At 42.0% G+C, this 243,793-nt stretch overlaps 10 protein-coding genes and 22 pseudogenes across 32 annotated transcripts; all 32 read left to right on the top strand.

Moving 5' to 3' along the window:
* The window catches only part of LOC147227571 (protocadherin alpha-8 pseudogene), a 3,477-nt pseudogene extending 99 nt beyond the window's left edge, over positions 1-3,378 (top strand).
* Positions 3,379-3,911: 533 nt separating this feature from the next.
* On the top strand, positions 3,912-6,317 carry LOC147227572 (protocadherin alpha-3-like). The gene has a single exon (XM_086157688.1). It carries the CDS (start codon positions 3,912-3,914, stop codon positions 6,315-6,317), a length of 2,406 nt encoding a protein of 801 aa, XP_086013814.1.
* Positions 6,318-8,088: 1,771 nt separating this feature from the next.
* LOC147227573 (protocadherin alpha-8 pseudogene) lies at positions 8,089-10,491 on the top strand (annotated as a pseudogene).
* Positions 10,492-12,217: 1,726 nt separating this feature from the next.
* On the top strand, positions 12,218-14,599 carry LOC147227574 (protocadherin alpha-8 pseudogene; annotated as a pseudogene). Its single transcript, XR_015106998.1, has one exon. The product of XR_015106998.1 is annotated as a protocadherin alpha-8 pseudogene (transcript).
* Positions 14,600-16,766: 2,167 nt separating this feature from the next.
* On the top strand, positions 16,767-20,019 carry LOC147227575 (protocadherin alpha-8 pseudogene; annotated as a pseudogene).
* Positions 20,020-20,943: 924 nt separating this feature from the next.
* Positions 20,944-23,319, top strand: LOC147227576 (protocadherin alpha-8 pseudogene; annotated as a pseudogene).
* Positions 23,320-25,064: 1,745 nt separating this feature from the next.
* On the top strand, positions 25,065-27,522 carry LOC147227577 (protocadherin alpha-8 pseudogene; annotated as a pseudogene).
* Positions 27,523-29,335: 1,813 nt separating this feature from the next.
* Positions 29,336-31,768, top strand: LOC147227578 (protocadherin alpha-3 pseudogene; annotated as a pseudogene).
* A 1,802-nt stretch (positions 31,769-33,570) lies between these two features.
* On the top strand, positions 33,571-37,755 carry LOC147227579 (protocadherin alpha-8 pseudogene; annotated as a pseudogene).
* Positions 37,674-40,195, top strand: LOC147227580 (protocadherin alpha-8 pseudogene; annotated as a pseudogene).
* A 2,486-nt stretch (positions 40,196-42,681) lies between these two features.
* Positions 42,682-45,415, top strand: LOC147227581 (protocadherin alpha-8 pseudogene; annotated as a pseudogene).
* Positions 45,416-47,000: 1,585 nt separating this feature from the next.
* LOC147227582 (protocadherin alpha-C2-like) lies at positions 47,001-235,947 on the top strand. Of its 13 annotated transcripts, none has more exons than XM_086157814.1 (5): positions 86,550-89,325; positions 224,058-224,122; positions 226,833-226,918; positions 232,769-232,882; positions 234,525-235,947. In XM_086157814.1, the coding sequence occupies exons 1-5, from the start codon at positions 86,962-86,964 to the stop codon at positions 234,536-234,538; spliced, it is 2,643 nt and encodes an 880-aa protein (XP_086013940.1). In that variant the 5' UTR covers positions 86,550-86,961; the 3' UTR covers positions 234,539-235,947. The 13 variants fall into 13 exon arrangements, with proteins under 13 accessions (XP_086013937.1, XP_086013930.1, XP_086013940.1 ...); XM_086157815.1 differs by lacking the exon at positions 86,550-89,325 and adding an exon at positions 91,133-93,635; XM_086157813.1 differs by lacking the exon at positions 86,550-89,325 and adding an exon at positions 146,679-149,080.
* On the top strand, positions 51,172-55,033 carry LOC147227583 (protocadherin alpha-8 pseudogene; annotated as a pseudogene). The gene has a single exon (XR_015107004.1). The product of XR_015107004.1 is annotated as a protocadherin alpha-8 pseudogene (transcript).
* On the top strand, positions 55,171-57,724 carry LOC147227584 (protocadherin alpha-8 pseudogene; annotated as a pseudogene).
* On the top strand, positions 60,651-64,672 carry LOC147227585 (protocadherin alpha-13-like). Its single transcript, XM_086158783.1, is given in 3 exon segments — positions 60,651-60,700; positions 60,702-63,000; positions 64,595-64,672. Coding segments are annotated over 3 exon segments (2,427 nt in total).
* Positions 64,781-67,150, top strand: LOC147227586 (protocadherin alpha-8 pseudogene; annotated as a pseudogene).
* LOC147227587 (protocadherin beta-15-like) lies at positions 73,810-77,870 on the top strand. Its single transcript, XM_086158785.1, has 3 exons — positions 73,810-76,320; positions 77,607-77,677; positions 77,849-77,870. Exons 1-3 carry the CDS (start codon positions 73,876-73,878, stop codon positions 77,868-77,870), a joined length of 2,538 nt encoding a protein of 845 aa, XP_086014911.1. The 5' UTR covers positions 73,810-73,875.
* LOC147227588 (protocadherin alpha-8-like) lies at positions 78,311-80,799 on the top strand. The gene has a single exon (XM_086158786.1). It carries the CDS (start codon positions 78,433-78,435, stop codon positions 80,797-80,799), a length of 2,367 nt encoding a protein of 788 aa, XP_086014912.1. The 5' UTR covers positions 78,311-78,432.
* Positions 125,443-128,501, top strand: LOC147227589 (protocadherin alpha-3 pseudogene; annotated as a pseudogene). Its single transcript, XR_015107045.1, has 2 exons — positions 125,443-127,957; positions 128,478-128,501. The product of XR_015107045.1 is annotated as a protocadherin alpha-3 pseudogene (transcript).
* On the top strand, positions 129,395-132,078 carry LOC147227590 (protocadherin alpha-3 pseudogene; annotated as a pseudogene). The gene is made up of 2 exons (XR_015107046.1): positions 129,395-131,804; positions 132,073-132,078. The product of XR_015107046.1 is annotated as a protocadherin alpha-3 pseudogene (transcript).
* On the top strand, positions 132,852-136,233 carry LOC147227591 (protocadherin alpha-3 pseudogene; annotated as a pseudogene). Its single transcript, XR_015107047.1, has 2 exons — positions 132,852-135,688; positions 136,210-136,233. The product of XR_015107047.1 is annotated as a protocadherin alpha-3 pseudogene (transcript).
* LOC147227592 (protocadherin alpha-3-like) lies at positions 137,053-141,396 on the top strand. The gene is made up of 2 exons (XM_086157864.1): positions 137,053-139,569; positions 141,263-141,396. The coding sequence occupies exons 1-2, from the start codon at positions 137,188-137,190 to the stop codon at positions 141,338-141,340; spliced, it is 2,460 nt and encodes an 819-aa protein (XP_086013990.1). The 5' UTR covers positions 137,053-137,187; the 3' UTR covers positions 141,341-141,396.
* On the top strand, positions 142,104-145,412 carry LOC147227593 (protocadherin alpha-3 pseudogene; annotated as a pseudogene). The gene has a single exon (XR_015107048.1). The product of XR_015107048.1 is annotated as a protocadherin alpha-3 pseudogene (transcript).
* Positions 150,531-154,905, top strand: LOC147227594 (protocadherin alpha-8 pseudogene; annotated as a pseudogene). The gene has a single exon (XR_015107049.1). The product of XR_015107049.1 is annotated as a protocadherin alpha-8 pseudogene (transcript).
* Positions 156,110-160,792, top strand: LOC147227595 (protocadherin alpha-3 pseudogene; annotated as a pseudogene). The gene has a single exon (XR_015107050.1). The product of XR_015107050.1 is annotated as a protocadherin alpha-3 pseudogene (transcript).
* Positions 161,961-165,288, top strand: LOC147227596 (protocadherin alpha-3 pseudogene; annotated as a pseudogene).
* On the top strand, positions 166,040-169,454 carry LOC147227597 (protocadherin alpha-10-like). Its single transcript, XM_086157986.1, has one exon. The coding sequence runs from the start codon at positions 166,164-166,166 to the stop codon at positions 168,555-168,557; it is 2,394 nt and encodes a 797-aa protein (XP_086014112.1). The 5' UTR covers positions 166,040-166,163; the 3' UTR covers positions 168,558-169,454.
* On the top strand, positions 170,164-173,774 carry LOC147227598 (protocadherin alpha-3-like). Its single transcript, XM_086158787.1, has 2 exons — positions 170,164-173,639; positions 173,757-173,774. The coding sequence occupies exons 1-2, from the start codon at positions 171,261-171,263 to the stop codon at positions 173,772-173,774; spliced, it is 2,397 nt and encodes a 798-aa protein (XP_086014913.1). The 5' UTR covers positions 170,164-171,260.
* On the top strand, positions 179,771-184,186 carry LOC147227599 (protocadherin alpha-3-like). Its single transcript, XM_086157867.1, has one exon. It carries the CDS (start codon positions 180,592-180,594, stop codon positions 183,196-183,198), a length of 2,607 nt encoding a protein of 868 aa, XP_086013993.1. The 5' UTR covers positions 179,771-180,591; the 3' UTR covers positions 183,199-184,186.
* Positions 184,438-188,269, top strand: LOC147227600 (protocadherin alpha-10 pseudogene; annotated as a pseudogene). The gene has a single exon (XR_015107003.1). The product of XR_015107003.1 is annotated as a protocadherin alpha-10 pseudogene (transcript).
* LOC147227601 (protocadherin alpha-3-like) lies at positions 189,449-192,694 on the top strand. The gene has a single exon (XM_086158789.1). The coding sequence runs from the start codon at positions 190,292-190,294 to the stop codon at positions 192,692-192,694; it is 2,403 nt and encodes an 800-aa protein (XP_086014915.1). The 5' UTR covers positions 189,449-190,291.
* On the top strand, positions 194,603-197,130 carry LOC147227602 (protocadherin alpha-3 pseudogene; annotated as a pseudogene). Its single transcript, XR_015107051.1, has one exon. The product of XR_015107051.1 is annotated as a protocadherin alpha-3 pseudogene (transcript).
* Positions 235,948-243,793: the final 7,846 nt, after the last annotated feature.

A 243,793-nucleotide genomic window follows, 5' to 3' on the forward strand; every position in this document is an offset into this window, starting at 1 on the left:
AAATACTCGGTCGCCGAGGAAGTCAAAGTGGGATCCGTCGTGGGAAATGTGGCCAAGGACCTCGGGATGGACGTCATTTCACTGGAGGAGAGACGGTTTCGTATCGTGTCGGGGACCGAAGAGGTTCCGTTTGGACTCCACCAGAACAATGGTGTCTTGTACGTGCGTGAAAATATCAACCGAGAGGAGCTGTGCGAAAAAATGTCGCCGTGCGTGATCAACCTCAAGCTGGTGGCCGAGAACCCCATGGAGATACACTACGTTGCTGTGGAAATCATCGACGTGAACGATAACTCGCCTGGTTTTAACGAAGGAGAGAAAATGTTGGAAATCTCGGAGTCCACCCTGCCCGGTAAACGCTTCCACTTACCCACAGCCCGCGACCCGGATGTTGGCATCAATACGGTGCGTGTTTATAAACTGAATCAAAATGAATATTTTAGTGTACAAGTTCAAGAACGAGGAGTGGAAAAAATACCATTTTTGGTTTTACAAAAGATGCTGGATCGAGAAAAGCAATATGAACATAGCCTGATTCTGACAGCAGTGGATGGTGGAAATCCGCCGAGATCTGGAACCCTGAACGTCACAGTTTCTGTTCTCGATTCAAATGATAATAATCCAACATTTGAGGAAGAGGTATATTCTGTAAGCATAGCTGAAAACGTGAATGCTGACACTAAAGTGATCCAGGTTAAAGCAGTAGATCTGGATGAGGGATCCAATGGAGATATTGAATATTATTTCGGAAGTGAAATTGACCCAAAAATATATGATATGTTTCTCTTGGATAAAAACACTGGTGAAATAAAAGTTAAGGGGAAAATCGACTTTGAGAAGGTCAATGTTTATAATTTAGACGTTCATGCAACTGACAAAGGACATTCTCCACTGAGCAGTTACTGCAGGATAATAATAAAAGTGCTTGATGAAAATGACAACAAACCTGAAATAGAACTGACGCCCCTTTTAAAAATGATGCCTGAAGATTCAAAACCTGGAACTGTGATTTCTCTGATCAGTGTTTCAGACAAAGACGTGGGTCTGAATGGCAAAGTAATATGCAGTCTTTCAGAAAATGTCCCATTCGAACTGAAACCATCTTATCAAGATAATATGTATTCGCTGGTTCTTAAAACTGCTCTGGATCGAGAATCCGTTTCACAATATGACGTAACAATAACAGCAACAGACTGCGGTCAGCCTCCTCTTTCCACATTGAAGACTTTGAGTATTGAGGTATCCGACGTAAATGACAACACTCCTCAATTTCTCAAGAATCCAGTTGAAATTTACCTGGTAGAAAATAACATTGCGGGAAACTCAATCTTTTCCGTCACTGCTGCAGATAAAGACTTAAATGAAAACGCTGCACTGAGTTATCATTTAGCTCGGGAGGAGAACAGTCAAGGAAAAATGTCAACGTATTTAAACATCAATCCGGAGAACGGACAGATTTCAGCGCTGAAGAGTTTTGACTTTGAGTCAGTGAAGACCTTCCAGTTCCAAGTTGTTGCCACTGACTCTGGAAGTCCAGCACTGAGCAGCAACGTGACGGTGAAGGTGTTCATTCTGGATCAGAACGACAACCCTCCGGTCATCCTGTATCCGCTCAGCTCCAACGGCTCTGCCGAAGGCGTGGAGGAGATTCCCCGCAATGTGAACGCAGGACACCTGGTGACTAAAGTCAGAGCCTACGACGCCGATATAGGATATAACGGCTGGTTACTGTTTTCGCTGCAGGAAGTCACTGAGCACAGTCTGTTTGTTTTGGACCGCTATACAGGACAGATCAGAACGCTGCGCTCCTTCACGGAGACGGACGAGGCCGAGCATAAACTGGTCATACTGGTCAAAGACAACGGCAACGTTTCCCTCTCGGCAACAGCTACCGTGCTCGTCAAAGTCGTTGAGCCCAAAGAGGCCTTTGCCGCTTCCGATGTCAAAAGTTCAGCAAAAACTGAAGAAGACGACAACGTGACTTTTTACCTGATGATAACTTTGGGCTCAGTCTCAGTGCTCTTTGTCATCAGTATCGTGGTGTTGATCGCAATGCAGTGTTCTAAATCCACGGACTATACTTCTAAATATCTACAAGACGCCAACTATGATGGGACACTGTGTCACAGCATCCAGTACAGATCTGGAGACAAACGCTACATGTTAGTGGGACCCAGGATGAGTATAGGATCTACTATAGTCCCGGGCAGCCAGGCCAACACTCTGGTGCTCCCTGACAGGAGGAAGACTTCTGAAGAGGTAAATCATTTATCTTTCTTTCTTTACACCAAAAGATGATGGACATACATGAGAAGTATGAAACTCAAACATGGCTGTTTGATGATGTTATGGATTCAAGCATCGCTGGTCTTTGGTTGCCGAATTTTTCTGGATAGATTAAATAATTTTGGACTTTGTGGTGGTATATTCTGATTATCATGAGATATGTTGTCTTCATATGGCAGCACTTGTTCTGAGTTTTGTAAATCATCCTCCGTGAGATCCTGTTTCACACAGGTAAAAATGAAATTCATATCCACCTCACAGCGTAAACGTTGTTGTCCATGGCTTTGAGTCGTAGTTGTATTATATTTTCCTCTCGAAAATCAGCATGAGTATTTAAACGTGTTTTGTCTGTTGTCAAACTTGTACTCTAGGTTGATACAACTACCACCTATAGATTGTGTTTCCACCAGACCTTGCGTGGATGTTCTCAGTCATCCAGGTCATGGTGAATTGTGGTGTCTTGTCAAACTCTTGTCGTGGCAACTGGACTTGAGCTAATAAGCAATAATTATAATTATCATCATGCTCTTTTGTTTAGATCCAAACAAAAGGCTATTATGCTGCCTCAACTGTTTCCAAGATGTTGTTTTTGTCAGAGATGTAGGAATTTGAAAACCACTGTGTGAAAGAAGCTCGTTGTTTCCTCTGTCCATGGTGCTGAACCCAGACGGCTTCTGATCACATCGCTGTTGGGTCAAAGTCAAGATACTGATGCATTTTCATGGTGATCAATATAGATCAGGATAACTCACCTATATTTATTACATCAATATCTTGTGTTGTAACAGTTTTTGTTGTTTTTTTTGTCACCTGCATCATGAATGATTCTTTGGATTCCTTTTTATTACAGTTATTTTTAACCACTGAATTGGCATCTGAGGTGATGGTTGTCCCTGGTTTGTTTCAGACAAGGGGACCTTTCTTTTTGGAGTTTGCATGTTCTCCCTGTGTATGAGTGGGTTTCCTCCCACAGTCCAAAAACATACAGCATATTTATTTGAAAAAAAATGTGAAAAAATTTCCCTGAATGAGTGAGTGAATGTCTGTCTGTGTAAGTGGTCCTGTGATTGACTGCAGGTCAGCCCAGTGTGAAACCCGCATCTCACCCGATGGCAGCTGGGACAGGCTCCAGCATCCCTCATGACCCTGAGTGCAGGATAAGTGGCAGAAGATGGATAGATGGATGGTGAATGGTTGCCAGGTGTTGACAGATGTGTATTTTGGTTAAATCTTCGTGGCATCAGTTAAATATCCTGTAAATCAATATTTTGATGAGGAAATTGAAGTAAGTGACCGGAGGTTGATCCCAAAACTGATAACCATATTGTCCTCAATGGACTTATGTGATTGACATCCGCACGCGCACGCGCACGTCCAGCCAGCAAAACGTCAGACCGCCCCTTTTTCCTCTGGGTGTCAGTGTTACATCGGGAAACAGCGGAATCAGCCCGTCCCTCCCCTCCGAAACCTTTTGTTTGCCGTGGATATAACGGACACCGTGTCTGACTTTCGCCCGTCGCCGTTCGAATCGTGTTTGAAGCCTCGCTGCAAAACCCGTCTGGACAGAAAAAGATCTGCTGGAAAACCTGCTGATCGTGGAAAGTGGATTTTGTTGCCGTGCAGCGATGCGCACTGAAAGACCTCCTCGGACGAGGGGTTTCTCCTGGATCTCCTTTTGTGTGGTTCTCCTGCTGCTTTCTGCAAACCGGGCTCTGGCGGAAATACGGTACTCTGTCGCCGAAGAAGTGAAAGAGGGAACCGTTGTCGGAAACGTTGCGAAGGATCTCGGCCTTGACGTCGCTTCGCTGAGCGATCGGAGGCTCCGCGTCGTTTCAGAAACCAAGGATGCGTTTTTTGACGTGAGTGACCAGACTGGAGTTCTGTATGTCAACAAGAAGATCGACAGAGATGGTTTCTGTCAGGGACGCAGCGCCTGTGTGGTTGAGCTCAAAGTCATAGTGGAAAGCCCTTTGGAAATCCATTATGCAGTTGTGGAGATTACCGACGTGAACGATCACGCCCCGAGTTTTCCCGAAAGAGAACAAACCTTTGAAATAGGCGAGCAGACATTTGCAGGAAAACGATTCCAGCTTCCAGCCGCAAATGATCCGGACGCTGGCATCAATTCTATCCGCACCTACACGTTGCCTCCAAACGAGCACTTTGAGGTGGATATCCGCCAGAGCGATGAAGAGAAAATACCTTTTTTAGTGCTGAAGAAACCTTTAGATAGAGAAATCAAAAATAAACATTCACTAATCGTGACGGCAGTGGATGGAGGTAAACCTCAGCGCTCTGGAACATTGAATGTTACCATTACTGTTCTGGACAGTAATGATAACCGTCCGGTATTTAGTAAGGATGTTTACCAAATTGAAATACAGGAAAATATTCCAGTTGGCTCTGTGATATTTAAATTGAATGCAACAGATCCCGATGAAGGATTTAATGGGGAAATTGAGTACAACCTAGTAAAATCCTTGAGGAAAAACCTATATGATACTTTTCAATTGAACAATTTATCTGGAGAAATAAGAGTGAAAGGACCGATTGACTTCGAAGAAAACGATGTTTTCAAACTGGACATTGAGGCTTCAGATAAAGGAACACCTCCTCTGACAGGTGAGTGCAGAGTCATTATAAAGATCATAGATGTTAATGATAATCCACCAGAGATACAAGTCACTTCACTGTCTAACACAGTGTCTGAGGACTCCAAACCTGGAACTGTAATTTCTCTCATCAGTGTGAAGGATAAAGATTCAGGTGTGAATGGAAAGATAGTCTCAAGCATTACTGAGAACACACCATTTGAACTGAGGCCGTCTTACAAGGAGAACATATATTCAGTTGTCACTACGGAGGCTCTGGATCGAGAGGACGTGGCACATTATGAGATAACAATAAAAGCCACCGACTGTGGTGAGCCGCCCTTATCCACTGTAAAAACAATTCAGTTTCAGATATCAGATGTAAATGACAACAGTCCACATTTTGAACAAAATCCTTTACAGTTATATGTGATTGAGAATAATATTGCTGGGGCGTCATTATTCTCTGTAAGTGCAAGGGATAATGATATCAATGATAATGCAGTCATCTCATACCGCATAGCAAGAGAAGGAAATCAAAATGAAATGGCATCTTTCCTCAATATAAATCCAGAAAATGGACAGATTTCTGCACTGAAGAGTTTTGACTTTGAGTCGGTGAAAACCTTCCAGTTCCAAGTTGTTGCCACTGACTCTGGAAGTCCAGCTCTGAGCAGCAACGTGACGGTGAAGGTGTTCATTCTGGATCAGAACGACAACCCTCCGGTCATCCTGTATCCGCTCAGCTCCAACGGCTCTGCCGAAGGCGTGGAGGAGATTCCTCGCAATGTGAACGCAGGACACCTGGTGACTAAAGTCAGAGCCTACGACGCCGATATAGGATATAACGGCTGGTTACTGTTTTCGCTGCAGGAAGTCACTGAGCACAGTCTGTTTGTTTTGGACCGCTATACAGGACAGATCAGAACGCTGCGCTCCTTCACGGAGACGGACGAGGCCGAGCATAAACTGGTCATTCTGGTCAAAGACAACGGCAACGTTTCCCTCTCGGCCACAGCTACCGTGTTTGTCAAAGTCGTGGAGCCCAAAGAGGCTTTTGCCGCTTCTGACGTCAAAAGTTCGGCTAAAATCGACGAAGACGACAACGTGACTTTTTACCTGATGATAACTTTGGGCTCAGTCTCAGTGCTCTTTGTCATCAGTATCGTGGTGTTGATCGCAATGCAGTGTTCTAAATCCACGGACTATACTTCTAAATATCTACAAGACGCCAACTATGATGGGACACTGTGTCACAGCATCCAGTACAGATCTGGAGACAAACGCTACATGTTAGTGGGACCCAGGATGAGTATAGGATCTACTATAGTCCCGGGCAGCCAGGCCAACACTCTGGTGCTCCCTGACAGGAGGAAGACTTCTGAGGAGGTAAATTATTATCTTTCTAACTTTACACCAAAAGATGCTGAACATTCATGAGCAAGTTTAAAACTGTCGTGGGTGTTTGATGATGTTATGCATTCAAACATTGCTGGCAATCGTTTTACATTGCCTAGTTTCTGGATAAATGAAATAATGCAGAGCTTTGTGGTGGTATATTCTGATTATACGCAAGATATGTTGTTCATATGGCAGTATTTATGAGTTGTGCACATCATCTTTCATTCAGATACACAATGAAATCCATCTCAACAGCACCGCTTAGTTTCATTGCCCCTCAGCTTTGAGATATATGTATCCTCTTCTACTCTGGCAAATAGATTGTAGAATTTAAATGTGTTTTGTCTTATCAAACTTGTACTTTAGGTCGATTCGACTACCACCTACAGATTTTGTTTTTACTAGACTATGTGCAGATGTTCTCAGTCATCTAGGTCATGATGAATTCTTGTCAAACTCTTCTTGTTGTGGCAACTGGACTTGAACAAATATGCAATAATTATATTAATTATCATGCTCTTTTGTTTAGATCCAAATAAAAGGCTAATACGCTGCCACTACCATTTCCAATTTTTTGTTTTCATAGTTACGAGGAAATGTTGGAATTTGAAAACCACTCAGCAAAAGAAGCTTGTAGTTTCCTCTGTCCATGGTGCTGAACCCGGACCGCTTCTAATCACATCAGTGCAGGGTGATTGTCCTGAATGAGAGAATGGTTGTCTGTCTGTATATGTGACTTTGCAATGACTGGTGACCAGTTCAGGGTGAACCCTGCCTCTCACCTGATGTGAGCTGGGATAGGAAGGCATCCCCTTTGACGCTGGATAAACAGCAGAAGATGGATGGATGGGAATAATGTGGAACTGTGTGTGAATATATTTTCATGATATGTGAGACATGTTGTTCGTACTGCAGTATTTGGAATGACTTATGCATATCATCAGTTGTTAGCACCTCTTTTGGGGAGGTAAACATGGATATCTATCTCCACAGCACTGAATATGTTTTATTGTCCATGGCTTTGAGTCATCGTCATATCTTGTTCTACTGTGGCAGATAGAGTTTTGAATTTAGTTAAGATTTGTCTCTTTTGAGGTTCCTGTTGTAGGTTGATATAAGTGCCATATGCTGATTGTCTTTCTGATAGATTATTGATTACATTTCAGAAATACATTTTGTGCATGATCGAAAAAAATCATATGCATTGAATTGAGGCATAATTTTTACCCATTCCCCTTTAAAATGTTGTTTAACATTCATTCATTTCTTATCCATACCAAAAATCATTGTGTTTAATCATGATTATATTGAAAAAAAAAACAGGGCTAAGACTTAGTTTTAATGAAAATTACTTTTGCACATTTCATATGAGCTGCAAATCACATGGAGATACACAACAATAAAATAGGATATTGTTGCATATTTGATTTCTGAAAATGACTGGATTAGCTGTCTTGTATCGCAGTAAATAATAAGAAACCGAAACAAACATACAGGGGATTTGTGTTCAAATCGAAAATAGACCAAAGAAGCAGCATCATGAGTCTCAGCCACAGGGTGTCAGTGTCATATCAGCATATACTGTACAGTTGTGATGCACTGCGTGCTGTTGGCCCTTCCCCTTACGATCGGGGTTTTGTTCGGATCTTTGTCGAAGAGACAGTGCCTTTAGCACAGTTGGCGGTCGCCGTTGCGGATTTTTGGCTTTTTCCCGCAAAATGATGGTTTGTGTCGCAGCTGTGTAGCTCGTAGATCAGATCGCTGTCTCTCTGTGATTCACGAGTGGGTCGGGGTGAAACGATAGACTGGAACCATGGGAGCAAGAGGACAAAGAGGAGGAACACGGCAGTGGCGGGTAGCCCTCTGTCTCTACGCGGCGCTCAGCTGTTGGGAACTCGTTTCAGCCCAGATCAAATACTCGGTCGCCGAGGAAGTCAAAGTGGGATCCGTCGTGGGAAATGTGGCCAAGGACCTCGGGATGGACGTCATTTCACTGGAGGAGAGACGGTTTCGTATCGTGTCGGGGACCGAAGAGGTTCCGTTCGGACTCCACCAGAACAATGGCGTCTTGTACGTGCGTGAAAATATCAACCGAGAGGAGGTGTGCGAAAAAACGTCGCCGTGCGTGATCAACCTCAAGCTGGTGGCCGAGAACCCCATGGAGATACACTACATTGCTGTGGAAATCACCGATGTGAACGATAACTCGCCCAGTTTTAACGAAGGAGAGAAAACGCTGGAGATCTCGGAGTCCACCCTGCCCGGTATCCGTTTCCAGTTACCCACGGCCCGCGACCCGGATGTTGGTATCAATACGGTGCGTGTTTATAAACTTAATCACAATGAATATTTTACTGTTCACATTAGAGAAAGAGGAGAGGACAAAACCCCATATTTAGTTTTGCAGAAGACGCTAGACAGAGAAAAGCAAAATGAGCATAGCCTGATTCTGACAGCAGTGGATGGTGGAAATCCGCCGAGATCAGGAACCCTGAACGTCACAGTTACTGTTCTCGATTCCAATGATAATATTCCAGTATTTGAACAAGAAATATATACCGTGACAATATCGGAAAATATCAATCCTGAAACCAAAGTGATCCAAGTTAAAGCAGTGGATCTAGATGAGGGATTCAATGGAGATATCGAATATTCTTTCGGAAGTGAACTTGATCCAAAAATATATGATATTTTTCTCTTGGACAAATTCACTGGTGAAATCAAAGTTAAGGGAAAAATTGATTTTGAGAAGGTCAATATTTATAAGTTAGACATTCATGCAACTGACAAAGGACAGCCTCCAATGAAAAGTGACTGCAGGGTAATATTAAAAGTGCTTGATGAAAATGACAACAAACCTGAAATAGAAGTGACACCCCTTTTAGAAATGATACCTGAAGATTCAAAACCTGGAACAGTGATTTCTCTGATCAGTGTCTCAGACAAAGACGTGGGTCTGAATGGCAAAGTAATATGCAGTCTTTCAGAAAATGTCCCATTTGAACTGAAACCATCTTATCAAGATAATATGTATTCGTTGGTTCTTAAAACTGCTCTGGATCGAGAATCCTTTTCGCAATATGAAGTGACAATAACAGCAACCGACTGTGGTCAGCCTCCTCTTTCCACACTGAAGACTTTGAGTATTGAGGTATCAGACGTAAATGATAACACTCCTCAATTTCTCAAGAATCCAGTTGAAATTTACCTTGTGGAAAATAACATTGCAGGAAACTCCATCTTTTCCGTTACTGCTGCAGATAAAGACTTAAATGAAAACGCTGCACTGAGTTATCATATAGCTCAGGAGGAAAACAGTCAAGGAAAAATGTCAATGTATTTAAACATTAATCCGGAAAATGGACAGATTTCAGCGCTGAAGAGTTTTGACTTTGAGTCGGTGAAAACCTTCCAGTTCCAAGTTGTTGCCACTGACTCTGGAAGTCCAGCACTGAGCAGCAACGTGACGGTGAAGGTGTTCATTCTGGATCAGAACGACAACCCTCCGGTCATCCTGTATCCGCTCAGCTCCAACGGCTCTGCCGAAGGCGTGGAGGAGATTCCCCGCAATGTGAACGCAGGACACCTGGTGACTAAAGTCAGAGCCTACGACGCCGATATAGGATATAACGGCTGGTTACTGTTTTCGCTGCAGGAAGTCACTGAGCACAGTCTGTTTGTTTTGGACCGCTATACAGGACAGATCAGAACGCTGCGCTCCTTCATGGAGACGGACGAGGCCGAGCATAAATTGGTCATTCTGGTCAAAGACAACGGCAACGTTTCCCTCTCGGCAACAGCTACTGTGCTCGTCAAAGTCGTGGAGCCCAAAGAGGCTTTTGCCGCTTCCGACGTCAAAAGTTCAGCCAAAGTCGACGAAGACGACAACGTGACTTTTTACCTGATGATAACTTTGGGCTCAGTCTCAGTGCTCTTTGTCATCAGCATCGTGGTGTTGATCGCAATGCAGTGTTCTAAATCCACGGACTATACTTCTAAATATCTACAAGATGCCAACTATGATGGGACACTGTGTCACAGCATCCAGTACAGATCTGGAGACAAACGCTACATGTTAGTGGGACCCAGGATGAGTATAGGATCTACTATAGTCCCGGGCAGCCAGGCCAACACTCTGGTGCTCCCTGACAGGAGGAAGACTTCTGAAGAGGTAAATCATTTATCTTTCTGTCTTTACACCAAAAGATGCTGAACATACATGAGCAAGTTTAAAACTGTGACCTGGGTGTTGGATGGCGTTATGCATTCAAGCATTGCTGGTTTAGTTTTTACATTGCCTAGTTCCTAGATAAATGAAAAAATGTGGAGCGTTGCAGTTGTTTGATTCTGATTATACCTGATTATATTCTGGTAGTTGTTCATATGGAAGTATTTGATCTGAGTTCTGCAAATCATCTTTTGCGAGCACCTGTTTCAAGCAGGTACTCAAAGAAATCCATCCCCACAGCACAGCAGAAGTTTTATTGTCCACGGTTTGGCATCGTATTTGTATCCTATCCTACTCTGGCAAATGGATTTTATAATTTGAATATGTTGTGGATGTGGTCAAACTTGTGCTTTTGGTTTATTCAACTACCATCCACAGATGTTGTCCCTACAAGACTGTGAATGCAGGTTCTCTGTCATTCAGGTCATGGTGAATTTTTTTCAATATATTCTTTTTGTGGCAACTGGACTTGAATTTTTTCACTTGAAGATGTTTCTTACTCGACAGTACGGCTTGGTCATTTGGAAAAATGTCACTGCAGAAACATTGAAGTAATCATTAATCATCAGGAATCAGCTTTAATGAAAGTGGATTCATTATCTTTTTGCAAATCTATTAAATCCATTAATTCCTACATTTATTATCCATACCACTCATCATTGTTTCACATCATTTCAAAATTGAAAGGAACCTAACGCCAAGACATTTTCAGTCAATTATTCATGACATTTGGTTTGCACAACTCTTTCAATGACCAGATCTTATGGAAATTAATATCACTAAACTTAAGATGGCTGGATATTTGATGTTAGAATTCGATCATTGGAAAAAGTGTGCAGCACAACAGTAAAGAAACAAAACAACAAACAACACAGAAAGAAACAAAATATGAATGTAAATAATTTTTAAAGATCTTTTTGCACAATAACTGAGACCTTTCCTTACTAAGCATACATGTAAAAAAAATATTGTGGATACTTGATTCCCTGTCGATCATTAATCTGTGACGTTGAGTGCTGGATAACCTGTGTTTTGTAACAGCAAAACAAACAAACATAACACCTCCACAAAGAGACAAATTCACGATTTGCAGTCAATTAGTGCTAGACTGTGTGGTTTGGTCATTTGGAAAAAATGTCACTGCAGAAACATTGTAGGAATTATTTAGCTTGAATGCAAACATGAGTGTTTCATGATCTTTTAAAATATACACAAAATTCATTCATTAATTTATTATCAATACCAACAATTCGTGGTCAATTAATATGAACATCAAATAAATGTTGATACACATCAACATCAAAATAGGTTTTTGCTGTGTATTTGATCTCTGAAATGACTGGATAAGCTGTCTTGTATCGCAGTAAATAATAAAAAAAAACGAAACAAACATACAGCGGATTTGTGTTCAAATCGAAAATAGACCAAAGTAGCAGCATCATGAGTCTCAGCCACAGGGTGTCAGTGTCATATCGGCATATACTGTACAGTTGTGATGCACTGCGTGCTGTTGGCCCTTCCCCTTACGATCGGGGTTTTGTTCGGATCTTTGTCGAAGAGACAGTGCCTTCAGCACAGTTGGCTGTCGCCGTTGTGGATTTTTGGCTTTTCCTCGCAAGGTTATGGTCTGTTTCTTAGCTTTGTAGCTCGTAGATCAGACCGCTGTCTCTCTGTGATTCACGAGTGGGTCGGGGTGAAACGATAGACTGGAACCATGGGAGCAAGAGGACAAAGAGGAGGAACACGGCAGTGGCGGGTAGCCCTCTGTCTCTACGCGGCGCTCAGCTGTTGGGAACTCGTTTCAGCCCAGATCAAATACTCGGTCGCCGAGGAAGTCAAAGTGGGATCCGTCGTGGGAAATGTGGCCAAGGACCTCGGGATGGACGTCATTTCACTGGAGGAGAGACGGTTTCGTATCGTGTCGGGGACCGAAGAGGTTCCGTTCGGACTCCACCAGAACAATGGTGTCTTGTACGTGCGTGAAAATATCAACCGAGAGGAGATGTGCGAAAAAATGTCGCCGTGCGTGATCAACCTCAAGCTGGTGGCCGAGAACCCCATGGAGATACACTACGTTGCTGTGGAAATCATCGACGTGAACGATAACTCGCCCAGTTTTAACGAAGAAGAGAAAACCTTGGAAATCTCGGAGTCCACCCTCCCCGGCAGACGCTTCCAGTTACCCACGGCCCGAGACCCGGATGTCGGTATCAATACGGTGCGTGTTTATAAACTAAATCACAATGAATATTTTAGTATCGAAATTCGAGAAAGGGGAAAGGATAAAATACCATTTTTGGTTTTGCAAAAGACGCTAGATAGAGAAAAGCAAAATGAGCATAGCCTGATTCTGACAGCAGTGGATGGTGGAAATCCGCCGAGATCAGGAACCATGAACGTCACAGTTACTGTTTTGGACTCAAATGATAATGCTCCAATATTTGACCAAGAGGTATATTCTGTAACCATAGCTGAAAATGTGAATGCTGAAACTAAAGTGATCCAGGTTAAAGCAGTAGATCTGGATGAGGGATCTAATGGAGATATTGAATATTATTTTGGGAGTGAAATAGATGTGAAAGTATCTGATATGTTTCTCTTGGACAAAGACACCGGTGAGGTAAAAGTTATAGGTAAAATTGACTTTGAGAAAGACAATATTTACAAGTTAGACGTTCATGCAACTGATAAAGGACAGCCTCCAATGAGTAGTAACTGTAGGGTGATTATTGAGGTGCTTGATGAAAATGACAACCAACCTAAAATAGAAGTGACGCCCCTTTTAGAAATGATACCTGAAGATTCAAAACCTGGAACTGTGATTTCTCTGATCAGTGTTTCAGACAAAGACGTGGGTCTGAATGGCAAAGTAATATGCAGTCTTTCAGAAAATGTCCCATTCGAACTGAAACCATCCTATCAAGATAATATGTATTCGTTGGTCCTTAAAACTGCTCTGGATCGAGAATTTGTTTCGCAATTCGATGTAACAATAACAGCAACGGACTGTGGTCAGCGTCCTCTTTCCACATTGAAGACTTTGAGTATTGAGGTATCAGACGTAAATGATAACACTCCTCACTTTCTCACGAATCCAGTTGAAATTTACCTGGTAGAAAATAACATTGCAGGAAACGCCATCTTCTCAGTGACTGCTGCAGATAAAGACTTAAATGAAAACGCTGCACTGAGTTATCATTTAGCTAGGGAGGAGAACAGTCAAGGAAAAATGTCAACATATTTAAACATTAATCCTGAGAACGGACAGATTTCAGCGCTGAAGAGTTTTGACTTTGAGTCAGTGAAGACCTTCCAGTTCCAAGTTGTTGCCACTGACTCTGGAAGTCCAGCACTGAGCAGCAATGTGACGGTGAAGGTGTTCATTCTGGATCAGAACGACAACCCTCCGGTCATCCTGTATCCGCTCAGCTCCAACGGCTCTGCCGAAGGCGTGGAGGAGATTCCCCGCAATGTGAACGCAGGACACCTGGTGACTAAAGTCAGAGCCTACGACGCCGATATAGGATATAACGGCTGGTTACTGTTTTCGCTGCAGGAAGTCACTGAGCACAGTCTGTTTGTTTTGGACCGCTATACAGGACAGATCAGAACGCTGCGCTCCTTCACGGAGACGGACGAGGCCGAGCATAAACTGGTCATACTGGTCAAAGACAACGGCAACGTTTCCCTCTCGGCAACAGCTACCGTGTTTGTCAAAGTCGTGGAGCCCAAAGAGGCTTTTGCCGCTTCCGACGTCAAAAGTTCGGCCAAAGTCGACGAAGACGACAACGTGACTTTTTACCTGATGATAACTTTGGGCTCAGTCTCAGTGCTCTTTGTCATCAGTATCGTGGTGTTGATCGCAATGCAGTGTTCTAAATCCACGGACTATACTTCTAAATATCTACAAGACGCCAACTATGATGGGACACTGTGTCACAGCATCCAGTACAGATCTGGAGACAAACGCTACATGTTAGTGGGACCCAGGATGAGTATAGGATCTACTATAGTCCCGGGCAGCCAGGCCAACACTCTGGTGCTCCCTGACAGGAGGAAGACTTCTGAAGAGGTAAATTATTTATCTTTCTAACTTTACACCAAATGATCGTGGACATACATGTGGAAGTTTAAAACTGTGACCTGGGTGTTTGATGGTGTTACGCATTCAAGTATTGCTGGTTTAGTTTGAAGTTGTGTATCTTTCCTGGACAAATGAAATAACGTGGAGCGTTGTGGTGGTATATTCCGATTATACCTGAGATATATTGTTGTTCATATGGCAGTATTTGGTATGAGTTATGCAAATCACCTTTTGCGATCACCATTTTAAGCAGGTACACATAGAAATCCATCTCCACAGCACAGCATAAGTTTTATTGTCCACAGCCTGGCGTCGTTGTTGTATCCTATCCTACACTGGCTAATGGATTTTAGAATTTAAATATGTTTTGTCTGTGGTCAAACTTGTGCTGTCGTTTGATTCAATCACCATCTACAGATTTTGTCCCCACTAGACTGTGTTGAGGTTTTTGTCATCCAGGTCATGGTGAATTCTTTTCAATATCTTCTTGTTGTGGCAATTGCACATGAATTTCTTCACTTGAAGATGTTTCTTACTCGATTGAGTGGCTTGGTCATTTGGAAAAATGTCACTGCAGAAACATTGAAGTAATCATTCAGCTTAAATGAAAGTGTATACATTATCTTTTTAAAATTTTAAATCAAATCCATTAATTCCTTAATTTATTATCCATACCACTAATCCTCATTTCACATCGTTAATATTGAAAGGAACCAAACGCCAAGACATTTTCAGTCAACTATTTATGACATTTGTTTGCACAACTCTTTCAATCATCACATCTTATGGAGATGGACATCACTAAAATTAAAGATGGCTGGTTATTTGATCTTCAAGTCCATGATTAGAAAAAGTGTGCAGCACAACAGCAAATAAACAAAAACAACAAACAGCACAGAAAAAACACAAAAGATTTATGAGGATAAGTTTTAAAGACCTTTTTGCACAATACATAGCAGCTTTCCTCATTATATACACTGCTCAAAAAAATGAAGGGAACACTTAAATAGCACATCCTAGATCCCAATGAATGAAATATTTGTATCAAATACTTTGTTCTTTACATTGTCGAATGTGCTGACAACACAATCACACAAAAATTGTCGATGAAAATCAAATGTTTACACCCATGGAGGTCAGAATTTGGAGTAACACTCAAAATTAAAGTGGAAAAACACATGACAGGCTGATCCTACTTTGATTTAATGTCCTTAAAACAAGTCAACATGAATCAGTGTTGCTTTCAAAGTGGACGCTTTGATTTCACACAAGTTTGATTAACTTGGAGTTACATTGTGTTGTTTAAATGTTCCCTTCATTTTTTTGAGCAGTATATATATATATATCTATATATATAGATATATATATAATATTGTAGATACTTGATTTATGCTTGAGAATTGATCTGTGACATTAAACCCTGGATAGCCTGTAATGTGTAACAGCATAACAAACAAACAAATGTCTGCACAAACACACAAATTCATGATTTGCGGTCAGTTTGTGCTAGACTGCGTGGTTTGTTCATTTGGAAAAATGTCACTGCAGAAACGTTGTAGGAATGATTTAGCTTGCATGCAAACGTGAGTGTTTAATTATCTTTTAAATATACACAAAATTAATTCAATAATTTATTATCGCTACCACTAATCTTTTTTTTTCTTACATAGTGTTTGTATCCAAGAGAAACACAGGATTAAGACACTGTCGTTTTTCATGAAATTTAATTTAAACAATTTATATGAACTTCAAATCACATGTAGATACACAACAACATTAAAATAGGATATAGCTGTATATATGATCACTGAAATGACTGGATAAGCTGTGTTGTATCGCAGTAAACAACAGAAACCAAACAGCAGATTTGTGTTCAAATCGAAAAGGACCAAAGAAGCAGCATCATGAGTCTCAGCCACAGGGTGTCAGTGTCATATCGGCATATACTGTACAGTTGTGATGCACTGCGTGCTGTTGGCCCTTCCCCTTACGATCGGGGTTTTGTTCGGATCTTTGTCGAAGAGACAGTGCCTTCAGCACAGTTGGCTGTCGCCGTTGTGGATTTTTGGCTTTTTCCTCGCAAGGTTATGGTCTGTTTCTTAGCTGTGTAGCTCGTCGATCAGACCGCTGTCTCTCTGTGATCCACGCGTGGGTCGGGGTGAGACGATAGACTGGAACCATGGGAGCAAGAGGACAAAGAGGAGGAACACGGCAGTGGCGGGTAGCCCTCTGTCTCTACGCGGCGCTCAGCTGTTGGGAACTCGTTTCAGCCCAGATCAAATACTCGGTCGCCGAGGAAGTCAAAGTGGGATCCGTCGTGGGAAATGTGGCCAAGGACCTCGGGATGGACGTCATTTCACTGGAGGAGAGACGGTTTCGTATCGTGTCGGGGACCGAAGAGGTTCCGTTCGGACTCCATCAGAACAATGGTGTCTTGTACGTGCGTGAAAATATCAACCGAGAGGAGCTGTGCGAAAAAATGTCGCCGTGCGTGATCAACCTCAAGCTGGTGGCCGAGAACCCCATGGAGATACACTACGTTGCTGTGGAAATCATCGACGTGAACGATAACTCCCCTAGTTTTAACGAAGGAGAGAAAACGTTAGAGATCCCTGAGTCCACCCTCCCCGGCAAACGCTTCCAGTTACCCACGGCCCGAGACCCGGATGTCGGTATCAATACGGTGCGTCTTTATAAACTGAATCAAAATGAATATTTTAGCGTAGAAATTCGAGAAAGGGGAAAGGATAAAATACCTTTTTTGGTTTTACAAAAGATGCTTGATCGAGAAAAGCAAAATAAGCATAGCCTGATTCTGACAGCAGTGGATGGTGGAAATCCGCCGAGATCAGGAACCATGAACGTCACAGTTACTGTTTTGGACTCAAATGATAATAATCCAACATTTGACCAAGAGGTTTATTCTGTAAGCATAGCTGAAAATGTGAATACTGAAACTAAAGTGATCCAGGTTAAAGCAGTAGATCTGGATGAGGGCTCTAATGGAGATATTGAATATTTTTTTGGAAGTGGACTGGATCCTGAAATATATGATATGTTTATCTTGGATAAAAACACTGGGGAAATAAAAGTTAAGGGCAAAATTGACTTTGAGAAAGTTGATGTTTTTAACTTGGACATTCATGCAACTGACAAAGGACAGCCTCCAACAAGTAGTAACTGTCGGATAATTATTAATGTGCTTGATGAAAATGACAACAAACCTGAAATAGAAGTGACGCCCCTTTTAAAAATGATACCTGAGGATTCAAAACCTGGAACAGTGATTTCTCTGATCAGTGTCTCAGACAAAGACGTGGGTCTGAATGGCAAAGTAATATGCAGTCTATCAGAAAATGTCCCATTTGAACTGAAACCATCCTATCAAGATAATATGTATTCGTTGGTTCTTAAAACTGCTCTGGATCGAGAATCCGTGTCACAATATGACGTAACAATAACAGCGACAGACTGTGGTCAGCCTCCTCTTTCCACATTGAAGACTTTGAGTATTGAGGTATCAGACGTCAATGATAACACTCCTCAATTTCTCAAGAATCCAATAGAAATTTACCTGGTAGAAAATAACATTGCGGGAAACTCAATCTTTTCCATAACTGCTGCAGATAAAGACTTAAATGAAAACGCTGCACTGAGTTATCATATAGCTCGGGAGGAGAACAGTCAAGGAAAAATGTCAACATATTTAAACATCAATCCGGAGAATGGACAGATTTCTGCACTGAAGAGTTTTGACTTTGAGTCGGTGAAAACCTTCCAGTTCCAAGTTGTTGCCACTGACTCTGGAAGTCCAGCACTGAGCAGCAACGTGACGGTGAAGGTGTTCATTCTGGATCAGAACGACAACCCTCCGGTCATCCTGTATCCGGTCAGCTCCAACGGCTCTGCCGAAGGCGTGGAGGAGATTCCCCGCAATGTGAACGCAGGACACCTGGTGACTAAAGTCAGAGCCTACGACGCCGATATAGGATATAACGGCTGGTTACTGTTTTCGCTGCAGGAAGTCACTGAGCACAGTCTGTTTGTTTTGGACCGCTATACAGGACAGATCAGAACGCTGCGCTCCTTCACGGAGACGGACGAGGCCGAGCATAAACTGGTCATACTGGTCAAAGACAACGGCAACGTTTCCCTCTCGGCAACAGCTACCGTGCTCGTCAAAGTCGTGGAGCCCAAAGAGGCTTTTGCCGCCTCTGACGTCAAAAGTTCGGCTAAAATCGACGAAGACGACAACGTTACTTTTTACCTGATGATAACTTTGGGCTCAGTCTCAGTGCTCTTTGTCATCAGTATCGTGGTGTTGATCGCAATGCAGTGTTCTAAATCCACGGACTATACTTCTAAATATCTACAAGACGCCAACTATGATGGGACACTGTGTCACAGCATCCAGTACAGATCTGGAGACAAACGCTACATGTTAGTGGGACCCAGGATGAGTATAGGATCTACTATAGTCCCGGGCAGCCAGGCCAACACTCTGGTGCTCCCTGACAGGAGGAAGACTTCTGAAGAGGTAAATCATTAATCTTTCTAATTTTACACCAAAAGATAGTGGGCATACATGAGGAAGTTTTAAAATGGAACGCTGAACCTTTATGCATGACAAGTTTGATAGTGTTATTCATTGGTGATGTAACATCATGTTGATTGTTCATTCGGAAGAAGGGACAGAAACATCAAACTTTGTGGTGGTATTTTTTGGTCATAAGCAAGAAACGTTCATTCTTCAGTATTTGGCATGGGTCATGCAAATCATTTTTTGTGCACCTGTTTTCGACGGGGACACGATGGAAACAATCTCCACAGCACATTGTATGCTGTATGGTTTGTAGTTTTGATTTAGTCATGTCATGTTGTACTTTGACAAATGGATTTTCTAAGTGAACTCTGATAGACTAGTTTGCTCTAGAACCAAACTTATGCTCTAAGTTGATAAAACCAAAGGCTACTGATTGAGTTTCTTCTATATAATTTTATGTTTTATAGTCATTTGGAAATGTGCCACTTTAGAGACTTGGTGCAAATCATTCATCTTGAACTGAAACACAAGCTGCCCTGAGTGCAGGATAAGTGGCAGACGATGGATGGATGGGAATAATGTGGAACTTTGTGTTGGTATATTTTGATGAGAAGTGAGACGTGTTGTTCGCACTGCAGTATATGGAATAACATATGCATATCATCTCTTGTGAGCACATGTTTCAGGGAGGTGCACATGGAAATATATCTCCACAGCACTGCATATGTTTTATTGTCCCAGGCTTTGAGTCATAGTCATATCTTGTTCTACTGTTTAGATAGATAGTTTTGATTTTAGTTGTGATTTTTTTCTATTATGAGGCTTCTGTTGTAGGTTGATAAAATTACCGTCTGCTGATTGTGTTTCCTCCATATTATTGTACTAGTGGTCCTCACGAAAAGAGTTGGAGTTATGTTCCAAGGGTTCTATTGTTAAGTGATTTTGCTGTGAAGCCAACACTTGACTTTCTATCATACTGCCATACAGTATCTGCATACATACAGTATAAGCCATTTGTACTGAACCATTTTACCGTTTCTTTTTCTTTAATGTTTACATTTTCATGCATATAGCCCAATTATAAGCATGAACAATATATACTATTTTGATTTTGTTGAATACCCCGTCATAACTGCATCCTTCAACAAGTATGTTAAGTGAGGACCAGCTGTATGTGATTCTCATTTTGATATTTTGTGCTTGAGAGACCGTTTTGAAATTTATTTTAGTCATTCATTTATTATCTATACCAATAATCCCTATTTTACAATTTTACATGAAGTTTATATTAATGAGCGACCCAGGTCTAAGACCTAAAGCAAAGAGTGTATAGTTTAAATGAAATTTACTTTAGACAATTCATATGAATTTCAAATCACATGTAGATACACAACAACAATCAAATAGGATATTGCTGTATATTTGATCAATGAAATGACTGGATAAACTGTGTTATATCGCAGTAGGCAACAAAAACCGAAACAAACATTCAGCAGATTTGTGTTCAAATCGAAAAAAGACCAAAGAAGCAGCATCATGAGTCTCAGCCACAGGGTGTCAGTGTCATATCGGCATATACTGTACAGTTGTGATGCACTGCGTGCTGTTGGCCCTTCCCCTTACGATCGGGGTTTTGTTCGGATCTTTGTCGAAGAGACAGTGCCTTCGGCACAGTTGGCTGTCGCCGTTGTGAATTTTTGTCTTTTCCTCGCAAGGTTATGGTCTGTTTCTTAGCTTTGTAGCTTGTAGATCAGACTGCTGTCTCTCTGTGATCCACGAGTGGATCGGGGTGAAACGATAGACTGGAACCATGGGAGCAAGAGGACAAAGAGGAGGAACACGGCAGTGGCGGGTAGCCCTCTGTCTCTACGCGGCGCTCAGCTGTTGGGAACTCGTTTCAGCCCAGATCAAATACTCGGTCGCCGAGGAAGTCAAAATGGGATCCGTCGTGGGAAATGTGGCCAAGGACCTCGGGATGGACGTCATTTCACTGGAGGAGAGACGGTTTCGTATCGTGTCGGGGACCGAAGAGGTTCCGTTCGGACTCCACCAGAATAATGGCGTCTTGTACGTGCGTGAAAATATCAACCGAGAGGAGGTGTGCGAAAAAACGTCGCCGTGCGTGATCAACCTCAAGCTGGTGGCCGAGAACCCCATGGAGATACACTACGTTGCTGTGGAAATCATCGACGTGAACGATAACTCGCCCAGTTTTAACGAAGGAGAGAAAACGCTGGAGATCTCGGAGTCCACCCTGCCCGGCAAACGCTTCCAGTTACCCACGGCCCGAGACCCGGATGTCGGTATCAATACGGTGCGTGTTTATAAACTAAATCACAATGAATATTTTACTATCCACATTAGAGAAAGAGGAGAGGACAAAACACCATATTTGGTTTTGCAAAAGACGCTAGATAGAGAAAAGCAAAATGAGCATCGCCTGATTCTGACAGCAGTGGATGGTGGAAATCCGCCGAGATCAGGGACCCTGAACGTCACGGTTACTGTTCTCGATACAAATGATAATGCCCCAATATGTGACCAGGAGGTATATTCCGTGACAATATCGGAAAATGTGAATACTGAAACTAAAGTGATCCAGGTTAAAGCAGTTGATCCAGATGAGGGAGCTAATGGTGATATAGAATATTATTTTGGAAGTGAAATTGACCCGAATATATATATGTTTTTGTTGGATAAAATCACTGGTGAAATAAAAGTTAAGGGCAAAATTGACTTTGAAAAGGTCAGTGTTTATAAGTTGGACATTCATGCAACTGATAAAGGACAGCCTCCAATGAGCAGTGACTGCAGAGTAATTATCAAAGTGCTCGACGAAAATGACAACAAACCTGAAATAGAAGTGACGCCCCTTTTAAAAATGATACCTGAAGATTCAAAACCTGGAACTGTGATTTCTCTGATCAGTGTTTCAGACAAAGACGTGGGTCTGAATGGCAAAGTAATATGCAGTCTTTCAGAAAATGTCCCATTTGAACTGAAACCATCCTATCAAGATAATATGTATTCGCTGGTTCTTAAAACTGCTCTGGATCGAGAATCCTTTTCGCAATATGACGTAACAATAACAGCAACCGACTGCGGTCAGCCTCCTCTTTCCACACTGAAGACTTTGAGTATTGAGGTATCCGACGTAAACGATAATACACCTCAATTTCTCAAGAATCCAATTGAAATTTACCTGGTAGAAAATAACATTGCGGGAAACTCAATCTTTTCCGTTACTGCTGCAGATAAAGACTTAAATGAAAACGCTGCACTGAGTTATCATATAGCTCGGGAGGAGAACAGTCAAGGAAAAATGTCAACGTATTTAAACATCAATCCGGAGAACGGACAGATTTCAGCGCTGAAGAGTTTTGACTTTGAGTCGGTGAAAACCTTCCAGTTCCAAGTTGTTGCCACTGACTCTGGAAGTCCAGCACTGAGCAGCAACGTAACGGTGAAGGTGTTCATTCTGGATCAGAACGACAACCCTCCGGTCATCCTGTATCCGGTCAGCTCCAACGGCTCTGCCGAAGGCGTGGAGGAGATTCCCCGCAATGTGAACGCAGGACACCTGGTGACTAAAGTCAGAGCCTACGACGCCGATATAGGATATAACGGCTGGTTACTGTTTTCGCTGCAGGAAGTCACTGAGCACAGTCTGTTTGTTTTGGACCGCTATACAGGACAGATCAGAACGCTGCGCTCCTTCACGGAGACGGACGAGGCCGAGCATAAACTGGTCATACTGGTCAAAGACAACGGCAACGTTTCCCTCTCGGCAACAGCTACCGTGCTCGTCAAAGTCGTGGAGCCCAAAGAGGCTTTTGCCGCCTCTGACGTCAAAAGTTCGGCCAAAGTCGACGAAGACGACAACGCGACTTTTTACCTGATGATAACTTTGGGCTCAGTCTCAGTGCTCTTTGTCATCAGTATCGTGGTGTTGATCGCAATGCAGTGTTCTAAATCCACGGACTATACTTCTAAATATCTACAAGACGCCAACTATGATGGGACACTGTGTCACAGCATCCAGTACAGATCTGGAGACAAACGCTACATGTTAGTGGGACCCAGGATGAGTATAGGATCTACTATAGTCCCGGGCAGCCAGGCCAACACTCTGGTGCTCCCTGACAGGAGGAAGACTTCTGAAGAGGTAAATCATTTATCTTTCTAACTTTACACCAAAAGATGGTGAACATACATGAGCAGGTTTAAAACAGTGACCTGGATGTTTGATGGTGTTATGCATTCAATAATTGCTGGCTTAGTTTTACATTGCTTAATTTCTGGATAAATGAAATAATGCAGAGCTTTGTGGTGGTATATTCTGATTATACACACGATATGTTGTTCATATGACAGTATTTATGTGTTATAGACATCATCTTTCATGTTAATGAAATCCATCTCCGCAGCGCAGCATAATTTTCATTGCACCTCAGCTTTGAGTCATATATATATAACCTATTCTACTCTGGCAAATGGATTGTAGAATTTAAATGTGTTTTGTCTGTTGTATAACTTGTACTTTAGGTTGATTCACCTACCCTCCATAGAGCGTGTTTCTACTAGACTGTGTGCAGATGTTCTCAGTCATCCAGGTCATGGTGAATTCTTGTCGAACTCCTCTTGTTGTGGCAACTGGACTTGTGCAAATATGTAATAATTACATCAATTACCATGCTCTTTTGTTTAGATCCAAACAAAAGGCCATCATGCTGCCACAACCATTGCCAAGTTTTCGTTTTTGTAGTTATGAGGAAATGTTGTAATTTGAAAACCACTCAGCAAAAGAAGCTTGTAGTTTCCTCTGACCATGGTGCTGAACCCGGACCGCTTCTAATCACACCAGTGTAGGGTGATTGTCCTGAATGAGAGAATGGTTGTCTGTCTGTATATGTGGCCCTGCAATGACTGGCGACCAGTCCAGATTGAACCCTGCCTCTCACCTGATGTGAGTTGGGATAGGCAAGGCATCCCCTTTGACGCTGGATAAACAGCAGAAGATGGATAGATTGGAATAATGTGCAACTTTGTGTGATTATATTTTCATGATATGCGAGGCATTTCGTTGTTTGTACTGCAGTATTTGGAATGACTTATGCATGTCACCATTTGTGAACACCTGTTTGAGGAAGGTTTACATGGAAATCTATCTGCACAGCTCTGCATATGTTTTATTGTTCATGGCTTTGAGTCATAGTCATATCTTGTTTTACTATGGCAGATTGTTTTGAATTTAGATGTGATTCATCTATTATCAGACTTCCGTTGTAGGTTGATAAAACTACTGTCTGTTGATTGTGTTTCCTCTCGATTGCAGTATGCATTTTAGTTATTTGGAAATTTTGCGCTTGAGAAATGTGGGGCTAATCATTCATCTTAAGCCAAAGAATAGTAATTATCCATTACCTTCTTAAATTTTCTTTTACATTCATTGATTGTTTTTATCCATACCAATGATCCCTATTTTTAATTAGATTTCTATTATATGGAACCCAGGAATATGCCGCAAGGCCAAGACTGTATAGTTTCAATTAAATTTGTCTGGCACAAATCATATAAGCTTCAAATCACATGTGATACAGAAATACCTTAAAATAGGATTTTGCTGTATATATGATCTCTGAAATGACTGGATAAGCTGTCTTGTATCGCAGTAAACAACAGAAACCAAACAGCACATTTTTGTTCAAATCGAAAGACGACCAAAGAAGCAGCATCATGAGTCTCAGCCACAGGGTGTCAGTGTCATATCGGCATATACTGTACAGTTGTGATGCACTGCGTGCTGTTGGCCCTTCCCCTTACGATCGGGGTTTTGTTCGGATCTTTGTCGAAGAGACAGTGCCTTCAGCACAGTTGGCTGTCGCCGTTGTGAATTTTTTGCATTTCCTCGCAAGATAATGGTCTGTTTTTTAGCTTTGTAGCTCGTAGATCAGACCGCTGTCTCTCTGTGATCCACGAGTGGGTCGGGGTGAAACGATAGACTGGAGCCATGGGAGCAAGAGGACAAAGAGGAGGAACACGGCAGTGGCGGGTAGCCCTCTGTCTCTACGCGGCGCTCAGCTGTTGGGAACTCGTTTCAGCCCAGATCAAATACTCGGTCGCCGAGGAAGTCAAAGTGGGATCCGTCGTGGGAAATGTGGCCAAGGACCTCGGGATGGACGTCATTTCACTGGAGGAGAGACGGTTTCGTATCGTGTCGGGGACCGAAGAGGTTCCGTTCGGACTCCACCAGAACAATGGTGTCTTGTACGTGCGTGAAAATATCAACCGAGAGGAGATGTGCGAAAAAACGTCGCCGTGCGTGATCAACCTCAAGCTGGTGGCCGAGAACCCCATGGAGATACACTACGTTGCTGTGGAAATCATCGACGTGAACGATAACTCCCCTAGTTTTAACGAAGGAGAGAAAACGTTGGAAATCTCGGAGTCCACCCTCCCCGGCAGACGCTTCCAGTTACCCACGGCCCGAGACCCGGATGTCGGTATCAATACGGTGCGTGTTTATAAACTAAATCACAATGAATATTTTAGTATCGAAATTCGAGAAAGGGGAAAGGATAAAATACCTTTTTTGATTTTACAAAAGATGCTTGATCGAGAAAAGCAAAATGAGCATAGCCTGATTCTGACAGCAGTGGATGGTGGAAATCCGCCGAGATCTGGAACCCTGAACGTCACAGTTACTGTTCTGGACTCAAATGATAATACTCCAATATTTGACCAAGAGGTATATTCTGTAACCATAGCTGAAAATGTAAATACTGATACAAAAGTGATTCAAGTTAAAGCCATAGATCTGGATGAGGGATCCAATGGAGATATTGAGTATAATTTTGGAAGTGAAATTGATCCTGAAATATATGATATGTTTATCTTGGATAAAAACACTGGGGAAATAAAAGTTAAGGGCAAAATCGACTTTGAGAAAGTTGATGTTTATAACATAGATGTTCATGCAACTGACAAAGGACATTCTCCAACAAGTAGTAATTGTCGGGTAATTATTAATGTGCTTGATGAAAATGACAACAAACCCGAAATAGAACTGACACCCCTTTTAAAGATGATCCCTGAAGATTCAAAACCTGGAACTGTGATTTCTCTGATCAGTGTTTCAGACAAAGACGTGGGTCTGAATGGCAAAGTAATATGCAGTCTATCAGAAAATGTCCCATTCGAACTGAAACCATCTTATCAAGATAATATGTATTCGCTGGTTCTTAAAACTGCTCTGGATCGAGAATCCGTGTCACAATATGATGTCACAATAACAGCAACAGACTGCGGTCAGCCTCCTCTTTCCACATTGAAGACTTTGAGTATTGAGGTATCAGACGTAAATGATAACACTCCTCAATTTCTCAAGAATCCAATAGAAATTTACCTGGTAGAAAATAACATTGCGGGAAACTCAATCTTTTCCGTGACTGCGGCAGATAAAGACTTAAATGAAAACGCTGCACTGAGTTATCATATAGCTCGGGAGGAGAACAGTCAAGGAAAAATGTCAACATATTTAAACATTAATCCTGAGAACGGACAGATTTCAGCACTGAAGAGTTTTGACTTTGAGAGCCTCAAGACCTTCCAGTTCCAAGTTGTTGCCACTGACTCTGGAAGTCCAGCTCTGAGCAGCAACGTGACGGTGAAGGTGTTCATTCTGGATCAGAACGACAACCCTCCGGTCATCCTGTATCCGGTCAGCTCCAACGGCTCTGCCGAAGGCGTGGAGGAGATTCCCCGCAATGTGAACGCAGGACACCTGGTGACTAAAGTCAGAGCCTACGACGCCGATATAGGATATAACGGCTGGTTACTGTTTTCGCTGCAGGAAGTCACTGAGCACAGTCTGTTTGTTTTGGACCGCTATACAGGACAGATCAGAACGCTGCGCTCCTTCACGGAGACGGACGAGGCAGAGCATAAACTGGTCATACTGGTCAAAGACAACGGCAACGTTTCCCTCTCGGCAACAGCTACCGTGCTCGTCAAAGTCGTGGAGCCCAAAGAGGCTTTTGCCGCTTCCGACGTCAAAAGTTCGGCCAAAGTCGACGAAGACGACAACGTGACTTTTTACCTGATGATAACTTTGGGCTCAGTCTCAGTGCTCTTTGTCATCAGTATCGTGGTGTTGATCGCAATGCAGTGTTCTAAATCCACGGACTATACTTCTAAATATCTACAAGACGCCAACTATGATGGGACACTGTGTCACAGCATCCAGTACAGATCTGGAGACAAACGCTACATGTTAGTGGGACCCAGGATGAGTATAGGATCTACTATAGTCCCGGGCAGCCAGGCCAACACTCTGGTGCTCCCTGACAGGAGGAAGACTTCTGAAGAGGTAAATCATTTATCTTTCTAACTTTACATCAGAAGATGTTGGACATACATGAGCAAGTTTAAAACTGTGACATGGGTGTTGGATGGTTTTACGCATTCAAGCATTGCTGGTTTAGTCTTTGGTTGCTTATTTTTTCTGGATAAATGAAATAATGCAGAGCGTTGCGGTTGTATTGTCTGATGATAGTTAGATATTTTGTTCATACAGCAGCATTTATGAATTTTTAAAGCATCTTTGTAAGATCCTGTTTCATGCAGGTAAAATTGAAATCTATCTCCACACCACAGCGTACACTTTATTGTTCATTACTTTGTGTCGTAGTTGTATTATATTTTCCTCTCTTCAAATGTATTTTAGGCCTTAAATATGTTTTGTCTGTTGTCAAAATGGTGCTTTAGGTTGATCCGAGCATTGCTGATTTAGTTATAGGTTGCTTCATTTTTTCTGGAGGAACACTGTGGAACACTGTGGTTGTATATTCTGGTTATACTGAGCTATGTTGTTGTTCATGTGACAGTATCTCTGGGTTATGAACATCATCTTTCATCTAGATACAGAATGAAATCCATCTCCACAGCACAACATTAGTTTCATTGCCCCTAAGGTTTGAGTCATAGTTGTATCATATTCTGCTCTGGCAAATGGATTTTAGAATTTAATTGTGTTTTATTTGTTGTCTAAGTTGTACTATAGGTTGATAAAACCACCGTCTACAGATTGGGTTTCTACTTGACTGTGGTTGGATGTTCTCAGTCATCCAGGTCATGGAGAATTCTTGTTGAATTCTTCTTGTTGTGGCAACTGGATTGAGCGATTTAGCAATAGTTATGTTAATTATTGTGCTCTTTTGTTTAGATCCGAACAAAAGGGTAACATGTTGCCACAGCCATTTCCAAGTTGTTGTTTTCATCAGGAAATGTAAGAATTTGAAAACCACTCTGCCAAAGAAGCTCGTGGTTTCCTCTGTCCATGGTGCTGAACCCAGACCGCTTCTGATCACATCAGTGTAGGGTCAAAGTCAAGATACTGATGCATTCTCAAAGAGATCAATAGTTTAAACAGAAGACCAGATTGACTCGCTTATATTTGTGAGATCAATATCTTGTGTTGTGACATTTTTTTTCACCTGCATCACGAATAATTCTTTGGATTACTTTTTATTACTGTTATTTTTGACAACACTGAATTTGCATCTGAGGTAATGGTTGCCCCTGGTTTGATTCGGTCAAGGGAACCTTTCTGTGTGGAGTTTGCATGTCAGAGTCTCACAGTCCAAAAACGTGCAGCATGTTTATTTGAAAAAATTGGGAAAAAATTTCCCTGTATGAGTGAGTGAATTTGTGACTGACTGGAGGTCAGTCCAGTGTGAAACCCACCACTCACCCGATGGCAGCGGGGACAGGCTCCAGCCTCCCCTGCGACACTGAGTGCAGGATAAGTGGCAGAAGTAGATGGATGGATGGTGAATGGTTGCCAGGTGTTGACAGATGTGTATTTTGGTTAAATCTTCGTGGCATCAATTAAATCTCCTGTAAATCAATATTTTGAGGACGAAACTGAGGTTTTGATAGCAGGTTGATCCCAAAACTGATAACCTTATTTTTCTCACTGGAGTTCCGTGATTGAAATCCGCACGCGCACGCGCACGTCCAGCCAGCAAAACGTCAGACCGCCCCTTTTTCCTCTGGGTGTCAATGTTACATCGGGATACAGCGGAATCAGCCCGTCCCTCCCCTCCGAAACCTTTTGTTTGCCGTGGATATAACGGACACCGTGTCTGACTTTCGCCCGTCGCCGTTCGAATCGTGTTTGAAGCCTCGCTGCAAAACCCGTCTGGACAGAAAAATATCAGTTGGAACGCCTGCTGATCGCGGAAAGTGGATTTTGTTGCCGTGCCGCGATGCGCACTGAAAGGCCTCCTCGGACGAGGGGTTTCTCCTGGATCTCCTTTTGTGTGGTTCTCCTGCTGCTTTCTGCAAACCGGGCTCTGGCGGAAATACGGTACTCTGTCGCCGAAGAAGTGAAAGAGGGAACCGTTGTCGGAAACGTTGCGAAGGATCTCGGCCTTGACGTCGCTTCGCTGAGCGATCGGCGGTTCCGCGTCGTTTCAGAAACCAAGGATGCGTTTTTTGACGTGAGTGACCAGACTGGAGTTCTGTATGTCAACAGGAAGATCGACAGAGATGGTTTCTGTCAGGGACGCAGCGCCTGTGTGGTTGAGCTCAAAGTCATAGTGGAAAGCCCTTTGGAAATCCATTATGCAGTTGTGGAGATTACCGACGTGAACGATCACGCCCCGAGTTTTCCCGAAAGAGGACAAACCTTTGAAATAGCAGAACATACGCTGCCGGGACGCCGATTTCAATTGCACACTGCGCTTGATCCGGACGCTGGCATCAATTCTATCCGCACCTACACGTTGCCTCCAAACGAGCACTTTGAGGTGGATATCCGCCAGAGCGATGAAGAGAAAATACCTTTTTTAGTGCTGAAGAAATCGTTAGATAGAGAAATCAAAAATAAACATTCACTAATCGTGACGGCTTTGGATGGAGGTAAACCTCAGCGCTCTGGAACATTGAATGTTACCATTACTGTTCTGGACAGTAATGATAACCATCCAGTATTTAGTAAGGATGTTTACCAAATTGAAATACAGGAAAATATTCCAGTTGGCTCTGTGATATTTAAATTGAATGCAACAGATCCCGATGAAGGATTTAATGGTGAAATTGAGTACAGCCTTTCTAAAACCCTAAAGAAAAATGTATATGGTGTTTTTGAATTGAACAATTTATCTGGAGAAATAATAGTGAAAGGACCGATTGACTTCGAAGAAAACGATGTTTTCAAACTGGACATTGAGGCTTCAGATAAAGGAACACCTCCTCGGACAGGTGAGTGCAGAGTCATTATAAAGATCATAGATGTTAATGATAATCCACCGGAGATAGAAGTCACTTCACTGTCTAACACAGTGTCTGAGGACTCCAAACCTGGAACTGTAATTTCTCTCATCAGCGTGAAGGATAAAGATTCAGGTGTGAATGGAAAGATAGTCTCAAGCATTACTGAGAACACACCATTTGAACTGAGGCCGTCTTACAAGGAGAACATATATTCAGTTGTCACTACAGAGGTTCTGGATCGAGAGGACGTAGCACATTATGAGATAACAATAAAAGCCACCGACTGTGGTGAGCCGCCCTTATCCACTGTAAAAACAATTCAGTTTCAGATATCAGATGTAAATGACAACAGTCCACATTTTGAACAAAATCCTTTACAGCTATATGTGATTGAGAATAATATTGCTGGAGCGTCATTATTCTCTGTAAGTGCAAGGGATAATGATATCAATGATAATGCAGTCATCTCATACCGTATAGCAAGAGAAGGAAATCAAAATGAAATGTCATCTTTCCTCAATATAAATCCAGAAAATGGACAGATTTCTGCACTGAAGAGTTTTGACTTTGAGTCGGTGAAAACCTTCCAGTTCCAAGTTGTTGCCACTGACTCTGGAAGTCCAGCACTGAGCAGCAACGTGACGGTGAAGGTGTTCATTCTGGATCAGAACGACAACCCTCCGGTCATCCTGTATCCGGTCAGCTCCAACGGCTCTGCCGAAGGCGTGGAGGAGATTCCCCGAAATGTGAACACAGGACACCTGGTGACTAAAGTCAGAGCCTACGACGCCGATATAGGATATAACGGCTGGTTACTGTTTTCGCTGCAGGAAGTCACTGAGCACAGTCTGTTTGTTTTGGACCGCTATACAGGACAGATCAGAACGCTGCGCTCCTTCACGGAGACGGACGAGGCCGAGCATAAACTGGTCATACTGGTCAAAGACAACGGCAACGTTTCCCTCTCGGCAACAGCTACCGTGTTTGTCAAAGTTGTTGAGCCCAAAGAGGCTTTTGCCGCTTCCGACGTCAAAAGTTCGGCCAAAGTCGACGAAGACGACAACGTTACTTTTTACCTGATGATAACTTTGGGCTCAGTCTCAGTGCTCTTTGTCATCAGTATCGTGGTGTTGATCGCAATGCAGTGTTCTAAATCCACGGACTATACTTCTAAATATCTACAAGACGCCAACTATGATGGGACACTGTGTCACAGCATCCAGTACAGATCTGGAGACAAACGCTACATGTTAGTGGGACCCAGGATGAGTATAGGATCTACTATAGTCCCGGGCAGCCAGGCCAACACTCTGGTGCTCCCTGACAGGAGGAAGACTTCTGAAGAGGTAAATCATTAATCTTTCTAATTTTACACCAAAAGATAGTGGGCATACATGAGGACGTCTTAAAATGGAACACTGAAACTTTATTAATGGATATTTTAATGCCGTTACTCATTGCTGATTCAACATTATGATGCTTGCTCATTTTGAAAAGGGGAAAGAAACGTCAAACTTTGTGGTGGTATTTTTTGGTCATAAGCAAGAAATGTTCATTCTTCAGTATTTTGCATGGGTCATACAAATCATCTCTTTGCACCTGTTATTGGCAGGGACATGATAGAAACAATCTCCACAGCACATTGTATGCTGTATTGTTTGTAGTTTTGATTTAGTCATGTACTGTTGTACTTTGACAAATGGATTTTTGAAGTGAACTCTGATAGACTAGAAAACTCTAGAATCAAACTTGCGCTCGAGGTTAATGTAACCATAGTCTACTGATTGGGCTTCTTCTATATAACTGTATGTGTTATTGTCATTTGGAAATGGGCCACTTTCGAGACTTGGTGCAAATCATTCATCTTGAACTGAAACACAAGCCACTGGTGTGCTCGATAAGTGGCAGACAATGGATGGATGGGAATAATGTGGAACTTTGTGCTGGAATATTTTGATAAGTCAGACATATTGTTTTCTTCGTATTGCAGTATATGGAATAACTTATGCATATCATCTCTTGTGAGCACATGTTTTAGGGAGGTACACATGGAAATCTATCTCCGCAGTACTGTGTATGTCTTCTTGTCCATGGCTTTGAGTCATAGTCATATCTTGTTCTCCTGTACAGATAGAGTTTTGAATTAACTTGTGATTTGTCTGTTATGAGGTTTCATTTCTAGGCTGATAAAACTACTGTCAGCTGATTGTGATTCCTCCAGATTATTGTGTGATTATAAGTGGTCCTCACTAAGCAATGGGGTTAAGTTCCAAGGGTTCTGTTGGTAAGCGATTTTGCTGTGAAGCCAAACACTTGAATTTCTACACTACGAACATACAGTATTTGCATACATACAGTATAAGCCATTTGTACTGAATTATTTTACCATTTCTTTTTCTTTAATCTTTATATTTGCATGAACATAGCCCAATTATAAGCCTGTACAATATCTACTATTTTAATTTTGTTGGAAAACCCATCATAACTGTCGTCATTCAACAAGTATGTTATTAAGTGAGGACCAGATGTATGCAATTCTCATTTTGAAATTTTCTGCTTGAGAGACCTTTTAAAAATGTATTTTAGTCATTCATTTATTATCTATACCAATAATCCCTATTTTACAATTTTACGTTATGTTAATATCAAAGAGTCAAACAGGTCGAAGACCTAAAGCAAAGAGTGTATAGTTTCAATGAAATTTACTTTTCACAATTCATATTAGCTTCAAATCACATTCAGATATACAGGAACAATAAAATAGGATATTGCTGCATATTTGATGTCTGAAATGACTGGATTAGCTGTGTTGTATCGCAGTAAACATCAAAAAACAAAACAAACATGCAGCAGTTTTGTGTTCAAATCGAAAAAAGACCAAAGAAGCAGCATCGTGAGTCTCAGCCACAGGGTGTCAGTGTCATATCGGCATATGCTGTACAGTTGTGATGCACTGCGTGCTGTTGGCCCTTCCCCTTACGATCGGGGTTTTGTTCGGATCTTTGTCGAAGAGACAGTGCCTTCAGCACAGTTGGCTGTCGCCGTTGTGAATTTTTTGCATTTCCTCGCAAGATTATGGTCTGTTTTTTAGCTTTGTAGCTCGTAGATCAGACCGCTGTCTCTCTGTGATCCACGGGTGGGTCGGGGTGAAACGATAGACTGGAACCATGGGAGCAAGAGGACAAAGAGGAGGAACACGGCAGTGGCGGGTAGCCCTCTGTCTCTACGCGGCGCTCAGCTGTTGGGAACTCGTTTCAGCCCAGATCAAATACTCGGTCGCCGAGGAAGTCAAAGTGGGATCCGTCGTGGGAAATGTGGCCAAGGACCTCGGGATGGACGTCATTTCACTGGAGGAGAGACGGTTTCGTATCGTGTCGGGGACCGAAGAGGTTCCGTTCGGACTCCACCAGAACAATGGTGTCTTGTACGTGCGTGAAAAGATCAACCGAGAGGAGATGTGCGAAAAAACGTCGCCGTGCGTGATCAACCTCAAGCTGGTGGCCGAGAACCCCATGGAGATACACTACGTTGCTGTGGAAATCATCGACGTGAACGATAACTCGCCCAGTTTTAACGAAGGAGAGAAAAAGCTTGAAATCCCGGAGTCCACCCTCCCCGGCAGACGCTTCCAGTTACCCACGGCCCGCGATCCGGATGTTGGTATCAATACGGTGCGTGTTTATAAACTGAATCAAAATGAATGTTTTAGTGTACAAATTCAAGAACGTGGTGTGGAAAAAATACCGTTTTTGGTTTTACAAAAGATGCTGGATCGAGAAAAGCAAAATGAGCATAGCCTGATTCTGACAGCAGTGGATGGTGGAAATCCGCCGAGATCTGGAACCCTGAACGTCACCGTTACTGTTCTGGACTCAAACGATAATAATCCAGTATTTGGCCAAGAGGTATATTCTGTAAGCATAGCTGAAAACGTGAACCCTGACACTAAAGTGATCCAGGTGAAAGCAGTAGATCTGGATGAGGGATCCAGTGGAGATATTGAGTATTTTTTTGGAAGTGAAATTGACCCGAAAATACATGATCTATTTTTTTTGGATAAAAATACTGGTGAAATAAAAGTTAAGGGAAAAATTGACTTTGAGATGGTCAGTGTTTATAACTTAGATATTCATTCGACTGACAAAGGACAGCCTCCGTTGAGCAGTGACTGCAGAGTAATTATCAAAGTGCTCGATGAAAATGACAACAAACCTGAAATAGAAGTGACGCCCCTTTTAAAAATGATACCTGAAGATTCAAAACCTGGAACTGTGATTTCTCTGATCAGTGTTTCAGACAAAGACGTGGGTCTGAATGGCAAAGTAATATGCAGTCTTTCAGAAAATGTCCCATTCGAACTGAAACCATCCTATCAAGATAATATGTATTCGCTGGTTCTTAAAACTGCTCTGGATCGAGAATTTGTTTCGCAATATGGGGTAACAATAACAGCAACCGACTGTGGTCAGCCTCCTCTTTCCACATTGAAGACTTTGAGTATTGAGGTGTCAGACGTAAATGATAACACTCCTCAATTTCTCACGAATCCAGTTGAAATTTACCTGGTAGAAAATAACATTGCGGGAAACGCCATCTTTTCCGTTACTGCTGCAGATAAAGACTTAAATGAGAACGCTGCACTGAGTTATCATATATCTCGGGAGGAGAACAGTCAAGGAAAAATGTCAACATATTTAAACATTAATCCTGAGAACGGACAGATTTCAGCGCTGAAGAGTTTTGACTTTGAATCGGTGAAAACCTTCCAGTTCCAAGTTGTTGCCACTGACTCTGGAAGTCCAGCACTGAGCAGCAACGTGACGGTGAAGGTGTTCATTCTGGATCAGAACGACAACCCTCCGGTCATCCTGTATCCGCTCAGCTCCAACGGCTCTGCCGAAGGCGTGGAGGAGATTCCCCGCAATGTGAACGCAGGACACCTGGTGACTAAAGTCAGAGCCTACGACGCCGATATAGGATATAACGGCTGGTTACTGTTTTCGCTGCAGGAAGTCACTGAGCACAGTCTGTTTGTTTTGGACCGCTATACAGGACAGATCAGAACGCTGCGCTCCTTCACGGAGACGGACGAGGCCGAGCATAAACTGGTCATACTGGTGAAAGACAACGGCAACGTTTCCCTCTCGGCAACAGCTACCGTGCTCGTCAAAGTCGTGGAGCCCAAAGAGGCTTTTGCCGCTTCCGACGTCAAAAGTTCGGCCAAAGTTGACGAAGACGACAACGTGACTTTTTACCTGATGATAACTTTGGGCTCAGTCTCAGTGCTCTTTGTCATCAGTATCGTGGTGTTGATCGCAATGCAGTGTTCTAAATCCACGGACTATACTTCTAAATATCTACAAGACGCCAACTATGATGGGACACTGTGTCACAGCATCCAGTACAGATCTGGAGACAAACGCTACATGTTAGTGGGACCCAGGATGAGTATAGGATCTACTATAGTCCCGGGCAGCCAGGCCAACACTCTGGTGCTCCCTGACAGGAGGAAGACTTCTGAAGAGGTAAATTATTTATCTTTCTAACATAACAAAAGATGAAGAACATACATGAGCGAGTTCAAAACTGTGACACGGGTGTTTGATGGTGTTCTGCAGTCAAGCATCGCTGGTTTAGTCTTCGACTGTTATTTTTTCTGGATAAATGAAATAATGTTGAGCTTTGTGTTTATATATTGTGATTGTAGTTAGATATGTTGATGTTCAAATGGCAGCATTTGTTATGTGTTATGCAAATCATCTTTTGCGAGAACCTGTTTCAAGCAGGTACACAAAGAAATCCATCTCTACAGCACAGCGTAATTTTTTTTCTCCACGGCTTTGAGTCGTAGTTGTATCCTATTCTACTCTGGCAAATGGATTTTATAATTTAAATATGTTGTGTATGTGGTCAAACTTGATCTTTTGGTTGATTCAGCCACCATCTACAGATTTTGTCCCTACTCGACTGTGTTGAGATTCTCTATCATCCAGGTCATGGAGAATAATTTTCAATATCATCTTGTTGTGGCAACTGCACTTGAATTTCTTCACTTGAAGATGTTTCGTTCAACAGGGTGGCTTGGTCATTTGGAAAAATGTGACTGCAGAAACATTGAAGTAATCATTCGGCTTAAATGCAAGTGTATTAATTATCTTTTTAAAATGTATCAAATTAATTAATTCCTTCATTTATTATTCATACCACTCATCCTTATTTCACTTCCTTTTAGTATTGAAAGAAATCCAGGGCCAAGACATTTTCAGTCAACTATTCATGACATTTGGTTTGCACAACTCTTTTAATCTTCACACCTTATGGAAATAGACATCAGTGAAACTGAAGAGGGCTGGATATTTGATTTTAGAATTCGATGATTGGCAAAAATAGTGTGCAGCATAACAACTAAAAACAAAAACAAGAAACATAAGAAAGACAAAAGAAAAGATTTATTAAGATCATTTTAAAGATCTTTTTGTACAATAGATAAAAGCTTTCCAAAATATGCATATATTTAAAAAATGGTGTGGATACTTTATTTACACTTGAAAAGTGATCTCTGGCGTTGAAGCCTGGATAAACTGTGTTGTGTAACAGCAAAACAAACAAACATAAAAACACCTGCACAAACACACAAATACATGATTTGTGGTTAATTCGCACTAGACTGTGTGGTTTGGTCATTTGGAAAAATGTCACTGCAGAAACATTGTAGTAATCCTTCAGCTTGAATGCAAACCTGAATTCTTCATTTTCTCTTAAATATACACAAAATTCGATCATTAATTCAATTACTATTAATACCAATAATCCTTTTTTTACATGTTTGTATTCAAGAGAAACCCAGGATTTAGACACTGTGGTTTTTCATGAAATATAATTTTTCTATTTTAAGTTGCTTTGGATAAAAGCTTCTGCCAAATGCAATGTAATGTAATGTAATAATTTTGCACAATTCATATGAACTTCAAATCACATGTAGATACACAACAACAATAGAATAGGATATTGCTGTATATTTTATCTCTGAAATGACTGGATAAGCTGTCTTGTATCGCAGTCAACAACAAAAATCGAAACAAACAGACAGCAGATTTGTGTCAAAATCGAAAAAGACCAAAGTAGCAGCATCATGAGTCTCAGCCACAGGGTGTCAGTGTCATATCGGCATATACTGTACAGTTGTGATGCACTGCGTGCTGTTGGCCCTTCCCCTTACGATCGGGGTTTTGTTCGGATCTTTGTCGAAGAGACAGTGCCTTCAGCACAGTTGGTTGTCGCCGTTGTGGATTTTTGGCTTTTTCCCGCAAAATGATGGTTTGTGTCGCAGCTGTGTAGCTCGTAGATCAGACCGCTGTCTCTCTGTGATCCACGCGTGGGTCGGGGTGAAACGATAGACTGGAACCATGGGAGCAAGAGGACAAAGAGGAGGAACACGGCAGTGGCGGGTAGCCCTCTGTCTCTACGCGGCGCTCAGCTGTTGGGAACTCGTTTCAGCCCAGATCAAATACTCGGTCGCTGAGGAAATCAAAGTGGGATCCGTCGTGGGAAATGTGGCCAAGGACCTCGGGATGGACGTCATTTCACTGGAGGAGAGACGGTTTCGTATCGTGTCGGGGACCGAAGAGGTTCCGTTCGGACTCCACCAGAACAATGGTGTCTTGTACGTGCGCGGAAATATCAACCGAGAGGAGATGTGCGCAAAAATGTCGCCGTGCGTGATCAACCTCAAGCTGGTGGCCGAGAACCCCATGGAGATACACTACGTTGCTGTGGAAATCATCGACGTGAACGATAACTCGCCCAGTTTTAACGAAGGAGAGAAAACGCTTGAAATCTCTGAGTCCACCCTGCCTGGTAAACGCTTCCACTTACCCACGGCTCGAGACCCGGATGTTGGTATCAATACGGTGCGTGTTTATAGACTGAATCAAAATGAATATTTTAGTGTTGAAATTCGAGAAAGAGGAGAGGATAAAATACCTTTTTTGGTTTTACAAAAGATGTTGGATCGAGAAAAGCAAAAAGAGCATAGCCTGATTCTGACAGCAGTGGATGGTGGAAATCCGCCGAGATCAGGGACCCTGAACGTCACAGTTGCTGTTCTCGATACTAATGATAATGCTCCAGTATTTGAACAAGAGGTATATTCCGTGACAATATCGGAAAATGTCAACATTCAAACTAAAGTGATCCAGATTAAAGCAGTGGATCTGGATGAGGGATCCAATGGAGATATTGAATATAATTTTGGAAGCGAAGTAGATCCAAATTTATATGATATGTTTTTGTTGGATAGAAACACTTGTGAAATAAAAGTTAAGGGCAAAATTGACTTTGAGAAGGTCAATGTTTATAAGTTAGACATTCATGCAACTGATAAAGGACAGCCTCCAATGAGCAGTGACTGCAGGGTAATTATAAAAGTGCTTGACGAAAATGACAACCAACCTGAAGTGGAAGTGACGCCCCTTTTAGAAATGATACCTGAAGATTCAAAACCTGGAACTGTGATTTCTCTGATCAGTGTTTCAGACAAAGACGTGGGTCTGAATGGCAAAGTAATATGCAGTCTTTCAGAAAATGTCCCATTCGAACTGAAACCATCCTATCAAGATAATATGTATTCGCTGGTTCTTAAAACTGCTCTGGATCGAGAATCCGTTTCGCAATATCACGTGACAATAACAGCAACAGACTGTGGTCAGCCTCCTCTTTCCACATTGAAGACTTTGAGTATTGAGGTATCAGACGTCAATGATAACACTCCTCAATTTCTCACGAATCCAGTTGAAATTTACCTGGTAGAAAATAACATTGGGGGAAACGCCATCTTTTCAGTGACTGCTGCAGATAAAGACTTAAATGAAAACGCTGCACTGAGTTATCATATAGCTCGGGAGGAGAACAGTCAAGGAAAAATGTCAACATATTTAAACATTAATCCTGAGAACGGACAGATTTCAGCGCTGAAGAGTTTTGACTTTGAATCGGTGAAAACCTTCCAGTTCCAAGTTGTTGCCACTGACTCTGGAAGTCCAGCACTGAGCAGCAACGTGACGGTGAAGGTGTTCATTCTGGATCAGAACGACAACCCTCCGGTCATCCTGTATCCGCTCAGCTCCAACGGCTCTGCCGAAGGCGTGGAGGAGATTCCCCGCAATGTGAACGCAGGACACCTGGTGACTAAAGTCAGAGCCTACGACGCCGATATAGGATATAACGGCTGGTTACTGTTTTCGCTGCAGGAAGTCACTGAGCACAGTCTGTTTGTTTTGGACCGCTATACAGGACAGATCAGAACGCTGCGCTCCTTCACGGAGACGGACGAGGCCGAGCATAAACTGGTCATACTGGTCAAAGACAACGGCAACGTTTCCCTCTCGGCAACAGCTACCGTGCTCGTCAAAGTCGTGGAGCCCAAAGAGGCTTTTGCCGCTTCCGACGTCAAAAGTTCGGCCAAAGTCGACGAAGACGACAACGTTACTTTTTACCTGATGATAACTTTGGGCTCAGTCTCAGTGCTGTTTGTCATCAGCATCGTGGTGTTGATCGCAATGCAGTGTTCTAAATCCACGGACTATACTTCTAAATATCTACAAGACGCCAACTATGATGGGACACTGTGTCACAGCATCCAGTACAGATCTGGAGACAAACGCTACATGTTAGTGGGACCCAGGATGAGTATAGGATCTACTATAGTCCCGGGCAGCCAGGCCAACACTCTGGTGCTCCCTGACAGGAGGAAGACTTCTGAAGAGGTAAATCATTTATCTTTCTAACTTTAAACCAGAAGATGGTGGACACACTGTACTTGAGCAAGTTTAAAACTGTGACCTGGGTGTTTGATGGTGATATGCATTCAACCAATGCTGGTTTAATGTTACATTGCTTAGTTTCTGGATGAATGAAAAAGGGTCGAGCGTTATAGTTGTTGATTCTCATTAAATGAGAATGGTTTAAGAAGAATCGCGAGATATGTTGTTGTTCATATAGCAGTATTTATTATGAATTATGCAAACCATCTTTACATCAGATACATAATGAAATCCATCTCCACAACAGAAGTCCCATTGCCCCATAGCTTTGAGTCGTCGTTGTATACTCTACTCTGGCAAATGGATTTTAGAATCAAATATGTTTCATCTTTTTGTCTGGAACATCCCTTCATGGGTGGTGTTTATTTCAAGCATTTCTGTTTCAATTTCACAACGCTTATTTTTTCTTGATTAAGGAAATAATGTGGAACTTTGTGCTGTTATATATTCAGAATAAGTTACACATGTTCTTGTTTGTACTGCACTATTTGGAGTGACCTGTTTTAGGGAGTCACACATGAAAATCTATCTCCACAGCACTGCATATGTTTTATTGTCCATGGCCTTGAGTCATAGTCAAATTTTTTCTACTATTGCAGATAGAGTTTTGAATTTACTTGTGATTTGCCTCTTATCAGGCTTCTGTTGTAGGTTAATATAACTACCATATGCTGATTGTGTTCTGATAGATTATTGCAGTGTTTCCCAACCTTTTTTGAGCTGTGGCACATATTTTATATTAGAAAAATCACACAGCACACCACCAAATAAATATGTCAAAGTTTTTAATGAAATACAATGAAACCGTTGTCTCAATGTACTTACTTAGTGTGGAAAAATTGCCGTGTCTGGTTGAACACAAAGTTCTTGTAGGAACTGAGGAAACACAGTCCCTTTCAGTGTATTTTCTTGAGCTCACCTTTTTTAAACTTTTGTCTGACTTCTAATCATACTCGGCCCTTCATCTGGGTCGGAATGTTCTCCAGGACCAGAGGGTCCTGATTGATCACTTTTTCTTCTTCCTAAAATATTTATCCATGCCGTATCACTGCCGCTGTCTCATTAGAAGCATCACTAATGACTGCTGTTTGAGCAGCTGCAGGGAGATATACAGGTTCATTCACTACCTGTTGCCATCTAGTGCCATTCCGCAGATGATTTGGTACCGGTCCACAAAGAAAATCTCTTCTTGGTACAAATGATTTCATTAGACCCTCCGGATGACTGTCTCCGCCTTCGCCTCACTGCCGCACGTAACTCCGCCACACCATTTCACACATCAGCTACCACAAGTTAGCCCTTGAGAAAAATTTGCCAGAAACAGAAGTCGCCGGAGAGCTTTTTCGGGAAGAAACAAAGAAACAAGCAAACGACGACACCACAGGAGCGTTGCAGGCTGCCAGCAAAAAGAAAGCTGCATTTAATAGAAAATATCAAGATACCCTCCTAAGTTACGGGTTCGTTGCAACAGGTTGTACACAAGCCCTGTGCCTGAGTGTCACTGTCTCCCATGACCCCCAGATGGGAGCGTCTAGTAGTGGAGAAACAAACCCAGGGCTCATACTGACTCTACATGATGGCAAATTGATATTATTGTAAATGTCTAATACAAAGTATGATCATTGTATTCATTTTATATACTGAACTGACAAAGGCTTTTATTATTTGAACCCCCCACCCGTCTAACTGGTCCATGGAAGCATTTTCATGCATAAGACTTGTCCCTGCTTCGAAAAACCCTGCGCTAGTAGAAGAGTATTTAATTGTTCTGCCTGTCACTGCATGCTGCCCACATAGATGGAAATACAAAGACACATTATTTGCATTGAACAAAGAATTTTTGGCTCGATCAGGTGAAGGTGGGCCTTTTTCCACAGCACACCTGATGCTCTCTGACGACACACTAATGTGCCGCGCCACAGTGGTTGGAAAACACTGGATTATTGTATACATTTTAGGGACATGTTTTGTGCATGAAAGAAGAAATCACACACATTAAATTGAAGCATAATTATTATGCATTCCCTTTTAAAAAATTGTTTTACATTAATTCATTTCTTATCCATCCCAATAATCACTGTTTTTAATTATATTTATATTAAAGAAAAACCCAGGACTAAGACTTTGTTTAAATGAAAATTACTTTTGCACAATTCATATGAGCTTCAAATCACATGCAGATACACAACAACAATAAAATAGGATATTGCTGCATATTTGATTTTTAAAATGACTGGATAAGATATGTTGTATCGCTGTAAACAACAAAAACCGAAACAAACAGACGGCGGATTTGTGTTCAAATCGAAAATAGACCAAAGAAGCAGCATCATGAGTCTCAGCCACAGGGTGTCAGTGTCATATCGGCATATACTGTACAGTTGTGATGCACTGCGTGCTGTTGGCCCTTCCCCTTACGATCGGGGTTTTGTTCGGATCTTTGTCGAAGAGACAGTGCCTTCAGCACAGTTGGCTGTCGCCGTTGTGGATTTTTGTCTTTTCCTCGCAAGGTTATGGTCTGTGTCGCAGCTGTGTAGCTCGTAGATAAGACCGCTGTCTCTCTGTGATCCACGCGTGGGTCGGGGTGAAACGATAGACTGGAACCATGGGAGCAAGAGGACAAAGAGGAGGAACACGGCAGTGGCGGGTAGCCCTCTGTCTCTACGCGGCGCTCAGCTGTTGGGAACTCGTTTCAGCCCAGATCAAATACTCGGTCGCCGAGGAAGTCAAAGTGGGATCCGTCGTGGGAAATGTGGCCAAGGACCTCGGGATGGACGTCATTTCACTGGAGGAGAGACGGTTTCGTATCGTGTCGGGGACCGAAGAGGTTCCGTTCGGACTCCACCAGAACAATGGTGTCTTGTACGTGCGTGAAAATATCAACCGAGAGGAGATGTGCGAAAAAACGTCGCCGTGCGTGATCAACCTCAAGCTGGTGGCCGAGAACCCCATGGAGATACACTACGTTGCTGTGGAAATCATCGACGTGAACGATAACTCGCCCAGTTTTAACGAAGGAGAGAAAACGCTGGAAATCTCGGAGTCCACCCTCCCCGGCATCCGTTTCCAGTTACCCACGGCCCGCGACCCGGATGTTGGTATCAATACGGTGCGTGTTTATAAACTAAATCACAACGAATATTTTAGTGTTGAAATTCGAGAGAGGGGAAAGGATAAAATACCGTTTTTGGTTTTACAAAAGATGCTGGATCGAGAAAAGCAAAATGAGCATAGCCTGATTCTGACAGCAGTGGATGGTGGAAATCCGCCGAGATCAGGAACCATGAACGTCACAGTTACTGTTCTGGACTCAAATGATAATATTCCAGTATTTGAACAAGAGGTATATTCTGTAACCATAGCTGAAAATGTGAATTCTGAAACTAAAGTGATCAAGGTTACAGCAGTAGATCTGGATGAGGGATCCAATGGAGATATTGAATATTATTTTGGAAGTGAAATTGACATGAAAGTATCTGATATGTTTCTCTTGGACAAAGACACTGGTGAAATAAAAGTTTTAGGTAAAATTGACTTTGAGAGAGACAATATATACAAGTTAGACATTCATGCAACTGATAAAGGACAGCCTCCAATGAGTAGTAATTGTAGGGTAATTATTGAGGTGCTTGATGAAAATGACAACCAACCTGTAATAGAAGTTACGCCTCTTTTAGAAATGATACCTGAAGATTCAAAACCTGGAACTGTGATTTCTCTGATCAGTGTTTCAGACAAAGACGTGGGTCTGAATGGCAAAGTAATATGCAGTCTTTCAGAAAATGTCCCAATCGAACTGAAACCATCCTATCAAGATAATATGTATTCGCTGGTTCTTAAAACTGCTCTGGATCGAGAATCCTTTTCGCAATATGACGTAACAATAACAGCAACAGACTGTGGTCAGCCTCCTCTTTCCACATTGAAGACTTTGAGTATTGAGGTATCCGACGTAAATGATAACACTCCTCAATTTCTCAAGAATCCAATTGAAATTTACCTGGTAGAAAATAACATTGCAGGAAACTCAATCTTTTCCGTTACTGCTGCAGATAAAGACTTAAATGAAAACGCCGCACTGAGTTATCATATAGCTCGAGAGGTGAACAGTCAAGGAAAAATGTCAACATATTTAAACATTAATCCTGAGAACGGACAGATTTCAGCGCTGAAGAGTTTTGATTTTGAGTCGGTGAAAACCTTCCAGTTCCAAGTTGTTGCCACTGACTCTGGAAGTCCAGCACTGAGCAGCAACGTGACGGTGAAGGTGTTCATTCTGGATCAGAACGACAACCCTCCGGTCATCCTGTATCCGCTCAGCTCCAACGGCTCTGCCGAAGGCGTGGAGGAGATTCCCCGCAATGTGAACGCAGGACACCTGGTGACTAAAGTCAGAGCCTACGACGCCGATATAGGATATAACGGCTGGTTACTGTTTTCGCTGCAGGAAGTCACTGAGCACAGTCTGTTTGTTTTGGACCGCTATACAGGACAGATCAGAACGCTGCGCTCCTTCACGGAGACGGACGAGGCCGAGCATAAACTGGTCATACTGGTCAAAGACAACGGCAACGTTTCCCTCTCGGCAACAGCTACCGTGCTCGTCAAAGTCGTGGAGCCCAAAGAGGCTTTTGCCGCTTCCGACGTCAAAAGTTCGGCCAAAGTCGACGAAGACGACAACGTGACTTTTTACCTGATGATAACTTTGGGCTCAGTCTCAGTGCTCTTTGTCATCAGCATCGTGGTGTTGATCGCAATGCAGTGTTCTAAATCCACGGACTATACTTCTAAATATCTACAAGACACCAACTATGATGGGACACTGTGTCACAGCATCCAGTACAGATCTGGAGACAAACGCTACATGTTAGTGGGACCCAGGATGAGTGTAGGATCTACTATAGTCCCGGGCAGCCAGGCCAACACTCTGGTGCTCCCTGACAGGAGGAAGACTTCTGAGGAGGTAAATCATTCATCTTTCTAACATAACAAAAGATGAAGAACATGCATGAGCAGGTTTAAAACTGCAATATGGGTGTCAGATGGTATTATGCAGTCAAGGATTGCTGGTTTAGTTTTGATTGCTTATTTTTTCTGGATAAATGAAATTATGTGGAGCTTTGGCGTTGTATCATGTGATTGTAGTTTGATATGTTGTTGTTCAAACCGCAGCATTTGTTATGAGTTATGCAAATCATCTTTTGCGAGCACCTGTTTCAAGCAGGTACACCAAAACAATCCATCTCTACAGCACAGCGTAAGTTTTGTTGTCCACGGCTTGGAGTCGTAGTTGTAAAGTATTCTACTCTGGCAAATGGATTTTAGAATTTAAATACGTTTTGTTTGTGGTTAAACTTGTGCTGTCGGTTGATTCAACTACCATCTACAGATTATGTCCCTACTAGACTGTGTTAAGGTTCTCTGTCATCCAGGTCATGGTGAATTCTGTCCAATATCTTCTTGTTTGGGGAACTGCACTTGAATTCCTTCACTTGAAGACGTTTTGTACGACACCATGTGGCTTGGTCATTTGGAAAAATGTCACTGCAGAAACATTGAAGAAATCATTCAGCTTAAATGCAAGTGTATTCATTCTCTTTTTAAAATATATTAAATTCATTAATTCCTTCATTATTACCCATACCACTCATCCTTATTTCATATCATGTTTATATTGAAAGAAATCCAGGGCCAAGACATTTTCAGTCAACTATTCATGACATTTGGTTTGCACAACTCTTTCAATCTTCACATCTTATGGAAATAGAGATCACGAAAACTAAAGATGGCTGGATATTTTTATTTTAGAATTCGGTGATTGGAAAAAGTGGTGTGCAGCATAACAGCTAAAAACAAAAACAAGAAAGATAAGAAAGAAAAAATGAAAAGATTTATTAAGATGACTTTAAAGATTTTTTTGGACAATACGTTAAAGCTGACCACCATATGCACATATATATTAAAATGGTGTGGATACTTGATTTACACTTGAAAAGTGATCTGAGGCGTTGAATCCTGGATAACCTGTGTTGTGAAACAGCAAAACAAACAAACACCTGCACAAACACACAAATTCATGTTTTGTGGTTAATTCGTACTAGACTGTGTGGTTTGGTCATTTGGAAAAATGTCACTGCAGAAACATTGCAGTAATCATTTAGCTTGAATGCAAACATGAATTATTTGTTATTTCTTAAATATATACAAAATTCGATCATGAATTCAATTATTATTAATACCAGTAATCCTTCTTTTTACAAAATGTTTGTATTCGAGAGAAACTCAGGATTAAGACAGTGTAGTTTTTCATGATATATAATTTTGCACAATTAATATGAACTTCAAATCACATGCAGATGCAAAACAATATAATAGGATATTGCTGTATATTTGATCTCTGAAATGACTTGTTACGCTGTGTTGTATCGCAGTAAACAACAAAAACCGAACAAACACACAGCACATTTGTGTTCAAATCGAAAAAGACCAAAGAAGCAGCATCATGAGTCTCAGCCACAGGGTGTCAGTGTCATATCGGCATATACTGTACAGTTGTGATGCACTGCGTGCTGTTGGCCCTTCCCCTTACGATCGGGGTTTTGTTCGGATCTTTGTCGAAGAGACAGTGCCTTCAGCACAGTTGGCTGTCGCCGTTGTGGATTTTTGTCTTTTCCTCGCAAGGTTATGGTCTGTGTCGCAGCTGTGTAGCTCGTAGATCAGACCGCTGTCTCTCTGTGATCCACGAGTGGGTCGGGGTGAAACGATAGACTGGAACCATGGGAGCAAGAGGACAAAGAGGAGGAACACGGCAGTGGCGGGTAGCCCTCTGTCTCTACGCGGCGCTCAGCTGTTGGGAACTCGTTTCAGCCCAGATCAAATACTCGGTCGCCGAGGAAGTCAAAATGGGATCCGTCGTGGGAAATGTGGCCAAGGACCTCGGGATGGACGTCATTTCACTGGAGGAGAGACGGTTTCGTATCGTGTCGGGGACCGAAGAGGTTCCGTTCGGACTCCACCAGAACAATGGTGTCTTGTACGTGCGTGAAAATATCAACCGAGAGGAGATGTGCGAAAAAACGTCGCCGTGCGTGATCAACATCAAGCTGGTGGCCGAGAACCCCATGGAGATACACTACGTTGCTGTGGAAATCATCGACGTGAACGATAACTCGCCCAGTTTTAACGAAGGAGAGAAAACGCTGGAAATCTCTGAGTCCACCCTCCCTGGCAGACGCTTCCAGTTACCCACAGCCCGCGACCCGGATGTCGGTATCAATACGGTGCGTCTTTATAAACTAAATCACAACGAATATTTTAGCGTAGAAATTCGAGAAAGAGGAGAGGATAAAATACCTTTTTTGGTTTTACAAAAGATGTTGGATCGAGAAAAGCAAAAAGAGCATAGCCTGATTCTGACAGCAGTGGATGGTGGAAATCCGCCGAGATCAGGAACCCTGAACGTCACAGTTACTGTTCTCGATTCAAATGATAATACGCCCGTATTTGACCAAGAGGTATATTCCGTGACCATAGCTGAAAACGTGAATGCTGAAACTAAAGTGATTCAGGTTAAAGCAGTGGATCTGGATGAGGGATCCAATGGAGATATTGAATATAATTTTGGAAGTGAAGTAGATCCAAATATATATGATATGTTTGTCTTGGATAAAAACACTGGTGAAATCAAAGTTAAGGGAAAAATTGATTTTGAGAAGGTCAGTGTTTATAAGTTAGACATTCATGCAACTGATAAAGGACATTCTCCAACAAGTAGTAATTGTAGGGTGATTATTAAAGTGCTCGATGAAAATGATAACAAACCTGAAATAGAAGTGACGCCCCTTTTAAAAATGATACCTGAAGATTCAAAACCTGGAACTGTGATTTCTCTGATCAGTGTTTCAGACAAAGACGTTGGTCTGAATGGCAAAGTAATATGCAGTCTGTCAGAAAATGTCCCATTCGAACTGAAACCATCCTATCAAGATAATATGTATTCGTTGGTTCTTAAAACTGCTCTGGATCGAGAATCCGTTTCACAATATGACGTAACAATAACAGCAACAGACTGTGGTCAGCCTCCTCTTTCCACATTGAAGACTTTGAGTATTGAGGTATCAGACGTAAACGATAATACTCCTCAATTTCTCAAGAATCCAATTGAAATTTACCTGGTAGAAAATAACATTGCAGGAAACTCAATCTTTTCCGTTACTGCTGCAGATAAAGACTTAAATGAAAACGCCGCACTGAGTTATCATATAGCTCGAGAGGTGAACAGTCAAGGAAAAATGTCAACATATTTAAACATTAATCCTGAGAACGGACAGATTTCAGCGCTGAAGAGTTTTGATTTTGAGTCGGTGAAAACCTTCCAGTTCCAAGTTGTTGCCACTGACTCTGGAAGTCCAGCACTGAGCAGCAACGTGACGGTGAAGGTGTTCATTCTGGATCAGAACGACAACCCTCCGGTCATCCTGTATCCGCTCAGCTCCAACGGCTCTGCCGAAGGCGTGGAGGAGATTCCCCGCAATGTGAACGCAGGACACCTGGTGACTAAAGTCAGAGCCTACGACGCCGATATAGGATATAACGGCTGGTTACTGTTTTCGCTGCAGGAAGTCACTGAGCACAGTCTGTTTGTTTTGGACCGCTATACAGGACAGATCAGAACGCTGCGCTCCTTCACGGAGACGGACGAGGCCGAGCATAAACTGGTCATACTGGTCAAAGACAACGGCAACGTTTCCCTCTCGGCAACAGCTACCGTGCTCGTCAAAGTCGTGGAGCCCAAAGAGGCTTTTGCCGCTTCCGACGTCAAAAGTTCGGCCAAAGTCGACGAAGACGACAACGTGACTTTTTACCTGATGATAACTTTGGGCTCAGTCTCAGTGCTCTTTGTCATCAGCATCGTGGTGTTGATCGCAATGCAGTGTTCTAAATCCACGGACTATACTTCTAAATATCTACAAGACACCAACTATGATGGGACACTGTGTCACAGCATCCAGTACAGATCTGGAGACAAACGCTACATGTTAGTGGGACCCAGGATGAGTGTAGGATCTACTATAGTCCCGGGCAGCCAGGCCAACACTCTGGTGCTCCCTGACAGGAGGAAGACTTCTGAGGAGGTAAATCATTCATCTTTCTAACATAACAAAAGATGAAGAACATGCATGAGCAGGTTTAAAACTGCAATATGGGTGTCAGATGGTATTATGCAGTCAAGGATTGCTGGTTTAGTTTTGATTGCTTATTTTTTCTGGATAAATGAAATTATGTGGAGCTTTGGCGTTGTATCATGTGATTGTAGTTTGATATGTTGTTGTTCAAACCGCAGCATTTGTTATGAGTTATGCAAATCATCTTTTGCGAGCACCTGTTTCAAGCAGGTACACCAAAACAATCCATCTCTACAGCACAGCGTAAGTTTTGTTGTCCACGGCTTGGAGTCGTAGTTGTAAAGTATTCTACTCTGGCAAATGGATTTTAGAATTTAAATACGTTTTGTTTGTGGTTAAACTTGTGCTGTCGGTTGATTCAACTACCATCTACAGATTATGTCCCTACTAGACTGTGTTAAGGTTCTCTGTCATCCAGGTCATGGTGAATTCTGTCCAATATCTTCTTGTTTGGGGAACTGCACTTGAATTCCTTCACTTGAAGACGTTTTGTACGACACCATGTGGCTTGGTCATTTGGAAAAATGTCACTGCAGAAACATTGAAGAAATCATTCAGCTTAAATGCAAGTGTATTCATTCTCTTTTTAAAATATATTAAATTCATTAATTCCTTCATTATTACCCATACCACTCATCCTTATTTCATATCATGTTTATATTGAAAGAAATCCAGGGCCAAGACATTTTCAGTCAACTATTCATGACATTTGGTTTGCACAACTCTTTCAATCTTCACATCTTATGGAAATAGAGATCACGAAAACTAAAGATGGCTGGATATTTTTATTTTAGAATTCGGTGATTGGAAAAAGTGGTGTGCAGCATAACAGCTAAAAACAAAAACAAGAAAGATAAGAAAGAAAAAATGAAAAGATTTATTAAGATGACTTTAAAGATTTTTTTGGACAATACGTTAAAGCTGACCACCATATGCACATATATATTAAAATGGTGTGGATACTTGATTTACACTTGAAAAGTGATCTGAGGCGTTGAATCCTGGATAACCTGTGTTGTGAAACAGCAAAACAAACAAACACCTGCACAAACACACAAATTCATGTTTTGTGGTTAATTCGTACTAGACTGTGTGGTTTGGTCATTTGGAAAAATGTCACTGCAGAAACATTGCAGTAATCATTTAGCTTGAATGCAAACATGAATTATTTGTTATTTCTTAAATATATACAAAATTCGATCATGAATTCAATTATTATTAATACCAGTAATCCTTCTTTTTACAAAATGTTTGTATTCGAGAGAAACTCAGGATTAAGACAGTGTAGTTTTTCATGATATATAATTTTGCACAATTAATATGAACTTCAAATCACATGCAGATGCAAAACAATATAATAGGATATTGCTGTATATTTGATCTCTGAAATGACTTGTTACGCTGTGTTGTATCGCAGTAAACAACAAAAACCGAACAAACACACAGCACATTTGTGTTCAAATCGAAAAAGACCAAAGAAGCAGCATCATGAGTCTCAGCCACAGGGTGTCAGTGTCATATCGGCATATACTGTACAGTTGTGATGCACTGCGTGCTGTTGGCCCTTCCCCTTACGATCGGGGTTTTGTTCGGATCTTTGTCGAAGAGACAGTGCCTTCAGCACAGTTGGCTGTCGCCGTTGTGGATTTTTGTCTTTTCCTCGCAAGGTTATGGTCTGTGTCGCAGCTGTGTAGCTCGTAGATCAGACCGCTGTCTCTCTGTGATCCACGAGTGGGTCGGGGTGAAACGATAGACTGGAACCATGGGAGCAAGAGGACAAAGAGGAGGAACACGGCAGTGGCGGGTAGCCCTCTGTCTCTACGCGGCGCTCAGCTGTTGGGAACTCGTTTCAGCCCAGATCAAATACTCGGTCGCCGAGGAAGTCAAAATGGGATCCGTCGTGGGAAATGTGGCCAAGGACCTCGGGATGGACGTCATTTCACTGGAGGAGAGACGGTTTCGTATCGTGTCGGGGACCGAAGAGGTTCCGTTCGGACTCCACCAGAACAATGGTGTCTTGTACGTGCGTGAAAATATCAACCGAGAGGAGATGTGCGAAAAAACGTCGCCGTGCGTGATCAACATCAAGCTGGTGGCCGAGAACCCCATGGAGATACACTACGTTGCTGTGGAAATCATCGACGTGAACGATAACTCGCCCAGTTTTAACGAAGGAGAGAAAACGCTGGAAATCTCTGAGTCCACCCTCCCTGGCAGACGCTTCCAGTTACCCACAGCCCGCGACCCGGATGTCGGTATCAATACGGTGCGTCTTTATAAACTAAATCACAACGAATATTTTAGCGTAGAAATTCGAGAAAGAGGAGAGGATAAAATACCTTTTTTGGTTTTACAAAAGATGTTGGATCGAGAAAAGCAAAAAGAGCATAGCCTGATTCTGACAGCAGTGGATGGTGGAAATCCGCCGAGATCAGGAACCCTGAACGTCACAGTTACTGTTCTCGATTCAAATGATAATACGCCCGTATTTGACCAAGAGGTATATTCCGTGACCATAGCTGAAAACGTGAATGCTGAAACTAAAGTGATTCAGGTTAAAGCAGTGGATCTGGATGAGGGATCCAATGGAGATATTGAATATAATTTTGGAAGTGAAGTAGATCCAAATATATATGATATGTTTGTCTTGGATAAAAACACTGGTGAAATCAAAGTTAAGGGAAAAATTGATTTTGAGAAGGTCAGTGTTTATAAGTTAGACATTCATGCAACTGATAAAGGACATTCTCCAACAAGTAGTAATTGTAGGGTGATTATTAAAGTGCTCGATGAAAATGATAACAAACCTGAAATAGAAGTGACGCCCCTTTTAAAAATGATACCTGAAGATTCAAAACCTGGAACTGTGATTTCTCTGATCAGTGTTTCAGACAAAGACGTTGGTCTGAATGGCAAAGTAATATGCAGTCTGTCAGAAAATGTCCCATTCGAACTGAAACCATCCTATCAAGATAATATGTATTCGTTGGTTCTTAAAACTGCTCTGGATCGAGAATCCGTTTCACAATATGACGTAACAATAACAGCAACAGACTGTGGTCAGCCTCCTCTTTCCACATTGAAGACTTTGAGTATTGAGGTATCAGACGTAAACGATAATACTCCTCAATTTCTCAAGAATCCAATTGAAATTTACCTGGTAGAAAATAACATTGCGGGAAACTCAATCTTTTCCGTTACTGCTGCAGATAAAGACTTAAATGAAAACGCTGCACTGAGTTATCATATAGCTCGAGAGGAGAACAGTCAAGGAAAAATGTCAACGTATTTAAACATTAATCCGGAGAACGGACAGATTTCAGCGCTGAAGAGTTTTGACTTTGAGTCTGTGAAAACCTTCCAGTTCCAAGTTGTTGCCACTGACTCTGGAAGTCCAGCACTGAGCAGCAACGTGACGGTGAAGGTGTTCATTCTGGATCAGAACGACAACCCTCCGGTCATCCTGTATCCGGTCAGCTCCAACGGCTCTGCCGAAGGCGTGGAGGAGATTCCCCGCAATGTGAACGCAGGACACCTGGTGACGAAAGTCAGAGCCTACGACGCCGATATAGGATATAACGGCTGGTTACTGTTTTCGCTGCAGGAAGTCACTGAGCACAGTCTGTTTGTTTTGGACCGCTATACAGGACAGATCAGAACGCTGCGCTCCTTCACGGAGACGGACGAGGCCGAGCATAAACTGGTCATACTGGTCAAAGACAACGGCAACGTTTCCCTCTCGGCAACAGCTACCGTGCTCGTCAAAGTCGTGGAGCCCAAAGAGGCTTTTGCCGCTTCCGACGTCAAAAGTTCGGCCAAAGTCGACGAAGACGACAACGTGACTTTTTACCTGATGATAACTTTGGGCTCAGTCTCAGTGCTCTTTGTCATCAGTATCGTGGTGTTGATCGCAATGCAGTGTTCTAAATCCACGGACTATACTTCTAAATATCTACAAGACGCCAACTATGATGGGACACTGTGTCACAGCATCCAGTACAGATCTGGAGACAAACGCTACATGTTAGTGGGACCCAGGATGAGTATAGGATCTACTATAGTCCCGGGCAGCCAGGCCAACACTCTGGTGCTCCCTGACAGGAGGAAGACTTCTGAAGAGGTAAATCATTTATCTTTCTAACTTTACATCAGAAGATGGTGGACATACATGAGCAGGTTTAAAACTGTGACCTGGGTGTTTGATGGTGTTATACATTCAAGTGTTGCTGGTGTAGTTTTTCCTTGTGTATGTTTCCTAGACAAATGAAATAACGTCGAGCTTTGTGATGGTATATTGTGATTATATCTGAGATATATTGTTGTTCATAGGGCAGCATTTGTTATGAGTTATGCAAATCATCTTTTGCGAACACCTGTTTCAAGTAGGTACACAAAAAAAAACATTTCCACAGCACAGCGTAATTTTTTTTGTCCACGGCTTGGTGTCGTAGTTGTATCCTATTCTACACTGGCAAATGGATTTTAGAATTTAAATTTATTTTGTCTGTAGTTAAACTCGTGCTGTCGGTTGATTCAACTACCGTCTACAGATTTTGTCCCTACTAGACTGTGTTGATGTTTTCTGTCATTCAGGTCATGGTGAATTCTTTTCAATATCTTCTTGTTGTGGCAACTGCACTTGAATTTCTTCACTTGAAGATGTTTCGTACAACAGCATGGCTTGGTCATTTGGAAAAATGTCACTGCAGAAACATTGAAGTAATCATTCAGTTTAAATGCAAGTGTATTCATTATCTTTTTAAAATGTATCAATTTAATTAATTCCTTCATTTATTATCCATATCACTCATCCTTATTTCACATCATGTCAATATTTAAAGGAACCCAACGCCAAGACATTTTCAGTCAACTGTTCATGATATTTGGTCTGCACAACTCTTTCAATCTTCACGTCTTATGGAATTAGGCATCACTAAAACTAAAGATGGCTGGATATGTGATCTTAGAATTCAATGATTGTAAAAAGTGGTGTGCAGCATAACAAGTAAAAACAAGAAACATAAGAAAGAAAAAAGAAAAGATTTATTAAGATAATTTTAAAGATCTTTTTGTACAATACATAAAAGCTTTCAACAATATGCATATATATGAAAAATGGTGTGGATACTTGATTTACACTTGAAAAGTGATCTCCGGCGTTGAAGCCTGGATAAACTGTGTTGTGTAACAGCAAAACAAAAAAACATAAATACGCCTGCACAAACACACAAATACATGATTTGTGGTTAATTCGCACCAGACTGTGTGGTTTGGTCATTTGGAAAAATGTCACTGCAGAAACATTGTAGTAATCCTTCAGCTTGAATGCAACCTGAATTATTCATTATCTCTTAAATATATACAAAATTCGATCATTAATTCAATTACTATTAATGCCAATAATCCTTTTTTTTACATAATGTTTGAATTCAAGAGAAACCCAGGATTTAGACACTGTGGTTTTTCATGAAATATAATTTTGCACAATTAATATGATCTTCAAATCACATGTAGATACACAACAACAATCAAATAGGATATTGCTGTATATGTGATCTCTGAAATGACTGGATAAGCTGTCTTGTATCGCAGTAAAAAAAAAAAAAAAAGAAACAAACATACAGCGGATTTGTGTTAAAATCGAAAATAGACCACAGAAGCAGCATCATGAGTCTCAGCCACAGGGTGTCAGTGTCATATCGGCATATACTGTACAGTTGTGATGCACTGCGTGCTGTTGGCCCTTCCCCTTACGATCGGGGTTTTGTTCGGATCTTTGTCGAAGAGACAGTGCCTTCAGCTCAGTTGGCTGTCGCCGTTGTGGATTTTTGTCTTTTCCTCGCAAGGTTATGGTCTGTGTCGCAGCTGTGTAGCTCGTAGATCAGACCGCTGTCTCTCTGTGATCCACGAGTGGGTCGGGGTGAAACGATAGACTGGAACCATGGGAGCAAGAGGACAAAGAGGAGGAACACGGCAGTGGCGGGTAGCCCTCTGTCTCTACGCGGCGCTCAGCTGTTGGGAACTCGTTTCAGCCCAGATCAAATACTCGGTCGCCGAGGAAGTCAAAGTGGGATCCGTCGTGGGAAATGTGGCCAAGGACCTCGGGATGGACGTCATTTCACTGGAGGAGAGACGGTTTCGTATCGTGTCGGGGACCGAAGAGGTTCCGTTCGGACTCCACCAGAACAATGGTGTCTTGTACGTGCGTGAAAATATCAACCGAGAGGAGATGTGCGAAAAAACGTCGCCGTGCGTGATCAACCTCAAGCTGGTGGCCGAGAACCCCATGGAGATACACTACGTTGCTGTGGAAATCATCGACGTGAACGATAACTCGCCCAGTTTTAACGAAGGAGAGAAAACGTTAGAGATACCGGAGTCCACCCTCCCCGGCAGACGCTTCCAGTTACCCACGGCCCGAGACCCGGATGTCGGTATCAATACGGTGCGTGTTTATAAACTAAATCACAACGAATATTTTACTATTAACATGCGGGAAAAAGGAGATGACAAAACTCCATTTTTGGTTTTACAAAAGATGCTGGATCGAGAAAAGCAAAATGAGCATAGCCTGATTCTGACAGCAGTGGATGGTGGAAATCCGCCGAGATCAGGGACCATGAACGTCACAGTTTCTGTTCTCGATTCAAATGATAATAATCCAACATTTGATCAGGAGATATATACCGTGATAATATCGGAAAATGTCCATGCTGAAACTAAAGTGATCCAGGTCAAAGCAGTGGATCTAGATGAGGGATCCAATGGTGATATTGAATATTATTTTGGAAGTGAAGTAGATCCAAAAATCTATCATCTGTTTTCATTGGATAGAAACACTGGTGAAATAAAAGTTATAGGCAACCTTGACTTTGAGATGGTCAGCATTTATAAGTTAGACGTCCATGCAACTGACAAAGGACAGCCTCCGACAATGAGTAATTGTAGGGTGATTATTAAAGTGCTCGATGAAAATGATAACAAACCTGAAATAGAAGTGACGCCCCTTTTAGAAATGATACCTGAAGATTCAAAACCTGGAACTGTGATTTCTCTGATCAGTGTTTCAGACAAAGATGTGGGTCTGAATGGCAAAGTAATATGCAGTCTTTCAGAAAATGTCCCATTCGAACTGAAACCATCTTATCAAGATAATATGTATTCACTGGTTCTTAAAACTGCTCTGGATCGAGAATCCTTTTCGCAATATGGGGTAACAATAACAGTAACAGACTGTGGTCAGCCTCCTCTTTCCACACTGAAGACTTTGAATATTGAGGTATCAGACGTAAATGATAACACTCCTCAATTTCCCAAGAATCCAGTTGAAATTTACCTGGTAGAAAATAACATTGCGGGAAACTCAATCTTTTCCGTTACTGCTGCAGATAAAGACTTACATGAAAACGCTGCACTGAGTTATCACATAGCTCGGGAGGAGAACAGTCAAGGAAAAATGTCAACATATTTAAACATTAATCCTGAGAACGGACAGATTTCAGCACTGAAGAGTTTTGACTTTGAGTCGGTGAAAACCTTCCAGTTCCAAGTTGTTGCCACTGACTCTGGAAGTCCAGCACTGAGCAGCAACGTGACGGTGAAGGTGTTCATTCTGGATCAGAACGACAACCCTCCGGTCATCCTGTATCCGGTCAGCTCCAACGGCTCTGCCGAAGGCGTGGAGGAGATTCCCCGCAATGTGAACGCAGGACACCTGGTGACTAAAGTCAGAGCCTACGACGCCGATATAGGATATAACGGCTGGTTACTGTTTTCGCTGCAGGAAGTCACTGAGCACAGTCTGTTTGTTTTGGACCGCTATACAGGACAGATCAGAACGCTGCGCTCCTTCACGGAGACGGACGAGGCCGAGCATAAACTGGTCATACTGGTCAAAGACAACGGCAACGTTTCCCTCTCGGCAACAGCTACCGTGCTCGTCAAAGTCGTTGAGCCCAAAGAGGCCTTTGCCGCTTCCGATGTCAAAAGTTCAGCAAAAACTGAAGAAGACGACAACGTGACTTTTTACCTGATGATAACTTTGGGCTCAGTCTCAGTGCTCTTTGTCATCAGTATCGTGGTGTTGATCGCAATGCAGTGTTCTAAATCCACGGACTATACTTCTAAATATCTACAAGACGCCAACTATGATGGGACACTGTGTCACAGCATCCAGTACAGATCTGGAGACAAACGCTACATGTTAGTGGGACCCAGGATGAGTATAGGATCTACTATAGTCCCGGGCAGCCAGGCCAACACTCTGGTGCTCCCTGACAGGAGGAAGACTTCTGAAGAGGTAAGATAGATGATTCTGTGTCCGTGAATGCTTATAAACGAGCACAACTCCACAGTATATTGCCCTTAATCACAATGCTAAATTAGTTATATGTAGAATATCTAGGTATCTTATCAACAAATGCAATTACTATTATCCCAAATTGCTGCTCTACATCAGGAACCATGTTGCAGTGTTTTTGTCTGGACAGGCACCATCTTTCCGCACCACTTTTTGGATCTCCTTTCACTTGTGACTTTAAAACATTTTCACAAGTTTCAATGGCAATTAAGACATATCTTCATTCGTTTATCAATACACACAAGAGTATTTGGTTTTCAGAAGAGCCTGCATGAGAACGGGTTCTTTGCGTGTCTGTACAGACTCTGTCCTTGGTGCTGAATTCGGCTTCCAGCCTGTCATTGCTCCAGATTCCAGTACTTGTTTTTGCTTTGTTGGGTCTTCTTTAGTGTTTATGAGAATTTGGTAATCTATGGTTTCTCAGTCCCACCAAAATGGTTTGCTAGTTTTGCTGTCTGAAAAAGACTTTTCACCTTTCAATGTTGTTTTATCTCAGTTTTGATGGTTATCTTTACATACACATGTGAAATCGTCCCTGGAACTTTTTCAGTTCTTTTGGAGATGATATAAAGAGGATTTTTGTCAAATAATTTTGCCTTTAACATCACAAATGTTAGAAGGGTAAATCGTTGTTGCCTCTTTTACTCTGAGTTTTGTTGGCAGTGTTTTAGCTGTTGTTGGAAAATGCAGTAAACGATTTGACCTTCGTGGAAATCATTTGATAAACCAGACATAGTTTGTTGTGTCATAATCCAATGATGCACTATTTGATGTAAAGTAAAAATAATAAGAATTTATACATTTTTGGAAATCCGTATGTATTACACCTATGTGAGAGAAAGGTTGCCACTCGAGCCAATCTGTAAATTTTGTTGACAAACAACTGAAATTTACAGTAATTGACCAAGAAAATACTGTGATTTCACTCAACACTGATTCCTTTTCAAATGGAAACTCATCAGCAGGCTGATAGATAAAGTGCCGTTTCTTCTTAAAAGCATCTTTCAAAGATGACCGCATAGACACGACATAAAGTCTCGATAAGAAAGACACCAATATGTGGCAGCAATTTGATAACAGAAACGTACTGCAGTGTGACTTCATCCATCCTGAGTTGTGGAGCTCGAAGAGGCTTTTGCTGCTTTTGGTGTCAAAAGTTCAGCCAAAGTTGACAAAGTCACATACTTTTTGTCATTATTTGATTGCAATGCATTGTTATAAATCCACTGACTATACTTCAACCTTGCTACCTCGTCATAACTTGCTGTTGTCTGTTATATTATTTATGATTATTTATAACTGTTGCACCGCTGGTTTTAGAGACTTTCAATCATCTTTATTTGTATTTAATCTGAATACAACAATTACACTTTATATTAGGCAATTACAATAATCTTGCTGTATATTATAGAGCAAATAACGCAAAGCGGACGCGGAGCTTGTGTATCACCTGTTGCGATGAACCTGGTAGCAATCTTTTTTTGTTGTTGTTGTTTCCGCCTCATTTTTTCAAGGTGTAGCTTGTGGTAGCTGATGTTTGAAATGGTGTGACAGAGTTAAGTGTGGCAGTAAAGTGAAGGCAGAAACAGTTGTTTTTCAAAATGAGCTCCAGAAGGTCGAATAAAAAAACCTATCATTTGTACCAGGAAAGATTTTCTTTGTGGACCCCTGCTGTAGAGGCATGTCATTAATTTGGTGCTTCCTGATTTGAGAAATTAATATGAGTAGTGACATTTATTATGTTTGAGATGAAGAGCGCTGTACATCCTTGTTTTGATTAGACCAGCGGTCGGCAACCTTCACTGGTCAAAGAGCCATTTGGACCCGTTTCCACACAGTAAAGAAAACACAGAGCCACAGAACCCTTTTGAATTTTAAAATGAATCAATATGTCATATGACGTTTTTTTCCCTTTATGCTATGTATAAACTGAAGGTCTTGCTTTTCTGTTAATCAATGAACAGCTGCAGAGAAAACGGAATTACATTTCAGCATGCAACAACACATTTTGAACCCCGAAAAAAAAGCGTTAGGTTGAAGGTTACTTTTAAGCAAAATACTCAATGTATATTTGAGTCCTTGTATTTATGGAAAAAAAGCCAAACTTAAATTATCCACCAGCAGAACCTAAATTCCAAGCTTAAATATCCATCCTTTTACTAGCACGTGCAGAAAGAGCAACCAAAATATTTTAACAAGTTTTATTTAGATGTCACAAGATCGCCATAATCTTCATATCTTAAATGACAATTTAAAAATGAACGAATAAAAACAAAATGCATTTCAATTAAATACTTGTTCATTATTTTCAAAAGCCACAGGGAGCCGCGGGTTGCCGACCCTTGGATTAGACTGAATTCATTGTGTCTATCATTTATGGTCCCGACTGTAGCTTTTCATCCCCTGCATCCATGCGGGACTCTTAACCACCACAGAATAAAAACAAAAACAAAAACAAAAATTCACCACACAGCCAGTCTAGTCCATGCTGTCTCCACATTCCACCCTTCCGTGATGCAAAAGTGCAGCCCAGGTTAGTGCATCACATGTGCAGCTGTGAAGGACACTTCCATAAACATTTGGGCTTTCAAGGCTTTAACTAAAAGGTGCCAAAGCAAAGGATGTTGGGAAGACTCTCCTGCAAAATCTCCTATAAGCACGACAAAATATGATGTCAAGTTTACATTCACGACCTCTGGGTGTCACTATGGTATTGGTAGACACAGACCCGTCTGGCCGTCCCCCTCCACGACGCTTTTGTTCCCGCACTGCAAAAGAAATCGTTGCAATCGAGCATTGTGTATTCTGGAAATCTACGAGCAGAGGTTTTTGTTCTGAACAGTCTTTTTGTCGCACTGGAGCGATTCTTTTGCGGATGAAAGATGCGGATCTGTGCAGATCCAGGGCCCGGATTCGGCTTGTGTTTGATTCTCGCTTTTTTACTCGGAGAACCGTGCCGGGCTCAGATAAGATACTCGGTTCCGGAGGAGGTGAAAGACGGAACCGTGGTGGGAAACGTGGCGAAGGATCTCGGTTTCGATGTCACCTCGCTGAGCGATCGACGCTTTCGTGTAGCGACCGAATCCACGGATGATATTTTCGCGGTGAACCACGACGACGGGGCTCTTTACGTGCGCAGTCACATCGACAGAGAAGCTCTGTGTCAAGGAAGCGGGGCTTGTCTGGTGGAGCTGAAAATTCTCGTGGATAACCCGCTGGAGGTGCACTACGTGACTGTGGAAATCACGGACGTGAACGATCATTCTCCTGATTTCCCCGAGAAACAACAAACCTTCGAGATCGCGGAACACACGCTGCCGGGCCGCCGCTTCCAACTGCACACCGCTCATGATCCGGATGCGGGAATTAATTCAATCCGCACTTACACTTCGACACCAAATGAACATTTTGAGGTAAATATTCGTCAAAGTGATGCGGGAAAGATACCGTTTTTGGTGCTGAAGAAATCGTTAGACAGAGAAGAAAAAAATAAACATTCACTGATAGTGACGGCAGTAGATGGAGGTAAACCTCCGCGCTCTGGCACGTTGAATGTTACCATCATTGTTTTGGATATTAATGATAATCGCCCAGTATTTAGTAAGGATGTTTACCATGTTACAATACAGGAAAACGTTCCCATCGGCACCTCTATATTTAAAATGAATGCATCAGATCCTGATGAGGGAAGCAATGGAGAAATCGAATACAGTCTGGGGAAAACGTTAAGGCGGAGGGTGTTTGATATTTTTGAATTGGTCACGTTGAGTGGAGAAATCAGAGTGAAAGGACCGATTGACTACGAAGAAAATGATGTTTTTGAACTGGATGTTGAGGCTTCAGATAAAGGAACACCTCCTCTGACAGGTGAGTGCAGGGTCATTATAAAGATCGTAGATGTTAATGATAATCCACCGGAGATAGAAGTCACTTCACTGTCTAACACAGTGTCTGAGGACTCCAAACCTGGAACTGTAATTTCTCTCATCAGCGTGAAGGATAAAGATTCAGGTGTGAATGGGAAAATAATTTCACACATCACAAATACCGTGCCCTTTGAACTAAAGCCGTCCTACAAGGAGAACATGTATTCTGTTGTAACCAAAGGTTATTTGGATCGAGAGGAGGTGTCACATTATCACATAAGATTAGAAGCCACCGATTGCGGTGAGCCACCTTTGTCAGCCTTTATTACTCTGAACATTCAAATATCTGATGTAAATGACAACAACCCGAGTTTTACAAGATCCCCGGTCGAGTTTTATCTTTTGGAGAACAACAAAGCTGGGAAATCTATATTCTCGGTAAGCGCAACGGACAATGACATGAACGACAATGCGGCAATATCGTATAGTATTATTAGAGGGGAACATGGGAATGATGTCACTTCCTTCTTAAACATAAACCCGGACAATGGCCATATTTCAGCTCTGAAGAGTTTCGACTTTGAGAGCCTGAAAACCTTCCAGTTCCAAGTTGTTGCCACTGACTCTGGAAGTCCAGCACTGAGCAGCAACGTGACGGTGAAGGTGTTCATTCTGGATCAGAACGACAACCCTCCGGTCATCCTGTATCCGCTCAGCTCCAACGGCTCTGCCGAAGGCGTGGAGGAGATTCCCCGCAACGTGAACGCAGGACACCTGGTGACTAAAGTCAGAGCCTACGACGCCGATATAGGATATAACGGCTGGTTACTGTTTTCACTGCAGGAAGTCACTGAGCACAGTCTGTTTGTTTTGGACCGCTATACAGGACAGATCAGAACGCTGCGCTCCTTCACAGAGACGGACGAGGCCGAGCATAAACTGGTCATACTGGTCAAAGACAACGGCAACTTTTCCCTCTCGGCAACAGCTACCGTGCTCGTCAAAGTCGTGGAGCCCAAAGAGGCTTTTGCCGCCTCCGACGTCAAAAGTTCGGCCAAAGTCGACGAAGACGACAACGTGACTTTTTACCTGATGATAACTTTGGGCTCAGTCTCAGTGCTCTTTGTCATCAGTATCGTGGTGTTGATCGCAATGCAGTGTTCTAAATCCACGGACTATACTTCTAAATATCTACAAGACGCCAACTATGATGGGACACTGTGTCACAGCATCCAGTACAGATCTGGAGACAAACGCTACATGTTAGTGGGACCCAGGATGAGTGTAGGATCTACTATAGTCCCGGGCAGCCAGGCCAACACTCTGGTGCTCCCTGACAGGAGAGGGGCAGCAGGAGAGGTAAGTCTTGAATCCCTACGAAACACCAAATTTTGCCAGTGATATTTGTGCCTGTAGTATCTGGATCAAAATCCACAACTATTATCATTTTAATATCAGAGGGAGTGAAATGACTGACATTGCTGAGGTGTTTTGACCTTACAATCTGCTTCGTGGTGTGATGTTGTATCAGAGAATCGTTTCAGTCATGTTTTCTTATCGTGAAACATTTTTGCACTTGCATATGTATACATTAGAAGTATAGCTATAATGAACACACACACATAATAGCATCATCAGCCACATCAACATAATGGTTGCCCTAAAAGGGCCACATGTAACAATCACAGTATAAATATAACCAAATGGAACCAAATTTAATGTAAAAAAAAAATGTAACTACTCCTAAATATTAAACAACTCTGAATTTATTACTCATTTAAATCAAAAATAATGCATATGGATTCCCGTCATTCGTGAAACAGCCTCCCATCTGCATCATCTTTTCTCTTCCTGGACATTTAGGGATCAGTTGTATCTCTCAATTCCACTTGAGAATAGTATTGACGTGGATACACTGCAGTCCAATAGCAGGATGCCGTCACTTCGCTTGTAACATGATCGGCAAGAATTATGGGAAATGTATTTCATAATCAATGCACGCGTTTGGCTTATTTTAAGACGATCAGGCCTTTTCAGATGTTCTCGCAAATCCAATAAATGATGTGGCGGGCCACATTTGGCCCAAGGACTTTGAGTTTGACACATATGCGTTAGGGGTACCTTCCCCTTTCGTAAGGTTATTGACACACTGGGAGTGAGAATGGGTTCTTATATAAAGACGACAAATACTGCTGTCATGTTCGTTGAGATGTACAATATGTAGATATGCCTTGAAACTCGTGAGACATAGAATGATGCAGGTTGAAATCCGGTCCGTTTTTCTCCTTGGTGTCAGTATAACATCACCGTGGTCCTGAAATATCAAAAACCCCTAAAAGGCTTTTGTCTGTCGCCTCACAGTCGGAGATTGGAGTAGAAGGTACGGCGATGTGATTTGTATGACGGCTCATCACCGTGTGCATTGCGGAATATTGAAAATAAGTTGGACGTGGATGCTGTGAGTTGATGGACATGATGGGAAGTGGATCGAGGTAGATCATCCAAAAGATATTGCACCTTTGTGTATTTCGCTTTGTTTTGTTCATTACATGAATTTTTATTTTTTCATTTTCTTTTCTTTTATCATTGTTTGTGAAACTATCCAGGTATAATGGAGTCGAAATTTAATCCAGGACCTTTTTTTGACCGCAACTTTTAAATCAGTCAGCATCTTGTGTGCTTACATGAAAAGGTTGGGAAGAGTTGACGTTGTTGTCCACGACACTAAATCGTACTCTCTTCGAGTTTCACTGAACTGCCCTGAAGGATTGGTTTTTCATTCACACAAGCTGGATGAGGCCATGTTTCAGGACCGCAGAAAAATACACTTTATTGAATTATTTTTGTTGTATCTTCCAGTGTTATATCTCCAGTCACACTGCGAATGTGTAAATGCATACAACGTATCATAAAGACACATAGCTTAAATATATATTTGTCCTCTTGGTGTCAGTGTAACATCGAGAAGACCACTAGAGTCTTCGATCCTGACAGAAAGGCTGGATCTTCGGATCATTTCGGACACGTGTAACGAGGAACAGACCGTGTTTTTTATCGTCTGCGTCTAAAAATCGCACGGAAATAAACGTTCGGTCGCCGCATTGAAATGGAAACGGATTATTTCTATTTTCCGGCGAGGATGAGGAACAAATGGCGTCGGAGGAACCGCTGCTGGTTGGCTCTTTGTTCGTGTCTGCTGCTGGTTTTCGGCGAACAGGGTGCGGCTGACTTACGGTACTCGATCCCGGAGGAGGTGGCGGAGGGGACCGTAGTTGGCAACGTCGCAAAGGATCTGGGTTTGGACAAATCTTCTCTGATCGATCGACGCTTCCGTGTAGTCACCGGGTCGAAGGACACATATTTCGGGGTGAACCCGGAAAACGGCGCCTTGCAGGTCCACGGGAAGGTCGACAGAGAAGAGCTCTGTCAAGGGAGCGGTGCGTGTTTAATGGAGCTGAAAATTCTGGTCGAAAACCCGCTAGAAATGCATCATGTCATTGTGGAAATTACCGATGTGAACGATCATGCTCCTAGTTTTCATGAAAACGAGCAGATATTTGAAATGGGTGAGCAAACGTCTCCGGGAACGCGGGTCGAGCTGCCCGCCGCCCGCGATCCAGACGCCGGTATAAACTCCGTGCGCACTTACACGTTGACTCCGAACGAACATTTCGAATTGGACTTAAGTCAGAACGATGAAGATAAAATACCCTTCCTGGTGCTGAAGAAGCCGCTAGATAGAGAACAGAGTAAAAGCCACTGGCTCGTTGTGAAAGCAGTCGATGGGGGGAAACCTCAGCGATCAGGGACGCTGAACGTCTCTGTAATTATTCTGGATACGAATGACAATCGGCCTGTGTTTAGTCAGAACACTTACCAGATTGAAATACAAGAAAAAATTCCAGTTGGTACAACTGTTATACAGGTAAATGCAGTTGATCCAGACGAAGGAAGTAACGGGGAAATAGTGTACAGTCTGAGCAAAACACTGGCACGTAAAGTTTATGACGTTTTTGAACTGGACACAGCGAGTGGGCAAATAAAACTGAAAGGAAATCTAGATTTTGAGGAGTCTGACATATATAGACTTGACGTTCAGGCATCAGATAAAGGAACGCCGCCACTAACAGGGAGGTGCAGGGTTATTATAAAGATCTTAGATGTTAATGATAATCCACCGGAAATCGAAGTCACGTCTTTGTCTCAGACAGTGTCTGAAGATTCAAAACCTGGAACAGTTATTGCACTTATAAGTGTTACTGATAAAGATTCGGGTCTCAATGGAAAAATCATTTCAAATATATTAAATGACGTACCTTTTGAATTAAAACCATCCTACGAGGAGAATATATATTCAGTTGTCACAAGAGGGTTTTTGGATCGAGAGGAGGTGTCACATTATGAAATCATTGTAAAAGCCACCGACTGTGGTGACCCTCCTCTATCTATGTTTAAAACTCTTGAAATCCAGATATCGGACGTCAATGACAACAGACCTCATTTTGAGCAAAATCCACTGCAGTTTTACCTGGTGGAAAATAATGTTGCCGGAGCATCAATATTCTCAGTCAGCGCAACAGACAACGACGTGAAGGAAAATGCAGATATTTCATATAGTATTGTAAGACATGGCAGGGAGAATGATGGAACGTCTTTTCTCAATATAAATCCTGATAACGGACAGATTTCTGCATTGAAGAGTTTTGACTTTGAGAGCCTGAAAACCTTCCAGTTCCAAGTTGTTGCCACTGACTCTGGAAGTCCAGCACTGAGCAGCAACGTGACGGTGAAGGTGTTCATTCTGGATCAGAACGACAACCCTCCGGTCATCCTGTATCTGCTCAGCTCCAACGGCTCTGCCGAAGGCGTGGAGGAGATTCCCCGCAATGTAAACGCAGGACACCTGGTGACGAAAGTCAGAGCCTACGACGCCGATATAGGATATAACGGCTGGTTACTGTTTTCGCTGCGGGAAGTCACTGAGCACAGTCTGTTTGTTTTGGACCGCTATACAGGACAGATCAGAACGCTGCGCTCCTTCACGGAGACGGACGAGGCCGAGCATAAACTGGTCATACTGGTCAAAGACAACGGCAACGTTTCGCTCTCAGCAACAGCTACCGTGCTCGTCAAAGTCGTGGAGCCCAAAGAGGCTTTTGCCGCTTCCGACGTCAAAAGTTCGGCCAAAGTTGTCGAGGACGACAACGTGACTTTTTACCTGATGATAACTTTGGGCTCAGTCTCAGTGCTGTTTGTCATCAGTATCGTGGTGTTGATCGCAATGCAGTGTTCTAAATCCACGGACTATACTTCTAAATATCTACAAGACGCCAACTATGATGGGACACTGTGTCACAGCATCCAGTACAGATCTGGAGACAAACGCTACATGTTAGTGGGACCCAGGATGAGTATAGGATCTACTATAGTCCCGGGCAGCCAGGCCAACACTCTGGTGCTCCCTGACAGGAGGAAGACTTCTGAAGAGGTAAATCATTTATCTGTCTAATTTACAGAAGTGTATTATTGGCATACATGAGCAAGCATAAACCCATCATAAGGAGCTTCCATACCTGGCGGTGTGTAATGATGTCATGTTGGTTTCCAGCTCCGTCTGAATGAGCCTTCTGTTGCTTTTTCAGGGGAAAAAAGGGGTAAATCTTTATCTTTGTGGTTTTTATTCATTGATAGCAAGTGAGAGGTTCGATATTTGGCTGAACAACAATAACCCCATGTTGGTTTTGAGACATACTGAAAAACGGTTGGAAAAAATCCGCTCATGAAGAGGACTCCAAAGCAAAGATCATTTATTTATTGTAACATTTCGAGCCACATTTGTGTCTTCTTCAGATGCTTAATAAAGATGTTACCATGGCGCCATTTTTAAATGGTACGAACTTGTGATTCCCTATGCCTGGTGTCCATTCTAAATGAAACACAGGAACCTTGATTAGGTATTTATATTCATACCTCATGCTTCATATCTCATTGGATATATTTTTCCAGTCTTATTCTTGTCCAGAGATAGAGTACAAAAACCGAAACTCTTAATATATGTTAAGAGACGGAGCTGAACGTTATTAATCAGATTAAAACATAACTGGAAAACACTGAAGAATCGACAATGAAAATGAAGTCATGAGCTTCGGTGCGAAATGCAATATCACATGTTTGTACACTTTAAAAATGGCGCCACGGTAACATTTTTGTTCAAGGACAGCCAAATGTGACTCGAAACCTCACGCCAAAAAAAATAAATATTGGTTTGGAGCGCTCTAGCAGTGCGGATTTTTTTTTCAACCTTTACTCAGTCCTTGCTGCGAGGAAGCGGATGTGCGTGTGGTTTTTTTTGTCTCAAGTTTTGAGTTATGCGTCGCATTTGTAACTTCCAACAAATATCTCCAAACAAGTATTCTAAATATTATTGCATTTTTTCTTGATTGTATTTGAATGTCCATCATGGAATTTAGCGTTGCCACTCAAATGATTATTATTAATATCCCTTTTTTGGGGTGGGGTGGAGAGTAGTTGTCTTACGGTGTAGTTATACTACTAATTTTATTTGGGTGACCAAGGTTCTCCAGAGTGATCACTTGGTGTCGGTATGTGAGCAGAAAACCTCTCCTCAGAAACGGTCCTCCCCTTTGTTGGGCGGCTTGTCACATTTTTCTCGACCGACTCGTCCTGGCGGCTGCAGTCATTCAAGCCTCTGTGATTTTATTCTTGAACCGTGGATTTAATCGCATATTTTGGTTATTCGTTAAACGAGACGGTATTTTTCATTGATGGGGAACCATCGTCAAGTGAGAAGCGCGACGCAGAAAAGGCTCGGTGATCCGGGGGAACAATGGCGATGGGTGGCCGTCATTGTTGCGCTGGCGGTTTCAACAAGCGGCGCATCGGCACAAATCCGCTATTCGATCCCGGAAGAGGCCGAAAAGGGAACCGCCGTCGGGAATATCGCGAAAGATTTGGGATTAGAAAAGAACACGCTGAGAGAAAGAGACTATCGCATCGTGGAAGGATCCACGGAGTCGTTTTTCAAAGTGAACCCAGAAGATGGCGTGCTGTACGTGGACCGCATCCTGGACAGAGAAGAGGTTTGTGAGCGCAGCAGCGTTTGCTTGATCAATTTGAAAACCCTATTAGAAAACCCTCTGGAGATTCACTATGTCACAGTGGAGGTGCTGGATGTGAACGACCACCCTCCGAGCTTCTCGGTGAGAGAGTCCCGGCTCGACATCTCGGAGTCTGCGCTGCCGGGTTTGCGCCTTCAGCTGCAGGCGGCGCACGACGCGGACGTCGGCCAGTTTTCCGTCCAGGAGTACAAACTCAGTCCGAACAAACATTTTCGTTTGGAAGTCAAAGATCGCGGGAAGGATGGGAAAATTCCTGTATTGGTTTTACTGAAATCGCTCGATAGAGAGACTGAGAGCAGCCATAAGTTGCTCATTTCGGCGATAGATGGGGGAAAGCCGAGGCGATCTGGGACAGCAGAGATTTTAGTGAACGTCTTAGACGTCAATGACAATATGCCACTTTTCCCCGAAGAGGCGTATTCTGTATACCTGAATGAAAATGCATCAATCGGAACCGCGGTTATAAAAGTGAATGCCACGGATTCAGACGAAGGGACAAATGGTGAAATAATTTATTCATTTGGAAATAACGTGAATAAAAGAATAGCTGAACTTTTCCGTATTGACCAAGATTCAGGGGAAATCACCGTCCAGGGAAAGATAGACTTTGAATTAGAAGAGAGTTATGAAATTGACATACAGGCCTCTGACAAAGGGTCTGCTCCTTTCAGAACGGACAAAAGCGTCCTGGTAAATATTGTTGATCTTAATGATAACGCCCCAGAGATAGAAGTTACATCATTTTCACAAGCGATAGCAGAAGATGCGAGGCTTGGAACCACGGTGGCATTAATCAGCGTTCTCGATAAAGACTCGGGTCTAAACGGGAAAGTAATTTGTTCTTTAAATGAAGATGTTCCCTTCATATTGGCGCCTTCTGCTCAAGACAACATGTACTCAATTGTCACAAATTCGCCTCTGGATAGAGAAAAACGATCCATATATGATGTTAAAATTACTGCAAGGGATGCTGGTATACCATCTCTGTCTGCTGAAAAAAATATTCACATTTTTGTATCAGATATAAATGACAACAATCCAGAATTTTCTGAAAGTCCTTACACAGTTTATGTTCATGAAAACAACTCTCCTGGAGCTTCGGTGTTTTCTGTTAGAGCTTTTGATAAAGATGAAGGAGATAATTCAAACATTTTATACCATATTTCAACAGAGGGGAAAGATGTCGAGAAAAATAACCTGATCAGTCTGAGTATAAATTCTGAAACAGGGGACATTTTGGCGCTGAAGAGTTTTGATTTTGAGTCGGTGAAAACCTTCCAGTTCCAAGTTGTTGCCACTGACTCTGGAAGTCCAGCACTGAGCAGCAACGTGACGGTGAAGGTGTTCATTCTGGATCAGAACGACAACCCTCCGGTCATCCTGTATCCGCTCAGCTCCAACGGCTCTGCCGAAGGCGTGGAGGAGATTCCCCGCAATGTGAACGCAGGACACCTGGTGACGAAAGTCAGAGCCTACGACGCCGATATAGGATATAACGGCTGGTTACTGTTTTCGCTGCAGGAAGTCACTGAGCACAGTCTGTTTGTTTTGGACCGCTATACAGGACAGATCAGAACGCTGCGCTCCTTCACGGAGACGGACGAGGCCGAGCATAAACTGGTCATACTGGTCAAAGACAACGGCAACTTTTCCCTCTCGGCAACAGCTACCGTGCTCGTCAAAGTCGTGGAGCCCAAAGAGGCTTTTGCCGCTTCCGACGTCAAAAGTTCGGCCAAAGTCGACGAAGACGACAACGTGACTTTTTACCTGATGATAACTTTGGGCTCAGTCTCAGTGCTCTTTGTCATCAGTATCGTGGTGTTGATCGCAATGCAGTGTTCTAAATCCACGGACTATACTTCTAAATATCTACAAGACGCCAACTATGATGGGACACTGTGTCACAGCATCCAGTACAGATCTGGAGACAAACGCTACATGTTAGTGGGACCCAGGATGAGTATAGGATCTACTATAGTCCCGGGCAGCCAGGCCAACACTCTGGTGCTCCCTGACAGGAAACGACAATTGGAAGAGGTAAGCAGCTGTAAAATGAATTATTTTCCCATGATCTTTTGTGAGGGATTGCTTTCACCTCTTAAACTATGCAGAATATGACTGCAAAACATCATGTTGTCAATTTGATACTTTGCCGTGGGGTTCTTTAATGAAAAAAAAAAAAAGTTGTAGATTGAGTTCGATCTTTGTTGTTGCCTTCGTCTAGTGCCTGGATTCTGCTTTTTTTTGAGTCACCGTTCACACATACAGCATCCATAGTACTCCATGCTATGTTACTTTTGGCAAAATAGGAAAAAACAATAACTTTGAATTGTTTCGGGGAGCTTGTAGTCAGTGAGGTGAACGGCACATTCATCTGCTGTATTTGGTGCCCAATGTGTTTGGTGTGATAACTAGAATTTTTATATTTTTTTGTTTGCAAAATTTGCCAATGTCCTTTGGTTGGTGCTGTATGTAGGGGTGTCATCTAGGAATAATTGAAAGTAACACTGTTGAAGTCGGTGATTTGACCCAAGAAGAGCAAAGAGATTTTGACCACTGTGGCACGGAATTGTATTTCGATTTTGGATCCTCAGTAGGCTGGACTTTTGATCGAAGTGGATTTACACTACAGTTAAATGTCCTGAGGTCTTTTTTCCTTTGCATTTTGAGACGGTGTGGATTTTGAATGGAGAGCAGCAGCAACGAAGAGAAGCGCTTTAAGCAGATTAGCCACAGGTTTAAACGCCACAGTAGCAGACCGGGCTCCTCTAACAATCGTTTAGTAGGATATGATACATTAGTGACAAGTCGCTTTAAGACTCTTGATCCTATTTTCTGGCAGAGAAAACTCCATTTACATTTAATTCATATTTTAAGCTCTCATTTGATGACTTACGGTGCTTGTTTGGGAAGTTGATTGTGACCCGGTGTATTTTGGTTTGCAAGAAACAATGCTGGGAAAACAAAATCATTGTGGAAAGAAAGCAAGTAATTTCAGTTTGTCCGCACTTTTGTGGCCAAGCTCCTTCTAAGCTGTTTCATACGGGGAACGTCTGACCTGGTGGAACCGCAATATTACACATTTTATATTCATATATAAATAGAATGTGGATTTCGAATCCACACAGGACATGACAACTTGAGGGATTCTTGGAGCTTCATTCCTTCATTTTAAACCAATTTCCCAGCACCTTTCATTAACTGCTCATGTTGAACAAACATGCTGTGTCACAATCTGTGGAAATTGATGTAGACAGAATATTTCTTTTTTGTTAAACGGCAAATTTCCCTGTAGTTCTATGGAGTGGCTGCAGTAGCAGACTGGGGTTTTGGGCCCATATAACAGGGGTTTCAAACTCATTTTTTTCCGGGGGCACATACGACCTAATTTGATATCAAGTGTGTAATTACCTAGAAGTAACACTAAGTCCAAAAATTTCCTTTGTTTGAACATAAAGGAGAACAGGTAAATGACAGTGACCCTTTAAAAAATACATGATGAACAACCTGAGATTGACTAGGAAAAATAAGTGCAATTTCAACAACACAATGCCTGAGTTCTGTCTTCGCAGTTCTCCGTGCATTTTGTTGTATTTTTCCCCATGGCAAATCTCAGAGTGGCACCGAAACTCGCCGCATCTACACCAAGCATGCAGGTTTCTTATTAACCTCAACAAAGAAATAAGAAGTGGTCCATTTCTCTTGGAAAACTCCTTACTCAATATCCTCTTTTCTCTTTTTTGATAATGACGTCTTGCTGGTAAAAGCAGGTACATTTCTAACAAGTAAAAATGCTTTTTACAGACCCGGAAGCTGTATTGGTGCCATCTGCTGTAAGTTGTGCGTCACATAGTGTTGCGCCATGTTGCTAACACTGACTAAAACAATGCACCACTAGCAAACAATATAGGAACTGCGTATTTATTTTTAAAAAGTAGTTCATGAGTATTATGTATTTTTTCACATTGTAGATTTTTTCCATGGGTCGGATTGGACCCCCTGGTGGGCCGGTACTGGCCCACGTGCCGTACGTTTGTCACCACTGCCATAGGAGGAACACATACACACCTACAAGTAACTTGGGGTCCACATTGACAATAAACTGGACCGGACAAACAACACATTTGTACTCTACAGGGAGGGTCAGAGCAGGATGTTTTTCCTGAGGAGACTGAGGTCGTGTGGTGACTAAAGCAGGCACCTTAACACCTTCCGCCAGTCTATGGTAGCCAGCACACTCTTCTTAGCTACAGTGTGCTGGTGGGGCGGTGCCAGGACTGCTGAGGTCAACAGGCTCAACAAGCTAGGGAGCGAAGCCTGCTAGGTGGTGGGACTGAACCCAAACCGTCTTGAATTATGGCAGTGTGAGGGACAAACCAGGAGCTGTCCCGGACGATCCTTCCCGCCTCCCGCGCCACGAGCTGCGGCTTACGAGCAGCTCACCGAGCCAATGCCTCATCCCTGCAGAACCCGACTGTTCGGATGTTCCTTCGCGCCCACAGCCATCAGACTGTATGAGAGCAGTCTGGACGGCACACAATTTTGACTGGCTGGTGGTGCATCTGTGCTACCACGACCACACTACCTCAGCCGGTCACGTCACACACTCACTCCGTTGTCTATTTGTATCCTTATTGGTGTCACTCCATTCACACCCTGTTTATTTTTGTCATTGCTATTGTCACTCTGTTTATGTTCTTATCCTTGCTGTTGTCATTTTGGTTGTCTATCTTCACCCTTGCTGTATTTTCTTCCATTCTGCTGTTTATTCTTATACTTGTTGTTCACCCTGCATTTGCAACTTTTTAATTGTCTTTCTATTCATGTATCTCTACCCATATTTATTGATACTGTAATTGTTGCGCAGCTGTGACAAAAGAATTTCTCCTTATCTTACCTGCAACCGGTTCAAGCAGACGACATGCAATATCACAGTTTTTCACGGGATGGCGGTATCTTTTTAGTTTAACGCGTAAACCGTCCCAGCTTTGGAGAGCCCGCCCCTCTTGCGCGTTTAGCCCGATCGGTACGCATTGAACCGGGTGCAGATCTAACAACAGCGAGTGAATTCTTATTCTTTGGTGAAATAAATCGGATGGAGAGCAGAGTGTCCCGCTGCGAGAAAGACGACAATCCGAGCAAGCGTCGGATCGCGGACGCGTTCGGATCCCTGCTTTTCCATCAAAACATGAGACAAAGAGGACGGGAAACGTGGCGACGCCGCGCGCTTGTTTTTGTCTTGGTTTTACTCGCCGGAGAGGCATCGGCTCAAATGAGATACTCCCTGTCGGAGGAGCTGAAAGAGGGGAGTTTTGTCGGCAACTTGGCGAAGGATCTGGGGATCGATCTGGCCGTCATGAAGCAGCGGGGGTTTCGCATCATGTCCAGCTCCGACGAGTCTCTTTTTAAGGTAAACGAGCACGACGGGAACCTTTACTCGAACCGGCAAATTGACCGAGAAGAAATCTGCAAGGACAGCAACAATGCGTGTTTAATGAACCTCAAGACGGTCCTCGAAAACCCCTTGGAGGTGCATTATATTACCGTTGAGATTTTAGATCTGAACGATCACTCCCCGGCGTTTCCGGAGAAAACCAGGCGGCTGGAAATCGTCGAGTCCGCGCTACCGGGGGCGAAATTTCAGTTGGCAAACGCCCACGATCCGGACGCGGGTGCAAATTCTGTCCAACAGTATAAAATCAGCCCGAATGACCATTTTCGTCTGGAAGTTAAAGATAGAGGGAGGGACGGCAAAACACCGATTTTGCAGCTGCAGAGAGCGCTCGACCGGGAAACCCGCCGCAGTCACCGCCTGGTGCTGACGGCTGTGGACGGCGGGAGCCCCCCCAAAACAGGCTCGGTTGAAATCTACATCGATGTGGGAGATGTCAACGACAACATGCCCGTGTTCACCAAAGATGCGTATTCCGTCGTGCTTCGGGAAAACGCACCGGCGGGCACCACCGTCATTCAGGTGAACGCAACCGATTCGGATGACGGTCCGAACGGGGAAGTTTTTTATTCGTTTGGGCGTGATGTCAAGAGTAATGTGAGGGATTTGTTTGAAATCGACTCTCTCACCGGGGATATAATCGTGAAGGGCCTTGTTGATTTTGAGGTGCAGGACAGCTACGACATTGACGTCCAGGCGTCCGATAAAGGAAGCATTCCGTTCATAACAGACAAGAGCGTGATTATTAGAATCGAGGACGTTAATGACAATTCTCCCGAGATAGAAGTGGCCTCGTTGTCAAGTGCAATTCCAGAGGATGCCAAACCTGGAACCACGGTGGCACTCATAAGCGTTACCGACCGAGACTCCGGCGTGAACGGTAAGATAATCACCTACGTGTCCGACGACAGCCCCTTTGCGTTGACCCCGTCGATACAAGACAACGTGTTTGCCGTCGTCACCAAATCTCAGCTCGACCGGGAGAAGAATTCACAATATGAAATTACGATTTTCGCCAAGGATGGAGGTGAACCGGTATTAACGAACGAGAAGACAATTAGTGTTTTTGTGTCGGATACCAACGACAACAGCCCGCTGTTTTCAACCAGTCCCTACACCGTCTACATCCGTGAAAATAATCAGGCTGGAGCCTCTGTGTTTTCTGTAAAAGCTTCTGATTGTGATGAGGGAGATAATGCACGGATTTCATATCATATTCTAAGGAACGTAGGTCATGAAAATAAGATGACATCATTTCTTAACATTAACCCTGAAAATGGAGATATTTCAGCACTGAAGAGTTTTGATTTTGAGTCGGTGAAAACCTTCCAGTTCCAAGTTGTTGCCACTGACTCTGGAAGTCCAGCACTGAGCAGCAACGTGACGGTGAAGGTGTTCATTCTGGATCAGAACGACAACCCTCCGGTCATCCTGTATCCGCTCAGCTCCAACGGCTCTGCCGAAGGCGTGGAGGAGATTCCCCGCAATGTGAACGCAGGACACCTGGTGACTAAAGTCAGAGCCTACGACGCCGATATAGGATATAACGGCTGGTTACTGTTTTCGCTGCAGGAAGTCACTGAGCACAGTCTGTTTGTTTTGGACCGCTATACAGGACAGATCAGAACGCTGCGCTCCTTCACGGAGACGGACGAGGCCGAGCATAAACTGGTCATACTGGTCAAAGACAACGGCAACGTTTCCCTCTCGGCAACAGCTACCGTGCTCGTCAAAGTCGTGGAGCCCAAAGAGGCTTTTGCCGCTTCCGACGTCAAAAGTTCGGCCAAAGTCGACGAAGACGACAACGTGACTTTTTACCTGATGATAACTTTGGGCTCAGTCTCAGTGCTCTTTGTCATCAGTATCGTGGTGTTGATCGCAATGCAGTGTTCTAAATCCACGGACTATACTTCTAAATATCTACAAGACGCCAACTATGATGGGACACTGTGTCACAGCATCCAGTACAGATCTGGAGACAAACGCTACATGTTAGTGGGACCCAGGATGAGTATAGGATCTACTATAGTCCCGGGCAGCCAGGCCAACACTCTGGTGCTCCCTGACAGGAGGAAGACTTCTGAAGAGGTAAGGTTGAAATTAAGAATTTTGTTCAAGATGCATCGGTGTAATATGAGGGGCGGCCTTGTGGCGCAGTGGTTAGCTCTTTGGCCTCACAGCACGAAGGACCCTGGATCGATTATGACAAGAGGAGTTTTCATGTTCTCATGTCTGCTTGGGTTTCTCGAGTTTCCGGGTGTTTCCCCCCCACAGTCCTAAAATATGGTTCAGTTTTAATCGGAAAAAAATTGAGAAAAATGAGTGAGTGAATGTCCATTTGTATATGTGGCTCTGCAACAGGTTTCGCCTGATGACAGCTGTGATAGGCTCCGGCATCCCAGAGTGCAAGATAAGCATCAGACAAGGGATGGATGGATTCATCACTGAGTCCATTTGCCTGATGTTGTAATGTTCAGATTTACAGATACCAATCAATAACTCAAAGATGTCGAGGCCGATTGCTCTTAATCCGAGCACACATTACTGCCGTGATTGAAGAAGAGACGCGTGGGACTCGTTTTTGACAGCTGTGCTTCGAAGGGCAATAGAATAGTTTCATTTATGAACATTTTCACGCTCCTCCCCTTTGGTATTGTTGATTTAAAAAAGAAAGAAACTTGCTCGAACTGCTGGTGTGAAATGGGTCGTGGTGTGATCTTTGCTCCGTGGCTTAAAATGGAGTTCTTATCAAGCGCCTTGTTGGGGCCGTTCAGTCAAGTTGTAATTGTGGCTTGCGGGTGAGGCAAACACTCTGTAATGTTTATTCAATAAACATTACGTTTTCTTTTACATGTCTTTCAAACTGAGTTCGATTTGAATTGTCATGTTTACAATTTATTGTTTTAACACGCCTTTTTAAAAAGAAAGATCACCGTGGGCACTGCTATCATTTTTCATTTTTCTTTGCAACTGAGCCTCGATTCAAAAGCAAATCAAAAGAAATTGGCACCTTAACCATCACTACCTCGTCGTTGTTTTCTCTGGCAAATTATTTCTAATTTTTGTACTTTTGCACTCATTGACGCCCGCTTAGCGCAGGTTTTCAGCACCGTGGATGTCGCTGTCCATGGTGCTGAAAACTCTCCCCGGGAAACTTTCTTCCCTGGCTACATCCCCGTGGAACATCGCGAGAAATCTAACTTTTTAAATCGTCCACCCTCTGAATTTTGTTGCTGTGGTATTTGTCTATTATTGTAAAAAAATCCACGGATTATACTTCTAAATATCTTCCAGATGCCAACTATAAAGGGACACTTTGTCACAGCATCCAGCACAGATGAGGACATTGTATCTCCAATGTGTTTTATCCTCAGTATCTTGGGTTTACAAATGTGCAGAGCGACAATAACTTGAATACTCGCTTCCTCTTTGGTTACATTGTCAGGTATCCACAAATTATTCATTCGACTTAGTCTTTCTCAAGTTGATCAGTCTTTCTTGGATCAACTCGATCATTATTTGTCTCCTCATTGTGTGGAAGAGGAGTTTTGTATGACTATGTGACTTCCATCTTGCAGACTACGCACACATTTTTGATTTTTATGAACCCTTCCAGTTCAGACGGGACGCTGAATTGACGCCACATTTCAATTTGTTGTACTTAATACAGGACTTTTTTTCCCGGGCAGTTTGACTGTAACTTTATAACCTCAGTTTGTTCAGAGTGGGTTGTCTGAGTCGTCCTATAATGCAATTGAAATCTCCTCTGTGTGTCGTATTAAAAATTATTTATTGAAGGTGTGTATATCATCCAGCTCTTGACCTGGTAGTTTTTCAAAACCTCAAAGCTTCATATATGGATATAGTAATTTCTTGTGTCTTTGCAACTCTGTTTAAACATTAGTAAACAAAGCGGTGACTGAATAATCATAGATATAGGAATAATATTGGCCTGATAATAGCACAAGGGGTCAGTGTGTGGACGCGCTTTTGGTTCAGCCCCTTTATGCCTGCTGATCCCGCCCCTTTTGTCGACGTTCAGTCGTCATTGAGCGCAGCAAAAAACGCCGATTTGGAAAACGCCTGCTTTTTTTCTGTGCACAGATTGACTCATTTGCCGGATTCATAGCCGCTACCATACTTCATGCAAGGGAATTTAATTCTTCCAACAGAGCTTTTTGTTGCCGCGAAAGACAAATAATGAAACAAAGAGGACATCCGGCGCGGCCGCCGTTGCGCTGCGGATGGATCGCATTGTTGCTTTTCGTTGCGTGGCATCGGACCCACGCACAGATTAGATATTCGATCTACGAGGAAGGTAAGGAAGGAACGGCGATCGGAGATGTGGCGAAGGATTTGGGACTCGATAAAAACACGTTAAGATCACGGAATATCCGCATTGTGTCCGGTTCAAGCGAATCCCCCTTCCTTGTGAATCAAGACGACGGCTGCCTGTACGTGCAGCGCAAGGTGGATCGCGAAGAAACGTGTGAGAGAAGCAGCTCCTGTCTCATTCACCTTAAAATCGTTTTGGAGAACCCCCTGGAGATCCACTACGCGACCGTGGAGGTGTTAGATATAAACGACCACTCCCCCGCTTTTGCAGACAAAGAATCCACTTTGGAGATATCCGAATCCGCGGTGCCCGGGGCTCGGTTTCAATTACAAATCGCGAGAGACGGAGACGGGGGACAGTTTTCGATCCAGCAGTACAAACTGAGTCCCAGTGACCATTTTCGCGTCGAGGTGAAAGATCGAGGGGACGACCGTAAAATCCCGCTCCTCGTTCTGCAAAAGCAGTTGGACAGGGAGAAAGCTGCGGAGCACAGGTTGCTCCTCACGGCCGTGGACGGCGGGAAACCGGCAAAATCCGGTGCCATCGAGATACATGTGAAGGTCCTGGATGTAAATGATAATTCACCCGTCTTTACCAGAGACGTTTACGCGGTGACGCTGAGTGAGAATACGCCGGTTGGCTCTGCCGTTACGCAGGTAAATGCGACTGACCTGGACGAGGATTTGAACGGGGAGGTTATATATTCATTTGGAAAAGAAGTCGACGATCACATCACGGGCTTATTTGGATTAAACCGAGAAACCGGTGTGATAACAGTTCAGGGGAAAATTGATTTTGAAGAAAACCAAGTGTACGAAATAGATATTCAGGCATCGGATAGGGGACCCGCACCACTCACAACTGATAAAAGTGTAACTATCAAAATATTAGATATTAACGACAACGCCCCGGAGATCGAGGTCACTTCGTTTTCTGACAACGTCCCGGAGGATTCCAGAGTAGGAACTACAGTGGCGCTTATAAGCGTCAATGACTTGGACTCTGGTCCAAATGGAAAAGTGATCTGCTTTTTGGATGACTTATCACCATTTGCATTGGCCCCGTCCATGCAAGATGGGATGTATTCAGTCGTAACCAAAGCTTCACTGGACCGGGAGAGTCGGGATCAGTATGATGTGAGGATATTTTGCAAAGATGGGGGCGAGCCGGTCTTGTCGTCGGAAAATGCCATTCGCGTTTATGTTTCGGATGTAAACGACAATGGCCCGCAGTTTTCGCAAAGCCCGTATACCTGCTACGTAGTTGAAAATAACTCTGCGGGGTCGCCTATATTTTCAGTGAGTGCAGTTGATAGGGATAAAAGTGAGAATGCGTTAGTGACCTATCACATTCCAAGGGGAGGAGACAACCTAAACAGTCATGTCTCATTTATTGACATCAATCACAGCAATGGAGATATTTTGGCGCTGAAGAGTTTTGACTTTGAGAGCCTGAAAACCTTCCAGTTCCAAGTTGTTGCCACTGACTCTGGAAGTCCAGCACTGAGTAGCAACGTGACGGTGAAGGTGTTCATTCTGGATCAGAACGACAACCCTCCGGTCATCCTGTATCCGGTCAGCTCCAACGGCTCTGCCGAAGGCGTGGAGGAGATTCCCCGCAATGTGAACGCAGGACACCTGGTGACTAAAGTCAGAGCCTACGACGCCGATATAGGATATAACGGCTTGTTACTGTTTTCGCTGCAGGAAGTCACTGAGCACAGTCTGTTTGTTTTGGACCGCTATACAGGACAGATCAGAACGCTGCGCTCCTTCACGGAGACGGACGAGGCCGAGCATAAACTGGTCATACTGGTCAAAGACAACGGCAACGTTTCCCTCTCGGCAACAGCTACCGTGCTCGTCAAAGTCGTGGAGCCCAAAGAGGCTTTTGCCGCTTCCGACGTCAAAAGTTCGGCCAAAGTCGACGAAGACGACAACGTGACTTTTTACCTGATGATAACTTTGGGCTCAGTCTCAGTGCTCTTTGTCATCAGTATCGTGGTGTTGATCGCAATGCAGTGTTCTAAATCCACGGACTATACTTCTAAATATCTACAAGACGCCAACTATGATGGGACACTGTGTCACAGCATCCAGTACAGATCTGGAGACAAACGCTACATGTTAGTGGGACCCAGGATGAGTATAGGATCTACTATCGTCCCGGGCAGCCAGGCCAACACTCTGGTGCTCCCTGACAGGAGGAAGACTTCTGAAGAGGTAAGATAATTGGTTTGATGAGGATGTTATATTTTCAATGTCTTATAGCCCTGATTTGTGGGGGTCACAAATGTGTATAATAACAATAACTTGAATAGTTGCTCAGCCTGGGATGAATTTTCAGCCATCAGCCAATGGTGCTTTTGGGTGTTTTTCACATCAACTTGATCATTTGTTTTTTTAAGAATCATGATCTGGCAGCCCTCTCATGGGGAGGAAGAGTCTTGATCGGATGCTGATCTTTCAAGCCACACACATTTTGCACTTTTATTAATCCTTCCAGTTTAGATTTTAATGCAGAAGTGACACCACATTTCAATGAATTGTTGTTTATATAGTATTTTGTGGACTGGGGAGTTTGACCATCAGCAGGCGTCATTTGCAGGACATTGTTCAACTCGGAGTATCTGATCTTATAGTTTGACATCAGTCGCATGTTGCTGATTGTCTCTTGGATGGCAGGATCCCTTAAAATCTAGAAAAAGGATTGCACTCATTTTGAAATGACGCAAGTCTGTGCTGCCACGTTTCCAAGCTGATCGTGAGTACTTTTGTGATTTATGGGGGAGAAAAAGGAGGCAGCTGTGTTTTACTGTCTTTGCATGAGGATATGGGTTGCTTATTGGAAAAAAAAAAACTTTTGAGCGTTCAATTTTCTTGAAACTTTCACATTCGGACAAAATGCAGGGAACTACGGTGCTCTTCGAGTTTGTCGACATTTCTACCGTTTCCTGACGCTTGGTGTCAGCGCAACCTAAAGAGTCCTCTTCTCACAGCGGCACGTAAGTCCGTGGTTTTGTCCGACCTCCTCTCATTTGCACGAACACGCCGGAAGGACGATCTCGTCGTCTTTCGTGGACGCGACCAGCTTTTGATTATTTGCTTGTTTTTTTTTCAAATAGGGTTTTTTTTTGCACGTTTTACATCGTCGGGTTGTTACTTCACATGCTTCGGATCAATGATGAATCCGATTTCAAACGTGAGACAAAGACCTTCGCCTCAAAATGGGAGACGGTGTTTGGTTTTCTTCGTGGCCGCCGCGCTTTTCTGGAACGAGGCGTCGGCGCAGTTGAGATATTCCGTCTCCGAGGAGGCCGCCGAGGGGACCGAGGTTGGAAATACTGCGAAAGATCTCGGACTGGATAAATCTGCGTTGAAAGCGCGGAAGTACCGCATCGTTCCCGGCGCCGCGGACCCTTATTTCCGCGTAAATCCGGATAACGGCGTCCTCTATTTGAGACGCAAGATCGACAGGGAAGAGGAGTGCGCACAGAGCATTGCGTGTGAGATCAATCTCAAAGCCGTGCTCGAAAACCCGCTGGAGGTGCACTACATCCGGGTGGACGTGTTGGACGTGAACGATCATTCCCCCGCTTTTCCGGAGAAAGAAACCACGTTGAATATTTCGGAGTCGGTACCGCCTGGAGCGCGATTTCAGCTGAAAGCGTCACGGGATGGAGACAGTGGGCATTTTTCCGTGCAGGGTTATAAACTCGCTCACAACGATCACTTTCGTTTAGAGGTGAAAGACAAAGGAGACGATGGCAAAATACCCGTACTGGTGGTTCAAAAGTCTTTAGATAGAGAAACATCCAGGCGCCATTCGTTGTTACTCACGGCACTGGACGGGGGGAAACCTCCAAAATCGGGTGAAATGAATATTATTGTAAATGTTTTAGACGTTAATGATAACGTGCCGATGTTTTCCAACGGGGATTATTCGGTGATGCTGGCGGAAAATGTCCCAGTCGGGACGACGGTCATAGCCGTGAATGCGACCGATTCTGATGACGGTCCGAACGGAGAGGTGGTTTATTCGTTCAGCAAGAGTGTGAATCGACAGATATTACGTCTTTTTGACATCGGGTCTCTAACGGGTGAGATTATTGTGAAAGGTGTCGTAGATTACGAGGAGAAGGATAAATATGAAATTGAAATTGAGGCGTCGGACATGGGTGTCGCTCCTCTGACCGCAGAGAAAAGCGTTATGATCAAGATAGTTGACGTCAATGACAACCCACCTGAGATCGAAGTTACCTCCTTTTCCAGCGCCATTCCTGAAGACTCCAGACCCGGAACTACAGTCGCTCTGATCAGTGTGAACGATTTGGACTCTGGACTCAATGGGAAAGTGATTTGCTCCCTAAGTGAGGATGTTCCTTTTACTTTATCACCATCTTTACAAGATAAAATGTATTCTTTAGTGACCAAATCTCCTCTAGACAGAGAGAGGCAGCATTTGTATGAATTAACAATAGTTGCGAAAGACTCGGGTCAGTCGCCTTTGTCGTCTGAGAAGACGGTCAGCATTGTGGTGTCAGACGTGAACGACAACGGTCCAGAATTCTTATTGAGCCCGTATACCTTCTACATTACGGAGGGAAACCAGCCGGGGGCTTCTGTCTTCTCTGTAAAAGCTTTTGACCGCGATGAGAGCGAAAATGCGGTGATTTCGTATCACATTTTGAGGAGTGGAGGTGAGGAAAATAAACTTACTTCGTTTTTGAATATAAACAGTGAAAATGGAGATATTTTGGCGCTGAAGAGTTTTGACTTTGAGAGCCTGAAAACCTTCCAGTTCCAAGTTGTTGCCACTGACTCTGGAAGTCCAGCACTGAGCAGCAACGTGACGGTGAAGGTGTTCATTCTGGATCAGAACGACAACCCTCCGGTCATCCTGTATCCGCTCAGCTCCAACGGCTCTGCCGAAGGCGTGGAGGAGATTCCCCGCAACGTGAACGCAGGACACCTGGTGACTAAAGTCAGAGCCTACGACGCCGATATAGGATATAACGGCTGGTTACTGTTTTCGCTGCAGGAAGTCACTGAGCACAGTCTGTTTGTTTTGGACCGCTATACAGGACAGATCAGAACGCTGCGCTCCTTCACGGAGACGGACGAGGCCGAGCATAAACTGGTCATACTGGTCAAAGACAACGGCAACGTTTCCCTCTCGGCAACAGCTACCGTGCTCGTCAAAGTCGTGGAGCCCAAAGAGGCTTTTGCCGCTTCCGACGTCGAAAGTTCGGCCAAAGTCGACGAAGACGACAACGTGACTTTTTACCTGATGATAACTTTGGGCTCAGTCTCAGTGCTCTTTGTCATCAGTATCGTGGTGTTGATCGCAATGCAGTGTTCTAAATCCACGGACTATACTTCTAAATATCTACAAGACGCCAACTATGATGGGACACTGTGTCACAGCATCCAGTACAGATCTGGAGACAAACGCTACATGTTAGTGGGACCCAGGATGAGTATAGGATCTACTATAGTCCCGGGCAGCCAGGCCAACACTCTGGTGCTCCCTGACAGGAGGAAGACTTCTGAAGAGGTAAATCATTTATCCTCCTAAATTTTCACCCAAAAATTGTTAGCATACAAAAGCAAGTTTTGAAATGGAAAACTGAAACTTTATACATGGCATTATTTGATGGCGTCATTCATTGCTGATTTAACATGTTGCTTGTTCGTTTGGAAAAGGGGAAAGGAATGTGGAAGTTTGTGGTGGTATTGTTTGGTCAGAAGCAAGAAAAGTTCATTCTGCAGTATTTGGCATGGGTCATGCAAAACATCTTTTGCGCCCCTTTTTTAGGCAGAGACACGATGGAAACAATCTCTACAGCACATTGTATGCTGTATTGTTTGTTGTTTTGATTTAGTCATGGCCTCTTCTACTTTGACAAATGTATTTATGAACTGAACTCAGATAGACTCTAAGTCTAAAATCAAACAGGTGCTCTAGGTTGATATAACCAAAAGCTACTGATTGAATTTTTTCTATGTAACCATGTGTTTATAGTCATTTGGAAATGTGCCACTTTAAAGACCAGCTTGCAAAAGTACACATATCCCTTGAACTTTTCCACATTTTGTAACATTACAACCACAAACATAAATATACTCAAGCAAAAGATAAAAACAGTGGCACACAGCTAAATGTACGTAAGCATCAAAGTTACAAACATGTGAACATCAAGAGAAAAGTTAAAAAAAAAAATGTAAAAGGAAAAACGAGAATAATAGCTTTATAAATTACTTTTCAAAATCAAGCAATGTTGTGCAAATGGATGGTATCAAATCCCTCTGCATTTATATAATAAATATAACATGCGTGGCATTAATCACACTCAGCGAGGTGGGGAGGGGCTGGTTTGGCAATGAGGGGTTTGCAGGGTTGCTGGGTTTGAGGATTCGGACGGCTCCGGGGACGAAGGTTTGCGCCTCTGCTTTGGGGTTTTGCTGGCGGGGCAGCCGAGTCTGCGACCAGAGGGGAGCCACTCGAAAGCCAGGCGTAGGATACCGGACTGATCTGTTTTTGGCTGTTTTTAATATTTGAGTGTCATTAAAGCGGGTGAGAGGTCAGATGACCTCAGCTTCCCGAGGAGGTACTGCTGTTGGGGACAGGAGGTTGTCGAAGACAGTGCCCAGGTATCTGTTCTCCTTCACCGTTCCAACTGGCTCCCCTTGTTTGGTGGCAGTGATTGCCTCTACTTACTGGAGAAAGTGATGACCATCTCTTCAGCTTCAGGCAGGAGGCTTGGCACCGGAGCGCGAAGGTCCTGGAAGGCTGAACCGTGGTGGAGTGCGGGACCAGACAGTAGGGACTGACAGATGGTGCTTTGGTCAGATTGAACTTTTTGGCTAAAATACAAAACACTATGTCATGCAAAACTCACACTGCACATCAATCTGAATGCATCATCACCACTATCGAATGTGGTGGTGGCAGCAGCGTCGTGCGCTCTGGGTTCTTTGCTTCACTAAGGGAAGGAAAGATGGTCAGATTTGATGGGAAGGTGGATAGGACCAAATCCAAGGCAATTTTGGAAGAAAGCGTGTTGGAGTCTGCAAAAGGCTTGAGATTGAGGTTCACCTTGCAGCAGGTGGGCGACCATTAACATAGAATGGTTTAAAACAACACAGCTGTGTGTTTGAATAGCACGGTCAAAGCCCAGACCTCAATACAATTGGGAATCTGTGGCAAAATCTGAAAACCATCGTTCACAAACACGCTCCATCTCATCTGACTGAGCTTGAGCTGGTTTGCAAAAAAAAGAAACAACCATAAAATGGCAAAAATGTCAGTTTCTCGATGTGCAAAGCTGGTAGAAACAGACTCAGGGCTTTAATTTCAGCAAAAGGCGGTTCCACAAAGCATTGACTCAGGGGGTGTGAATACTTTTGCACACCCCATATTTATTTATTTAAAAAGAAAAAAAATCATAATTTTTTTTGTACTTCACAATTGTGTGCCACTTTGTGTTGGATTTTACATGAAATTCCAGGAAAATATATTTATGCGTATTGTTAGCATAACTTGCCGTTGTTTGTTGTTCTCTGTGACAAAATATTTATAATTTTTTGTACTTATTCCCAGTGGGTCTTAGAGTAATGCTATTTCAGTGCCCTGTATCTTTGAACATATGGCAGTATTGACAATAAAATTGACTTTGACTTTTTTTATAATGTTACAAAATGTGGAAAAATTCAAGAGCTATGAATACTTTTGCGAGCCACTGTGTCAAGAATCGATGGGCAGTTCAACATCATGCACGCGATAAAACAGGTTTCAGTGATTAGAGAGGTGTTTTGAAGTTTTTTAGTTATACTTCAATCTTTACAAGAGTCTTTATAAAACACACACACAAACACACACACACAGTCATAAAGATATACTATATGCTGCTTGAATATTTGTTCATTTTACTCAACATGATTTGTTTGTGTGTTTGGTCGAACTGGAAGTGCACTTGAATTGTTCTTCAATTTGTTCATATTTATGAATCCAAAGTGCAACTTGGACTCGATGAGCCTCGTTTATGATTAGATTAGATTCAAAACGTGTTTGCTTTGTTGGAAAATCTTCCGTTTTTTGTGTAAATCAACACTCTAGCACTTGGTGTCAGTAGAGTAAAGTAGGCGTGTGTATTATTATGTTTTTTTTTTTTTTTTTTTGATTTTACGTCACACGCCGTCGTCGAACCAGCTGCTGCGGCGCGTTGTCGGAGGGTAAAGTAAGTCCGGAGCGATCTGCGTTTAGGCGTGTCGTTTTGTTTCCCCGTTTTTCCACAAAAGCAGCGCTTCAGGTACACTCCGGTCCAAAGTGGACCAGGGGATTTATCTTTTTGAATAATATTTATCAGCGCGATTGTCCATCGCTTGCATATCATGGAACAAAGAGGGGACAGGAGAGGTCGGACGGAGCTCCAACATTGGATCTGCTTCTTGTTCTTTTTGGATGCTTTATGGAGAGGAACGTCGGCGCAGATCAGATATTCAGTATCCGAGGAAGTCCAGGACGGCACCGCCGTCGGCAACATCGCCAGAGATTTGGGTCTTGATAAAAACACTTTGAAAGACCGCGGATTCCGCGTCGTCACGGATTTATCCGAGCCCATTTTTCGTCTGAATCAAGACGACGGCGTTTTGTACGTGAAGCGGAGAACCGACAGAGAGGAGGTATGCGAACGCACCGCCCCTTGTTTGATCAACCTGAAAACCGTACTAGAAAACCCACTCGAGATCCACTACGTGACCGTGGAAATACTGGATGTGAATGATCACTCGCCGGTTTTTCAGGAAAATGAAAAAAGATTGGAAATCTTCGAGTCCGCTTTGCCGGGAGCGCGATTCCAACTGCAGGCTGCCCGCGATCCCGACGCTGGCCAGTTCTCCGTCCAGCTGTATAAACTCAGCCATAATGAATATTTCAGAGTGGAGGTGAAAGACAGAGGCGAGGACCGGAAAGTGCCTTTTCTAGTCCTGCAGAAGCAACTAGACAGGGAGGCGTCCGGGAAGCACAGTCTGCGTCTGACGGCCGTCGATGGGGGGAAACCCGCAAAATCCGGTGCCATCGACATAACCGTGGATGTTATTGATGTGAACGATAATTCACCTGTGTTTGACAAAGAGGTGTATTCTGCTACCTTGAGAGAAAATGTTGCTCCTGGCACGTTAGTGATTCAAGTCAATGCAACAGATGCGGATCAGGGTGCAAACGGAGAAATTGTATATTCTTTCGGCAACGAGGTTGATCCGAAGTTGATGGAACTCTTTAGCGTTGATCCAAAAACCGGTGAGATTCAGGTAACCGGCCAGATTGATTTTGAAAAAAGCAGGAGTTATGAGATTGATGTCCAAGCATCGGATAAGGGATCCGTTCCCCTGACGACCGACAAAAGTGTAATGATAACGATAATCGATGTTAACGATAATGCTCCTGAAATCAAAGTGACTTCGTTTTCTAACTCCATCAGAGAAGATTCAAAGATCGGAACCACGGTGGCTCTGATCAGCGTCAGTGATTTAGACTCCGGGATAAACGGGAAAACAATTTGTTCGGTAAGTGGAGACGGTCCCTTTGCGCTGTCGCCGTCCTTACAGGAAAATATGTACGCCGTCGTGACCGCGTCTCAGCTGGACAGGGAAGCCGTGTCACACTATAATGTCACGATCGTCGCCAAGGACGCAGGCGATCCGTCGTTCTCGACGGAAAAACAAATTGTTATTGTCGTCTCAGATGTAAACGACAACAATCCAGCCTTCTCCTCGAGCCCCTATAGTTTTTATGTTAGGGAGAACAACGCTCCTGGCGCTTCTGTGTTTGCAGTTAAAGCATCTGATCGAGATGAAATCGATAATGCTATAATTACTTATCATATTTTTCGAGATACATCTGGAGATAATACGTTTTCCTCATTTCTAAATATTAACTCTGAGAATGGTGAAGTTATAGCGCTGAAGAGTTTCGACTTCGAGAGCCTCAAGACCTTCCAGTTCCAAGTTGTTGCCACTGACTCTGGAAGTCCAGCACTGAGCAGCAACGTGACGGTGAAGGTGTTCATTCTGGATCAGAACGACAACCCTCCGGTCATCCTGTATCCGCTCAGCTCCAACGGCTCTGCCGAAGGCGTGGAGGAGATTCCCCGCAACGTGAACGCAGGACACCTGGTGACTAAAGTCAGAGCCTACGACGCCGATATAGGATATAACGGCTGGTTACTGTTTTCGCTGCAGGAAGTCACTGAGCACAGTCTGTTTGTTTTGGACCGCTATACAGGACAGATCAGAACGCTGCGCTCCTTCACGGAGACGGACGAGGCCGAGCATAAACTGGTCATACTGGTCAAAGACAACGGCAACGTTTCCCTCTCGGCAACAGCTACCGTGCTCGTCAAAGTCGTGGAGCCCAAAGAGGCTTTTGCCGCTTCCGACGTCAAAAGTTCGGCCAAAATCGACGAAGACGACAACGTGACTTTTTACCTGATGATAACTTTGGGCTCAGTCTCAGTGCTCTTTGTCATCAGTATCGTGGTGTTGATCGCAATGCAGTGTTCTAAATCCACAGACTATACTTCTAAATATCTACAAGATGCCAACTATGATGGGACACTGTGTCACAGCATCCAGTACAGATCTGGAGACAAACGCTACATGTTAGTGGGACCCAGGATGAGTGTAGGATCTACTATAGTCCCGGGCAGCCAGGCCAACACTCTGGTGCTCCCTGACAGGAGGAAGACTTCTGAAGAGGTAAATCATTTATCCTCCTAAATTTTCACCAAAAAATTGTTAGCATACAAAAGCAAGTTTTGAAATGGAAAACTGAAACTTTATACATGGCAAGTTTGATGGCGTTATTCATTGCTGATTTAACATGTTGCTTGTTCGTTTGGAAAAGGGGAAAGGAATGTGGAAGTTTGTGGTGGTATTGTTTGGTCAGAAGCAAGAAAAGTTCATTCTGCAGTATTTGGCATGGGTCATGCAAAACATCTTTTGCGCCCCTTTTTTAGGCAGAGACACGATGGAAACAATCTCTACAGCACATTGTATGCTGTATTGTTTGTTGTTTTGATTTAGTCATGGCCTCTTCTACTTTGACAAATGTATTTATGAACTGAACTCTCGCATTTAAGGGCAATTCATTTAAATCCTTCAATTTTAAAGTCAATTCAAGCATGATGGTTTTTGTCGCACAATACTTGATTAGAGATGTATAGACCTGCTCTTCTCTTGAGCGTCAATCATCTAGTGCAGACCTGGCCAACCTGCGCCTCCCGAACCGCATGAGGCTCTCTGCCCGGTTTTATACGGCTCTTACGTTCATATTGATGTTTGTCTTTGTGTTTTTTTTTTTTAATGTGCATGTTCACTTCACAATAAATCGAATCTGATCTAATTGAATTTTAGAAGCACACCTTAATATACATATTGCACAATGACAAATATCAAGTGATGGTCAATATTCGATTAGGCCCCAAACCCCAGACTAGTTTAATGCATGAAAATGTTTCTGCGGACCAGTTAGAGGTAGGGGGGTTCAAATAATAAAAACTTTTGTCAGTTCACAGTATTTAATCTGAATACAACAATTACACTTTATCTTAGGCAACCACAATATTTTTGCACTATATTATAGTGCATATAATGCAAAGCGGGTACGGAGCTTGTGTATCACTTGTTGCAATGAACCGGTAACTTTGGAACGAATCTTGATATTTTCTTTTAAATGCAGCTTTAGTTTTGTTGGCAGTCTGCGACGCTTCTGCGGTCTCATCATTTGCATTTCCTCCCAAAAAAGCTCTCCGGCAACTTGTGGTAGCTGATGTGTGAAATGGTGCGGCACTAAGGCGAAGGCAGAAACAGCCATTTTTCAAACTAAAATGTGGAAGGTTTAATGAAAAAATCTATCATTTGTACCAAGAAAGATTTTCTTTGCAGACCGCTACCAAATTATTACCCCTGTTGTAAGAGAACAACACATTCCAGTAAGACTATTTTCATTATTTATTCATTTATGTATCGAGCAGGACAAACGTGGCCACATTTTTATGAATACTGGCAATGATATGTAGAATCCCAAATACAATAGTACTGGTCAAATAAGGCAGTTTGGGAAATTCTACTGACACATGGAGACATTTAATCATGGCCACCATTGAACTGGATGCAGCAGGACTATTTTCTGGTTTTGGTCAAAGGCTCAAATTGTTTCCACTATGTTTGATGGAGAGAGAGATTTTTTTTTTGAACTGATAAAGCTAGATTTATCATTTATGGGTTGATTTGGATGAAATGGCAACAATGAATAAATCGCATTTTAGACCCGAAAAACATTGAGAGTTAGGACTTTTTTTTTTTTGTCCATGAATGTATGAGTTTCACTCTGTGAATGGTGTTCAACTCCATTTAAGTGCCATAATCTGCTGGCTTCTGATCTTCCACAGTGAGGTGTTTTAAACGCGGGGTGTCAGTATAGCAGAACGAGTCGGCTTTTCAGGAGCGCGTCTTCGTCGCAGTCTGATCCACCTCCCGGTGCCTTTCGCGGCAGGATGCGCTCCTCTTGGTGTCTCGGTTCGCCTTGTAGCAAATGGATCACCCGACATCGTGTTTCCCTACTGATTTGAGGATAATCCTAATTCTCTCCGAGCGGCGTGTTGTGTGGAAACGTCCTTTCGCGTTTCGCTTTTCGTGAGATTGAGCTTCTGATGGAAACAATGGGACAAAGACGGAATGGACGTTGGTGCGTATTTAGCTGCCTGGCGGCCGTTTTATCGTGGAACGTGACTTCGGCGCAGCTGAGATATTCTATATCCGAGGGGGTTCACGAAGGAACCACGGTCGGGAATCTGGCGAAAGATCTGGGATTAGACAAAAACAGCCTGAAAGATCGGAAATATCGCATCGTTTCCAGCGGCGGAGACCCGGTTTTCCGGGTGGATCCAAACGACGGCGTCCTTTATGTGGGCCGAACGCTCGACCGAGAGGAGGTGTGTGCACAGAGCAGTACGTGTTGGATAAATCTCAAAACCGTGCTCGAAAACCCGCTGGAGGTGCACTATGTGGAAGTGGAGGTGCTCGATGTCAACGATCACTCCCCGAGCTTCCCGGAGAGAGAAAGGAAAATCGACGTTGCTGAATCCGCTTTAACGGGAGCGCGGTTCCAGTTAAAACCGTCCACGGATCTCGACAGCGGTCGGTTCTCGGTGCAGCAGTACAAACTCAGCCCCAACAATCACTTCCGTTTGGAAGTTCGAGACAAAGGGGAAGATGGAAAAATACCCATTTTAGTTCTGCAAAAACCGTTGGATAGAGAATCGCAGGAAAATCATGACTTGGTGTTGACTGCTCTCGACGGAGGAAAACCTCCGAAATCCGGCGAGGTGAATATTTTAGTGAAGGTTTTGGACGTCAATGACAACGCCCCTATTTTCACTCAAGATATTTATTCTGTGACGCTCTATGAGAATGTTCCCGCCGGAACAACGGTGGTGAGAGTCAATGCAACGGATTTAGACGAGGGCGCAAACGGAGAGGTGGTTTACTCATTTGGGGAAACCGTGAGTACTAGTTTATTTGCCCTTTTTGATATCAACCAATCAACGGGGGAGATTTCAGTCACTGGACCTGTAGACTATGAGGAAAGGGACAAATATGAAATTGAAATTCGAGCGTCAGATAAAGCTTCTGTTCCTCTTACGACAGAAAAAAGCGTTGTTATCAAGATAGTTGACGTCAATGACAACCCACCTGAGATCGAAGTCACCTCCTTTTCCAGCGCCATTCCTGAAGACTCCAGACCCGGAACTACAGTCGCTCTGATCAGTGTGAACGATTTGGACTCTGGACTCAATGGGAAAGTGATTTGCTCCCTAAGTGAGGATGTTCCTTTTACTTTATCACCATCTTTACAAGATAAAATGTATTCTTTAGTGACCAAATCTCCTCTAGACAGAGAGAGGCAGCATTTGTATGAATTAACAATAGTTGCGAAAGACTCGGGTCAGCCGCCTTTGTCGTCTGAGAAGACGGTCAGCATTGTGGTATCAGACGTGAACGACAACGGTCCAGAATTCTTATTGAGTCCGTATACCTTCTACATTACGGAGGGAAACCAGCCGGGGGCTTCTGTCTTCTCTGTAAAAGCTTTTGACCGCGATGAGAGCGAAAATGCGGTGATTTCGTATCACATTTTGAGGAGTGGAGGTGAGGAAAATAAACTTACTTCGTTTTTGAATATAAACAGTGAAAATGGAGATATTTTGGCGCTGAAGAGTTTTGACTTTGAGAGCCTGAAAACCTTCCAGTTCCAAGTTGTTGCCACTGACTCTGGAAGTCCAGCACTGAGCAGCAACGTGACGGTGAAGGTGTTCATTCTGGATCAGAACGACAACCCTCCGGTCATCCTGTATCCGCTCAGCTCCAACGGCTCTGCCGAAGGCGTGGAGGAGATTCCCCGCAATGTGAACGCAGGACACCTGGTGACTAAAGTCAGAGCCTACGACGCCGATATAGGATATAACGGCTGGTTACTGTTTTCGCTGCAGGAAGTCACTGAGCACAGTCTGTTTGTTTTGGACCGCTATACAGGACAGATCAGGACGCTGCGCTCCTTCACGGAGACGGACGAGGCCGAGCATAAACTGGTCATACTGGTCAAAGACAACGGCAACGTTTCCCTCTCGGCAACAGCTACCGTGTTTGTCAAAGTCGTGGAGCCCAAAGAGGCTTTTGCCGCTTCCGACGTCAAAAGTTCGGCCAAAGTCGACGAAGACGACAACGTGACTTTTTACCTGATGATAACTTTGGGCTCAGTCTCAGTGCTGTTTGTCATCAGTATCGTGGTGTTGATCGCAATGCAGTGTTCTAAATCCACGGACTATACTTCTAAATATCTACAAGACGCCAACTATGATGGGACACTGTGTCACAGCATCCAGTACAGATCTGGAGACAAACGCTACATGTTAGTGGGACCCAGGATGAGTATAGGATCTACTATAGTCCCGGGCAGCCAGGCCAACACTCTGGTGCTCCCTGACAGGAGAGGGGCAGCAGGAGAGGTAAGAAAAATTTAAAGTTATCAGTAATGAATTATGGGCAATTCATTTAAATCCATCAATTTTAAAATCATTTGAACTGTGATGTTTTTGTCGCACAATACTTGATTCGAGATATGTAGACATGCTTTTCTCTTGTGAACAACTCCGTATGTCACATAACAGCATTTTAATCAGTTGTTGCATTTTGTTTTCAACGGCAAATAGAAGAATGACAATGACTTTTGGGTTTTTAGAAAAGATGTTAATGGTTTCCATGGTAAATCTGTTCTAGACAAATTTGGATGTGTGTGACAGCTGTTAAAAGGTCAGGTATTCAGCGGTGTGGTGTGTGTGGCTAAGATGGTGAAAGCGGTTGTATTGAAAGGGAACATCTAGAAGCTCCTTCTGCCTGTCAAAATGATGTTGAACAAGTTGCAACACTCTGGTGCTTCCTGACAGGAGAGGGACATCAGGAGAGATAAGAACAATTATCATGTTTGAATTCAATGACAATTCTTACGAGAACATCGATTTTTGACATTCCCTTTTTTTGTTTTTAATACTTTCATAGATACATATACATGTTGTTCTGTTGAGAACATCCTCGTTGATTTTTGAAATTCCATTTTAAGCAGCTGTGGTACAAACTCAAGAACAAATAGCATAATTTTATGGTGAGCTGTGGACTAATGGAAATAATAGGAATGGTCACAGATATTTTCATCTGTTTATTGTTTAAGTAACATCACCTAATGCAATCTTTTCTAATGTAAAAGGTGACATTACTGTTCAATCTTCATACCATCGTATTTGTTTGTGGCCTAACACAACACTGCTATAGATCACACTCAAGGCCTGCGGGCAAAATGTGGCTCGCCGCATCATTTTATGTGACCCGCGAGAACAACTTAAAAGGTCTGATTGTCTTAAATTAAATAAGTCAAACGCGTGCATTGACCATAATTCTACTACATTTGCCACAATTCATGCCAATCATGTTACGATCATCAATGCGATTTTCAACAAGTGGAATTGAGAAATATAAACGATCTCTAAATGTCCAGGAAGAGAAAAGCTGATGCAGATGGAAGGCTGTTTCAAGAAAGATGGGGATGCAGATGTAACATTTTTGATGTTAATCATAAATTCAGAGTTATTTAACATGGAAGAGTAGTTACAGTCCTTTTACATAACATTTGGTTACATTTAGTGACATTTATTCTGTTACCGTTACATGTGTCCGTTTGAGGGCAACCATTACGCTGATGTGGCCGTTGGTGAAAATGAGTTTGACACCCCTGCTGTGGATGAATGACTGGAGCTGTGCAGCTCATATGATCAGAATTATTACTATTATAATTGTATAGCGGAGACTTTTTTGTAAACATTACATTTATGCTGATAGTTTGGCATGCGGTCGCTTCCATCTCTGTCCATGGTAATGAAAGTCAGTCTTGAATTTTTGGGCTTTTCATTCAACTAGAAACAAAAATCTCAGAAGTCAGCAGGTTTTTTTTATTTATTTTTTGCTTAGGGATTGTGGTATTACACAATATAGCTTATTCGGGGTTCATGTAATTTTAAAGGTATTTTTAACATGTTTAAAACAGTTATTTTATCACTTAGGTCTGTTCAGAAAATAAAGCTGTTTCAGGATTGTGGCAAAGAAAAAAAACCAACATAAATGAACGTAGCAAATCAAAATAAAATATGACCAATTTTTGGGGTTTGCTTTGTATATTTGGGGAAAAAATAGGACAGAAGAAACTCCAAAAGTCATCCATAGGAATGTGAGAATCGATAAGACCACGCTGAAAGCTCGGGAGAACCGTATTGTCAGTAGTCTTGGAGACTCCCTTTTTTTAGTTTTAGTGTTGCTAAGTTCTTATTAGTCAAGTGGAATTGTAGTTTTGTCAGATAAGAAAGATAAACAGATTCATTTGTGTCCCCGAATACACTCTCAGGGAGATGAAAAACAGACGCCACTTTTTTTTTTTTTTTTGATGAATCCTATGAGCAGGATACATATTTGTTTGACGCACAAACCCTGGCTAGTAGAAACAGAAAATCTTGAAGCAAAAGTTCTAGTAAAATAGAGTAATTTTGGAAAAACCCAGTGCATTTTCTACATCAGCATCGATGTCGAGGGTTTCCGGTAGCTGACATTCGTCCGTTGTTCGTAGTTATTTTCTTTCACTGTGTCTAATGGTCATTTGCTTTCCACACTTTTCATGCTCAACTTAATTCTTGGTTATTTGATTTATTTTTTAATGTTTTTATTATTATTTTCTCTCGTCTCGTTGCATGTTCTCCCTACTGCTGACAGAGATTATGTGCATCGCAGTTTGTGGTAGTTCGCTGACCTGTGTGTGTGTGTGTGTGTGTGCTTCATGTGTGGCTCCCTCTCTTTCTTGGCTGTTTTTGGTGATTTTCCATTTTGCACAATTTACTGGATTAATTAATAAAAGGCTGTTAATTTTTGATATAGACTTCTGTCTATATTAATTTGCTCTGTTGGTCTCATGCCCCATGTAGATGTTTTTTAAATTTTATATTGCATAATGAAGCCCTTCAATTACAACATTTTTAGCCCCCATATGTGTATATCTGTACATATGTAAAAATGTTAAAAAAAGTATCGGTGTCTCTAGTCGGCTCTTGAAAAGTAGTGAAAATAATATGATAATGTTAAAATGTTAAAAGGACATCATATATCCAACAAGGGGCGTAGAAAAAAAAAAGGAGGGAATCAATCACATGATCTTTCTCTTCTCTTCAAAAATGGCGCCACAATAACATATTTGTAACACATATTTCCTGTAAGCATCTGAGGAGGAGGCTATTTTTTACCCAAAACATCATGCATGTGAGAATAAGTGTTTTGCGTTATATGTAAAATAGATCTTTTCTTTTTGAAGCATTTTTTGGTGTGCAGGACTTTTCAAAACTCTACTAATTGTTCCCCTAAACCGTGTCTCTGAGCCTGTTTACCTTGCATTAGGAGAGGTAAGGATTTTTTTTTTTTTGTATACAACAGAAGAGACATTTCAGAAGAAATATTAACTGTAAATGTTTTAATCTGCTCTCTGTTCTGTGACTGAGGGTATTTGAGCAAGTATAGCACTTTTGATGAGTTTTCACTTGTTTATGAGATGTCTGAGTGACCCTGCAGTCTTCTTGAGTTGAGGTGATTCAGAGGCTTTGAATGGCTGGAACGGTGACGGAGGCGGGGGGGTTGTTGGGCTGCAGCTGGTGCACAGTGACTCAGATTTTTTAATTATGCAGGTGTGGTTGGAACACGCTTTTTCAGATGAGGTCCTCATTCATTTCTGAGATGGTGTGTGTGTGTGGGGGGTTCATTCCCTGTATCGGATTGTGTTTTTGTACAATTGGTATTTAGCATATCATACACTGATGTGAAACATATACAGCATATCACTTTTTCCCCTTTTTTGACCGAGTAAAAATTGGGTCACGTCTTATGACGTGTGAAGTACCGCACGCTTGAATTCTGATTTTTTTTGCGTCTCCCATAGCAACGCACAAGGACGTCAACGTCTAGGAGTCCCCCGGCTTCCACAGACAAGCATGCGCATAACAGTCTTAGCAACAGCAGAGGAGGAGGTTGAGGGAGGGATAGAGAGAGCATCGGGGAAGTGGGGGGAGGGGAACTGGCTGTGTGTGCCTCTTCCACAGGCATTTTCCAATAGTCAATGAAAATGGATTTATTTAGAAGGAAACACATTCTAACACAATCTCCCCAGTAAATCGCTGAGCAGATGGTGCAGATGAACAAACAATAGTGAATGCAGAAATGGTTGAACTCATAATTAGATATTTTATGGTATAGAGATAATCTTTTCACACAGAAACTAGGTCAGCTTTAGATTTATCCCAAGGAAAATAAACAATAAAAAAAAAGAAGGGAGAAAACACAATTTTGCTTATTTAAAAAGGTAATGTATTGCCATCATTTGACAGTAAGTGATAATGTAAAGAGCAATATCAGACAATTTCAGCATGTGTTATTCCAGAATTAAAAGTAAATAAAAAAGAGGCTCTTCTCTATATCTCTGTCAGCCCATGGTAAGTAGTATTTAGTGCTCTATCCCACCCTGTGTGCTTATAGATTTGCTTCATGTGCGTGAGTTAGTGTATGAACTGTAAAGTGAGTAATGCAGCAGTAGTGCTGAGCTGTGCCTGGACAGAAGAAGCCCTCACGAGATTTATTGATGTGATTAAAAAAAAAAAAAAAAGGAAATTAATCAATGAAATAATGAGTGCATCTAACAATTTTCGTGTGTTGTCACTAAAACACATTTCATTCCTGTTTCAGCGTCTGCTTTTTGTGAATGAGAAATGATTAAAACTGACTCCAATTTCACTGGGAAGTGATTTACTTTGTCCTTGAATGTGTGTGGGTGAACACTGCAAACACCGGCATGAACTAAAGTTAGCATTTAAGCTCATGGGATTTTGCCATGATTCAAGCAGTAATGCAGTACAAGACTTTGTGCTCATAGTTGTATGGGCAAATCGATGTTCATATCTGGTTATTTATGTACATTTTTCATTCACTCCAGCTGGGGGTGTGGCACCCTATTTGAGTCAATGCTAAAACCACTGTAACACTGCACACATTCCTTTCTCAGTGGGTGAAGGCATAATAAAATAAGGTATCATTTTATTTTATTAAAATAATCATTTTAAAAATCAGAACAAAAGCCGTCAAGTTCACGTCAGAATGCAATATTTATAATGGACACGCAGCTGCTGACAGTGGGAGCACGCAGAATTTATTTATAGTTATACCAAACCTTGAAAAAAATGTTTCTGTAGGATTCTTCTTTCTGTATTCATACAGTCAAAGAAACATATGTATGTATGTGTGTGTGTATAAATATGCTGAGCTCCAACTCAAGTGTTTCTTGTTATCTCACGCTGTCCTTTTTATTAAGCAGCAGCCTCTTTAGACCTTCTTAGCTATTCATTTTTCACCTTTTAGTTTCATTCAAACGCACTACTTCCCTTTCCTTTGCTTTTACAATGTCACTCTATTGTGCTCACTTCACACTTTTCAATTTTCATTTACCAGATGGTTTATCCAAAGCAACTCCATCTTCATCCTCCGTATTAATATCACTGTCGGCGGCCCCCTCCCCCAGTACACTCTTGCATCCATCTTTGCTGCTTTCATACACCACACTGCACCGTCTCCTTGACATTTCTGGTCTTTCTTTCCTGGATCTCCTCTCTGAATTCTGCCACATGCTCTAAAGCTGCATGTTGTCCTGCTCCATGCCTGTAGGGTTGTGGCTGTGAATTCTGCATGCGCTGTTGTGTGCCAGTAGGACACATTCTCTCAGTTAGCTCCAGCTTTGTTGGAGGATGGCTCCACTTGTATTGAGGTCAGCAGCAGCGATGGTATTCTAATTTACACACATAGTAGAGGGAGGAGAAAAAAAAAAAAAAAAAAGCAGCTGCCTTTATGTCCACACATAATGCACTTTATAGCATAGTCATGTACACCTATACCGCCAAGGTGACAAAACGGTCAAACAGGAAAGGGAAAAGATGGAGATACACGGAGCAAGAAAAGCCACACATTTCAATAAACGCCATCGAAGGTAGAAAAAGAAGAAAACAACTCAGCCGTCATCCGTTGACCCTGAATGCCCTACATCAGTAAATGTGGGGAAAAAAAATGTTGAGAAACATGTACGTTGCCTGTCTTATCTTCCAGCCTGAAGAAAATAGATGTGTTTTTGACATGACAGAGTTAGAAAAGAAAAACACATGCACATCCGCAACCCAGTTAGGGACGGGTGCTGGATTTTGTAGAGTTTGGAAAAAATCTGTACACCTTGAATATGCTCCAAAAAGAGAAGATGATCTTTTTTTTATATATATATATATTACACAAAATACTCATTCTCGCATGCATGATGTTTCAAGCAAAAAATAGGCTCTTCCTCAGATGTTTACTGGAAATATTTGTACATACATATTTATATACATATTTGCAGGAGGGCCTATTTTTTGCTGGCAACTCTACTTTTTGACATGACGGGTAATTATTAACTAGCTGACAAATATGTGTACATGATCTTAGTCTCCTTGTCTTTCGATAAAAGCTTGTCTATTAAAACAAACGCTGATTGGTGCCGACTGTTGCTGAATATTGCTGGTTCATTGAAATTCAATGCATCGTTTCTGTTTCCGTGAACTCAGAAGACTTGTTTTTCTTTTTTCCTCACCCTAGAGACTTTTACCTCTGCAGTAACCTTTCCTCCTAGTGTTTTAAAGCTATGCAATCTCCTCTAATTTCTTTTGACTTTCGGTTCAAATGATAAACCAAAACAATCTTAACAAAACTGACAAGCTGGTATGAATTAATTTTTTTCTTGTCATTCTAACAAGATAGCTTTGTTGTTGATAACGTTGTGTTTTTTTTTTTGTTTTTTTTGTTTTTTCCAAATCCATTTTGTCCATGCCAGTTGTTGTGCAGAGAAAGTTCATATTATTTCTATGTGAGTTTCACTTTCTTCTTTTAATATCTGTGTTTCTTCCTCTGGGAAATTTATTATGAACAATCCACCTGGGATAGTTAGATAAAAAAAAACAAACTTTTCTTTGTTTGACAGTGAGATCCTGCTTTGCTTTTATCCAATGCTCTTCTCTGTCAATATAAAGTAAAAACCATTTCTCTTGTGTGGCTTCTTGCAATGGTGGATTTGTACATGGTATTTTGTATCAGTTTTGCATATAATCTGGCAAGCATGATTTTCACGGTTTTGTAGACCTTTTGAAACATGAAGTTGTTGCTAGTGAAACTTATAGCCTGCAACACTAAACCTTACAATGAACCACTGTTGTCTCTCCATCACATCTATAATGGTGATGATAATTACATTACTTGCTCTAGTATTGACCAGGACCGTACTTAGAGGATCCACTATGTGAGGAGGGATGTAAAGTTAGAGACGCTTAGGGACTTTATGCAGCTTATTCTGCTCTTGTTATTTTCAGATAAGGCTTTATTTTCTGTTTTGGTGGAGCAGATGCTGGCTTGGAGCCCGAGTAAATAGACAGAGGTCCTCTTTGTGTGAATTGCCCCCCTCTCACTTCACCCTGTTGGTGAGAGAGGAACAGCACTGTTTTGTAGTATCTGACCTTTAATTCATGTTCCATGTATTCAGTGGCCTCACAGGAAGTTTATGGTTTGATCTGCTCATACCATTGAGGTCTTATAAAATAGCATAAAAAAACATATAAAAGATAAATCAATCAACAAACAGTGGGGGAAAAATAAAAACAAATCCCTGTTAGTTAATCAGATCCACATTGTGTTGGAATTGTTAAGCATTACAACTCTCACAACCAAAACAATAGGAATTGCAATATTATCTTAGAGCGCGATATTATAAGGAGTAAGTTAGAATTGTCCATTAAGGAAAGAAAAGACAGGTATTAATGATGTCTTAATTCTTTAGGTCTTGCAGAATTTTGCTGGTTGAATGTGAAAGACAATACATTGCTATTTTAACTTTTATGAACAGCATATTATTTAGATTTTCAGCGACAAGTTTAATAGCCAGTGAGTAATATTGTTTGTGTCAGTATTTTTTCTCTGCATCATGTCCAGGTGAAAGTGTGTTAGCGATCCAGAAGTTTGTTGCTATAAATATCATTTAGTAGAGATGAAGCTCCCCTGACGCTCATGGAAGAACAGCTGAATAAGCTTCTTGTATTGTGTACGTTCAGTGGTTCAACCTTGAGCAGACAGGCCTGAAATAAGTTATGTGAAACAATCCGCTTTTTATACTTTTTTTTTCCTTTACACTTTTATATTTACTCTCAACATTCCCAAATATGCAAATCTTGAGAGTTCAGCATGTTTGTGTAAATGGGCACACTTTTCCTTTCATACTATTCCCTCAAGATAAGATAAACTTTATTGATCCCCATCAGGGAAAATCATTTGTCACAGGAGCGTTACAGTTTTGGTCTCAATAATCAATTAAGAATCAAGATGTTTAATTGTCACTGTGCAGGCACAGTGAAATTTTGCAATGAGAGCTCCCGAATTGGAATATGTACAGATTTTTATAAAAATAAATAGGCAGACAGTTTATTTACACAGTGTGTAGTTATTTACATGATGCGGATGAGATGAAGGGTCAAATGAATATCAATGAGTTTAAAGTGCAGAAACTAAGCACTCTAAATATTAATGTTAATATAAATAGAGAGACTATTAAAAGCCAGCAAAAGACAGGAGAGTGAACAACAGCAATATCATGGATAAGAATATACAACAGAATGGAGAGAAAAAAAAAAAAAACAGCAAGGTTGAGAATAGACAACCAAAACGACAACAAGGAGAGGAACTTTACTCTCTGAACGGGACATTTTGAAGGTATCTTTTGGTCCATCAATAATAGCACAGCATGCAGACTATATTCATTGCGCTCCCTCTGGATTAACAGGGCAACATCGGAGTCAACGAGCAAAAAACCTTTCACTGTGGCTGCAGTCAGTGCTGTGGGCCAAGACTCCCTGGCACAGCTCCTCTTGCTCTTGTTATTTGTCCCAGAACACGACAAGACTGGCTCACAGTCTTGTGTAGCCTAAATGTGCATCGGCCAAACCTCATCTACACTTTCAAGTATGCAGTTCAAACCTCCATCTTAATGGAAATATAGTGTATTTTGAGTTTTCTTGCAATCTTTGTCTGCATATCTCTAGTGGAAGACTTATCGTTATCTTTTTTTTTTTTTCTCTGAGAAACCGTTCATGTCTGATATTATGTGAGTAGGACTGACCTTTCCCCCCCTCTCCACCCCTCACTTATATAAGCCCTCTTTTTCATTACGTCTCAGTCTATTGACTCATGGCTGTGTGGGTGAGTGATATAGTTTGGACCTTTCCAATTTTACTTCAGACTCACAGCAGTTTACTTGAAGCACAGGGGCCATCCTCTCTGAGGGTTACACATATGTTTTTGTTTTCTACTAGCTTTCTACTGGTTTTCTACAAGTTTTTTACTACGGCACTACGGATTCTGGCAATATCTTCATGTGAGCCAGCCAGCTAAAGTTTGTCCAACTCTTTTTTTGTTTTCTTTGTTTATATGTGAATCAAATAATTTTTTTTAGGCTAAGATGATTGAGCAACACTAATAAAACTAAGAATGTTACTAGTGTTTAACTGGTTGCATAACCTGATGATTTATTTCAATTTTTTTTTTTTTTTTTTTTGTCGCACAATACTTGATTCGAGATATGTAGACATGCTTTTCTCTTGTGAACAACTCCGTATGTCACATAACAGCATTTTAATCAGTTGTTGCATTTTGTTTTCAACGGCAAATAGAAGAATGACAATGACTTTTGGGTTTTTAGAAAAGATGTTAATGGTTTCCATGGTAAATCTGTTCTAGACAAATTTGGATGTGTGTGACAGCTGTTAAAAGGTCAGGTATTCAGCGGTGTGGTGTGTGTGGCTAAGATGGTGAAAGCGGTTGTATTGAAAGGGAACATCTAGAAGCTCCTTCTGCCTGTCAAAATGATGTTGAACAAGTTGCAACACTCTGGTGCTTCCTGACAGGAGAGGGACATCAGGAGAGATAAGAACAATTATCATGTTTGAATTCAATGACAATTCTTACGAGAACATCGATTTTTGACATTCCCTTTTTTTGTTTTTAATACTTTCATAGATACATATACATGTTGTTCTGTTGAGAACATCCTCGTTGATTTTTGAAATTCCATTTTAAGCAGCTGTGGTACAAACTCAAGAACAAATAGCATAATTTTATGGTGAGCTGTGGACTAATGGAAATAATAGGAATGGTCACAGATATTTTCATCTGTTTATTGTTTAAGTAACATCACCTAATGCAATCTTTTCTAATGTAAAAGGTGACATTACTGTTCAATCTTCATACCATCGTATTTGTTTGTGGCCTAACACAACACTGCTATAGATCACACTCAAGGCCTGCGGGCAAAATGTGGCTCGCCGTATCATTTTATGTGACCCGCGAGAACAACTTAAAAGGTCTGATTGTCTTAAATTAAATAAGTCAAACGCGTGCATTGACCATAATTCTACTACATTTGCCACAATTCATGCCAATCATGTTACGATCATCAATGCGATTTTCAACAAGTGGAATTGAGAAATATAAACGATCCCTAAATGTCCAGGAAGAGAAAAGCTGATGCAGATGGAAGGCTGTTTCAAGAAAGATGGGGATGCAGATGTAACATTTTTGATGTTAATCATAAATTCAGAGTTATTTAACATGGAAGAGTAGTTACAGTCATTTTACATAACATTTGGTTATTCTTAATCCTAAGAATAATCTTAAATAAATGCCTGTTCCACATGAGATAAGATATATTTTATTGATCCCCATCGGGAAAATTCTTTTGTCACAGCAGCACAACAGTTATAGTGTCAATAAATATGAATATGAATATAAATATAAATATAAATAGAAATGCAATAAGAAGATAATTAGAAAATAAGTAAATGGACAGCAGAGACAGCATCAATGGACAACAGAATGGGGGGAAAAAAGACAGTGAGGGTGAAAATAGAAAACCAAAACATAAACAGAGTGACAATACAGATGACAAAAATAAAATAAATAAAAATATGCAGGATGCGAACGGGCTGAGACCCATTTGCATCAAATCAAATCATAATAATTCCATCCAGCTACATCACACATTCGGATGCATACAGACTTGCTAATACAAATCCCCTCTGGCTTTATGTAATTAGCAATGCTCTTCCCTTATGAGCAATAAGTTCAGGCTTAAATAATAAAATATGTTTACATTATATTATTTGAACCTCTACCTGTGTCCCTGTGATGACAGGAATCAACAGCATGCATGCAGTGACTTGAATATGGAGAGATATAACATCCCAACACAACTAAATAAATACTTGTGAATGGACAAGTACACACATTATTGAAAGAAATATTGATATAGCCTCCCTAAAGACATTTAATATCCAATTGACATAATTAATTCATAAACCGCAGCAAACAGATGCCCTTGTGTGTTGTTTTACAGTAGAGTAAGTACTTAAATGATTTTTGGCCAGTGTGCCATTACTTTCCAAATGAGTGAATAGTGTGTTTGTGTGTCTGTCTCTGGGTTGTGTTCATCGGTGTGTTTGGGCATGCTCCATACAGTCCTGTCCTGGTTTTCATCTTGTTCCGGTCATGTTTTCCTAAACCAGCCCCTGTCCTACTTATTCCGGCAACCGGCAGAGGAGAGTGCAGATTTGTAAATAATCTGCACCGTGCCTCTTTCTTTCATTAATTCTTTTGTTTTTTTCATATATGATATAAAGGCTTTCTGTTAGTTGTTTGTTTGAAGTTAGTCTCCATCAGATAAGACCTCTATAGACTTTCCACATCAATCTTTGAATATTATGTTGAATACTTTTACTATTTACCATAAAATAATGTAGTTAAACCCTCGCCCATGAAAATATTTAATAGTTACAGTTTATTATAAGGCAAACAGTTTAGTTTTTTTGTGTGCATTAGGAGTGTGTTCATCATGCTACTTGAATAATTCCACATCAATATACTACATTCCCTTTGTCTGTATTTTTTTTCTTCAATTTTTAGGTTTTTGAATTCTCTTGATACAATGCATTTTCTTTCCTGATATTTACATTCATTCTTAATTGCATTTAGTTTTTTCCTGAACATTTTTTCTCTATGACCCCCTTTTTTATTTATGCATCTATCTTTTTTTTTTTTTTCTAGATCAAGTTTATATCAACACTATTCATCTTCTCTCTGCAACCAATTTGCTTTACCCTGAAGTTGTCATTATGACTGTAGGATGTCTTAACGCCGTGTCAAACAAAAAAATATGCCTATTCATTCAAAATATATATCGATGAAGATAAAATATACAAGCATAAGATGGAGGTTCATCCACTTCTGTTTCAATGAGCTCCGTTTTACACAAAACTGGCACAGTGAGATCATTATCAGTAACATGCAGCAGGACGTTGATTGTTGCTCCCAGCAGTAGGGATGGTCTCCAGAGGCCAGGACCTGAGGGTTATGTGGCTTGGGCAAGGGCGCGTTAAAAGGTCAAGCTCTCATTGGAGCTGCTAGGGTGGAAAGGACAACACGCTTTGCTGAGAAAGTAAATCTTTGTTGAAGAAAATGTATTAAAACATTACAAATACATGAGCAGCCGAGCTGCAACTCTGGACAAACTCGTCTGTTATTCATAGAAGTGTGGGCTGTTTGCTTGAGTGTGTGGATGTTTGTGTGTCCCATTTATATGTTCAGATGGATTGCACTTGTTATAACCTTGAATATGTGGCAATGGACGGAAAAGCGGTGTATAATATTCTGTTTTATGCTCTATCTTTAAGATAGAAGCAGCGTGCTGGTGTAAAACTGTCTGCTTGTGAGCGCACACAGGTTCCACGTCTTTGCTTGAGATGTCGTTACCATGGAGACAAGAGCGCTGTGCAGGAGGGGGGGGGTCGCCTTGAAGCCTGTTCACAGAACTCCCTTCCCCCCTCTTACACGTAGATGAACACATGCCCTCCAAATGCACACATTTATTTAAAGACATACACAGAACTGAAGGCAACACAAAGGACACCCGTAAAATCATCTGAATGGAGGAGATTTAGATTCAAATTTGGAAACAAATGATTTTCTTGTCCTTTAATAATGTAGGGGCCCTGCATAGCTTTTGCAGCAAACTGCTGCTTCCACCCACACAACGCTCTCCCTGCAGAACTAGTACTCCCTGCCCTTGCTGTTTGTCCTCCATCATGTGATGGCCAAAGCACTGAAAGAGAAGCAAGTTATGAGGTGCACATCCATTTATCTGATTTTTTTTCCTTTTTTTTTTTTTTTTTACTCACCCAACCGTTCCCTGAGAGCAAAATGCTGAATTTGTTTGCAACATTTATCCCTTGATTATAAAACAAACACAGTTATCATTGCATTGGGGATGCCAATAGTGCTATATCATGATGTCTATGCTTTAACAGCTTTATCAGCGATCTTAATTATTTTATAGGTCATCTGTAACACACAATTAGGGATTCCTCCATAAGGACAAGTGATAATGCTGAGCAAAAAAACTCTGTCGGCTCTACTGTCAGTTTGGCTTCACTCTCAGTATTTGATATCATACTTGTAATCCAAAGGATGTAAAGATAGATATGTTTTTTTTTCCTAGAAAGATTCCACTTGGAATTTATTCATGATTACTCCTTGTTTTAGTCCTACAAAATGAGGTCATGGGGTCAGCGGGCCACAAGGCACAACTATGATGAAATTTATGCTTTTAAAAGATGAACTCTCTCCATAGTGCTGAGTAAAGCAGTGAATGAGGAAACCATGTATAATACTGATTTTACTGGAAAGATAATCCAGACTTAATGCTATAGGATTGGTGCTCGATAGACATTAGGAAAAAAAAAAGGTAGTACTACTAAGAAATATAAAATGAATCAGCATTATGGGATGTCTTTGCTGGCTGAGAGAAGTTTACAAATGGGTGTTTATAAGTAACATTTGGTCCTACTCATTGTGAGGAGATGCTCTCGTGACAAAAAAATGAAAAAAATTACAATCATCGTTTGTGAGCTATAGTATTCACCACCACCAACAGCAATACTGTTTGATGATAATAACAATAATAATGATAATAATAATAATAATAATAATAATAATAATAATTATTATTATTATTATTAAGTGTTTAAGAGATTATAATGGCTCAGAGTCAAATGATTATTAATATTTTTCATATCAAATCAGGTTTCCCAGAGAGGAGAAATAGGGCACAGGCTTTTCAATCCAGGGCTTAATCCCAAGATTAACAATTGAGGGAATGTTCATACAATCATAATCCATTACTTCATAGAATTGTGGTGACAGACCAAAATACACCTAGGCACAGGGTAGTCACTCCTTTATAAAACTAGCAGCATGAAAAAGAAAATAATACACAAGGCAGATGAGCAAGCAAGAATGTAAAACAGAAGACAGGAAATGTGTTAACTGAGGGGGAAAAAAACAAAATAAAAAGCAAACCAACAAAATGAACATATCTTTAACAATTAATTGAAATTACTGTGGATATTTAGTCAATCATTATTACGTATTTGTTGGTAATCTTAGCGCTCCTATTACTCGTGAAGAGGCAGGGAAATATTATGACTGCTGGATGCACATATCCACTTCTACCACATGGTACTGCTGTTGATCCATCACACAGTGATGCACACTTACAACCAGACTCCTTTCTAAGGTGGTGAGGACATCTTCAGTCTTTGTTATAAAAACGACAGACGGCAGAGGGACGAACACAAAGCATTCACTCATGTATTCAGCTTTTTCTACAGTATTGGACTGTTAATTCTATTTTGCTCCTTGACTTGATGCTTTACGAACTTGATCGCGTACTTTGATATTTTTGAAATTGAAGGTCAAACTGGTACCGTTAAAGTAAAAGGCAATATAGACTTTGAAGAAAAAAAGAGCCTTTTTAGATACGTGTGGAGGCGAGTGACAAAGGCCAGCCGCCAATGTCTGTGCATTGCAAAGTGCTGGTAGAGGTAATGAATATGAACGACAACGCCCCTGAGATTACCATCACCACGCTTCATCACAGAGTGCAAGAGGATGCGAGTAAAGGCACCGTCATTTCACTGGTGTCAGTTCTTGACAAAGACGGTGGAGAAAACGGGGAAGTAACGGTGCACATTGAAGGCGGAGCTCCATTCAAACTCAAAAAAAACTTCAAAAATTACTATTCATTGTTAGTTGATGGGGCTCTTAACAGAGAGGTGGTCTTGAAATATAAGATAACCATCATCCCATCTGATAAAGGCACGAATTCTGTTTCTGTTTATGTCTCTGATGTGAATGACAAGGCCCCTCGATTCAGAGAGCCTGACATAAACGTGTATGTACATGAGAATAGACCTGTTGGAGCTGTTATTAAAACAGTAACTGCTGATGATGCAGACACTGAAAGTACTCAGTACTCAAACCAGGACTCAAACTTTACCCAGTAAAGACAAGGTAAGCACATCATTTTTAGCTCATACTCTGTGATCGTCATGGATCTCATGTATGTGAGTTGCATTATGGTAAAAGTCTGTTACACAACAACAGATAAGACTTACATAACAAAAACATGCTTTTTTGTAAAGGAAGGAAGTTGATGGGCCCTACAGGATGACTGGGGTTGCAGGACATGTATGCTTGCTTTGAGACAGTGGTGAGCTGTGCTGTAGGTGTGACAGAGGTTCAAGGTGGAGGTGGTCCTACATCAGGAACCACCTCTGGGCCTTTTCTTCTGGTTTGCAGTTGTGATGGACAGGCTAATAATCATGGATCACGTTTTTACACAATCAAAAAAGTCAACTTTAGTGTCAATACTACCATATGGTCACACATACATAACAATGAAATAGTCACTAAGACATAAAGTGCAATAGTGCACATAAAAGTGCAATATGAATTGCACTTTAAGTAGACAAATTCACCACAACATATGACACACCTTCTCGAAATGTGCTTCCTGAAGTTGTTTGTGTCAGTGTGAGCACACCAATAACTGTTGAAACGGTTGCCTTTCTCGTTCGTCAGTTTCGTCTAAGTGAAATGAAGATGGTGGTCACTGTCCTTGATGCTGACAGCATGCTTTTCTGCTGTCTGTGGAAAATGAAATGGATAATATTGTGATTTGTAATTTTCTCAATCCAATCTTATTTTTTCCTCATTCTCCTTGCTTTATCAATAGTGCTTTTAATAGTGTTAATCATAAATTCAGAGTTATTTAACATGGAAGAGTAGTTACAGTCATTTTACATAACATTTGGTTACATTTAGTGACATTTATTCTGTTACCGTTACATGTGTCCGTTTGTGGGCAACCATTACGCTGATGTGGCCGTTGGTGAAAATGAGTTTGACACCCCTGCTGTGGATGAATGACTGGAGCTGTGCAGCTCATATGATCAGAATTATTACTATTATAATTGTATAGCGGAGACTTTTTTGTAAACATTACATTTATGCTGATAGTTTGGCATGCGGTCGCTTCCATCTCTGTCCATGGTGCTGAAAGTCAGTCTTGAATTTTTGGGCTTTTCATTCAACTAGAAACAAAAATCTCAGAAGTCAGCAGGTTTTTTTTTTTATTTTTTGCTTAGGGATTGTGGTATTACACAATATAGCTTATTCGGGGTTCATGTAATTTTAAAGGTATTTTTAACATGTTTAAAACAGTTATTTTATCACTTAGGTCTGTTAAGAAAATAAAGCTGTTTCAGGATTGTGGCAAAGAAAAAAAACCAACATAAATGAACGTAGCAAATCAAAATAAAATATGACCAATTTTTGGGGTTTGCTTTGTATATTTGGGGAAAAAATAGGACAGAAGAAACTCCAAAAGTCATCCATAGGAATGTGAGAATCGATAAGACCACGCTGAAAGCTCGGGAGAACCGTATTGTCAGTAGTCTTGGAGACTCCCTTTTTTAGTTTTAGTGTTGCTAAGTTCTTATTAGTCAAGTGGAATTGTAGTTTTGTCAGATAAGAAAGATAAACAGATTCATTTGTGTCCCCGAATACACTCTCAGGGAGATGAAAAACAGACACCACTTTTTTTTTTTTTTTTTGATGAATCCTATGAGCAGGATACATATTTGTTTGACGCACAAACCCTGGCTAGTAGAAACAGAAAATCTTGAAGCAAAAGTTCTAGTAAAATAGAGTAATTTTGGAAAAACCCAGTGCATTTTCTACATCAGCATCGATGTCGAGGGTTTCCGGTAGCTGACATTCGTCCGTTGTTCGTAGTTTTTTTCTTTCACTGTGTCTAATGGTCATTTGCTTTCCACACTTTTCATGCTCAACTTAATTCTTGGTTATTTGATTTATTTTTTAATGTTTTTATTATTATTTTCTCTCGTCTCGTTGCATGTTCTCCCTACTGCTGACAGAGATTATGTGCATCGCAGTTTGTGGTAGTTCGCTGACCTGTGTGTGTGTGTGTGTGTGTGTGTGTGTGTGTGTGTGTGTGTGTGTGTGTGTGTGTGTGTGTGTGTGTGCGCTTCATGTGTGGCTCCCTCTCTTGGCCGTTTTTGGTGATTTTCCATTTTGCACATTTACTGGATTAATTAATAAAAGGCTGTTAATTTTTGATATAGACTTCTGTCTATATTAATTTGCTCTGTTGGTCTCATGCCCCATGTAGATGTTTTTAAAATTTTATATTGCAAAATGAAGCCCTTCAATTACAACGTTTTTAGCCCCCATATGTGTATATCTGTACATATGTAAAAATGTAAAAAAAAGTATCAGTGTCTCTAGTCGGCTCTTGAAAAGTAGTGAAAATAATATGATAATGTTAAAATGTTAAAAGGACATCATATATCCAACAAGGGGCGTAGAAAAAAAAAAGGAGGGAATCAATCACATGATCTTTCTCTTCTCTTCAAAAATGGCGCCACAATAACATATTTGTAACACATATTTCCTGTAAGCATCTGAGGAGGAGGCTATTTTTTACCCAAAACATCATGCATGTGAGAATAAGTGTTTTGCGTTATATGTAAAATAGATCTTTTCTTTTTGAAGCATTTTTTGGTGTGCAGGACTTTTCAAAACTCTACCAATTGTTCCCCTAAACCGTGTCTCTGAGCCTGTTTACCTTGCATTAGGAGAGGTAAGGATTTTTTTTTTTTGTATACAACAGAAGAGACATTTCAGAAGAAATATTAACTGTAAATGTTTTAATCTGCTCTCTGTTCTGTGACTGAGGGTATTTGAGCAAGTATAGCACTTTTGATGAGTTTTCACTTGTTTATGAGATGTCTGAGTGACCCTGCAGTCTTCTTGAGTTGAGGTGATTCAGAGGCTTTGAATGGCTGGAACGGTGACGGAGGTGGGGGGGTTGTTGGGCTGCAGCTGGTGCACAGTGACTCAGATTTTTTAATTATGCAGGTGTGGTTGGAACACGCTTTTTCAGATGAGGTCCTCATTCATTTCTGAGATGGTGTGTGTGTGGGGGGGGTTCATTCCCTGTATCGGATTGTGTTTTTGTACAATTGGTATTTAGCATATCATACACTGATGTGAAACATATACAGCATATCACTTTTTCCCCTTTTTTGACCGAGTAAAAATTGGGTCACGTCTTATCACGTGTGAAGTACCGCACGCTTGAATTCTGATTTTTTTTGCGTCTCCCATAGCAACGCACAAGGACGTCAACGTCTAGGAGTCCCCCGGCTTCCACAGACAAGCATGCGCGTAACAGTCTTAGCAACAGCAGAGGAGGAGGTTGAGGGAGGGATAGAGAGAGCATCGGGGAAGTGGGGGGAGGGGAACTGGCTGTGTGTGCCTCTTCCACAGGCATTTTCCAATAGTCAATGAAAATGGATTTATTTAGAAGGAAACACATTCTAACACAATCTCCCCAGTAAATCGCTGAGCAGATGGTGCAGATGAACAAACAATAGTGAATGCAGAAATGGTTGAACTCATAATTAGATATTTTATGGTATAGAGATAATCTTTTCACGCAGAAACTAGGTCAGCTTTAGATTTATCCCAAGGAAAATAAACAATAAAAAAAAAGAAGGGAGAAAACACAATTTTGCTTATTTAAAAAGGTAATGTATTGCCATCATTTGACAGTAAGTGATAATGTAAAGAGCAATATCAGACAATTTCAGCATGTGTTATTCCAGAATTAAAAGTAAATAAAAAAGAGGCTCTTCTCTATATCTCTGTCAGCCCATGGTAAGTAGTATTTAGTGCTCTATCCCACCCTGTGTGCTTATAGATTTGCTTCATGTGCGTGAGTTAGTGTATGAACTGTAAAGTGAGTAATGCAGCAGTAGTGCTGAGCTGTGCCTGGACAGAAGAAGCCCTCACGAGATTTATTGATGTGATTAAAAAAAAAAAAAAAAGGAAATTAATCAATGAAATAATGAGTGCATCTAACAATTTTCGTGTGTTGTCACTAAAACACATTTCATTCCTGTTTCAGCGTCTGCTTTTTGTGAATGAGAAATGATTAAAACTGACTCCAATTTCACTGGGAAGTGATTTACTTTGTCCTTGAATGTGTGTGGGTGAACACTGCAAACACCGGCATGAACTAAAGTTAGCATTTAAGCTCATGGGATTTTGCCATGATTCAAGCAGTAATGCAGTACAAGACTTTGTGCTCATAGTTGTATGGGCAAATCGATGTTCATATCTGGTTATTTATGTACATTTTTCATTCACTCCAGCTGGGGGTGTGGCACCCTATTTGAGTCAATGCTAAAACCACTGTAACACTGCACACATTCCTTTCTCAGTGGGTGAAGGCATAATAAAATAAGGTATCATTTTATTTTATTAAAATAATCATTTTAAAAATCAGAACAAAAGCCGTCAAGTTCACGTCAGAATGCAATATTTATAATGGACACGCAGCTGCTGACAGTGGGAGCACGCAGAATTTATTTATAGTTATACCAAACTTTGAAAAAAATGTTTCTGTAGGATTCTTCTTTCTGTATTCATACAGTCAAAGAAACATATGTATGTATGTGTGTGTGTATAAATATGCTGAGCTCCAACTCAAGTGTTTCTTGTTATCTCACGCTGTCCTTTTTATTAAGCAGCAGCCTCTTTAGACCTTCTTAGCTATTCATTTTTCACCTTTTAGTTTCATTCAAACGCACTACTTCCCTTTCCTTTGCTTTTACAATGTCACTCTATTGTGCTCACTTCACACTTTTCAATTTTCATTTACCAGATGGTTTATCCAAAGCAACTCCATCTTCATCCTCCGTATTAATATCACTGTCGGCGGCCCCCTCCCCCAGTACACTCTTGCGTCCATCTTTGCTGCTTTCATACACCACACTGCACCGTCTCCTTGACATTTCTGGTCTTTCTTTCCTGGATCTCCTCTCTGAATTCTGCCACATGCTCTAAAGCTGCATGTTGTCCTGCTCCATGCCTGTAGGGTTGTGGCTGTGAATTCTGCATGCGCTGTTGTGTGCCAGTAGGACACATTCTCTCAGTTAGCTCCAGCTTTGTTGGAGGATGGCTCCACTTGTATTGAGGTCAGCAGCAGCGATGGTATTCTAATTTACACACATAGTAGAGGGAGGAGAAAAAAAAAAAACAGCAGCTGCCTTTATGTCCACACATAATGCACTTTATAGCATAGTCATGTACACCTATACCGCCAAGGTGACAAAACGGTCAAACAGGAAAGGGAAAAGATGGAGATACACGGAGCAAGAAAAGCCACACATTTCAATAAACGCCATCGAAGGTAGAAAAAGAAGAAAACAACTCAGCCGTCATCCGTTGACCCTGAATGCCCTACATCAGTAAATGTGGGGAAAAAAAATGTTGAGAAACATGTACGTTGCCTGTCTTATCTTCCAGCCTGAAGAAAATAGATGTGTTTTTGACATGACAGAGTTAGAAAAGAAAAACACATGCACATCCGCAACCCAGTTAGGGACGGGTGCTGGATTTTGTAGAGTTTGGAAAAAATCTGTACACCTTGAATATGCTCCAAAAAGAGAAGATGATCTTTTTTTTATATATATATATATTACACAAAATACTCATTCTCGCATGCATGATGTTTCAAGCAAAAAATAGGCTCTTCCTCAGATGTTTACTGGAAATATTTGTACATACATATTTATATACATATTTGCAGGAGGGCCTATTTTTTGCTGGCAACTCTACTTTTTGACATGACGGGTAATTATTAACTAGCTGACAAATATGTGTACATGATCTTAGTCTCCTTGTCTTTCGATAAAAGCTTGTCTATTAAAACAAACGCTGATTGGTGCCGACTGTTGCTGAATATTGCTGGTTCATTGAAATTCAATGCATCGTTTCTGTTTCCGTGAACTCAGAAGACTTGTTTTTCTTTTTTCCTCACCCTAGAGACTTTTACCTCTGCAGTAACCTTTCCTCCTAGTGTTTTAAAGCTATGCAATCTCCTCTGATTTCTTTTGACTTTCGGTTCAAATGATAAACCAAAACAATCTTAACAAAACTGACAAGCTGGTATGAATTAATTTTTTTCTTGTCATTCTAACAAGATAGCTTTGTTGTTGATAACGTTGTGTTTTTTTTTTTGTTTTTTTTGTTTTTTCCAAATCCATTTTGTCCATGCCAGTTGTTGTGCAGAGAAAGTTCATATTATTTCTATGTGAGTTTCACTTTCTTCTTTTAATATCTGTGTTTCTTCCTCTGGGAAATTTATTATGAACAATCCACCTGGGATAGTTAGATAAAAAAAAAAAAACTTTTCTTTGCTTGACAGTGAGATCCTGCTTTGCTTTTATCCAATGCTCTTCTCTGTCAATATAAAGTAAAAACCATTTCTCTTGTGTGGCTTCTTGCAATGGTGGATTTGTACATGGTATTTTGTATCAGTTTTGCATATAATCTGGCAAGCATGATTTTCACGGTTTTGTAGACCTTTTGAAACATGAAGTTGTTGCTAGTGAAACTTATAGCCTGCAACACTAAACCTTACAATGAACCACTGTTGTCTCTCCATCACATCTATAATGGTGATGATAATTACATTACTTGTTCTAGTATTGACCAGGACCGTACTTAGAGGATCCACTATGTGAGGAGGGATGTAAAGTTAGAGACGCTTAGGGACTTTATGCAGCTTATTCTGCTCTTGTTATTTTCACATAAGGCTTTATTTTCTGTTTTGGTGGAGCGGATGCTGACTTGGAGCCCGAGTAAATAGACAGAGGTCCTCTTTGTGTGAATTGCCCCCCTCTCACTTCACCCTGTTGGTGAGAGAGGAACAGCACTGTTTTGTAGTATCTGACCTTTAATTCATGTTCCATGTATTCAGTGGCCTCACAGGAAGTTTATGGTTTGATCTGCTCATACCATTGAGGTCTTATAAAATAGCATAAAAAAACATATAAAAGATAAATCAATCAACAAACAGTGGGGGAAAAATAAAAACAAATCCCTGTTAGTTAATCAGATCCACATTGTGTTGGAATTGTTAAGCATTACAACTCTCACAACCAAAACAATAGGAATTGCAATATTATCTTAGAGCGCGATATTATAAGGAGTAAGTTAGAATTGTCCATTAAGGAAAGAAAAGACAGGTATTAATGATGTCTTAATTCTTTAGGTCTTGCAGAATTTTGCTGGTTGAATGTGAAAGACAATACATTGCTATTTTAACTTTTATGAACAGCATATTATTTAGATTTTCAGCGACAAGTTTAATAGCCAGTGAGTAATATTGTTTGTGTCAGTATTTTTTCTCTGCATCATGTCCAGGTGAAAGTGTGTTAGCGATCCAGAAGTTTGTTGCTATAAATATCATTTAGTAGAGATGAAGCTCCCCTGACGCTCATGGAAGAACAGCTGAATAAGCTTCTTGTATTGTGTACGTTCAGTGGTTCAACCTTGAGCAGACAGGCCTGAAATAAGTTATGTGAAACAATCCGCTTTTTATACTTTTTTTTTCCTTTACACTTTTATATTTACTCTCAACATTCCCAAATATGCAAATCTTGAGAGTTCAGCATGTTTGTGTAAATGGGCACACTTTTCCTTTCATACTATTCCCTCAAGATAAGATAAACTTTATTGATCCCCATCAGGGAAAATCATTTGTCACAGGAGCGTTACAGTTTTGGTCTCAATAATCAACTAAGAATCAAGATGTTTAATTGTCACTGTGCAGGCACAGTGAAATTTTGCAATGAGAGCTCCCGAATTGGAATATGTACAGATTTTTATAAAAATAAATAGGCAGACAGTTTATTTACACAGTGTGTAGTTATTTACATGATGCGGATGAGATGAAGGGTCAAATGAATATCAATGAGTTTAAAGTGCAGAAACTAAGCACTCTAAATATTAATGTTAATATAAATAGAGAGACTATTAAAAGCCAGCAAAAGACAGGAGAGTGAACAACAGCAATATCATGGATAAGAATATACAACAGAATGGAGAGAAAAAAAAAAAAACAGCAAGGTTGAGAATAGACAACCAAAACGACAACAAGGAGAGGAACTTTACTCTCTGAACGGGACATTTTGAAGGTATCTTTTGGTCCATCAATAATAGCACAGCATGCAGACTATATTCATTGCGCTCCCTCTGGATTAACAGGGCAACATCGGAGTCAACGAGCAAAAAACCTTTCACTGTGGCTGCAGTCAGTGCTGTGGGCCAAGACTCCCTGGCACAGCTCCTCTTGCTCTTGTTATTTGTCCCAGAACACGACAAGACTGGCTCACAGTCTTGTGTAGCCTAAATGTGCATCGGCCAAACCTCATCTACACTTTCAAGTATGCAGTTCAAACCTCCATCTTAATGGAAATATAGTGTATTTTGAGTTTTCTTGCAATCTTTGTCTGCATATCTCTAGTGGAAGACTTATCGTTATCTTTTTTTTTTTTTTCTCTGAGAAACCGTTCATGTCTGATATTATGTGAGTAGGACTGACCTTTCCCCCCCTCTCCACCCCTCACTTATATAAGCCCTCTTTTTCATTACGTCTCAGTCTATTGACTCATGGCTGTGTGGGTGAGTGATATAGTTTGGACCTTTCCAATTTTACTTCAGACTCACAGCAGTTTACTTAAAGCACAGGGGCCATCCTCTCTGAGGGTTACACATATGTTTTTGTTTTCTACTAGCTTTCTACTGGTTTTCTACAAGTTTTTTACTACGGCACTACGGATTCTGGCAATATCTTCATGTGAGCCAGCCAGCTAAAGTTTGTCCAACTCTTTTTTTGTTTTCTTTGTTTATATGTGAATCAAATAATTTTTTTTAGGCTAAGATGATTGAGCAACAGTAATAAAACTAAGAATGTTACTAGTGTTTAACTGGTTGCATAACCTGATGATTTATTTCAATTTTTTTTTTTTTTTTTTTTGTCGCACAATACTTGATTCGAGATATGTAGACATGCTTTTCTCTTGTGAACAACTCCGTATGTCACATAACAGCATTTTAATCATAAGAATAAGAATAAGAACAACTTTATTAATCCCGAAGGAAATTGCAGTGCCAGAGTTACAGAATATAAAACAGTAATAAATAATAAAAGAAAGGCAGAATTAGAAATAAAAATAAACTATAAACTATAAAGTGTTTCAGTGAAACTATAAAGTGTCTTAGTTAGCAGTGATAAACCTATAAGTGTCTTAACATTATAATGTAGCAGTTATGAGATGAGATGAAATATTGCACAGTGTAGCTGTTATGAGATGAAATAATGCACAGTTCCGAATATTGCACAGAAATGAGATATTGCACAGATATTGCACAACTGATTGCAATCAGTTGTTGCATTTTGTTTTCAACGGCAAATAGAAGAATGACAATGACTTTTGGGTTTTTAGAAAAGATGTTAATGGTTTCCATGGTAAATCTGTTCTAGACAAATTTGGATGTGTGTGACAGCTGTTAAAAGGTCAGGTATTCAGCGGTGTGGTGTGTGTGGCTAAGATGGTGAAAGCGGTTGTATTGAAAGGGAACATCTAGAAGCTCCTTCTGCCTGTCAAAATGATGTTGAACAAGTTGCAACACTCTGGTGCTTCCTGACAGGAGAGGGACATCAGGAGAGATAAGAACAATTATCATGTTTGAATTCAATGACAATTCTTACGAGAACATCGATTTTTGACATTCCCTTTTTTTGTTTTTAATACTTTCATAGATACATATACATGTTGTTCTGTTGAGAACATCCTCGTTGATTTTTGAAATTCCATTTTAAGCAGCTGTGGTACAAACTCAAGAACAAATAGCATAATTTTATGGTGAGCTGTGGACTAATGGAAATAATAGGAATGGTCACAGATATTTTCATCTGTTTATTGTTTAAGTAACATCACCTAATGCAATCTTTTCTAATGTAAAAGGTGACATTACTGTTCAATCTTCATACCATTGTATTTGTTTGTGGCCTAACACAACACTGCTATAGATCACACTCAAGGCCTGCGGGCAAAATGTGGCTCGCCGTATCATTTTATGTGACCCGCGAGAACAACTTAAAAGGTCTGATTGTCTTAAATTAAATAAGTCAAACGCGTGCATTGACCATAATTCTACTACATTTGCCACAATTCATGCCAATCATGTTACGATCATCAATGCGATTTTCAACAAGTGGAATTGAGAAATATAAACGATCCCTAAATGTCCAGGAAGAGAAAAGCTGATGCAGATGGAAGGCTGTTTCAAGAAAGATGGGGATGCAGATGTAACATTTTTGATGTTAATCATAAATTCAGAGTTATTTAACATGGAAGAGTAGTTACAGTCATTTTACATAACATTTGGTTATTCTTAATCCTAAGAATAATCTTAAATAAATGCCTGTTCCACATGAGATAAGATATATTTTATTGATCCCCATCGGGAAAATTCTTTTGTCACAGCAGCACAACAGTTATAGTGTCAATAAATATGAATATGAATATAAATATAAATATAAATAGAAAGGCAATAAGAAGATAATTAGAAAATAAGTAAATGGACAGCAGAGACAGCATCAATGGACAACAGAATGGGGGGAAAAAAGACAGTGAGGGTGAAAATAGAAAACCAAAACATAAACAGAGTGACAATACAGATGACAAAAATAAAATAAATAAAAATATGCAGGATGCGAACGGGCTGAGACCCATTTGCATCAAATCAAATCATAATAATTCCATCCAGCTACATCACACATTCGGATGCATACAGACTTGCTAATACAAATCCCCTCTGGCTTTATGTAATTAGCAATGCTCTTCCCTTATGAGCAATAAGTTCAGGCTTAAATAATAAAATATGTTTACATTATATTATTTGAACCTCTACCTGTGTCCCTGTGATGACAGGAATCAACAGCATGCATGCAGTGACTTGAATATGGAGAGATATAACATCCCAACACAACTAAATAAATACTTGTGAATGGACAAGTACACACATTATTGAAAGAAATATTGATATAGCCTCCCTAAAGACATTTAATATACAATTGACATAATTAATTCATAAACCGCAGCAAACAGATGCCCTTGTGTGTTGTTTTACAGTAGAGTAAGTACTTAAATGATTTTTGGCCAGTGTGCCATTACTTTCCAAATGAGTGAATAGTGTGTTTGTGTGTCTGTCTCTGGGTTGTGTTCATCGGTGTGTTTGGGCATGCTCCATACAGTCCTGTCCTGGTTTTCATCTTGTTCCGGTCATGTTTTCCTAAACCAGCCCCTGTCCTACTTATTCCGGCAACCGGCAGAGGAGAGTGCAGATTTGTAAATAATCTGCACCGTGCCTCTTTCTTTCATTAATTCTTTTGTTTTTTTCATATATGATATAAAGGCTTTCTGTTAGTTGTTTGTTTGAAGTTAGTCTCCATCAGATAAGACCTCTATAGACTTTCCACATCAATCTTTGAATATTATGTTGAATACTTTTACTATTTACCATAAAATAATGTAGTTAAACCCTCGCCCATGAAAATATTTAATAGTTACAGTTTATTATAAGGCAAACAGTTTAGTTTTTTTGTGTGCATTAGGAGTGTGTTCATCATGCTACTTGAATAATTCCACATCAATATACTACATTCCCTTTGTCTGTATTTTTTTTCTTCAATTTTTAGGTTTTTGAATTCTCTTGATACAATGTATTTTCTTTCCTGATATTTACATTCATTCTTAATTGCATTTAGTTTTTTCCTGAACATTTTTTCTCTATGACCCCCTTTTTTATTTATGCATCTATCTTTTTTTTTTTTTCTAGATCAAGTTTATATCAACACTATTCATCCTCTCTCTGCAACCAATTTGCTTTACCCTGAAGTTGTCATTATGACTGTAGGATGTCTTAACGCCGTGTCAAACAAAAAAATATGCCTATTCATTCAAAATATATATCGATGAAGATAAAATATACAAGCATAAGATGGAGGTTCATCCACTTCTGTTTCAATGAGCTCCGTTTTACACAAAACTGGCACAGTGAGATCATTATCAGTAACATGCAGCAGGACGTTGATTGTTGCTCCCAGCAGTAGGGATGGTCTCCAGAGGCCAGGACCTGAGGGTTATGTGGCTTGGGCAAGGGCGCGTTAAAAGGTCAAGCTCTCATTGGAGCTGCTAGGGTGGAAAGGACAACACGCTTTGCTGAGAAAGTAAATCTTTGTTGAAGAAAATGTATTAAAACATTACAAATACATGAGCAGCCGAGCTGCAACTCTGGACAAACTCGTCTGTTATTCATAGAAGTGTGGGCTGTTTGCTTGAGTGTGTGGATGTTTGTGTGTCCCATTTATATGTTCAGATGGATTGCACTTGTTATAACCTTGAATATGTGGCAATGGACGGTGTATAATATTCTGTTTTATGCTGTATCTTTAAGATAGAAGCAGCGTGCTGGTGTAAAACTGTCTGCTTGTGAGCGCACACATGTTCCACGTCTTTGCTTGAGATGTCGTTACCATGGAGACAAGAGCGCTGTGCAGGAGGGGGGGGGGGTCGCCTTGAAGCCTGTTCACAGAACTCCCTTCCCCCCTCTTACACGTAGATGAACACATGCCCTCCAAATGCACACATTTATTTAAAGACATACACAGAACTGAAGGCAACACAAAGGACACCCATAAAATCATCTGAATGGAGGAGATTTAGATTCAAATTTGGAAACAAATGATTTTCTTGTCCTTTAATAATGTAGGGGCCCTGCATAGCTTTTGCAGCAAACTGCTGCTTCCACCCACACAACGCTCTCCCTGCAGAACTAGTACTCCCTGCCCTTGCTGTTTGTCCTCCATCATGTGATGGCCAAAGCACTGAAAGAGAAGCAAGTTATGAGGTGCACATCCATTTATCTGATTTTTTTTCCTTTTTTTTTTTTTTTACTCACCCAACCGTTCCCTGAGAGCAAAATGCTGAATTTGTTTGCAACATTTATCCCTTGATTATAAAACAAACACAGTTATCATTGCATTGGGGATGCCAATAGTGCTATATCATGATGTCTATGCTTTAACAGCTTTATCAGCGATCTTAATTATTTTATAGGTCATCTGTAACACACAATTAGGGATTCCTCCATAAGGACAAGTGATAATGCTGAGCAAAAAAACTCTGTCGGCTCTACTGTCAGTTTGGCTTCACTCTCAGTATTTGATATCATACTTGTAATCCAAAGGATGTAAAGATAGATATGTTTTTTTTTCCTAGAAAGATTCCTCTTGGAATTTATTCATGATTACTCCTTGTTTTAGTCCTACAAAATGAGGTCATGGGGTCAGCGGGCCACAAGGCACAACTATGATGAAATTTATGCTTTTAAAAGATGAACTCTCTCCATAGTGCTGAGTAAAGCAGTGAATGAGGAAACCATGTATAATACTGATTTTACTGGAAAGATAATCCAGACTTAATGCTATAGGATTGGTGCTCGATAGACATTAGGAAAAAAAAAAGGTAGTACTACTAAGAAATATAAAATGAATCAGCATTATGGGATGTCTTTGCTGGCTGAGAGAAGTTTACAAATGGGTGTTTATAAGTAACATTTGGTCCTACTCATTGTGAGGAGATGCTCTCGTGACAAAAAAATGAAAAAAATTACAATCATCCTTTGTGAGCTATAGTATTCACCACCACCAACAGCAATACTGTTTGATGATAACAATAATAATGATAATAATAATAATAATAATTATTATTATTATTATTATTATAGTAAAGTGTTTAAGAGATTATAATGGCTCAGAGTCAAATGATTATTAATATTTTTCATATCAAATCAGGTTTCCCAGAGAGGAGAAATAGGGCACAGGCTTTTCAATCCAGGGCTTAATCCCAAGATTAACAATTGAGGGAATGTTCATACAATCATAATCCATTACTTCATAGAATTGTGGTGACAGACCAAAATACACCTAGGCACAGGGTAGTCACTCCTTTATAAAACTAGCAGCATGAAAAAGAAAATAATACACAAGGCAGATGAGCAAGCAAGAATGTAAAACAGAAGACAGGAAATGTGTTAACTGAGGGGGAAAAAAACAAAATAAAAAGCAAACCAACAAAATGAACATATCTTTAACAATTAATTGATATTAGTGTGGATATTTAGTCAATCATTATTACGTATTTGTTGGTAATCTTAGCGCTCCTATTACTCGTGAAGAGGCAGGGAAATATTATGACTGCTGGATGCACATATCCACTTCTACCACATGGTACTGCTGTTGATCCATCACACAGTGATGCACACTTACAACCAGACTCCTTTCTAAGGTGGTGAGGACATCTTCAGTCTTTGTTATAAAAACGACAGACGGCAGAGGGACGAACACAAAGCATTCACTCATGTATTCAGCTTTTTCTACAGTATTGGACTGTTAATTCTATTTTGCTCCTTGACTTGATGCTTTACGAACTTGATCGCGTACTTTGATATTTTTGAAATTGAAGGTCAAACTGGTACCGTTAAAGTAAAAGGCAATATAGACTTTGAAGAAAAAAAGAGCCTTTTTAGATACGTGTGGAGGCGAGTGACAAAGGCCAGCCGCCAATGTCTGTGCATTGCAAAGTGCTGGTAGAGGTAATGAATATGAACGACAACGCCCCTGAGATTACCATCACCACGCTTCATCACAGAGTGCAAGAGGATGCGAGTAAAGGCACCGTCATTTCACTGGTGTCAGTTCTTGACAAAGACGGTGGAGAAAACGGGGAAGTAACGGTGCACATTGAAGGCGGAGCTCCATTCAAACTCAAAAAAAACTTCAAAAATTACTATTCATTGTTAGTTGATGGGGCTCTTAACAGAGAGGTGGTCTTGAAATATAAGATAACCATCATCCCATCTGATAAAGGCACGAATTCTGTTTCTGTTTATGTCTCTGATGTGAATGACAAGGCCCCTCGATTCAGAGAGCCTGATATAAACGTGTATGTACATGAGAATAGACCTGTTGGAGCTGTTATTAAAACAGTAACTGCTGATGATGCAGACACTGAAAGTACTCAGCACTCAAACCAGGACTCAAACTTTACCCAGTAAAGACAAGGTAAGCACATCATTTTTAGCTCATACTCTGTGATCGTCATGGATCTCATGTATGTGAGTTGCATTATGGTAAAAGTCTGTTACACAACAACAGATAAGACTTACATAACAAAAACATGCTTTTTTGTAAAGGAAGGAAGTTGATGGGCCCTACAGGATGACTGGGGTTGCAGGACATGTATGCTTGCTTTGAGACAGTGGTGAGCTGTGCTGTAGGTGTGACAGAGGTTCAAGGTGGAGGTGGTCCTACATCAGGAACCACCTCTGGGCCTTTTCTTCTGGTTTGCAGTTGTGATGGACAGGCTAATAATCATGGATCACGTTTTTACACAATCAAAAAAGTCAACTTTAGTGTCAATACTACCATATGGTCACACATACATAACAATGAAATAGTCACTAAGACATAAAGTGCAATAGTGCACATAAAAGTGCAATATGAATTGCACTTTAAGTAGACAAATTCACCACAACATATGACACACCTTCTCGAAATGTGCTTCCTGAAGTTGTTTGTGTCAGTGTGAGCACACCAATAACTGTTGAAACGGTTGCCTTTCTCGTTCGTCAGTTTCGTCTAAGTGAAATGAAGATGGTGGTCACTGTCCTTGATGCTGACAGCATGCTTTTCTGCTGTCTGTGGAAAATGAAATGGATAATATTGTGATTTGTAATTTTCTCAATCCAATCTTATTTTTTCCTCATTCTCCTTGCTTTATCAATAGTGCTTTTATGAAAAAATCCGATTTTCTTTTTTTAATAATATTCATAAGTATTTTCCATCCATCTGTATCTAGGCTCTGGAGGTTTACAGTGGATGACTTTCTCTTGCCTGAAATGTGTATGCCTCTCAATGAGGTAAAGAAAATAGAAAATGTAAGAAAAATTTAAGACGTTTTAAAAACATCATCTGTGACTAGAAAAACTGGTGAGAGCTCAATGAATCATAATTTACTAGATCATTCAAGCTAATTTGTGCCTGTCTGGCTATGTCTTACTTAATCATTCATTTATGTCTGTATCATATTTATCTTATTTAAAATCATGTTTTGAATATTGGTTATTAGAGAACTTTATCGTGATATTCCTGGTACAATATTTCCTTTTTTTTTCCCCACAATTGCCGCTCAAGGACAAATAAAGTTTTTCTGATTCTGAATAAGCATTTAACATATTTTCCTCATTGGATTGTTTGGCATTGTTTGTTACATTCAAGATTCAGAGTGTTTATTGTCACATACACAGTGTAGAAATGGGTTTCCCTGCACAGTGGAATTCTTACTTTACTGTCATTAGTGGATTTGGATATGTACTGATTGGAAGAGTATAGAAATATTATAAATATGATTATAGATATGAATATGAACAGTGCAATAGGACAAGGGCAGTGCAATAAGACATTTGAGTGCAGATTGGTGTGCAACTCACAAAGTGTAGATGCAAGGATAAGTGCAGTTTAAATGTGCAGTAGTTACATGTGTAAGACGGATGAGTGTCAGCTCAGGACTTCATGCCATGAAGATGTTGTTATTGTACTGAACCACGTTGAGGCGCTGCAGACCGTAACATCCCGCAATATTCTGAGCTCGTCCAGAACTCCTCCTAGTGCGAAAGATGATGATGATGATGATGCCTCTCTGGCTTTGTAACAAAGAGACGAAGGACGATTGAGAGCGGGGTGGAAACGCTCCCTGTCCAGCTAGAAAACCAGGCGGCCGATGCGTCTACTGGTTTTGTGGAGCGGCTTTTTTGACGGGACTGTTGGACTGGGATTGGTGCCTTTCTGTGTTTGGATATAACCATGTATCTATTCAGGAGACGGACGCATTTTCTGAGCTGTTTTTCCGTCGTGCTGCTGATACGCTGCTGGGAAGCGGTGGCTGCACAGCTCTCCTATTCCGTCTCGGAAGAGGTAAACCCGGGAACGTCTGTAGGAAATATCGCTAAGGATTTAAACCTGAACGTGCAGAGTTTGGAGACTCGCAATTTCCTCGTTGTCAGCGGTGCGAAGAGGAAATATTTCGATGTGAATTTGAAAACGGGGATCCTTTACGTCAGTGAAAGGCTGGACCGAGAGGAGCTTTGTCTGAAGGCTGCAAAGTGTACCGTCACTGTAGAGGCCGTTATTCAAGATCCGATGACTTTTTATCGTGTCGAGGTAACTATTATAGATATTAACGATAATGCACCCGTTTTCCCTCAAACACAACAGTCTGTCGCTATCGCAGAAAACACTTTACCAGGAACTAAATTCAGCTTGATCGAGGCAACGGATTTGGATGTCGGGAAAAACGGTGTGAATACATATAGACTGAGTGCGAATGATTATTTTTCATTAGACCTACACAAAGCGGAAGGTAGGGTATCCGCAGTTCTGGTCCTACAGAAACCTTTGGACCGGGAGACTGACTCGGTTATAAAGCTCACTCTCACTGCAGTGGACGGAGGAAATCCCTCCCGGTCGGGGACATCTCAAATTATTATTAACGTGTTGGATATTAACGACAATCGTCCACTGTTTAGTAAACAGTTGTATAAAATTCATGTCTTTGAAAGCTTACAAGTAGGAACTACTGTTATGACTATAAATGCTACGGATGCAGATGATGGTTTAAACGGTGAAATTGAATATTATTTAAGAAAAATAGGTCAGGATCTTGTTTTGCACGCATTTGAAATTGATTCGAAAACGGGTTCAATTACCGTCAAAGGGAAAATCGACTATGAAGAAACTCCTGCGTTTGAAATTCACGTTGAAGCCAGTGACAAAGGGCAGCCACCGATGTCTACGGATTGTAAAGTCCTGGTCGAGGTCGTGGACGTGAACGACAACGCTCCTGAGATCACGGTGACGTCATTGTTAAACGCGGTTCGGGAGGACGCGAAAGTCGGTACTGCGATCGCTCTCGTGTCTGTGCTGGACAAGGATGGGGGGAGAAACGGGGTCGTGAGGGCTGTGACGTTGAACGAAGCTCCCTTTAAACTGGATACAAATTATAAAAACTATTATTCGTTAGTAGTGAACGGGCCGCTCGATAGAGAAACAAACAGCTGCTACAACGTGACGATAGAGGCAAGTGATGAAGGAACCCCGCCTCTCTCCAGCACCAGCATAGTGACTGTTCATGTCTCTGACGTCAATGACAACCCGCCTCGATTCTCTGAGCCGCTGTTAAATGTTTATATCAAAGAAAACTGTCCATCTGGAGAGGTTCTGGGCAAAGTGACCGCACATGATGCAGATTCTGATCAAAACGGTCAGGTGACCTATTCGTTTTTACAAAGCAACACTGAATCATTGCCCTTAAGAGCAATGGTGAACATCAACTCAGACACCGGAGAAATAGTCAGTTTGCAGTCGTTTAACTACGAGGAGTTGAAGGCGTTTCAGTTCAAAGTTCAGGCCACAGACTCTGGTGTTCCTCCGCTCAGCAGCAACGTGACGGTCAACGTTTATATCCTGGATGAAAACGACAACAGTCCCAACATCCTGGCGCCCTATTCTGAGCACGGCTCGGTTAACAGTGAGAACATCCCCTACTCTGCTGAGGCGGGATACTTTGTGGCAAAGATCAGGGCTGTAGACGCAGACTCTGGATACAACGCGCTGCTCTCCTATCACCTGTCGGAGCCCAAAGGAAACAACCTGTTCCGCATCGGAAGCAGCTCCGGGGAGATCAGGACTAAGAGGAGACTGAGCGACAACGACCTGAAAACCCACCCCTTGGTGGTGTCGGTGTCCGATAACGGAGAACCCTCCCTTTCGGCCACCGTGTCTATTGACGTTGTGGTGGTGGAAAGTCCACCTGACATCCAGACTCAGTTCAGACATGTGACCATCAAGGAGGAGACCTTCTCCGATCTGAACTTGTACCTGCTGATCGCCATCGTGTCGGTGTCGGCCATCTTCCTGCTGAGCCTGATCGTTTTGATAGCGGTCAGGTGTCACAGGACAGACGGTGGTTTCGGCAGGTACGGCGCCCCCATGATCACCACCCACCCTGACGGGAGCTGGTCTTACTCTAAGGCTACTCAGCAGTACGACGTGTGTTTCAGCTCAGACACACTGAAGAGTGACATGGTGGTTTTCCCCGGGCCGTTTCCGCCCGCAGATGCGGAGCTGATCAGTATTAACGGAGGAGACACTTTTACCAGGACTCAAACTTTACCCGGTAAAGACAAGGTAAGCCCATCATTTTTTGCTTGTACTCGACAGTCCTCGATCGCATGTATCTGAGGTTTACTACGGTAAAAGTCTTCACCAAAACAACAGATGAGATTTACATAACTAAAACATGTTTTTGTAAAGGAAGGAAGTTGATCGGCCCTACAGGAAGTTTGGGGTTGCAGGACATGAATGCTTGCTTTGAGACAGTGATGAGCTGTGCTGTAGGTGTGACAGAGGTTCAAGGTGAAGGTGGTCCTTCATCAGGAACCACCCCGAGCCTTTTTGTCATGTTAGCAGTGGTGATGGAATGACTAATAATCATAAATCACGTGTTTACACAATCAAAAAAGTCAAAGTCAACTGTAATGTCAAAACTGCCATTTGTTCAGACCTACAGAACATTGAAATAGCGTTACATAAAGTGCAATGATGCACATTAAAGTGCAATATGAATTGCACTATAAGTAGACACATTCACCACAACATATGACACACCTTTTCTAAATGTGCTTCCTGAAGTTATTGTTTTCCTCAGTGTGAGCACACCAATAACTGTTGAAACGGTTGCCTTTCTCGTTCTTCGGTTTCGTATCAGTCAAAGAAGATGGTGGTCACTGTCCTTGGTGCTGACAGCATGCTTTTCTGCTGTCTGTGGACAATGAAAGTGAGAATATTGTGATTTGTAATTTTCTCAATCCAATCTTTTCTTTCTTTCTCCTTCCTTTCTCAATAATACTTGGTTGAAACAATCTATTTTTTTTTTAATTCTTTTTATTCATACCTTTCTTCAGTCCATCTAAATCCAGGCTGAGGAGGTTTACAGTGGATAATTTTGTGAGATTCTCTTGCCTGAAATGATTCTTCGTCTAGATAAGGTAACATGATATTTCCATTGAAAAGCTGACACGTAAATATTGCATTAGATACTGTGACTCCATTTACCCATTTTAAGAAGACAAATTTAACCCAGAAAAGAAAGGGAATACATTTTTAAAAAATCTTGTATGACTAGAACAGCTGGTGAGAGCTTCAAGAATTACCTCTCTGGGGATTTCTTGCATAATCATTAACTTCTACGTGTGTCATATCTATTTTTTCTTACCTGAAAATGGCATTGACATTGGAAATTCAATAAGATTTTAACGGATGTTCCTCATTGCATTGTGAGGAATTATCCGTCGCGATGATGACTTCATGCCATGAAGATGTCGTTATGTTAGTGAACCACGTTGAGGCGCTGCAGACCGTAACATCCCAGAATATACCGAGCTCGTCCAGAACTCCTCCTAGTGCGAAAGATGATGATGATGCCTCTCTGGGCTTTGTAACAAAGAGACGAAGGACGATTGAGAGCGGGGTGGAAACGCTCCCCGTCCAGCTAGAAAACCAGGCAGCCGATGCAACTTCTGGTTTTTGCGAGCGGCTTTTTTAACGGGACTGTTGGACCGGGATTGGTGCCTTTCTGTGTTTGGATATAACCATGTATCTATTCGGGAGACGAACGCCTTTTCCGAGCTGTTTTTCCGTCGTGCTGCTGATCCGCTGCTGGGAAGCGGTGGCTGCACAGCTCTCCTATTCCGTCTCGGAAGAGGTAAACCCGGGAACGTCTGTAGGAAATATCGCTAAGGATTTAAACCTGAACGTGCAGAGTTTGGAGACTCGCAATTTCCTCGTTGTCAGCGGTGCGAAGAGGAAATATTTCGATGTGAATTTGAAAACGGGGATCCTTTACGTCAGTGAAAGGCTGGACCGAGAGGAGCTTTGTCTGAAGGCTGCAAAGTGTACCGTCACTGTAGAGGCCGTTATTCAAGATCCGATGACTTTTTATCGTGTAGAGGTAATTATAATAGATATTAACGATAATGCACCCGTTTTCTCCGAACAACTGCAGTCTCTCGACATCGCAGAAAATATTTTACCGGGAGCTAAATTTAGTCTCATCGAGGCAACGGATTTGGATGTCGGAAAAAACGGCGTTAATACATATAGACTGAGTGCGAATGATTATTTTTCGTTAGAAATACACAAAGGGGGTGACAGGGTATCTGCGGAGTTAGTTCTAAAAAAACCTTTGGACCGGGAGACTGACTCGGTTATGAAGCTCACTCTCACTGCAGTGGACGGAGGAAATCCCTCCCGGTCGGGAACATCTCAAATAATTATTAACGTGTTGGATAATAACGACAATCGTCCAGTATTTAGTAAACCACTGTATAAAATTCAAGTCTTAGAAAACTTACCAGCAGGAAAAGCTATTGTGACATTAAATGCTACAGATGCAGATGATGGTTCAAACGGTGAAATTGAATATTCTTTAAGAAAAAAAGGTCAGGATCTTGTTTTGCACGCATTTGACATTGATTCAAAAACGGGTGCAATTACCGTTAAAGGGAATATCGACTATGAAGAAACTCCTGCGTTTGAGATTTACGTTGAGGCAAGAGACAAAGGGCAGCCACCGATGTCTACGGATTGTAAAGTTCTGGTCGAGGTCGTGGACGTGAACGACAACGCTCCTGAGATCACGGTGACGTCATTGTTAAACGCGGTTCGGGAGGACGCGAAAGTCGGTACTGCGATCGCTCTCGTGTCTGTGCTGGACAAGGATGGGGGGAGAAACGGGGTCGTGAGGGCTGTGACGTTGAACGAAGCTCCCTTTAAACTGGATACAAATTATAAAAATTATTATTCGTTAGTAGTGAACGGGCCGCTCGATAGAGAAACAAACAGCTGCTACAACGTGACGATAGAGGCAAGTGATGAAGGAACCCCGCCTCTCTCCAGCACCAGCATAGTGACTGTTCATGTCTCTGACGTCAATGACAACCCGCCTCGATTCTCTGAGCCGCTGTTAAATGTTTATATCAAAGAAAACTGTCCATCTGGAGAGGTTCTGGGCAAAGTGACCGCACATGATGCAGATTCTGATCAAAACGGTCAGGTGACCTATTCGTTTTTACAAAGCAACACTGAATCATTGCCCCTGAGAGCAATGATGAACATCAACTCAGACACTGGAGAAATAGTCAGTTTGCAGTCATTTAACTACGAGGAGTTGAAGGCGTTTCAATTCAAAGTTCAGGCCACAGACTCTGGTGTTCCTCCGCTCAGCAGCAACGTGACGGTCAACGTTTATATCCTGGATGAAAACGACAACAGTCCCAACATCCTGGCGCCCTATTCTGAGCACGGCTCGGTTAACAGTGAGAACATCCCCTACTCTGCTGAGGCGGGATACTTTGTGGCAAAGATCAGGGCTGTAGACGCAGACTCTGGATACAACGCGCTGCTCTCCTATCACCTGTCCGAGCCCAAAGGAAACAACCTGTTCCGCATCGGAAGCAGCTCCGGGGAGATCAGGACTAAGAGGAGACTGAGCGACAACGACCTGAAAACCCACCCCTTGGTGGTGTCGGTGTCCGATAACGGAGAACCCTCCCTTTCGGCCACCGTGTCTATTGACGTTGTGGTGGTGGAAAGTCCACCTGACATCCAGACTCAGTTCAGACATGTGACCATCAAGGAGGAGACCTTCTCCGATTTGAACTTGTACCTGCTGATCGCCATCGTGTCGGTGTCGGGGATCTTCCTGCTGAGCCTGATCGTTTTGATAGCGGTCAAATGCCACAGGACAGACGATGGTTTCGGCAGGTACGGCGCCCCCATGATCACCACCCACCCTGACGGGAGCTGGTCTTACTCTAAGGCTACTCAGCAGTACGACGTGTGTTTCAGCTCAGACACACTGAAGAGTGACATGGTGGTTTTCCCCGGGCCGTTTCCGCCCGTAGATGCGGAGCTGATCAGTATTAACGGAGGAGACACTTTTACCAGGACTCAGACTTTACCCAGTAAAGACAAGGTAAGCCCATTATTTTTTGCTTGTACTCAACGACAGTCCTAGATTACATGTAAAAGTCTTCACCAAAACAACAGATGAGACTTACATAACTAAAACATGTTTTGTGAAGGAAGGAAGTTGATGGGCAATACAGAAAGTCTGGGGGTGCAGGACATGTATACTTGCTGTCAGACAGTGGTGAGCTGTGTTGTAGTTGTGACACAGAAATCCCAGGTGGAGGTGGTCCAACTGTCGAAACCACCTCTGAGCCTATTTTTCTTGATTGCAGTGGTGATGGACAGGCTAATAATCATGGTAATCACGGATCACATGTTTACACACTCAAAAAAGTCAAAGTCAACTTTTTTGTCAATACTACCATATGTTCACATATAGATAACATTGATATAGCGTTACTCTAAGACGTTAAGTGCAATAGTGCACGCAAAAGTGCAATATGATTTGCACTTTAAGCAAAGACGCATTCACCTCAACATATGACATAGTTTTAAGGAATGTGCTTCCTGAAGCTATTTTTTTTCTCAGTTTTAGCACTATGATAACTGTTGAAAAGGTTGCCTCTCCTGTTCATTGGTTTCTTATAAGTCAAATGAAGACGGTGGTCACTATCCTTGGTGCTGACAGTGTGTTTTTCTGTGGTCTGTGGACAATGAAAGTGACAATATTGTGATTTGTAATTTTTTCAATCCAGTCTTTTCTTTCTTTCTCCTTCCTTTCTCAATTACACTTGTATGAAACAAACCAATTTTATTTTATTCATACAGTTCTTCAGTCCATCTAAATCCATAATTTTGTCAGATTCTCTTGCCTGAAAAGATTCTTTGTCTAGATAAGGTAACATGATATTTCCAATGAAAAGTTGACACCTATATATTGCATTCAATACTGTGAATCCAAAATACCCATTTTAAGAACACAGATTTAACCCAGGAAAATAATGGAAGGCGTTTTAAAAACACTATGTTTGACTAGAACAACTGCTGAGAGCTCCAAGAATCATGATTTACAGGATCATTTGAGCCATTTAATACCTCTCTGGCCTTTTTTTTTTTTTTGCTTCATCATTGATTTATAAGTGTGTCATATTTGTCTTATCTGAAAAAGAAATTTTCATTGGAAATTCAGAAAGATTTTAACAGTTGTTCCTCATTGCATTATATTGTGTGGAATTACCCGTCGCGATTATGACTTCATGCCATGAAGATGTCGTTATGTTAGTGAACCACGTTGAGGCGCTGCAGACCGTGACATCCCAGAATATACCGAGCTTGTCCAAAACTCCTCCTTGAAAGAGAGGATGATGATGATGAGGAGGATGATGATGATGATGATGCCTCTCTGGCTTTGTAACAAAGAGACGAAGGACGATTGAGAGCGGGGTGGAAACGCTCCCCGTCCAGCTAGAAAACCAGGCAGCCGATGCATCTACTGGTTTTTGGGAGCGGCTTTTTTGACGGGACTGTTGGACTGGGATTGGTGCCTTTCTGTGTTTGGATATAACCATGTATCTATTCGGGAGACGAACGCCTTTTCCGAGCTGTTTTTCCGTCGTGCTGCTGATCCGCTGCTGGGAAGCGGTGGCTGCACAGCTCTCCTATTCCGTCTCGGAAGAGGTAAACCCGGGAACGTCTGTAGGAAATATCGCTAAGGATTTAAACCTGAACGTGCAGAGTTTGGAGACTCGCAATTTCCTCGTTGTCAGCGGTGCGAAGAGGAAATATTTCGATGTGAATTCGAAAACTGGGATCCTTTACGTCAGTGAAAGGCTGGACCGAGAGGAGCTTTGTCTGAAGGCTGCAAAGTGTACCGTCACTGTAGAGGCCGTTATTCAAGATCCGATGAATTTTTATCGCGTAGAGGTAATTATTATAGATATGAACGATAATGCACCCGTTTTCCCTCAAACACTGCAGTCTCTCGACATTGCAGAAAACACGTTACCTGGAAAGAAATTCGGCTTGATCGAGGCTACGGATTTGGATGTCGGAAAAAACGATGTTAATACATATAGACTGAGTGCGAATGATTATTTTTCATTAGACCTGCTCAAAGCGGAAGGCAGTGTTTCTGCAGAGTTGGTCCTACAGAAACCTTTGGATCGGGAGACTGACCCGGTTATAAAGCTCATTCTCACTGCAGTGGACGGAGGAAATCCCTCCCGGTCGGGAACATCTCAAATATTTATTAACGTTTTGGATATTAACGACAATCATCCGGTTTTTAGTAAACAGTTGTATAAAATTCAAGTCTCTGAAAGCTTACCAGTAGGAACAACTATTGTGATTCTAAATGCCACAGACGCGGATGATGGTATAAACGGTGAAATTGAATATTCTTTACGAAAAATAGGTCAGGATCTTGTTTTGCACGCATTTGAAATTGATTCAAAAACGGGAGCAATTACCGTTAAGGGGAAAATCGACTATGAAGAAACTCCTGCGTTTGAGATTTATGTTGAGGCAAGAGACAAAGGGCAGCCACCGATGTCCACTCGATGTAAAGTTCTGGTCGAGGTCGTGGACGTGAACGACAACGCTCCTGAGATCACGGTGACGTCATTGTTAAACGCGGTTCGGGAGGACGCGAAAGTCGGTACTGCGATCGCTCTCGTGTCTGTGCTGGACAAGGATGGGGGGAGAAACGGGGTCGTGAGGGCTGTGACGTTGAACGAAGCTCCCTTTAAACTCGATACAAATTATAAAAACTATTATTCGTTAGTAGTGAACGGGCCGCTCGATAGAGAAACAAGCAGCAGCTACAACGTGACGATAGAGGCAAGTGATGAAGGAACCCCGCCTCTCTCCAGCACCAGCATAGTGACTGTTCATGTCTCTGACGTCAATGACAACCCGCCTCGATTCTCTGAGCCGCTGCTAAATGTTTATATCAAAGAAAACTGTCCATCTGGAGAGGTTCTGGGCAAAGTGACCGCACATGATGCAGATTCTGATCAAAACGGTCAGGTGACCTATTCGTTTTTACAAAGCAACACTGAATCATTGCCCCTGAGAGCAATGGTGAACATCAACTCAGACACCGGGGAAATAGTCAGTTTGCAGTCGTTTAACTACGAGGAGTTGAAGGCGTTTCAGTTCAAAGTTCAGGCCACAGACTCTGGTGTTCCTCCGCTCAGCAGCAACATGACGGTCAACGTTTATATCCTGGATGAAAACGACAACAGTCCCAACATCCTGGCGCCCTATTCTGAGCACGGCTCGGTTAACAGTGAGAACATCCCCTACTCTGCTGAGGCGGGATACTTTGTGGCAAAGATCAGGGCTGTAGACGCAGACTCTGGATACAACGCGCTGCTCTCCTATCACCTGTCCGAGCCCAAAGGAAACAACCTGTTCCGCATCGGAAGCAGCTCCGGGGAGATCAGGACTAAGAGGAGACTGAGCGACAACGACCTGAAAACCCACCCCTTGGTGGTGTCGGTGTCCGATAACGGAGAACCCTCCCTTTCGGCCACCGTGTCTATAGACGTGGTGGTGGTGGAAAGTCCACCTGACATCCAGACTCAGTTCAGACATGTGACCATCAAGGAGGAGACTTTCTCCGATTTGAACTTGTACCTGCTGATCGCCATCGTGTCAGTGTCGGCCATCTTCCTCCTGAGCCTGATCGTTTTGATAGCGGTCAAATGTCACAGGACAGACGATGGTTTCGGCAGGTACGGCGCCCCCATGATCACCACCCACCCTGATGGGAGCTGGTCTTACTCTAAGGCTACTCAGCAGTACGACGTGTGTTTCAGCTCAGACACACTGAAGAGTGACATGGTGGTTTTCCCCGGGCCGTTTCCGCCCGCAGATGCGGAGCTGATCAGTATTAACGGAGGAGACACTTTTACCAGGACTCAGACTTTACCCGGTAAAGACAAGGTAAGCCCATCATTTTTTGCTTGTACTCGACAGTCCTCGATCACATGTATCTGAGTTTTACTAGGTAAAATTCTTATCCAAAACAACAGATGAGACTTACCTAACTAAAACATGTCTTTGTAAAGGAAGGAAGTTGATCGGCCCTACAGGAAGTCTGGAGTTGCAGGAGATGAATGCTTGCTTTGAGACAGTGATGAGCTGTGCTGTAGGTGTGACAGAAAAGTTCAAGATGAAGTTGGTCCTTCATCAGGAACCACCCCGAGCCTTTTCGTCGTGTTTGCAGTGGCGATGGAATGACTAATAATCATAAATCACGTGTTTACACAATCAAAAAAGTCAAAGTCAACTGTAATGTCAAAACTGCCATTTGTTCAGACCTACAGAACATTGAAATAGCATTACATATAGTGCAATGGTGCACGTTAAAGTGCAGTACGAATTGCGCTTTAACTAGACATATTCACCACAACATATGACACACCTTTTCTAAATGTGCTTCCTGAAGTTATTGTTTTTCTCAGTGTGAGCACACCAATAACTGTTGAAACGGTTGCCTTTCTCGTTCGTCGGTTTCATATCAGTCAATTGAAGATGGTAGTCACTGTCCTTGGTGCTGACAGCATGCTTTTCTGCTGTCTGTGGACAATGAAAGTGAGAATATTGTGATTTGTAATTTTCTCAATCCAATATTTTCTTTCTTTCTCCTTGCTTTCTCAATAACACTTGTATGAAACAATCCAGTTTTTTTTCATTTAATTTTATTCATACCTTTCTTCAGTCCATCTAAATCCAGGCTGTGGAGGTTTACAGTGGATAATTTCATGATATTCTTTTGCCTGAACTTATTCTTCCTCTAGATAAGGTAACATGATATTTCCATTGAAAAGCTGACACCTAAATATTGCATTAAATACTGTGAATCCATTTACCCAATTTAAGAAGACAAATTTAACCCAGAACGGAAAGGGAATACATTTTAAAAACATTTTGTATGACGAGAACAGCTGGTGAGAACTTCAAGAATTTTAAGTTACTAGATCATTTGTGCCATTTAAAGCCTCTTTGGGGTTTTCTTGCATAATCATTGATTTCTACATGTGTCTTTTTTTTTTTCTTACCTGAAAATGAAATTGACATTGGAAATTCAGTAAGATTTTAATAGTTGTTCCTCATTGCATTATATTGTGTGGAATCACCCGTTGCGATTATGACTTCATGCCACGAAGATGTCGTTTTTTAATGAACCACGTTGAGGCGCTGCAGACCGTGACATCCCGGAATATACCGAGCTCGTCGAGAACTCCTCCTAGACAGAGAGGATGATGATGCCTCTCCAGGCTTTGTAACAAAGAGACGAAGGGCGATTGAGAGCAGGGTGGAAACGCTCCCCGTCCAGCTAGAAAACCAGGCAGCCGATGAGTCGAATAGTTTTGTGGAGCGGCTTTTTTTGACGGGACTGTTGGACCGGGATTGGTGCCTTTCTGTGTTTGGATATAACCATGTATCTATTCGGGAGACGGACGCCTTTTCCGAGCTGTTTTTCCGTCGTGCTGCTGATCCGCTGCTGGGAAGCGGTGGCTGCACAGCTCTCCTATTCCGTCTCAGAAGAGGTAAACCCGGGAACGTCTGTAGGAAATATCGCTAAGGATTTAAACTTGAACGTGCAGAGTTTGGAGACTCGCAATTTCCTCGTTGTCAGCGGTGCGAAGAGGAAATATTTCGATGTGAATTTGAAAACTGGGATCCTTTACGTCAGTGAAAGGCTGGACCGAGAGGAGCTTTGTCTGAAGGCTGCAAAGTGTACCGTCACTGTAGAGGCCGTTATTCAAGATCCGATGATTTTTTATCGTTTCGAGGTCACTATCGTAGATATTAACGATAATGCACCAATTTTCCCTCAAACACTTCAGTCACTTGCCATTGCAGAAAACACTTTACCGGGGACAAAATTCGGCTTGATCGAGGCAACGGATTTGGATGTCGGAAAAAACGGTCTGAATACATATAGGCTGAGTGCGAATGATTATTTTTCCTTAGACCTACACAAAGGGGATGACAGGGTATCTGCTGAGTTGATTCTACAGAAACCTTTGGACCGGGAGACTGACTCGGTGATAAAGCTCACTCTCACTGCGGTGGACGGAGGAAATCCCTCCCGGTCGGGAACAGCCAAAATTGTCATAAATGTTTTGGATATCAATGACAATCAACCAGTTTTTCGTAAACCACTGTATAAAATTCAAGTCTCTGAAAGCTTACTAGCAGGGACAACTGTTTTGATTCTGAATGCTACAGACGCGGATGATGGTTTAAATGGGGAAATTGAGTATTCTTTGAGCAAAATAGGTCAGGATCTTGTTTTGCACGCATTTGAAATTGATTCAAAAACGGGTGCAATTACCGTCAAAGGGAAAATCGACTATGAAGAAACTCCTGCGTTTGAGATTCACGTCGAAGCCAGTGACAAAGGGCAGCCGCCGTTGTCCGCTCGTTGTAAAGTCCTGGTCGAGGTCGTGGACGTGAACGACAACGCTCCTGAGATCACGGTGACGTCATTGTTAAACGCGGTTCGGGAGGACGCGAAAGTCGGGACTGCGATCGCTCTCGTGTCTGTGCTGGACAAGGATGGGGGGAGAAACGGGGTCGTGAGGGCTGTGACGTTGAACGAAGCTCCCTTTAAACTCGATACAAATTATAAAAACTATTATTCGTTAGTAGTGAACGGGCCGCTCGATAGAGAAACAAGCAGCTGCTACAACGTGACGATAGAGGCAAGTGATGAAGGAACCCCGCCTCTCTCCAGCACCAGCATAGTGACTGTTCATGTCTCTGACGTCAATGACAACCCGCCTCGATTCTCTGAGCCGCTGTTGAATGTTTATATCAAAGAAAACTGTCCATCTGGAGAGGTTCTGGGCAAAGTGACTGCACATGATGCAGATTCTGATCAAAACGGTCAGGTGACCTATTCGTTTTTACAAAGCAACACTGAATCATTGCCCCTGAGAGCAATGGTGAACATCAACTCAGACACCGGAGAAATAGTCAGTTTGCAGTCGTTTAACTACGAGGAGCTGAAGGTGTTTCAGTTCAAAGTTCAGGCCACAGACTCTGGTGTTCCTCCGCTCAACAGCAACGTGACAGTCAACGTTTATATCCTGGATGAAAACGACAACAGTCCCAACATCCTGGCGCCCTATTCTGAGCACGGCTCGGTTAACAGTGAGAACATCCCCTACTCTGCTGAGGCGGGATACTTTGTGGCAAAGATCAGGGCTGCAGACGCAGACTCTGGATACAACGCGCTGCTCTCCTATCACCTGTCGGAGCCCAAAGGAAACAACCTGTTCCGCATCGGAAGCAGCTCCGGGGAGATCAGGACTAAGAGGAGACTGAGCGACAACGACCTGAAAACCCACCCCTTGGTGGTGTCGGTGTCCGATAACGGAGAACCCTCCCTTTCGGCCACCGTGTCTATTGACGTTGTGGTGGTGGAAAGTCCACCTGACATCCAGACTCAGTTCAGACATGTGACCATCAAGGAGGAGACTTTCTCCGATCTGAACTTGTACCTGTTGATCGCCATCGTGTCGGTGTCGGGGATCTTTCTCCTGAGCCTAATCGTTTTGATAGCGGTCAAATGTCACAGGACAGACAGTGGTTTCGGCAGGTACGGCACCCCCATGATCACCACCCACCCTGACGGGAGCTGGTCTTACTCTAAGGCTACTCAGCAGTACGACGTGTGTTTCAGCTCAGACACACTGAAGAGTGACATGGTGGTTTTCCCCGGGCCATTTCCGCCCGTAGATGCGGAGCTGATCAGTATTAACGGAGGAGACACTTTTACCAGGACTCAGACTTTACCAAGTAAAGACAAGGTAAGCCCATCATTCTAGTTTTTACTCGATGATAGTCATGAATCACATGTATCTGAGTAGCGCTATGGTAAAAGTCCATAACACAACAACAGATAAGACTTACATAACTAAAACATGTTTTTTTGGAGGAATGGAGTTGATTGGCCATAACATAACGATATGGGAAAGAGTAGTGGAAACTAGACGCAGAGCAGAAGTCAGCATTTCCAAAGCAATATTGGCTCTAATGATTTTGGTACAGAAGAACAGAGAAAGTTAGGGGAGCTGCCTTTTCCCTGAATAGATCTAGAAAATGTATATGATAGGGCACCAAGACAGGGGATAGTAATTGTGAAGGGAAGTCTGGAGTGGCTGAGAAGCATGTTAGAGTGGTGCATGACATGTATGCTAGCTGTGAGACATTGGTGAGATGTGCTCTGGACTTGACAGAGTTTAAGGTGGTGGTGGGACTACATCAGGGATGGCCTCTGAGCTCCTTCTCCTTGTTTGTAGAGGTGATGGACAGGCTGACCGATGAGGGTAGACAGGAATTCTTATGTGCCAGATTTTTGCGGATTATATTGTGATCTTTAGCGAGAGCAGGGAACAGGTTGAGGAAAATCCAGAGAGGTGGAGGTATGCTCAGGAAAGGAGAGGAATGAAGGTTGACCACAGCAAAACAGAATATACAGAGTGTGTGTGAATGAGAGGAACACAAGTGGAACACCAAGGCCACAGTAAGTAGATGTAAAGAAGAAGTGGGATTTGAAGTACTTGGTGTCAACAGTCCAGAGCAATGGAGAGTGTGGAAAAGAGGTAATGAAACACGTTACCGCAGGTTTGAACAGGTGGAGAAAAATGTCTGGTGTAAAGTGTGACGTCTGTGCCTGACACATAAGAATAAGGATAAGAATAAGAACAACTTTATTAATCCCGAAGGAAATTGCTGTGCCAGAGTTACAGAAAATATAACCGTAATAAATAATAAAAGAAAAGGCAGAATTAGAAATGAAAATAAACTATAAAGTGTCTCAGTGAAACTATAAAGTGTCTTAGTAAACAGTGATAAAACTATAAGTGTCTTCGTCACAAGTGAGGTAAGGAGTGCACAATAGTATGATAGAAGGGAAGATTGTAGTGTAGCTGTTATGAGATGAGATGAAATATTGCACAGTGTAGCTGTTATGAGAGGAAATATTGCACAGTTTCTGAATATTGCACAGTGAAATTAAATATTGCAGGTTTTTTTTTTTCAGGTTAAAGATAGGTTTTTATGGTTGCTGGTTTTTATGGTTCCTCTTTTTTGCACTTTCCATGCAGCACAGCTAGTGCTGCGCTCTTCTGTACATGTAATTACTGCCCATCGAAAATGCATTGAACCTTGCACCTGTACTTTGTGAGTTTCACACCGAGCTGCATTCGAATGTCTTATTACGCTGTAACATTGTTTTATAATGCACATAATTAACACACATAATATACATATTTATCATAATTTATAATCATGTTACTATCATTATTTCTCATCAATTCATATTCAATGTACTGCACACAGCAAAGTGGGAATTTCATTGTACAAGGAAACACGTTTCAACCCTGTGCATGTGAAAATAAACACATTGAAAATTGATATATGAGAATGTTGACCACAATGAAAGGAAAAGTGTACAAGACAGTGGTGAGATCAGTGATACTGTATGGTGTTTTCATTCAGGAGACGACAGGAAGCAGAGCTGGTGGAAGCAGAGATGAAGATGTTGAGGTTCTCTTTGGAAGTGACGAGGATGGATAGGATCAGGAATGTGTCCCCCCAGAGGGACAGCACACATTAGATGTATTGGAGACAAGGTCAGACAGGCCAGACCGAGATGGTTTGGACATGTACAGAGGAGGGACAGAGAATATATTGTAGAAGGATGCTGTGGTTAGAACTGCCAGGCAGGAGGTCTAGAAGAAGACCAAAGAGAAGATTTATGGATCTACTGGTAGAGGATATGAAGTTAGTTTGTGTGACAAAAGAGGATACAGAGGACAGGGTGAGATGGAGGAGGTTGATATACATTGGCATCTGCTGAAGTGAAAGCCCAAGAGGAAAGAAGAAAATTTGAAAGAAGAAAATAATTGTTGCAACTGTGGTCTTTGTCGTTTATGGGTTTAGTATCAGTCGAATGAAGCTGGTGGTCACTATCCATTGTGCTGACAACGAGTTTGTCTGTTGTTTACAGACAATGAAGGAAAGAATACTCTGTTATTATTTGTAACTTTTTTTCAATTACATTCACAAACCTTCATGAAACATCATTGCATGTTTTTTATTTGATCTATTTGTTTATTTTATTGGCATATCTGCATGCATGTTATAGAGGTTTACAGTGGAGAGTGGCTTTGAATTCTTACTCCTCTCACCTGAAAAGTGTTTTCCTCCAGAGGAGGAAACAATGACATTCCCATTGAAATACAAACACAAAAATATTGCAGTAGGTAACATGAATCCACAGTTAACATTTGTAAGAAGACAGATTTAACCCAGTATAGGAAAGACAGTTTAAAAAAAAACAAAACCAAAAAAAAAAAAGCGTCCCCTGTGACTTGAATATATACTGCTCAAATAAAAAAGGAACATTTTCACAACACAATGTAGATCCAAGTCAATCACACTTCTGTAAAATTGAAGTGTCCACTTAGGAAGCAACACTGATTCATTTTGACTTGTTTTAAGGACATTACAATAAAGTTGGATCAGCCTGTCGTGTCGTTCCACTTTAATTTTAAGTGTGATTCCAAATCCATACCTCAATGGGTTCATACATTTGATTTCCATTGATCATTTTTGTGTAATTTTATTCCCAGCACATTCAACTATATAAAGAATAAAGTATTTAATTAGAATATCTCATTCATTCAGATCTAGGATGTGTTATTTTAGTGTTCTCTTTATTTTTTTGAGCAGCGTATAACCAGTGAGACCTTTTTGAATTGTGATTCACTGGATCTTTTAAAGCAATACATGCATCACTGTCTATTTCTTGCTTATTTATCAATCAGTGTTTCATATTTAGCTTGTCTAAAATGAAATATACGTTGGAAATTCAGTAAGATTTTAACAGATCTATTTCATTGCATTGCATTGTATTGTGTGGAATTATCCGTCGCGATTATGACTTTATGCCACGAAGATGTCGTTATTTTACTGAACCACGTTGAGGCGCTGCAGACCGTGACATCCCGGAATACACCGCGCTCGTCCAGAACTCCTCCTAGAAAGAGAGGATGATGATACCTCTCTGGGCTTTGTAACAAAGAGACGAAGGACGATTGAGAGCAGGGTGGAAACGCTCCCCGTCCAGCTAGAAAACCAGGCGGCCGATGCGTCGACTAGTTTTTAGGAGCGGCTTTTTTGACGGGACTGTTGGACTGGGATTGGTGCCTTTCTGTGTGTGGATACAACCATGTATCTATTCGGGAGACGGACGCATTTTCCGAGCTGTTTTTCCGTCGTGCTGCTGATCCGCTGCTGGGAAGCGGTGGCTGCACAGCTCTCCTATTCCGTCTCGGAAGAGGTAAACCCGGGAACGTCTGTAGGAAATATCGCTAAGGATTTAAACCTGAACGTGCAGAGTTTGGAGACTCGCAATTTCCTCGTTGTCAGCGGTGCGAAGAGGAAATATTTCGATGTGAATTTGAAGACTGGGATCCTTTACGTCAATGAAAGGCTGGACCGAGAGGAGCTTTGTCTGAAGGCTGCAAAGTGTACCGTCACTGTAGAGGCCGTTATTCAAGACCCGATGTTTTTTTATCGTGTAGAGGTAACTATCGTAGATATCAACGATAATTCACCCGTTTTCCCTCAAACACTGCAGTCTCTCGACATCGCAGAAAACACTTTACCAGGAACAAAATTCGGCTTGATCGAGGCAACAGATTTGGATATCGGAAAAAACGGTGTGAATACATATAGGCTGAGTGCGAATGATTATTTTTCATTAGAATTACACAAAGGGGAAGGCATTGTTTCTGCAGAGTTGGTTCTAGAAAAACCTTTGGACCGGGAGACCGATTTGGTGTTAAAGCTCACTCTGACTGCAGTGGACGGAGGAAATCCCTCCCGGTCGGGAACATCTCAAATTATTATTAACGTTTTGGATATTAACGACAATCGTCCGCTGTTTAGTAAACCGCTATATAAAATTAAAGTCTCTGAGAGCTTACCAATAGGAACTACTGTTATGATTCTAAATGCCACAGACGCGGATGATGGTTTAAACGGTGAAATTGAATATTCTTTACGAAAAATAGGTCAGGATCTTGTTTTGCACGCATTTGAAATTGACTCAAAAACGGGTGCAATATCCGTTAAAGGGACAATTGACCATGAAGAAACTCCTGCGTTTGAGATTCACGTCGAAGCCAGAGACAAAGGGCAGCCACCGATGTCCACTCGGTGTAAAGTTCTGGTCGAGGTCGTGGACGTGAACGACAACGCTCCTGAGATCACGGTGACGTCATTGTTAAACGCGGTTCGGGAGGACGCGAAAGTCGGTACTGCGATCGCTCTCGTGTCTGTGCTGGACAAGGATGGAGGGAAAAACGGGGTCGTGAGGGCTGTGACGTTGAACGAAGCTCCGTTTAAACTGGATACAAATTATAAAAACTATTATTCGTTAGTAGTGAACGGGCCGCTCGATAGAGAAACAAACAGCTGCTACAACGTGACGATAGAGGCAAGTGACGAAGGAACCCCGCCTCTCTCCAGCACCAGCATAGTGACTGTTCATGTCTCTGACGTCAATGACAACCCGCCTCGATTCTCCGAGCCGCTGTTGAATGTTTATATCAAAGAAAACTGTCCATCTGGAGAGGTTCTGGGCAAAGTGACTGCACATGATGCAGATTCTGATCAAAACGGTCAGGTGACCTATTCGTTTTTACAAAGCAACACTGAATCATTGCCCCTGAGAGCAATGGTGAACATCAACTCAGACACCGGAGAAATAGTCAGTTTGCAGTCGTTTAACTACGAGGAGTTGAAGGCATTTCAGTTCAAAGTTCAGGCCACAGACTCTGGTGTTCCTCCGCTCAGCAGCAATGTGACGGTCAACGTTTATATCCTGGATGAGAACGACAACAGTCCCAACATCCTGGCGCCCTATTCTGAGCACGGCTCGGTTAACAGTGAGAACATCCCCTACTCTGCTGAGGCGGGATACTTTGTGGCAAAGATCAGGGCTGTAGACGCAGACTCTGGATACAACGCGCTGCTCTCCTATCACCTGTCCGAGCCCAAAGGAAACAACCTGTTCCGCATCGGAAGCAGCTCCGGGGAGATCAGGACTAAGAGGAGACTGAGCGACAACGACCTGAAAACCCACCCCTTGGTGGTGTCGGTGTCCGATAACGGAGAACCCTCCCTTTCGGCCACCGTGTCTATTGACGTGGTGGTGGTGGAAAGTCCACCTGACATCCAGACTCAGTTCAGACATGTGACCATCAAGGAGGAGACCTTCTCCGATTTGAACTTGTACCTGCTGATCGCCATCGTGTCGGTGTCGGCCATCTTCCTCCTGAGCCTGATCGTTTTGATAGCGGTCAGGTGTCACAGGACAGACGATGGTTTCGGCAGGTACGGCGCCCCCATGATCACCACCCACCCTGACGGGAGCTGGTCTTACTCTAAGGCTACTCAGCAGTACGACGTGTGTTTCAGCTCAGACACACTGAAGAGTGACATGGTGGTTTTTCCCGGGCCGTTTCCGCCTGCAGATGCGGAGCTGATCAGTATTAACGGAGGAGACACTTTTACCAGGACTCAGACTTTACCCAGTAAAGACAAGGTAAGCCCATCATTTTTAGCTCTTACTCAATGATAGTCATGGATCACATATATCTGAGTTGCAAAATGGTAAAAGTCCTACACACAACAACAGATAAGAGTTACATAACTAAAACACTTTGATGGGCCATACAGGAAGTCTGGGGGGTGCCGAACATGTATGCTTGCTGTGAGACAGTGGGGAGCTGTGTTGTAGGTGTGACACAGAAATCCAAGGTGGAGGTGGTCCAACTTTCGAAACCACCTCCGAGCCTTTTCTTTTTGTTTGCATTGGTGATAGACAATTATCATGGTAATCATGGATCATGTGTTTACACAATCAAAAAAGTAAAAGTCAACTTTATTGCCACTATTGCCATATGTTCATGTAGAGCATTGAAATAGTGTTACTTTAATTTAAGTGCAAAGATGAAGATGGTTGTCACTATCCTTGGTGCTGAAAGCATGACTTTTTGCTGTCCATGGACAATGACAGGGAGAATAATTTAATTTGTAAATTTCCCATGCTTCTTTCTTTCTTTCTTTCTTTCTTTGCTTTCACAATAACTCTTGTGTGAAACAATCTAGTATTATTTTACTTTATTCATACATTTTTTCACTCCATCTATATCCAGTTTTTGGAGGTTTACAGTGGATAACTTTGTGAGATTCTCTTGCCTCAAATGCGTCTTCCTCTCGATGAGGTAACATGACAATTTGTCTGAAAAGTTGACACATGAATATTGCATTAAATAATGTGAATCCACACTCAACATTTTAACAAGATAGATTTTACTAGGGAAGAAAATGTAAGAGAATTTAAAAACATCATGTTTGACAAGAATACCAAGTGAGAGCTTCAAGAATTATAATTTACAGGATCATTTGAGCCAATTAATGCCTCTCTGGCAATTTTTGGCTTAATCATGAATTTATTACTGTATCATATTTATCTGACCTTAATATTAAATTGGCATTGGGAGTACAGTAAGATTGTAACAGCGGTTCTTCATTGCATTGTGTGGAATTATCCGTCGCGATTATGACTTTATGCCACGAAGATGTCGTTATATTAGTGAACCACGTTGAGGCGCTGCAGACCGTGACATCCCGGAATTTACCGAGCTCATCCAGAACTCCTCCTAGAAAGAGAGGATGATGATGATGATGCCTCTCTGGGCTTTGTAACAAAGAAAACGAAGGGCGATTGAGAGCAGGGTGGAAACGCTCCCCGTCCAGCTAGAAAACCAGGCAGCCGATGCATCTACTGGTTTTGTGGAGCGGCTTTTTTGACGGGACTGTTGGACCGGGATTGGTGCCTTTCTGTGTTTGGATATAACCATGTATCTATTCGGGAGACGGACGCGTTTTCCGAGCTGTTTTTCCGTCGTGCTGCTGATCCGCTGTTGGGAAGCGGTGGCTGCACAGCTCTCCTATTCCGTCTCGGAAGAGGTGAACCCGGGAACGTCTGTAGGAAATATCGCTAAGGATTTAAACCTGAACGTGCAGAGTATGGAGACTCGCAATTTCCTCGTTGTCAGCGGTGCGAAGAGGAAATATTTCGATGTGAATTTGAAAACTGGGATCCTTTACGTCAGTGAAAGGCTGGACCGAGAGGAGCTTTGTCTGAAGGCTGCAAAGTGTACCGTCACTGTAGAGGCCGTTATTCAAGACCCGATGAATTTTTATCGTGTAGAGGTAACTATCATAGATATTAACGATAATGCACCCGTTTTCTCTGAACAACTGCAGTCTCTCGACATCGCAGAAAACACTTCGCCGGGAAAGAAATTCGGCTTGATCGAGGCAACAGATTTGGATGTCGGAAAAAACGGCGTTAATACATATAGGCTGAGTGCAAATGATTATTTTTCCTTAGAATTCCACAAAGGGGAGGACAGTGTTTCTGCAGAGTTTGTTCTACAGAAACCTTTGGACCGGGAGACTGACTCGGTTATAAAGCTCACTCTCACTGCAGTGGACGGAGGAAATCCCTCCCGGTCGGGAACTTCTCAAATTATCATCAACGTTTTGGATAATAACGACAATCACCCAGTCTTTAGTAAACAATTGTATAAAATTCAAGTCGCTGAAAATATGTCAATAGGAACAACTATTTTGATTTTGAATGCTACGGATGCAGATGATGGTCTAAACGGTGAAATTGAATATTCTTTGAGAAAAAAAGGTCAGGATCTTGTTTTGCACGCATTTGAAATTGATTCGAAAACGGGTGCAATTTCCGTTAAAGGGAATATCGACTATGAAGAAACTCCTGCGTTTGAGATTCACATCGAAGCCAGTGACAAAGGGCTGCCGCCGTTGTCCGCTCGGTGTAAAGTTCTGGTCGAGGTCGTGGACGTGAACGACAACGCTCCTGAGATCACGGTGACGTCATTGTTAAACGCGGTTCGGGAGGACGCGAAAGTCGGGACTGCGATCGCTCTCGTGTCTGTGCTGGACAAGGATGGGGGGAAAAACGGGATCGTAAGGGCTGTGACGTTGAAGGAAGCTCCCTTTAAACTGGATACAAATTATAAAAACTATTATTCGTTAGTAGTGAACGGGCCGCTCGATAGAGAAACAAACAGCTGCTACAATGTTACGATAGAGGCAAGTGATGAAGGAACCCCGCCTCTCTCCAGCACCAGCATAGTGACTGTTCATGTCTCTGACGTCAATGACAACCCGCCTCGATTCTCTGAGCCGCTGTTAAATGTTTATATCAAAGAAAACTGTCCATCTGGAGAGATTCTGGGCAAAGTGACCGCACATGATGCAGATTCTGATCAAAACGGTCAGGTGACCTATTCGTTTTTACAAAGCAACACTGAATCATTGCCCCTGAGAGCAATGGTGAACATCAATTCAGACACTGGAGAAATAGTCAGTTTGCAGTCGTTCAACTACGAGGAGTTGAAGGCGTTTCAATTCAAAGTTCAGGCCACGGACTCTGGTGTTCCTCCGCTCAGCAACAACGTGACGGTCAACGTTTATATCCTGGATGAAAACGACAACAGTCCCAACATCCTGGCGCCCTATTCTGAGCACGGCTCGGTTAACAGTGAGAACATCCCCTACTCTGCTGAGGCGGGATACTTTGTGGCAAAGATCAGGGCTGTAGACGCAGACTCTGGATACAACGCGCTGCTCTCCTATCACCTGTCCGAGCCCAAAGGAAACAACCTGTTCCGCATCGGAAGCAGCTCCGGGGAGATCAGGACTAAGAGGAGACTGAGCGACAACGACCTGAAAACCCACCCCTTGGTGGTGTCGGTGTCCGATAACGGAGAACCCTCCCTTTCGGCCACCGTGTCTATTGACGTGGTGGTGGTGGAAAGTCCACCTGACATCCAGACTCAGTTCAGACATGTGACCATCAAGGAGGAGACTTTCTCCGATTTGAACTTGTACCTGTTGATCGCAATCGTGTCTGTGTCGGGGATCTTCCTGCTGAGCCTGATCGTTTTGATAGCGGTCAAGTGTCACAGGACAGACAGTGGTTTCGGCAGGTACGGCGCCCCCATGATCACCACCCACCCTGACGGGAGCTGGTCTTACTCTAAGGCTACTCAGCAGTACGACGTGTGTTTCAGCTCAGACACACTGAAGAGTGACATGGTGGTTTTTCCCGGGCCGTTTCCGCCCGTAGATGCGGAGCTGATCAGTATTAACGGAGGAGACACTTTTACCAGGACTCAGACTTTACCAAGTAAAGACAAGGTAAGCCCATCATTTTAGTTTGTACACGATGATAGTCATGAATCACATGTATCTGAGTAGCGCTATGGTAAAAGTCCATAACACAACAACAGATAAGACTTACATAACTAAAACATGTTTTTTTGGAGGAATGGAGTTGATTGGCCATAACATGACGATATGGGAAAGAGTAGTGGAAACTAGACGCAGAACAGAAGTCAGCATTTCCAAAGCAATATTGGCTCTAATGATTTTGGTACAGAAGAACAGAGAAAGTTAGGGGAGCTGCCTTTTCCCTGAATAGATCTAGAAAATGTATATGATAGGGCACCAAGACAGGGGATAATAATTGTGAAGGGAAGTCTAGAGTGGCTGAGAAGCATGTTAGAGTGGTGCAGGACATGTATGCTAGCTGTGAGACATTGGTGAGATGTGCTCTGGACTTGACAGAGTTTAAGGTGGTGGTGGGACTACATCAGGGATGGCTTCTGAGCCCCTTCTCCTTGTTTGTAGAGGTGATGGACAGGCTGACCGATGAGGGTAGACAGGAATTCTTATGTGCCAGATTTTTGCGGATTATATTGTGATCTATAGCAAGAGCAGGGAACAGGTTGAGGAAAATCCAGAGAGGTGGAGGTATGCTCAGGAAAGGAGAGGAATGAGGGTTGACCACAGCAAAACAGAATATACAGAGTGTGTGTGAATGAGAGGAACACAAGTGGAACACCAAGGCCACAGTAAGTTGAGGTGAAGAAGGGGGATTTGAAGTACTTGGTGTCAACAGTCCAGAGCAATGGAGAGTGTGGAAAAGAGGTAATGAAACATGTTACCGCAGGTTTGAACAGGTGGAGAAAAATGTCTGGTGTAAAGTGTGATGTCTGTGCCTGACACATAAGAATAAGAATAAGAATAAGAACAACTTTATTAATCCCGAAGGAAATTGCTGTGCCAGAGTTACAGAAAATATAACAGTAATAAATAATAAAAGAAAAGGCAGAATTAGAAATAAAAATAAACTATAAACTATAAAGTGTCTCAGTGAAACTATAAAGTGTCTTAATAAACAGTGATAAAACTATAAGTGTCTTCGTAACAAGTGAGGTAAGGAGTGCACAATAGTATGACAGAAGGGAAGATTGTAGTGTAGCTGTTATGAGATGAGATGAAATATTGCACAGTGTAACTGTTATGAGATGAAATATTGCACAGTTTCTGAATATTGCACAGTGAAATGAAATATTGCTGGGTTTTTTTTTTAGGTTAAAGATAGGTTTTTATGGTTGCTGGTTTTTATGGTTCCTCTTTTTTGCACTTTCCATGCAGCACAGCTAGTGCTGCGCTCTTCTGTACATGTAATTACTGTCCATCGAAAATGCATTGAACCTTGCACCTGCACTTTGTGAGTTTCACACCGAGCTGCAATCGAATGTCTTATTGCTCTGTAACATTGTTTTATAATGCACATAATTAACACACATAATATACATATTTATCATAATTTATAATCATGTTACTATCATTATTTCTCATCAATTCATATTCAATGCACTGCAGACAGCAAAGTGGGAATTTCATTGTACAAGGAAACACGTTTCAACCCTGTGCATGTGAAAATAAACACATTGAAAATTGATATATGAGCATGTTGACCACAATGAAAGGAAAAGTGTACAAGACAGTGGTGAGATCAGTGATACTGTATGGTGTTTTCATTCAGGACACGACAGGAAGCAGAGCTGGTGGAAGCAGAGATGAAGATGTTGAGGTTCTCTTTGGGAGTGACGAGGATGGATAGGATCAGGAATGTGTCCCCCAGAGGGACAGCACACATTAGCTGTATTGGAGACAAGGTCAGACAGGCCAGACCGAGATGGTTTGGACATGTACAGAGGAGGGACAGAGAATACATTGTAGAAGGATGCTGTGGATAGAACTGCCAGGCAGGAGGTCTAGAAGAAGACCAAAGAGAAGATTTATGGATCTACTGGTAGAGGATATGAAGTTAGTTTGTGTGACAAAAGAGGATACAGAAGACAGGGTGAGATGGAGGAGGTTGATATACATTGGCACCTGCTGAAGTGAAAGCCCAAGAGGAAAGAAGAAAATTTGAAAGAAGAAAATAATTGTTGCAACTGTGGTCTTTGTCGTTTATGGGTTTAGTATCAGTCAAATGAAGCTGGTGGTCACTATCCATTGTGCTGACAACAAGTTTGTCTGTTGTTTACAGACAATGAAGGAAAGAATACTCTGTTATTATTTGTAACTTTTTTTCAATTACATTCAAAAACCTTCATGAAACATCATTGCATGTTTTTTTATTTGATCTATTTGTTTATTTTATTGGCATATCTGCATGCATGTTATAGAGGTTTACAGTGGAGAGTGGCTTTGAATTCTTACTCCTCTCACCTGAGAAGTGTTTTCCTCCAGAGGAGGAAACAATGACATTCCCATTGAAATACAAACACAAAAATATTGTAGTAGGTAACGTGAATCCACAGTTAACATTTTTAAGAAGACAGATTTAACCCAGTATAGGAAAGACAGTTTAAAAAAAAACAAAAAAAAAAAAACATCCATGTAACTTGAATATATACTGCTCAAATAAAAAAGGAACATTTTAACAACACAATGTAGCTCCAAGTCAATCGCACTTCTGTAAAATTGAAGTGTCCACTTAAGAAGCAACACTGATTCATTTTGACTTGTTTTAAGGACATTACAATAAAGTTGGATCAGCCTGTCGTGTCGTTCCACTTTAATTTTAAGTGTGATTCCAAAACCATACCTCAATGGGTTCATACATTTGATTTCCATTGATCATTTTTGTGTAATTTTATTCCCAGCACATTCAACAATATGAAGAATAAAGTATTTAATGAGAATATCTCATTCATTCAGATCAAGGATGTGTTATTTTAGTGTTCTCTTTATTTTTTTGAGCAGTGTATAACCAGTGAGACCTTTTTGAATCGTGATTCACTGGACCTTTTAAAGCAATACATGCATCACTGTCTATTTCTTGCTTATTTATCAATCAGTGTTTCATATTTAGCTTGTCTAAAATGAAATATACATTGGAAATTCAGTAAGATTTTAACCGATCTATTTCATTGCATTGCATTGTATTGTGTGGAATTATCCGTCGCGATTATGACTTCATGCCATGAGGATGTCGTTATTTTACTGAACCACGTTGAGGCGCTGCAGACCGTGACATCCCGGAATACACCGAGCTCGTCCAGAACTCCTCCTAGAAAGAGAGGATGATGATGCCTCTCTGGGCTTTGTAACAAAGAAAACGAAGGGCGATTGAGAGCAGGGTGGAAACGCTCCCCGTCCAGCTTGAAAACGAGGCGGCCGATGCGTCTACTAGTTTTTGGGAGCGGCTTTTTTGACGGGACTGTTGGACTGGGATTGGTGCCTTTCTGTGCGTGGATATAACCATGTATCTATTCAGGAGACGGACGCGTTTTCCGAGCTGTTTTTCCGTCGTGCTGCTGATCCGCTGCTGGGAAGCGGTGGCTGCACAGCTCTCCTATTCCGTCTCGGAAGATGTAAACCCGGGAACGTCTGTAGGAAATATCGCTAAGGATTTAAACCTGAACGTGCAGAGTTTGGAGACTCGCAATTTCCTCGTTGTCAGCGGTGCGAAGAGGAAATATTTCGATGTGAATTTGAAAACTGGGATCCTTTACGTCAGTGAAAGGCTGGACCGAGAGGAGCTTTGTCTGAAGGCTGCGAAATGTACCGTCACTGTAGAGGCCGTTATTCAAGACCCGATGAATTTTTATCGTGTAGAGGTAACTATTATAGATATTAACGATAATGCACCCGTTTTCTCTGAACAACTGCAGTCTCTCAACATCGCAGAAAACACTTTACCGGGAACTAAATTCGGCTTGATCGAGGCAACGGATTTGGATGTCGGAAAAAACGGCGTTAATACGTATAGACTGAGTGCGAATGATTATTTTTCATTAGAAATACACAAAGCGGAAGGCAGTGTTTCTGCAGAGTTGGTTCTACAGAAACCTTTGGACCGGGAGACTGACCCGGTTATAAAGCTCATTCTCACTGCAGTGGACGGAGGAAATCCCTCCCGGTCGGGAACAGCCAAAATTGTAATTAACGTCATGGATATAAATGATAATCCCCCAGTTTTTAGTAAACCATTGTATAAAATTCAAGTCTCCGAAAATTTACCAGCAGGAAAAACTATTGTGATCCTGAATGCTACAGATGCAGATGATGGTTTAAACGGTGAAATTGAATATTCTTTAAGAAAAAAAGGTCAGGATCTTGTTTTGCACGCATTTGAAATTGACTCTAAAACGGGTGCAATTTACGTCAAAGGGAAAATCGATCATGAAGAAACTCCTGCGTTTGAGATTCACATCGAAGCCAGTGACAAAGGGCAGCCGCCGATGTCCGCCCGGTGTAAAGTCCTGGTCGAGGTCGTGGACGTGAACGACAACGCTCCTGAGATCACGGTGACGTCATTGTTAAACGCGGTTCGGGAGGACGCGAAAGTCGGGACTGCGATCGCTCTCGTGTCTGTGCTGGACAAGGATGGGGGGAAAAACGGGGTCGTGAGGGCTGTGACGTTGAACGAAGCTCCGTTTAAACTGGATACAAATTATAAAAACTATTATTCGTTGGTAGTGAACGGGCCGCTCGATAGAGAAACAAACAGCTGCTACAACGTGACGATAGAGGCAAGTGATGAAGGAACCCCGCCTCTCTCCAGCACCAGCATAGTGACTGTTCATGTCTCTGACGTCAATGACAACCCGCCTCGATTCTCTGAGCCGCTGTTAAATGTTTATATCAAAGAAAACTGTCCATCTGGAGAGGTTCTGGGCAAAGTGACCGCACATGATGCAGATTCTGATCAAAACGGTCAGGTGACCTATTCGTTTTTACAAAGCAACACTGAATCATTGCCCCTGAGAGCAATGGTGAACATCAACTCAGATACCGGAGAAATAGTCAGTTTGCAGTCATTTAACTACGAGGAGTTGAAAGCGTTTCAGTTCAAAGTTCAGGCCACAGACTCTGGTGTTCCTCCGCTCAGCAGCAACGTGACGGTCAATGTTTATATCCTGGATGAAAACGACAACAGTCCCAACATCCTGGCGCCCTATTCTGAGCACGGCTCGGTTAACAGTGAGAACATCCCCTACTCTGCTGAGGCGGGATACTTTGTGGCAAAGATCAGGGCTGCAGACGCAGACTCTGGATACAACGCGCTGCTCTCCTATCACCTGTCCGAGCCCAAAGGAAACAACCTGTTCCGCATCGGAAGCAGCTCCGGGGAGATCAGGACTAAGAGGAGACTGAGCGACAACGACCTGAAAACCCACCCCTTGGTGGTGTCGGTGTCCGATAACGGAGAACCCTCCCTTTCGGCCACCGTGTCTATTGACGTGGTGGTGGTGGAAAGTCCACCTGACATCCAGACTCAGTTCAGACATGTGACCATCAAGGAGGAGACTTTCTCCGATTTGAACTTGTACCTGCTGATCGCCATCGTGTCGGTGTCGGCCATCTTCCTGCTGAGCCTGATTGTTTTGATAGCGGTCAAATGCCACAGGACAGATGGTGGTTTCGGCAGGTACGGCGCCCCCATGATCACCACCCACCCTGACGGGAGCTGGTCTTACTCTAAGGCTACTCAGCAGTACGACGTGTGTTTCAGCTCAGACACACTGAAGAGTGACATGGTGGTTTTCCCCGGGCCGTTTCCGCCCGCAGATGCGGAGCTGATCAGTATTAACGGAGGAGACACTTTTACCAGGACACAGACTTTACCCAGTAAAGACAAGGTAAGCCCATCATTTTAGTTTGTACACGATGATAGTCATGAATCACATGTATCTGAGTAGCGCTATGGTAAAAGTCCATAACACAACAACAGATAAGACTTACATAACTACTGATGTCAAACAAGAACGACATATTCTACATGATCAAAAAATTGAAACATTAGTGTAGCAGTTATTGCAAATATGATAGGGCATGGACCAGGACTAGATTTGGAGGAAGAGCAGTTAAAATAGTTAAAAGATAAAGAGACACCACAGACCAATAATTAGTTTAAATGCCGGCTTGTTTATCAAAAGTAGTTAGAAATAGTAGTAATTACCAATCGGTACCATATAGACATTTACACAGACACAATATGAAGTAAACAAAACCATTTGCATAGGAATACAAATATGTGTTTCAGTTTCAACCCTTGTTTCCTTGAAGTCAAGAAACAAATATAAAATTCTTATTCTTCCATAGATTTAAACTTATTTATTTTCAGTATCTAAAGTCCATCAGTATCTTTGTCCATCATAGGTTCTTATTCAGTTCCTACTTTTAAATGTTTAAACAGTAAGTTGCTTTGTTTTAACTAGTTATCTTTCTTTTAAATCAGCATTGGTAAAAACTTCCTGATAGTTCAACTATCAGAGTAACCACTGAGTGACTTTAAGCCCCTCAATTAACCCAACACTAGAGATTCACAGGTCATATTCAAGATATTCCACATAAAATGAAACATAAAGTGAATATACAGTTCTATAGTTATAAAAATCTTGCTAAACAATCAGTCCTTTAGCAAGTAAATGCGAGTTAGCAAGTGAAAGCAAAGCTATTTGTTCCCACGACCGTGTAGAAATCCACTCTCGGTAAACACTTGAAAAAATGTACTCAATCAGCTTTGCAATTCAAAATCCACGTTTTCCAAAAGCAGAAGAATAGAATAGTAGAAAAATTCTCCTACCGATTTAACATCCAGTCGAGTCGAGGTTCTTTTCGTGGGTGTCTCGCCATCCACATTCATGTCCATGGACTTCAAACACTTCACCGTTTCTCCGGCAATACAGTCATTAAACTTAGCAAGAAAATGTTCAAAGTAACTATAGCCTTTCAACACAGACAGAACATGAAATAAAACCCTTGGAAAGATAAAAATAAGCGTCAGAAATACTTAATATCTGTTCCCTTCTTTGTTCACTCGGTAAACTCGACAGCATAACGTTCTATATCAGTTTTTTTTTTTTTTTTTTTTTTTTTTCATTCTCGTAGCTTCTGGAACGAAATCGCTATCAGCGTTGTGATTGGCTGATCGATCGACCACTTCCCATAGCAACAGTGCTATTAAACTAAATGACAAAATAATCCACCGACAATATGAAATTATATTTTTAATCCTATTTATCTAATTTAGACATTTTTTTATCACTAATATGATTTAAAAAACATGAAATTCTGCTCGCTATTTCTTCTTATTCATTCAAGTATAAAGTTACGGCTATTCTCACCAGGGCTACATTAACAGCTATGTATTTCCAGTTTTGTTACCATTTAATCTGTAACATTTTTAAAATTCTATTTGTTTTTCTAATTAAGTAAATTTTTTTCATCATTTAAACTTGCTCCAAAACATCTATCATGATGAACTCATTCCTGATCCTATCCATCCTCGTCACTCCCAACATCTGCCAAGAACCTCAACATCTTCATCTCTGCTAACTCCAGCCCTGCTTCCTGGCTACTCCAGACTGAAAACACCGTCTTGAAAAACCTTTCCTTTCATTCTGGCTGATATACTTCTATCGTATTATACCCCTGAGACTTTTCCACCCTTTCCAAACCGCTTGAACCCGTTTCTTCTCCTCATTTCCACACTCTCCATTGCCTTGGACTGTTGACCCAAAGTACTTATAATGGAAATTATCCCAATTTATTTCACACCACTGGAGCTTGATGGAGTAATAAACAACAAATTAAACATACAGCCACATGACACCCCAGTCACAACATATATAAATAAATGACCTTATCCGGATCTTTGCACATTATAATCAACGGATAACAGAACCAGCGCGTGCAATGGACTGATTAATATGAAAGGGCCACTGAGTTTAACGAGGGCTACATAATATTTAGGCTAGCAGGTATTGGTGTCGTCATTCTGGAAACATTTAAAAAAAATCAAAAATAAATAGGTACATGAAAAATAGAAAAAAAAAAAGTTCTAGAATTGACTTTACCTCGTTCGCATTCCTAAACGAAGAGCTGAAAACAGAAACAAAATTACATAAAATCAAGAGTCGGTTATTTTTGTTCTTTTTATTTTCATCCAGCTATTTATGATACATCACAGGAAATATATTACATTATCATGCCCCTGGCCTTACGGCAACTTTAAAAAAAAAAAAAAACAACAACATGCCTACCACCCTTATAATTGCATAAGCCCTTTTTTTTGTTGTGTGTGGGGTCTCATCTCATCTCAAATTTCTCATGCTGCATAACGTTGAGTTGTCTGTGTTGAAAAAGTTTTTGGATAGAGTTCAAATGAAATGTATGTTTCTGGTCCTTCTGGCAGCATCTGTGGATTTGTAAGCGGGAGTCGGTGTATCTCGTGTTGGCGTGGGTGGAATGGATCAGGGCAGCAAGATTGTGGCACCCTGTTTGCAGTTGTGAATTGTAGAGATCGCTCTCTCCATGAGTCCAGTTAACTCACAAATAAATTTGATGTATGCAGCGATTTGTGTTGATGTTCATGGCTGGTGAGCCACTGACTTCATCACGCTCACATTTACAAACATATGAACCTCATAGAGTAGCGTATTCACCATTTGACTGGCAGCAATGAACAGGTTTTGTTTGAAATATCATATCAGCTGTCTTCTCACATACAAACTATCGCACACAAAAGAGCATATTTAATTTTAAAAAGTTATTATGGTCTTCTCTTTACTTATAAATGAAGTCCATGCGCCGCTCCTTCTGCACAAAACCATTGATAACTTGTTTACAGAAGTTCTCTTTGTCGTCCTTCAGAGAAAAATACCTTTCCAGTGCAAATCACTGATAAATATAACTATTTAATTCTTCTTTTCATTTGACATTTTTGTCATTCCACGATTGCCGAGTATGGTGCGGCCTCTCCTGCCTCCCCTGGCTGCACGTCACTGGACTTATGTTGTTTTGACGCCTGGCAAAGACGGTTACTTCAATTCTGAATAATCCCAAGAAGTTTTGTTTCAAAAAGTGACATTTATTAAAATAACCATGTGGCGTCACTGTAGACCGTAGAACGGAGGGTGAATCGCTGACGCGTGCAAACCACTCCCACTCCCACTCCCACTCGGAGGGAATCGTCACTCGGTGCTTTGTTAGGCTGGAGCATACGATGAAAGGAAATGGAGGCTGAAACAACGCACTGATATTTGTCTGGACGATCATCCGGACTAAATAATCAAGGATATCGACGATATCAGGATTGATGATTTTGTCTTCCCGCCCCTCTTCGTCAGGAATATGTATCCGCCGTCAAGAAAGGCGTGTGCAGGATTATTTTTCATGCTGATTGTTTTGGGATTGAAAAGGCGAGCGGTGGCTGGGCAGCTCTCCTATTCCGTCGCAGAGGAGGTAAACCTTGGGACATCCGTTGGAAACCTCGCCAAAGATCTAAATCTTAATGCGGAAGACTTGGAATCACGTCACTTTCAGATCGTTTCCGGGCGAAGCAGGAGGTATTTCGATATGAATTTAAAAACGGGGTTTCTTTACGTCAGCGAGAGAATAGACAGAGAGGAGCTCTGCATGAAAGCCCCGAAATGCACGATAAATATCGAAGCTGTAGTTAACAATCCGATGAAACTTTACCGGATTGAAGTAAATGTGCTTGACATAAATGATAATAACCCGTCATTCAGCGCTAAATCGCAAGCTATTGACGTCGCAGAGAATATCCTGCCGGGTGTTAAATTCCCCGTGCTGTCAGCTTACGATGCCGACGTCGGGAAAAACGGTATTACTACGTATAAGCTGAATCAAAATGAATATTTTTCCTTGGAAGTGCACAAAGGAGAAAGCGTTTCCGCAGAATTGGTTCTTAGAAAATCTCTAGATCGGGAAAAACAGAATTTGATCAAGCTGATTTTGACGGCTGTGGACGGAGGAACACACGCGAAGTCAGGCACGTCAGAAATAATAATTAATATCTTGGACACAAACGATAATTTTCCGACTTTCACCAGAACATTATATAAAACATCTATCGCAGAAAACGCATCGGTTGGAACCCCAATAATAACATTGACGGCCACTGACGCCGATGACGGGACGAACAAAGAGATCGTGTATTCCCTCAACTCCAAAGATCAAGATCACGTCTTGGATATTTTTGAAATTGAAAGCGAATCAGGCCAAATAACAGTGAAGGGAAAAATCGACTTCGAAATTAATCAGGCTTTTGAAATCCGAGTGCAGGCCGCCGACAAAGGCCAACCGCCTCTCACAGCCCAGTGCAAAGTGCTGGTGGAGGTGCAGGACCTGAACGACAATGCACCGGACATCACCGTGACATCACTGGTCCAGAGTGTGAGGGAGGATGCTGAGGTTGGCACGGCGGTGGCGCTTGTTTCGGTACTCGATAGGGATGGGGGAAAAAACGGCGAAGTCAAATGTGAAATTCTTGGCTCGGCTCCTTTTAAATTGGAGACGAATTATAAAAATTATTACTCATTGGTAACCGGAGCGAGTCTAGACCGGGAACATAGCTCGCGATATAACATCACTATAAAAGCGAGTGATGAAGGTACACCCCCTCTCTCTAGTATGAGTGTCATCATGATCCAAGTGTCAGATGTGAATGATAACCCCCCTCAGTTTTCAGAGTCAGTAGTGAATATATATGTGAAAGAAAACAGCCAAATTGGTAGAGTTTTAAAAGCAGTGTCTGCGACCGATGCTGATATAAATGACAACGGCAGAGTGAGGTATTCATTAGTCAATGATCATAACTTTGCTCCCCTGCCAACAGTGATAAGCATGAACTCAGACACTGGAGAAATCGTTAGTTTGCAGTCGTTTAACTACGAGGAGCTAAAAACATTTCAATTTAAAGTTCAGGCCATGGACTTTGGTGTTCCTCCGCTCAGCAGCAATGTGTCAGTGAAAGTTTTTATCCTGGATGAGAACGACAACAGTCCCAACATCCTGGCGCCCTATTCTGAGCACGGCTCGGTTAACAGTGAGAACATCCCCTACTCTGCTGAGGCGGGATACTTTGTGGCAAAGATCAGGGCTGTAGACGCAGACTCTGGATACAACGCGCTGCTCTCCTATCACCTGTCCGAGCCCAAAGGAAACAACCTGTTCCGCATCGGAAGCAGCTCCGGGGAGATCAGGACTAAGAGGAGACTGAGCGACAACGACCTGAAAACCCACCCCTTGGTGGTGTCGGTGTCCGATAACGGAGAACCCTCCCTTTCAGCCACCGTGTCTATTGACGTGGTGGTGGTGGAAAGTCCACCTGACATCCAGACTCAGTTCAGACATGTGACCATCAAGGAGGAGACCTTCTCCGATTTGAACTTGTACCTGCTGATTGCCATCGTGTCGGTGTCGGGCATTTTCCTGCTGAGCCTGATCGTTTTGATAGCGGTCAAATGTCACAGGACAGACGGTGGTTTCGGCAGGTACGGCGCCCCCATGATCACCACCCACCCTGACGGGAGCTGGTCTTACTCTAAGGCTACTCAGCAGTACGACGTGTGTTTCAGCTCAGACACACTGAAGAGTGACATGGTGGTTTTCCCCGGGCCGTTTCCGCCCGCAGATGCGGAGCTGATCAGTATTAATGGAGGAGACACTTTTACCAGGACTCAGACTTTACCCAGTAAAGACAAGGTAAGCCCATCATTTTTAGCTCTTACTCAATGATAGTCATGGATCACATATATCTGAGTTGCAAAATGGTAAAAGTCCTACACACAACAACAGATAAGAGTTACATAACTAAAACATGTTGATGGGCCATACAGGAAGTCTGGGGGGTGCCGGACATGTATGCTTGCTGTGAGACAGTGGGGAGCTGTGTTGTAGGTGTGACACAGAAATCCAAGGTGGAGGTGGTCCAACTTTCGAAACCACCTCTGAGCCTTTTCTTTTTGTTTGCATTGGTGATAGACAATTATCATGGTAATCATGGATCATGTGTTTACACAATCAAAAAAGTAAAAGTCAACTTTATTGCCACTATTGCCATATGTTCATGTAGAGCATTGAAATAGTGTTACTTTAATTTAAGTGCAAAGATGAAGATGGTTGTCACTATCCTTGGTGCTGAAAGCATGACTTTATGCTGTCCATGGACAATGAAAGGGAGAATAATGTAATTTGTAATTTTCTCATGCTTCTTTCTTTCTTTCTTTCTTTCTTTCTTTCTTTCTTTCTTTCTCTTTGCTTTCACAATAACTCTTGTGTGAAACAATCTAGTATTATTTTACTTTATTCATACATTTTTTCACTCCATCTATATCCAGTTTTTGGAGGTTTACAGTGGATAACTTTGCGAGATTCTCTTGCCTCAAATGCGTCTTCCTCTCGATGAGGTAACATGACAATTTGTCTGAAAAGTTGACACATGAATATTGCATTAAATAATGTGAATCCACACTCAACATTTTAACAAGATAGATTTTACTAGGGAAGAAAATGTAAGAGAATTTAAAAACATCATGTTTGACAAGAATACCAAGTGAGAGCTTCAAGAATTATAATTTACAGGATCATTTCAGCCAATTAATGCCTCTCTGGCAATTTTTGGCTTAATCATTAATTTATTACTGTATCATATTTATCTGATCTAAATATTAAATTGGCACTGGGAATACAGTAAGATTGTAACAGCGGTTCTTCATTGCATTGTGTGGAATTATCCGTCGCGATTATGACTTTATGCCACGAAGATGTCGTTATATTAGTGAACCACGTTGAGGCGCTGCAGACCGTGACATCCCGGAATATACCGAGCTCATCCAGAACTCCTCCTAGACAGAGATGATGATGATGCCTCTCTGGGCTTTGTAACAAAGAAAACGAAGGGCGATTGAGAGCAGGGTGGAAACGCTCCCCGTCCAGCTAGAAAACCAGGCGGCCGATGCGTCGAATAGTTTTGTGGAGCGGCTTTTTTGACGGGACTGTTGGACCGGGATTGGTGCCTTTCTGTGTGTGGATATAACCATGTATCTATTCGGGAGACGGACGCGTTTTCCGAGCTGTTTTTCCGTCGTGCTGCTGATCCGCTGCTGGGAAGCGGTGGCTGCACAGCTCTCCTATTCCGTCTCGGAAGAGGTAAACCCGGGAACGTCTGTAGGAAATATCGCTAAGGATTTAAACCTGAACGTGCAGAGTTTGGAGACTCGCAATTTCCTCGTTGTCAGCGGTGCGAAGAGGAAATATTTCGATGTGAATTTGAAAACTGGGATCCTTTACGTCAGTGAAAGGCTGGACCGAGAGGAGCTTTGTCTGAAGGCTGCAAAGTGTACCGTCACTGTAGAGGCCGTTATTCAAGATCCGATGAATTTTTATCGCGTAGAGGTAATTATTATAGATATTAACGATAATGCACCCGTTTTCCCTCAAACATTGACGTCTCTTGCCATTGCGGAAAACACTTTACCGGGAAAGAAATTCGGCTTGATCGAGGCAACGGATTTGGATGTCGGAAAAAACGGTGTGAATACATATAGACTGAGTGCGAATGATTATTTTTCATTAGACCTACACAAAGCGGAAGGTAGGGTATCTGCAGTTCTGGTCCTACAGAAACCTTTGGACCGGGAGACTGACTCGGTTATAAAGCTCACTCTCACTGCAGTGGACGGAGGAAATCCCTCCCGGTCGGGAACATCTCAAATTATTATTAACGTTTTGGATAATAACGACAATCATCCGGTTTTTAGTAAACAGTTGTATAAAATTCAAGTCTCTGAAAGCTTACCAGTAGGAACAACTATTGTGCTGCTAAATGCTACAGACGCGGATGATGGTTTAAACGCTGAAATTGAATATTATTTAAGAAAAATAGGTCAGGATCTTGTTTTGCACGCATTTGAAATTGATTCAAAAACGGGTGCAATATCCGTTAAAGGGAAAATCGACTATGAAGAAACTCCTGCGTTTGAGATTTATGTTGAAGCCAGTGACAAAGGGCAGCCACCGATGTCTACGGATTGTAAAGTTCTGGTCGAGGTCGTGGACGTGAACGACAACGCTCCTGAGATCACGGTGACGTCATTGTTAAACGCGGTTCGGGAGGACGCGAAAGTCGGTACTGCGATCGCTCTCGTGTCTGTGCTGGACAAGGATGGGGGGAGAAACGGGGTCGTGAAGGCTGTGACGTTGAACGAAGCTCCGTTTAAACTGGATACAAATTATAAAAACTATTATTCGTTAGTAGTGAACGGGCCGCTCGATAGAGAAACAAACAGCTGCTACAACGTGACGATAGAGGCAAGTGACGAAGGAACCCCGCCTCTCTCCAGCACCAGCATAGTGACTGTTCATGTCTCTGACGTCAATGACAACCCGCCTCGATTCTCCGAGCCGCTGTTAAATGTTTATATCAAAGAAAACTGTCCATCTGGAGAGATTCTGGGCAAAGTGACCGCACATGATGCAGATTCTGATCAAAACGGTCAGGTGACCTATTCGTTTTTACAAAGCAACACTGAATCATTGCCCCTGAGAGCAATGGTGAACATCAACTCAGACACCGGAGAAATAGTCAATTTGCAGTCGTTTAACTACGAGGAGTTGAAGGCGTTTCAGTTCAAAGTTCAGGCCACAGACTCTGGTGTTCCTCCGCTCAGCAGCAACGTGACGGTCAATGTTTATATCTTGGATGAGAACGACAACAGTCCCAACATCCTGGCGCCCTATTCTGAGCACGGCTCGGTTAACAGTGAGAACATCCCCTACTCTGCTGAGGCGGGATACTTTGTGGCAAAGATCAGGGCTGTAGACGCAGACTCTGGATACAACGCGCTGCTCTCCTATCACCTGTCCGAGCCCAAAGGAAACAACCTGTTCCGCATCGGAAGCAGCTCCGGGGAGATCAGGACTAAGAGGAGACTGAGCGACAACGACCTGAAAACCCACCCCTTGGTGGTGTCGGTGTCCGATAACGGAGAACCCTCCCTTTCGGCCACCGTGTCTATTGACGTGGTGGTGGTGGAAAGTCCACCTGACATCCAGACTCAGTTCAGACATGTGACCATCAAGGAGGAGACTTTCTCCGATCTGAACTTGTACCTGCTGATCGCCATCGTGTCGGTGTCGGCCATCTTCCTGCTGAGCCTGATTGTTTTGATAGCGGTCAGGTGTCACAGGACAGACAATGGTTTCGGCAGGTACGGCGCCCCCATGATCACCACCCACCCTGACGGGAGCTGGTCTTACTCTAAGGCTACTCAGCAGTACGACGTGTGTTTCAGCTCAGACACACTGAAGAGTGACATGGTGGTTTTCCCCGGGCCGTTTCCGCCCGCAGATGCGGAGCTGATCAGTATTAACGGAGGAGACACTTTTACCAGGACTCAGACTTTACCCAGTAAAGACAAGGTAAGGTGTGCTTCTTATATCTGGAATGAAATGGATTTTTTTGTAATGGCTGATATTACAGGGCTGTGAAAATATACATGTTAAACCCGAAAAATTAGTGTTTTGCATGATAAATTTGAGTAAATTTTTTTCTTGCTATATGTGTGCTGTGCACACGACTCAAAATCCAACAATACTGCCCGCTGTGCAGATTAGTGGTCAACGCTATCTAGTTGATCAAAATAGGCAACTCTAAACAAACTAATGGCCCCGTCAATCAGAAGTTTCTGCCCTCACCTCCAAAAAAAGCAACAAAAGAAACAAGGAAGGACAGTCAATCAACATTAAGTAGCCGTCTTAATGCCAAACATAGTAAGAAATTAGAAATTGATGAAACAGCTGTAGTTTTTATGTACATTTTAAATGGTAGGAATGTAGTAAACCTTGAAATAACTGAGCTGCTTGTATTACTTTGTGTACTAATGGTTCTTTGGAATTTTATTTCTCTTTGCTTCAAGTAAGTGGAAAGATTTTAGTTGTGTTGTGATCAGTTCTATTTAGAAGCAAGGCTGATGTGGTTTTTCTTAATTTCAAAGATTCAAAGTATTTATTGTCATATGGACATTTTGGATTTTTTTTTTCCCTGTACAATGACAGTCTTACTCTGCCATCCACTGTACATCCAGATGAGTTTTGATGAAAAAATATAGAAATCCATAAAAAAATCCAGATGTGTAATAATATATAGATTGTTGTAACTTGATTGATAATGTACAGATTGTCATAATTTGATGTGGCAGTGCAGGAAGATCCAAAAAGTGCAGGGAATGTGAACATACACAGAAATGTAAAGAATTTGTGTGTGATTGGTTGTGTGTGAGTGTGTGCGTGTGTTAGTGTGTTTATATACGGGTCTTAAATGCAATACCGATCATAGTGCCAAACGTCCAGTTGTAGTTAAGTCTTCAGACACATTTTCTACATCAATCTCGAGGAAAACCATTCCAAAAGTTATTTTCCAGCCTGATATGTTAAAAAATGACAATACAATGTGATTTTTGAGGCACACGAATGGAACCCTCACCCCTTTTCATGACCTTTCATGAAAAGATCTTCTGTTAATCTGTAATAATCTGGTAGATCCCATGAGGTTCGGAGCTCTCCATGGTGCTGAAGTAGCCCGCGTTCCAGACTGTCCCAACGGCGGATTCTGGTTGTCTTGCAAAACAGTATATCTTGTACAGGATTCCTTCTCTCGTTTTAGAGCAGTTTCATCAAATATAGCAGTTTAAGCAATTAAATGAGCCCAAATGGATGATAGCAAATAGCAAGGGAATCTTTATAACAATGTTTTCGTGAAAAATTAACGTTTATTCAGTGACTATCAAAAATGTGTTGCCAGTTTTCAAAACGGTTTACACCAATTCATCGGAGCATCTTATCCTCGCCATTCCGTTTGGTTTCGACCTGTTCTTGCACTCACGTATCACTAGATGTCGCTGGAGACCATGCAAAAAAAAATGTCTTGCGTCAGTGTGGGCAAACCCCTCAGAAAACGTCACGACTCGGTCGTTCTTTGTGGAAATCGCGTCTGTTCGAGCTACGGCGAGGAACCGAAGCGAGGATGCATTCATAGGAAGGATCGTTGTGGTTTTTTCTCGGATGTAAAATCAGCCTGAAAGAATTTGGGATATATGCGGGAGCAGCAATGGCTTCTTGGGAACACCGGGATTATATTTTCGTCGTGTTTTTCGCTCTGCTTTGTCTCCGCGACTGGACCGAGGCTCAGATCTCCTACTCCGTGTCAGAGGAGGTGGACAAAGGGACGGCGGTGGGAAATCTCGCCAAGGATTTAAATCTCAGCATCCAGCAAGTCAAATCTACCGGTCTTCAGATTCGCTCCGGGTATAAAAAACAATATGTTGACATAGATCGGGAAACGGGGCTGCTGATAGTGACGGAGAGAATAGATCGGGAGGAGATTTGCCTTCACGCTGCGAAGTGCTCTTTAAACATGGAAGCCGTGCTGACTGATCCTCGGAGCCTCCATCGTATTGAGGTTGTGATTCATGATATTAATGATAATGATCCAGCATTTCTGGAAGAACTCACTGATATGGATATATCCGAATCTCCATACGTTGGAGAGAGGCATCCTTTACCAGTAGCTCAGGACGCAGACGTGGGTTTAAACGGTATAAAGACGTACAAACTGACGCCTAATGAGTATTTTGTGCTGGATGTACAGAGCTCAGGCGATCACAGCGTGTCTCCCGAACTGGTGCTGCAAAAAGCGTTGGATCGAGAAAAGCAGGCGGTTGTTGAACTCACACTGACTGCGTTAGACGGAGGGAAACCTCCCAGATCGGGTTCTATGCAGATCAGAGTAAATGTATTGGATGCGAACGATAATTCTCCCGTATTCAGTAAATCACTGTACAAGGTTCAAGTAGAGGAAAATGCGGTTAATGGCACAGTGTTGTTGACTTTATCAGCTACTGATTCAGATGAGGGCATCAATGCCGAGATTATTTTCTTGTTTAAAGACAGGGTAGGTTTTAACCACAATGATAAGTTTGATTTGAATGAAAATACTGGTGAAATTTCTGTAAAGGGTATTATTGATTATGAAGAAATCCAGGCCTATGAGTTTCGTGTTCAAGCGAGGGATAAAGGAAGTCCTCCTCGTATTGCTTATTGCAAGGTGTTAGTGGAAGTGATGGACGTCAATGACAATGCTCCAGAGATCTTGGTGACGTCACTCATGAGTCCAGTGAAGGAGGATGCAGAAATAGGCGCCGCCGTTGCCATGGTGACAATCACTGATAAAGACGCAGGAAAGAACGGCCTGACGAACTGTAAGATTGCTGGATCGGTACCGTTCAAATTGAAATCTAACTATAAAAACTACTACTCATTGCTTGTTGACGGTCCTCTTGACAGAGAGTCTGTCTCCCTGTACAATGTGTCTATTATAGCCACGGATGAAGGAACACCGTCTCAGTCGAGCACAAGCGTCGTTACGGTTCATATTTCTGACGTCAATGATAATCCGCCCGTGTTTACAGAAAATCCAATTAATATTTATGTCAAAGAAAATAGTCCGAGTAACACTGTGATGCATGTGCTGACTACAATGGATTCTGATTTAAATGAAAATGCAAAATCAACCTACCAGTTGATCAGCACTTCTGGCAAGAACAGAGACGTCGCCTCCATGGTCACTGTGAATTCAGACACCGGAGAAATAGTCAGTTTGCAGTCGTTTAACTTCGAGGAGTTGAAGGCGTTTCAGTTCAAAGTTCAGGCCACAGACTCTGGTGTTCCTCCGCTCAACAGCAACGTGACGGTCAACGTTTATATCCTGGATGAAAACGACAACAGTCCCAATATCCTGGCGCCCTATTCTGAGCACGGCTCGGTTAACAGTGAGAACATCCCCTACTCTGCTGAGGCGGGATACTTTGTGGCAAAGATCAGGGCTGTAGACGCAGACTCTGGATACAACGCGCTGCTCTCCTTTCACCTGTCCGAGCCCAAAGGAAACAACCTGTTCCGCATCGGAAGCAGCTCCGGGGAGATCAGGACTAAGAGGAGACTGAGCGACAACGACCTGAAAACCCACCCCTTGGTGGTGTCGGTGTCCGATAACGGAGAACCCTCCCTTTCGGCCACCGTGTCTATTGACGTGGTGGTGGTGGAAAGTCCACCTGACATCCAGACTCAGTTCAGACATGTGACCATCAAGGAGGAGACGTTCTCCGATTTGAACTTGTACCTGCTGATTGCCATCGTGTCGGTGTCGGGGATCTTCCTGCTGAGCCTGATCGTTTTGATAGCGGTCAGGTGTCACAGGACGGACGATGGTTTCGGCAGGTACGGCGCCCCCATGATCACCACCCACCCTGACGGGAGCTGGTCTTACTCTAAGGCTACTCAGCAGTACGACGTGTGTTTCAGCTCAGACACACTGAAGAGTGACATGGTGGTTTTTCCCGGGCCGTTTCCGCCCGCAGATGCGGAGCTGATCAGTATTAACGGAGGAGACACTTTTACCAGGACTCAGACTTTACCCAGTAAAGACAAGGTAAGGTGTGTCTAATATATCTGAACAAAACTAGGAAGTTACTGTTAGGAATGCTGAATAAGCGATTTTATATGTATTTCTAACTGTTTTGCAGTCAGAAGTTCTCCTTTAAACCAGATAAACGAGTACTGGTAGTTTGCATTATCCATTTGATTACATTTTATAGCTATAAATGCATGCAGGGCACACAAAAACTCAAAATCCCTCAATTCCACGCACTGCTGTGGATTTGGTTCTCCCATGCTGTCTATTAGCAAAAATAACACACACACACACACACACACACACACAATGAAGATGAAGGAAGGACAATCAACCAACATTAAACTTCCTCTTCAGATTGTAGGAATATATTTCGATTTTCAAGTATCCTACTTAGAAGACTGCAATGCCTAGTTTATGACAAACCACCCTCACAGAATGTTGTGGCCCCAAATAATTTGAACAAGTTAGTCTTTTTCAGCAGGTTTGCTCAGTGAGGCCACATTAGTATGTTTATGAATTTGATAAAAGCGGGGGGGGGGGGGGGGGTAAAAAGAAAAAAAAAATGTTTTCATGTTAGTTTTTAGTTCGACATTTGGACGTTTTGATATGTACACACATGTGAGCAGAGTCTTCCTAAAATCGCCTCCTGTCTTGTGTCTTTTTGCCCCAACAAATAGAAACAATTCTAATAATGATTTCATATTTATCATAATTCATTCAAATTCATCCCAAATGGCATTGTGATCAATGGGAATAGATTTTGCAATTGTTTGACAGCCCTAAGTATTTTTTTCTAACTAGATAACAAAAAGATACAGGTGATTAAAAGATTGTTGAGATACACCATATTCACAAAGACCGTTTGGTTGTCACATGTTGAAATATACTCTATTGAAACTATTTGTCACAACTCCGTGTCAAACAAAACATTGCATAGCGTGCTGGTCCAATGTCAACACATAGATACACCAACTCTGCCCAGCTCCACAAATCAAATTGATAGTAACCAATGAAACTGAACCCCTCTTGGTCAAAGACTCATGTCAAAATCCACATGTGATCAGTGGCAGTTTGCTCAAAATCTTGAACACACTGTAGATCACTTCTTTGAACTCCACGTGTAATGAAGTAGATCAAGTGGTGTGTCTTGCATAGCATGCCAAAGTTGATGTCACCACGGTAAGTGATGCAGATACTGTATTAGGTAGTGATGAAACAATCCCTAAAAGATGTGAGTTAATGATATAGCATTGTGTCTAAATGGTTCTTTGGAATTGCATTTGTATGTGCTTTGAGTAAATGGTCAGAATATAGATGTGTTGTGATCAGTTCTATTGAGATGCAAAGCCGGTTATTTTCAATTTCTGAATGTGTGTGTGCACTCATGTGCGGATGTTTGTTTTTGCATATGTGCGTGCATGCGTGGGTTTTTCTGCATCTTAAATGCATTACAGAGTGTCGTGGAAATCTTTTGGAGGCTACTTTAAGAATATTGGTGAATAACAAAGAATAGTCAGAATGGTCTTTAGATGTTTATTTTTGATTCCTCAAAAGATACAAGTCTTACACAGAACAAACTCGTCTGCAGGAGATTACAAAATACACAGAGCAGGACTGGGTTTGTATCCATTGAGAGGAGGTCAACATGCTATCAGTTTGGAGGTGTGCTGGTGTGATCACTTGGTTCTACGCATGAGATGAAGAAGAAAACATTGTTTGGAAGACAGATGTTTGATGAAGTAATAGACATCTTATTCATCGAAGCTGAATACAAGCTACTATTTTGACGTATCGGTCCCCCCATCTGAGTTTCACACACTTCTTAGTACTTTTCCACCGAGGACGAGATCTTTTCTACTGCATAGACATGGGTTCAGATAATAAACATATTTTCACTCAGAAGCGACATTTCACAAAAAAATGTTTTTCACAAAAAAGAGCATAAAGGCAAACTCTCATTGCAGGCAAGACATCTGATGAATGCTTGCATTAAATTCAATTCAAATAATTCCAACTAAAACAAAATGTTCATTTTCTTATGTGCTGGACAAAGACCATTCAAAATCATATATGCTGCAGTGAATGCAGCCCTCATTCCCTTTCATGACCAAATTGGTCTTCTTTATGTTTTTTTTTTTTTAAATTTGTTTTTTTTTCTTCAACAAATCATGTGAGGATGTGCTGATGTGACTGGAGCTCTCCATGGTGCTGAAACTGCCCGCGTTCCATTCAGTCTTTAGGTCTTTTCTTCGTTGTCATTTTGCGAAATAATATTGCCAAAGAGGTTTCTTTTTCTTGTTTTCTAGCAGTTTAATCAAACAATGACTATTTCAACTATGAAGCGGAAGCATAAGTATGCTTGTAAAGAGCAATGTTAATATCGGAAGAGGTTCTTTTTTCAGTCAGTATCATAAATGTGGAACAAAACTTGGTAAGTGTACACGAGTACAAATGTGTTACACTTGATATTCGTCAACCCGTTTTGTTTCGGACTGTTCATACATTATCATATCACTAGATGTCGCTGGAGACCATGCAAAAAAAAGTGTCTTGCGTCAGTGTGGGCAAACCCCTCAGAAAACGTCACGACTCGGTCGTTCTTTGTGGAAATCGCGTCTGTTCGAGCTGCGGCGAGGAACCGAAGCGAGGATGCATTCATAGGAAGAATCGTTGTGTTTTTTTCTCGGATGTAAAATCAACCTGAAAGAATCTGGGATATATGCGGGAGCAGCGATGGCTTCTTGGGAACACCGGGATAATATTTTCGTCGTGTTTTTCGCTCTGCTTTGTCTCCGCGACTGGACCGAGGCTCAGATCTCCTACTCCGTGTCAGAGGAGGTGGACAAAGGGACGGCGGTGGGAAATCTCGCCAAGGATTTAAATCTCAGCATCCAGCAAGTCAAATCTACCGGTCTTCAGATTCACTCCGGGTATAAAAAACAATATGTCGACATAGATCGGGAAACGGGACTGCTGATAGTGACGGAGAGAATAGATCGGGAGGAGATTTGCCTTCACGCTGCGCGGTGCTCTTTAAACATGGAAGCCGTGCTGACTGATCCTCGGAGCCTCCATCGTATTGAGGTTGTGATCAATGATATTAATGATAATGCACCCGATTTTCTGGATGAGATAAACGAAATAGATATGATAGAGTCAACCTATACTGGTGAGAGACATCCTTTGCCAGTGGCTCAGGACGCAGACGTGGGTTTAAACGGTATAAAGACGTACAAACTAACCCCGAATGAGTATTTTGTGCTGGATGTACAGAGCTCAGGCGATGACAGTGTCTTTCCTGAACTGGTGCTACAAAAAGCGCTGGATCGAGAAAAGCAGGCGGTTGTTGAACTCACACTGACTGCGTTAGACGGAGGGAAACCTCCCAGATCGGGTTCTATGCAGATCAGAGTTAATGTATTGGATGTGAATGATAATTCTCCCGTGTTCAGTAAATCACTGTATAAGGTCCAGATTGAAGAAAATGTTGTTAATGGCACAGTGTTGTTGACTGTATCAGCTACTGATTCAGATGAGGGCGTTAATGCTGAACTTGTGTATTCATTTGTGGAGACACGACAATTGAATCCTGATGTAAAGTTTCACATAAATGAGAATACTGGCGTAATCTCTATCAAGGGGAATATTGATTATGAAGAAATACCTGCTTATGAGTTTCGTGTACAAGCAAGAGATAAAGGAAGTCCTCCTCGTATTGCTTTTTGCAAGGTATTAGTGGAAGTATTGGACGTCAATGACAATGCTCCAGAGATCTCGGTGACGTCGCTCATGAGTCCAGTGAAGGAGGATGCAGAAATAGGCGCCGTCGTTGCCATGGTGACGATCACTGATAATGACGCAGGAAAGAACGGCCTGACGAACTGTAAGATTGCTGGGTCAGTCCCGTTTATATTAAAATCTAACTATAAAAACTACTACTCGTTGCTTGTTGACGGTCCTCTTGACAGAGAGTCTGTCTCCCTGTACAATGTGTCTATTATAGCCACGGATGAAGGAACACCGTCTCAGTCGAGCACAAGCGTCGTTACGGTTCATATTTCTGATGTCAATGATAATCCGCCCGTGTTTACGGAAAATCCAATTAATATTTATGTAAAAGAAAATAGTCCGAGTAACACTGTGATGCATGTGCTGACTACAATGGATTCTGATTTAAATGAAAATGCAAAATCAAACTACCAGTTGATCAGCACTTCTGGCAAGAACAGAGACGTCGCCTCCATGGTCACTGTGAATTCAGACACCGGAGAAATAGTCAGTTTGCAGTCGTTTAACTTCGAGGAGTTGAAAGCATTTCAGTTCAAAGTTCAGGCCACAGACTCTGGTGTTCCTCCGCTCAGCAGCAACGTGACGGTCAACGTTTATATCCTGGATGAAAACGACAACAGTCCCAACATCCTGGCGCCCTATTCTGAGCACGGCTCGGTTAACAGTGAGAACATCCCCTACTCTGCTGAGGCGGGATACTTTGTGGCAAAGATCAGGGCTGTAGACGCAGACTCTGGATACAACGCGCTGCTCTCCTATCACCTGTCCGAGCCCAAAGGAAACAACCTGTTCCGCATCGGAAGCAGCTCCGGGGAGATCAGGACTAAGAGGAGACTGAGCGACAACGACCTGAAAACCCACCTCTTGGTGGTGTCGGTGTCCGATAACGGAGAACCCTCCCTTTCGGCCACCGTGTCTATTGACGTGGTGGTGGTGGAAAGTCCACCTGACATCCAGACTCAGTTCAGACATGTGACCATCAAGGAGGAGACTTTCTCCGATCTGAACTTGTACCTGCTGATCGCCATCGTGTCGGTGTCGGCCATCTTCCTACTGAGCCTGATCGTTTTGATAGCGGTCAGGTGTCACAGGACGGACGATGGTTTCGGCAGGTACGGCGCCCCCATGATCACCACCCACCCTGACGGGAGCTGGTCTTACTCTAAGGCTACTCAGCAGTACGACGTGTGTTTCAGCTCAGACACACTGAAGAGTGACATGGTGGTTTTTCCCGGGCCGTTTCCGCCCGCAGATGCGGAGCTGATCAGTATTAACGGAGGAGACACTTTTACCAGGACTCAGACTTTACCCAGTAAAGAAAAGGTAAGGTTTGTTTGATTTATCTGAACAAAACTAGGAAGTTACTGCTAGGAATGCTGAATAAGTGATTTTATATTTATTTCTAACTGTATGGCAGTCAAAAGTTGTGCTTTAAACCAGATAAACGAGTACCGGTAGTTTGCATTATCCATTTGATCACATTTTATAGCCATAGAGAACACAAAGACTCAAAATCCCTCAATTCAACCCACCGCTGTGGTTTGGTGCTCCAATGCTACCTGTTAGGAAAAACACACCAACAACACACACAACAGGAAGGAAGGCCAATCAACCAACATTAAACTTCCTTTGCAGACTGTAGGAATATGTTTCAGTTTGTCAAGTATCCTACCTTGATGACTGCAATGCCCAGTTTATGACAAACCACCCTCACAGAATGTTGTTGCCTCAGATAATGTGAACAAGTTAGTCTTTTTCAGCAGGTTTGCTCAGTGAGGCCGCATTAGTATGGATATGTATTGATAGAAGTGGGAGGAAACAAGAATGAAGTTTTTGGTGGTCATGTTGTGGTTTAGTTTGAATTTTGGACATCATATCTGTTCTTTGTTTAACACATAAGTGTGTATATATGTACACACATGTGTATAGACTCTTGCTTAAATCGCCTCATGTTGTGAGTCTTTTTGCCCCAAACAAATAGAAACCATTTTGATAATGATAATGTATTTATCAAAATTCACTCATATTAATCTACAGCAGCATTGTGAACAATGGGAATAGATTTTGCAATTGTTTGACAGCTCTAAGTATTTTTTTCTAATTACTTAATGAAAAGATACAGGTGATTAAATGATTGTTGAGATACAGCGTATTCATAAAGCCCTTTTTGTGGTCACATGTTTACATATACTCTATTGAAACTATTTGTCACAACTCAGTGTCAAACAAAACATTGCATAGAGAGTTGGTCCAATGTCAACACATAGATACACCAACTCCACCCAGCTCCACCAATCAAATTGATAATAACCAATGAAACTGAACCCCTCTTGGCCAAAGACTCATGTCAAAATCCACATGTGATCAGTGGCAGTTTGCTCAAAATCTTGAACACACTGTAGATCACTTCTTTGAACTCCACGTGTAATGAAGTAGATCAAGTGGTATGTCTTGCATAGCATGCCAAAGTTGATGTAACCACGGTAAGTGATGCAGATACTGTATTAGGCAGTGATGAAACAATCCCTAAAAGATGTGAGTTAATGATATAGCATTGTGTCTAAATGGTTCTTTGGAATTGCATTTGTATGTGCTTTGAGTAAATGGACAGAATATAGATGTGTTGTGATCAGTTCTATCGAGATGCAAAGCTGTTTATTTTCAATTGGGTGAATGTGTGTGTGCACGCATGTGCAGATGCTTATTTTTGCATATGTGTGGGTTTTTCTGCGTCTTAAATGCATTACAGAGTGTCGTGGAAATCTTTTGGAGGCTACTTTAAGAATATTGGTGAATAACAAAGAATAGTCAGAATGGTCTTTAGATGTTTATTTTTGATTCCTCAAAAGATACAAGTCTTACACAGAACAAACTCGTCTGCAGGAGATTACAAAATACACAGAGCAGGACTGGGTTTTTTTTACATTGAGAGGAGGTCAACATGCTATCAGTTTGGAGGTGTGCTGGTGTGATGACTTGGCTTTACGCACAAGATGAAGAGGAACGCATTGTTTGGAAGACAGATGGTTTAGGGAGCAATAGTCATCTTATTCATCGAAGCTGAATACATGCTACGATTTTGATGTATCGCTCCACCCATCTGAGTTTCACACACTTCTTCGTAATTTTCCACTGAGGACAAGGTATTTTTTACTTCATAGTTATGGGTTCACATTATTAGCAAAAATTCACTCAGAAGCAACATTTCACAAAAAACATTTTTCAAAAAAGAGCCTATAGGCAAACTCTCACTGCAGGCAAGACATCTGATGAATGCTTGCATTAAATTCAATTTAAACAATTCTAGATAAAACAAAGTGTTTTTTTCCTAATGTGCTGCAGTGAATGCAGCCCTCATCCCCTTTCATGACCAAAATGGTCTTCTTTATGTTTTTTTTTTAATTTTTTTTTTTTTTTACTTCAACAAATCATGTGAGGATGTGCTGATGTGACTGGAGCTCTCCATGGTGCTGAAACTGCCCGTGTTCCATTCAGTCATTAGGTCTTTTCTTCGTTGACATTTTGCGAAATAATATTGTCAAAGAGGATTTGTTTTCTTGTTTTCTAGCAGTTTAATCAAACAATGACTATTTCAACATTGAAGGTGAAGCAAAAGTATGCTCGTTAATAGCACTTTCATATCAGATGAGGGCCTTTTTCAGTCAGTATCATAAATGTTCAACAAATCTTGGTAAGTGTACACTAGTAGAAATGTTTTACACTTGATATTCGTCAACCCGTTTTGTTTCGGACTGTTCTTTCACTCATGTATCACTAGATGTCGCTGGAGACCATGCAAAAAAAATGTCTTGCGTCAGTGTGGGCAAACCCCTCAGAAAACGTCACGACTCGGTCGTTCTTTGTGGAAATCGCGTCTGTTCGAGCTGCGGCGAGGAACCGAAGCGAGGATGCGTTCATAGGAAGAATCGTTGTGTTTTTTTCTCGGATGTAAAATCAACCTGAAGGAATCTGGGATATATGCGGGAGCAGCGATGGCTTCTTGGGAACACCGGGATAATATTTTCGTCGTGTTTTTCGCTCTGCTTTGTCTCCGCGACTGGACCGAGGCTCAGATCTCCTACTCCGTTTCAGAGGAGGTGGACAAAGGGACGGCGGTGGGAAATCTCGCCAAGGATTTAAATCTCAGCATCCAGCAAGTCAAATCCACCGGTCTTCAGATTCACTCTGGGTATAAAAAACAATATGTTGACATAGATCGGGAAACGGGGCTGCTGATAGTGACGGAGAGAATAGATCGGGAGGAGATTTGCCTTCACGCTGCGAAGTGCTCTTTAAACATGGAAGCCGTGCTGACTGATCCTCGGAGCCTCCATCGTATTGAGGTTGTGATTAATGATATTAATGATAATGCACCCGATTTTCTGGATGAGATAAACGAAATAGATGTGATAGAGTCGACCTATACTGGTTGGAGGCATCCATTGCCAGTGGCTCATGACGCGGATGTGGGTTCAAACGATATAAAGACGTACAAACTAACCCCGAATGAGTATTTTGTGCTGGATGTACAGAGCTCAGGCGATGACAGTGTCTTTCCTGAACTGGTGCTACAAAAAGCGCTGGATCGAGAAAAGCAGGCGGTTGTTGAACTCACATTGACTGCGTTAGACGGAGGGAAACCTCCCAGATCGGGTTCTATGCAGATCAGAGTTAATGTGTTGGATGCGAACGATAATTCTCCCGTGTTTAGTAAATCACTGTACAAGGTGCAAGTCGAGGAAAATGCGGTTAATGGCACAGTGTTGTTGACATTATCAGCTACTGATTTAGATGATGGTGTTAATGCTGAACTTGTGTATTCATTTGTGGAGGCACGACACTTGAATCCCTATGTAAAGTTCAATATAAATGAAAATACAGGAGAAATCTCTGTCAAGGGGAATATTGATTATGAAGAAATACCTGCTTATGAGTTTCGTGTTCAAGCGAGAGATAAAGGAAGTCCTCCTCGTATTGCAGTTTGCAAGGTGTTAGTGGAGGTGATGGACGTCAATGACAATGCTCCAGAGATCTCGGTGACGTCGCTCATGAGTCCAGTGAAGGAGGATGCAGAAATAGGCGCCGTCGTTGCCATGGTGACGATCACTGATAAAGACGCAGGAAAGAACGGCCTGACAAACTGTAAGATTGCTGGATCAGTACCGTTTAGATTAAAATCTAACTATAAAAACTACTACTCGTTGCTTGTTGACGGTCCTCTTGACAGAGAGTCTGTCTCCCTGTACAATGTGTCTATTATAGCCACGGATGAAGGAACACCGTCTCAGTCGAGCACAAGCATCGTTACGGTTCATATTTCTGACGTCAATGATAATCCACCTGTGTTTACGGAAAATCCAATTAATATTTATGTCAAAGAAAATAGTCCGAGTAACACCGTGATGCATGTGCTGACTACAATGGATTCTGATTTAAATGAGAACGCAAAATCAACTTTCCAGTTGATCAGCACTTCTGGCAAGAACAGAGACGTCGCCTCCATGGTCACTGTGAATTCAGACACCGGAGAAATAGTCAGTTTGCAGTCGTTTAACTACGAGGAGTTGAAGGCGTTTCAGTTCAAAGTTCAGGCCACAGACTCTGGTGTTCCTCCGCTCAGCAGCAACGTGACGGTCAACGTTTATATCCTGGATGAAAACGACAACAGTCCCAACATCCTGGCGCCCTATTCTGAGCACGGCTCGGTTAACAGTGAGAACATCCCCTACTCTGCTGAGGCGGGATACTTTGTGGCAAAGATCAGGGCTGTAGACGCAGACTCTGGATACAACGCGCTGCTCTCCTATCACCTGTCGGAGCCCAAAGGAAACAATCTGTTCCGCATCGGAAGCAGCTCCGGGGAGATCAGGACTAAGAGGAGACTGAGCGACAACGACCTGAAAACCCACCCCTTGGTGGTGTCGGTGTCCGATAACGGAGAACCCTCCCTTTCGGCCACCGTGTCTATTGACGTGGTGGTGGTGGAAAGTCCACCTGACATCCAGACTCAGTTCAGACATGTGACCATCAAGGAGGAGACCTTCTCCGATTTGAACTTGTACCTGCTGATCGCCATCGTGTCGGTGTCGGCCATCTTCCTGCTGAGCCTGATCGTTTTGATAGCGGTCAGGTGTCACAGGACGGACGATGGTTTCGGCAGGTACGGCGCCCCCATGATCACCACCCACCCTGACGGGAGCTGGTCTTACTCTAAGGCTACTCAGCAGTACGACGTGTGTTTCAGCTCAGACACACTGAAGAGTGACATGGTGGTTTTTCCCGGGCCGTTTCCGCCCGCAGATGCGGAGCTGATCAGTATAAACGGAGGAGACACTTTTACCAGGACTCAGACTTTACCCAGTAAAGACAAGGTAAGGTGTGTTTAATATATCTGAACAAAACTAGGAAATTATTGAGAGGAATGCTGAAGTCAGTGGTTTTATATCTGTTTTTAAGTGTAGTGGCTGTCAAAGATTTCACTATTAACCAAAAACATGTAATTTACATGATTCATTTGATTACATGTAATATACAGTAAACACATGCAGAGCACACAATGACTCAAAATCTCACAATCCAACTCACCACTTCAGATTGGTCCTCCACTGCTATCTGTTGGCAAAATAGACTTGGTCAGGTTGGAAGACCCTTAACAATGTAAAGGCCCTAAAGTTTCATGTCCCAAACAATAAAATGCAATTTTAGAAAATACATGAAGGACAATTGACCAATGTTAAGTTTTTTGGACACTGCAGGAATTCATCGCACAGCTTTTGATAAAACAACCTTATGGACTGTTTTGGCCTCTGATTATGTGAACAAGTTACTCTCCTTCAGCAGTTGGTTATAAGAGGAATGCATTAATAGTGACATGTATTTCAATCAAACGATGGAAAAAAAAGACAAAATTGTGGTAAGCAGTTTGATCATTTAAATCTAGAAATAACTTTTCATCAGTCATGTGATCAATCCAAATATAAATCATAACTGTTTGACATCCCTTAGTTGGTGAGATAGCTAGTTAGTTAGTTATTTAAAGAATACAGGTGATGAAATGACAGTGGTGATATGATACCATAATCATTTGAAGCCTGTTTGGTCATCGCATGTCTAACTGGGCAGCAGATGTGTGTGGTTTTTTTTTTCCTTTTTCTGGTCATAACATATCCACATATATTCTATTCAAACTATTTGACACTTTTAACTGTCCGGCCAAACACCGCACAGTGTTTGTCCAGTGTCAACAGATAGATACTCTGCATATGTTCACCAAATCCACCCAGCTCAAAAATGACACTGATAACAGTAATGAAATTGAATCCAATTTGGACAAAAGTCATCATAAATACCACAAAATCCGCACAAAATTTTGAACACACCTTAGAACACTCCTTGGATAATGATTTAGATCAGGTGGTATTTCTTGGACATCATGCCAAACTTAGAGAGAAAGCAGACATTGATGTAGACGGTGCAGATATTTTATTTGGTGGGGAATGTAAGAAACCTTGAAAGATCGGAGGTGCTGTTATAACTTCATGTAGAAATGGTTCTTTGGAACTGTAGTTATATTTGCTTCAAGTAATCTTGACACAATTCGGTTGCGTTGTGATGAGTTCTATCGAGATGCAGAGCTGTTGTTTATCTCTGAATATTTGTGTGCGTGTGTGTCTTAAATGCAGTACTGAGTATTTTGCCCATCTTTCAATTTCAGTCATAACCTCTGATGATTTTTGCATTGTGGTCAATTTCGACATTTTTTTTTTTTTTTAGAAAATCCTATCTAATATGCCGGATAAAGACCTTTCAGGGTAATTTGTGATGCCCGTGTATGCAGCCCTCACACCTTTTCAGTACCAAAGTGGTCTTGTCTTACTATTTTGTACTTTGGTAGATCCAGTGAGTGAACGCTGATGTAGCATGGAGCTCTCCAAGGTGCTGAAATAGCCCGAGTTCCTTCCAGTCTTGCGTAAGGGCTGATCCTTGTTGTCATTTTACAAAACACTATCTTTAAAAGCAGAGATTGTTTCATTTGTTTTCTAGCGGTTGAATCAAAAAATAGCCGTTTTAAACATTGAAAGGGAAGCGAATGTATGTCAGTGAATGGCAAGGGAATCTTTAGAACACTGCTCATGTGAGAAGTTTACATTTATTCAGGAACTAATACACATGCGCTGCAAGTTTTAGAAGCACTTTACACCAGTTCATCTTTGCTGAATCTTATCCGCGACATTCCGTTGAGTTTCAGACTGTTCTTTCACTCACGTATCACTAGATGTCGCTGGAGACCATGCAAAAAAAATGTCTTGCGTCAGTGTGGGCAAACCCCTCAGAAAACGTCACGACTCGGTCGTTCTTTGTGGAAATCGCGTCTGTTCGAGCTACGGCGAGGAACCGAAGCGAGGATGCATTCATAGGAAGGATCGTTGTGGTTTTTCTCGGATGTAAAATCAACCTGAAAGAATTTGGAGTATATGAGAGAGCAGCGATGGCTTCTTGGGAACACCGGGATAATATTTTCGTCGTGTTTTTCGCTCTGCTTTGTCTCCGCGACTGGACCGAGGCTCAGATCTCCTACTCCGCTTCAGAGGAGGTGGACAAAGGGACGGCGGTGGGAAATCTCGCCAAGGATTTAAATCTCAGCATCCAGCAAGTCAAATCTACCGGTCTTCAGATTCACTCCGGGTATAAAAAACAATATGTTGACATAGATCGGGAAACGGGGCTGCTGATAGTGACGGAGAGAATAGATCGGGAGGAGATTTGCCTTCACGCTGCGAAGTGCTCTTTAAACATGGAAGCCGTGCTGACTGATCCTCGGAGCCTCCATCGTATTGAGGTTGTGATCAATGATATTAATGATAATGATCCAGCATTTCCGGAAAAACTCACTGAAATAGATATTCCCGAATCTTCCTACGTTGGTGAGAGACATCCTTTGCCGAGAGCTCAGGACGCGGATGTTGGTTTAAACGGTATAAAGACGTACAAACTAACCCCGAATGAGTATTTTGTGTTGGATGTACAGAGCACTGGTGATCACAGTGTATCTCCTGAACTGGTGCTACAAAAAGCGCTGGATCGAGAAAAGCAGGCGGTTGTTGAACTCACACTGACTGCGTTAGACGGAGGGAAACCTCCCAGATCGGGTTCTATGCAGATCAGAGTTAATGTGCTGGATGCAAACGATAATCCCCCCATATTCAGCAAATCACTGTACAAAGTTCAAGTGGAAGAAAATGTGGTTAATGGCACAGTGTTGTTGACATTATCAGCTACTGATTTAGATGAGGGCGTTAATGCCAAGATTATTTTCTTGTTTAAAGAGGAGGTGGGTTTTAACCACAATACTAAGTTTGATTTGAATGAAAATACTGGTGAAATTTCTGTCAAGGGGAATATTGATTATGAAGAAATCCCTGCCTATGAGTTTCGTGTTCAAGCGAGAGATAAAGGAAGTCCTCCTCGTATTGCATATTGCAAGGTATTAGTGGAAGTGATGGACGTCAATGACAATGCTCCGGAGATCTTGGTGACGTCACTCATGAGTCCAGTGAAGGAGGATGCAGAAATAGGCGCCGCCGTTGCCATGGTGACGATCACTGATAAAGACGCAGGAAAGAACGGCCTGACGAACTGTAAGATTGCTGGATCGGTCCCGTTTAAGCTAAAATCTAACTATAAAAACTACTACTCGTTGCTTGTTGACGGTCCTCTTGACAGAGAGTCTGTCTCCCTGTACAATGTGTCTATTATAGCCACGGATGAAGGAACACCGTCTCAGTCGAGCACAAGCGTCGTTACGGTTCATATTTCTGACGTCAATGATAATCCGCCCGTGTTTACGGAAAATCCAATTAATATTTATGTCAAAGAAAATAGTCCGAGTAACACTGTGATGCATGTGCTGACTACAATGGATTCTGATTTAAATGAGAACGCAAAATCATCCTACCAGTTGATCAGCACTTCTGGCAAAAACAGAGACGTCGCCTCCATGGTCACTGTGAATTCACAGACGGGAGAAATAGTCAGTTTGCAGTCGTTTAACTACGAGGAGTTGAAAGCATTTCAGTTCAAAGTTCAGGCCACAGACTCTGGTGTTCCTCCGCTCAACAGCAACGTAACGGTCAACATTTATATCCTGGATGAAAACGACAACAGTCCCAACATCCTGGCGCCCTATTCTGAGCACGGCTCGGTTAACAGTGAGAACATCCCCTACTCTGCTGAGGCGGGATACTTTGTGGCAAAGATCAGGGCTGTAGACGCAGACTCTGGATACAACGCGCTGCTCTCCTATCACCTGTCGGAGCCCAAAGGAAACAACCTGTTCCGCATCGGAAGCAGCTCCGGGGAGATCAGGACTAAGAGGAGACTGAGCGACAACGACCTGAAAACCCACCCCTTGGTGGTGTCGGTGTCCGATAACGGAGAACCCTCCCTTTCGGCCACTGTGTCTATTGACGTGGTGGTGGTGGAAAGTCCACCTGACATCCAGACTCAGTTCAGACATGTGACCATCAAGGAGGAGACCTTCTCCGATTTGAACTTGTACCTGCTGATTGCCATCGTGTCGGTGTCGGCCATCTTCCTGCTGAGCCTGATCGTTTTGATAGCGGTCAGGTGTCACAGGACGGACGATGGTTTCGGCAGGTACGGCGCCCCCATGATCACCACCCACCCTGACGGGAGCTGGTCTTACTCTAAGGCTACTCAGCAGTACGACGTGTGTTTCAGCTCAGACACACTGAAGAGTGACATGGTGGTTTTTCCCGGGCCGTTTCCGCCCGCGGATGCGGAGCTGATCAGTATTAACGGAGGAGACACTTTTACCAGGACTCAGACTTTACCCAGTAAAGACAAGGTAAGGTTTGTTTGATTTATCTGAACAAAACTAGAAAGTTACCATTCGGAATGCTGAATAAGTGATTTTATATTTATTTCTAACTGTATGGCAGTTAAAAGTTGTGCTTTAAACCAGATAAACGAGTACCGGTAGTTTGCATTATCCATTTGATCACATTTTATAGCCATAGAGAACACAAAGACTCAAAATCCCACAATTCCACTCACCGCTGTGGATTGGTGCTCCAATGCTATCTGTTAGGAAGAAAAAAAAAACACACACACACACACACAAAGAAGGAAGGCCAATCAACCAACATTAAACTTCTTCTTCAGACTGTAGGAATATATTTCGATTTTTCAAGTGTCCGACTTAGAAGATTGCAATGCCAAGTTTATGACAGACCACCCTCACAGAATGTTGTGGCCTCAAATAATGTGAACAAGTTAGTCTTTTTCAGCATGTTTGCTCAGTGAGGCCACATTAGTATAGATATGAATTTGATAAAAGCGGGTAGTAACAAGAAAAAGTTATTTTGTTTTCATGTAAGTTTTTAGTTAGACATCTGGACATGTGTAAATATGTGTAAATATGTCCACACAGAGTCGATTTGAGCAGAGTCTTCCTCAAATCGCCTCCTGTCTTTTGTCTTTTTGCCAACAAATACAAACAATTTTAATGATGATTTGGTATTTATCATATTTCATTCAAATTAATCCCAAATAGTAACGTGATCAATGGGAATAGAATTTGTAATTGTTGGACAGCCCTAAGTATTTTTTTAGTAGGTTAATGAAAAGTTAAAGGCAATTGGACGATTGATGAAATTCACCGTCTTTATAAAGCCCTTTTGGTTGTCAAATGTTGACTTTTACTCTATTGAAACTATTTGACACAACTCAGTGTCAAACAAAGCATCACATACTGTGCTGGTCCAATGTCAACACATAGGTACACTGCCCATGCCCACCAACCCCGCCCAGCTCCACAAATCAAATTTATAATAACCAATAAAACTGAACCCCTCTTGGCCAAAGACTTCACGTGTTGCAGTTTGCTCAAAATCTTGAACACACTTTAGATCACTTCTTTGAACTCCTTGTGTGATGAAGTAGATCAAGTGGTGTGTCTTGAATAGCATGCCAAACTTGATGTAACCACGGTAAATAATGCAGATACTGTATTAGGTAGGGATGAAACAATCCCTTAAAGATGTGAGTTAATGATATCACATTGTGTTTAAATGGTTCTTTGGAATTGCATTTGTATGTGCTTTGAGTAAATGGACAGAATATAGATGTGTTATGATCAGTTCTATCGAGATGCAAAGCTGTTTATTTTCAATTGGGTGAATGTGTGTGTGCACGCATGTGCGGATGTTTGTTTTTGCATATGTGTGTGCGTTCGTGGGTTTGGCTGTGTCTTAAATGCATTACAGTGTCGTGGAAATTTTTTGGAGGCTACTTTAAGAACATTGGTGAATAACAAAGAATAGTCAGAATGGTCTTTGGATGTTTATTTTTGATTCCTCAAAAGATACAAGTCTTACACAGAACAAACTCGTCTGCAGGAGATTACAAAATACACAGGGCAGGACTGGGTTTGTATCCATTGAGAGGAGGTCAACGTGCTATCAGTTCGTAGATGTGCTGGTGTGATCACTTGGTTCTACTCACAAAATGAAGAGGCACACATTGTTTGGAAGACAGATGTTTGATGAAGTAATAGACATCTTATTCACCGAAGCTGAGTACATGCTACGATTTTGACTTATTGGTCCCCTCGTGTGAGTTTCACACACTTCTTCGTACTTTTCCACTGAGGACAATATATTTTCAACTGCATAGAGATGGGTTCAGATAATAAGCATATTTTCTTCAGAAGCATCGTTTCATCACAAACATCTTCCACAAAAAAGAGCATATAGGCAAAGTCTCACTGCAGGCAAGAAAGCTGATGAATATTTGCACTGAATTCAATTCAAACAATTCCAACTAAAACAAAGTGTTTTTTTTTCCTAATGTGCTGAACAAAGACCATTCAAAATCATATGTGCTGCCATGAATGCAGCCCTCATTCCCTTTCATGACCAAATTGGTCTTTTACGTTTGTTTTTTTTTTACTTCAACAAATCATGTGAGGATGTGCTGATGTGACTGGAGCTCTCCATGGTGCTGAAACTGCCCGTGTTCCATTCAGTCTCTAGGTATTTTCTTTGTTGTGATTTCTGGAAATAATAATGTGAAAGAGGATTCTTTTTCTTGTTTTCTAGCAGTTAAATCAAACAGTGACTATTTCAACATTGAACGCAAAGAGAAATTATGCTCGTGAATAGAACTTTCATATCAGAAGAGGGCTTTTTTCAGTCAGTAACATAAATGTGCTGCATATCTTCGTAACAGTACATGAGTACAAATGTGTTACACTTGATATTCGTCAACCCGTTTTGTTTCGGACTGTTCATACATTATCATATCACTAGATGTCGCTGGAGACCATGCAAAAAAAAATGTCTTGCGTCAGTGTGGGCAAACCCCTCAGAAAACGTCACGACTCGGTCGTTCTTTGTGGAAATCGCGTCTGTTCGAGCTACGGCGAGGAACCGAAGCGAGGATGCATTCATAGGAAGGATCGTTGTGTTTTTTTCTCGGATTTAAAATCAGCCTGGAAGTATCTGGGATATATGCGGGAGCAGCGATGGCTTCTTGGGAACACCGGGATAATATTTTCGTCGTGTTTTTCGCTCTGCTTTGTCTCCGCGACTGGACCGAGGCTCAGATCTCCTACTCCGTGTCAGAGGAGGTGGACAAAGGGACGGCGGTGGGAAATCTCGCCAAGGATTTAAATCTCAGCATCCAGCAAGTCAAATCTACCGGTCTTCAGATTCACTCCGGGTATAAAAAACAATATGTCAACATAGATCGGGAAACGGGGCTGCTGATAGTGACGGAGAGAATAGATCGGGAGGAGATTTGCCTTCACGCTGCGAAGTGCTCTTTAAACATGGAAGCCGTGCTGACTGATCCTCGGAGCCTCCATCGTATTGAGGTTGTGATCAATGATATTAATGATAATGCACCCGATTTTCTGGATGAGATAAACGAAATAGATATGATAGAGTCGACCTATGCTGGTGGTAGGCATCCTCTGCCGGTGGCTCAGGACACAGACGTGGGTTCAAACGGTATAAAGACGTACAAACTAACCCCGAATGAGTATTTTGTGCTGGATGTACAGAGCACTGGCGATCACAGCGTGTCTCCTGAACTGGTGCTGCAAAAAGCGCTGGATCGAGAAAAGCAGGCGGTTGTTGAACTCACACTGACTGCGTTAGACGGAGGGAAACCTCCCAGATCGGGTTCTATGCAGATCAGAGTTAATGTGCTGGATGCAAACGATAATCCCCCCATATTCAGTAAATCACTGTACAAGGTGCAAGTTGAAGAAAATGTTGTTAATGGCACAGTGTTGTTGACTGTATCAGCTACTGATTCAGATGAGGGCATTAATGCTGAACTTGTGTATTCATTTGTGGAAACACGACAATTGAATCCTGATGTAAAGTTTAATATAAATGACAATACTGGTGAAATTTCTGTAAAGGGTAATATTGATTATGAAGAAATCCCGGCGTATGAGTTTCGTGTTCAAGTTAGAGATAAAGGAACCCCAACTCGTATTGCATATTGCAAGGTGTTAGTGGAAGTGATGGACGTCAATGACAATGCTCCGGAGATCTTGGTGACGTCACTCATGAGTCCAGTGAAGGAGGATGCAGAACTAGGCGCCACCATTGCCATGGTGACGATCACTGATAAAGACGCAGGAAAGAACGGCCTGACGAACTGTAAGATTGCTGGATCTGTGCCGTTTAAATTGAAATCTAACTATAAAAACTACTACTCGTTGCTTGTTGACGGTCCTCTTGACAGAGAGTCTGTCTCCCTGTACAATGTGTCTATTATAGCCACGGATGAAGGAACACCGTCTCAGTCGAGCACAAGCGTTGTTACCGTTCATATTTCTGACGTCAATGATAATCCTCCCGTGTTTACGGAAAATCCAATTAATATTTATGTGAAAGAAAATAGTCAGAGTAACACCGTGATGCATGTGCTGACTACAATGGATTCTGATTTAAATGAAAACGCAAAATCATCCTACCAGTTGATCAGCACTTCTGGCAAAAACAGAGACGTCGCCTCCATGGTCACTGTGAATTCAGACACCGGAGAAATAGTCAGTTTGCAGTCGTTTAACTACGAGGAGTTGAAGGCGTTTCAGTTCAAAGTTCAGGCCACAGACTCTGGTGTTCCTCCGCTCAGCAGCAACGTGACGGTCAACGTTTATATCTTGGATGAAAACGACAACAGTCCCAACATCCTGGCGCCCTATTCTGAGCACGGCTCGGTTAACAGTGAGAACATCCCCTACTCTGCTGAGGCGGGATACTTTGTGGCAAAGATCAGGGCTGTAGACGCAGACTCTGGATACAACGCGCTGCTCTCCTATCACCTGTCCGAGCCCAAAGGAAACAACCTGTTCCGCATCGGAAGCAGCTCCGGGGAGATCAGGACTAAGAGGAGACTGAGCGACAACGACCTGAAAACCCACCCCTTGGTGGTGTCGGTGTCCGATAACGGAGAACCCTCCCTTTCCGCCACCGTGTCTATTGACGTGGTGGTGGTGGAAAGTCCACCTGACATCCAGACTCAGTTCAGACATGTGACCATCAAGGAGGAGACCTTCTCCGATTTGAACTTGTACCTGCTGATCACCATCGTGTCGGTGTCGGCCATCTTCCTGCTGAGCCTGATCGTTTTGATAGCGGTCAGGTGTCACAGGACGGACGATGGTTTCGGCAGGTACGGCGCCCCCATGATCACCACCCACCCTGACGGGAGCTGGTCTTACTCTAAGGCTACTCAGCAGTACGACGTGTGTTTCAGCTCAGACACACTGAAGAGTGACATGGTGGTTTTCCCCGGGCCGTTTCCGCCCGCAGATGCGGAGCTGATCAGTATTAACGGAGGAGACACTTTTACCAGGACTCAGACTTTACCCAGTAAAGACAAGGTAAGGTGTGTTTGTTACATCTGAACAAAACTAGGAAGTTGTTGCAAGGAATGCTGAAGTCAGTGGTTTTGTATCTTTTTTTTACATGTTGTGCTGTCAAAGATTTGCAGTTTTTCCGAGACAACACGTAATTTGCATTATTCATTTGATTACATTTTATAGCTTTAAACGAGTGCGCAGCACACAATCACTCAAAGTCCCACAATTCCACTCACCACTGCGGATTGGGGCAAGACAGCTATCTGTTGGCAAAACAGGCTCAGTCAGGTTGGACGACTTTGAACAGCATAAATACCCTCTCAATTAAAAGTCTATGTCCAAAAAAAAGCAACAAATAAAGAAAAATCGTCACAAAAAAACAAAAACACAAGAAGGACACCTGACCAACATTAAGGAGTTTGCACTCTGCAGGACTTTGTTTTGTTTTTGCCAGTAGCCTACTGAGGTAACTTCATTGCTCAGATTATAACAACCTAAAGGTATAAGAGGGATACATCATTATTGAGCCGTATTTGATTCAATAAATGGATAAAATAGACAAAATTCTGATTGGTTGTTGTTTTTTGAAATCTAGCTGTAACATCTCTTTCTTTTTTTAAATATTTTAAGTATGTAAATATCTTTATATCAATATCTGTCATGAGTCTTTTTTCCCCCACAAAATAAAATTACTTTTATTATGACTTGACAATTATCATGATTCATCTAAATTAATCCACATCACCTCATGATCAATCTGAATAGAAATTGTTTAAAAGCCCTAAATACTTGTTTTAGTTTTTTGTTTAATTGATAGAAATGAGGACATGACTATGGTGGTAAACTATAATCATTGAGCCCGTTTGGCTGTCATAGATTCACATCTTCTTTTCCGAAGCCATTTGACGCAGCTCAGTGTCAAGCACGACATCGCAGACTGTCGGTCCAATGTCAACACATAGATACCCTGTCTATGTTCACCAAGTCCAGTACCAGAATTAAAGATAAAATAGAAACTGATGTAACCACGAAAGATTTTGCAGATATTTTATTTGGTAGATTTGAGAGAGGCTACAATAGAACTGAGATATCAATATGACTTTGTGAGAAAATGGTTCTCTGGCATTGTAATCAAATTGGATTCTAGGAAATGGACAGATTTTTGGGGTGTTGTGATGACTTCCATCTTGATAAAACGCTGTTTGGCGTTTTTTTCTTACTTTGTATTTGTGCGTGTGTGTGTGTGTGTGTGTGTGTGTGTGTGCGTGTGTGTGTCTAAACTGCAGGATAGAGCATGATACCAAACGTTTAGTGTCAATCAAGGCTCCTGTTTTTTTTCCAATGAATTCCATGAAATAACTTCTGATTTCTTTTCAAGTTATTTTCCCGCCTAAAATGCTGGAACAAAGACAATTCAGTATCTTATTTGACACACATGAATGCAGCCACTCCTCCTTTCTGGACCTTAAAAGTTCTTCTATTCCCTTTATGTACTTTACTAGTTCCTGTGAGGGGATGTGCTGATGTGACTGGAGCTCTCCATGGTGCTGAAACTGCCCGCGTCCCATTCAGTCTTTAGGTCTTTTCATCGTTGTCATTTTGCAAAAGGATATTGTTAAAGCGGAGTATTTTTCTTGTTTTCTGGCAATTACATTAAGCAATGACTATTTCAACTATGAAGAGGAAGCAAAAGTATGCTTGTGAATAGCAATTTTGATATAAAAAGTGGTCTTTTGTTCAGCATTTGATATAAATGTGGGAAAAATCTTGGTAACAGTACACTAGTACAAATGTGTTACACCTGATATTCGTCAACCCGTTTAGTTTCGGACTGTTCATACATTATCATATCACTAGATGTCGCTGGAGACCATGCAAAAAAAAATGTCTTGCGTCAGTGTGGGCAAAACCCTCGGAAAACGTCACGACTCGGTCGTTCTTTGTGGAAATCGCGTCTGTTCGAGCTACGGCGAGGAACCGAAGCGAGGATGCATTCATAGGAAGGATCGTTGTGTTTTTTCTCGGATGTAAAATTAACCTGAAAGAATCTGGGATATATGCGGGAGCAGCGATGGCTTCTTGGGAACACCGGGATAATATTTTCGTCGTGTTTTTCGCTCTGCTTTGTCTCCGCGACTGGACCGAGGCTCAGATCTCCTACTCCGTGTCAGAGGAGGTGGACAAAGGGACGGCGGTGGGAAATCTCGCCAAGGATTTAAATCTCAGCATCCAGCAAGTCAAATCCACCGGTCTTCAAATTCACTCCGGGTATAAAAAACAATATGTCGACATAGATCGGGAAACGGGGCTGCTGATAGTGACGGAGAGAATAGATCGGGAGGAGATTTGCCTTCACGCTGCGAGGTGCTCTTTAAACATGGAAGCCGTGCTGACTGATCCTCGGAGCCTCCATCGTGTTGAGGTTGTGATCAATGATATTAATGATAATGATCCAGCATTTTCGGAAAAACTCACTGAAATAGATATTCCCGAATCTTCCTACGTTGGTGAGAGACATCTCTTGCCGAGAGCTCATGACGCGGATGTGGGTTTGAACGGTATAAAGACGTACAAACTAACCCCGAATGAGTATTTTGTGCTGGATGTCCAGAGCTCAGGCGATCACAGCGTGTCTCCTGAACTGGTGCTACAAAAAGCGCTGGATCGAGAAAAGCAGGCGGTTGTTGAACTCACACTGACTGCGTTAGACGGAGGGAAACCTCCCAGATCGGGTTCTATGCAGATCAGAGTTAATGTACTGGATGTGAATGATAATTCTCCCGTATTCAGCAAATCACTGTACAAGGTTCAAGTAGAGGAAAATGCGGTTAATGGCACAGTGTTGTTGACATTATCAGCTACTGATTTAGACGAGGGCGTTAATGGGGAACTTATTTTCTCGTTCAAAGACAAGATTGATTTTGACCGCAATGCTAAGTTTGATTTAAATGAAGTTACTGGCGAAATCATTGTCAAGGGGAATATTGATTATGAAGAAATATCTGCTTATGAGTTTCGTGTTCAAGTGAGAGATAGAGGAACACCACCTCGTATTGCATATTGCAAGGTGTTAGTGGAAGTGATGGACGTCAATGACAATGCTCCAGAGATCTCAGTGACGTCACTCATGAGTCCAGTGAAGGAGGATGCAGAACTAGGCGCCGTCGTTGCCATGGTGACGATCACTGATAAAGACGCAGGAAAGAACGGCCTGACGAACTGTAAGATTGCTGGATCGGTGCCGTTTAAGTTAAAATCTAACTATAAAAACTACTACTCGTTGCTTGTTGACGGTCCTCTTGACAGAGAGTCTGTCTCCCTGTACAATGTGTCTATTATAGCCACGGATGAAGGAACACCGTCTCAGTCGAGCACAAGCGTCGTTACGGTTCATATTTCTGACGTCAATGATAATCCGCCCGTGTTTACGGAAAATCCAATTAATATTTATGTCAAAGAAAATAGTCCGAGTAACACCGTGATGCATGTGCTGACTACAATGGATTCTGATTTGAATGAAAATGCCAAATCAACCTACCAGTTGGTCAGCACTCCTGCCAAAAACAGAGACGTCGCCTCCATGGTCACTGTGAATTCAGACACCGGAGAAATAGTCAGTTTGCAGTCGTTTAACTACGAGGAGTTGAAGGCGTTTCAGTTCAAAGTTCAGGCCACAGACTCTGGTGTTCCTCCGCTCAGCAGCAACGTGACGGTCAACGTTTATATCCTGGATGAGAACGACAACAGTCCCAACATCCTGGCGCCCTATTCTGAGCACGGCTCGGTTAACAGTGAGAACATCCCCTACTCTGCTGAGGCGGGATACTTTGTGGCAAAGATCAGGGCTGTAGACGCAGACTCTGGATACAACGCGCTGCTCTCCTATCACCTGTCCGAGCCCAAAGGAAACAACCTGTTCCGCATCGGAAGCAGCTCCGGGGAGATCAGGACTAAGAGGAGACTGAGCGACAACGACCTGAAAACCCACCCCTTGGTGGTGTCGGTGTCCGATAACGGAGAACCCTCCCTTTCGGCCACCGTGTCTATTGACGTGGTGGTGGTGGAAAGTCCACCTGACATCCAGACTCAGTTCAGACATGTGACCATCAAGGAGGAGACTTTCTCCGATTTGAACTTGTACCTACTGATCGCCATCGTGTCGGTGTCGGGGATCTTCCTGCTGAGCCTGATCGTTTTGATAGCGGTCAGGTGTCACAGGACGGACGATGGTTTCGGCAGGTACGGCGCCCCCATGATCACCACCCACCCTGACGGGAGCTGGTCTTACTCTAAGGCTACTCAGCAGTACGACGTGTGTTTCAGCTCAGACACACTGAAGAGTGACATGGTGGTTTTTCCTGGGCCGTTTCCGCCCGCAGATGCGGAGCTGATCAGTATTAACGGAGGAGACACTTTTACCAGGACTCAGACTTTACCCAGTAAAGACAAGGTAAGGTGTGTTTGTTACATCTGAACAAAGCTAGGAAATTGTTGCAAGGAATGCCGAAGTCAGTGGTTTTGTATCTTTTTTTTATATGTTGCACTGTCAAAGATTTGCAGTTTTTCCTAGAAAACACATAATTTGCATTATTCATTTGATTACATTTTATAGCTTTAAACGAGTGTGTAGCACACAATCACTCAAAGTCCCACAATTCCACTCACCACTGCGGATTGGGGCAAGACAGCTATCTGTTGGCAAAACAGGCTCAGTCAGGTTGGACGACTTTGAACAGCATAAATACCCTCTCAATTAAAAGTCTATGTCCAAAAAAAAGCAACAAATAAAGAAAAATCGTCACAAAAAAACAAAAACACAAGAAGGACACCTGACCAACATTAAGGAGTTTGCACTCTTCATTGACTTTGTTTTGTTTTTGCCAGTAGCCTACTGAGGTAACTTCATTGCTCAGATTATAACAACCTAAAGGTATAAGAGGGATACATCATTATTGAGCCGTATTTGATTCAATAAATGGATAAAATAGCCAAAATTCTGATTGGTTGTTGTTTTTTGAAATCTAGCTGTAACATCTCTTTCTTTTTTTAAATATTTTAAGTTTGTAAATATCTTTATATCACTATCTGTCATGAGTCTTTTTTCCCCCACAAAATAAAATTATTTTTATTATGATTTGACATTTATCATGATTCATCTAAATTAATCCACATCACCTCATGATCAATCTGAATAGCAATTGTTTAAAAGCCCTAAATACTTGTTTTAGTTTTTTGTTTAATTGATAGAAATGAGGACATGACTATGGTGGTAAACTATAATCATTGAGCCCGTTTGGCTGTCATAGATTCACATCTTCTTTTCCGAAGCCATTTGACGCAGCTCAGTGTCAAGCACGACATCGCAGACTGTCGGTCCAATGTCAACACATAGATACCCTGCCTATGTTCACCAAGTCCAGTACCAGAATTAAAGATAAAATAGAAACTGATGTAACCACGAAAGATTTTGCAGATATTTTATTTGGTAGATTTGAGAGAGGCTACAATAGAACTGAGATATCAATATGACTTTGTGAGAAAATGGTTCTCTGGCATTGAATTCAAATTGGATTCTAGGAAATGGACAGATTTTTGGGGTGTTGTGATGACTTCCATCTTGATAAAACGCTGTTGGGCGTTTTTTTCTTACTTTGTATTTGTGTGTGTGTGTGTGTGTGTGTGTGTGTGTGTGCGTGTGCGTGTGTGTGTCTAAACTGCAGGACAGAGCATGATACCAAACTTTTAGTGTCGATCAAGGCTCCTGTTTTTTTTCCAATGAATTCCATGAAATAACTTCTGATTTCTTTTCAAGTTATTTTCCCGCCTAAAATGCTGGAACAAAGACAATTCAGTATCTTATTTGACACACATGAATGCAGCCACTCCTCCTTTCTGGACCTTAAAAGTTCTTCTATTCCCTTTATGTACTTTACTAGTTCCTGTGAGGGGATGTGCTGATGTGACTGGAGCTCTCCATGGTGCTGAAACTGCCCGCGTCCCATTCAGTCTTTAGGTCTTTTCATCGTTGTCATTTTGCAAAATGATATTGTTAAAGCGGAGTATTTTTCTTGTTTTCTGGCAATTACATTAAGCAATGACTATTTCAACTATGAAGGGGAAGCAAAAGTATGCTTGTGAATAGCAATTTTGATATAAGAAGTGGTCTTTTGTTCAGCATTTGATATAAATGTGGGAAAAATCTTGGTAACAGTACACTAGTACAAATGTGTTACACCTGATATTCGTCAACCCGTTTAGTTTCGGACTGTTCATACATTATCATATCACTAGATGTCGCTGGAGACCATGCAAAAAAAAATGTCTTGCGTCAGTGTGGGCAAACCCCTCAGAAAACGTCACGACTCGGTCGTTCTTTGTGGAAATCGCGTCTGTTCGAGCTACGGCGAGGAACCGAAGCGAGGATGCATTCATAGGAAGGATCGTTGTGGTTTTTTTCTCGGATGTAAAATCAGCCTGGAAGTATCTGGGATATATGCGGGAGCAGCGATGGCTTCTTGGGAACACCGGGATAATATTTTCGTCGTGTTTTTCGCTCTGCTTTGTCTCCGCGACTGGACCGAGGCTCAGATCTCCTACTCCGTGTCAGAGGAGGTGGACAAAGGGACGGCGGTGGGAAATCTCGCCAAGGATTTAAATCTCAGCATCCAGCAAGTCAAATCTACCGGTCTTCAGATTCACTCCGGGTATAAAAAACAATATGTTGACATAGATCGGGAAACGGGGCTGCTGATAGTGACGGAGAGAATAGATCGGGAGGAGATTTGCCTTCACGCTGCGAAGTGCTCTTTAAACATGGAAGCCGTGCTGACTGATCCTCGGAGCCTCCATCGTATTGAGGTTGTGATCAATGATATTAATGATAATGCACCGAAATTCATGGAAAAAATGAAAGAAATAGAAATCTTTGAATCTTCCTATACTGGTGAGAGGCTTCCCCTTCCGGTGGCCCATGACGAAGATGTGGGTTCAAACGGTATAAAGACGTACAAACTAAGCCCGAATGAGTATTTTGTGCTGGATGTACAGAGCTCAGGCGATGACAGTGACTTTCCTGAACTGGTGCTCCAAAAAGCGCTGGATCGAGAAAAGCAGGCGGTTGTTGAACTCACACTGACTGCGTTAGACGGAGGGAAACCTCCCAGATCGGGTTCTATGCAGATCAGAGTTAATGTGCTGGATGCAAACGACAATTCTCCTGTATTCAGTAAATCACTGTACAAGGTGCAAGTAGAGGAAAATGCGGTTAATGGCACAGTGTTGTTGACATTATCAGCTACTGATTCCGATGAGGGCGTTAATGCTGAACTTATTTACTCATTTGTTGAAACGGGACGCTTAAACCCTGAAGTGAAGTTTCATTTAAATGAAATTACTGGGGAAATTTCTGTCAAGGGGAATATTGATTATGAAGAAATCCCGGCGTATGAGTTTCGTGTTCAAGCGAGAGATAAAGGAAGTCCCCCACGTTTTTCACATTGCAAGGTGTTAGTGGAGGTGATGGACGTCAATGACAATGCTCCAGAGATCTTGGTGACGTCACTCATGAGTCCAGTGAAGGAGGATGCAGAAATAGGCGCTGCTGTTGCCATGGTGACAATCACTGATAAAGACGCAGGAAAGAACGGCCTGACGAGCTGTAAGATTGCTGGATCGGTGCCATTTAAATTGAAATCTAACTATAAAAACTACTACTCGTTGCTTGTTGACGGTCCTCTTGACAGAGAGTCTGTCTCCCTGTACAATGTGTCTATTATAGCCACGGATGAAGGAACACCGTCTCAGTCGAGCACAAGCGTCGTTACCATACATATTTCTGATGTCAATGATAATCCTCCCGTGTTTCCGGAAAATCCAATTAATATTTATGTGAAAGAAAATAGTCCGAGTAACACTGTGATGCATGTGCTGACTACAATGGATTCTGATTTAAACGAAAATGCCAAATCAAACTACCAGTTGATCAGCACTTCTGCCAAGAACAGAGACGTCGCCTCCATGGTCACTGTGAATTCAGACACCGGAGAAATTGTCAGTTTGCAGTCGTTTAACTACGAGGAGTTGAAGGCGTTTCAGTTCAAAGTTCAGGCCACAGACTCTGGTGTTCCTCCGCTCAGCAGCAACGTGACGGTCAATGTTTATATCTTGGATGAGAACGACAACAGTCCCAACATCCTGGCGCCCTATTCTGAGCACGGCTCGGTTAACAGTGAGAACATCCCCTACTCTGCTGAGGCGGGATACTTTGTGGCAAAGATCAGGGCTGTAGACGCAGACTCTGGATACAACGCGCTGCTCTCCTATCACCTGTCGGAGCCCAAAGGAAACAACCTGTTCCGCATCGGAAGCAGCTCCGGGGAGATCAGGACTAAGAGGAGACTGAGCGACAACGACCTGAAAACCCACCCCTTGGTGGTGTCGGTGTCCGATAACGGAGAACCCTCCCTTTCGGCCACCGTGTCTATTGACGTGGTGGTGGTGGAAAGTCCACCTGACATCCAGACTCAGTTCAGACATGTGACCATCAAGGAGGAGACTTTCTCCGATTTGAATTTGTACCTGCTGATCGCCATCGTGTCGGTGTCGGGGATCTTCCTGCTGAGCCTGATCGTTTTGATAGCGGTCAGGTGTCACAGGACGGACGATGGTTTCGGCAGGTACGGCGCCCCCATGATCACCACCCACCCTGACGGGAGCTGGTCTTACTCTAAGGCTACTCAGCAGTACGACGTGTGTTTCAGCTCAGACACACTGAAGAGTGACATGGTGGTTTTCCCCGGGCCGTTTCCGCCCGCGGATGCGGAGCTGATCAGTATTAACGGAGGAGACACTTTTACCAGGACTCAGACTTTACCCAGTAAAGACAAGGTAAGGTGTGTTTGTTACATCTGAACAAAGCTAGGAAATTGTTGCAAGGAATGCTGAAGTCAGTGGTTTTGTATCTTTTTTTTATATGTTGCACTGTCAAAGATTTTCAGTTTTTCCTAGAAAACACATAATTTGCATTATTCATTTGATTACATTTTATAGCTTTAAACGAGTGCGTAGCACACAATCACTCAAAGTCCCACAATTCCACTCACCACTGCGGATTGGGGCAAGACAGCTATCTGTTGGCAAAACAGGCTCAGTCAGGTTGGACGACTTTGAACAGCATAAATGCCCTCTCAATTAAAAGTCTATGTCCAAAAAAAAGCAACAAATAAAGAAAAATCGTCACAAAAAAAACAAAAACACAAGAAGTACACCTGACCAACATTAAGGAGTTTGCACTCTTCATTGACTTTGTTTTGTTTTTGCAAGTAGCCTACTGAGGTAACTTCATTGCTCAGATTATAACAACCTAAAGGTATAAGAGGGATACATCATTATTGAGCCGTATTTGATTCAATAAATGGATAAAATAGCCAAAATTCTGATTGGTTGTTGTTTTTTGAAATCTAGCTGTAACATCTCTTTCTTTTTTTAAATATTTTAAGTTTGTAAATATCTTTATATCACTATCTGTCATGAGTCTTTTTTCCCCCACAAAATAAAATTACTTTATTATGATTTGACATTTATCATGATTCATCTAAATTAATCCACATCACCTCATGATCAATCTGAATAGCAATTGTTTAAAAGCCCTAAATACTTGTTTTAGTTTTTTGTTTAATTGATAGAAATGAGGACATGACTATGGTGGTAAACTATAATCATTGAGCCCGTTTGGCTGTCATAGATTCACATCTTCTTTTCCGAAGCCATTTGACGCAGCTCAGTGTCAAGCACGACATCGCAGACTGTCGGTCCAATGTCAACACATAGATACCCTGCCTATGTTCACCAAGTCCAGTACCAGAATTAAAGATAAAATAGAAACTGATGTAACCACGAAAGATTTTGCAGATATTTTATTTGGTAGATTTGAGAGAGGCTACAATAGAACTGAGATATCAATATGACTTTGTGAGAAAATGGTTCTCTGGCATTGTAATCAAATTGGATTCTAGGAAATGGACAGATTTTTGGGGTGTTGTGATGACTTCCATCTTGACAAAACGCTGTTGGGCGTTTTTTTCTTACTTTGTATTTGTGCGTGTGTGTGTGTGTGTGTGTGTGTGTGTGTGTGTGTGTGTGCGTGTGTGTGTCTAAACTGCAGGACAGGGCATGATGCCAAACTTTTAGTGTCGATCAAGGCTCCTGTTTTTTTTCCAATGAATTCCATGAAATAACTTCTGATTTCTTTTCAAGTTATTTTCCCGCCTAAAATGCTGGAACAAAGACAATTCAGTATCTTATTTGACACACATGAATGCAGCCACTCCTCCTTTCTGGACCTTAAAAGTTCTTCTATTCCCTTTATGTACTTTACTGGTTCCTGTGAGGGGATGTGCTGATGTGACTGGAGCTCTCCATGGTGCTGAAACTGCCCGCGTCCCATTCAGTCTTTAGGTCTTTTCATCGTTGTCATTTTGCAAAATGATATTACTAAAGCGGAGTATTTTTCTTGTTTTCTGGCAATTACATTAAGCAATGACTATTTCAACTATGAAGAGGAAGCAAAAGTATGCTTGTGAATAGCAATTTTGATATAAGAAGTGGTCCTTTTGTTCAGCATTTGATATTAATGTGGGAAAAATCTTGGTAAAAGTACACTACTACAAATGTGTTACACCTGATATTCGTCAACCCGTTTTGTTTCGGACTGTTCATACATTATCATATCACTAGATGTCGCTGGAGACCATGCAAAAAAAAGTGTCTTGCGTCAGTGTGGGCAAACCCCTCAGAAAACGTCACGACTCGGTCGTTCTTTGTGGAAATCGCGTCTGTTCGAGCTACGGCGAGGAACCGAAGCGAGGATGCATTCTTAGGAAGGATCGTTGTGGTTTTTTTCTCGGATGTAAAATCAGCCTGGAAGTATCTGGGATATATGCGGGAGCAGCGATGGCTTCTTGGGAACACCGGGATAATATTTTCGTCGTGTTTTTCGCTCTGCTTTGTCTCCGCGACTGGACCGAGGCTCAGATCTCCTACTCCGTGTCAGAGGAGGTGGACAAAGGGACGGCGGTGGGAAATCTCGCCAAGGATTTAAATCTCAGCATCCAGCAAGTCAAATCTACCGGTCTTCAGATTCACTCCGGGTATAAAAAACAATATGTTGACATAGATCGGGAAACGGGGCTGCTGATAGTGACGGAGAGAATAGATCGGGAGGAGATTTGCCTTCACGCTCCGAAGTGCTCTTTAAACATGGAAGCCGTGCTGACTGATCCTCGGAGCCTCCATCGTATTGAGGTTGTGATCAATGATATTAATGATAATGCACCTGAGTTTGTGGAAAAAATGAGAGAAATCGATATGATTGAGTCGTCCTATACCGGCGAGAGGCTTCCGCTACCAGTGGCCCATGACGAAGATGTGGGTTCAAACGGCATAAAGACGTACAAACTAACCCCGAATGAGTATTTTGTGCTGGATGTACAGAGCTCAGGGGATGACAACGTGTCTCCTGAACTGGTGCTACAAAAAGCGCTGGATCGAGAAAAGCAGGCGGTTGTTGAACTCACACTGACTGCGTTAGACGGAGGGAAACCTCCCAGATCGGGTTCTATGCAGATCAGAGTTAATGTATTGGATGCAAACGATAATTCTCCTGTGTTCAGTAAATCACTGTACAAGGTGCAAGTAGAGGAAAATGTTGTTAATGGCACAGTGTTGTTGACATTATCAGCTACTGATTTAGACGAGGGCGTTAATGCTGAACTTATTTACTCATTTGTTGAAATGGGACGCTTGAACCCTGAAGTGAAGTTTAATTTAAATGAAATTACTGGGGAAATCTCTGTCAAGGGGAATATTGATTATGAAGAAATCCCGGCCTATGAGTTTCGTGTTCAAGCGAGAGATAAAGGCCCCTTTCCTCGTTTTTCACATTGCAAGGTGTTAGTGGAAGTAATGGACGTCAATGACAATGCGCCAGAGATCTTGGTGACATCGCTCATGAGTCCAGTGAAGGAGGATGCAGAAATAGGTGCCGCCGTTGCCATGGTGACAATCACTGATAAAGACGCAGGAAAGAACGGCCTGACGAACTGTAAGATTGCTGGATCGGTGCCGTTTAAGTTAAAATCTAACTATAAAAACTACTACTCGTTGCTTGTTGACGGTCCTCTTGACAGAGAGTCTGTCTCCCTGTACAATGTGTCTATTATAGCCACGGATGAAGGAACACCGTCTCAGTCGAGCACAAGCGTCGTTACGGTTCATATTTCTGATGTTAATGATAATCCACCCGTGTTTACAGAAAATCCAATTAATATTTATGTGAAAGAAAATAGTCCGAGTAACACTGTGATGCATGTGCTGACTACAATGGATTCTGATTTAAACGAAAATGCCAAATCAAACTACCAGTTGATCAGCACTTCTGCCAAGAACAGAGACGTCGCCTCCATGGTCACTGTGAATTCAGACACCGGAGAAATTGTCAGTTTGCAGTCGTTTAACTACGAGGAGTTGAAGGCGTTTCAGTTCAAAGTTCAGGCCACAGACTCTGGTGTTCCTCCGCTCAGCAGCAACGTGACGGTCAACGTTTATATCCTGGATGAGAACGACAACAGTCCCAACATCCTGGCGCCCTATTCTGAGCACGGCTCGGTTAACAGTGAGAACATCCCCTACTCTGCTGAGGCGGGATACTTTGTGGCAAAGATCAGGGCTGTAGACGCAGACTCTGGATACAACGCGCTGCTCTCCTATCACCTGTCCGAGCCCAAAGGAAACAACCTGTTCCGCATCGGAAGCAGCTCCGGGGAGATCAGGACTAAGAGGAGACTGAGCGACAACGACCTGAAAACCCACCCCTTGGTGGTGTCGGTGTCCGATAACGGAGAACCCTCCCTTTCGGCCACCGTGTCTATTGACGTGGTGGTGGTGGAAAGTCCACCTGACATCCAGACTCAGTTCAGACATGTGACCATCAAGGAGGAGACTTTCTCCGATTTGAACTTGTACCTGCTGATCGCCATCGCGTCGGTGTCGGCCATCTTCCTGCTGAGCCTGATCGTTTTGATAGCGGTCAGGTGTCACAGGACAGACGATGGTTTCGGCAGGTATGGCGCCCCCATGATCACCACCCACCCTGACGGGAGCTGGTCTTACTCTAAGGCTACTCAGCAGTACGACGTGTGTTTCAGCTCAGACACACTGAAGAGTGACATGGTGGTTTTCCCCGGGCCGTTTCCGCCCGCGGATGCGGAGCTGATCAGTATTAACGGAGGAGACACTTTTACCAGGACTCAGACTTTACCCAGTAAAGACAAGGTAAGCCCATCACTTTTAGCTCTTACTCCATGATAGTCATGGATCACATGGAGTTGCACCATGGTGAAAGTCCTATACACAGCAACAGATATGTCTTCCATAACTAAAACATGGTTTCGTAAAGGAATGAAGTTGATGGGCCATACAGGAAGTTGGGGGGTGCAGGACATGTATGCTTTCTCTGAGACAGTGGTGAGCTTTGCTGTAGTTGAGACAGAAAAGTTCAAGGTGGAGGTTGAACGATATAAGGAACCAACTCTTTACCCAGTGCTTTACCCAATACCCAGGACTTTATTCAGTAAAGTCAAGGTATGTCATTCACTGTCATTGTTGTTGTAATTATTATTCTTTATTTTTTTCAATCTTTATCATTACTATCTTATTAATGCCACTGTTGTAACAAGTATGGACTTGTGCCTTTACCAGGTTTACTCATGATTTCTGCCCCTTCTTAAACTGGTTGTTGAGTTAATTCTGTTTTGATCTTTTTAAAAAACAAACCTCTGACATGTTTGAACATTCTGGTACATAATTATTCCAAAAGTGAACTTGTAGTTTTGCAAGGGAAGGCACAGATGGGAACATCTCATGGAAATAGTCAGTATTTTGCATCAGCGGCGCTGTCCCTGGTGCTGAAACATGGCCTTCCGGTGTCATTGTATTATTTGTGGAACGTGGCGGTTTGCTTTTGTTAATGTTGTGTTTGGGCTGCTTCTTCTTTGGAGAGATTTCTTAGACATTCTTGAACTACAATACCCACGCTTCCACGGCTTCCCTACTTCCGTGTTACTAATCGCGTGTTTATGAACTGTCCAATAAGCAGTAGCGGAACTCACATAGACGTAACTCGGCTTGAAAATCGCAAAGGAAGATTCACAAACTATTTTTTTTTCTTTTTCTAACCCTACTGTACATTTCGTAATTCGAAAATATGTAAATAATCGTGTACTGTATAGAATTTACAAGTTAAGTTTCAGCCAAATTTGCAAGAACACATTGATTCACTTGTTAAATCTTACAATTGTACATTTCCCCTCCAAAACAAAGTATTCCTGGGTTCTGCTTATAAGACGACAACATTTTCATGTGGCCAAAAGTGACCTGCAGCCTTTTTGATTTTATCAGATATTGAAGTTGTTTGAATACAGAAGTTCATTTAGGCTTTAATTTTTCAAAATGTGAATTTGGTTTATGACACATTATGTGACATCAGTGGGGGGGGGGGGGGGGGGGGGGGGGTTCACATTTAGGTCTTTATTAGCACAAATGGAAATAGTTATACATGTAATTCCAGATGAGATTTGAAGTAGATGATTGGATTATTTTTCTTTTTAGGGGGAATATACATCACATATAGCTGAATAACTTTCCATCGTCGATCGTGACAATAGGCGTCTTCCTGCAATGAACTGGTAATATTTTGCCACGTGATGTCGCTCGAGACCGCGCGTCGGATTTCTTCCTGTGACGTGAAAAACTCCTCCCCACTCGAGAAACTAAAAGCGTATTGGCCGTCGGTGTAAGGAGTCACTGTGGCAAGAGGGGGGGGGTTGCAGGCTGCTAGTCGTTTTTTTTTTCAATATGGAGAATATGCTTTTTATGAATTATTAGCAGCATTTATCATCTGTGGGATAGAAGATGAGGGTTGAAATAATGGACCAAACTGCGTGGATTCAGATCATCGTGCTGCTTTATTTTTGCGACGGATCCGCCTCGCAGCTGTCTTATTCCGTGTCTGAGGAGGTGAACAAAGGCACCGTGGTTGGAAATATCGCGAAGGATCTGAACGTCAGGGTGAAAGAGCTGGAAAATCGAGATCTTCACATCGTTTCGAGTTACGGCAAAAAATATTTTGACGTGGATCAACGGACCGGGAACCTGTTTGTTGACGAGAGGCTGGACCGAGAGGAGCTTTGTCCGAACATCGCACAATGCGCCGTAAGAATACAAGCCGTTTTGAGCAATCCGATGAATGTGCATCGTATAGATGTCAGCGTTTTGGATATAAATGACAATGCACCGGAATTCATGGAAAATATATATTCTTTAAATATCTCCGAATCAATGACACCAGGAGAGCGGTATCTTCTCCCGATCGCGGTGGACGCGGATGTCGGCAGTAACTCCGTGAAGACATACAAGCTGAGCAACAATGAATATTTCTCGCTGGATGTACAGAGTGGTGGAGAACACGGTGTGTCCGCTGAGCTGGTGCTGCAGAAATCTCTAGATCGTGAGAAAGAGCCGGTAGTTGAACTCATTTTAAACGCCGAAGATGGTGGGAAACCGATTAAAACCGGTAGATTATACATACATATTAATATAATTGATTATAATGATAACGCACCGAGTTTCAGCAACTCTCTTTATAAAGTGCGCGTACATGAGAATGCAGCAGTGGGAACCATGGTCATAAAACTAAATGCAACAGATTTAGATGAAGGCATGAACAGTAAGATCGTGTATTCGATAATGAAACGAAGCAACAGTGACCTGTTAGAAGTATTTGATTTGAATTCAGAAACGGGGGAAATTAGTGTAAAAGGAACATTGGATTATGAAGAGACCCCTGCTTATGAAATCAGGGTTCAAGCAAAGGATCAGGGCGCTGTTCCGCGTACAGCTCACGCCAAACTGCTCATAGAAATCATTGACGTGAACGACAACGCCCCAGAAATCATTGTGACATCGCTGATGTCCCCGGTGAAAGAGGACGCAGAACGGGGGACAATCGTTGCCTTAATCACAGTGACCGATAAGGATGGAGGTCAAAATGGTGCAACCCACTGTAAAGTAGTTGGGTCTGTTCCGTTCAAGCTTACGTCCAACTATAGGAATGATTATTCACTAGTAGTTGATGGACCGTTAGACAGAGAAAACACTTCCACTTACAATATTACCATTAAGGCAGCAGACGAAGGAACTCCTTCTCTGTTCAGCAGCAAAGTCATTACCGTTCAGGTTTCAGACGTCAACGATAACCCGCCTCGATTTCAAGACACTTTGATAAATATATTTGTCAGAGAAAATGGTCCAACCGGATCAAGCATTTATAAGTTGAATGCTCTGGATCCTGATTTGGATCACAATGCCAAATTAAGTTACATGTTGATTGACAGTAACGCATTGAATAACCCAATTTCATCCGTTCTGAACATCAACTCGGAGACGGGAGAAATAGTCAGTTTGCAGTCGTTTAACTACGAGGAGTTGAAGGCGTTTCAGTTCAAAGTTCAGGCCACAGACTCTGGTGTTCCTCCGCTCAGCAGCAACGTGACGGTCAACGTTTATATCCTGGATGAGAACGACAACAGTCCCAACATCCTGGCGCCCTATTCTGAGCACGGCTCGGTTAACAGTGAGAACATCCCCTACTCTGCTGAGGCGGGATACTTTGTGGCAAAGATCAGGGCTGTAGACGCAGACTCTGGATACAACGCGCTGCTCTCCTATCACCTGTCGGAGCCCAAAGGAAACAACCTGTTCCGCATCGGAAGCAGCTCCGGGGAGATCAGGACTAAGAGGAGACTGAGCGACAACGACGTGAAAACCCACCCCTTGGTGGTGTCGGTGTCCGATAACGGAGAACCCTCCCTTTCGGCCACCGTGTCTATTGACGTGGTGGTGGTGGAAAGTCCACCTGACATCCAGACTCAGTTCAGACATGTGACCATCAAGGAGGAGACTTTCTCTGATCTGAACTTGTACCTGCTGATCGCCATCGCGTCGGTGTCGGCCATCTTCCTGCTGAGCCTGATCGTTTTGATAGCGGTCAGGTGTCACAGGACGGACGATGGTTTCGGCAGGTACGGCGCCCCCATGATCACCACCCACCCTGACGGGAGCTGGTCTTACTCTAAGGCTACTCAGCAGTACGACGTGTGTTTCAGCTCAGACACACTGAAGAGTGACATGGTGGTTTTCCCCGGGCCGTTTCCGCCCGCAGATGCGGAGCTGATCAGTATTAACGGAGGAGACACTTTTACCAGGACTCAGACTTTACCCAGTAAAGACAAGGTGAGTTAGAGTCAATGCAGATTGCTGTGTGATGACTGTATCTCTTGTTTGGACGTATAATTGTGAGCAAGATGGGTCATCGTTGAGATTAAGCATTTGTATAGACAGTATATTTCTTAAATGCATGTTAGACCTCACACCATCATTTACAGCTACATCTTTAGGATAAACATTGAAGAATACAAGTATATTGCAATGCTACATTGACTGTATAGCTTTGTCCAAGTCAAAGCGGTTTCCGGTAATGAAGTTAGCAAGTACATGTGATTGCATGGGAGACTGTCCATGGTGCTAAAACAACTTCTTCTTCTTCTCCTCCTTTCGGCTTTCCCCATCAGGGGTTCCCACAACTAATAAACCATCTCCATCTATTTTCTGTATCCTCGTCTCTCACGCCAACAACCTTTATATCCTCTCTCACTATGTCCATCAATCTTCTCTTTGGTCTTCCTCTAGACCTCCAATTCCAGCATCCGTCTACCAGTATATTCACTATCCCTCCTCTGTACATGACCCAACCATCTCTTCTCTCTAAACATCTAACATGTGCTGTCCCTCTGACAGACTCATTCCTGATCCTATCCATCCCGGTCACTCCCAAATAGAACCTCAGCATCTTCATCTCTGCGACCTCCAGCTCTGCCTCCTCTCTTTTCCTCAATGTCACCATTGGTTTCATTCACGTATTTAGTTTTGGCAAAAGTTTTATCCCATATGCCCCCCCTGACACAAACCCTTTGCATTTATCCGTGCTTTGGACCACCTCAGGGAGACACTAGGCTGTGCCGCCCGGAGGCTGCGATGTCCACGGTGCTAAAACCACATCGACATATTATTGCAAGCCGAATTCACTTCAGTAAATGTTTATTTTACTTTCCGGATGATCATTTTTTTCATGAGTAATCCATTGAGCCGGTTCTGCACAGATGGACCGTTATCGGTTGAAACATTTGATAAGGAAACATGATCCATGATAAATTCATTTGACAATATCTCGGATTTAATGCGTTTCATGGGATGTCTTTCAATATCTTGGCTTTACCGCACGGGGTCGCATATGACCAGCGCATTGTAGGACTTCTTGGTCTCCCAGTCTCCTCCTTTTTCTTCTGTGGCGTCAGCAGAGTGACGCTTTGTCGGAGACACCCAAAAGGCGATGGAGGGGTTCGTACGGCAGTGGATGGAAAACAAAATGCTGGCCGATCCACCGGCGTTTTACGGATAAAAACATTATTTTTTTAATACGCACGAATCCTGGAAAGTAGCGATGGCCAGCGGAAGGGAACGTTACTGTATCCGGTGGTTGTTTTTGGTGATCTTATGGGACCGGTGTGCTGCTGAGATTTTCTATTCCGTTCCGGAGGAGGTGGACAAAGGAACGACGGTGGGGAATCTCGCAAAGGATTTAAATGTCAACGTTCGAGATCTGCAAACGAGGAATCTTCATATCGTGTCTGGGTCCAGTAAGGAATATTTCAAGGCGAATTTACGCACCGGCGACTTGTACGTCAATGAGCCTATAGATCGCGAGGAGCTGTGCCAAAATGCGTTAAAATGCACGCTGAACTTAGAGGCGATACTAAATAACCCCATGGTGCTGCAGCCAATCGAGGTGCTGGTAAATGATATTAACGACAACGCGCCGATGTTCGTGGAGGGATCGCATTCCGTGAATATTTCCGAATTATCGCCGACGGGCGAGCGTTTTTTGCTCCCTTTGGCTCTGGACGCGGACACGGGAAGCAACTCGGTGAAGACCTACAAACTTGCCCCGAATGAGTATTTTTCCCTCGACGTGCAAAGCAGCGGGGAACATAGTTTATCAGCCGAGTTGGTGCTGGTGAAAGCATTAGATCGAGAAAAGCAAGCCAATGTGAGTCTGACTCTCACCGCCGTTGACGGAGGAAAACCTCCGAAAACCGGCACGTTGCAAATATACGTTAATGTTCTCGACGTGAACGACAACACGCCGTCCTTCACTAAAACCCTCTACAAGACGCGCGTTAATGAAAATGCACCGATCGGATCGTTTGTGATTCAACTGAGCGCCACGGATTCGGACGAAGGAGAGAACGGGAAGGTGACTTATGCCTTTGTCAAACGCGCAAACTTCGATCCCGCAGATGTGTTTCGAATAAATCCCGACACCGGCGAAATCACCGTAAAGGGTCGTTTGGATTACGAGTCACAGGCGGCGTATGATATTCACGTTCAAGCCACAGACAAAGGCTCGTCTCCAAGGAGGGGGAACGGGAAGCTCTTGGTGGAAGTGGTGGATGTAAACGACAATGCTCCGGAGATCGTGGTGTCTTCTCTCATGAACCCCGTGAAAGAAGACGCCGCTGTGGGAAGCATCGTGGCTTTGGTGACGGTGATTGATAAAGATGGGGGGAAGAACGGCCAGACTACGTGTAAAATCGTCGGTTCTGCTCCGTTCAAGCTTAATTCGAATTATAAAAAATATTACTCGTTAGTTGTGGACGGAGAACTTGACAGGGAAGAAAAGGCTATTTATAATTTGACCATTGCAGCTGTGGATGAAGGGGTTCCACCTCTGTCCAGCAACAGCGTTGTTACTATACATGTTTCTGATATTAATGACAACGCCCCAACTTTTCCTGAACCTGTCATTAATATTTATGTGAAAGAAAACAGCCCAGCTGGATCGATTGGTAGAATAACCGCTGTCGACCCCGATATGAAGGAAAATGCGGCAGTGACTTATTCAATAGTAACATACTCCAAAAACATCCCAATACCTTCAGTTCTTAGCATTAATTCAGACAGCGGAGATGTCATAAGTTTGCAGTCGTTTAACTACGAGGAGCTGAAGGCGTTTCAGTTCAAAGTTCAGGCCACAGACTCTGGTGTTCCTCCGCTCAGCAGCAACGTGACGGTCAACGTTTATATCCTGGATGAGAACGACAACAGTCCCAACATCCTGGCGCCCTATTCTGAGCACGGCTCGGTTAACAGTGAGAACATCCCCTACTCTGCTGAGGCGGGATACTTTGTGGCAAAGATCAGGGCTGTAGACGCAGACTCTGGATACAACGCGCTGCTCTCCTATCACCTGTCCGAGCCCAAAGGAAACAACCTGTTCCGCATCGGAAGCAGCTCCGGGGAGATCAGGACTAAGAGGAGACTGAGCGACAACGACCTGAAAACCCACCCCTTGGTGGTGTCGGTGTCCGATAACGGAGAACCCTCCCTTTCGGCCACCGTGTCTATTGACGTGGTGGTGGTGGAAAGTCCACCTGACATCCAGACTCAGTTCAGACATGTGACCATCAAGGAGGAGACCTTCTCCGATATGAACTTGTACCTGCTGATTGCCATCGTGTCGGTGTCGGGGATCTTCCTGCTGAGCCTGATCGTTTTGATAGCGCTCAGGTGTCACAGGACGGACGATGGTTTCGGCAGGTACGGCGCCCCCATGATCACCACCCACCCTGACGGGAGCTGGTCTTACTCTAAGGCTACTCAGCAGTACGACGTGTGTTTCAGCTCAGACACACTGAAGAGTGACATGGTGGTTTTCCCCGGGCCGTTTCCGCCTGCAGATGCGGAGCTGATCAGTATTAACGGAGGAGACACTTTTACCAGGACTCAGACTTTACCCGGTAAAGACAAGGTAAGGCATATCTGATTAAATAGGTCTGGAAAAGGTGAATACGCCCCATGTTGTTTTATATAGTTTATTCCGATTCTTCCAACTTTGACTTTTCTGTTGTATCAATCTCGAGTTTAATTTCATATAACTTCTGAATAGTTAAAATCGTCTAAGCCAACTTGTGATTTACCCTATAATTTTCCGTAGAGAGGCCTATACAACGACGCAAGGTGTGTAGAAATGACAGTGAAACCTCTACACGCTGAACGCTGTCGCTGTCCTTGGTGCTGAATCTTTTTGTCGCCTTCATATCCGTTTTACAGGATTCTCTTTGTTGCACTTTCTTATACGGTTTTCAAAATGGTACAATTGTATTGAAAAACATAAATAACAGTTATGAACATTGTTACATTAAATACCATTTTTTATATGCAATTCATGGAACTTTCAAATGACAACCTCAATCTTTTCATGTACTTTTTGCCCAGAAATTGAGGTTCATTTTTTTTTTAATTTTTTTTTGCTCAACTCGGATGTGTTCGGATAATAATATTATTTGATGAATTTTGTGGCAACAATGGGTCGTGGCGGAATAACCGTCACCGTTTGGATTCCAGTCGTCACCTCGATTTGTTTGTGCACTGGGTTGTGAGCGCAGCTGTATTTCTCCGTTTCCGAGGAGGTTGACAAAGGAACCGTGGTGGTGGCCAAGCTGAGGAATTACACATCAGCGTTAAGGAACAGCAAAACCGGTTGTTGTGTCTAAGACATCCAAGAAATAATTCGATTTGGGTTTAAAATCTGCCAGATGGTATGTTTTTGCGATAGGATCGATCAGAGGGGGATCTGCTCTGATACAGTAAAATGTTCCCTCAATGTGGAGGCAATTCTCAATCACTCAGCATCATATAGAGGTTCAAATAATTGACATAAACGACAATGCGCCGTTCAGGCCAGAGTATGTGTTTCAGTCCTGTTCAAGATAAAAAACACATACAAGAATTATTATTCTTTGGTTGTGGAAGGAGCTCTGGACATAGAAAAGGCGCCCGTGTATAATACAACAATAACAGCGGTGGATGATGGGGTCCCTCCGCTTTCCAGTACACATGTTATTACACTTCACATTTCAGACGTCAATGATAATCCATCGAGATTTAAAAGAAAATGTCATCCATGTTTTTGTCATGGAGAACAGTCCAGTAGGTACCGTTATCTATAAAATGACCGCGGACGATCCTGATGTAATGCGGAGCTGATCGCTTTCAATGGAGACACTTTTACTGGCACCCAAACATTACCCACTACGGGAACGGCAAGATATTATCATTTTAACCTGATAACTTGCGTATTATTGTTGTAAGTCAAAGGTTTTAGCTCCTCCTCAAGTTTTGCCACGAACTGGTAGTTAGTGTCAGAAGAGCTGTCCGTGGTGCTGAAAAGTGAGGCCTCCAAAAGGCTCCTCGCTCAGGCGCTCTTGTTCCCAGCAAACAAGCATGGCGCATTATGTCATTGTGGAATGTCTCCCATGGCTGTAAATTAATTTTCAATAGAGCATCAGCTGTGTAAGGGTGAATTAACAACTTAATTTCATATTTTAACAAACTCTCGCCTCAGTGGCTGCCCCCATGAAAATACAAATTTGATAATTGTATACTATGATAGAAAACAGGAGCCCCCCTTCTTGTGTCTGGAAGACGGATTTGAAGTCACTCAGCTTAGCATCCACACGAGAAATTCCTTCTTGACACATTTGCCGCTAAATTGTTACTTATTGTGGCATAAATGATTTAAAAACATGGGGTGCTTCAGAAAACACAAGGACCACCATATAGTTCACTATAGATTTTTACCCTACAGCTTTCTTGCTCCCTTTCTGTCTTGTTGCAAAAATACTTTGTTAACCCGTTTGATTTTCTGGGAAAGTATGGACTGCTTGGGGAAAAGAAGTGCTTGAAAAGTGTATTAAGATTTCTGAGAGATATTAATCAGCGAGTTATTCTTACTACTTGATGTAACTGGAAAAAAATATGTTGTGCCAGTGAGAGTGTGATAGTATCTTCTAATATTCTTCCATTTTGCACCTTTTGGTTGTTGACCGCGTTCCCTTCGAGTGCACTGAATGCTTGTCCACAGCTTTTTGCCCTTGAGTGACATCAGCTGTTTGAGGTTGTATTGTAGGAATTCTCACGGTATTTTTAGTCCAACTAGAGAATGTCTGTTCAGGGTACGGGGGAGCCACGTGGCTTAAAAAAGTTTGACCGTCGGAGCTGAACTTTTTCCGCAAGCGCTCAGAATACCCCTCCTTGAAAACCTCTCGGACAGCAATATTGAGAAAGATAAGACTCAACAAAATGGCACAAAATGACAACACAGCTGGAGAAAAATGACATTAAATAAACACTTCAACTGCATCTTGAAAAGGTTTTAAGAATATTTCCTGTCCTGGTGACATGAAAGGGTACAATTTGCAGTGAGTTCTAGGTGTTGGATCGCTTCATTTCAAGTGAGTGAGTCGTCTATAGCTCATTTTTGTATGATTTTAAATGACATCACATTGAGCTGAGGAATAGTTGATGAAGAATAAGAATAAGAATAAGAACAACTTTATTAATCCTGAAGGAAATTGCTGTGCCAGAGTTACAGAAAATATAACAGTAATAAATAATAAAAGAAAGGCAGAATTAGAAATAAAAATAAACTATAAACTATAAAGTGTATCAGTGAAACTATAAAGTGAAGATGTTGTGATGTATTCGTAAAACTGGTGTTTTGCTAGTGAGACTTTAACTGCCTATTCTGTTACTACAGAAATCTCCTATTTAATCCATCAGTAATTTATCTTTTGGTAATTCATGATTCAATCTCTTCACACATTTAAGTTCATGGTGATTTATTTTTCTTCATTTCAATTTTCTTTAGTCCAGGCAATTCAAATTTGGATGCTCTGTCATATTCTCGGACAACAAAACTCCTGTTTTATTTTTTTTCTGCTGAGAAATTTGTCATGGTAGGAAGCAAACTAAGAAAAGAAAAAAAAAAAGAGCCAAGGTGTCAGTAATATAAACGTCAGATCTATTTTAGTGCCTTTGCACTGCTGAAGACGTAAAAGCAAAATCTCCCTGCGCTACCTCAATCATTTTTACCCGTGCTTTTCTTTTGCCATCATATATCAGTGATAACTGGAAAGAGTTTATGATTATTACTGAATATTCTTATTTAGGGCAACAGGAAAGTAGATTTCAATTGAGGATCAGCGTTTCTCAACCCTAGTCCTTAAATATGTTTGCCTGTTCAAATAACCCCGATTTCAGTTAATAGGTTTATACCAGATTGCAGATTTTGACAGCAGCCCATTTCTTTTCTGTTTGTTGTGCTCCATATTAAGTGCTGTACATGTCTAAAAATCCCCTAGAACAGCACTGGTACATGCAGTCTTAAAAAGAGCTTTAACTGAGGCGAAAAAGGCAGAAAAATCTATTTAGCACGGAAGCCCCTTTACAAAGTCTTCTTGCCATGCTATGTTTTGTATCCTTGCATTCTTGACAAAAGACCATGGAAAAACAGATTTATTCAGTGTTTTGCTCTGTACATGGGGCTTCACAAAAACATATATATATGCAAACGATAAGATAATTTCACATTCATTTCCGTGCGTCCATCACAAAGTAAAACTCATGCCACGTCTTTCTCTGTGCTCCCTCCCTCTGCTGTTCAGTCCCTGAGAAGGTGAGCAGCTGAGAAACCTAACAGGGAATTAGCGTCCATCTCTGTAAACACGCGTGTTCCTGGTCCCGGGGCACCGCAGACACGATGTAACACAGTTTCATTAAATATCTTACTCGATCATGCCAAGGGCCCCGAGAGAGAAGTGGCTTGTGTGATATAACTACCCCTTTTCTGTGAAGCTGTTGTGTTTAATTGTATGGCCTATATTTCTATGCGTTCATTAACGTTTGTTTAGTCTGTGTTTGTGTGTGAATGCACTGGGGTGAACCTCAGTGTACTGTGGTGCGGTGGATCTGTGGCGCTTTGACTCACTCAGACGACATGACCTCATTTCAGGGAGTGGTTCAGCACAAACAATCATCGTCAGATCTGCTAAAGCTCCGTTCGTGCGGCCGTGTTTGTGTGTGTGAAGGACATCCAACCGCGGCTTTGCACACTCAACACGCAGACTTCTTATTATTTTTTCTGGCGACGTGTGTGTCTGTGTCGGATTGTATGTGGGTCATCGTGTGATTTAAAGATGGCTGCGCGCAACATGCGCCATCTCGGCCGACCTGCGCTGTTTTTTCTCGCTTTTTTTCCTCTGATAAAATCTCCATGTGCTCCAGCGCCATGCGTTGTGCTTCCCGGAACAATGCCCGGAGCAGCTTCTCTGCGTAAAAGCGCTTCAATATGCGTTGTGTGTGCTGCAGCTCCCCGTGAATGTGAGCGAGGCAGTTGGGGGGAGGGGCAGGTAATTTTCCGCTTTTCGCTGCAGAGGCAGGGGGGCTACAGTACCGATCATGGTATCGGCTCTGCGGCTGGGACGGGCAGCAACACATTCTGTCAGTCATAGTTAAAGCCATTGGGCGGGGCGAAGGAGCGGAGAGGATGAGGAGAGTCTTCATCCTAGAAGCCATCATGCTATCGTGTTTTTTTTTTCTTCTTCGCTGCAGTTTATTACCTCCAAGCACTCGGTGTTTTATTGATCCATAATATGTATATATTTGAAAAGGTTTAGTGAGCTCTGCCAGATGATATGACATGGTGTTTTTATTTTTTTTTTTGTTCAGTGAAAGCTTTCTGCCCCCCCCCCCCCCCTCCCTGAGCTGGGAAATGTATTCAATTATTGATTCTGCTGAATATTATCTTGGTTCAGGCGCACAGCAATGTGGCTCACAGCTTGTTATCCCACAATAAGCTTTCATTTAAATACTATCAGCTGATGATACATTTACATGTTGTTTATTTATATGGAATTATATATAAATCATGCACACAGGAGATCTCGCTTGTTATGTATTCCACTTCCTGTTTCAAGGGTGTGTCCTTTGTGTTGTGCAAGTGAGGTTGGCGCTGCTACTTGTGGTTGCCATGGAAACTGTTCTGAGCCTTAATGCAATGATGAGCTAGTCTGTTTCCATGGAGCGGCCATCACCCGCCCCCAACCGGGCACAAATAGGAAGGGAACAAAGTGTATTCAATGGAGACGCACAGAGGGAAAAGATGTAGATGAAATTCGAGCAGCCCCATGAGAGGAAATGCAAGGAAAAGGGATAAATGGAGCGGGACAGTGTGAGAGAAACATGAGAACGGAGAAATGCTTTAAAAATAGAGTGGGATTTTGGAGGCAGACAAATACAATGCAGACTTTTGCCATGAGCCTAAGCTAGCGAGAAAATGGAAGCTTTGGAGGATGAGATGGACAGAATGCAAAATATACTCCCTGTAGCTAAGTGGGAACAGAGCAAGCTTTCAATTGGTCACAGATAAAGCCACAAATTTATCACCAACCCACTTCTACCAAACCATCCTCTATCCGTGCTCCCTTCCCTCTTCGTGACATTGGGATGTCGTTGCAGTCATTAGATTAGCTTTGTCATGCTCAGAACCTTGGTTTCCATCCTCTCCCGGCCCGCAAAGGATACAAAGCAGAGACATCCAAAGAGGGAAGTGTCCAAAGCCTGCCTGCATTTCCTGATAGCTTTGTTCAATGCCACAACAAGCATCTGCTTGATTTATGCACAGGCTCAACTGGGACAGCCGAGGAGCTGTTTAACCCTTACAAAGCCCCGGAGGGAGGGATTTAGTTTGCTTTCAGTTTTCTCATGCCCTTTATTTTGGAAATTGCGATACTCAAGGGATCAACAAACAATAAGTAAACAAATAAATAAAGGGTACCCCCACTGGCTCATTTTGGTCACCTTGCTAAAACAGTTGTGATGACATTGGGAATTGGAATAATGGAAAAGTTTTGTGCATTGACAATGGAAAACTAGTGGAAGTAGGAAAATAAAAATGCAGGATAAATAAGTAGTGATGTCGATATCAATTTTTTTTTTCAATTTTTTTTTCAATGTTGCTTTTATTTTACAATGATAAAGGCTGTACAAGGTTACACCAGATAATTATTTTTCTATTCGTTTGACATTGCCTTTTCCTGTGTTTTCATATTGTCAGTCCTTATATGATGATGATTTAATTATTTTATATACTAAATAATACAAGATTTCTTATTTCAGCAATGGACAGCTCCTTGCTTTGTATCGTGGCCTATTCACAATTTCTCCCTGTCACTGCATGGAAAATAACCACCACAAGAGAGAGGAAAAAAATCATCTGTGCTCCATTTCTCGTTTGACACTCCCTATCATCCCCCCTCTCTCTCTCTCCCTCTCTTTCCCGCACACACACACACACACACACACACTAACACACACAGGAGATTAAGTCTAAGTGCTTTGGCTTAATGAAAGCCTGTGAGGATGGGCGGCGGGATGATGATCACGTGTCCAAACCCTGTATGATCAGTTTGATCCAATAGAGGGAGCAACTTCACCATCTCTTTCACCCTTGGCCGTCTTGAAGGCCTCCACCGCTTTGACAGGCACATTGTCATTGATTGACATTGCTTTGCGGTTTGTCGAGTACGTGTATGGGATCTAAAGAACCTATCTTTTCAACACTAATGTTACATCTGGAATAAACAAGCTGTCGGCTTTTTGACTTGTGTTGATTTGAATGAACGTGAATATTTTGCTACTGCAGACCCAGTATCCGCCTACAAATAGATCTGCAGACATTCTTTTTCTCATTTTCTCCTCTTACTCTTCCTGTTAGGTTGTGTAATGATAGATGAGAATACTGATGTATGGAATATATTTTCAGTATCCTTTGTTTTTTGTGAAAGAATTCAGTATCTGTCACATTCAATTTACGGGTATACATTTCCAGTATGATTAACGGACGCTAACATCCCCCCCCCAATCAGTTCCTTAGAACAAACTCACTAAATCAGAGAATTGGAGTAAACTGAGGTTGCTGTGATCCAACATGCATGAAATATGTATTGTGTTGTGATGGTATTTCTGTGCTTCTTTGTGTTTGCATGCAAGTGTGCTGAGAGAAGATAACAAGGGCCATACTTCATAATATCCCAGCATGGGTATTATATTGGACACAAAGTAGAGGGCTGAATTATATGACGGGCTATTATGGATGGTACTTTGATTGCATTTTACAATGGCTTCTTGCAGTATTAATGAGACTGATTCTTGAGGAAGGGACTGTCATTTATATTTTGGCCAGTTTCTACTGATGACATCAGATATTGGAGCTTTAATGGCCTCAAGAGAAACTGAACATCTGTGTTTTGGCTCTTCTCGCTGAAGACCTGCTGTTTCACTGTCACCCAATTTGGTCTACTGAGAAAAAAAATGCAATTTGTTACTTAACACTTAAAAAAAAAACAATGTTGAAAAGACTATTAAGGGGCAATTGGGAGGGAAAGAGTGTGTGTGCCTGATTTAGACTGTTGAGGATACAAAACATGAATGAATATGCTCCAAAAAGAAAGTCGAAAGCAGGGTTAAAATGAACACTAATGTTCAAATTAACACTTTTAATCAGCAATTTGATGGTACATATCAAGTATTGTCTGATTGAGGAAACAGAATAACATCATTCACAGCTCACAAGTGAAATGTTAAATAACCCGGGATGTTTGTGACGCACGATTCATGTTGGAATAGACGTATGAATTTCATGCAGGTATTCAAAAATAGTCTTGCATCCTCAAGTTGATGGATAGACAAGGGGGAAAAAAAAGAATAAGAGTAATGTCAACTGTAATTCCAGCCCCCCTGTGTAATTGAAGAGATATGCTTTGCATGTTTCATGTTTGTGTCTTGTCAAACAAGTAGGTCCACAAACCCCAACAGGAAAATATTCTAAATGTCACAGACCATGCAGAGAGACACTTGAAAGGAAGCCTGCGTTATCACCGCTGGTCAGTGGGTAATAATGGAGAGAGCCCATTTTCAAAACACATCTAGATATTTATTTTTTCTAAATAAGTGGGTTTTCTTTCTATGAAATGTGTACTGTGGTCGATTTTGCCACCCACTTCTTGTTGCTTTAGACACTCTTGCAGCATCTGAGTGAGTCACTGTCTTCTCGCCGTCTCCAATGATCGCAGGCGCGATATCATTGCCGTGGGCAGATTTTGCGTGGGTGAGGATGAGGGGAAGAAGACAAGAGGGGAGCGATGTGTGTCGAGGATGTGCGTCTTGGACTCTGTGACTTGTGTGAAATAGAAAGGCTCAGGCTTTTTATGCAACAGTAACAATTTACAATCTGTGAGCTCCGCTAGAAATTTAATTAGTTTTTGAAAGGCATTGTTTTCTGAAGAAGTCATATTTTATTTAAAAGTTTAAAAGTTACACGATCAAGTGTATCTATTGAGGAAAAAAAAAAAAAAGCATAAAAAAAACTTCCATTATTGTCCATGAACGAAGTAAAGACATCTCCAGTCAAGCTGGAGACACGCATGGATGTCACTTACACTTCCTACCCAGAAAAAAAAAAAAGTTTAAAATGCATCTACTTCAATATTGAGATTCTGATAAACTTCAGTTGATGATTTGTTTGTTAACTCTGAATAATGTGTCTGTTTGAACACTTGAGTCTTTGTCAGGGCCAAACATTCTCAGCCTTGTAATATGCAAATTGTAGCCAAATATCTGTGGCCTCCTCCCTTTATAAAATATATGAATGCAAAAGAGGGAAATAATTTATTCAAAATATTCACACAAAATATATTATTTTCGATCTATATTTTAAAAATGCCAAAACATACATTCGCATACATTCATTTTTGTCATCATAACAACATCATTGGTGTCAAGAGTGTCAGTATATATCGCAATAAATATTCTTTATAGACTCCAAACAGAAAGTCATATCTAAAGCAAATGGTTACACGGTGATTATAATGCTTTTATATTAATATGATCATTCAAATGAACACAATATTTCTGTTTTTCTTTGTATTTGGTTTGCAATGTTTTCGAGAGGCACTGTCATATTTACCATACAGTGGATTACCCTATTGTGGGTTTGTGTTGACCAATTTTATAAATCACTTTTCTGGCGCACATGGAAAAGGGCGGTGGCACCGCGAAACGGAGGGGAGACAGTAGTGTCGATTAATTTCACCGTGCGTGCGCAGCTCCCACGGCGAGCTTATAAAATGATAGATGCGCTGACAAAGCTGTGTTTTCCACCACAAGAATTCATTTTTTTTTTTTTTATTGGATCGTCGTCGATCATTTTATCTAAGATGCTGAAATGCAGCCAGCGGTATTTGAGCGAGTTGCTCCCCCTCCTCTTTTTGCCCACACACGCCATCACCACATCGCTGGGAGAGAGAGAGAGAGAGAGAGAGAGAAAAAGAGAGAGAGAGAGCGAGAGAGCAATAGGCAGCATCAGGGAGAGAAGTCAGCCTTGCCAGGAGAATAGATTTTCTATTATTTTTCTTAATCCATGCAGACAAACATGGATGCGAGGAGGGGACATATTCTCATGGGCGCCAGAGAGGATGCGGTGGACGTCTTGCATGTAGTCCGGTTAACGCACGGACTATTTTAATGAGGCGGGCGGGGACGCATATCAAGCTAAAAAAAAAAAAAAAAGCGGAATGCTTTTTCCAACCTGCCTGCCTGCAATGGCCGTGACGGTGCGATGCTGTTACAACGTGAGGGAGAATGTGCCTTTTTCTATATATGTTGTTATTTTCCTACTCGGCGGTCTCACACGCGGACAAATTCAATACTCCATACCGGAGGAGCTGGATAACGGGGCACTGGTAGGTGACATCGTCCGGGATTTGGGTCTGGACCTGAAAAAACTTTCCACCCGACGAATCAGAGTCACGCCTGATAGTGGTAGGAGATATTTCACGATAAATCACAAAACTGGAAAGCTGGTTGTGAGCGACCGCATTGACAGAGAGACGGTGTGCGGATTCAGCGGCACCTGTTCACGCAACTTAGAGGTGGTGTTAGAGAATCCTTTGGAGGTGACCAACGTGGAGGTGGAGATCCTGGACGTCAACGACAACTCGCCGCTTTTCCCCAGAGATGAGTATCAGCTGGAGATCCCGGAATCCGCTCTGCCCGGGACGCGGTTTCACATCGAAGGAGCGCAGGATGCTGATGACGGCACCAACTCCGTGAAGCAGTACCGCCTCAGCCCGAACGACCACCTCGCTCTGGACTCCATAAAACCCTTTTCCAATCATAAACAAATCGAGCTCATTCTCAAAAAGCCCTTTGACCGCGAGCAGATGTCCTCCCATCAGCTAATCCTCACAGCTTTGGATGGAGGCGCCCCACCGCGCAGCGGCACGGCCAAAATCAATGTTCGCGTCCTGGACGCCAACGACCACGCACCCAGATTCGACAGCTCGGTGTACAAAATCAAAGTATCCGAGAACTCTCCGAGAGGCGCCCTTGTGATCAAGTTGAACGCCACCGACCCCGACGAAGGCTCAAATGGGGAGGTTTTCTATTCGCTCAGCAGTTACACTCACGAGAGAGTCAGACAGATGTTTGAAATGGACACGGACACGGGAGAGATACGAGTAAAAAACAACATAGACTACGAGGAGACAAACTCGTATGAAATGTACATTCAAGCGATGGATAAGGGACCGGCCCCGGTTGCAGTTTACTGCAAAGTAGTGGTCGAAGTTTTAGACGTCAACGATAACGTTCCTGAGATTGTGTTGTCGTCTCTGTCGAGCCCCGTACGCGAAGATGCAAGGGCCGACACCGTCGTCGCGCTGATCAGCGTGAACGACCGCGACTCCGGTCCCAACAAACAAATCACCCTGGAGATCATGCCTCGCGTACCGTTTAAAGTCAAGTCCTTCCGGAACCACTACACCATTGTCACGTCCGCTTTCCTGGACCGGGAATCCATTTCGTCCTACAACGTCACCGTCATCGCCACGGACGGAGGCGTTCCATCGCTGTCTTCTCAAATGACCTTTAAAGTCGATGTTGCGGATGTGAATGACAACCCGCCTAAATTTCAACAGACTTCGTATACGGTTTATATTTCGGAGAACAATGCTCCCGGGGCGTCTCTGTGTATCGTGAAGGCCACGGATGCTGACGCGGGAGAAAACGCTCGCATTACCTACACCGTCCTCAATGACAACAGCCACGGTATCCCTGTGGCCAGCTACGTCAGCATCAAGCCCAATACAGGTGAAGCTTATGCTCTGCGTGCGTTTGACTTTGAGAAGTTACAGGAGTTTCACTTTCAAATCAAAGCCCAGGACAATGGCGTGCCCCCCCTTAGCCGCGTGGTCATCGTATATGTTTACATTATGGATCATAATGACCACGTGCCCAAGATATTCTACCCGCCTGCAAATGGAAGTCGCACCACAGAGACGCTGATGAAATATGCTGAAGCAGGAGTGTTGGTAACCAAGGTGACGGCGTGGGATGGTGATGCAGGGCAAAATGCTTGGCTGCTCTATGCCCTGGAGCAGACAAGCGCAGACCTTGACCTGTTCAAGGTGCACGAGCACACCGGTGAAATTCGCACCACAAGGCGCGTTGTCGAGGACAATTCCACCTCCTTTGCTCTGACTGTTGTCGTGCGTGACAACGGCCTACCGCCGCTCTCCTCCACTGCAACTGTACACGTGCATGTGATGGAGCTTCCACCAAAATTGACCCCTGACCCCAAGCGCATCATAAGGCCAAACAGCCCCCTTATGTTTTCCAATGTCACTCTCTACCTCATCATCGCCCTGTGTGCCACTACTTTTGTGTTCTTGGTTACTGTCTTTGTGCTGGCCATTGTGCGCTGCCATGCCTATTGCACCCAGCCCGGTTCTTGCTCCCCGTGCTGCGTTTCCAAGAATAATGTGCCAGAGGGGGGCACCTCAGCAGGTGGCGGTGGGGACGGAGGACGAGCTGCGGGTGGAGGTGGCGGTGGAGGCGGTGGGCAACCGAATAATGTGGTCCTGCGCCGTGACCTCAAAGTGGAACCGCATTACATTGAAGTGCGGGGTAATGGGTCTTTGACCAAAACATACTGTTACAAAACATGTCTGACTGCTACGTCGGGAAGTGATACATTTATGTTCTACAACACGGGACGGCCCCACAGCGGTACCTGGGGATCAGGTTATGTCACCAGCCACAGCGGACAGAGCCAGATATTCGTTCGGCGTCTCAGTATGCCAGATGCAACCGCTATCCAGGTGTGTGTCCCATTTGGGGTCTGTGTTTTTTTTTTTTTTTTGTTAAACTTCCCCACTAAATGAGACCCAATACATAAAAATGAAAGTCCTGTCTTCTTTATTTGTTTGAGGTTACTTGGAGGAATAACAAAATCATCAGCGTTGCGCTGATCGGCCGACTGTTTCAAGTGGACATTATTGCATATTTCTATATGCAATATATGCCATGATGATATAACATTCCATACTGCTCATATTTTTGTCGTTCATTTTAGGGTGTGCTATGCTAAACAGTTGCAGCCTCCTTCCCGTGCTCCGAATATTTCCCAACAAGTGCCCTTACTCCAAAATTTGTTTCCGCCAAAAGAAACCCGTGTTTGGGTTGCTCACATTTGACTCCAGAGAGGCAACATTGTCTGCGGTGCATTAGAACATTTAAGTTAAATCAGCCCAAAGGCCATGCAGTGGTCACTTCCATTGGGAGAGAGAGTTTGAGAAATAGTGCAGCCTTAGTCATATTTAAGTACTGCCAGTCTCACTGCACCAAAATATCCTCTTCTGGTCACGTACCTCTGTGGTGCTGAGCAGAGAGCCACAGTTTGTTAATCGCTGAAAAAGGCATATATCGGAGGCAGAGATTTTTGTTTTATTTTTCCTGGTGTCTGAGTTCTATTCCCTACCAATTAATAGGTTGATGACGGGATACAGAAAACGGTGGACACCGTCACGGGGGGAGGGAGGGGGGTTTAAAAGAAAGGAGAAACATATAAAGATAGATATGGCTGAAACGAGCCTTATTTGGTCATGTTATGTTTGTATCCATGGTTCTGTTCATAAAGCACAGGGAAGGAAATGGAAAGACTGATATACAGAATTTGTTTCTTTACTTTTGGATGTATTTTTTTGCTATTACTTGTCATGTTCCTCATTAAATGCCAGTCATGTTTGTTCTTGGTATGCAATTAACTGGCAAGGATGGGTTTATCAGTGCTGCATGTGGATTGGCTGGCACCATGCGACTGAGGAAGGGGAAGAAAGGTGATTGGCTGCAGTGTCGATGGCGGAGGTGTGAGCTCTGTATCCATGCTAGAAGTGCTCACTCACACTGGAGGAGAGAGGAAGAGAGAGGAAAAAAAAGAAAAAACTAAAAAAGAAAAGGCTCGAGTCGCCAAAGCATAGTTTTCTTTATCAATAATTCCCGTTATTTTGTCACCTAAGAGATTATACAATGTAACTTATTTCTATTTATTTTTTGGATCTCTGCTTTGTTTTTTCATTTTCAAATGATGAAAATGAACAGCTGATTTCACACATTTGATTTTCATTAGCTTTTTTTTTTGTTTAGTTTGCATAAAGTCTGCAAATATATAACTCGCTTATCCTCTTATTTTGGAGAATCTCAAATTGTAAACGAGTTCGATTCCAAATAGATGTTTCTATCTGCTCGTTTGCGACAGTGGGTTTTTGCTTCTTCCCTCACCAGCATCACATAACTAATCGGACCAATCTCCCTTCAGCCACAGACAATTTTCAACAGAACAAACATTCAGTAAAGGTATCTAATCCCATCTGAGGAGTATCAGGTCTTATTTTGATTATTTTGTCTAATTCTTTTCATTTGCATTACCAATGAATCAGCAAGGTTTTTCCTCAACTGTGATTCATACTTAATCTTAATCCAGTCATCTTTTCAAACTATATATAATCATTGATTGCACTTTGATAAGTGATTTTCTTCAAATAAAAAAAAGCAAATTTCCAAAATAGATACAGTGGGTCTCAGACACCGCAGTGCTCTGTACCTCTGTTGAAAATTGTTCCTGTTTGAACAACTCCAGGAAGAACACCAGGCTTCTCTCATTAAGACCAAATATTGGATTTTAAGGGTGATAAATGTCCACTGCAGACCCACAGAGGTCATTGCAGCGTTTGCAGCAAGTGAGCATCTGTTATATTTGAAAGGAATTGGGCCTGGAAATTGGTTTCACATGAACTGAATGGCTGGTCAGGATGAATTCTCCTTTCTAAGTCAGACTAGTCATGCTCAGATGTTTTGGATTTTGTTATTTCAAAAATAATATCTAAATCTATGAATGTGGAAGGATATTGTTTTTAAATCTCCGAAAGCAGTCTCCACTGTACTCATGTTCTCCGCACAGATCTGATGTAGATATTTATGCAATAGTATTAATGTTACAGATGCTGATCCCACTATTGAACTGCATCAATGGGGAATTGCTGCTATAGAGGTGAAATACAAAAACACAATGTTCAAGGAGGGTGGCACAAATAGACAAAAAAAAGAAAAGTCATCACAAACATGTGAATGAAGGAAGATGCCACCATTTTCTCTATCATTCAACAATTTAAGAGTCCAACAGTACCATATTACTGTTGCAGTGAACAGAACCACCATTTTGAAGAGCATGAAGAACAGACTTCTCTCAAACAGCAGTGTCTGTGTGTGTGCATACATTGTGTGTGTGTGTGTGTGTGTGTGTGTGTGTGTGTGCGTGTGTGCGTGTGTGCGTGTGTTGGGGAGGGGATATTTTCGCCATGACTTATTAATGACTTTGTATAATATTTTGCATGTTCTTAAAACTAAGTTCTTCTCACTTTCTCTTTCAGCCAAAGGCACCGAACTCAGACTGGAGATATTCAGCCTCCCTGAGAGCAGGAGGAATAATGCAGAGGTAAGCATTCAATTTTTCTTGCTTTTATCTTTATTCCCAAATGATCGGTCAAGTACACTTGGTAGATAACTTGTCTGGATGACTCTACAAGATCATTTTCTATCCTTCACTTCCCAAAGGCAATCATTTTTTAATGACATGTTTGGGCACAGACGCTTTCTTTTGAAAAGCAAAACAAAAAAAAACAACAACTTTTAGTTATGTGCCCTTTATAGAAACATCCTTTTCTGACCCTCCAAAAAGTATTATCCAATAGAGGGTAGTCTTAACTGTCTAACCTGCAAAATATATGCATGTAGTAATGCATATTTGCACTGGAAATAAAAAGCAATTTAAGGCATTTAGGCTCCTAAAATGCTCATTTTATCCATGATAAAATCATGATTGATTTTATGATCAATCATGTTGTTGATTGGCAGTTTTGGCAGCTCTAAATGAAAAGAGCCGGGATTATCAAAAGCGCAATGATTCATTTTAATTGCACATGTTGAACTAATTAATGCATGCAATCATCATAAAATCTAAATGGATATAATTTATTGCACCTCTTCATTAAGGATACGAGATGGCTTGCAGTTTTTTTTCTTAACCGATTTTCTCACACTCTATCTCTATCTCTGTGTCTGTCTCTCTTTTTCAATCACACACACACACACTTACAGTAATATCTTTTATTATTATTAACATATATTGTTTTATATTTTTTGAATGTTTCTATTTTTTTTAATAAAATTGCACTCAATGGAAGAGTAGCAGGGGATCAGAGATAAATAAAGATCAGGTATTCAGCTAGAAAGATGACACATGAGGTACATAACATCTGTGATGGGGGAAAAAAAAAAAGAAACGTTAAGGATTGCAGTACTCAAGTATGGGTATTTATTATACAGGGGGAACAGATACACACAACCAAACAGGGATCAATATTCAACATTTACATCAATAAGAGGGGGGGGAGATCATATTGTATTAAAAACATATAATGTGTATGAAATATGCTGCATGTCTTCATTAATACTAAATATGACTGCCAGTTGACAACCGGTGTCTATCAACCAGAATGATGTGATGCAGATACACCTCCATTTTGTATGCAGTGTCAGTATTCAAGCTTATAATTATTTCTGTAGGTGTAATTTAATGTCCATGTCAAATCAAGAGCAGGAAACCAGGCTATGCACGATGATTGTGACACAGATCTCCCAATAATTACATTACGGATTAATGAGAGTCCATGGACTTATTTGAAGCAGCTGATTATGTTAAATCTTTCTCGTGAGTCACTACTTCTGATGTATTTTTGTTGATTATCCCACTGTCCCAATTGCAAGCTTGGCTGAATTTTCATGTATTTATGTGAAAAATTAATCAAATCTTTTATAAAAGCTTTTGGATATCACACCAAGCCACCATGGTGTTGACCTATTAAGTACGATTTAATCTCACAAATGCGGGGAAAAAAAAAAAAAAAAAAAGTGAGATTTATCTATCAAATGCAAATGATTTAGATGGTTGTAATGTGACGCTGACTTAATACCACATGTATTTGTTGAAAAATGATGAGGAAGCAGGTGAATACAGAAAATAAGAAATAATATTAGCAATCAGAAGGTGGATCGGCATAGTCTGGAAAGGGCAGCCACCATTTTAAAACAGTCTATGAACCTACTTCAATAGCAGAAAATGTATTGTTGAAAATGCACTGAACAGACAGGAATATTGCATATGTACAGATGAAGCATCAAACTTGAGGGCCACCAGTATAGAAATCGGCAGATTAAGATACTTATTTAACCTTCTGCTAACAACCAAAACAAGGCTGACATATTTTTTCTATATATTCTTGAAAGCAATACAACATCCAAACCACAGGAGCACCTATTTGAAAGGAAGAGTAAATTAAATAGTGTCATAGCTTACAAACTCTTATGAATGAAGCTTTTCGTTCTTCCAGAGATCTTCAACATATCCATTTATTATTTTTTCTTTCTGTGTGCAAAGACATTTGGAGTAATTAGGCAAATACCATGTTTCTATCATTTAAATTAATTGCCTCTGTAATGCTGGCTCTGCACTGACTTTCTATTAAGACTGATTGCTTTCACTTGCATTTTTTAAACAACATTGCTATTAACAGAGTTGATAAATATAATTTAAAGATAAGTCAGTTGTGTGTGCTGTTTGGGTATTTAGATTTTTTTGTTTTTTACTTTGGCTTCGCATCTGGGTAGTGGTTTTCGATCAGTGGGGTGGGAAATGGGATTGAGGAGTTATCTGTTAAAAAAAATGCACAGAATGTCTGGAAAGCTTGGAGACTGAAATCCCAACTTGAAAGTTTTATATCTCAGATTGTGCCTTATGCAACCACATTGGCAACTGCCAATATTCAAACCTGTTATAATGAGTTGTACGAAAAATGGATTAGAATCTTGTAGGATCTTCCTTTTCAGAATCACATTGCGGTGAGTGTGATTCACACACCATTCTATCTTTTGATCTCCAACCGCATTAAACCATCTGGTACATTTTTAAAGGCCAAATACACAAGCCCTACCATAAATCCTCGATTCAGGAGGATTATAATAATAATTCTTGATTTAAAAATAAAAGTGGTGAGCAAAATATTAGGAACCGCTGAACGCTGTCAATGTGCTGAATGTCAACAAATGAACACCTTTATCTGATTTATTTTTTGCTGTGTGTTTTCTAGCTCTGTGCATATGGAGGAGTCTTCAGTAATGCAGGGAGCCCAAGGGGTCCTGGTTCAGAACTGGCCCACTGCATCCAGCGCTGCTGGTAAGAATAACTCTGTTCATTCTCATCAAATCAACATCAATTTCGACAGTGCTGCTTGCAAATTAAAAGCGAAATGGTGCTGAGATATGTGTGAAAACTCCCTGTAACTTGTTAACAGACACAGATGCCATTCAAATTCCACTGAATAAAATGCTTGAGCATTTTTAAATATAAAAAATATATATATATATCAGAAGACTGCACAGCTCTCTCATGCCACTTTCCTTCACAGGAGGGAGGAAATGACATGTGCTGGGTAGGTGTAGATGGATATCATTGGTCTCTTTTGTAGTAAAACACTACAGGGAATGGAGAGGGAGAGATAATGTTTGATTCAAATGTCAGCAGGATGTTAATGGAGGTGTGAGTCCCTGAGCCATACAAGTGGACATTGTATACAACAATTCATTCTGTTGCTTTTTTCAGTTCACAAATATGCAGACTAAGACAAGTTGTGTGTTAGTTGTGCCTGTTGTTTATCGGGGCATTACATGCTTTCCTCCAGGTATATTCGAAACATGTGTTAAATAGATCTTACATCCAATTCACTGTGATGTTGTTTTATACATCCTAAATTGGAAATAGCTTTCATATTTTTGCATTTCTAAAAACATGAACACACCATTACAACCCTGATTTTTGAGAAACCATGCAATGCAGACAGTTTTTTTGTTTATTGCAACTCTCATTTGATGATTATGTTCAGAACTTGACATTCCGTAGCACATTTTTTGTTGACTGAACCAAGTGCACAATTGCAAAAACAATGACCAACCAGAGACAAATGAAGGCATGGACATCAGTGCATTTATGTAATGTTATATATATAATTAAGAATGTAATGATGGTCTGGCAGTTGACTAGATAGCTATGGAAATTGCTCCCACACTATCTACCTTCTCTTTTTGTCCACGCATTGGCACATAGCCTCCTCTGTTCAGCCATCGATCTCTTGCTTGGCTGAAGACTTACATCCTGAATGCACTTCAAAACATCAGAGAAAGAAAGACAAATAGAAAAGTAGAACAGGCAGTCGAGACATCATCAGCCTGGGTCAGTGGTAACAAGATTAGCTTGTGAGGATTTGAGGTCCACTAGTTAAGCTGTGGTAGTTCAAAAAGAAAACACATCGTGGACACACTAACCTATTTGCATTTGATAGTTGGTTAGGAATGAAAACAGCAGGCTCATGCCAAATAGAGGTAGATGTGCAATGAAAAAGAATGATGGGTTGAGAAAAAGCTGGTTTCAGTGGCAATACTTAAGGACAAAAGTTGGATAGTTTTGCTTCTGACTTTCAGAAAAAGAAAAATCTAAATTTTTTCCCCCTTTTACATCACTTGAAATAGTGAAAATCTAAATTTTTCCCCCTTTTACATCACGTAAAAATTGATATCAATTCAGTGTGACTTGTCACATCACTGTGACTCATAGGAAATGCTATTTTATATCCTATCTATCCTTTCTCCTCCCCTTTGATCAAATATACAGGGAAATGTTTTAGAGTTTGAACATTTAAATAAATACATATTTATGTCAGCACGTATTGTTTTGTGTGCATTTGGGCCTGGATGTGTTTCTGATTGTGTTTTGCCAGCCTGCTTTGTCTGCTCCCTCTGCTGTGACAGATGGAGTGCAGCCCACACCCAGCTTAATATACCCACGTTAATGAAATCAGGGTTTTGCTTGCTGTCTGATGCTCTCTCTATGTCTTATTCCTGCATTTTTTGTTGTATCTTCTCCTGTTTTCTATTTCTCAACCCAAATCCCAGTCAGGGTTGAAGGGATGCAAGCATTCCTTTCAAAGATGAGCAGAGGTTGAAAAATTAGACTGTTCAACTGAGGGTACGATTAACAGGAAGGTTGATACATAACGTGCACGAATTGTTAAGGAGGGCATGAAGAATGGATAGTTTTGAATCACTGACTGGAAAAATGTCTGCAGAAAAACGGAGTGGATCGCATGAGACTGCTGTTTCTGGGCGAGTTTTGTGTAAAGAGAGAGAGAGAGAAGTAGAGAGAGAGAGAGAAGGAGAGAGAGGAAGATAGAAAGATAGCGAGCTTGCAGCATTATTCTCAAACAGCCATGTCACCATGGCTCCTACCAATGTCCCACTGCTTCACAGGAGGACGTTGTTTCCATGGAAACCACTCACGGCCCCTAAAACTGACGGAGGAGCGAGAAAGGGAGAAAACTGTCACATAGATAAGAGGGAAAGCATGTGGTATGGGACAATACTGAAGGTACCAAGGAAGGATGAAGATGCAGGGATTAGGCTTTAGGTCAAAGGGTGAAAGGATGACTATTGGAACTGCATGTGGAAAAGCAAAAATGAACTTGGCCAAGTAATATAATTAAGAGAGGGTATTTATTTTGAGAAAATCACAGTAGATGTTATAAGATTTAAAGGAGGCAAGAGAGCAGATGACGTGGATAACAGTGTAAGAGTGAGCAGAGGTAAATTGCAGTTGTTGATGCAGGTTGACAGTATCATTTTTACACTTACACAAACACACAAATACACAGCCTCTTTCTTTTGTAAATCCTATTCTTAACCTAATTTAAATGATTTGTTTAATTGTCATAGTATTTTACTTACCTACCCTGTTTTTCTTCCCACTTCCCCCAGCCCTGTATCCCTCTCTCAATATAGTGCACAATTTATCACTTATAGTCATCTTAATGGCATGAATATTCTAACATTTAAAAATACACACACACACACACACACACAGACGCACACGAAAAAAGCACCCATCCTCAAACATTTATGTCTATTTATATTATGGTAAGCCAAGTCACTTGGGATAACTTGTGTCCACCATCTGCCAAATGATCCTGGAGGGAACACAAAGCAAGGTGCTCAACCTGGCATAAAACTCAAATAGATACACACACAATTGCACTCTAACAGAATTGCAGTTAAAATTATACAGTCCATTCTTAGCATTGAGTTTTAACCCATTTTTCCTTGATTTTTTTTACTATTTTTGATTGCACTCATTATTGGATACATGGTAATTTATGCAGATGCCCTAATGTATTCTGTCATCTGTAAACAGGTGCAAAAAATGGAAATAAAAACATATGATTACAAACTGTTCTCTAAATAGACAGTAAATTGAATTATTGCATTTGTACATAAATTTACATTGAGTCATAAATGAAAACGCAGGAGCTGTATCTTAAAAGGGTGTGGTCCTTTTCCCACCGTTTTCCATCACGGTTGTTGCACATTTTGAACACTGCAGTGTAATGTAAAACAGGACTGCTCCTTCAGGATATTTCAAGTCAATATTTTCACCTTTTTCCTCCCAGCTTTTTGTCGGTGAGCATCGTGTTTCCCATCCGCATCCTTACTCTTCCTTACCCATCTTCCTCCTCCTCCTCTTCTCCTCCTCCTCATTACATAACACTGCATTGCGCTTCCACCAAATTGGCCGATGGTAAGGCAACAGGGGATGAATCGAAAAGACTTGACAAAATGGAACAAAGATGGATTCCAAAATCTTGAGTGATGCAGTATAGAGACATTAACGTGTAATGATGCCGGACTTAATTACTTGAGAAATCAGTTCGGGGGCCATGTAGAGGAAAATAACAGACTGTCGTGTGAATATACTGTATTGTATGTGCCAACTAAAGGCACTACAATCATCATTGATTAAACAATGAAACCGTGCTTGTCTCAAATGAGCATGGATGGTAACATTGATGGAATTGCTTTTTAATCATCAAAGCTATCACATTAATGTCACCATTAATATTGAAGGGCATGACTGAGACTTTTCTCAATAACTGGGAGGGACTGATGTGAGCTGGCTGAGTTTTCATGCTAGATTACACCAAAGGTCAGGGAAGATGAATGGCAGGGAAAAGAAAGGGGGGTGGATGGGCAGTAGGAGCGGAGAGGTTTGCTCTGCAACAGCAATCCACATGTCAGACACGTGCAGTACCTTTGCAGAAGTCAGTGTTTTGTTTTGTTTTTTGCAACCCCATCAGGGATATGAGTGGAACAGGAGAGTAAAAAGCAAATAAAGAAAAAAAGACAGATGAGTGGTGGTACATTGGTGCTGTAATTAGAGCCTCCACCTGACAGCAAGAAGTTTTGATTCTGACTCAGGGCCTTTCTAGGTAGAGCCTCCATGTTCTCCTCAAGTCCGCAGTCCATGCAAGATGAGTGAGTGAATGGCTTTATGCTCTGTGATCCACTGGCGACTGGTCCGTGGTGTAACCTGCACATCGGCCAATAAAAGCTGGCATTGGTGTCTCAAGTTCACACTTGAGGTTCATCAGTCAAATTTTAAGAGGACCAGACCAGACAATTAAGAGAAAATAAATCTCTGAACATAGTTTTCTGTGTTTTTCATTAGCTGTCCTTTTTAGATTAAGGAGTTACTTTTTTCTGACTAGAAGAGTCCAATAGGGACTACAAAAGTAAAGACTTGGGGCTGATAAACAAATGTGACTTGCTGTCTTTGAATCTGCAATAGTGAGGGAACACTGACTGGATGGAGGCTGTTTCATTGTAATTTTAACAGCCTCTGTCAATTCTGCACCCCTCTTGATGTTCCTTTAGGTGTGTTGTCACAGTAAATTGAAACATTTGAAGGGATTAGGAACAACTGAAACTCACTGATTCCAGTCTCAATGTTCTCCTGTGTGCCCAATACTAGAGTACATATTCATATCAAAGGGACTTGGACATTAAAACTGATTATACTATCATTATTATTATTACGGTAATAAATATTATCCAGTGCCTTATTTATAGATTATCATTGTCCTAATGAAGTTGAAAATACCATCCACGTCCATTAATGCTATATGGACTGATTAGCACTGTATCTGAGGTTCTTCCCATGGTACTTCAATAAAGGTGCCAAGGATATCCAACCCCTGCTATTTTGGGCTAAATTACACAAATGCTGCAAGTACACACTTTCATTTTCACAAATAGTTGGATAACAGAGAAATTATTAGGTTGAGTGGTATTATCTGCCATGGGTATCACATGAGGTCGAGCCATCACTTCCGGACTCGGTTCTTCTCATTTTGAAGATATTCTGCTCAGATAATCGTTTTTTGGAAAGATGGTGGGAAAGGAATCATTGCATCAAAAGGAATATCATCAGTCACAAGCAGCACATGGATCTTTTTTGTGACTTCTTTTGATTTCTCTTCAATGCAAGAAAAATATGTTTTCTTGTCAGACCTGGACTTGTAGCCATACATTAAGTATACTCTATTCTGACACCAGGACAGAGTCTTTTTTTCCATTGCCTCTCTAAATGAACCTCCCATTGAGCTCAGTGACTTCTCAACTTTCTGTCGTATTTCATATCTGTTTTCCAAAATTAACCACTCCCTGTTATAATGTCAATGCACCATTTTGCAATGGCTGATGTGGGGATCACTGAGTTCTTTATACAATTATATTAAAACATAGTAGAGGGCTATAAATTTGTCCAATGCCTTTGATTTACTTTGTAGCTGCAAATTTTACAGTGAGCTTGCAAAAATTCCTCCTGCTTTTACAATCTGCAAATGACTGGACTTAGAAAATTGTAATGCTTGGTTGTGACTTGCCAAATATCAGCAAGCTTAGAAATCAAATTTCTATAAAATCTCCTTGGAAAGATTGCAACGTTAATACAGTCACAAACAAAATTACTTGAAATTAATGCTTAAGACTGGCTGCGGATAACACGTAGGATGTTACGAATTCCATAGAGTGTTTCAATGGGTTTATCAATCTGTAATATGTGGATGCAGACTGGAAAAAATAGCCTCTTCAATAACTCTCAGCGAATAACAATCCATCAAATATCTCCTCTTGTTTATTTCAGATGGGGAAGGGGGAGAGGTGTCTCCTCCAATGGGCGCTGGTGTAGACAGCAACAGCTGGCATTTTCGCTACGGCCCTGGTGGTCCCGGTGCCCCCCCGCAGCACCTGAAGCCTGGTGAGGTTCCTCCAGAAGCTTTCATTATCCCTGGCTCCCCTGCCATAATATCCATCAGACAAAACCAGGGAGGAGAGGATGACAAGAGTGATTTTATCACCTTCGGAAAGAAGGAGGAGGCCAAAAAGAAGAAAAAGAAGAAGAAGGAAAAGAAAGACAAGAAGGATAAGGGAAAGGATGATGGAGATGAGTAAAGAAGCAGACACAGAAAGTGAAATTAGCAAAGGAAAAAGGGTGTTGCTAAAACAGAGGTACCAACTAAGTCCACAGCGCAAAAAGCAAGAAAATGTTTTGTTTTGTTTTGTTTTTTTTCGATTAAGTACTTTCACAGAGAAAAATGTTTTATTGTGAACCTGGCCTTACCAAGATTTACATTACCTTTAGTCTCATTGAGGTAAATTATTGATCTTGCCTTTATAACACAAAGAGAAAATAAATAGAAAAAAAAGATTATTTTTTTCTCCATGCCCCGATGTGCCTAGATACCCTTTGGCAACTTGTCCGTCATTTTTTGAAGAAAAAAAAAAAGGATCACTCTTTGCCCTCATCTAAATTCCTTTTCCTTAAACTCAAGTGGAATGTTGGCACCTCTGTCTTACCCCCTTCCCACCTATGATGTGTAATCCCTTCTCTGTCAGAGAAGTCTACTACTTTTACAAGACAAACAAAAAGCTCTGTGCCAGCCAGCCATGGAAAATAGGAAAGACAAGAAGATGACGCCAGGCGCTGGACACATATAACTTGTAAATAGCACAGGAGAGAGTCACTGAGACTAAGGTTAACAGAACACTGTTGCAAATTCCTAACTACCAACAGTGTTGCCTGCATTCTTAATGAAACCACATGTACACACACACACACACGCATGCTCACATATTCAAACATGCAAACTCACATATATACACTCACCATGTGGACACAGAGAGCACCTGAGATCTGGAGAGATATCAATGAGAAGAGAAAATCAACTGACATTGAACAAATGTGCTGAAAACTAGACACTGCAAGCTTTTTTGCCCTGCACAGTCTCACCATTGTGGTGCACGTGTGTGCATCAACTCTCTCAGGATGGAAGTAGCATCCTTTGCTATCACTCTATATTTGCTCACTGCTCTTCACGGACAAAGAGAGCTACAATTGCAGGCAGAATCCCATCTAATGAATGCAGAATGCATAGGGAAGATGGGGAGATGGGAACATTACTCATACTCTCTGGAGGATCAGGAAAACAAGAGTCCAGCTGAGCTGGCTTGTGATTTTTCTTGTGAGTGGACTTTGATGACAGAATATTAGGGATTTTGATAACACTCTCTCAAACCCCTGCTGCAGCAAAAGCTTGATGCTTTCTGCTTTGAATGTTTGGTAGCAACCAGTCCTTACCTTATACCTTCAGTTTACAATTGCTCACCCGATGTATTTGCCCCAAACTTGCCCTAGTCCGTCCTCTCCTTCCACAACCACATTTTTCCAAAAGGTCTCCTTTCCCAGTGACTGCCTCTTCATGTGATGTTAAAGTTTTCCAACTTTTTTTTTTCTTTAGTTACTAAGGAGATTCATGAATATATGCTTTGTCACTTTTCATTTTTTCCTCATAGCTTTAACTGCTTTTTGCATGTCATGCTTACCTACCATCTTCCCTCAGATAGTGCTCCCTAACCCAGCTCCGACCCCCCAACTCAGGATCCATCCTGGGAACGGCCTGCTCTGTCTGAACATTGTGGTGTGCTGAGAACAGCATGGAGTAATGTGGACGAGGCCAGGGGAAGCCCAGTCCAGGGTGTACACCCTGAACTCTTGTCAGATGTCTCAAAGTGCAAAACGGTTCAGTGCTTTTAACCTGTGAATACTACAATACTCTGTTTATTTCCTGTCTGTAGCCACTGATAAGAGGGGATCAGGTAGGAGGAATCTTAAGTACAGGGGTGGAGAACACGCATAATCTCAGAAGACCAGGTGCCATAGACTGGCCCTTCCACTCCATGTGCAAGAGGAGAATACTCATTTTTAGGATCGCAAATTCATATATTGGCTTTTATGTATGCTGTAAATGCAGTGTAGACTTTTGGTCTCTACACTAACAATTGAATCGACTAAAATATGCGCACCTTGGGATTGCCTTCCAACAGTTATATTCCACAACTTGTCTCCTGAGAGGAGTCATATGCAGACATAAAAATGGGCAGAGACATAGTTTGAATCCTGCTTCTGCTGGTTGCCCTCCCCTGGCTGTAACTTGTTGCCATATCCCCAAAGTTTTGCGGCTCAGTAAGATGTCACTCCATTAAGTGGCTGCTGCATGTCCTGCTCTACGGAAACACATACTATATAGAGAAATATATATATATAAATAGATAGATTGCTATGATTTTATTCTTTTGTATTATCGTTTCCTCCATTGCTCACAGGAGATATTTGTATGTACTTCTGTCTATGCCAGACATCCATGTACTGCAGTCTTCACTCTCCACAGATGTTGTATGGCATTCACTGAACCTCTTTAGATATTTGTAAATGCTATTGTGTGATAACTTTCAATGCAAGTTTATTTTATTATTACCTTTTCTTTTCTTTTTTTGGAAAATATGATTTATGCTTTTGGGAACAAGTAAAAACAAAACAAAACAAACAAAAAAAAAATGTCTGTCCAACTTTGACATGACAGCCTAACTAACACTGTAATATTGTAACTGAACTCTGAACTCTATATGATCCTACGATGAGCTATCACTTCCCTTTCACTCGTTAAAAAAAGAAAATGGATGAAAAAATAACCCAGTGTAAAAAGGTGTATGTAGTGTATGCTTGTGTTTAGTGAGCATTCATGCTGTCATTTTTTCCAATGTATAATGGTAAACTATGGTGGCAATGAGCTGTCCTAATTGGACCAGCTCAGATATGTTGTAAACCTCTTTTTGTACACCCACTCATCAACTGTGACGGTGAAGTAGTGAATCTCATTTATTCCATTTACTTTCCGACTTGATTTTTTTAAAATTTCATCTAAATGGATACAATGGTAATGTGCTTTCTTTATAAATCACCAATAAAGTTTTCTTTCTTAAAAATGATTGATGAAATTGATTTATTTATTGTGTGTGTGTGTGTGTGTGTGTGTGTGCGTGTGCGTGTGCGTGTGTGTTTGTGTGTAAAAGAGAGGGTTAAAGAGAGAAGGTTGGTTTTATTTCACTGTGTTTTTAAAGATATCATTAAGTGGGATTTATTGTTTTTTTTTTATTTTATACTGAGTGACAGTATATGTATGCAATACTAATCAAACCGTAAAATGTAATTTGGTGTAGGTAATCTACTTTGTCTTTTTAATTTGGCAAACATGAGTTTTCCTAGATTTTTCACAAAAAATCAATACATATGAAGTTACAGTCTTATGTAGAAATCAGTTTCAAAAATTCTATTTCCTTACATTCAAAATCCCAATTTTTTTTGGAAAATTACTCAGACTCAAACAGTGATACACGCTGCGGGGTGGGAATCTAATTAACCTGCCATGTTGAAGCCATATCCACAGATGGTCAAAATAGCCCATTTAAAAAGATTGAGTCCAGTATAGTTTAATTGTATAGATTTTTGATTCAATTTTATTTTGGTTCATCACTTTAAGAAAGAGGAAAAAACAGATATCCTGGCTTTGATACAGGTGCAGAACATGAAGCAGACATTCACATTTTTTTTTTTTTCTTATTTTAATCAACCAAGATTTCACCAGGTAAGTCAAATGAGAACCACTGTTCATTTATGAACAACCTGGGCCAAAGGCAATAAGGAATGAATTAATCAAGTTTACACAATTTTCTATCACAGACACATGTAAAATCATATTATGAAAAGTATACAGATTCTGATGGCAATGCAAAGTAAAACAATGATATGTGCTGCATCACAGAGATTCTTAACTGACAAGGCAGAAATTATGAGATATTTGAAGGGAAACATATACAAGTAGGAGATGAAGCAAAACCTCAATGCAAAAGGGAACGTGTTTCAAAATAAAACATGCTAGGGGTATATACTCAATTGAAGGATAAGTCTAGAAAAAAAAATAGGAAACACATCCCAGGTAAGTCTGCATTGAAATACTAATATTCTTAGCCCACAAGCGGAAAACTGAATACCAGATTTAACTGGCTAAACTGTAACCCAGTTGCTTCGGTGTGAATCTGATAAGATGAGCCCCTCCAAATAGTCATATTTATATCCTAAACGATACTTCATATCCCTCTACACATTTGTGATGTCCTTTATGTAAAGATGGTCGGTCTTTATTTGTACGTACTGGTTTTAGTTGGACCATGCCTCTTTCATGTTTCCCTCCATCTATCTGGTAAGATCTGCAGGTTAAGCTTGTTCTCTTTATGGATGTGGCTTCATTATTGTTGAATATACCTCCCTCTGCCATTTGTGCTCCATGTCTTGGCTATCCATGCTTTCTGACACTGATGATCATTTGAGTGAGAACAAGATTAATGAAGTCTTCTCCTGCAGATTTGGATTTTGTCTTTAGAGAGGGAAAACAAGAATCGAAGAGATCAATCTTTCACGGTTTTGTTTTAGATTTATTTGTTCATTTGTTTATTTATCTATTCATTTCACATCATATCGCTCTTCAGATTAACCCGGAAACAGACACATGTGGTATGGTTACTGATTTTAGGGGGGTGGGGTAGGGGTCTCCATAGCAACAGACATTTATAGTTGGCAAACACCAGAGGGACGAACCACGGGGCGCCCCAGATGGGACCGGGGTTGTGTCCTTTCATATGCTGCAGGCATAGCACAGCGGACTGGCACAGCTCTTTTCATGATGCGGTGTTAGAAATAACCAAATAACGTTGAAGTAAACAAAACAACAAACACCCATGTACATAATAACAGATGTTCAATATTAAGAAAAAAATGAGTTTTAAAGGTTGTTCAGATAAATAGGAATATATAATGTGGATGTGTAACCAGGAGCTCGGAATTATTTAGAATGATTTAAACTATTTATTTTGCCCAAAGTATTCCGTACAAATAAATCATTCAAGACTTTTATTGTCATAACACAGAGTGCAACGAAACGTACAGATAGTAGCTCAGTTCAGTGAAATCAAAAACAGTCAGACACAACCTTAGAAAGCAGGACACAGCACAACAATACAATGATAGCAGCATCTCTGGGTTAGAGATATATGACAGAAAAAAATCAATTTATTCCAGAAGAATAAATAGATAAATATGTAGAAAGAAAAAGTAAAGAAGTAAAAGGTGGGAAAAAAAGACTTTATTGCTGTGTACTGTATGGGTGGTTTAGGTGTTCAGGGTTGTGCCGAATTTATTGCAGTGACCTCTCTGGGATATAAAAAAAACTGTATAATATTACAAATACACCTGGAAATAGTGGGGCTGCACATATGAGGGAAAGACTAATACGTGAGCTGCCAGCCATCCACCCCCAATAGAGTGTGTCTATTGTCGTGTTTTTCTTTGTCCACACATCTTTGAGGGGATGAGATACACCGCCTTCCTTCGCTTCTCAGCTGAAAAGGGGTGGCGACTGAAAAACAATGACATTGGACTTTAAATTCCGTGATGAAGCCTATACGACGTATTGCGTCCCCTGATACGTAACTGCTGTCATGTCAATGCTCACAATTAATGCTAAATAATGACTCGATTACAAGAGAGTTGGATGTTTAGAGGATAAAGTATTCCTATTTCAATGCATCCGCCCGAGTATGATGAGGCTGACTTATATTTGACCTGCTCTGGCTCAACCAACAGCAGTGGTGAGTCAAAGGCGCCATCTCATGGTTGTTTGAAAGCAGCACATTTGGACAGTGAATAACCCCAAAATAATAGAAAACTGAATATGTATTCAAATGCATTGATTCTTGTCAAAAAAATTAAAAAAAAATAAATACACGACATAATTAATAATAAAAAAACAGCAATTAAGTGGCATCCCATTTGTAAGACAGCAAATCCCAACAGTTCGTAGTATTTGGCTTACAAAAAAATTCATAAAAAAAAAAAAATAGATGTCACCCATAACAACATCATAGCATCAGCATTCGGCCAAATGTAATATGACAAAATGAAAAAAATTTTGATACAATAAAAAAGTTACATTAAAGCATGCCACATGAGGAAAATAACAAGCCAAAAAGTATGGTATAATGACCGTAAACCTAAATTATGAACTCCGTTTATTCCCTTGACATGTCTAAGCTTGCCAAACTGAGCATGTCTGAGTCAAACAGCAAATCCTACATATTTACAATGACACATTCTGGAATTTATATGAACGTGACTTAAGCGTTTCACAAAATGTCTTAAATATAAACCTTACACTTTGCTAATAACTGACCAAATAACTTTGTTATTTAATGTAAAATTATTCACATTCAATCTGGGGTTGTATATTTGAGTTGAGAAGATGGAACTTTATTCAAGTTACTTGTCAGTTACTAATGTTTACTCTGTACAGTATTTTTTTTATGTCAAGAAAGGCGCCTTCAAATAAAATGCATTATTACCATTACTATTATTAGATGTATGTACAAAATGAGAGAGGATATGAAATTGGTTGGTGTGAGAGAGGAGGATACAGAGAATAGGGTTTCGATGGAGATGGTTAATTTGCTGTTGTGACACCTGAAGGGAAAAGCCAATAGGAAAAAGATTATTATTATAATTATTATTATTGTTATTATTATAATTAGTAGTAGTAGTATCATTATTATTGTTATAACGAGTCACGAATGTTGGTGTTTATGTTGATGCTCGCTTTCTGTGTGATTTTGGCGTTACTGGGAATGATGTGGGTATGTTTTGGATTGGATTCTGTTTTTTTTCTGTTTTTTTTTTACCTGGAATTGAGGGGAATAGTAAGTTATATTGCAGGCTTGTGCGGCGGGGCTGTGGCCAACGACAGCTATTGCTCATTAAACATTATTGTTATGGATGTACTAAGAAAGGATATGACGTTAGTTGGTGTGAGAGAGGATGATACAGAGATAAGGTTAGATGGAGAAGTTATTATAACACAGAGTGCAACAGATTTTACTGATTATTATTATTATTAATAATTAACAATTCATTCGTTTTTAGGTAGCCTTATGGTCATGTGACACTGGTTGCTCACAGCACAGGATTCCTTATTTTGTCCTGTTAAACTGCATTCACGCAGCAAGCTCCTGCACAACATAGTTCTGCTGGCGGCACTTAAGGACAACATTCCTGAGGGACTGAAGTTTGCAAAGGTAACTAACCAGTTTGTTTTGCTGGCCTGGATGGAAAGCTAAGGCAAACTCCAGAAGTCAAGACAGTTAGTGTAACCTCTGTTTTTCCGACCATTATTTTGAGGTTATAACATTTAAAAACCTCAACTTAGTGATGTTTTGTATGTGTTAATCTATAGGCCATCAGGTGCTCGCTATTCTGTCCTGTAGCTCCAGCTACATTGTGAAACTACCTCCTCTTAATCATTGTGTTTATTTCTCTGTCTTCTTATTTCGTATCATACTATTGTGCACTCCTTACCTCACTTGTTACTAAGACACTTATAGTCTTATCACTGTTTACTAAGACACTTTATAGTTTTACTGAGACACTTTATAGTTTATAGTTTATCACTGAGACACTTTGTAGTTTATAGTTTATTTTTATTTCTAATTCTGCCTTTTCTTTTATTATTTATTACTGTTATATTTTCTGTAACTCTGGCACAGCAATTTCCTTCGGGATTAATAAAGTTGTTCTTATTCTTATTCTTATTCTTATTCTTATTCTTATTCTTATTCTTATTCTTATTCTTATTCTTATTCTTATTCTTATTCTTATTCTTATTCTTATTCTTATTCTACATTTAGGTTGGTCTACGCTGTGGCTCCTGCTTGCTGTGAATAACCTCTGTGACTAAGTCCTGTTGGTGTGTAGTGAACAGCCCTTGTGAGTTTGTTCCTGTTGCTGTGGAGTGAATAACGCTTGCCATTGTTATCTGGTTAAGTTTTGTGTGGAGTGAATTCCCCCCAAAAGGTTACTTGTTTATAGTTGGGGTGTAGGTGTAATACTTCCTATTTCCTCTGGGATGTTGCAGCCACAGCTGACTGTTTACACTTATTTTGCTTTCTTGTTAGGTTCTCCATCCTTGTCATCTCCATTGTTTTATGAACGCACAATTTTACCTGAATTAATACAACTGACTTATTTCTGCACATAAGCTTCCTTCCTTTCCTCATTCATTCTGTTGAATAACTCAACTTGTGTAGTACTCCCAGCGGCCTTTAGGTCAGTTAAATAATAATAATAATAATAATAATAATAATAATAATTGTTGACAATTATTATTATTATTGTTACTATTATTATTGTTATTAATGTATTTATTGATGCCTTTTTTTTTGAGCACAGGGGAGACGGAAGCTCGCGCTCGTAGGAGGCGGGGCTTACTCCAGTATGAAGAGGAATCGGGCGCTCGCGCACGTGTAACGCTAATTCGCTAATTTCTAGGCGCCATTTTGTTTGTGATTGCGAATCTCTTTTTAGCTAAATGCTGACGCAGTTTAAAAAGACGAAGAAAGCTCAACGGTCAATGGCGACGGCCTGCATTCAACGTCGAACTTCCATTCGGTAAGTTTATACATCGTGGTAAAGAAGACGACAGATAAGCCTCAGGGTCCTGTCAAGTACTTTGTGCGAGGGTACATGAGTCAACCGCCGTCATTCATGTTCGCTAATAAAACTACGTATAGTGCTTTTTTCTGTCAGTCGGGTAACGGTAGAAGCTAAGTCGTTGAAAAAACGGAATAACTCTTAAATGTCGGCAGTATTGTCTGGGTTATATGATTAAAAATTATATTTTAATTACAGCCTGTGTACGGTTGTGGGGAATTGCACTTTTCAAAGGTTCAGTAATTTTCCCACCTTAAATTTGCAAATTAGTCGGTGAAATTTTCGATAGCAAACGTAGAAGGGAGAAAGTTGTCGTTATGCGTGCGCGTATACAGGAAGTTAATTTGCAGTCAGATCACAATTTCACTTTGTTCATCACAATTTTGGATTTTAAAAAGTTCATAATCAACGAATTTCAGCCCTTCTCTCTTACTGTTGTTGTATACCCACTTTACTCAAAAAAAATCTGTCAGGAAACTATACATCTTCTTCTTCTTCTTTCGGCTTTTCCCGTTAGGGGTCGCCACAGCGAGTCAACTTTCTCCATCTAACCCTATTCTCTGTATCTTCCTCTCTCACACCAGCTACCTTCATATCCTCTCTCACTACGTCCATAAATCTTCTCTTTGGTCTTCCTCGAGACCTCTTGCCTGGCAGCTCCAATTCCAGCATCCGTCTACCAATATATTCACTATCTCTTCTCTGTACATGACCGAACCATCTCAGTCTGGCTTCTCTGACCTTCTCTCCAAAACATCGAACATGTGCCGTCCCTCTGATAGATTCATTCCTGATCCTATCCATCCTGGTCACTCCCAAAGAGAACCTCAACATCTTCATCTCTGCAACCTCTAGTTCTGCCTGCTGTCTTTTGGTCATTGTAACAGTTTCTAGTCCATACATCATCGCTGGTCTCACCACTGTCTTGTACACCTTTCCTTTTATTCTGGCCGATAGTCTTCTATCACATAGTACCCCTGACACTTTTCTCCACCCGTTCCAACCTGCTTGGACCCGTCTCTTCACCTCTTTTCCGCACTCTCCGTTGCTCTGGACTGTTGACCCTAAGTACCTGAAATCCTCCAGCTTCTTGATCTCCATTCCCTGTAGCCTCACCGCTCCACCCGAGTTCCTCTCGTTCACACACATATATTCTGTCTTGCTGCGACTAACTTTCATTCCTCTCCTTTCCAGAGCATACCTCCACCTCTCTAGATTTTCCTCTACCTGTTGTCTGCTCTCACTACAGATCACAATGTCATCCGCAAACATCATGGTCCATGGGGATTCCTGTCTAACCTCATCTGTCAGCCTGTCCATCACCATTGCGAACAAGAAGGGGCTCAGAGCTGATCCCTGATGGAGTCCCACCTCCACCTTGAACTTCTCTGTTACCCCTACAGCACACCGTACCAGTGTCTCACAGCTAGCATACATGTCCTGCACCAGTCTAACATACTTCTCTGCCACTCCAGACTTCCTCATACAATACCAGAGCTCCTCTCTTGGCACCCTGTCATATGCTTTTTCTAGGTCTACAAAAACGCAATGCAACTCCCTCTGGCCTTCTCTGTACTTTTCTATTAGCATTCTCAACGCAAATACTGCATCTGTAGTACTCTTCCTAGGCATGAAGCCATACTGCTGTTCACAAATGCTGACTTCTGCTCTCAGTCTAGTTTCCACTACTCTTTCCCATAACTTCATTGTATGGCTCATCAACTTTATCCCTCTGTAGTTGCCACAATTCTGCACATCCCCTTTATTCTTAAAAATAGGCACCATCACACTTTGTCTCCATTCTTCAGGCATCTTCTCACTCTCTAAGATACTGTTGAATAATCTAGTCAGAAAATCTACGGCTGCCTCTCCTAGACACTTCCACACCTCCACAGGTATATCATCAGGCCCAACTGCTTTTCCACTCTTCATCCTCTTCAATGCCTTCCTCACTTCACTTTTACTAATTTTTGCTACTTTGTGGTCTACAATAGTCACCTCTTCTACCCTTGCCTCTCTTTCATTTTCCACATTCATCAGTTCTTCAAAGTACTCTTTCCATCTTCCCATCACTCTTCTAGCATCTGTCAATACATTTCCCTCTCTGTCCTTTATCACCCGGACCTGTTGTACGTCCTTTCCATCTTTATCTCTCTGTTTCGCCAACCTGTATAGATCATTCTCACCCTCCTTACTATCCAACCGAGCATACAAGTCATCATAAGCCCTTTGTTTTTCCTT

The sequence above is a fragment of the Fistularia commersonii genome, chromosome 13, assembly GCF_037954325.1.
Source record: "Fistularia commersonii isolate RoL2024-O1a breed Wild chromosome 13, RoL_Fcom_v1.0, whole genome shotgun sequence".
Classification (NCBI taxonomy): domain Eukaryota; kingdom Metazoa; phylum Chordata; class Actinopteri; order Syngnathiformes; family Fistulariidae; genus Fistularia; species Fistularia commersonii.

Coding starts and splice junctions, on each gene's coding strand:
- LOC147227572 (XM_086157688.1), top strand. CDS start 3,912: ATGCGCACTGAAAGACCTCCTCGGACGAGGGGTTTCTCCTGGATCTCC.
- LOC147227587 (XM_086158785.1), top strand. CDS start 73,876: ATGGAGAGCAGAGTGTCCCGCTGCGAGAAAGACGACAATCCGAGCAAG. Junction 76,321..77,606: donor GGAGGAAGACTTCTGAAGAG/GTAAGGTTGAAA, acceptor TTTTATCCTCAG/TATCTTGGGTTTACAAATGT. Junction 77,678..77,848: donor CTCTTTGGTTACATTGTCAG/GTATCCACAAAT, acceptor GAACCCTTCCAG/TTCAGACGGGACGCTGAATT.
- LOC147227588 (XM_086158786.1), top strand. CDS start 78,433: ATGAAACAAAGAGGACATCCGGCGCGGCCGCCGTTGCGCTGCGGATGG.
- LOC147227592 (XM_086157864.1), top strand. CDS start 137,188: ATGTATCTATTCGGGAGACGGACGCCTTTTCCGAGCTGTTTTTCCGTC. Junction 139,570..141,262: donor CTTTACCAAGTAAAGACAAG/GTAAGCCCATCA, acceptor GTTTTCATTCAG/GAGACGACAGGAAGCAGAGC.
- LOC147227597 (XM_086157986.1), top strand. CDS start 166,164: ATGGCTTCTTGGGAACACCGGGATTATATTTTCGTCGTGTTTTTCGCT.
- LOC147227598 (XM_086158787.1), top strand. CDS start 171,261: ATGGCTTCTTGGGAACACCGGGATAATATTTTCGTCGTGTTTTTCGCT.
- LOC147227599 (XM_086157867.1), top strand. CDS start 180,592: ATGTCGCTGGAGACCATGCAAAAAAAATGTCTTGCGTCAGTGTGGGCA.
- LOC147227601 (XM_086158789.1), top strand. CDS start 190,292: ATGGCTTCTTGGGAACACCGGGATAATATTTTCGTCGTGTTTTTCGCT.
- LOC147227582 (XM_086157803.1), top strand. CDS start 218,865: ATGCTTTTTCCAACCTGCCTGCCTGCAATGGCCGTGACGGTGCGATGC. Junction 221,451..224,057: donor CAGATGCAACCGCTATCCAG/GTGTGTGTCCCA, acceptor TTTCTCTTTCAG/CCAAAGGCACCGAACTCAGA. Junction 226,919..232,768: donor CACTGCATCCAGCGCTGCTG/GTAAGAATAACT, acceptor TGTTTATTTCAG/ATGGGGAAGGGGGAGAGGTG.